Source organism: Amblyomma maculatum, chromosome 6, assembly GCF_055883805.1.
Source record: "Amblyomma maculatum isolate TAMU_Amacu chromosome 6, ASM5588380v1, whole genome shotgun sequence".
Lineage (NCBI taxonomy): Eukaryota > Metazoa > Arthropoda > Arachnida > Ixodida > Ixodidae > Amblyomma > Amblyomma maculatum.
In genome coordinates this window covers 131,926,258-132,153,163 of record NC_139349.1, presented here as the reverse complement: position 1 = coordinate 132,153,163, position 226,906 = coordinate 131,926,258, and the positions used below count along the sequence as shown (strand labels likewise).

The window sequence follows — 226,906 nt, the reverse complement described above, 5'->3', positions numbered from 1 at the left end:
GCGGGGGTGACAGTAGGAGCACAATTCTCTATTATAGCGCGCAGGGGCGAGAGGAGCACAATTGCAAGGGCTTCTCTGCTTTTCGCAGTGCTGCAGATATCTTGTGAGATAGGCCCTTGGAAATGCAGGCATTGTATTGTACCCACAAGATGTTTGCAGCACTGGGAAAGGCAGGGGAGCGCTAGCCTATTCATAATCATGCCCACTATAATAGGTAATTGTGCCCCTACTGTCCCTCCCCCCCTCCACACACACACACACACACACACACACACACACACACACACACACACACACACACACACACACACACACACACACACACACACACACACACACACACACACACACACACACACACACACACACACACACACACACACACACACACACACACACACACACACACACACACACACACACACACACACACACACACACACACACACACACACACACACACACACACACACACACACACACACACACACACACACACACACACACACACACACACACACACACACACACACACACACACACACACACACACACACACACACACATATATATATATATATATATATATATATATATATATATATATATATATATATATATATATATATATATATATATATATATTCGGGGGCAACAGGCGCGTATGAGAATAATTACGCCTATTGTAGTGCACATGAGCCTAACTGAACCATGCATGTTGCCCCTGCCTTTCACAAGTGCTGTAAACAGGTTCTGAGAAGAATAGCTCCCCTCAAGCACAGAGACTCGCGCGTTTCTGCACAGGCTAGGCGAGACCAAGTGTAGATCCAGTAGATCCAGCAGGATTCGGCCATGCTTAGTGCATGTGTACACGAGGGCACTTACAAGGCGCGCGCGCGCAGTCCTGTCACTGTGAATCATGCGCGCGGTACAAAGGTGAGGGTCCACATCGTACGCTGTGAAACGACTCGCAGGATTTGTTCTCTTGTAGGAGCAAGCTGTTCTTAATTTCGCCATGTTATATTTTCGTCCCACTTCCCTCACGAGAATGTTCATGACCAATTAGTCATTCATGGCGTTCTCCAAACGTACTTTCTGTCATTTTGTTCAGAGAGCCCGAAACGACGAAGCGAAGACCAAGAACTGCCGGTGCTTCCGCCGTGCAGCCCCGAGAACGCGGAAGAAAAAAAAAAAAATACTGGCACCCTGCGGCGGTAACACTCCGAAATAATCAGGCGGAAGAAGCAGAAAACAATAAAACAAATCCGATAACCGAAAGCACCGAAGTGGCGGGCAGATTCAGTAATGCGGTGCGCACGCACGCATGGTGCCTTCCGGTCGTCGCTTTATCTGACAGAAATGAAAGACTATGATTTCATTGCGACATGGTGGCATGGTACAATATAAACCAGCTGCAAAACGTACAAGTCAGCTTCCCTGTGAGGCAGAAATTCATGTACAATCGACAGAACCTGACTCAGGGATAATAGTTAGGTGCAGTGCATGAATCTACTACAGTCCACGCTGCTTCGGATGCAGTTTCCGTCAGGTTTTCGGGCAACGCGGGAATAAAGGGGGGATCACTGCCACCCTGGGGGTGAGGAAATATTTAGAATAGGGGACCTTAACCGGATAGGGTAATAGTGGGGCGACAATGCGCACGCGCGGAATGCTGAGACGAATGGGCGAGGGGTACGGGAAATACCCTACCCGCCAGGCGATATGCCAGCCCTGCGCCCAATTATTACCCCAAAGTAAGTCTATGCTGCCATTGTAGAGTTCTGCCGCACAGGGAAGCTGACCTGCAGGTTTTGCAACTGGTCTATTATGAACCGAGTGGACGATGACGACGCGGACAAAGTGTGTGTGTGTCTTTCGCGTGCTCGCTGTCGAGTCCATCGCGGCAGCCTGCGCCGTGACGTCCTAGCGTGGCGAGTGCTGCCATGCTTTTACGTTCTTCCACGTGCCTACTCACCCAGCTCTATTACCGAAAGCAGCTTGGTATGCCGTAGTAAGTTCACGCTTTGATTTTGTTTTCCCATCACACATCGCCGACAGAGGCAGTGTGTGTAAATCATGGTGTAAATGCAGTACGCTTGAAGGCTTGTAGCGGTATACGCATCACCGCCGCAATCGCGCACGGATCCTCTCAGCGGCTTGAGCACCGAGCAAATCGACGTCGTCAGTTTCCTTTTTCTGCACGAGGCTGTTGACTACCCTCGCCGGGAGTCAGCGGCCAGCCGGAGGGAGCCTGACACCCATGCTGCCCATGCCCGCAGGCGCCTGAAACCTTGGAGACAAGGCCGGCCACGCAGTTCGCGCTGACTTCGCACGCGGCACACCCCAGCCTCCGCGGTCACTCGCTCTTTCCCTGCGAAAGCCTCCCGCCCTTTACATCCTCATTTTTTTCTATGCCCACTTTGGCTTGCTGCCCGCTCAAGGGGGAGGTGGGGGGGATGAGAAACAAGGGCCCGAGGCAAACGCGCAGCAAAAGGTAAAAGAAAAGACTGGGAGGGATGCTCCTCTTGTCGATGGCGTGGGCGTCAGGTGGGGGAGGAGAATCATCTCGATCGTCTCTCTGTCAGGCGCCGTTCTCGCCCAAAGAAAGGAGAATGACGCCATGTGACGTATGCGTGATTGCACTGCGCAGGCGCAACAGGTCTCAGTGGCGTCAGTATTTTTATTTCCTTTCGTTTTCGAAGTTGTGGGGTTGGAGCTCGTGTGGTGGTGGTAGAGTGGCACGTGTGCTGTTTGACAATTTGAACTGCGCTGAGGTGACCGCAGTGACCGCTCGATGTGACATCGCGCCCTTGTGACACGACGTAGTAACTGACGGACAACGGGTTGTGTCTGCGTGCTGCGGTGCTGCTGTGCGCAGCAGTGTGCGGTGAGCTACGCGCTGTTTGTGCGATGACCGTCTGGGTACGTAATATGTTTTTCTATGGCTCTGCGTTCATGTGATATCGCGCTCAGTTTGTGACGCGTGCTTAACGTGTTCGGCATAGCTGCCGACTGACAACGGGTTGTGTGTGTGCCGCAGTTTGCGGTGAGCTACGCGTTGTTCGTGCGACGACCATCTGGATGCCGCTGCTTCGCCGTCATGGAACCCCTTTGGAGAATCGTCTGGTCTCAGGTCTCATAACACCAGCGAGAAATAATGCCCCCGTGCTGTTATATGTGTGTAGAGTGGTCACTACCAAAACATGGCCTTTGACTCCCTTCAAACCAACGTTACTGTTCAAACCGCCATGGCCGGTCACTTCGAGGTTTGGAGGTGGCGCGGGGCCGCCATGATAGCAGAACAGCATTGCCTGCAGCGCCATTTGGAGCAGTTGGAATTGCCGACTTTTGGGTGAGTGCCGTGTAGTACCACTTTGACCTGGGTGTCAGTGTGTCGCAGCTAGCCGAGGTGGCTTGGGTGGGCGCCGCTGTCACTGCAGAAAATGCGTGTTGAAACAGTTAAAGAAAACGTCACACCTAACGCTCGTTATGCGACCCTTTTAACCGTCTGCACACGCTTTCGGGAAAGACTGCGAATGCTTCATTGCCTCGACGCCATTCTTGAAGTTTGGGAGCTGCCTCTGCTTGGCCGTCCTGACCTCCGCCCACCCTCCTTGATTTACGTTGCATGCACGTGCATTTTGCCGCGAACTTTCAGTGAACATATTTCGGGGGCATACTTTAGATCCTGTGCATAACCTAAGCTTGCGTCTGTCAACTGGTGCTTGCCGCACATCTCCTATAAACAGCCTCTACGTAGATACAAATGAGCCTTCCCTCGAATACAGAAGATCGTTACTTACTTGCTTGTATGTTTTGAAAATACAGTCCCTGCCAAATCATATATGCTACCCCATAGTTACAAAGTGCACCTCCATAATATTGTTCCAAAACCTTTATCTCTCCTTTCTGAGGAAAAATGCCTATAACTAGGAATACTGCAGAGCCTTCCAAACATTGCCCCGAGGCAAGATCGTGGCTTTGGAGGAAAAATAGAAAAATTACGGGGCTTTTTATACTGATGGTTCTAAGACGGCACATCATGTGGGAAGCGCTATAGTTCAAGACAAATTGGAAAAAACAGTAAGGCTGCTTTTCACTGCTGAAAGTTATGCCATTTTCGTAGAAGTAAAACATATACTGAAGAAAAACATAGAAAAGAGCATAATCTTCACTGATGCCCTCAGTGCAATCACAGCTCTACATCCCAGTAAGGCAGTAGAGCCCTTAGTGGGAGACATAATACATACCATAATAGCAGCAAGCAGAAACACTGGGGCAGGAAATAAAGTTCTGCTGGATACCAAGCCACATAGGGATCAGAGGCAATGAGAGAGCCGATGCAATAGCGGCAGCTGCCTGCAATGTAGAAATTCATAAAATAAGTGTACCACATCGGGATGCAAAAAAATTAGTACAAACAGAACTTAAAAGAAAATGGCAAGCTTCATGGGACAATGAAGCAAACAACAAACTGCATGCCGTCAAACCAAAACTTGAGGAATGGAAGTCATGCAACCATCAGAAGCGCTTATTTGAAGTAATTTTGTGTCGCCTCCGTATCTGACATGCCCATCTGACGCACAACTTCATTCTTATGAAAAAAGAAAGGCCGATATGTGAAGGATGTGGAGAAGAGGTCACTATAAATCACTATTTATTCTCCTGCATTAACTTCGAGAAACTGAGAGAAAAATATTTTACACACTTCTACAGAGAGCAAATTCCATTTCATCCCGCCTTGCTCCTCGGAGAGGATGCAATTGTCGATACATCCTGTGCTTTTAAATTCTTAGAGGAGGCAATGGCTCCTAAACGTTGTAATGTCTCTGATATCTGTAGTTTGTACTCCTAACATAGACGTAATGCATCTCGTGTTTGGCGCATGATAGCCTTAGTTGCTTATGCGCAATTAAACCCAACATTACACAACCCAACACATACTTTTATGGACTTTGAGGTTGTGGTTTCGCTTCAGGCGGTTCGCATTTCGCTCCTGTTTGCAGTCCGGGGTTTTTTTTTTTTTCTTGGTTCATCGTGGCGCCATCTGCACGTGTAGCGGGAAAACTCTCTATGGGGAAACCGCGCGTCAGCTGTTCCGCTCTCGTCGGGCGATTGGGCGTCATCTTGCTTATTCCTCGGTCCTTGCATTATTTGATTTTATTGGACGGTTGATTCGTTCTAGAAAGCGACATAATTAAGCAGCATATGCGTGTTTTAAGACGCATGATTCGTTAGTACGATGAGAGCTATGCATTACCCATCAGCCGTGCAGTTTAGGCTGTTTTTATGACTTTTCAGCCCATATTACTGGCAGGGAGTCTGTTGCGTTGCCTGAAACAGGCTCCTTGCATAGCAAAAACGTTGATCGCAGCATAAATGAAAGAACGTAAAAGGATACATAAACGCTACCCGACCGAATGGCGCTGCTCCCTATGAGTGCTCCGTGCTCACCGTGGGAAGGCCACTTTTCATACTTGCGGTGGAAGATCGCTGAGTTGCTTGGAATTTTTTAACCTAAGAACGACTAAAACGTTTGCAGGAGAGCGAGAAAGTTGTCTTTTGAACAAGTGAGTTGTGCTACGGGCGTGGTGCTTGCACGGACGAGGCGCCTACGCATGGACGCTGCCATAGTGGATGCGGTTTCGCTTGTTGCGATTTTTTTGCTTTCATGCGTGTTATTAGAATCAATTTTTACTCCTTCAACCGGTTATTACTAGCTCAGTATTTTTGTTAGAGGAGGTAATATACCATTTCCACTCCCTTTCGCGCTAGTTTTCCGGACGATTTCGCGACACCGCCAGAGCGACCGCTGGTGAAGTCTTGTTTTTCCCGGATTCTGAGAGGTCGCAATAGAATTTTGTGGTCATTTGGTATTAATTAAAAGCTTACAAATTGTAGGAACGCGCCGCGAAGGCCATAGTTCCCCGCAGCAGCGATCGCCATGGAGAAGCGCCCGAACTCGCGGCGCTCGCCGGCGGGCGCTCACTTTGTGACTGGGGCGCGTCTGGTAGTTGGTTGCAAAGACCCCGGGCCGCGATTCAAGCCCTGGTATCGCTTCTCGGCCTTTTGGCTAAGATCAAAGTGTAGTATCCTGGACCCCTGGACCCCCTGCTGTTCCTGGACCCCCTGCTGACCCTGGACCCCCCTGCTGACCCTGGACCTCTGGACTCATGGACCATCCGGACCTGCTGTTCTTGGAACCCCTGCTGTCCCTGGATTCCCGGTTGCTGTGAGAGCTTGGTGAGAGCTCTCTTTTTTTACTAGTTCATTTAGTGTTTCCTATCCCCATTGTTGGCTTGTTTATGTAGTATCTGGCAGTGTTTTTTGTCCTTCAAGTGTTCTTTTTGCTTAATTTGCTAGTTTTTTTTTTTTTTTTTGTCCTTCTAGTTTTCCTTTTTTTTCTTTTTTTTTGCTTGTTCTTTAACCTCTCCGTTCTGTTTGTGCTCACATTCTTTGCAATCGGTTTATTCATGTAGTGCTTTCTGCCCTTAAACTTTTTTTTTCTTTTTCCGTCTTTGCTAGTTTTTTTTTTTTTACTTTTTTGTTTGTGTTCAAATTCTTTGCCATCCTTGTTGGTTTGTTCATGTAGTATCTGCCGCTGTTTCTCTCCGGTTGTGCCTTTAATTATTATTATTTTATTACTTTTTGTTGCACTGCCACCAGTTTTTTTTTTTTTTTTTTTTTGAGAGCTTAGTGCGAATTCTTTGCATGTGTGCCCTTTTATTTTAGTTGAGGTGCTGATTTATTGGGTTCCTGCAATGTGACTTCATTGACAAGAGCCGTTTTCCAGTCAAGTGTGGTGTTTCCCATGTCTCGCTCCCGTTAAACCTCTTTTTTTTTTTCTTTGAGCTTGGTGAGGGCTCTTTGCCGCGTCTGCCTGGTAATTGAGTGACGATTTTTATTAGTTGCTGCGTTGCTCTTTTTCACTTGTATTGTGTTGAGGGTGATTTGTGTGTGGTGTTTACTGGTGTTTCTCTCCTGTTCAGCTCCATCTTTTGTTTTGCTTTGCTACGAGCTTGGTGAGGGCTCTCATATTGTTTTTTTTTTTTTTTTTTGGTGTTGAGCATTCTCTTTTTTTTTCCTGCGCGCACTTTGGTTTTTCAGTCTCATTATTAGTGTATGTTAGCTGTTCTTTCTGGATAGTCTTTTTCCCCGTGGGAGCTGCAGCGCTGACCTCTTCTGCGGAAGGAAATCCATTATCGCAGTATGTCGCGCGGATACACCCCGCCATTTCTTCCAGACGACCGCCGCCGCTAGAAGTGATGTCATCGCCCCCGACAAGCAGCGCCTTCACCGCCAGCAGAAGCCGCATTCCAGTCCGATCGCCGTCCACCAGTCCAAGCCCGGCCAACAATGAAGAACCGCCACAGCCCGGATCGCAACCTCGCCGTGATGGGAACAGCCTTACGCTGTTCTTTCCGCTGGCGAGGACGTTCCGATGTACGGAAGAGGGATGCGCTACCGCGTACTCCCCGGTATTGTGGACGTCCAGGCGACAGTCTCTGACTCGGCATCTTGAAAGTGAGCATGGGGTGCGCATAAGCCAGGTCACGCATTTTTGCACTCTCTGCCGCAGAGAGGTCGGTCCTCGGCCAAAAGCGCATCCCTGTCTTACTGGAGAGAAGCTCGAGGTGGCCAGCACTGACTTGCACAGCCACAAGTGCGGTGATTGCCAGCTCTCTTTTCCATCAAAAAGAGGGCTGGAAAATCATCACATGTGGCACCGCAAACAGACTGCCATGCAGGGATTACCGCCTCGTCCCGTGCCACCGTTAGCGGCGACGAGAAGACTAAGACGGACACCATCACGGGATGCCAGACCACCGGATCTAGCGCCCCCACAAGAAGAGGACATCAGCCAAGATGCAAGGACACCACCAGCAACGCCTCAACAAGACACCAATGGGGAGGAAGCGGGCCAGGAAGAGCCACGACCGCTCACCCCCATCTCTCCTCCCCCAGAGAGCAGCACCACAACGAGAGCAGCAACACCAGCACTAATTTTTCCCACCTCCCCATCCCAGCAGGATGACCAGGGAATTCCCGTGCCTGCCAGCAGCACACCCAACAGCAGCAGGGAGATGGAGAATTCACAAGATTCTCCTTCCTTGCAGGCAGGCGACGGACTACAGGCTCACCTGTCAACAATCAGCGAGGAAAGCAATACATCGCAGCTTCAAGACGACGACGGCGGCGGCCACCATGACGCAACTGCCACCCAGGGAGCACTAACTGATTCTCTTTCTGATGAACTGGAGTGCGAGGGCATACTCGTCGACCACACCAGGCGCCTCCGGTGTTTGCTGCGTGAGCCTGTGTCTGCTGAGGGTTGGGATGGTTTTCTTTCCATCTTGGAGGAGGCCATCACCGAGGTTGGAAAAGCGGTAAAGCTGCCAAAGGCTCCGGCCGGAGGTAAGCCGCGCCGTCCGACCAACCCCGACAACGCTCAGCAGATCCAGTCTCTTTACCGCAGGAATCGCCGCCGAGCAGTACGCCTGATTGTGGACGGCGAGTCGCCTATGTGCATGGTTCCTTTACAGGATCTCGAGAACCACTTCACTGCAATGTGGGGCCCCAAGGAGGTGGACACCAGCCTTCTTCTCAACAAGGCCAAGAGCAGCGACCTCACGGAATTCCCTCTAGACAAGTTCACCGAAGAGGAGGTCCTGACGAAGCTGAGGAAATGTGAGAACACCGCGCCCGGCAACGACCGAATCACCTACCAGCACTGGAAGACGACAGACCCTGAAGCAGCCTTCCTGACAGCAGCATTCAACGCCTGCCTCAAGTTCAAGAGAGTGCCCCCAGCATGGAAGGAGTCCCGGACCATCCTCATCCACAAGAAGGGACCTGCGGAGGACGTCACGAACTGGCGCCCCATCGCACTCGGGTCGACGATTTCAAAGCTGTATGCTGGGTGTCTCGCCACTCGGCTGCAGCGATGGATCGCTGAACACGAGCTGCTCTCTCGTTGTCAAAAGGGGTTCCTGCCGCACGATGGTGTGTTTGAGCACAACTTCGTGCTGCAGGAGCGCCTTGACGCAGCGAGGGGTGGCGGTGGGGAGCTGTGCGTGGCGTTCCTTGACTTCAGCAACGCCTTTGGATCTGTCGCCCACAACGCCCTCATCGACGCACTACGTGGAGCAGGCGCCGGCAGCGACTTCTGTTCGATCGTCGCTGACCTCTACAGGGACAACACCACCACCATCATAGGACAAGAAGGATCAACACGGCCGATCGACATTTCTGCAGGGATTCGACAGGGATGCCCACTGAGCGGGCTCTTGTTTAATTTTGTCATTGACCCTGTTTTGCGTGCTGTGCAGGGAGGCGAGAGGCAGCACAACATCCTGGCCTACGCCGATGACCTCACCCCCCTGGCCAATGACCCGGAGATGCTTCAAGCCCGCATTAATACTGTTGAATCCCTTTCTTCTAGGCTGGGACTACAGCTTAACCCAGCGAAGTGCCGCACTCTTCATCTGAGCGGCAAAACACCGGTTGGTACAAGACTGACTCCTTTCTTTATTGCAGGAGCTGAGATCCCAATTATCCAGGATTTTGAAAGCCAGACGTTCCTGGGCCGCCCTGTGGGGTTCAACGTCTTCCCGGACAGAGCTACTGTGGACCAGGCCATCAACACCGGCCGCCGCCTGCTTAGCTCAATGCTCGCCCCTTGGCAGAGATTGGACGCTGTGAAAACATTTGTATATCCAGCGCTCAATTTCTCCATGCGGTGCGGTGTGTTGGGCAAGTCAGAGTGGGCGCGCCTCGACGATGCACTGCGGCCACTAATCAAAAAATCCCTTTATCTTCCAGGAACCGCAGCCAATGAATACCTCTACGGCAGCGCAGCATCGGGCTCGGTCGGCATCCCCCTCGCAGCGGAGCTGAGCGACATCTGCCGCATTGACAATGCATTTAAGCTCCTCTCCTCTCTTGACCTAGAGGTGCGAGATCTAGCGCTGCATGCCGTTACTGCCATCACGACGAAGAGACTACGCCGACCAGCCACGGATGAGGACATCGCTGCCTACCTGACAGGGGAGACGGAGGGAGACTTCCGAGCTAGGGCAACGCAGCTTCAGTCTGTATGGACGGAGGCTCGCAAGGCTTCCCGGCGCCTGGCGGTCACGTGGGACATGCAGGAGGGGGGCCCCAGCATCACTCGCGCCGACGTGACCGTCACGCAGAAGCAGCGCACGAAGGTGGTGAGGACACTTCGGAGCATCGCTATGCGCGCACGAGATCACAATCTCCACGAAAAGCCTAACCAGGGGAAAGTGATGGAGTGCGTAGCAGCCGACCGTAGCAGTTCCCACTTCATGAGGACGGGGCGCTTCACTCGCTTCTGCGATTGGCGCTTCGTGCACCGTGCGAGGCTGAACCTGCTGCCCCTCAACGGAGCCAGGCCGTGGGATGTCGCTGCTGACCAGCGGTGTCGGAGATGCGGGCAAGACAAGGAATCCCTCCCGCATGTTCTCTGCCACTGCATGCGCCAGAGCGTCGCCTACACCAGCCGACACAACAGGATCGTCGACCGGCTGAAGACAGCCGCTGAGAAGCGATTCACCGTCACCCATGAGAACCGGCCCGTGGGTGACACGAACCTCCGCCCAGATCTTGTTCTGGCGCGCGGGGAAACGGCGATTGTCATTGATGTCACATGCCCCTTTGACAATCGCAAAACCGCCTTCGATGCTGCACGGGAGAGTAAGGTCGCCAAGTACGAACCCGTTCGCCAATACCTGCTCCGGAAATTCCAGCGGGTCAGCATTGAGGCAGTCGTTGTTGGGGCCCTGGGCTCCTGGGACCCCAACAATGACAAAGTGATGAGGCGCCTCTGTAGCAAACGCTACATGCGTCTCTTCAAGAAGCTGGCGGTGAGCGATACCATCGCAGCTTCTCGTGAAGTCTATGCTAAACACGTAGCTGCAAATTGAAGGGCTCGCACTTCGGTGGACTTCAGCAGCTCGAGTTAGAAAGACTTCCTACACGCACAACAATACACTCACCCCACAGCAGGAATAAAACTTTACAGATGAGATTTCCCCTAAAAAGGAATGAACAACAACAGTAGGTGTCTGCAATAAAACTGCTAGGAAATGTACAAAACATTTCTGAAAAACACTCTGTTCTTATCAGCTTAATATCTGATACGGGTCCTATTTGGACCCAAGATATTAAACTTATTTTTGGAATGCGGCGGAGTGCTTGAAGCTTGCTTCACCTCCGCCACGGGTTGGCCCGGTATTGCACTGCCTCCGGGATCGGCCCACTCACCCCACCACGGGGTGAGACCTTTCTAAATCAAAAATCAGAATGAAACAGCACCTGCTAGGCAGGTCTGACAGCAGATTGTCTTGCGTGCTCATCTCTGTTCTTCGTCTGCCTAGGCGGGCTGGGGCCAGCGAGGCGTGCACACAGCACCTGCGAGGCAGATGTGCTATTTGATAGCAGGTTGTCTTGCGTGCTCACCTCTGTTTTTTCGTCTGCCTAGGCGGGCGGCACTCACTGTATCCTGGGTGCCAGCGAGGCGTGCACACCTCTCTGTTCCTTCGTCTGCCTAGGCGGGCGACACTCACCGTATCCTCGGTGTTTTGTAACAACCTGCCGTTTTCCACTCCCCTTAGACACTTTGGTACCACTTCGAGTGCTGACGCGGTCGCTAGATCGAAGGTTTGCTGTAACTGCTGTCGGCGGGCGAAACCGAGAGTTGCATTACGGAGTCCTGCCATCGCGTTCTAGCGGTTGGAGGCCACATTCAATTCTTTTAACAAGTGCACTTCAAGCGACTACATGCCGCACAACCGTCATATTGGGCAAAAAGGCAAACTGACACGAAGCTAGCCATCTAATACAGTTGTCACACGAGCACTTCCGATCTTCATTGAACTCTATCTGCATTGAGGTTTTCAAGAAGGATTGAAGCATCCGGTGCTACACGGCCATTTTGAATGATCATTGAGAAGTTTTATTCGTGTGCGCTAGGTGGCGAGGTCCGCCCTCGAATGTGCTTGAAAACTCTAGAGCGATTGAGGAAGCAGCTTTGAGCCAAGCAGGCTCGGACTCGATTGCACTTGAAAGTTGCCCCATGACAACTTTGACCTGCATTGAGTTGAATGCAGATCGAGTTCATTGAGGATCCAGCGTGTTCATGTTTACACGGTCACTTTCGATCCTTACTGAACTCGATCTGCATTGAGGTTTTCAAGAAGGATTGACGCATCCCACGTTACACGGGTGTTTTAATTTTCCTCATGTGCACTACGAGGGTGTGACAACCGCTTTCGAGTGTGCTTGAAATCTCAAGATCGATTGAGGAAGCAGCTTGATGTAAAACAGGCTTGAGCCCGATTGCACTTGAAAGTTGCCCTGTGACAACCTCGATCTGCATTGAGTTGAATGCAGATCGAGTTCAATGAGGATCGAAACTGTCCTTGTGACAGGGGTATAAGTGAAAGGTCCATATAATTGCACCAATGTTAGACATCACTGGCTGTAGTGGTGCTTCATATTTATTGCACTGATGAGCTGCCATAAAGAAACAGCCCAGGTTTATACATGCACAGCATTCACAAGTGTTTCAAACCACAAAGTGAGACTTAGTGACAGATGAGGATAAAACCACTGTCCTGGAGGGATGTGCAGCCATGGTCATCTTGTGGCCTGAGGCTTGCTTCCAACAGCTAAAACCAGCAGCCAGACGCTTCTTGAACTGAACTGAAACCTAACCCTGTGTGTTTAATGATGTCAACAAAAGAAAAAAAGGAAAGCAACAAACCTGCAATGAAAGTCTCTTTGCACAAAAAGATGGGATATATTGCAAGATAAGCATAAAGAAACATGTTTCTAAGTCTGTTACTAAGATTGAAGGTCAACAAACCAGCAATTTATGGATATTCGTCAGGCAGCCAAACAAGATGGCAATGAGCAATATGGAGGGTTTTCACCTCAAGAATCAAATTTGTTCTTGGCATTGCATTGTGATATTGGAAAGGCCTGAAATAGTGCTTAAAGAAGAACTCTGATATAAATAAAAACCACTTTTTATTCATACCTTGTGCAGGAATATGCTTCATACCTTGGGTACAACGTATTCCTTGGGGAGGATACTTTTGTACAGTTTGTTGAATGTATTTTTCTGTTCTAGCATGGGTGGACTAAAAGAAAGGAAAATGATATTGATGGAACAAAGCAGCAGGGAACGAAACATGGGGATCATTGCTACTTGTTGGTTGTAATGTCAGAGTGCTTGTTAAGTTCCAGTTTTTCCCTGTGCAGGGGCCCACCAGCAACCTGCTTCAGCCCAAACAGATGGATCGAGAGGTGGATGATGAGAGAAGCACTTTGGAAATCCCACAGTGAAGAGTGCCACCACTGTCAATGATTTTTCTATTTGTTTGTTTGTGTAGTTTTAGAACTAGCCTTTGTTTTAAAATCTCAAACTTGTGGGCTATCCCAGATCTGATGTGGTATTGTATTGCTACGTTGCTTCCCTGCTTTTCAGCCAAATCTTCCAACAGAGTTTTAAAGTCTAGGCACTGAATTTTGTGCAATTTTTTTTATTATTACGCATACAACATTACAATCCATGTTTCATTGCAGGAGGCATTCACTTACAACTGCTAACTAGTTTAAAACTGAAAGTTATTTTCTCATGTTATCTCGGTTTTGAGAGCCAAACTATGGCTCGGGCATCAAAGGAAACTTGAGGTCACATGAGGCACGAATGAAACTGCAATATAATCACTGATATATAGCTTTAATTCACTGCAATGTTCAGTTGAGCTTGCTTCAAAGCCAGATTGACAACAGATTATTTTTTATTGATTGTTGTGCAGTTTCTTTCATGCCTCATGAGATTCAATTAAAGCAACCTTTTACGTTGAAGCCATTGTTCAATATTTAAAACCAAGACAGCATCAATGAAAAAATTAAACTACACATTGTTTAGCACTTGCAGGGAAATCCCACATGTGGTGACATATGCATACCATCTTAATACATCATCTGGAAGAAGAAAGCAGATGGCTACCGCAGTATACAATACATCATCTGGAAGAAGAAAGCAGATGGCTACCGCAGTATACAATACATCATCTGGAAGAAGAAAGCAGATAGCTACCGCAGTATACAGTGGGCCACGGCCGACCAGAAGATGGAGTCCGTCTCAGCAGTGCAGCTACAATTTTATTGTGCGAAGAATTCTTGTCTGTAGCATGGCACATGAAATCTGACACACACTTGTACTCATTCACAAAGAAAACAAATTTAGCTTTGCACATCTCTTTGGACTATTTTGGTACTGGTAAGAATTCACACGTTGCTGAATGCATTCCTTTGTGGCTAGCATGGCGTGCTTTAATGCTTGTGGCTGTTATATATGAGTTTTATATATGAGGCCATGTGCATAGCATTTAATATTTACTTCATACATATTTGCTTTGTACTATTTCTTACCTTTACAGGCATGCAAATGGTGAGGGTAGGCAGGAGGCTGCTAAATTGTGCCAATGTTACAATGTTTACAACTTCTATAAGGTTGTGCTGGTGTGGCTTGAACTGCATATTTTATTGCATATGAAAAGCGACTTAAACAAGCACATTAGCTCTTTTAGCACATGGTGAATGATTTGCTAGTGTTTGACAAACCATTGTGTGATTACAAGTTTGTGTGCAAGGAACACATCTGGGATTGGGTATTGTCGGAGTACCACTGAGTGTTTTCATTACTCTGCCAGTGCACGCTAATGATGAACAAAGGCATTGTAATGTCTGGGAAGCAAGTGGTGAGCACCTCTAGCCTGGCACCAGAGACAGGTCTTGCAGGGAGCCATATTTTGTGACTCCAACTGTTGCATGTAATTTAAGCAATTGTGTTGCTTTTAAACTAATTTATGAAGGGGCTTAAACTACAGAAACTGTTGAAAAAAGCACCGTGGTGGCAATCTAGAGAGTAGCATTAATTTTATGAATTAGAATGATTGAAAATGCGATCTGGAGGTGCTGGTTTCAGCCCCCAGACAGTGTGTGCAGAAAGAGGAGGGTTAGTGATTGTGCCCATGTGTGTAAGGCTCTTGCCTGTTAGCCTTGGAAAGTCCACCTTGCAAACGGTTACAGCACCACATTTTGCTGGTGATTGACTCCATGGTGTGTGCCAGCTTGGCTACATATGGTAGTCGCATGTTTGTTACAGAGTATGGCTTTGTGGTTAGTGGACATGTAGCTGCTTTCCGAGAGAGAAAATGCTGACGGGTATGTGATTTGCATCTGAGAAGAATGTTGCGAATGCACTATATATCACTGGCGCTGTCAGCAGCTGCCCTTATCCTTTCATGACAGCGTATGCAGAGCTGTGGGGAAAATGTGCGGGCAGTAAAAACACATCTCCACTAGTCGGACCTTGGGGATTCTGGCGACCTGGAACAGTCAGCGAAATTTTGTGCTCCTGGCAAAATGAATGTATTGTTAGGGCTACGAACAGTCTGTGAAATCAGAAAAAATGGCCCACTAAATTTAACTCGATGGCTTGCCATAAATTGCAACAGAACTGCAAGTGCCTGGCACATCGTCCGATCATGTTGGCATTGTTTTTTGTTTCTGATAAATACGGGGCAGAACATCCTTTCCATTTTAGAGGCCTTTTTCAACATCAGTTATTTTGGAAAGTTTGCTTTCAAGCTGCTTTGATTCCATAGGCTATGCAGAAACTAAACTAGTATGATGCATGAGCATGTGTGAATTTGAACTGTACTCTTTGGGGGCGGTGGAGCAAACTCAAAACTGATAAACCAGTCTTTTTACACGTGTAAATTGTGCCAGTGGAACAAAGTATTTACCAGGAATAAGTGTGAGACCTATGGTCATATAGTGAACATTGCAATTTCAACTTATAATGTGATGATCTTTGTGTTCTGACTTTTTTGTTTTTCTTTGTAAAAGGACTGTTGCTCTTTTGGGCTTTTGTGTTTTCCTGTTGTCGCAGTAGCTATATGAGAGAAGCCTTTAGTGGATAATAGTTTCGAAGGAGTGCAGGCACATCTTCACTTGCCTGGTTTCTTCTCTGTAATGATGCACAGCTAGAACGTTGGAGTACATGGGTGAGCATGTGGTATTTGTCTACAACTGTCAACTGCAAAAATGTAACTGAATTTTTTTCATGCAGCTTTGGTTTCAACAGCCAAACAACGCCTGTGATGTCAGAGGTGGCTTCAGGTCGCATGAGGCATGAAAAAAACAAAACAAAAAAACATATAACTGCTAGTAAAACTTCGTATGAGCAATCACATGGCACTTTTTTAATGTTCCGCCATGACTCAAGCACACCTTTATTGTCAGGGCAGTCATTCGATAGTTGAAATGAAAACTGAAGTAGCATGAAGAAATCCAACCACAAATCATTTCCTAGTCATAGGGGAATACACTGAGGAAACCTATGCATACTAATATCAAACACATAATTAGAGAGGGAAACATGCAAGGAAACATTTCACATCTGGATCTTTTAACCTACAGCCTTGGAAGAAATAGAGCATCTTATGATTTTGTAAACGTTTTCCTAGGCACTTTGCTGTCTTTGTGATAGCTACTCTTGAATTCTCATTTTGTGCTAATGCCCTGTGTGTTTGGCAGACTCTCTATTTATCTCATGAGGTCTTAAGCCCTGAAGCTTGAATGTTGGAACTGCACCGTTTTTGCGCTAGCATCATCCACTTATGATTCTCTACAAAAGATGGCTGTACTTTCTGGGGCAGTCTCAAGACAGGTGGCCTAAAACTTGCTAACAGTTAGTTGATCATGTAACCTGGTTTTGTTAGCAGCTGATGCCTCATTTTCATAAGAGGACGTTGCCGATGTTAGTGAATTACTGATTCCAGTAATGCAGAGAGTTACTGTTATCATTAATGAATATTTGATGCCTTCTTCCGAGGAACCTGTGAAATGCCCGGCTGAAGCCATCAGAGCGGATAGCGAGCTTGACTGGTTGTGCCTTCAGTCATATGGCAATAGCACCAGATGGACTATATTCCTGCTTCCGCTTCAACAGATGAGCCGGAGCACCAAGCAGTAGTCCAGACCGGATGTTGAAGGGCACATCATGCACACATGCAGCTGAGACACCTCTTTTGGTGGGCATTATTGTTATCATTAATGAATGTTTGATGCCTTCTTGTTGCCAGGAATCTGTGAAATGCCCAGCTGAAGCCAGCAGAGCAGATAGCGAGCTTGACTGGTTGTGCCCTGGGCAATAGCACCAGATGGACTATATCCCTGCTTCCACTTCAACAGATGAGAGAGATGCTTTAACCAAGCAGTGGCTCAGACCGGACGTTCAAGGCAGGGTGTCGAACCGGAATTTTTTCGAGTTCGGTTTCGGGTTCACGCCTTTCAGGCTCGGGTTCGGCACCGTTCCGTTCCGGTTCGAATTGGTTCGACCCTGCCCTAACCGGTTCAAACGGGTTCAGAAAAAAAACAAAACTTTAATAATAATAATAAAATTCGGTTCACAGGATGGAAAAGGCACAGCATCTGTCACACTTGATTCTGTGGACACCTGAATTGGGCGTAAGGGAAGGAAGGAAGGTGGGAGTGAAAGTGGAGAGAGAGAAAGGGGTGCCGTAGTGGAGGGCTGCAGAGTAATTTCGACCACCTGGGGATCTTTAATGTGCGCTGACATCGCACAGCACACGGACACCACTTTGTTTCGCCTCCATTGAAACGCAGCCACCGTAGTCGGGATCGAACCCGGGAACTCTGGCACAGTAGTCGGGCGTCTTACCACTGCATCATCGTGGTGGGGAAACAAAAGACCTAACCTGAAAACAAAAAACTCTCGGGTGTATTTTTTGTTCCACTTTTTTAATACTGGATTGTTTTTCCTGTTTCAGTATATAAAAAAAATTCTAGAGGGCACGTTGGACCACTAAAGTTGTTGTGGCTGTAGAAAGAAGGAAAAGAAAATGCTGGTGGTGAAGGGTGGCTGTTGCTGGCCCTATGGGGCTGGGACTGATAGGTCAACGCCGCTTGCGGCGGGGGCTAGTCTCTGCCACCAAAATTTTATCTGTTGTAGGCCGTCATTGCACCAGCCACCGCTTAGGCGGTTGTTGCGGCGCCAATCTTTCTCTCCCTTTTCTTTTTCTTTCTTCTCTACTTTCTCTCTTTGTCCACACGAGCCAGTAGCAGACTACTAAACTGCGATGAGGCGAAAGCCATTATAGCGCACTAGATCGTAGTTCTCCACTACAGCACCTCTGTCTCTCTCTCTTCTTTCACGCCCACCTTCCTCCCTTCCTTTACGGTGTGGTACACGTGTCCATGGAGAATTGTGACAGATACTGCGCCTTTTTTATCCTGTAAATCAGTTTGAAATGCCGCTGATGCCTGCTGTACTAACGCCTCCTAGACATCTGGGTCTGCTTTTGTTTGCTGTGTAGTGCGGCGTTCGAGGAAGCGCCAAATGAAAGGCGCTGCACGGACGCCTGGATCGGACACTCGGCGGGATCAGCTTGAATGCATGAATCGCCTGGTGACATCACGACTGGTACATGGCGCTCCCCTTGTCGAACACAACCAGGGGAGGTGGTGAAGAGTGGCTCTTCCTGGCCCTGTGAAGCTGGGACTGGCCGGTCGGTGCCGCTTGCGGCGAGTTCTGGCCTGCTACAGAGTTTTTGTCTGTCGTAGGCCGTCATTGCACCCGCCACTGCTTCGGTGGTGGACGATGGCTGTTGCGGCGCGCGTCTTTCTCTACCTCTTCTTTTTCTTCTCCACTTTCTTTCTTCTGTCCGCAGGGGGCAGCGGAGGTGGCTCAGCTACAGAGCCAGTAGCAGGCCCGTGCATTTTCTTTTCCTTCTTCCTACAGCCACAACAACAACAACAACAACCAGCATTCCGTTGAACGCATCAAAGTTCACTGGCGTTCAATAATTCGTTTACAGGAAATTAAAGGCACAGTATCTGTTACTCGCGGAATCCCGCTATCCTAACGGTAGACAAGGGGAATTATGTTGAACGTTTCACGAGGCGTGGCGCAGTTGGTAGAGCGCTCAGTAGGGGATCCAAGGAATGGAGCTTCGATTCCCGGGGAGACAAAGCTTATTTATTTATTTTTAACTATCTACCTCGAAAGTGTGACACCTTCTGCCGATAACGATGAAGCATTAAAGGCATTCGCCTTAATAAATGCTAAAAGTTCATTTAGTACTATGTCTCTTATTTTTTGTTGTCAGATGTGATGAGCTCTATTCGGTTGTACAGACGTCAACAAAATGTTTATAATGAGTGACCGAGAATTAGAGCAGGATGGGCGAAAAATAATGATTATTTTCATTGGCACATAACCAACTAAAGCTGTCACGCGTCGAAGGTAAAAGAAAATAATGTTTCTTGCTGCACTTTTCAGGTAGAATATGTCACATGAATTTTAGTTTAGAAGCGAAACCTCTACTATTACAAGTACAAAAATGTTTCGTCCGGCTGCCAGAAAAGGACTTTGAAATCAGATCAAGGTCGAACTAAGCACACACCCCAAGATTAACTATGTATATACCATATGTGACTATATATATACATCGCCTAGCACACGGGCCCCTTTGCATTTCGTGTTTCCATATAGGTGAAATGCAAAGGCACCCATGTGTTGTGGCCCAAAAGACGGTGGCAAAGGTCCCCTCCACCACGTATTGGAGTTGGAGTCATTATCGTATTTACCGGGGAACCGGAATTCTCTCCCTCCTGTGGTCGCGACCGCGATGCGATGCGATCACCGCATTGTTGCGTGTCATTGTTACCTGCATAGGCGGGCTATATAACGTCTTCTAGAACATTGAGGCTCTTAGACTGGTATGTTTATTCGCATAATTTACGATTCGACACCATAGTTTTAGAGGCCTAAATGACAGCACACCAAATTGAGCTTGTGAATTAATACTCCTACCGGTAATTTTTCTTGCTCCACCCAGTCTTCACATTTCAACATCGGAGCTTCATTCCTGGCATAGTCTAACATGCCAAGGGAAATAAAACAAACAGTCAACGCTAGGGACAAAAGGAAGATAAGGCAAAATGGGAAATCAACTTTTGAATTCATCTTAGTGCTAAGTTCAGATACAACTCAAGAACAGAGCGCTAATTTGCTGCCCAAGGCAGCCTTCCCACCATCAGCGTCGGCTTATCATTTTGAAGTCTCGGTCAACCAAATTGCGTCTGTTGTGTCGCATTGCATACGGCTGCTGTGCACGTGCCATGTGACTCATTGCGACGTCGTCAAACGATAAGAAAATAAAATGATTTGCATGACATTTTTAACAGATTTATCATTTCGTTTTGAGTTGTACATGGTTATATATTTATTTATCTAAATATATTGCTAAACTTGCAATTCATCTGCAATTATTTCACTTCCTAGGAAGGCTTTAGAATGGGGAAACATTCTCCATGAGCGGCGCCATTGAGCAGTGCAGCGGCCACCCGTGTTTGGGAGGAAACGATACCTCGACACCAGAGACTAATGCTATGCATGTGGCAATATATTTTCTTTTGTTCTTGTCATGTTTTAGCAAAGAACAATTTTTCAATATAGTTGTGGTGTTTGCGATGTGCAGTGGCACGTTGGAAATAAGCGAGGAGAGCGCTTTACAGCAGCGATAAAACAAAAAGTAATGAAAGTAAATTGCCAGCAAAAGTGGGTTGGAACAATACCGCGAACCGGTTCGGAATGTTTCCTCTGATTTGTTCCGGTTCGGGTTCAGTGCCAAAATGGCGGGAAAAATTCGGGTTCGGTTCCGGTTCCGGTTTTCGGTTCAGTTCTGGTTGCGGTTCGATACCCTGGTTTAAGGTCACATATCATGTAGCTGAGACACCTCTCTTAGTGGGCGTTCTTGTGTCCATTCTTTTCGAATGATGCGCGAGATGGCCAAAATTGGACTGCGTTGCAATGCTGTGTGTCAATGCATTTTTTACGTTCTAAAAACTGATATAACTATAAAGGCCATCAACACATCCAATTACGACCAGGTGCCTGACTGTATTTGTACTGTGCATTATTTACTGGGCAAACGCCATGAAGTAATTAGAGCTTTTTGGGCAGGGGATGCTGAAAGGTACACATGCACCAGAAATAACATATGAATACAGTCTGCCCCGGATATATAAAAGAGAGTTGCAAAATAGTTCGATATTTCTATAAAATACAAAATATACTAGTCAGAAGCTTAACTAAAAACTCCACACATTTCAAGGTAGCTTCACCCGTGGTGGTACAGTGGTTAAGGCACTTAACTGCTGCACCCAAGGATGCGGGATCGAATCCCGGTCGCGGCGGCCGCTTTCCAATGGGGGCGAAAAGCAAGGTGCCCATGTGCTGTGCAGTGTCGATGCATGTTAAGAACCTCGGTGGTTGAAATTTCTGAAGCCCTCCACTACGGCATCTCTCATAGCCTGGGTCACTTTGGCACCTGGTAGAGAGTAGAAATTCAGGATAATTGGTTTGGATAGTTATCGCAATATTCAAATGCAGTGTGCACAAAATAAAATAAAAACACAGGAGAAAGACAGTGCAAGCACTGGCTTTTATTCTCTCCTTGGTGCATATGGCACATATCCACAGTGGGGGATTAGTGAGGGGCAAGAATATAATTCATGTCAACTTCTGTACTATAGATAACTTATTGATAAAGAATTAGTATTGCTAAAATAATTTGGAAAAATTTTGAGGTGATAGGAATACTAATGATAGAAGGATATTTAAGAAAATGTAATTAAAGTTTGTAAGTATAATCCAGACATAACAGCGCTAACAAGCAAACCCTCCAGTCGCAATATTATAGCTATGGAGTAACTTTCGCACCGGTTTTAGGGCATGCCCTTTGATGGTTGCGCCAAAGAAGAGAAGGAAAGGAACTGGTATAAATGGCAGTCTTAGGCGAGCAAGAGGAATTTCAAAATTTATTTTCTGAGCAGCATACCTGCGGTAGGAGAGGATATAATGCTCAACGGGTTCCACGTCATCACATGATGAACAGATTCGACGGCGTGAATCCAGAGTGACATAAATAGGGATTAAGGCAAAAATTCTACAACGCATGAGTGCCATGGAGACCTCACACTGCCGAGAGCTACAATACCGAATATTTCAATGGAAATTTAAATGCTCAAAATCCGTAGTCGCAAGGAGTGGCTTGTGGTGCAAGAGGTGCAGTATTTGAAAGCGTTCAAAACGAGATATACTTAACAAAATACATTAATGTTCGGTACAACATAGCAACAGGCCAATTAAGAGCTGACTTCACAAAGAAATCGGCCATTGTATTGGAAGTAATGCCACATTGCCCCAGATCCCACTGAAAATACAATTCCTGTAGATGTAATGGAAAGAAAAGCATAAGGGTTCAAAATACGCATCTTCGAGCTTTTCAACGCTGCTAAGACTGATAGGCAATGATTACGTGAGTAATATTACCGGGAACTGACACAGCCAACTGAAACATGGCTAATTACAGGTTTTTTTTTCTTTTCTTAAGCCAGTAAATAGTACCAGTGAAAATGCTATATGAGTGACAAAGGCTTCACAGATTTCTCACTACTCTCTATTTATATACTCACAGAATATGTCTGCTCCAGCAATAGGCCGCGTTCCTTTGAAAGACTGGAATTGGAAGACTGTTTCCCGTACCTGTCCTCGTTGATTTTGGATGCTCACGGAGCCGTTCATTGTGACACCGGCCTGTCTGACCGACATGTGTGGCCACATTTAAGCAAAGTGCCGTAAACCACTCCTTTCTGGTAAGGGACAAATCGAGTTTAGTGTCTTAGACTGCACAGCGACCGTTTAGGTCCTCTGCGATAGACTTTCAGGCATAGACAGCCATGTTTTTCTGGTGCCGAAAACGCAACCCGAATGACAGCACGTTGCTCAGCCTCCTTTATCCGATGCTAAACAGATTGATTTACCTTACTTCTTATTACAATCTTTGCATTTTTACCGGTATTTATTGGTAAAAAATACCTGTAATTGTTGGCTTAGGAAGAAGAAAAAAGAAGCACGTTTCAGTTGGCTGTGTCAGCACTTGTAGTGTCTTCCTCCTGTGTATTTGTTTTGTTTTGTTTTGTGTGTGCTGCATTAAAGTGCTGTAATGTCAGCCGTAGTCTTGGCATCGGTGTGATTCACTACGGCTTGCACGCTGTCATCAGTGCTAAAAAAAACTGTGCGTTGTAACGCCACCTGAGCTGGTGCCTGTGAATGCCGAGGGCTCGCAAAATTCACTGTTCAGGCACCCATTGTCTGGAGCCACCACAAAGCCTGCTTTGCGGGAGCAGTTTACAATTCTAAGAACGTTCCAGGCATCAGCCACCATCTGAACGTCCAGCTTGAGTTTCTGAACTGAAGATTGATTAGGATCCTCCGCACCTGTCATCTGTTCAGTTCAGTTCAGTCGTGTCCGACTCTTTGTGACCCTATGGACCATATCACGCCACGCTTTCCGGTCTCTCACTATCTTCCTAACATCACATAACTTCATCTGCAGCGTCTTGAGGATGCCATCTAACCATGTCATCTGTATCCAGCCTTAAACACTTTTGCTGTGCCTTGATTGAGAGGCTGAAGGTTTTCCATTGTGTTTGGCGGCAGAAACTCTGGTCGTCTGCGTCAGTGTGCAGACGACATGATTGTCGAAGAGTTGTTGAGAAGACACTCTGCTGCTAGATTTCTCCAGTTCGGCATCTCCTGCCTGAAGCCACTGGACGAAAAGATTGTGTGTCATCCAAGCTTTCTTATTGGACGCACATCAAGTTGAGAGGCCTCTGGCATTCTTAAAACGGTGTGGTGACCTGCTCTTTCCGGTAACAAAAGGCCGCAGTTTGAATGAGCCATCCATATTTGCAGCTAGCGAAATCTAGCTGCACACTCTGCTGTTGTTTTTACCAAGGCATGCAGAGCTCTTCAAGTGCAGAGCCTTCTTCCAAAACAGTGCCAATTCATCTGTGTTGAATATATTGACGGCAAAAAGCGGTTGGAAATAATTGGCCACACTACTGTGTCAGTTGCACTAGTCACCTCGCTTTTGCCCGAAAGAATCTTTCCGATGAGGGTGTAGCAACTCGGGAATTGCTGTTGCCAACCAGTGCCAACAGTTTGGCCTTTTCAGTCAGCAATGAGCCGTCAATATGTTCCTGGCACATCTCCCCAAAACGAGGTGTACGAAGTAAAAAGACAAGTTGGAACATGCACACGACATGCTCCAGGGTGACTCGACTGTGCTGCCTTCAGCATAACATCGGATTTGTTCTTGACGATCGTGTTCAGGGTGTTGCGACAGAGCTGTACTTCTACATGGAATTCCTTAGGTGATTTTTTTAACTGTTCGACGTAAGCAATAATTTAATATATCTGGAATCACCTGTAGACGGTGTTTGTGCGGGTAAGATCACAGACTTTGTTCAGAGAATACATGACAGACGTGTACAAAAGAAAAAAAAACACCTTTTTATTGGAATGCTTCAACCGGCATGGAAAATGCCAAGCAAGGCTCCATACCGTGTAGCAAATAATATAAGTTATTACAATCTTACCTTAAAAACTCTCTTCCCAGAGATATAGACCACAGCAATACTTATATAGATGCACGCCAGCAATGTTTCACGTGTCACACATAATAAATGCGCAAATAACTATGTAACAGAAATAAAATATTTAAAACAGAACTCAAGGAGTGTCTCATTCCACCAAACATGATTACATAGAACTAGAACTTGCATCCCTCTGTTTGCAAAAAAAAAAAAAAAAAATCTTGAACATTAGTGGCAAAGGCAGAGAACACATTTCTCAGAAATACACTTGTTCAACAATCAAAACTTCACCGCAGCTTTGAATAAAATGCAAAATGAAAGCGGCACCGTGGTTTCACTCATGCAGTGGCCACTTTCATCCATTCTTATATTTGCACACCTCAATATAATTCGCACGCATTGCCAAGTGTCTGCCTGCGTGACAAAGTTCCATACTGTGTGCACTAATAATGTACAGTTGTTTCTTGCGTTTAAACACACCTGTGAAAAGTCTGAAAGCACGAACACAAAGCAGTGACACTGTCGCTTCACACCCTTAATGCACAACTCCAACATGTTTGTTAGGGTGTACGACAACACAGACTGTTTTCTGGTACTACAGTAGTGTGCTAAGCCACTTTTTAGAAAACTGTTCCTCACAGTAGTGGAGCAAATATAACTGGGATGATTCTCCTCGCTCAAGAGGTGCAATAGAACCTGACAGCCAGAATTACCCCCCGTTGCTTGATGCATCAATCTGCTATCGAGGACAGACGCTCGGGAAATTTCTGCTCTGCATGGAAATTTGTTTTGCCATCAGCTCAATATTTAACTACAGTATGAGAAGCTTGATTTTTTGCCCTACCAGTAAGTGGCACCACTAACAAGAATGCCCCCTTGACATCCTTTCATCTACGGGTCTCATTTTCCCTCAATATTTTTGCTCCACATTGATAGCACACAGTAGGAAGCACCTGCGAAAAAGAGTATTTCTTCGTCGATAACATGAGCCGAGCACTCTCAATTTAAATATCACAATTTGGTTTTTAAAAAATCTTTGCTTGAGATTCCCACAGCGAAATAAGCTACTAGCATCCACTTGACTTCCTCCATACCACCGGAGTGATGGGCAACATAACGGCAACAACACTTTCATACAAAACTTCTAGTGCACAGAAAAATACGGAAGTAAATATGTAACCTCACTTACTGTCATAGTCGACGAACGCATACAGATAACTTGTGTTTCTAACAGCAAACTCTACGCTGCAGATTGTAGCCAAGTTTGGATACGCAGACACAAAGAAGCTAACTCCCTTCGTTCCAAGGTTCAGCACAAGTTCCTCTAATGAAAAACTCATTTTGAGGTCATCAGGGAAAAAAAATGCATGCAGACACAGCAAAGTTCACTTGACATTATTAATGCAGGCAGAAATTCAAATGACAGATAAAAGCAACACACAAAAGAAAACTCCGTAGCTGTTCAATGCCTAATTCATGATGTTAATGCCGATTCGGCTCATTGCTGCATTCGGCAACAGCTTTTTTTGGATATAAAAGATAGGCTACAGGGGACAGCACACACTAGATCAGCCACACAATGGTGTGCCTGCTGTGTTGCACACTCCATGGCGCTTTCATTCACTCACTGGCACAGCTGGCTCCATCTGTGGACACTTATAACAAGGTGTGCATAGATGATTTGTTATAAAAAAAATAAATAAAAAAAGCCTCCTTTGGCATTCAACATAGAGATACCTCAACTGCAAGTGGAGGTCATTTTTCCACTGCAGGAAGTTGGTGCATATTTCGGTTCTTTAGCTTATTTACTGTCGTAAAATTTTTCACGGAGTATGGTAAGACTGAAAGAATGACTCGCTGTTGTCTGGTTAAGCTTAACTAAATGAAAATGCTAGTACTACAAAATTTATCGCATGTGGAATAAATTTCAACATTCAATTTTGACATTCAATTCAGCCTCATCAGGCTTCCTGCAGATCAACTGCCTTTTTGTACAGAGATGCTGATCTGTTACTCTAGTCAAACTTTTGCTGTAAGAAACTCTTTACATTTACACAGAAACTGCAAATTCTGCATAGTTCGAAAGTTGTCTTTGCAGACGTAAAAAGAAGAAAAACTAGTTGGAGCACACAGAAAAAAGAAAAGTGATGGGCAACAGCCTTCTGCATTCAAAAGGTAGAACTGCCATACGGAGAATGTGAAACGAAAGCCAGATGTCGATTCTCCAGTAAGAGAATATAATTTTTGGACTTTGGGAAGTTATTGTCAGCTGTACCTAGACTGAGTGCCCACACAATAACGCAGCAACTCAGAACCTCGAAAGTGGTATACGCTAGTAAAAAAATAAAAGCGTCAAATAAGCCAGGGACAAAAGACGAAGCTATGTCACATTTGGATAGCATTAGCACATGTCCTTCCTTCCTCCTCGCTATGTTATTAGTGTGAGGCAGACAGTGAGTACCTTCTGGTAATAGCTCTTTTTTCCCTTCAGTGACAGGAAAGGCTGCCTTAATTAAGATGCTCACAAACGGCGACAATAGTAATCCGCCTTTTTCACAAAACTTGGCGCCTTCTGGGAGTGGTTGAAAATTTGTCTGCTAGTGGTTGAAAACACCCTTCGGAGACGCAGCTGCCAGCGAAATGACGCTGTGTGTTTTTGATAGCTATCGTATACGCCTTTCACGAATATTAACTACACATGGCCTCAGATCGGCTACGGCTGCGCAGATTGTGGAGGCTAAGAACTGCGCATGTGCAGCTGGGGTTGGTGGTTTGTTTTCAGCCAGGGGAGAGGCATGCATGCACAAAGTGGCCTTGCAAAAAAAGGCAAACTCAAGCCCTCAAGAATCGCTTCATTCATAGATAGTATTATCAAGGACTCCCTCGATCGAGCAAGAAACCCTCTTCACAGCAGCTCCAATCTTCTGTCCCCAAGTGGAAAGCATGTGCAAAAGACTCATATTTAGTACAGTACAACCCTGTTGATACATTAAAAAAAGAAATGCCAGGAAAAGAACATTATCTGGGAAAACATAGGATCCAGACTGAATGGTGTTTAATAGATACAAAGGCATATTTTTGACGCTTTCACTTCATAAAAATGTAGATATACATTTCCCTACTTAAGATATGAAGAGCCCGTTTTATTTCTCGCAGAATTCAGCTTGAAATTGCATCGTCCTTAGCGTGGAAGAGATTTAGCAACACATCCGGGCCTTTGACGGCAATGACCTCGCCGTTTCCTGATGCTTTGCTCTTTTTTATGCCAATGCATTGTGAAGACACAGTCACGGTGACTGACTGTTGCTGCATTTTTGCTGCTTACACTGACTTTCCCTAGTCTGGCCCACTCGTAATAAATATACAGTTGTTCCCAAATGCTTTGCCGCCTTTCCCGTAAGGCATTTCAAAGAAATTACTGCGTCTCTTCACATCGTGCCTCTGCGGGAACTGCCTTTGCATGTTACGTTTAGCCCTCCTACAACAGTGCGCTGCAGAGAAGCCGCCACGGTTGGAGAGTGCCACTTTTTTCTAGCTCATGTCATGCTCTCCTGGGTTTGGCCTGCCCTTATGCTGGAATATGTGCAGATTATCGCTAAACTTATACTATGAAACAACCACAATCCGTGGAAAGTTTGAACATAGTAGCTGGGAGATTGTGTTATAAACATATAAACCAGGAGAAAAAAAGCAAAAAAAAAAAAAAAAAAGAAAGCTATATGGAAGATTTTTACCACCCTTTGTATTGAGCACACAAACTAGGAAATTGTGTCAACCCCATCAACAAGGTTCTGCTGCATTTTGTCAGGGATAGTATAAACGTTTAGTTCAGCGCTACCGCTTATAGCTGTCACCTACTGCTACCGCGCAAGTGTTAGTATGCGGTAGACGGTAAACGGTTGCGCAATGCTAAAAAGCCTCTAGTGAAGGAACTTTGTTGCTTCAGTCATAAATGAGCAAGTTAAATGTTGGCAATAATTGCCAGGTACACAAAAAAAGGTCATGAAAGAAGGTGTTTCGGCGTAAACATGTACTATAAATACAAAATAAAGGCCAGGAAGACACAAATACTAACTGACGAAGCATATGTAAAAGAAGTTGCTACTACATTAACAAATATAAAATTGAACTACACTGTTATTGAAATGCGGAGTCTTAAATATATACCCAAGCCAACTGCCTTCAAAATACTCTCTGAAAAACCACAGTCAACCTAACTAAGAAAGAATAAAAGCATGTATTTGCCACTTTCTGAAACATTGCTTGTGAACAACTTGTTTGTCAAACTAGAGTAGAGTACAAATAATTTTCTTGCTCAAATATCAATATCAAGGAGCTTGAGCTTGAAGGCTATGTTAACTGCGCTCTTATACGACGAAGAAAAATGCATGATCTAAAACTCTTAAGAAAAAGAATATGTCCACGCTGCCTTGCACACATTCCTGACATATCCAGGCATGTATAAGCAATCATCAGTACATCAATGAACGTGGCATCCTTCACTATTGTGTCCTCGCTTTTTCATATGCAAGCATATGCATCCCTTTCACCCACACACAAGTCCAGACATGTACAAGCTATCGGCACATCAATCCTCCACACAAGCGTGCAGCGTCCTTCAATAGTGTTTCCTCGCTTTTTCATATAAAAGTATGTCAAGTGGGAAAATAGAGAGAAAAAAAAAAAAAAAAAAAAAAAAAAAAAGACCGGGGTTTGTGAATGCGACCATGTGCAAGTTTGATTAGCTTGACAAGAGCATGGGCTGATGGCCCCTCTTTGGTGGTGGCGGCAGGCACGTGACACGCTGCGGCCTTGAGAGCTGTGGCTGACTACTGGACAAACACTGTCCGGTTGTAGCTGATGAGCAGCTCGACGACGGCACTCTCGGTGTGCCAGGCACTCATCTGGTCCAGGCCCATGCCCATGATATCCGGTGTGCGCATAACGGTTGGCGAAAATACTGTGCTCAGGTTCTTCGGAGACATGAGGTTTTTCTTCTGGTGCTCCGAGACCCTGCACAACATTTGATATCATTGTAATAAAGCTTCAACAGTTACTCTCTCAGCCATACTCAATGGTACAACTGGGCCACAACACTCGTTTGTTGACACCACTTGATGGGCTTCATAGTGGCTAAACGATGAACTTAGTACAATTGAAACCTGCAGTTTAAAGGTCACTGACCGTCCTCCAGTTTTATATATTTTATACCTCTGTGACTGTGAGGCATTATCCCTGGAATGCATGGCAACAAAAATAGTTTTAAAATGCTAAATGACAGCAGAGTTACAGCCATCACAATCAATATCGCTTCCTCCTTTCTTACCGTCCCATCCTCAAGGTTTCTCACTCTCCTGCTTTGTCACTTAGCTTATCGAAGAGAAATTTGTCTCCCTCCCCCCCCTCCTATAGTGGCAGGAGGCATGGTAAAATGGCGCCCACCTTGCGAGGTATAGACCGTTTTACTGAGAGCAAGCAGGAGAGGAGGAAAATACTCTCTAACCAGATTCCTTGTGCCGGCCCATTGTTGCCAGTACCGAGTGGGCTGTGCGTTCGCACGCTTCATGCATAGCAGAGCGGCGGCCTTGCACCTCGGTATATTGCCATTTGAGAGACTTAAATACCTTTATTAGCGCCCATTTTAGTGTTAATGTCATAGAGACCGCAAAACGTGTTCATGGACTGCACAAACAATCACAGAAATTGCAAGATGATTGCCGAGAGCATATGCGGGAAGCATGCAACGACAGTCCGAGTGCGGCTGTGATATGTTTCTGCTTCACCACTTTCCAGTCTATCCTGATTTAATTCGCTTATGAACGTTTGTGTGTAAGCACGATAGACTTAGTACCAATGACGGACTCACGAATATGATGCCCATTTTACTTCATTCGCCGTAGGGCCGTAGTAAACACGCACGCCGAGCAAGCCGTGCCTCCCGCAAGCCCTCCGCGCCAACGATACAGTGGATCTCTTCTGCCAGCGCAAGAAGAGCCGACAATACGCCGACAGTAAAAAAAAAAAAAAAAAAAAAAATCTGTCTTGCGGAATTTTGACTTGTACCGTGTTATTGATAATTGCAATACAAATAAATTACGCAACACATTGCCACTGGTGTGGCGCGCGGGTCATCGTCTGCACGCTGGCTCCGCTGCTAAGGCGTCGCCGAAATGTACATATTTTTTCTACTGATACTATGGGATCGGCAGTAAGGCAGTACTATTAGAGACCATTTACTCTAGCGTTGAGCAATTACAATGCATCGTTGGATCTGCCTTCGATGCAAAACAATTTAGGCCTAGCGACGACTAGGGAGTAGTGCTTGACGAGAATGCCGTAGTCCGCCCCTCCAGCGGGCGGCGCCGATTTAGTAAGCGCTGCTGTATTTGCTGCGAATTTGTCGTCTTCGTTCATGGTGCAGCTGAGAGTGCACGTTTTTCAACGTTTTGCTCAACAATACGTCGTGCAAAAGATGCTGCTACGACGTACGGGATGGGTGTATACGATGTTGCGCCGCAGGACGAACACCAAGGCTGCATAAAAACGTCGACGGATGGTACTTTAGACACTACTTCTTTAATGTGCTGGTCTTGAACCGTGGTTTAACTTGAAAGTATACATTGTTAAAGCAGGACGGCTCGATTACATATCGAAATGGGTCACACTTCACTTTAAATCAATGAGGCGACAAAGCGTCTTTCGTAATATCTTCATTTCGCGTTCAGTAGCTGCCCGTATGGTTCATTTGCTGTGTATTTGTGTGTACAGTTACCATTGTGATTATAAAATATAATTAAAAATACACGTATCGTGAAAGGTACAACAGATACACCCTCAGTGTGGAAGTGGAGCGCAGTCCTTTGCAGTCACCCCGGCCGCTAGTGCTGTTTCCAACAGCTGCCGCCATGTCAAACGGATGGTATATGGTTTGCTTGCGCGCTCAAACAAAGCACAAATAGCGCCAAGATGTCGGATAGCTTTCACGAGCACCGCGAAGTAGCCGTATCGCAGCATCAACACGCACAGCACAGCCCAAGATGGCGTCAAGAGGAGCCGGAGCGGACTTTCCCAGTTTGGCTCATACAGGGCGCCACCATCAAACTAAGATGGCTGCACCCAGGCATCGAAACTAAAACGGTCTATATCTTTCTCCCCTTTCACTTTTGCTCACATGTAGGGTCGCATCTGTCTGCTAAGGAGAAAAACCAGCACATCACAGAGCAGGCTCGGTTTGAGCTGCTGCGAACGGATCAGAAAGTTCGCGATCGCCCCAGCGGACTCCACCACAAGTGCCCATTGGGAAAGAATGGTCCAACAAATCAAACCGTATGTGGACACACTTCTGCACAGTGACGCAACAACGGGGCATGACGTCTCTGCCTTCACCTGATCGATGGGCACTTGATCGTTGGAATGCACGTGTTCAATGAGTGGTTTACGTCTGCCCTTCACCAGTCGGCCAGAAAGAGGGACCGATGGATGCTCGATGTTTCTCCGAGGCGCTTAGCTCGGACGCCAGCGTAGAGTGTGAGGAGGTTTGGCTCTCGACGGGGAGTGTGACAGGGCTGAGATTTGAATCTTTGCCGATTTTCAGAGTGTGTAATCGCTGCAGTGTTTTGCAGAGGCTCTCTGCAGCACCTGACTGAAGCAATGGCCTTAACTGTTTCTGATTTCTAGACCCTGCTCAGTGGCCCTTTAACTGCCTAGCGAAAAATCCCAGGCAAATGGCAGGTGTGTGTGTGTGTGATAAGAGGTTAACGGTGAAGTACTTAATTATAATTAACCCCATGAGAACTGGTCAGCACTAATGATTGGAGGGACGCCTCTGAAGAGCATGTGCCACTGCATTCTTGGGCTGCCTAGTTTGGTTGAAAATATGGTACGAAATGTTCACTGGCATAGGAATTGGGAAGTTTTGGAAATACAGCATGTCAGTTTGCGCAATGCATCATCGCAAGTGTGCGGTTCCTGTGCGCCGAGGCCTACACTGTGCCAGAGTTCAACAGTGGCCCTTTGCAGCCTGGACTGAATATTACTCAAGGACTAGAAGTGTTGGGAAGTTGTTGGAATACCGGAGAACTTTACGTCACCACATGTAATGCAGAATAATTCAAGAAAGTGAACTGCGGCTTTATGATTGGAACCATCCTTACTGCGTCAGCAGCCATATCTTTATAGTTCAGTTCAGTACAGTCGTGTCCGACTCTTCGTGACCCTATGGACCATATCACGCCACGCTTTCCGGTCTCTCACTATGTTCCTAACATCACATAACTTCATCTGCAGCGCCTCGAGGATGCCATCTAACCATCGCGTTCGCTGTCTACCCCTTCTCCGGTGACCCTCAACCTTTCCCAACATCAAATCTTCCTCCAGCGACTCCTCTCTTCTCATCATATGACCAAAGTAGCTGAGCTTTAACTTTAGAATTTGACCCTCCAGGGTTTATGGTCGACAATATCGACTGATTTGATCTCCTGGCAGTCCAAGGAACTCTCAAGAGTCTCCGCCAGCACCACAATTCAAACGCGTCAATTCTTCGGCAGTCAGCCTTCTTCACAGTCCAACTCTCGCATCCATACATCACAACTGGAAAGACCATAGCACGAGTTATACGGATCTTGGTTGGCAGACTAATGTCTCTGCTCTTTACTAGGCGGTCAAGGCTAGCCATGGCTCTCTTTCCCAGAAGCAGGCGTCTCCTAATTTCATGGCTGCAGTCTCCTTCCGGGGTAATCTTGGAGCCCAAGAAGAGAAAGTCTGTCACAGCTTCCACTTCTTGTCCCTTGATGCTCGGAGACTTGATAGGGCAAGATGCCATGATCTTTGTCTTTTTAATGTTCAGTTTAAGCCCAAACTTCTCACTCTCTTCTTGTACGCGCATCAGAAGTCTCGAGTTCCACTTCACTTTCTGCCATTAAAGTGGTATCATCCGCATATCTAAGGTTGTTGATACGTTTTCCAGCAATCTTCACTCCAGCTGAAGACTCGTCCAGACCGGCCTTCCTCGTGGTAGACTCAGCATATAGTTACTGTTAGTGAAAAAAAAAAAAAAATTGTAGTTTACAATACTTGTGTGAATATAGCATGAGGAGAAGGTTGAATGCCCGAAAGAACATTAAACCAAATGTTTCTATTATTTCAACATTACCTTGAACTGTTCAGGCAAACTATAGCCAAGGACCACCTCAAAAAACGCAGAATGAATGCTAAAGTGCACAGGCTGTGGATATGTCAACATTATTTAAGACTAAGAGCGAAGCTTTAGATGCATGTGACACAAGAGAGCAAACCTGTGCCTCTAATAATGCACGCAGCTTTCCACGTAGCAGCTGCCCAGACCTGTGCTCATTTGCCCTTTGCTTTCTCTATCAGACACGGTTTTTCCTCGTCCTCTATGAACAGTATGACCTTTTAAAATCCATTACCACCTCTTCCTTTGTACCCCGCTGGGGTGGCGCAGTGGTTTGGGTGCTTGACTGCTGTGCCTAAGGCGGCGGGATCGGATCACAGAGGCCGGTTTTCAACGAAGGCGAAAAGCCCTGCCCGTGTGCTGTATGATGTCAGTGCATATTAAGAACCCCAGGTGGTCGAAATTACTCCGTAGCCCTCTACTACAATGTATCTCATAGCCAGAGTCGTTCTGGGACATCAAAACCTATAAACCAAACTAAACCTTTTCCTATACAAAAGCTGGCTTTTTCGAGCTGATTCAAGCCTGGTGACGGTATTTTAGCTACCTTGAAAAGTCAAGAAAAAAATAAAAAGAATAATTCACACTGTAAAAAAAAAATCTCCCGCAGAATTTTGCAGAATTTGAAAATTTTCCACTGCAGAAAGTTAAGGGGCTTAACCATAAAGCAGGAAATGAAAACCGAACAAGTACCTAAGACCTTAAAATATGGCAGGCTTTTATTTCAATTAGCAAGACGCAAAAAACATGGCAAATTCAACTGGCTAATTTGAGAGGAACACTCAATCCACACCACAGGAATGATGTCAAACACACAGGTAACCCACCCAGTGAAAAAAGGTAAAGTGAATTATAGGTACAATGAATACTACAGAGCTTCTAAGGGTCCTGTACAATGCTGCACGTTGTAAAGATCTGACACAAAAGCATTTTAAGCTGCACTGCTGATAACCAAACTTTGCCTGGGCATTCCACTAAAGATGGCACCACAAAATTCTGGCGAAGTCCAGCTCTGCTGTACAGATCGAGAAGCAGTTCACCAAGCAGTGGGCTAGGCTGGAACAGATAGGTAAGCACACTAACTCAGACCTCAGTTATCAACAAAATCTGCACTCTCCGCAGATGAAGGAAAACTGCTTTACATTAGAAAGTGAAAATCTGCATTATCCCGAGGTGGGGAAGAGAAGCTTTGTGAAGGAGACCCCACGGTGCTAGTGTAGACAACTTCTTTCACAAACCTGACACCCGAGAGAGTTAAGTTTGCTACTGACTCTATAAAGAAGAAAAGAAAAAAAAAAGTTTTTGCGAGAGAAGGACTTTGCGGCTCTTTTTAGCAAATGAAACAAAATACGACTAAATGATGCTATCCAGGTACAGTTTCAGCCCCTTCATTCTGCCCCTTGAAACATAGCGAGCAGCACGAAGCCCTGCCAGTGGGTACACGCAATTGCATGGACCATTAAAAAGAACTCTTTCCACGAAGGTGCTGGCTGTTGTGGCAGGTTGGCAGCAGTGCACTTGGAATTTGTGCCACCTAATCTCTGTTCCCGCAAATAGGATGCACCCCCTTTAGCTCAGGTTTTTGCACTTATCTTAGTGTGCGCTGCTGCAGAGCTAGACATCCAACACTGTTTGCTACATATCTGTTCTTGTGTGCACTGGTTAGCTGCAATGAGCAAGAAAGCAACTTAGCTGACAGAACTCAAAGCAATACAGGAAGTATTGGCTGGTACTGAAATGTTCAAGGAAGCCGTTAGTGACCTCTAGAGACGAACTACAGGAAGTACTACTCAGAAGCAAAAGCTTGAGATCCTGAAATGCGAAACTGAGTCAACAACTAGAACAGCTAGAATAGTACTAGTAGGTAGAAATAGAAGGTATGTCGAGCTATGGCACTTGTTTAGAAGATTGGCTTGCTAGTCAGTGAAGAGATGGCTGAAGATAACATCGATGCTCGTCAGAGAGTGGCCACTCCTAACCATGACCAGTTTAACATAGTAGTTTGCTTCGTGTGATGAAACAAGAGAAATGCCTTTCCGGCAAAGGTTAAGAAAACTCAAACTGACAAGAAGTATGTAGTCAGGTTCCTGCCCAGTGTTCTTTGTCACTTAATAACACTTAACGGTATTTAAACTCAAACATGCAGGTTCTGGGATCAGCTCCCAAAAAGAAGAAAGAAATGAGCTGAAAGCTTGTGTGGCCTGCCTGAGGACAAATGTTTGCCATGAGAGATGAGATGTTGCCTACTCTCCATATAGCCAGCATGAATGACCTTTACGAAATTGCAAACTAAAACCTGTGCTTTCTATTTACGTCTAGCATTGTTCAAAAAGGCTACAGTGCTCACCTTCTGGGTTGCAACAGCCTCCTTCATTTCATTTAACGCATCATTTAACAAAACATTTTCCAGTCGCAATTTCAGCAAGTACCTGTCCTTTTTTTCATATGAATTCAAGGAGCATTCGCTACGAAGATGATGCATCGCACGAGTTCTTCGAAAATACACATTTAGATCCTGATGCATTACTTTTTTCTGGAATGCAGCTAACAGGCACTGTTAATCTATGCCATTTTCATGGGCATAAATATTATGGTTGCATTCGAGAGATTGGTCATGCTGGAGGTGTGGTTATGTATGTGAAGAAACGGCTTGTATATCATGCCATGCTGGAATTCACCTTCGTAAATAATAATATAGACCAGTTGCAAAACCTTCAAGCCAGCTTCCCTGTGAGGCATGAATTTATGCACAATGACGGCAGAACTTGACCTCAGGGACAATAGTTAGGTGCAGTGCATGCATCTACTACAGCCCACACAGCATCCCGTCGCACAGGCCATTGTGAGAGAACAGGTTTCTGGGCATTCTTAACACGGGAATAAAGAAGGGAGCACTGTCATCCTGGGGGTGAGGAAAGAAGATTTAGAATAGGGGAACCCAACCAGATAGGGTAATAGTGGCCGACAATGCGCACTGCACCCAACTATTACCCCAAGGTAAGTCTATGCTACCGTTGTACAGGAATTTCTGCCGCACAGGGAAGCTGGGTTTTAGGTTTTGCAACTGGTCTATTGAGTTCTTCACTATTGGTCTGCAATCACGAACAGTAGCTGTTATTTATAGGCTACTCTCTGAAAACAAAGATTTTTTATTTTTTTTTCCCTGCCATTAATGGCCTGCTATATGCTACATGCATTGCAACTCATAGTGAGATGCTGTTAGACGTATACATCACAGATTCCCATTCCGTCAATTCATTCGCTGGTTCTGATATCAAACATCAGTGATTATCTTTCTGTACTTTGACTTGCTTCTGCTGTTGGCTAGAGCAGCATTTACAAGTCTGCGTTCACACCTTCTAAAGAAATTAATATGATGTCACAAAAAATTTTAAATCCCTTATAGTGGACATAGACTTTATGAATGAAATAAATGCCAATAAAGCTTGTATTTTATTTGCAGTGACATTAAAGAGCTTTCATAGAAGATCGTTTCAAGTTACAGCCACAAAGAAACCGAAGAAGACGAGAAAACCCTGGTAACAAGACTGACCCCAGAAAAATCTAGCAAGAAGTTAATACTCGACCGTAAACCTTCTGATGATCACAATACCATCAACCAATGGGGACACAAGTCAATCTCGTAGAGCAGCAGAATTAAATTCAGATTTTGCAGAATCTGGAGCTCACTTTGTGTCAAATTCCCCTATGCCAGATAAAATTTTTGCCCTAGCCACCAAGTCGAAAGTGGAAAGCATATTAAAAAGTCTGAATAAAACAGCTGCAGGCTTTGATAGTACGGCATGTTCCCTTGTAATATGTTGCTGATGTACTAAGCACTTCTTTAATCTGTATTATTAACTGCATAATTAAGACGACTGAAAATTTTCCTTGATAAGCATAACATTATACTATACCTGCGGCTTAGTTAATATGGATTTCGTAAAAATTAGTCCACTGAGAAGGCGCAAATGAAATACATCGCATGTATTAATCAAACTAAGGAAAAAAAAAGTTGTTTACCAGGACTCTTCCTTGATCTTTGAAGCGCTTTTGATTCTGTTACTCATGAGGTGCTTTTTGCCAAGCTGGATGAACTACACTATATGTGGATACACTATATGTGCAGTAGCACCAACTCAGATGTGCAATTATCTTAAAAATAGGTACCAATATGTTCTACCGAAAAAAAAAATCATATATCCCTGAGCCTACAAAGTAGTTGGTATTCTGCAAGAGTCCATAGTTGGAATTACGTAATTTAATCTTTATGCAATTTATAAAATATGAAAAACTCGTCATGAAACATCACTGCGAAGAGCAGGGTACTAAAGAGACGTCGACAGGATGACCGCAGACTTGCAACTAGTTTATTTAAAGGACTATAGACACCAAAATTTTGGGTTTGTGTTTTATCATTTGTAATGATGCCTAGGACATTATTGTACATGGATCACCATGTCACATTCGCCTACGACTGCTGAATAATTTATAATAGAATTTCTTTTCTCACCTGTTTCGCTTTCAACAACCGAGCGATGGCTGTGACGTCAAAGTCAAGTCTAGGTCACGCGAGGGATGAAAATACAGCGATATACTCATTGCTGTGTCATTTGAACTCACTACAATGATAAAGCCACCCTGTCTCAAGAACAGGAATCATTACAAGTGAAGAATGAGCGATTATATATTGCTGTTTTCTCATGGCCCGCATGAAGATGTGATTGTGATGTTACAGTCATCTCTCGGATATCGACACCGAAACAGATGAGAAAAGAAAATTTAATTATAAATTATTTAGCGGTCATAAGTGAAAACTGCGTGCGGATCAATATACAGGAATGACTTAAGCATTATTAACAAGAAAAAAAATACTACCAAAATTTGGTGTCTATAGTTCTTTAAAGCAATGCCTCAAGCCTTTCCTCGTTTTACGCACTCAACTGTACACTTTTAATTGAATGAAGCAAAGGAAGCTTAGTTCCTTTTTGTACAGGTGGGCTTGAGTCTCACTGACGCACTTTGCGGAGCCATATTCCCTTACGTGCAAGGTTTTCTAAATTTCACATGCCTTCTTGCCTATTATGCCTACATGCCAATTATCTCTATATAGCAAATCAGGCAATGTTTTGGCAAGCTTTGCCCATGGTGAAAGCCCATGAAGTTGCTGTGCCCCTGTAAACGCTTGTGGATGCATGTTCCGTCTATTCTATACATATAAGGCAAACCACAGCTGATTTTGCAATCCATTTTCGTTTTACAGGGTACATATTTGATTCGTTGATTGATGCTGCTGCCAATTTTCCTTTTAGTATCTTTGTGAATTAGCAGAGATAAGACAGCTTGCCACTTGAAGCTCGTCAAGAGGAGAATCGCATAAGTGTCTCTCGTTATGTCGTATTCGCGCATGGTACAGAGTGGTTTTTATGCCCAAGTCTTCGTTCCGATGGGCTTTCCCTACCCTCCTCAAGGTTGTTGCTGAATTTTTGTTGAAGAACCTATGCCCCAACACACCGGTTTACAAGGCTGGTAACTAATACCCCTGTCAAGCGCGCAAAATAAAGTTCACTGACGGCGAGTGTCACTTACGAAAAGTGCACTCTACCCCTGCTAAACAGCGTAACATAAGTGCACTTGGCAAAGTGTGCACTCAGGTCGGAGTGCGTTCGCAAAACAGACTTTGAGGGCCGAGTGCGTAGCCTCGCGGGCAAAAATTTCTTCGTCACAAACGCATTATGTAATAAGATATTTATTCGAGTTAATTTTACGTGTTTTGTACATATTTTCATTTGAGGAATTGTTTTATAATAGCGACGGGCAAAATATCACATAACAAAAACATGATGTAACCACGTATGCAACCTCCACATTAAGGTGGCGGTCCCACTCCAGCGGTGAAGAGACGACATTTTTGGCGATATTCATACGCCTACTGCGCCTCACTAGTTTAGTTTATAAATGTGACTTTAATATATTTGTAAAGTTTATTTCCTCTGCTTTCTAATGGTGCATTTGATTTACAAATAGCTGCACCGATGTTTAAGCTGTAAAGGAAAACACAAAGGTAAGAAACGGCTTTTCAGCTCTACTTGTCTCGGGAAAAACAAAATTGTGCAAAATCTTTTGCACCTAGGAAAACACCGTTTGAGATGTTTTGATATTAGATGTTAATGAACAAAGTTAAGCATTTTTATTACTGTGTGTCGCATAGTTTATTAGCCACGCGCCTGTGAAAAGTGTATAAAACAGGTAATTATACATACAATAACATTCAAGATACGCATTCTGCTGCGGAGATTTTTTGCGCAGTTGGAGGTCGTAGATAGTTCGCTTTTTCCTGAAAATATCATCTGTCTGCTTCATTTAGTGTAAAAGTTATTTGTGATCAAACTTTGCGTTTTTTGCAAAATGGCTTAAAGTATATGCTAAACTGTTGAACTAATAAGCTCTTATCTGTGCTGAAATTTCGCGTGGAAAAACTTTGCACCTCGCTGTCAGAGGATAAGCATCGGTTTTGTTCTACGACTCTCGAGGAATGTGCACTGTCAGGATGATTTCAGCTAATTTTTTCGTGGTTCACTTGAAGCGCGCGAGCTCTTCATGAAATATTTTAAGCATGATTGAAATGCTCCATGGCCTGTTTGTTTCTGGCGAATATAACTTAAAGGTTCTGGCTTTCGTTCCCTTATTCAACCGGTAATAATTATCAACTACAAAGTCAAATAATAGTAAAATAACAGAGCCACGTGTGATAAACGTAGTAGGTAGCGCCATCTATGAAATTTCATGTGCACTAAAATGTCGCAGTTCAGAAAAATTACGAGGATGGCGCCACAAACACCCTGAATCGAGGGGTATTTACGAGAGGGTATTGTCCTTCTACAACGTTTTCCCTCTGTCCTTTCCTTTCCATCGGGCGAGAGAGGTAAACACTGGCGAGTAAGGTCGAGTGGTCGGGTCGAACGTAGGTGCATGTGCTTCGCGCACTCAGGTGCTTCGCGCATGCGCAGTAGCGCTACTTGAAAATGGTCCCTTGACAAATGTACACTTGCTTGCTTTGAGATTTATTTATCGCCTCAAATTAAGTGTGTCATACTGTTTGTGTGCCGAAACGTTGCCAGCTAAGGCTCTCGCGCTACTTACTTACTCTACTTACTCAGCAAGATATAATCGTGGCGGAGATATTGAAATTTTTTTTCTGGTTTTGTTTTGTAGTCTTGTAGCGCCCCTCGCGCCGCGCTTTTATGACAAACAACGGCACGGCGCTGAACAAAGAAGAATTTGGCACTAAGCGTCTCAGTGAAAGCAGCGAAAAAAAAAAAAGACAGTTCGAACCCGAACGCTGTCGGAGCTGGTTATTCCTCGTCTTAGCTCCGCCACAAAGCTATCTTCAGATGTTCGCGGTGTTAGCATATATTGTGAGGATGTAGAATTTACTTTTTTTTTCCAGTGGCAAGAAGGAAAAATATCTTCCCCTTTCTACGATAAAATGAATAGTAGGGCACGGAACTATAACACTGCATAAATTAATATAATATAATTTCAAAGAGCGTCTCCCTAGGAGAAATTGCACGAATACTTGTACCCTCTGCCACTTTACTGGTACAGATAAAATGTTTCGACCGTCTGCCAAGTACAACTTGAAAACCTGAACATGCACAAGCATGCCTCTTCAACCTTCCCACTGAAGTTCCTATATAGCGCAAGCAGTGCAGGCTCCAAAGAAAAGGAGAAAAAATGATATAGTGGGCAGCCGAAGATAATCACCAGCGTTTCAGTCATGTTTTTTTTTTCTTTCCTTTTTTTTTCCGAATGTTGCGTTCCGGTGATGATAGTAAAGGTGCCGCAGTAGCTGCCGGGGATGTTTTCGGTGAATGGGCAAGTAGGAAACAGCCATGTGAAGCTTCTCCAATACAAAAATGTGATGTTGAATCGGGTTTTGCCACTGCATTTCCGTCATTCCCCTCACTAAAAATTAAAAAAAAAAATGATGAGGCTCAACGCTGCTGAACCGAATGTCGAGCTTAGCTCAAATGAGAGAAACCACTGTAATCAAGAGTTCGACGAAATGCAGTCTGATCAGGTGGTGGCATAAAAAAATATACAGGCTCACTGACCAAGTCAGTTTCATGAAAACGTACTATCGTTTCGGCAGCCCTACAGCTTCCTTGTTCAAGAAACCAGACAAAAAGCATTCGTTTATATCTTCTTCAAATACTTTGACTTGATCAATGACCCTATATATATATATATATATATATATATATATATGAGAAAACACTGAATTGGTTTCCCGTTTGATGTTTTTATTTGCGCTTACTTTATTTATTTTATACGTGCATGATGTCCCGTCCTCTTCCCAAGTAATTCCGCTTCTTGGAGGGGGATATACCGCGGATTGTCCGAAGCATTACGGCGTCTAGGGTAAACCGTTGATGCATTCGGCAGGGAAGCTGGTTTGGCGTTCATTTTGCTATAATGCTATACTTGCCTAGCATCGCCTGCTACCGCGCTTTGCCGCTGTGGCCGGGGGCTTGGAGAGTTCGGTCTAGTTTGCCTGGGCACAGTGAAGACGGCGATGTTGCTATGGTGATAGCTCTGTTTACGATTCTTAGAAAAACGCGCCACTCGCGCAAGTGAGCAACAGAGCTAACGCTCTAAAAGCCCGTCGGCAGACAGAGCGTTTCCAAAAGAATGGGGCCCTTATCTCGAGTAAGGTAGATACCGTGTCCGCCAGGCGTCCACTCACCCGCCGTCTCAACGCCCAATTTGTTGACTTTATATTTGAACCTTGTTTGAAGCAACTCGACTTCCTGTGCTCTGAAAGGTATCCGATCACGTTAGCAAAAGTGACATAGAAGCGTGTGAGAATTTCGAAGCATACAAAGAACGTGCTTCCGTTTGACCACATGAAGCAAAACCGCTGTACTGCACTGGTATGGACAAATTCACAAATTATAGCACATGCCAAATCTGACCGAACGCGATCTGATCGATGCGTCTAATCGTTTGGCATTTGCAGGACAACATTTGGTAAGCATGGGCGCTCTTGCATGGAGTAAAAATTGGGCTCTGATTATTATGTTGCAAATGTGTGAATGTACAAGTGCCACATCACGAAATTATTTACTACCAACACATGAAGCCAAAAGGCGGGCTCAACACTAAAGTATACTTGTTGCATACGTGTGTGCGCCCTGTAAAATGAGTACAATAAAGTAGGCTACAAGCTACAGTAGTCCACCCAATATATTGGTTCAGAAAGCGCATACATCATCACGGGAAGCTGCAGCAGGACAGGTCAGCGTCTTCCATAGCATGCTACTTTTCACATCAGATTTCAGTGTCGAGTGAAATTTTGCAGGAGAAAAATGTTTCTAGGGGATTGATTGTTAAAATTTTATTCTAATTGCCTGAAAATACTGTGTTCCTTTAATTGCACACACACACACACACACACACACACACACACACACACACACACACACACACACACACACACACACACACACACACACACACACACACACACACACACACACACACACACACACACACACACACACACACACACACACACACACACACACACACGCGCGCGCGCGAGCGAATAAATAAAATGAAGACTGTGGAGCATCCAACTGGGAGTGGGGAAGTGGCCGCCATAAGCGCCTAAAAAACTGTCCCCGTTAGGTCCTTTCTTCTGACAACCTTCCTTTACAACCCCTTCTCCCCTTCCCCCATTTCTCACATAGTTTAGTGTGAATGTGCCTCCTCAGTGCCGAAGAGAGCATGAATACATGCCGGCCTCCTGCGCGATACATAGCCTCTTGGTGGATTTCACATCTATTTCGGAATATCGATTTATCTCAAAAGGAAAAAATTGGCAATCATTCACTTATTTGCCCATTGTAACTTACCAGCTCTAGTTTTCAAGATTGGACAAGCACGAACAAAAAATAAACAAGGGCGACTGTTGACTGAAGTTCAGCTAATTATAGCTATATTATCATATTTGTAATCACGTTTGATAAAGCAAATTTCTGGTGACCGCAAGAGCTGACAGCTTCCACTACAGTCAAGGAGTGTTCCGATCCTTACTATATCTATGGCATCAACAATAGGGAGGTTTAGAATATGGTACCCCTACCGCTTAGGGGGACAGGGCAATAGCGCGGGTGACAGTAGGAGCACAATTCTCTATTATAGCGCGCACGCTCCACTATTACTCTATCCCACTTACGGATAGGGTCGCCGTATTCTAAAGCTTGCTAATGATCACTCGATTGCACAGCCCAAAAGACGAGGATCAAAAGAACACAAGACAGGCGCCGACTTCAACTAAGGTTCATTGACGAAGTGTGCAGAAATAGTGCCATTCGCTTTTCCTTTTCACTCGTACTAAGATTGCACTGTGCAATCATGTTGACACCCTGTTTTATTTGTGTTCAGTCAAGCTAGCCTACTGCAGTCCAGTCCAACCCCCTCACGCTCGGCGGGTAGGAGCAATGTTCGAAACTATACTTCGTCTCACAAGATATCTGCAGCACTGCGAAAGGCAGAGGAGCCCTTTCAATTGTGCTCCTAAGTGCCTCTAGCCTGTGCGCACTATAATAGAGAATTGTGCTCCTACTCTCACCCCCAGCCAATTTGGGGGGGGGGGCGAGAGGCGCTTAGAAGCACAATTGCCTATTGTACGCGTGATCCCGGCTGGGGTGCCTCTGCTTTTCGCTGTGCTGCAAACATCTTGTGAGACGAAGTATAGGCAAGAGAGGGAAGCCTCTTGTCCAATTGTCAGGGCGCGTATTGTTCGAAGTAGTGGTGCGGTGGGTTGAAGAGGGGAGTTCAATGGGGCAGCCCATGCTGTGCAGGACGGGCCTTCTCTGCCTGGACACTGCTGTGGAGCCGCAAAAATCTTTGAAAGTCCACGCAGCAACACAAGAAAAGCGTTCAGGCAGCTCAAGTCGAGAGGGCTGAGTGGCTGGGTACTCAATTTCTCAGTCATGGATTAGTGGCGTAGCCTGGTGGCAGAATCTGAAATACTTCCAAGATGGCGACCGTAGAACCGCCACCTTAAGTGTAGTGCACCACTGCGGCTATGCCATTTTCAGTTAGGGGGTGGTTTTTATTGTTCATGGTGTTTGTTGATAGGGGTGTCTGAATCATGACCCGGCGTCAAAGTTTAAGTATTTTTTAAGTGTTTTGCTACTTTAAAAAGCAGTTTGCTGAACTTCGCGCTAGGAGGTTCCAATTTCTTTTTGAAAATATGTTTTTCAGTTGCCAGTTTCGTATCGCGTGCTTATGCGAGTGCACTCCGCTTTCCCATTTAGCACTGTGTAGCGTAAAGTCTTTTGAGCTGCGAAGTGCACTCCGCGTAAGTGCACTTCAACTTGCACGTTTGACTGGGGTATAAGTGATAGAAGTTGCGGAAAGTTGAAGTCGTTCTCCGTGTACACACGGTCTTTCATAGCCTAAAGAGGGTGGGAAGTAAATTTGGTATGGACGTTTTCTTTTATGCACTCTGCAAGCTTTCCTGTCTGTGGCAACTCACAAACAAAGATACTCATGCTCTAAGGAAATCTAGCTGTGGCACCAACCACCAAATTATGGATGTGCTATAAAAATGGAAATAGATTATGAAATCCCGCTCACGAGTAGTTTTGGCTTATGTGGGACGGGTGGGATGGGACGTTGCATCAACAGGTGTTTGCAAGAGCGTATCAATTCCCTAGGCTCACAATGCCAAATCATTCACTATGTTGCAACAAAAACTGCATGTCACTATACTGAAATAACAGGCAACACCAAATACTTAGAAGGCACATGAAATTTACGGAGCTTATCACATAAATACATACGGCCCAGACTTGCACTAAAGAAGGAACTAAGCTTTCCATCTTTATTTGATTACGAGTGCATGGTCAGGTGCTTAGCAAGCGGCATACTGCTTGGTGAGGAAAGAATGAGGCGTCGCTCGAGTGAAACTAGTGCAGGCCTGCACTTGTCCCAATTGTTTCTATCCAGTGTCCTGTTCTTCGCGTAATGTTACGTTTTATTACGTCATACCAGCTAGCCCTCCCCCATCATACACTCTTTGGTACTTAACTCCCCTTAACTTAGTTTTATGTACTCTGGTGATGCCAATGTGCCCTTTGCATCCACTCTGCCTACTACATTATAATGCGTGGTTAATGAATATGGTAGCCGACCGATTTTTCGCACTCCAATAATTCGGAATGGCACAATAATTTCGGATTTCATTCAGGAACCATTGTGTTTCCCCTAGGAACATGTACATTTTCACGATCATTATTTCGGACTCTATGGTGTCCAAAAGTTAGATTTTATGGACCAAATTTGGCGCCAATACTACTGCAGAGATAATTTTTTAGCTGAAGGCTACTTTTTTCAGCATAACAAATGCGCAGGCATTGTTGTCGCAAACAACCAATTTTGCGTGGCCTTGAAAGCTAGGTGAAGCAGAGTAATTAGGATAGACTAGCTTGGCTCTCTGTTCATTGTTGCCATTTGAGGCAATGGCAACAAGAATCACACAATTAGGCTCAAAATGGAACCTGAGCACCACCCGCTGCGGTTCGCTCCAACACCGCTGTTGCCCGTGGGGAAAACAAAAAGAGGTGGGGAAGGGGTGAGGGAATAGGTGCATTTACGAAGACTCTCGTTCCGCTCACTTTTTTCCTGTAAATTCCATCTCGCGGTAGTTCGCATGGCGCGTGCATTCGTTCGCGGCATGCGCATCACCTGCAGCTGCGTCACAGTATGTCGTGAAGTGGCATGGACACGATGAAAGCATGAATGGCTGAGATATTCTAACTGGAGGGTTCCCTTCTGCGGGGCACCGCAGCGCACGTGGTGATCGTCTTGAGTGGGGTGCATGCTTCCCGGTGGTGCGCACGCCTGCTGCTTCGGAGTCAATCGGCGCCCGCCGTATCGGATCACACTAGCGCGTGAGCATAGGCATGGAAGATGGGGAGCAGGTGAGTTCGTGAATTGTAAAGCTGATTTTTTGCTGAAAAGTGATTTTCTTCAAGTCCATTAATTTTTCAGACTGTTCGATTATTCTGACCATTTCCTGCGTCGCACCCAATCTGAAAAAAAGTCTGCGGCTGTATCTGAATTCATTATTATGCTGGTTGCATACAAAATAAATAACCTTCAATTATATGTGAACAATACTAAATATACATAATTCATTTCCAAGTAAGCCCGCCGTGGTGGTGCAGTGGTTAGGGTGCTCGACCACTGTGGCCAAGGATGAGGGGTCGAATCCCGGCTGCGGCAGCCACTTTTCAATGGAGGCGAAAAGCTAGGTGCCCGTGTGCTCTGCGATGTCGGTGCACGCCAAAGAAACCAAGGTGGTAGAAATTTCAGGAACCCTCCACTACGGTGTCTCACATAGCCTGAGTCGCTTTAAGACGTTAAACACCACGAACCAAACCATCATGTCCAAGTCATTAACCTTATTACTAGAAACACAATTATAGTTCTTAATATCATTAGAATAGAACAAGCAGTAACTGAAAATCTTTAGATGTGCGGTATAAAAGTAATCTGTTGCAGAATGCACATGTGGATAACCTGTGTACAGACCTCGGTAAATTTGCACTAGGAAAAGAAAAAAAAAATATTGACAGATTCACTGTGTTGCAAAAGATACTGAAAATTTTTGAAAATTACCGAAGCTGACTTCAAGATCTACGGGCACATCCCCTGTTCCTCAAACAAGAAATGCTGAAAACTAATAAAATATACACTGTTTTAGACTAACAGAATGTATAAATGCAACAAACTATGTCAGATCACCAGGTAAGAGTCACACAGTCAGCACGATCTGCATGAGGGCACATAGAATACCGAGACTTAATACCAAATAGTATGACATGCAATACATAAATAATCAGGTCCTTCTGTTGAATAGCTCAGTAAATATTAGATTTTGACTCTCATCTATTTAAATTAAAGTAATTTTAGAAGCTGGTTAATGAAATGTTCGATTGTATCAATATCTGCAGGCTGTTTTTTTTTTTTTTACTGTAAAATTCCAAATTCCTGTTGCTGATAGTGCCTGCCCTTTTGTGATGCAGTACTGATGCTAGCTGTCAGTACTAATCCCTAGATTTTTTTTCATATGAACTTTTTATGTAACTGCTGTGAACATACGCATCTTGTTTGCTGTGACAGCCAGACGAATCAAGAGCCCTCGTCAGATTATGCATCTGACGAGGGCCCTCTTTTCTCCTGTACTTAAAGGACAAATAAAATTCCAGCTCTGGAAAAGATTATTATTATTATTGAAAAGATTATCTTGCAATGTATAGCTGAAGGCCACGAAAAAGGCCCACATGACTTGTATTCCTACTCAACAATTCCGCACCCAGAAAGGAAGCAAGGAGTGCGTACCTTTGTAAATGACTCATGAGATACTTCAAAGACTGGTAGTGAGCAGGAGGAAGTGACTTGACCGCTTCCTTCATGGCTTCAAGCTTTTCTTCTACTTTGTTGCTCTCTGCAAACAGGAGAGATGCACCCAAAAAAAAGAAAACAGTGAGTGGCAAAGTTGCGCTGCGCCTTCATGTGCATTTACACTTTCTCAACTGCTGCTTGCCGATGGTAAACAAAACACTGCACAAAAAGAAGACAGGTAAGGGAAGGGCAACAGACACACTCAAACCTATTCCACCTACTGGAGGACGTTTTGGCCAGCCTACAAATATCAGGAAGCAGGTGAAGATAAAGGAGCCTAAAAAGTTATCGGTATTTACGTCTCATCTTGGGGGTGTGTTTGCAGACCCTCGGCCTAGACTATAACTTTGTTTATTTTTTTAAGTTTTGCCATTTCTCTAGCAAAATAATTAGTCTATGCGTACCTTGATAAAGCCACTTAACAAGAAGTAGTTAGCTTTGCATTGAAAACACCGATGGTTATTTTTGCTACATGGGTGTATGAAAAGTTGGCTGTGGTTTAGCTCTGGTTAACCCTAGTTGAATTGCAAAAGCAATGGCGGAAGCTTCTTTTGCCTGCTACACTGTTCCCCTGCCACGCCCTATCAGTGTAAGGGGCTACATTATTGGGGACACTTAAGCTCATCCTTTAAGGGTATGATGCGAGAACTTAAGCTACCAGCCCACATATAAAGTCACACTTCAACCAAGCCGTATGGACATGCCTACATGTCGTAGGGGCAAAGAGAATGCAAACAATTCTGGCAGGCTGATTCTCCCATATGAAAGCAGTAACCCGAGTTGGCAGCTCCTGCCCGTGGCGTAGGAGTAACGTGAATTCAAATGTCATGGCAGGCTGATTCTAATGTCCCCCTCTCACATGAAAGGAGAGGATCGAGTGAGTGCTCTTGCTGAGCACACGCTCGCCCGACATACGCCGCTAACTAGCCTATCATCATGACTACTATCACCCTCACGCTAGAGAAGGAGAATTAAGATGCGCTATTCACAGTCCCAGGCGTGGCTCAGTTGGTTAAACCGCTCAGCTGGGGGTCCGAGGATCCGAGGGATGGAGGTGGTGGAGACATGTTATTTTTTTTTAAATGAAGAAACCGTAGCTATGCCTCTTCACGTGCATGGCGTAGCTGCGGCCACCCGAGGTCTTGCTTTGGCTGTCGGAGTATTGCTTCCGCAACAAAACAAGGCAAAACATTGCCGGGAGCGAGCGGCAGCGAAGTGGCGCCGACTATGGCGCCATCTGGCAGAGATCGGCTATCTTATATGTACTACTGGGAAAAATGTCTGTGGACCCCATTCAAACTGCAACCAAAGCACATAACTTCCATAGCTCACAACTTTCATATCGGCCAGTAGTCTCGGATCATACTTGTCGATGTCAAATTTGGACTTTAGTTCTCTAATGTGTCCTAGGTAAATAAGGTGATATAATTCGTTTACATCGTGCTCCCAGTTAAAAATCACCAGACGGGTGGTCCAGAGACTTTTTGTCCCCAATTTTAAGATGCACAGGACATTAGTGGAGCGGAAGGAAAAGAAAATGTTACAACAGTCAACTAAATCTGCCTCAACAAAGAAAGCAGCACCAGCTGAAGCAGATGTTCTTAAAAAAAGCTGCAGATTTGCAATGTACCATTTCTCTCAACAAGGCTTGCTATGCATCTGGAGTGAACCAACTGTAGATTCCGCTTTATAGCAAATCGGCACACCTTCACATGAGGCACCCAACTTTAACAGCAGTATTCTTTGCGCACTGCAATGACTATTAAATGCATGACTAAAGAAAAATACTGACATACAGTGCCTGAAAGGGTCAAACATTCCTCCCGAGTTCATAACAGCTAGCAAATGGAGGCTGCCAGTAAGAGGAGGCCCTCCATGATTTCCCGAGATTTCTGTAAAGTACATTGGGCAATGCTTGTGGCATTGTTCTTGTGCTTGTGCTGGTTTTGAACCTTGAGCAAATTGTCAACTGCTGCTTGCATTTCCACTGAATTGGGTCGTTTCGATCAATGTGCGCTACCAATAACGGCTCAATTGACAGCCTGGTGACGTTTTCGTTTCTCCAGCATGAAAAAGTGACATAATTTCTCAAATCTCTTCTTTTTTTTCTTTGACGCAGCTACATATGATGTAAACAGCGTGTACAGTCAACCAAAGGTTCTTCCGTATCTTTGGCAGCAAATTAGTGGTACATAGTAAAATAGGGGCCTTAGTAGTAAGGAGCAAGGACGTCTGTCCTTTTTCTTGCAAAGTGTCACATGATGTAGTGAGAGATCACAGGAGTTTTTCACAGCATATATTCGATGACAACACTGGCTCAAGAAGACATTGAGAACAATTCCACTCAAATTTTGTTCTCGGCAGAATGCAATACAGCGGCTTTTTTAGGCACTGTTGAATTCTTTGTTTAGTAGCAAAATTAGACTTGAAAGTAAAACATCCCCACCCACCATCCAATTCAAACTAGTGATGTCAAGATCAAAAAGGGATCTCATGATGACCATAGGGAACCTTAAGGCAACATAGCCTAGCCCCTAACATCCAGGTGCAAAACAACAACAAAGCACCTCAATCGGGTGGAAGCAGGCTCGAGCATTTTGGAGCACCTCAGGGAGTAGTAACAAAGCCATTTTGGAGCAGCTTTGGAGCAGCAAGAACAGAGTTTGAAGCACTCGAACTATGTTTTGGAGCGTGTTTTTAGTTTAAAATGTTTTTAATAATGGCAATTTTCGCTTCCTGACATACAAAAATCCCCGATTTGAGTACTTATTAATCCATGTTCAATGCTTTTCTGAATACATACACACCTCTGACAAGACATGACAAACAGCCAAAACAAGTACAAATCTTTAAAATAACACAACTGACCTGAGCAACAATTTGGAACAGACTACACTTCACAATTGAACATCCAACTAAAAGCTTTTTACTATTTTGACTCGATAGATTCAAAGGTGGAGTCAGGCTCTACAGCACAGCCACTATTTTGGAGTTAACATCGATCAGCAGCACATCTGTGCTACCTAGTGAATATCCTTTTGATCCTATGCCCGTGTCGATATGTTTCTGGGCAATGGTCAGTAGTGCTTTCGGAGAGGATAGATGCCGCTAAAGGGTAGCCTTTTCCTCCCTCAGATTCTTTACTTCACGGTCTTCTGCCAGTGGCTGCTCACATTATCGCTTGAGCTATGATGAGGCTTCCTTAATTTCAGCACACTGGTAATATACCTTGTATGGCTTTCCAAAACTTTTGTAACATTTCTAGTAATTGATACCTAAGTGGCATCATAACAGTATGCTTTTGCCATGCATAGGCATGACAGCCTCGGTGGTGTACAGGGTCATCCACTTCTAGCTATAACATGGTCTCTGCTTTCAGTGCAACATTGCGCCCCACACAGGCGCATATCGAAGTAAAGCGATACATGCACAGCGGGACACGGAGGAGGTACATCACAAGGCCTGCCACTTGGTTTTATTGCTTGACCGGGTCGTACACAATGACGCTTTGAAGGTAGCGACCGTGTTATAGCTAGAAGTGGACGACCCTGTACCGGTTTCGCAGCAGAACAATTAGAACAACTCGTGTAATTCTTTACGGCTGGACAAGCTTTCAACGGCTCGTGGTAGTTTGCAGCGTCTGCTTCGCTCGCTGCTCTACGTTCCCTCACCACTGATGATTCAAAAGGCTGGGAGAAAGTGCTATGTCACAAACACAGAGCATTTTTTTGCAGTTAATTCCCTCTAATAGCTTCTGGCTCGTTTTCAATTTACATGTGAACAAACATTCATTATGAGGCAGCCAGCTTGGAGCAATTTTGGAGCAATATTGTGTTTTGGAGCAGGAAACGCAGTTTGGAGCAGAACGAAGCAAATGGCGCAGCAGTTCCACCCCTGCTTAATGTCGTGACATTCCTAACCTTTCGTAGCCTTTTAAAGCTCCATTGAGAAACACTAAACAGCACATTATGTGCTTCTAGCACCATGTGCAAAGTGTTTTGTATGAAATAAAGCCTGTATGAAATAAAGCAAGGAGATTTAGGAATGTTGGTGCAGATGCTATGAATTTAGCCGTTCCAACTCAAGACTGCAACATGAGCTCTAAAATTTCAACGAAGTGGCCCAAACAGCAAGTTTGTAGCAAGAATAAAAATTGGAGAGAACTTATGTCGGGGTCCTTTAAACACCTTCCCAGTGTATAATGAAGTGAGTGAGCACACAGATGCCATGCACATTACAGAGGATAGTTTGAGAAGATGAACTCACTGACTGCATCGAAGAACTTTGTATAACTGTCGAATGTGATCAGAGGTATAGGCAGCAACCTTAGGAACAGTTTTAGCACGCCCGCTATGACATGAATGTCTTCATACGTGGATGCACCGAGTGGCGCACTTTCACCATCTGGATCACAAAAAAAGGAGAAAACAGAACAAAGAAAGGACATTATTACAGTCAACTTTAACACCCGATGTTTTCGTTATAAGTTAGTTAATGCACGAAAATTTAGACACCAACAGAAAGAGTTCTTACCCTTCTCGAATGACATCCGCAATGCTTCCACTTCATCACTGAAGCCTGATACACGATAAATGCCTTCAGTATCCAAGCCTGCATAAAACACAAAGAACAATCACCTACTAAGAAATAATCAAGCATCTGAATTGCTGCCAACTGCATGAAATAAAAGGTTCAGCATGACTCTTAGCATTTGCTACAATAAACAAATATTAGGACGACAACAAAGCCTGAAGAGTGTAAGAAAAAAAGCAATTGAGAAAACTAAGTGCTGAGGAGCTAAACTACGAAAGAGCCCTCCTTCGTTTACAATTTGCCCATTTTTTTCAGGTAAGAAAGCACAGCTGTGCTAATGTAGCTGTAAGTACCTCAAAAGAGGGGGAAAGGCTCGACGAGAAAATATAATGCATGTGCATTGGACAAGAAGCAAATTTTCCATTTCAAAACTTTGGCTGAGATGATCATGCAACTACTCCCACAAGCACAGTCACCCAGTTACACACATATCTCGCGTTACCTATTGTCACTTGCCACTCGTGCCAGGAAATCGCGATAAAGAGCATGTGACATGGTTGTCATAAAGTGACATGCTCTGAAGCAAAGCTTGTGAATCTCATCAGCCCTTTTATCACATTTTTTTCTCCATCACTTAATGTTTCGGGTGCCTGGCGACTTCCTTTTAGTTGACTAACTTTCTGGTTAAAGCATCTCAGCTGTTTTTCATGTTCACCGCTTAGTTGCCTTACTTTTAAATATTAAGCTTTTGATGAGACATACATTGTGTTGCAGGTTACCCATTACAAAATTATAGCACAAAAAATAAAAAAGTTTAAGGGCGATTGCAATACCCCCTAAAGCGAAATTTGAGCGCAGCTATTGAAGTGTTTTTGCGACATATTACCGCAAAGAATTTGAAAGGTACTTGTATGTACATACGTGCAGTTTCAAAGCATTCTTTATTTTTTCACGAGCCACAGAACTCCTTAGAAGAAGAGAAAGACGAGTGGCTCTTCTGAATTTCTCAGAAGAAGAGGAAGAAGAGCTAGTGCTTCTTTCTTTTTTTCTAAGAAGTTTTTTATGAGCATGGATGGCCAGGCTGCAGTCGGTGACTACGCGTGAAGGCCATCATGCCCGCGAAGAACGACATGACGCGCCGAGCTGAGAACCAAAAATGAACTGCTCATTTATTTCCAAGTGCGCCGCTTGCTAGGCAGCCAGGTGTGGAGCGGCACCGCATGGGGGCGCTGCGCACAAGCAAACATTGTGGCAAAGTTCTCTTTGGCTCATGACTCTCTTTCATCTGATTGCATTGACAGCAAAAGCAACGTGGCCAAAGCAGTCTTTATTTTGCTCAAGAATTGAGGTGCGCAGTATGTGATAAATGAATAAAGTAGAATTTCTCTGAAGAGAAAGAAGAGCCACGAGCTGTCAAATTATTTTCAGTATGAAAAGAAAAAAAAATAAAGGCTGTATGAGGGAGTGAGGTTACTTGTTAGTACTGCACCTGCTGCACCAAGATGTATCTTGATGAGTTATTTATGGAACTCTAATTGTGTAGGTGGGTGTCATCATCTGCTGTAAACACTAGCCAGAAACACTCTCCTTTTAAAGTCCTGTTGCCATTGAAATATTTCTCTCTCTCTCTCCTTTTAAAGTTATGTGAAAAACTGCATAAAACTGAGTTTGGGGCACAAAAAGATGAGCACTGGAAAACTGCGACAGGGACAGGGTTCTCCCCGGAAAATTTTGAGAGATGGACATTTGACAACTAGGGAGAAGGAGAGCAGCACTATAAACCGAATAACGACAACACAGCAGATGTCTTGAAAGAAAAATGACAGCACGAATACTTGCACAGTTCTTTTTTCGACTACACTAAAATCTTGTTTCGGCCCTCAGGAAAAATGTTCAAATTGTCGAATAGTTGTAAAAACCTGCCGAAAACCATTTACATCAATGCAGCTTTATAAAATGAACACCTGGGATATGATTACGCATATGTTTTAGATGAAAGTTATGTGACAACAACGATTTTTCGTGCATTTGTCAAGTGGACTGTTTTGCGCACACTGTCGGGAATGTCGAAAAATTGCTTCAAAATCCCAAGTACTACCGCACCCTTTTTCGCAATGCATTGCAGTAGCAGTGGTGCTTCGTTACAACAGGCCCTTTGCATTATGGGCATGCTTCACAGCACAGACTTAATAATAAATAATAATAATTATATAGTTCACAGGAAGGAAAAGGCACAGTACCTGTCACACTTGTTTCTGTGGACACCTGAACCCCACCTTAAAGGGACAGAACACTGGCCAAAATATGTCATGAGATTATGGTGGAGATGAAAAGATCTTGCCTCATATAGTACAGATCGAGCACTACAATATCCAAGAAAAGAGGCTTTACAATTTTAATTTGCTATTGAAAATTGCATAAAAACAACCGAGGTGCTATCTAGTGGAAAAACCCTCGTACTTTCAGTGTAGCCCCCCACGTGACTACATGTCAGCAAAATATCGCCGATTTTCGTTACTGCACATTGTTCTTTTTTCTTCTAGGAGTGCTTGCCATAGTTTATTATATTTTGCGCTCTGTCCAGTGCATCCTTAAATAAAAACTACCCCTGCTTTTGCACCGCGAGAGGTATGCTTTCAGGTTTTGCCACTAGATGGCGCCACAGTATTTGCAATTTCGTGAACAAAGCAATGACAGTGCCCACTAAATATTTTGTCGACGAGGGCATGCATTATAGTTCCGTAACAGCATTGAGTGTGAAATTGAAAAGGACATTACTCTATGTATAAAATGTCCGATTACTGTCTGGCAAGTGAAAGTATATTTGTTTTTGGTATGTCTTTTTTGTCGACCACCGGTCGTCATCGCGGTGGCTGCTCATGGTTTCCAGCATCGGATTACATAAAAACGGGCGCACGCATTGATCGAAAAATTCTCGGTAAAATTTTCTACAGTGTTTCTAACAAAGCCGTTATGGAATCGAACATTTTAGTCATCAATCTTTCCACTGCGGTGAAAAAAAATCGAGACCTAAATTCCAGAGTTCTGTCCCTTTAAGGGATGGGAGGAAGGTGGGAGTGAAAGTTGAAAGAGAGAAAGAGGAGCTGCAGTGGAGGGGTACGGAATAATTTCGACTACCTGGGGATTAACATGCACACTGACATCACACAGCACACGAACGCCTCTTCATTTCACCTCCATCGAAACGCAGCCGCCACGGTCGGGATCGAACCCGGGTACTCCAGTACAGTAATTGGGCATCTTACCACTGCACCACCGTGGCAGGGTTGTGCAGTGAACCCTTTTCAAAAATGCAACGGTGAACTCAAGCAGTGAAGGATGCACATGAATGCAAGAAAGAGAACATGAGTTAGAAGAGTGTTATGCCATCCCGAAATAAAAATAAAAGACCAGTGACGTGCACTGCAGCATCTGAAAAAATGTGACTTGCCACATAACTGTAGTTTAGTTCCCATCTCAGATATATAAATCACATTCGAAGTGTTCGTTGGATAAAATTACCATGAGGAAAATGGTTTTCAGGAGTCCTTTAGGATCGTTTGGTAGTTCGAACTTTGGGATATTTTGAACATTTTTCCTGATCCGCTGAAGACTGACTTACAATTTACTGTACTTGAAAGATAGAAAGAGCCCGGACCAGCAAAGCATTACCAGGCGGCCAATTAAAGTAAATGTAAAGGAGCTCACATTAAACAACAAAAGGACAATCCTTGGCCTGTTGACATTACCCCGTATAAAGGTGGTCCAAAAAGGGCAATTAAGAAGGCGGCATAGGAACATTACACAATTGCCAACCAAGGGTGCACTGCTACTAGGCATGGGAGCTCAACCTGCTCCATATTTGCTGGCTAGGCGGGCAAAGGCCTGTACGTAGAAGTGTAGCAAGCAGATGAGCACTGTAAGCACATGGTTAGCGATACTAATAGCAGTGGTTTGAGAAGCTTTAGTGCTAGTCACACAGTATACATCGCTGGACCAATCAACCATGTGGCACGAGTCGCCTGCCCCATTGACTCCACACTTTCTGTGCTGCTACCGCGTGCGACAGTGCAGTTTGTTTGTGCCACACGCACGTGGGATGGCAGATGATGCTGTTGAAGACCCACGAGAAAGACACGACTAGCTGGAACTGATGTCGGATCAGATGGCTGTGTCAGTGCAAATGATGACTCTGACGTTGCAGAGACACGAAGTGACAAAGAAATTTTACATCAAACAGGAGCACTTGCCAACTCTCAGGAATTTGAGAGTGATGAGAAGGCAGACCGCCTACTATCTACTGCAAATGCTTTAAATGCTATTAGTTACACTGTTACCCGAGGACAACGCTGAGAGCTATGGAACGCAAAGTGGTAGGTGCAAAGGTAAGAGATAGGAAGTGTGCAGAGTAGGTCAGAGCAAAATAACTCGAGTTAATGACATTCTAGTGGAAATCAAGAAGAAGAAATGGGCATGGGCAGGGCATGTAGGGTGAAAAGAGGACAACCGATGGTTTCTTAGGGTAACAAATTAGATTCCAAGGGAAGGAAAGTGTAGCAGGGGGCAGCAGAAAGTTAGGTGGGCTGATGTGGTTAAGAAGTGCGCAGTGATCAGTTGGATGCAGCTAGCACAGGACCGGATTAATTGAAGGAAAATGGGAGAGGCCTTTGCCCTGCTGTTGGTATAATCTGGCTGATGGTGACGATAATGACTTACACCGTGTCCTTAAAGAAAAGGAGCACACGATTACTATACCGAAAAGTTTGAAAAGCACCTAGACTGGGCCTGTTTTGATGACACCTACGCATATAATGGACCTTTTAACCCTTTCGCTGTCAGGCGTTTCTGGCTGTGACACACCCCCAGTGTCGGCTTGGTTTCAGGGAGCGAGCATATCAGGGAACAAGCATAGCGATTTATTTTTGATTATGATTGCTATACAAATAACATAGTCAACAGAATATGCACATTTCAGTGTTCTGCAGGTGTTGTTCATTAACATCATCATAATTATCAGCCTGATTATAAATTATATAAATGAGGATAATATAAGAAAAAAAAAAACTGCTCAATACTTCTTCAGAGACTCAATCCGAGCTCGACTCATATTTATAATCAAAAGAGCCATCGCTCCAGTCCGCAGTCGAAGGTCCCGCGCGGTCAGCCATCTGAAAGTAACCGCGCTCACGGAGGGCACACTTTCGATGGCCCGCACGCTGTGAAATCAAGATGACCGAGGGAGATGGAAAGAAGTTAAAACAACCTCTTTTGCTGCTTCTAGCCGCAAGCAAGGGTGCGGCAAGAAAGAGCAAAAGCAGCGATTGAGTCATGTGTCAACCTATTGTAGAGGCAACGGCACGAGGGGCGACGTGCCGCGTCGTGTCGTAGCAGACACTCCAACAGAATAAAAATAAAAACTTGCAAACCTGCGGCAGCTAGCAGAACAACCCTTGAACCCGTAACCGCACGCACGCGCCGCGAAACGCGCGTGCAGAGCAACCACGCCCCTAGCAAAGAAGGTGGCGGGGGTGGGCACGGTCGCTCCATACTCTTCAGTATATACGTACCAACACAACGCGGGGCGGAAATACGAACTTATAGAAAGATTTGACGGATGGCGCAGCCTGTCCAAGCGCGCCAGCTGTGTGCTCAGGCGCGAAATTTTGAATGCACGATAGAGAATGTACCGGTACGTCAGTGACACTGTGGAAGAGAAGCACGAAAACGTACCGGTACGTTTGTGACAGCGAAAGGGTTAAGAGCTGAATGCCACTCCAGACCGGCTCTGAATTTCGGGTTAACACGAGAAGTCCATTTATCACAAGCTTTGGATATACAGTCGAACCCGGACATATCAAATTTTGGTTATATCGAACTCACGGAATATCCCCTTGAAAATCCCATGCAAAAGTATAGGAAAGCTGCGTCATATATCGACCTCAATTTCATTGGTCGTTCGATATATCGAAATCCGCACCACGCACTGGAAAGTGTGCCTTTCCCAAAGACGATCGCATCACCCTTAGCCGTTTGCCGCGTGACGTTTTCAAGCCACGTGCGGAAGTAATGAGAGGGGACAGCTCGGCCAGGACAGCGCCGCACCCATTCCTAAAAGGTGCGCGCATTTGCGGTTGTCGTTTCCCGCGCGCCAGCACGTGACATTTGCAAGCCATGTGTGTGAATGAACCAGAGAGAACTGGTGGGAACGAGAGGGGAAAAACGCGACAGAGCGAAGCACAAGGGTGTGCCCATTCTTTTGCTGAGCTATCTCTCTCCTTCCTCTTTCCCGGCCTTCGTTCGCAGTAGCACGCGCTACGCATGCGCCAAGCCAGCTCAGCCCGTTCTCAGACAGAACGTCGGACGCTTTCTCCAGCGTGTGTTGCAAACCCTCTGCGCGCGGCGGCTGACGTGGCTATGGCGCCTGCGGAAGTCAAGAAGCAGCAGATCTATCTTTTTTTTTTTTTTTTTTTTTTTTTTTGCGAGAGTCGTCTATTTTTAGCGTTGTGCTGTAAGCGCGGTGTAGCGTAAGATATGACGTTACGAAGCAGCATTTTTTTTTTTTTTTTTCGGGAGTCGTTTATCTTTGCATGTATGAATCAACGAAAGCATGCGGTCAGCTGCGATCATGACACCGGCTTTTAGCATTTTTCGCTCCAAACAGCATTTGCAGCTACTGTATCACGCTTTCCAATGATTTTGTGGCAGTGGACTACGCCCACCCCAAGCGCGGCGTGATAAATCGAACTAGGCTTGTGCAATCATGTGTGCAATCAAGCCATCACGGGCAGTCTGCCAAGTTCGCTCCCTGCTGCTGCAGGAGCTATCAAACGATATAAACACTCTGGGACGCGACATTATCGCTGCGCAGCATCTTGCACGCTGCCAAGAAATGAGCTGTGGATGAGACGACCGAAACGGAGTGCGACATGCAAGCGAAAACGCCGGCAATTTCTGCCGCAGCCAGCAACACAGCAACCTTATTTTGATCTGCCGCGGTGGCTCGAACAGCAGAGGGAAGCAGTTCCAACAAGTTGGAAATTTTTTGCTCTGTCACTGAGATCGCTTAATCGCTTGCATGTGAGCGAGCTGGCCTTAATGCTTTTTTTTTTTTTCAAATTCTCGGTTGCTAAAGTGGAAGGTGGGTTAATTATGCGAGCGAGTTGATTACGCGAGAAATACGGTATCGTTTAAAGTGGAGGGTGGGTTAATTATGCGAGCGAGTTGATTACGCGAGAAATACGGTATCGTTTTTTCGCATACTAAGTGCCGTCCCAGGCCGATTTCTGTATATCGAATTATCGATATATCGAACTATTTCGCGATCCCCTTCGAGTTCGATATATCCGGGTTCAACTGTAACACACTCATTCGGCGCCACCTTCATGCTCGTTACAAGTGGGCTTAGGTGTATTCGCGGTGTCATATTTTGCATTCCTCTTTTGCTTTGTTTGGCTTTTTAATCCGATAACATTAGAGTCATCCAGAAAATGCGGCGTTGGAGTTGTCGACATTATAAGTGAAAAATCACTCGCATGGCTCTGCCAGGTGGTAGTTGGCAGCTGACGTGACTGTGAACTGACTGGTCATGGCATCATGGCACATTATGGTCGAGGTGACAGATGCTATCAACTTGGTCTTAACTGTTAAGGTGGAAGGGCGAGATAGGAATCTATCCTTCCAGGACCCTTAGATCCCTATAGTCATACATGCCGGCCCTAGGCCAAACAAGCACTTTCGTACGGCTTGGTTTCACATAATACGATGTCTTATGATTGGTTGGTTTACGAGGTTTAATAAGCCAAAGTGACTCGGGCTATGAGGGACGCTTTAGTAGACGGCTCCAGAAATTGCAACCACCTGTGGTTCTTTAACGTGTAATGACATCGCACAGCACACGGGCGCCTTGCTTTCCGCCTCCATTGAAAAAGAGCCGCCTCGCTTGAGACTCAACCCTTGAGCATAGCAGTCGAGCGCCGTAACCGCTGCACTACTGCTGCGGGCCACAATATCTTATGACTGAATGCAAAAATTACACTTACTATTTAACTGTACTTTTTTGCCAAATAAACAACAACGAATGAGTATGTGTGAGATGATGGAAGCACAAATAAAAGGGGATTGATTTAGCGAGTAGCATATCGAATAAACGTGAAAAAGAGCTTCAGAATTCTCTCAAAAAATTTTTTTTCCTTCCTTCAGCACTTCAAGTGGGCATATTCTCACTGAACCTGTTAAATTTGTTTCAGCAACCTGACAGTGGAGCAGCCACTGCATTCCAGTCACTGTGAAGCTCACCCCTCTGCTCAATCTCCTTGATGCACATGTCCAACACAAAGGGCCGGGGCGTGTTGTGCGCCTTCACCAGGGTAGTCAGGTCCACTCCAAAGACCCGCTTGACGTACTTAGTGTCTGGGAGGCAGTCGTTGGGCACTTTCTCTGAACACCGGTTGTGCGCGCTGAATCCGCAGTCTGCGAGAAACACTGTAAGTTGCCTCCTTGTTGTGGAAGAAGCAGGCAGAGCATGCATGCGCACAGCAAAATTAGAGAGAAATGCAAGCATTTATACGTTTCCTTTCAGACTATCTGGACACACCGAAAGTGGACATCCATCTCACCAGTCTGGTGCATGACCCTTTTCTCAAGCATTCTACCCCAGAAGAGCCAAGCGCGAGGCCAGGGAAAACCTTGTACCCATTGAAAAACTAATGGGTACTTGGCAATATTTGGGGTTGAACCCAGCACCTCCTGAATGTGAGATGACTCTGTAACATCAAACCACCACTTCGGTCGTTAAAAAAGAAAAAAAATATTCCCAATTGAGACCGCTGTCACACGCCTATGTTGCTGATGTGGTTGACTGGATCGTTTGAAAACGACCCGCTCAAATCTCCATCTGTTCTAAGATGAAAACAACAAGGCTGACATAGCAAATTATTGTAGCTGCTCCAATTTATCAAGAGAGTACAGTTACAGAATGTTTCATTCTTTATCCTCCATTCAAGCACAATACTATCACTTTGTCCATTTTAATCAAGCTAGATCACTTTCTGACAAAACAAACATGCTTCCTGGTCTGTGGCACAGTGCATTATCAATGCTATCTTCTTTGCTGGCTTTGTTTGCTGCAATGGCAAAACACAACGATGGCAGGATGTCTTCTTGCCCATTATGAGGCTCCTTGAGGCTCAGCACATAAGGCTGGAAAATTCTTTGCCAGCAGTTCGGTGCGCCGAGCAAACTGAGTGTGGAAGCATGTCACAGTTTGGCCAATCTCGCCCAGCCACCTAAGCCTTCCTGGATCGTTCGTGCCTGGGGCATCCTGGTCCTACTAGGCTTTGCAGTGGTATTGTACTGGCGGCATAGAAACAGTACCAGGCATAAATGGCTGTGAAGATTGCAGCTCCATTACTAGGACTGCGTTGCAGCGGTAACAATTAAGAAGCTGAGCGCTAGCACAGTGCTGTGCTAGCGTAAGTTGTGCATTTTATTCAGTGCCTACGGTATTTATTGGACCCGCCAGCAGCAGTACACGTTTCCCTCACTTCCTTCTGTGCAACTCTTCCATCCTTCCAGTGTGCTGAAACTGCGCGCTCGTTACGCGGCGTTAACAGCTTGTGTCGTGAAAGAAAATTTAGCCGATCGAACTCTGCAAAAGCTGCAAACATGTATGCTGTAAGGCACATGGCAAATACCAGGTGGAGTAAAAGAACTGGGATGCACTCTATATTGCCCACAAAGAGGCCTGATCAGAGGTAAATAAAATGTTAGATACTACATGTGACAGTGGTCAATATTTTTCTTCCAGTGGAAAGTTTTGTCACTGCAATGTTGAATTTCGGTGACACTCTGGAAAAGTCCCCCCCCCCCCCCCCCCCCTCCCTCCATCCTGTTTTCCAGAAATTTTGGAGAGTCAGAGGGGGCACTTTCTCGGAATTTTACGATAGATGGTCTTTCAAGCATATGCAAAATGTTTTGAAATTTTGCTTAAACTTATTTAAGAAATGGAGAAAAAATGAAAAGCAACACAGAAAGTAGGAAAAGCATGAATTTCAAAATAAAAAACTGCGAAAAGAATAATTCGAAATATGCAAAATGCACTATGCCTCCTCTTAGATGTGAAAATTTTGCGCGGCTACCTGTAAGTTTCATTTTTTGGCATTGTTCGCCACCAGTAGCCACTACACATGTTATGTAGTGAATGTGCTAATGTGGTGAAAGCTTGCTCACAACTAAAGTGCTACAGACATTCATTTTTGGGGTTTCCTCTGCTCATAGTACAGCTCACAGTTTTTGTATTTTTGAGCTCTCTCTGGTTTATGCTTGGAATGTAGGGCAGGAGAGAACTAGCTGATTTACCATCAAGAATAAAAATTTGCCGGCGGAGATGTTCTTGGAAAGGAAAACCTTACTGCATTTCTCTGTGCATAAACTTTTCTCTCTCTGTCGTTTAAATGGCACTGTGGCCTCCAGCGTACTCAAACCTTACTCAAATTGTACTCAAAGGGCTTAGGATAAAGAATGCTAGCAAAGAAACAGGGAGGCGGTGACCGGGGCATTTAGAGAATGCTGAGTTAAAGTCAAGAGAGGATTCTGCCAGTGCACATAAAGCTTAATTTAGGGCAAACATGCCCACAAGAGCACCCTCCTAGTTTTTCTATTACTCTCTCTTCATTGCTGTCCATTGCTTCTTTTCCAGATTTGGTCTTCCCTTCTAACTCCTTGCTGTGTAACTGACTAACCAACTTCTTACGATGACATGCCATTCACAGGATTGTACCATACAAACTGCACCATAGTGACATATCAATAGCATGCATGCTTGATATGATATGCATTCATGCGATGTAGTCACCTGACAGTGTACATGCAGCATAAAGTAGAAAAGGAAAAAAAAAATTTTAAAAATGTGCCATACCTTCACATCGTACACCTTGGGCTATCAGACCCCACATGAAGTTGCCGCAGAAGTCACACCATGGAAGGCCCTTGAAGTTGTTTACCTGTTTGAGACAAATTATGAGGAATAATCAAGACATGTAGAACATTGCCTTTCACTCTTTGTAAAGCACCTAAATATAGCCAAACTGTCAGCATTCTCTTTGCATTGAACGCCAAAAAATTTCAATGCAGCCAAGCAAGTATTCCCGTTTGATCGAATGCCTCCATGCCAATTTCGTCTTCAGCATGATCAGTTAAAAACCACTCGTACATCACTTGCTGTAAATCTTTCTTGCAGTTGCAGTATGAAATCCTGGTTCCAGCAGAGCAAGCTACATTCTAGAAGACAGTTGCAACGTTAAACACGAACTGCAAAATGTTTTGCTCGTTTAGATCTCTCGCTTGCTTGCATCGAAATTTGGCACACAGATGGTACATGGCCATCTAAATTTTTGATATCACGTTTAGGTAATGTATTTGCCCAGTTTGATCAGAACTGATTAAAAATCTGTTTAGTCTGCTATATAGGTAACGAAAGACACACCTTTTGCATGGCCGATGCCGACGACGCTATCTAGTGTACACTCGCAAAATGATTCCATCATTTTATTTCGGCAGGCACGAAGCAAACTTGTTGAACTGGGGGAGGAAATTGTACTGAGCAACCTTGAACCTAGCCGCTTAAGAATGCTAGCTCAATCCTTCACTAATAACTGCAGTTTCAAGGTAGAACAATCATTCCACGGATATGCAACAGACGGTGCGGCCAGAATCAGCTATGCAAAAGATGCTTGTTTTGAGTCGCTGACAATGCAAGCGATGCAGATTGCTAATTGATTCTCACCGCACAGGGCAAGCACATCATCCAAACTTGGTATTGAAAAATATCAACGGTCATACACTGCCAGTGCACCAAATTTTAGCCCGAATAAGCGAGCAATTGAACCAAGACAAGTATTTTGCGCTTGTTATACAATTCACAGTCTTTTTGCGCCATATTTTTTTTTTTTTCAGAAGTTAGTTATCATCATGCCGATATTTGTGTGCATAAGCAGTGAAAGGTGGTGTCATGAGGATGAGGAGAGCTGAAAAAAGATGAAGAACCAAATTATTCTGATAAGTGGCATGTACCAATGTTGACATTGTAGTACTTTCTTTTGACAATCTTATAAATCAGTAACATCAATGGTTAAGTTACCAATTTTTCTTCATGTTTTTTTCATGTGCTTCTTTTTATTCTTTACTCAATATTTATTTCAAACAACACAACGATGAAGGGAGACGTAGCCAAAACTGAAACTGAAGGCTCTTGACAGGGGCAAGGCGCCCATAAGGCAGTTTCAGCCACAAATACCACCTGGTTCCATAGCAGTGGTACAGTGCTCTAGAATATTGGGCAGTGTCTCGTGCGAGGGCGGAGCATGGGCTCTTTTTGCGATGACTGCTGCGCCATCGGCCAGGGGGCGCTTCGTGTAACAGGTGTGCGCAGCGAGCCGTCCACTGGCTGTGCTGCCGTGAGCGTCGGCTCATCGTATCTGCACTGCGTGGTGCGCTTAATTCGATATTTAATGCTTGGTGATCGCCTACTTGCTTAAGAATTTTAACATTTGAACCATAATGCATTGTTCCATGGTCTGCGCTGCTGTATGGCGCTGTAATGCCAGCGACGATATTGGTACAGTGAACTAGAATATTTCACTGTAATACTGGTGTGGTGCGCGCTATTAGCCATGAGCTAAATACAGCATAGGTCGCACTTCGCGTGTGTTAAGAGTGCATTTCGTGTTTCCGAACCTATGTGAGTCTACTGCACACACTTGGATAAATATGTTGCACAGAAAGAAATTCATTCGAAGCCTGCGGTGTTTCGAAACTCGCGAATCTTAGAATCCTGTCTGAATAGCAAAGTGTTCTAGAGAGCTCTTGCGTTGTGCAAAAAAAAGAAAAAACAAACAAACAAACAAACAATAAACGTCATTCTGCAGACAGTCATTTATTCAGGTTCCAAACATGGCAAAACATGCAAATCAGAGCCTTGGTAGGCCGTACCGTCCTTGACCACAAGCGTACACTTCTGGGAAAAGAAATTTCCGTTGAACGACGAGCACTCACCAGCAACTGGTTGTATACTTGCACCAGCTAGGGCACTACTGTAGCCCACTAACATGTTCAATTAGTGCCTCCGCCTGTACTGGTTTGGAAATGTCTAGCTAGAACAACTTTTTTCCTCTAGAAACTTCCGCCACAAGAGCCTCCTCACCCGATTTTGTAGCCGACATATCCATTTTGACAGCTTTTTCAGGGCCAATTTGCTGCTGTCTCCGGCAGCATCTAGCTCACATGCACTCGGCATAGTGGAAAGCTTTTTCTTAGCGTGGCAAGGCGATCCTTGACCATATTTCGGGTGTTTTAGTAACCAGGCTGCAGGATCTGCTTTTCAGCCATGTAGTAGTGGATTCATACTAAACTTCTGAAGCTCTAAATCTCAAATGTAAAGGCGAGCACCTATCCTCACTTCTTAACTAGTTTTGATAAAGTGGAAATCCTCATTGGCTTTCAATACAAGTGAGGAGCAAAACATGCAGCCTAGTTACTTTTGGGAAAGATGACACATTCGTTTTTCTTGGCAAAATCCCCCCTGTTGGGCTCCTCGGGACTGTCGCCGTCAGATGTCGGCTGCTCTTCATGAGCTAGCTGGTAAACACAGTCTCCGCTTCGCTGCATGAATTGTCTGTTCACAGATGTTCCCCACTTTCATTTTCTTGGGCAGCGACTTTGAAACATATTTTGGTGCGTCCGGAAAGATGGTCGGAACGGCGTCATCAGTAAGCATGTGATCGGCCTCTACTCTAGTTCACCGTTGATTGTTTTATACGTGCGCTGAATGAAAACTTGTTCAAAATAGCGCTCGCACACAACGCTTGCTTCGTTCAGTACTCTGTCTGCTTTCTTGATGTTCTGTGACCAAATCTAACAGCGATCGGCGTCGATGGATACACGGAAGAGAGAGGAACTCCCTTGCACAAGCTGTAACCGCTGTTGCAGCCCGACCCTGTCCATTGTGTCGCGTCGTCTTTCCGTCGTGCACGCATTGCTTAGATGTTCCAAGTGAAGAGCACAGATGAGGTTTCAACAACACACCAAGAAAGCGCAACAAACGGCGAAGAACATGCAGAACAACGAAATACGAATTCCTCAAATCAACACGCGAAGATGGTCTGCGCTCATCTTTGCATGCAAGCGAATGGAGCTCGGCTCGGCGCACCGCACCCCTTGGCACACCTGTTACTGGCAGCGCCCCCTGGGTGTCACGCGCGCTTTCATCGCGGCGACGACCTCGCTCCTCTATTGTTCCCCGGTGCGGATAACACACTGCCCAAGATTCTAGAGCACTGTAGCAGTGGGGAATGACCATAGCTACCAACACAAGCAAAGTTGACATAACTGACGTGCGTCGTGAAACTCAGTTGCAGTACCTGCATTGAAAATGCAGTTACAGGTGCTTATGTAATAGTGTAATAAGTACAAGAGAAAGGATACAAGTTCAAAGCAATGCATTAAAATTTACACAATACACACAGGCAAAAGACACCCGCAAGTATGCACGCAAAAATATACAACAGGGACAGATCCAGATTAACTGAAAGCAAGAAGAGGAAAGAAGAAAAAGAAATTGAGGAATAAGCTAACACTGGTTTGTCCAAAGAAAAAATGCAAACTGTTTAGTGGCTGGTGAATTCTAAATCGAAGCATCTGAGGTCCACGATTGGTTCGGCAACATGGCATGTTCCAAATTTTGTTGAAAGCTACGAAAAGGTCTTGTGCAATATGTTAAATGAGCAACTGCATCAAGGAAGCGGTTTTTATCTTTGCAGTTTTCTTCAAATTGGCATCTAAGTGTTATCTCGTACAGGTCGGTGGCTGGTACCAAACCTAATGAATTGAAAACCAGCCATCAAAAGGTACATTTAGGATCATGCCGACAACTTTTTCTGCAAGTTGATGGAGTTGTGATATGTGCTTGTAAAAGTTGTGTATCATCCCAGGACATGTTTCCTTATGGTATGGCACAAACATTTTATCGAGGGAACACATTTTAACAGACATTTTATTACCACAGAGTCCGAGGGTTGTTTTTTGGTCGCAATAAGACAGCATGGGGTTTATTTTCAGAGATGCAGTTCTGCTCCATGCATATATCTCACTTAGCTTCATAATTGTTGGCCCTGTGTGCAGTATGATCATGCCACTGGTGTAGATTTAGCCGAACGTGGAGACAGTACCACTAAGATGCAATAACTGCTGCGCTTGCCTCTTGCCTTGTAGGAGTAATGCTGTTTCCATTCTTCGAAAACTTGAGCAGCCTTCTTTGTAAATGGCATTTTCTGAGTGAAAAGTTACACATTTACACCTGCAAGGCTAACAAGATACTTTCCAGGAGAATGGCTGTTTGAGCAAATGTGGCGGTAGGAAAAAAATGCTTAACTGGTCACACGTCGATGTTTGCACTAACCAGTCTCAAGTTTCGTTCTAGCCAGTGTGTGACCTTGCTAATTCCCAAGTTTCATGTTAAACCTTTTTGATGCTACAAGTGCATTGCAGCGCTCTTGTCAAAAGGAAGCGGGCCTTTAAACAGAGAGCCCACTTGCCATGCTGGCTGTATACCAAGCCTAGCACGAGCGCTTGAAAATCTGAAGCAAGACGCACTGGTCACATACTGTAGAGCAATCGTTATCGCTTGCTTTCCAGGGCCGAAAAAGAAAGGAAAGGTGCTGCCAACTACCTTATTTGTGAGCCCAGGAATCGAAAAATACAAAAACGAGAAACCCCACAAGGCAAAAAGTACTGGGTTTACGCACTTCTCAACTGCATGCGTACATTGAGCCGTGGTTCTCCACTAAGAAACAAGAGACTGACAGCAGTCATGTAGAGCCAGTTCCAGCTTGTGCTCCCTGTACCGACTGGTTACCACATTTAATGGTGCAGGAGCTACTTTCGCACTTCTGCAGCAGTGTAATGCGAGGGTGCAGTGTGTATAAATAAACAAATAAAATAGAGATTCTATACCCCAGAAAAGTGCCAAGTAAAGAAGAATGAGTATCAATGTGGCGGGCTGCCTTCAAAAGCAAAACTGAGAAGACTCAAAGTGTATTTCAGTCACAGACCTCCGAGCCTTACATCAGTGAGGATCATTCTCATTTCCTGCGGTGGAAAATTGAAAATTTCACCAACCTAGGCATAAAAATACACAAGTATTCCATGAAAACGTAACATAAGCACGATAAATGCACTATTTTTAAAACATGCCTCACATGCTGCTAACGTGCCGTCATTTAATACAAAGCCGCTGCTGATGAATCTCTTGCTTCATTTAATGATTGCCACCTGTCTGACACAATGGCCCCAGCTACTGAAGTATCTCCCCAACGATGCCCCAGAGCATAACCAAAGGTTTCGCAGCTGCCTGGTTTCCATTTCTTGCCATTACTATATCAGTATCCCTACTGAAGGGCGCACACAGTAGATAAATCTCCCCACAGAAGATTTTAAGCATATTGTCACCAGGGTCACAGCGCTTGACACATTAGCTTGCTCGAGAGGATGGTGGAACAAGCATGTTCACCCTGCAGCTTTCAAAGAGCTCAGGTGATTAATTGATCACATTCTTATCGCTTTGTCATTCCTACAGCCTGCAAGAACAATAACGCCGTAAAAAGACAACGTGGCTGCTAACATTTAATTTTGTGAACAATGATTAACTAATGTATCTTGTTGCACTCGTTCTTGCTAATTGTATCACAATTATTATGATTGTATCTCCCTCCATGTCAAACCCTCCCTTTAGGGTTAACCTGAATAAATAAATAAACAAAAATTGCCAAACTTTAGCGAAAATGTGAGAACTTTCAGCTCTAATCTCAGCAGTGACAGTGTTTATAACGCATTCGACACTGCGACCACTGCTACAAGTTTACACTAGGGTGATGGAACATAATACTGCAAACTAAACTTTTAATTTTTTACCGACAAATTTTGTGTTTTCCTTCTGACCAAATGCCAGAAAGCCACATAAAGCCCAGTGCTACGTTTTGATATGAATAAATATTTATTTATATTCATTTACAGGATACTGAAGTTGCTCTGGGGTCATTATTGTAGTGGAGACAAATTTAGATTGAAGTGTCAGCCGTTCGAAATGATAAGCAACGAAGCATATAAACAGAGTTACCATCAAGTTTTCGTTATCAAAAGTAACATAAAGTTCAAATATTCTTCCGCAATGACTTTCACTTCTTCACTGGTCCCCCCCCCCCCCCCCCCTATTTTCACACACACACACACACACACACACACACACACACACACACACACACACACACACACACACACACACACACACACACACACACACACACACACACACACACACACACACACACACACACACACACACACACACACACACACACACACACACACACAAAAAAAGATTTGGCAAAACTATTCACTTGGTAATTGCATTTTGTGCGCCTTCTTGGAGTGATCGTGCCTAGTCAAGACAAAAATTGATTCAGACAGCTTTGGTTTGTGGGGTTTAACATCCCAAGCGACTCAGGCTATGAGAAACGCCGTAGTGAAGGGCTCCGGAAATTTCGACCACCTGGGGTTCTTTAACGTGCACTGACATCACACAGCACACGGGCACCTTGCTTTTCGCCTCCATCAAAAAATGGCCAACGTGGCCAGGATTCGATCCCGCATCCTTGGGAACAGTAGTCGAGCGCCCTAACCACTATGCCACCACGGCGGGGAGGTTCAGACAGGTTCCTATCGATCTCTATTTAATTATAAAAGATATGATAGATGAATTACAGCCCTAAATGCCACTACTTATGTGGTAAATCAGAAAAACAGGAGGTGTCTGAAGCCTATACCTTTAATCTTTGAGCATGCCTGTGGCAGGTGTAATGACCGGGCATTGACTGGTCAGTGGTTTCTAAGATCTAACCTGACTTAGAACTATACTTGTCTTTGTATCTGAGTATATTAAACGTGCACATGATGTCAGCAGTTTAGTGTGCACAGTTTAACAATATGGACTCTCATGATGAACCAGGTGAATTCTTTTTATTTTGAAATGGATAGCAAGCCTGATCCTCCAGGGCAACTGTCGGAGGCTGAGATATGCCTCGTCAAGAGAGGTGAACAGTGAGCAAGACGACAGCGGCAATGTCATCTACATCTACCATCTACCAAGATAAACTAGGCCAAAACAGTGGTTTCACACGTTAATATTAGGTTTACCCACATTAAACTTCTGCGATTAGTGTTTCCCAACTTGGCAAAACTTTTATCTTGGTGATACTCAGGAAAGGGTTATAGTTATTAGAGGCAAAGCGCGCATATTGAGTTTAAACTTTCTTCACTGTGCCCTCCAAACAATCCTGACCCAATGACATTGTCATCATTGTCTTTAAGAAGTGAAGCAAGGCAGCAAGATCAAAACAAGCGTGAAGACTGGGATGATTAAAAATCTTTACCTTTGCACATCTACTAAAAAATGGGCCCAACACGGCTTCCTCAGTCTGGCAGCCTCAACTGAAGCAAGAGTTATGCTTTCACTAGCCGTTCCCACAACGACAAAGAGAGTCAACAAGCGCACTACCCTTCAGAAAGTTCTGCCACATCCAACAGATTCACCACACGGTGCACAAAGGGAAAGAAAAGGAGGAAAGAGCAAAGGTCAAGACAAACCTTGAAAGCGTGAGGCTTTTCAAAGTCTTGGACATTGATATCTTCGGGAATGCCATCCAGCAGGGGACAGTCAAGCTCCTACAGAGATACAAGAAAAGAAACGTGACTTTTTGGCAAGTTAGGCCAAAGTGACAAAAAAAAAAAAAAAAAAGAAAAGAAAAGAAAATGCAGCTATGCCTTTGTGAGTTGTGACAGCTGCTTTTAATTGAGACACAATGTGTGCGTATTAATCATGCTTTGACCTTCAAATCAAGAATAAAAAATAAATCTCTGGCTTCATTGCCCATAACCAAGATGCAGTAAAAAAGGTATAACTTATACCCCTTCATCCTCAGTATTATAGAAGATTACAACAATGGCCATGTGCAAATAATGAATTCTGATATTAATTAATTTAAAAGTGAAGCAAATATATTTCACAATGGAAGTGTTTCCAGATGCTAGTATAACGTAAAAAAAGAGGAAGTTGATTAGGGCTCAACAGAACACATTGAAAGATACAGTTTATAGGATCCACTGTAGACCTAGAAAGTAAAATAAAGTAAAACAAAAATAAACACTTTTACAGATTAGATTGGCAATGTATCACCAAGTAGCTAGCCAAAGTGCAGTAAGTGTCACAGCATTAAGGCCTTCCCAAACAATTCTTCATGTGCTGCTCGTTTTTAGTATAAAAGATGTCTACAGTCTCTATGGGCGCCAAAATTTCGAAAATAATCATTTTTCAAGCCTATACACCATGACCCAAATTATAGATGTGCGTTTTAGAATCCGGTGTGTCTCATAAGTCAAAGGACCATCGAAAAACCGTCTGCTAACACTAACTACCTCTGGCTACTTCACCCTGCTCGCTTGCTTCACTGCAGTCACTGTGTTTGAATCATTTATTCTAATACTTTTTTTTTTTGCTAAAACATTAATCACTGCATAGCGAGATCACAACATTAACAAGAAGCCAACTCTACTCTTCTTGGTGGCTTGTTTCCACACAAAATGCAACTAGAAGAACAAAAATGGTACGAGGCTTCCTTTTTCATCAGCACACTGTGCACAACGTGTTGAGACGCATGGAGCATACACTGGTGTCACCAGGTCGTTGGTGCTCGGCCCGCTAGGCACCTTCCCACTACAGGTTTTAGCACTTTGCAGTGCAGCAAAAGAGAAGAATATACTGTGACAGTTGTACTAAACTCATCCGAATACTTGTGTTGGGGTTTAACGTCCCAAAGTGACTCAAGCTCTGAGAGATGCCATAGTGGAGGACTTCGGAAATTTCGAGCACCTGGGGTTCTTTAACGTGCACTGACATCGCACAGCACACGGGCGCCTAGCTTTTCGCCTCCACCGAAAAGCGGCCGCCGAGGCCGGGATTTGATCCCGCATCCTTAGGCGCAGTATTCGAGCACCCAAACCACTGCGCCACCACGGCGGGGTACTTGTGAAACTGATTGTAGTGCATATGCAGGACAGAACATGCTTGCATTTCGAAACTGTCCATTTCTGAGCCCATAATGTGCGCATGTGCAGAGTGTTCTTATCTTAGTGATGCTGTACAACCAGCAGCGTTACAGCACGAATAAATTAGCGAATAAACAATGATAGTATGTACGTTGACTCTGAGCAAGCAATGGGAGAATACTGGAATGGGAAGTGAATAGCAGACAATTTTGCCACAATTGTCTGTGCTGACTAGAAACACACCTCGCCCACTAGCTCTTCAATTTGCATGGCCTCACTTCGCGTAGCACATGATGATGTGATGTTGCGGGATTCGAATCTTGTGGTCGTCTACAGTCGTGCCTCGTTAATATGGACACTTTGGTTTCCGACCAAAACTGTCCATAAAGTGAGTCATCCATAATAACGAGTCATGAATAAAAACAAAAAGGATTTTATTGAGAAAAGAAAATTGTAATTAACGACTGCTTTTGTACATAACGGTGTGCACTGGACTCGAAATTCCACAAAACACCGGCAATTTTGAGCGTATTATCCTTGTCATTGTTGTCATAAAAAATGTTAGTGCAGTCTGAAGCGACTCGCTTACCATGACACCCGTGATGTTGGGCTTTGTGTTGGTCGAACTTTCGAGCACGAACTCCTCACTGGCCGATGAATCAGCGTCTGATTCTCTACTCACCGCCACTTCCAAAATGGCCTCTTCACTGAGCAAAGTAGCCGCTAAGTAGCTGCTTGAGATTCTCCTGAGGCGAGGAAACAGCTGAGCTGTCGATACTATAGTCCCTCGCAGCTTGGAATGACTGAGATGGCTTTTGCCGCTTGTATTCACAGATTTCTTCGCGTCTACGTTCAGCTCTGTTCTTTTGTGTTTAACTCCCGCCTTGTCATAAGCCAGACACAAGTTGGGGGCTACAGGCTCCTGATGCTGTGTACTTTTTTGCCTAGTTAACCTTTCTGCCTTTCCGTTCCGATTCTTTTTTTTTTTGCCTTGTACTGTTTCTGTAAGGAAGCAAGGGAGTCAAGTTGGCAAGCTGCTATGCAGAGGGCTATCGAACATCCCATCTTCTTGGCGCCGTTTTTATGTGTTCCCATAAAACAAACATTGCAAGCTGAAGTACAGTTTAGAACGACGGCTAGCCGACTACGACGGGCTCAGACCTTGTCAAGGCCGCATCGTTGACTCAAAGCGAAGCCGACATACGGACCGCCTAGTGTGCAAACTTTGTCAGTTCGGCAGCGCAACAGGGACGAAAACCAGGAGCATGAGAGGGAAGCGCGTCCAGGATGGGACGCCCGGTCCCGGTTGCGTGTTCGTACGTCGCCTTTCTTTTGTCGCTCTACTTTGTGAGTGTGTCTTAACTCTCACCGAAAAGCGTTAACGGCTTCATGGAACACACCATTGCGCTTTGGGAAAGAAAACTTCAGTTCCTACCGCCACTGTAGGCACTTGTCTTTCTTCCTGTCATTTCTTTCTTACGCTTTTACCGGCCTCTCTGTTCACGTTCAGCAGAATTTATTGCAAACACATGTTGCTGTTTTCCCGACTGCGGCGGCACTTCTGCTGCACCCTGATTCCCCCCTTTTCGGGGTCTTTCTTACGCTGACCCTCGGGTTTCTGTGTACGTTCCGCTCCGCTCTTGCGCTCCCCTCCCCCCCCCCCCCCTCCCCCTTCCCTTAGTACAGCGACACGCAGGCTTTGGTTCTTTCCAACCCCACAGGACTCGTTCAGGCATCCCGCCGTATCGGCTGTCGCGTAGGTTCGCGGGCGGCGCGCCCTTCTTTAACTTGCGTTCGGACTACTCTGCTTTTTTTCAAGAACTGTACATATTAACGAGACAAAAATACATGGGCCCAAGTGGGGCGCGTGCATTCTTCCCCTGTCCATTGTTTGGACAGCGAGTTTCCATATTAACGAGGCATAAATGCATTGAAAAGGTTTCGTCCCCAGAAAAACTGTCCATAATTCGGGTCGTCCATATTAACGGGGGTCATATTAACGGGGCACGACTGTACACTCAAAAGTTGAGATTGCAGTGACGGCGGACCGCAATGAGGCGAAATAGTAAGCAGACGCAGATCACAACCGACTGGCTATGGGTCCAGCTTCAAACATTTTGTGGCTAATATGAGCTGAAGAAGTGAGATTTTGAAATTATTTTGCTTTTGTTTTTAACTAGTGCAGGCCAGAAGCAGGAGGTACCATTAACCGCATGCAGTCCCGATGAACTTTTCTTAGTAAGTGTACACTGTTCCGCAAGTTATGCCCGTCGCACATTTGGTTGGCAAAGGGGAAACTTCTCCCTTATCAACTTCCCTTTTCAAATGCTACTGTGACTTAGCCTTTGGTGTGCACCACACCGCCAGGCTACTCCTTCAATTCATTCATTCTTAATTGAAACTAGAGGCGAGCAAACAGCATTTCTTCAAAAGCATGTCAAGCATGAATAGTAGAGAATGAAGAGTAGAGAATCAAGAATTTCCTACTAATGGCGTGTGAACTAAAACAGCAATTTGCCAGGAACGGTGCTCTGGCACAGTGGCTTGACATGGGCAGTTGCATCTATGGAAAAGACGCAACACTGATCATCACAGCGGGAATGCAATGTGGAATCAGCATTACATTTATGGCCATCACATCATAAGAACATTCATTTTGCCACTGACGGTGACAGCAAAGGAGCTACAGTTTCACACCACACTAGATACGTGCACCATGTGCTATGAGTCGTGGCCTCTGACCTCGCTGAACCCCGCCACGTCAGTCAATCTCGAAGGCCATGTACGTACACATACGAGTATTATGAGCACCACCACATGAGTGCATCACGGCAATAAACCTGTCTCACTGTGTAGACTGACTGCAAAAGGGTGCTGGGTGGCAATGGGGTGGGCACAGCTTGTGAAACGTCCATCAATAAAATGACCGAATTTCTTCATGTCAGTTATCTGTAAACGCGAGAACTTCTTGGTATACTTTAGGATAACTAACAAGAGGAATAATCATCCTGCAAATCAAGCAGGGGATCTTCAGTTTTGCTATGCAGAAATTTCCAATACTACCCCAACAACTGTGCATGTGCATTCCACTACATAGATATTACTTTTCCCTATCCCGCAAAAGCATTTGCCACTCCAATCACTTGGCAAGAGACCAGGTTGTCTAGCTAGCTATATTCTTTTCAAATTCCCAAACTTCTCCACGTTTTCCCAGAGTATTTCAGTAAATACTACCTGACCACTGAGAAGGTGGGAGGAGAGCGGCCGAATATATAATAGACAGCATAAAAGATCTGTTTCAAGGGAAAAAACAACAACTAATGACTAAAACTGTAAGTGCTGCAATTGACTGAGCCCAAGAACAAGCTTTTCAGGTAGATTCTGAGGCCACGTTAGGACAGCGTCGTGCCCAACATAAAATGCCTCCATCACAGAAAAACTCGGGGGGTTTAACCATGGCTTGAACCTAGTGATAGAGCAAAAGCTGTGAGTATTGCAGGGATAGCCTCTTTAACACCTGCTTTTCAATTCGCAGTTTTTTCCTTTTTCTTTAAGTTAGGTTTTGGGGAAAGGTCAGTGCAGTATAGTTTTTGGTGGACACCACAGGAGCGTGGATACCTACACATAACTTGGTTGCCCCCCTTGAAGGTCATCTGAAGGTCAAACTCACGACCATGGTGACCTTGGCTTTGTATAGCGTAGTAAAGCTTTCGCTTAAAAAAAAAAAAATCTTTTCTAATGGTGGGACGCCAAAGTAGGTTTTGGAGCAGAAAAGTACGTGCTCTGGAGCAGCTATGGAGAAGAAAATGTGAGTCCTGAAACAGCTGTAAAGGAGTAATACGATAATTTTGGAGCAACTCCAAGTGTAAATATCTGAGCCTTGATTAACGTGAACTCGCATGTCTCAAAACATCACTAAGGTTTCTATACATCTGTCACAATTATCCTGAATGGTTTTCACAAAAAAATTCAGATGCCAGAAAATCTGGCCAGTGAAAATTTTGAAAAGCATGGCATTAGCCAGGTGTATGTGGTAAAGACCATGTTGGCAAAACTAGGAAGGATATACTTCTAGGTGTTAGTGGTGGTGCTTGTGTTGTCGTCGCAAGTGCCACCTATTATAGAGTATTTCGAAAGCAGCTCGCCTGCGGCTACAGTCTCGGCACGGGGCATATGACCGCGCTAGAGAGCATTTCGCATGCCAAATGGGACTAACTTATTTTACTGAACTTAAAAAATTTAAAGGGTCTATGAAAAGCTGTTTACTAGAATTATAAAATGCGCAATGGCAATAGGTATCCCTTCAATCCTCTCTGCAACGCAACAATTTTTAAGCTAACTTCATTAGCATCGAACATACCGGCGATCGAGAATGATGCTCCTCCTCTCCCCCCTCAACTCAACCGACGCCGGCGCACAAGAAAGCAAGTCGCGAAGGCGTCCCACCATGCTCCGCCCCACTCGGCTAACTTAGGAGAGTCTAGTGAGCAGGTGCGCCCAGCAGCCCCAATGACGTCAGTGGGAAGGCTTATGTGCGGCGGTGTCTTGCCCAAATCGGCTTCGAGCGGTCTCCAGGACCACTTGTTAAAAATTATTTGCAAATTATCAGCTCCACATAAAGCTTTCAAATCTGGCTCGGATACCCACAAAGACCACCTCTGTGAATTGCTTGCATTGGAATTTTACCCCAAGTAGAATTTCAGGGGCCGTTTAAAGAAACACACCCGCAATAGGAGAGACCGCCTTATTTTCCTTTCTGGTTATTAAATTTCTAGTGCCAATATGAGAGAAATTTTTTTCTCTGAATTATTAATTGCTATTCAGGATATTCGAAAGAGCCGTTTTCGAATGAATTATGCAACTAGCAAAAAACACAAATATGGTGTCAGTTAAAATCAGGCCAATTTCGACAGCAATTGGCCAGCACGCATGTTACAGGATATATAAAATTGCAATCTTCCTCTGTGTCAAAGAAAACTGGAATTTGGTAGCAGTAGTCATATTAGATGTTTACAGGGCATTATCTAGGAGCACGAACTTGCTAAGTTTGGGCTTTCATTTTTCTCCGGTACTCCGGCCGTGGCGGCCGCATTTCGATGGAAGCGATGCCATCAAGGCGCCCGTGTACTTCTCAATGCAGTGCACATTAAAGGCCAACTGAATCAAAACTTTCAACTGCTAAAGAAGACCATTTTCCGGTAGCAATTCAAGAGGGAGTGCTAAAAACAAAATACGAGAGGCACTTTCGAAATGCGTAGGTAAGAATCCTAGTTCTAAATCCGCAGTTTTCGAAACTGAAATGTACAACCGGGCGTACTTGAGTCATTTTCCCCCAGGCCGTCACTGTAACAGTCAAGAAATCGCCGTGGTTTACAGCGTAGAGATCGTTTTGAGTTTGTTCTTTGTGCTGCTGAAATCTGGGAAGCCTCAGTACATTTTGTAGCGTGCAATGTGAGCTACGCATTTGCCGATGTAATGAAGCCGCTCGAAGAACGGCGATGAGACAGAGCGCATCGAACGGGCTCTGCATTGCGAATTCACATGGCGGAATCCCGTCCGACTGATGTGTGGAATTATTCGAAGCAAAGAAAGCTGTGTGTCTTGATGAAAGCACTGAAAACTGGATTTGCATCGATGATATGGGTACGTCTCAGTTTGCAGCATTGTACAAAAAAATATGACCTTCGAACGAATGTAGCTTTTCGCGAAGTTAGGGCATTTGGCTTGTGTTGTATGGAATCGTTGCGGGAGCACATAGGCCTAGCTGGAGAGCGGTGTGCAAGACTATTTGTCCTGTTCAGCATTGGCCATGCTTACTCATCTAGCTTCGCAGATCGACATGTACGTACCAACAGGCAGCGGGGCTACCCTGCGTCAGCCTTCAAAAGCCTCTTAAACGGTGCAGACGGCAGATTTGCGGCCAGGTTCGAGTCCTGTACGAAGTCCTCACTTTTGATACGAGCCGAACACTTTGTTCAGCTACCAAAAGCGAGGACTTCATGCACGAATCGAAGTGTGCTGTGCTTCGTTGGCTTCATTTATCGTGTTTCATTGCCAACAGCCACTGCTTTCACAGCTTGTTTTCTTTGGAAACTCATGCAGGCTTATTCCGGCTACGGCGCATGTGTTTGGGCACCCGACAGCTACAGAGTGGCTCGGCATGGTTCTTGCACTTGGGGTACTCAATGTTAGTGCAAACTGACAAAACCCCGACAACCGCCGAGTCCCAACTCCCCTGTTTTTACTTACCGCCTGCCCTCACCGAGTGCGATTGGCGCACAATCACTGTCTGTTAGTCAGCTCTCCGTGCCCGGTTCTATGTCATGTCCGGTGAACTGCCTAATTGTGTGACACGCTGCCAGGGGCACGCACTGTCAGCTACACAGCTCTTAAATCTCCTATATCTCTGCTACTTCTTTTCATACAAGCCTAGAACTTGGTCACGACAGCTTTCAGGGCATTCAGAGACATTCAGGCCAAAGAAGGTAAGGCAGAAAGAAATACGTGTGACAGATTAAAAGATAATTGATTGGCAGCTGCAAGAAAAGGAAGTAGACCAGTTGGGAAAAAAAGAGGGGGTAAACAAAGCCCTACAAAGGGAGACATCACCATGGTGAGAAAAGAAAAGGCGCATTAGGACTGATATTGCCAATGTAGTAATCGAGGGCACCATATTACAAAAAGTAAGCTCATACACATCGACAGACCAAAGAGCGTTCAGTGCTTTCACAAACTTTTGCTGACAGAAAACACTAGGTAATTTTCCTCTTGACAAAAATGATTCGCAAGGATTGCAGGTTGTGAACAGTGTGCTAGTTATCAGCCACCACTATTCACCAACCAATGTGGCAATGCTCTGGCAAAGCAATAAACAAGCCAGGAAATGCCTCGTAGCCAAGGTGAGTTTTTAGCAACGAGCCATGGCAAATGGGTAAACAAATTTTTATCCTCTTTGCAAGGTAGTGCTATACGGAGAGCAATTCACCAATCGTACAAACAGCTCGTGCTTTGATATACTGCATTTACTCGATTCTAAATGCCCCCTTTCACGATCACGATGATCAAAATGAGCGGGAGGAAAATACCTGCCCTCCCATTTTAAGCGCCAATATCCTGATCTTCCGCATATGTTATTGTAGTGCTCTTGAAGTTCAAGCCATGACAACCCTCTTCAAACTTAATCTGACTTCCGTTACGAATGCCACACAGTTGATATGAAACAAAGCAATGCGGGCCTGTGACGCTTGCAAAGCCTGCCGAGATCCGCTTAAAAGCCACCAATTTCAGGTCCCCGTGCCAACACGCTGATAGAGTAATCAGGGTCACTTTCAGCCGGCTTTTATGTCCCAAGCTGCTAGTTGTCGTGTAGTGTCGGAATGTGGCGACACAAGAAATGGCGATCGGACACCGCACCAGTTGGGTCTCAAACGGTTCCGGCTAGACTGAGCGGGAAAGCACGCTGGAAGCCTTGTCGATGCTTTCTTCCACGTAGAAAAAGGGGTGCTTAGATTTGCATGCAATATTATCCCTCTCTTTTTTTTTTTTTTTTTGAAGTTAGGGGGAGTGTTTAGAACCAGGGGTTGTATTTTCACGATTCTAAGTAAAAAAATTCCAAGTTTTTTCTTTTTTTCTGCACACTTAGAAGGCTGCTTAGAATTGCGTAAACATTTGAAGCCAGGAAAATAAACTGAGATCTATAGAAGGCCCATTGCAAAGCCTGTAATGAACGTCGCTGGCATAAAAAAATAGAGGGGACACTGGTTGGGCCATGACAGTGACACTCACCTCGTCCGGTTTGTCATATTCGTGGCTCTCTTCCTGTTGCTGCTGCTGGACGGGTGGCGGCTGGCGATGGTGGCGCATGCGCAGTGACTGCTGCTGCTTCTGACGCAGCTGGCGTTGGTACGAGTGGAGCGTCATGTACGGGCTGTCCTCGTAGCGCGACTGGGCACACATCGAGTTGATGTACTCGCCTGCATACGTCTCCAGGTACATCGTGATCAGGCCGTCAGCCACCAGGTCCTGGAGGGTGGCGAACCGCTTCTCCCCAACATAGTGCATACCGTCGTGGTACAGCCGGAAGTTCTTGCACGCACTGCCAAACCTGCACGAGAAACAGAGTGGGAGTCTGTGCAGATGTGGAAGGAATTTCTCTATAGGCTTGAGTTCAGGAACCCTGGATGGACATAGACCATTACAGCCCCACAGGACAGAGGCAGTCATTTCAAAGTGGTCAAGCAGCAGACTTCAGGCCAAATTTCGATGGAGGCACAAATTGAAACTGCCCCTGTGCAGGGCAGCCAACACCAACCATTGAAAGTAATTTAGACTCATCTTCTACAGCATACAAAAAGACTATGTGCAGCTTCTGGACATTAAACCTCACATAATATGTACTTATATACCCATCTTACTGCTGAATTGCCCGAGGTAATGTGTTGTAGCTTGCGTAAGAACAGCAGAATGGAACGCACCCATTCTAAAGAGGTGCAGGAAAACTTCTGTAGCGAGAGCTACATTGGTCACAGTCTCACCATTTCGCCGTGTCTTTCCGAAGAGCTAAGAAAGAAGGAGACGACGAAGAAGACAGATAATTCTGTAGTTGGTAGAGGGGAACGACAACAGCGAGTTGCTAGGACAGAAGGGTCGATCGAGCGTTGTGACGGCGGTGTGCCCCAGAGTTCGATGTAGAGACGATGTCATACCACTATAAGTCTTCTACACCGGAGTGAGAATGGTCAACGACGAGAGGCAAGGGGTGCTCAAACGTGAAGTGATTCCCCTATGGCATAAATAAACCTGAAACCATAGAGTAAACTATGTGCAGAAGCCATGTCTTTACTTTCAAGCCAAACCTAATCGTAGCCATGCGGATTGTTCTCGCGTAACTCCAGGTTTAACCACAAGCTAAACCACAGCTAATTTTTTTTTCACTGATCATGTATTCAATATTCGATTTGAGACTTTGAGGCATTTTTTTCCCATGTTCGTATTCAATTCGTAATTTCGAAAACTTCAATATTTGCAAGCCTCTACTTTTTAAGAAGGTTTTAAAATGTCATGAAGTGTCCTGTGAAGTTTCCCCTGAAAAATCTCACCAAGAAATTTTTCATGAGTGAAATTTCAAAATGATCAAGGGCATCTCCAACCCCTTCAGGAATTAGCCTATCTTTGCATCTTTTCTTGCCAGATAGTAGCCATAACGCATTGTGGTGCTGCAGTTAATTTTTTAGGTGTTCAATTCTATGCACTATCAATTCTTTCTTCACTGCTCCCTCCAATAAGCTTAGTGCAGGTTCACTATTAGAACAGAATGCTACACAGCTTTTGCAGAGGCTTTATGACTAAAGTAATTGATTGTTGTCCTGGTTCAGAGAAGAAACCTGGGACCGCAGCTTGATCGTGCAGTCAGGCCACCAATTCCTCTCACTAGAGGCAAGGCCGTCTACTGCTCTCAGCGCAAAAACGGTCTCAAAACACCCACAATGCCCCCCCCCCCCCCTATTGGTATCGTGTCTGCCAGTCAGTGCCGACCAATAGAAGCAGACCATTGCGAGCATTTTGAGACTGGTTTCATATTGAAAGCAGTTAGTAATCTGGTGCCTGGATGACTAGCAGATGAGAAGGAAGAGCCATATTGGCTGATATCTCGAAGTGGGAACAACAGGGGCGTAGCCAGGAGCTAGGGGGGCATTGTGTTTCATCATCCAATTCATTTTATTACCTTAAAGAACCCTTAGAAACCATTGTTAGGGGTGTTACATAAGGGATGGGGCAAAAATACAGTAACCTTTCTTTTTAAACAGCCCTGAAATTTTATGAGCGCTGCATGCACTCTCCTTACGACCTCTTTTCACTTTTTTTCTTTTTTTTTTTTGCTGCAGCATATAACAACCCCGACGAAAAATATTTTTGGCTACGCAGCTGAGGATTAATGTCAGTTAATGCGCTCAGGAACCCTTAAAAACTCTGTTAGGGGTGTTACATAAGGGATGGGGCAAAAATACAATAACCTTAAAAAGCCCTGAAATTTTATGAATGCTGCTGCACCGTCTTTACAACCTCACTTCACCGGATTTTTGTTTTGTTTTTTGGATGCAGCTTATAACGACCCTAAAAAAGTATTTCTGGCTATGCTGCTGAGGAATAATGTCGGTTAATGCGCTCACGAAGGTATTCCAGGCCAAAGTAGAAATTAGGGAGTAATTAGTTATTACTGTTCACCCAAGCGGGGCTATATGGTGGTGGATTAACGCTGTTGCCGCTCCAAGTTGATCCATTATGTCTTGCCCTGCCAACTACTACATGTCATGGTGAGGTTAGTTCACAATGCGATTGCTCTGAGCACACCCTGGGTTCACTCCCTGAACTGTGACAACTTCCTCTAATCAAAGCATTTTTGTGAAAGTTCCTCTCTAGCTAAATGGTTCCACTTAGGTGAATGATAACGAGTAATTATTCCCATATTTCAAATCTACTTCACCTTAGGAGATTTTCCTGAAAACATTGGGCTCACTGAAGATAAGCCCTAACATAGGCACTAGAACTTAATAAGTGTGTCCCAAATGCTAAAATTAGTTAAATTTCACCTTAAACCAGTGTCATAAAGACAAAATCAAAATGAAAAAGTGTTCAACACATGTGACGTGCTATGGCAGTGTTGTTGTTGTTGTGGCTGTAGGAAGAAGGAAAAGAAAATGCACGGGCCTGCTACTGGCTCTGTAGCTGAGCCACCTCCGCTGCGTCGTGCGGACTGAAAAGAAAATAAAGAAAGAAAGAAAAAGAGGAGGGAGAGAAAGATGCGCGCCGCAACAGCCGTCGTCCACCACCGAAGCGATGGAGGTGCAGTGACGGCCTACAACAGATAAAATACGGTGGCAGGCTAGCCCCCACCGCAAGCGGCGGTGACCTACCTGTCCCAGCCCCATCAGGGACAGGATCAGCCACCCTTCACCTCATGGCAGTGTTGGTAAGCAGTGAGGACACTCTTATTATGCGGATGAAAAGAGATTCTTATTACGGTTTGAGAGCCCATTGCTTCTGCAGCACTCTCCCTGACCCTTCAAGGTCATAATCATCACATGCCAAGTTCACCACAGAGCAAAGACGTCTTTGTCCAATCAACCCTGTCTTGAGCCACCTGTGGCCACCTGTCATGAGCCAGAAGAAAAACACAAAAGAAAAAAGTGGACGAGAAGAAGCTAGAAGGGCAGTACACTTTTTGGAGAAGGCTGGAAGACAATGACCACGTTGGACATTTAGCTGGAAGAGAATGAAAGAAGAGTAGGAGGTGCTTCAGGTGCCTATAGTGTTCCACTGCCATTAGTTGGCATAGTCATTCATTCCTGAGGCCTACCGAACAGGCATCTCCACTGGTTTCTGTTATGGTCTTGTGAGCTGCAAAACCTCAGCCTGTAAACCAAAGTGGCTTTGTTTGAACAAACGGCAATCACCCTGCAGTATAATGTAAAAGTTTGTAAAGCAGCAAATGGGGCTTTTGGAACAGCTACCTGTACAAGTATAAGCCAAATAAATAGTTCAAATAAAACAAAGTTTGCACGCTAATTTTCCAATGCTATTAAAAGAATGATTATAAAGCTTGGCCACTTGTTAGTAAACTGTACAAAGATACAATGCACTACAGCTATTAACAATCGTATTAATGTGGCTATGACACTCTCATTATCTTGTATGGGACCACTGGTCGCCATCTGTCCATGAAATGCTATGTCCCTTTCAAAGCTACAATATAGCAGTGCTGGAGATTATGGAGTGCTAGAGAAGGCACTTTCTGTTTTGAAAACTAATGTACAATTTTGCCAAAATGGAGTGAAATGTGGAAGTTTAAGGCTTTCCTGCAGTAGCATGCAAGTGCTGTCGTAAAAAAATCACTGAATTCAGCACGCCAAAACCATAAAGAGTAGTCCCAATGCTTTGCACAAGCTGTTGTATTTTATCTCTCCCTTCATTTATTTTATTTTCCTCACCATTCCTTTCAATCTTTCCCTCCCCAATTTCCCTTCCTGCGAAATGTCAGCGAAGTCTAAACGCCGGCGCGAAATCTAAACGGGCAGACCTGTGAGCCATTATTGTTGAGGTCAGCCCTGCAAAAACCTTTCTGTGATGAAACACAATGGTTAACATAATTTTTCTAAAAGAAATGTCCTGCTAAACAAATGAGTTAACGCACCTACCGTAGATCTGCACTCTTTACTGTAAACCACAGAATTGCAATGCCTGTTACTACCTGCAGTATCCCATGCAATAAAGGTTGAACTACAGATTAAATAAAGCCTATTCTGATGAGACCTGCAATGCAGAACTCTTTTCTTTTTAATGTGCTCGGAGAGCAGCTATGATCACACAGCAAAGAATCTTCCTTACATAATGAGGCTTCCTTGTAATTCAATCGTTTTGTTTGGTGTAGTTTTGTTTATGAGTTTAAATATCCCAAAGTGACTTGAGCTATGAGGATGTGAAGGTAGAGGGCTCGGAAAATTTTGACCACTTGGGGTTTTCAAACGTCCACCGACATCACACAGTACAAGAGGCAGCCACAGCTAAGTTCGAACCCGTACTCTTATGATTAGCAATCGAGCTAAGTAACGACTGAGCCACCATGACAATGTTTCATTGCTTTTGCCCTTAGGTGTATTGTCCACTATACAATACGGAAAAAAAAATTATTATGGGGAGCATTTCAAGCTCCATCGATCTTTAAAGGTATGGCGTGATAGCATAGGCTACCAGCCCACATATAAAGCCCTGCTATAACCGAGCTGTACGAACGTGCCTGCGTGGCCTAGGGGTATCGTGAATACAAGGGTCCTGGCAGGCTGATTCTGGTGTCATCCTCCCGTATGAAAGTAGAGGCCCGAGTTGGCACCTCCTGCCAAACGCAACGTCAGGCAACCCTACGTTCACTCAGTGCACGGCCATGTCAGCTGCTAGCTACCATCTGATGCCAGTGCCATGCTTATGATTTTTTGGTCACAATGCCAATGCCAGTGGCGGCGCCGACACCAGATTTTCTGATGAACAGGGCCTTTAACCCTAAGGCTTAGGCAGCTCAGCTTACATGCTCCTCAGTGCAACAACCAAATACTTCAACTAACTCCTAGTTATTACAACACAAGCACTGCAGCACTGCATTATGCCATTATGCATGAGCATGCACCTAGGTAAGAACTATGTGGGCCATCCACCGATTCGAAAAACATGCAGTTGGGACATGAGCACGTGGAAGACTGGGTAACTTAGGGAAGAAAAAAGAAGCTCACCTTAAACTCAGGGTGTATTGCCCAGGAGCTCGCTGGCTTTCTCTCACCAGATAGCAGCCGTCCCCTTCTTGTAGCAAGCGTTCAGCTTCCTCCCGAGAAATAATGCCATGAAACCTATGTGGCCAAAAGCAAGCCGTTATTTTTACTTAACTGTCATTTTGGCACTCTCCATAAATGAGATAAAAAGCAATGCAAATACAATACTTTCACAAAAAGCGAAACCTTACATGAAGTAGCAATCACAAATGAATAAAAAAAGGAACTGGTGAAGCTTATGCAGCAGCTTCATACCTTAATAATGACCTGTATGCAATCAAGCTATAGAAAATAAGCTAAAATGAATGAATAGCAATGTGAATGTAAGATAAAAGATACGTACTCCCTCCCATAATGAGCCGGACGATTAGGCACCTGTTGAATAAGGAACAAAATGCACAAAGGTAAGAAACCACTGCATTGTATTTTGTATGGCATTTCCAAAATAAACACGTTAAAAAAGAAACGGCATTTCAAAATAATACTCAGCACACCATAAACACAAATAACCCTGCAGTTTCACCACCTATATTACACTCATGGTGTCAAGTCATGGTGCCCAGTCATCCTTAAAGAGTGATTTATTCTAATATCCTGTGTCCACTTCATTTCACAGACCATACACTGTATAAATTACATTATGATGAGTTTATACATGTGTGCATGCTATTTATTGTTAAGGTTACAGCAACATTTCAGACCACTATGTGCAGTTGACAAAAAACCTAATTCGTTCAGAATTTCAATTTGCTTCCTCTTCTTCTCCTTTCCAATGACGAAAGCAGCATTTAGCTATTTATTATACCTTTAAATTACGGTAATGACCGCTTTTAACTGTGCAACCGTACTGCCAAAAAATATTTGAGACAGTAAATAACAGCTAGCTACACACATTCAGACTAATTTTTTCACAACTCTGGCATACCTCTTTATTGCAGACTATCCTCTTTGGTGTCGGTGCTTTTTGCTGTAATTGGTATACTGCAAAAAATATATATATATATATATGTAAGCTCATTTTAGAGCGCAATGATAAGGTGACGATTCAAATGCACTTGAAGCGCCGATGACTGCATACGTACGGTAAGACTTCCACACTTGCGGTATTTCATTCATGTGATGCTTCTGCTTCATGTTCTCCGCTGCAAAAAGGGAGAGCAAAGTGCGATTCAGACCTACACTTCGTTAAGTGTGTGGGCACGACCATTCAAAAAGCAGACTAATGAAGTCTGTTATGCCACTGCTCCTGCAGAACCAGTTTCTCCTAAACGATCGACGTCTATTTTTGAAAACTTCTTTCGGCCGACAATTCGAAGGCCCCAGCTGTGTCGGCAAGCAGTGTATTCTTGTCGGACGAGTCGGCGGCGAAAACATCCAAGGAATGGAAAACGATAGGTGATCTTTCTGCCTAGCAGGGCTTTTGACTCTTGCCCGCAGTCTGCTGGCTATATTTAGGTCTGGCAGACACCCAAACGGCTGCACACTTTACCTAGATATGATCCGCATGAGTTCTAGGACAACGGTTTCAATATCGGATAACCCGTTCAACAAATCCGATCGAAAGCCGGGTGGAGTTTCATACACGACCCGAGCGCCGAGGAAATGAACGGGCGCCCAAGCGCGTACCGATCACTGCAACAAATTTTCATTGCTATATTCTGCAAGAAATAAATTTACTGTCACCGGCTGTACTTACAAACATGTTGGAAGCAGCATGGTTCGTTCATAACTATAACGTAGAATGAGCGAAGGCGCACAGGCTCACCGAATTGTCGTGCCATGTCCACAAATGGGCGCAAGCAACGGGCCGCAGGAAATGACAAATCGCAGCAAGCGATACACGTCCGATGCTAAGACGGCGTCAACAGAGCGGCAGGCATCGCGCGAGGCGCACCCGTCTTCTCAATTGCTTTATTAAACTTCCGGTCGGGGCCGGCATCAACTCATTTTGAGCAGGCGTTCACTCATCAAGCGACGACAAACTTTTTTTCGGCAACTTATTTGCCGTTAGGGCTAGTGAGCGGGAGGAGCGAGCGATGGAAACAGAAGAGAGCAAAAATAACCGCTCTGGTGGCGCCGCCGCGCGGCGGGCCATATAAGCAACTCTAAAGTTTGCTCTTCCACATCACTTCGCGATCCGGACCAGGACGAGGAGCATCTTCTCGTAGGAACACCCAGAAGAACAAAATGGTGCGTCCCTGCATTTCTGCCCCGAGATTTGGATACTTCGACACTCCGCTGCTGGCGGCAACGAGCCTAACTTCTCGGCATTTTTTTTCCTCCGATTTCAGGCGGACCTCAAGCCCAATGAAGTCGAACGTGAGTAGCCACATTTTATGCATGTTCTCCGTTTCAAAGGCAATTTCAGCGTGACAGGAAAATTACGTGTAAAATTTATAAACGACTAAACCAGAAAGTTAATTTTGGCGCAGGTAATTTATATCGTTTAGCTTGGAGTGCAAGGATAAGCGCTGCAACCATCGGAAAAGCGACTGGCTTTTGAGAGAAGTAAAGGAAAGTTTTGCGAAAATTTACAGAGGAGGACGCAGGGTTTTTACACCTGCCCTTGAATGAGCACAATTTCAAGCATATTATACTCCTTTTAAAGAATGCTCAGAGCGCGCTTCTCGACTGCCCCTCAAGAAGACAACCTAAATATAGATTGGTTTCGGTTACTCGATACCCGGGACTCTTCATAGATATATATATATTTTACCTTTCTCGAAACATTACGACTGTTCATTAATAAAACTGTTTAACTATTTCAATTTTGATATCTAAACTTCACCGAATTTTGAAAGTTGTTTTCCGCTGCAAAATAAAAACAATTCACGGATGCCTCCACCGAACGGCTGTGAGCGCACTTAAACATAACACTTCGCATGCTCTTTGCTGCATTGACCACCAGTGTCAACAGCTTTACGTTTGACAAATTAGAAATTGTGACTTTTAAATCTGGACGAAAGCAGAATTAAGGACCAGCTTTCTCGAAGTCGTCGGATTCTACTCACAGCACTGGCAATAAGCGTAGACAGAGTGCAGACGATTCTAGATGAAAAAGATGGCTGGATGTTTCCACCTCCGAACAGTTCAGGATTATTTATTATTGTTAAATATTTGATATTTGTTTCACGAATGGTTCCTCTATTTTTTATAACAACTGCATGCAGCGCGCTCCCAATCGGTGCCATGTTACATAATCGTCCGTCGAGTCATGTACAAAGGAATGCTTGGACGGCCGACTCAAACTTATTTCCTCGCTGTTGTTTTCGTACTTATGGTTGCAAAAAAAAAAGAAAAAAAAATATGTAGCAAGCAGAGGCGTCTTTCAGCTCGCTGGAAATGCTCAAGCGTAAACGACGAGTCGACAAGGATTTTAATCACCCTTACTTGGTCAGATGGGTGCTGTAGGCGCTGTAAAAGGCGGTCCCATTCCACTGATGCTTGATCCTTCACAACAACGTTGTAATTAATGACCTATTTTATTGACGGTAAAATATTTTAACAGGAGTCTGGAAAACAGAGTTGGTTGCCTCTTAGAAACATGTACGGTCGTTGAGTCAGACGTCCTTGCCGCCATGTTGGGGGTCACAGTTCACCGGAGCGCAGCCTCGCTGGCTAAGATTTTTCAGGTTACGACACCACAAATAAACCAAGAGCACGGAATAAGGGTGCTGAACCTGAATTTGAGTTTTGTGCGTACCTTTCGATAGCGGAGTATCATGTATACCATGTTTTCAGTATAGTTCACGTTTCCAGAATTTGGTAGATCTTGTAGCTTGATGGCACAGTAATGACCTGTAGTGTACTAGAAAATACTAATTTGGAATGAAAGACAAAAGTTTGTTTCTTGCTTTATTTCAGGTATTTAATTAAGCTAACGAGTGTATGTTATTTGTAGGCCGTATTATATATAATTCTTACTCCCTGCCATGTGTTCCGATCAATAAGGCAATTTCCGATGAACGATATGGAAGTTTTGTATCTGGTTACTTACTTGTAAAAAGCTAAACGAAATAATGTAGCTAAACAACAGGTCACCTGCATTCACACGCTACAGCTAACGCGAAAACTACCTGTTTCACCGGCACGCCTCGATTTACGCTGTGTATGAACCCTGCCTTCAGGCTCATTGTCTGGGAAATTCGGTGCCGCAGTTTGTATCTAGCGATATGAATATCTACCATGAGAATATGTGAGTAGTCCTAGAATTTAGTTCTTATACGTTTCATGCGCTGTTCCGAGCTGCGTTGATCAAGAAATGCTAAAATGTATCTCCCCTGTATTAAAAGAACGCCGAGTGCATTGGACGCACAAGTTCAGGAAAGGAATTAGTCTACTGCCCATACACGTGGAGGGGCATGATAAATTTTATTGTTATTTTCTAGTGGAGGGGGATTGATAAATCTAAATAATTAGTATCATCACAGGCCGATTGGGAAGATTCCGATTCCTTAGACGCGTCTTATCTTTCCTTAAGAACTCGGGCATTCGTTGCATGCACGCACACGGTCCTCAGACAAGCACACAAAGATTTTTCTGAACTAAACCTTGCGATATTTTTATAAGGCGCTTGACGGAAGAAGCCTAAAGTGGTAAGTATAGAAATCAAAGCAGTAAGATTATTGTGCTTAATGGGATGTCCGATTCAAATTTTGGTGGGTTTGGCACAGCAGTGAGGAATGAAAAAAAAAAAAAAAGCCGTTGCTCTTGTTGAATTAAACTTGCGAATAAAACGCGTAAAACCCGCGTTTACTGTAATGACTAAAGCATCGAATTCAGGGAGAAAGCGCCAGCTAAAGTACTCTATATAGCTTAACGCGAACGCGCCCGCTCTTATGGCAGGAATGGTTTATAAGACTAACTCCATCAGCATCATTTTTATCGGTAGAATGTGTCTAGAGAGTCCTTGCGCTCTTTCGCATCTTGATGTTTTATGAGGTTTTGATGTATGATGTGCTAGTTATAACCAGTATTTTCGTATTCCCAAGCAGGATGTTGTATGTAACTGCACTTGCATTCTCTAACTATACCACACGATGATGTGGGCTTCAAGGTAAACGTTGAAAGAGTGCGGGACCAATGCTATGCGAGCACTTCAACGTCTCATATGTTCTATGCTAACAACTCGATGAAAACTGCCACGAAAGCATCAAACTCCATTTCAAAAGTTGCATGCGAGGTGCTGATTCACTTTGCTTCTGGCGAGTTATTGGTCAGCCCCTGCTTTTGAGCAGAATTGTTTGTTACAGTCGCCGAGAGGCGCTGCTCTGAAAAAAAAAAAAAACATGTCATGCCTTTTCTGAACAGAAAACGTTACTACCGAATCAGCATCCATCAGAGTAGCGATTTTATGGCCCCCTAGATACCGATGTGCTATCCCAGCTAAAGGTAATGGTCGCTCGTCACGGCACAAAAAATGCAACAAGAGAGTTCTGGGGTGAGACAACAGTCACGCGTTACGAGGCTGCGGTGATGCCAGCTCTCACAACCAAAGTAAAAAAAAAAAAAAAAAAAGGAAGATTGTTGTGAAAGGAAGGGGAATGCTGCGGGATGCCGGGACTAAACTGGCGGTACGTGTCGTCAGAATAGTTCTGCCTACCCTCAACAGAATGAAATAAGCGCGATGGCAAACTATTCGATATAAGCGGTACTTCGTTAAAACGAATCAGAAGACTACAGAACATAATGGAATGTTCTTTCGGAAGAAGCGATGGTACACATGGAAGAATTATACGATGCACAAGCTTAATTGTCTCAACAGTATCTTTTCCTGGGCTAGTTGGTGCGACATTGTGTTTAACCAAAGGAAAAAGACAGCGCTAAATGTTAGACAGAACACACAGAAAGACGAACGGGACAGTCTTTCTGTGTGTTCTGTCTAACTCCTCGATCCTATTTTATAATCCTCTGAAACTAAGCAGGCTGCAACAATATAAAAAAGAATGAAAATTCTGCGTCCGCGCTCGTCTCGTAAGTGAACTGAACGTAAAACGCGTCACGCCACGCCGCATTCCCCAACGGGAAGGCGTGACCGGACAGATTCCGCTGTCGGCGCGTACGGCGCCCAAGATGGCTTTTGCCCGCAGCTCCGGAGGAGGGCTCGGCCTTTTGTCGGACGGGGCAGGGCCCCCTAAATTTGGCGCCGGGCCTGGGCGCCGGCAAAGCAGGCAACGGGAGCCCGGTTCCTATTTCGGGAGGCGCGCCAGGCTCCGACGTCGCGGCTGCCGCCGACGCTGGGGCCGACTCCGCTGCGATGAGCGCCGCCTCGGCGGCGAGGGCCATTTAAGGCTGCACGGCCCGTGGCCTGCCTGGGCCGCTGGTTCAGCAACGCTGCCTTCGCGCCTCCTCGCTGTCGCGACCGCACTCTCTTTCTTGCGCTTCTTTCGCTTTTACACGTTTGTTGTTGAATAAGTGTCGCTGAATCTTGAGCCGCAGGTGCCGCCTTAACTGCAGGTGCAAGGAATCAAGAAATTACTCCTTCTTACTTACTACTAGTATGAATTTTGTGGAGTGTCTTTTTCGCGTGTGGTCACGTACGCTCTGTATAGATGGCCGAGGGCAGCGATGGCACTCTAGCGGTGTTAAAACATTTCCCCCTCCTCCGCTCTGTCCCCTTTCTCTATATTTTTCCGCGCTCATCAAGTTGCGGTCAGCTCCAAAGAGACTGCACATGCAGTTTTCTGTTTTCAGTTCCCCCCGCCGCTCCACCGCCTTTAGGTTCGAGCCCAAGATAGACAATGCAGATTACTGCCTCGAAATGCAGCAGCGCCTCGCACTCCCTGTTACGCGGATCTTGCCCACTCGGGTTCTTGTCTTTAGCTAGGAACCCTGGCTCACACGTAAATGTTTTCATTGGCAGCGCCTACACTACTCCCGATGAACGTGTCAGTGAGCTGGCAAAGCTCCACATAGAGCTTGCATTCAGATCGTAGAAAAGTCTGCTTTACTGGAAGCCCGGCCATCTTCCCCCAAGAAAGGTTGATAAGTGCTCAGAAAGCTGACACCGCTTCTGAGTCATCGAAGAAGCACAGGTTTAGGGAAAACGCGGGCAAAAAAAAAAAAAAAAAAAAGCGTCCACTCTTGAACTCCACAGTCGCACTGGGGTGCTTTACGAACTGGCGTCGCAGATGAAATTAACTTCATTGGTTCTTCGGTTACTGGGGATGCTTATATGAAAGGACCTTTGATGGACACCATACTATGGGCTGGTGGGTGATTCACTTTAGACAGTTTGAACCCGGGGGGCCTGTTGCATGTGTCATCCAGTTGTATGCAGCACTTGAATGCCGGACAGATGGAGCAGCTGAGTGATCGTTTTAGTGAATGAAGTAGGTAAATGCCAATAATTCGCTTCATCTACTCTCCCCCCCCCCTCCCTCCCCAAAGAGAAACAAACAAACGAACGAAAACGCACTGGTTCAGCATTGACGCTGAGGATTTCTCATGTCAGGACAGACTGTGTTATTGTATAGCCACGAAATTAAATGGGGATGGGGGAGGCAAGCTACGCTCGGTGTTATTCCCCATTGCTGACGGGATTTTTATTATGCTTTATTAATTAATTACCACTGCGTTTTTTAAACGAACGACAAATGGTTTCTCGTCACGATTTACGCAATAAAACTTCCAGCGCTTCTTGTACTTTCAGTGACGGTTCACTTTGGATTCACGCATATGGTACACTAACACCGCAAGGTAATCGGCGCGGTCTGACAGCAAGCAAGAGCGCTGATGCAGTTTCTGCAGTGACATAGCAGTACGATACGCTAATAGCAGTGTCTTTTATTCATTCATTCATTCATTCTTGAAAACACGTCACATGGTCGATACGTCCGATTACAGAGCAGGACACAGTCAACACATGTTCAAATGGACGTGATTAACGAAACATTTGTTTGTTTGTTTTTTACCGCTGTTTAAGTATGGCTTTACAATGCATATGTAGTGTGTATAGACAGACTTGACATATCTTCTAGCAGAGAAACTGCTTGGCTGTTCAGACTTTGCGAACATCTTTTTTGTATGAAGGCTCTATAGCTTAATTCAGCCTGCTAGAGATCTCATGGTCGTCATCATTATTAGCACGTTTTTGTAGCAAGTCTAGCCATCTCCTTTGACATGGAGTTTTATTATGAGGCAACTGGAAATATTGTAAGACACTGTTATGAAAATACTGAACGTAGTGGTCTAATATTCCTATGCACCAAAGCATTTCGTTCAAAGTTGTTTTTCGCTCGCATCGAATGTAGTTAAGACGGCCCATACAAAGTCAACTGGCAACGTTTATGACTACAGAAGAATCGTTAGCAGCAAAAAACTACGAGCGTCCCGTCCCGATGGGAGATCTCTTGAGATATTTATTTTTATACTGGAATTTTATGTGCGCTCATAGACAATTTCTCGTGCATGCTCCTATCGATCTCCAGTTCTAGTTCCCACCAGAGAAAGCCTCGGCCGGTCCATGTGACAGCACTTATCGTAACTTCACATCTCTTCCTAACCGTTTACTGCTGCGAGCTCAATGGCTTCACGATTTTGAGACAAAAGAAAAAAGAACCGTGTTTTAACTCCGCGTAAACTGATTAGGACGCGCGAAAGCCTTGAGAGACTGACACAGAGTTTGGCAAAGTGTTAGACGTCTTTATTGCAAGTAATACAATTGGATTTACATACGTCGCCGGTTCGAATCTCTATCGCGAACTAGCTTCCAATGTGACTAGCAGATGGATGCTAATTGGGAAGCGAATCGGTGTGGCACCACCCTGAACACTGCACAAATAACTATTGTGCCAGAATTTTCACACGAAAGAGGGCAATTGGCGCGCCAGAGTCGGGTGAGGGTTCCTGCCGAAGGGGTTTGTGTTGTGCATGCTATCGTCCCACCCACCTCTTCGGTGGCTCGTCAACGGCTGGCGTCATTGTTGCAATGTCAACCACCGAGGCACAAGCGATATTTTTACTCGCCTCTGTCGAGCGTACGAGTCATTTCTCACTAATAAAAAAGAAAAAAAAATGCATGTGCAGAGGCTCGTGAGCACTTCGAGATCTACGACATGTGTGCCGAGGGCAAGGTGGACTGCGCCGATCTGGGATCCCTGCTGAGGTCCCTCGACCTGCGCCCCACGAACGCCACAGTCGAGAAGAACGGAGGCTGCGCCAAGAAGGGTAATATGCGCACTTATTCAGTCGCGCACCAGCTTTGACTAGGAAGCGTAAGATCACTGACCGCCAGCGCCTGGCGAGAGGAGATGCATGATCGTGTTATGAGACGATGTGACCGCTGTTTTTTTTTTTTCTTTTTTTTTTGCGAGTAAAGCGCCACAAAAGATGAATACAAGCGAATCACACGAGACAAAGCCTTTGAGTTCGTCCTTTGTAACGTTTTATTTGTTAAAAGAAAATCAGGCATCAGCTACTCCAGCCTCAAGTTTTACCTATCATTTTTGCAGTCAGATGTATCGGATAAGCGAGCTGCGATGTCTTCCAGGAGTATAAATGTGATAAGAGAGCTTAAGACTCGCTTCTGGGAAATTTTAATGGCTGTACGAAATCAGTGTAGCCAGGGATTACCGAAGTAGCAGTGTGTTCTTCTGAAAAGTACAGAAAACAAAAATGTCTAATCATCGGTTCATCGTGATTAAGGGGCTGATTTAAAACATGTCCTTTTAAGTGGAACAGTTTTCATCGAAAAACAGTATTGCCCCACCCAACCCTTTTCTCAACCAAAACGAGTTCAAGAAAGGCACCCCGAAAATACTCTCCCCTGTTCCACCCCACCCTACCCTAAACGCTCAAGTATAAGAATAGTGATTAGCAGCTCGGCGTCTCAAGAATCACGTTGAAAGTAGCATCGCCTAGAGAGTTGTGCCCACGTGTCTTGACTGAAGGCCTACATAATTATGGTGCGCTTCTTCCCTCGTGCAGGCGAGAAGAAGATCACGCTGGAGGAGTTCCTGCCCATCTACAGCCAGATCAAGAAGGACAAGGACATGGGCACACACGCCGACTTCCTCGAGGGCCTCAAGGTCTACGACAAGGCCGAGAACGGACAGATGCTCGAGGCCGAGCTGGCACACGTGCTGCTCTCCCTGGGTGCGTCTCCTCACTTCCCTAAAATCCGACGGGAAACGCATTAGGGAACGTCCGAACATTGTTTGGCACCTAATGCCCTGCTGCGAAAGATATAGAATGGCTAGCTGAATATGAATACTGAGTTCTTCCACGTGAATTGCCGTAATTGCACTTGCATTCTGCAAAATCTTTGAAACGCGTTGGCCTAGCACGCTCAAAGGGTACATGAAAAGTTTTGAAAATGACTACAAAAAGTTCGCGTATTCTCTAGAGGAATGGCCAATAAATGTTCATGCCACGTACAAGTTTTTAAAGCGAGCCGATAACTTACAAATCATTTAAAAAATTTCCAATTTTGCCCATCTCGGCGACCGTCAAGTGCCGGCAAGGTCGATTGATTCGAAGCGCTAGTGGCGAGCTCCGACGCGAATCCTGCCAAATGACGTCACTCGCGGGGTGCTGCCATTGGCTTACCAAGAACCGATACTCGTGGAAGAAACGGACGAAGGAGAGATGGCCAAGGAGGGGTACGGCGAGTTGTAGCCAGAGCATCACCGGCTGGAGATGGCCGCGCGTCATACAGTGGGGCGGGGGAGCGCGCGACCAGAAAAGAAAGTAAACAACCGGCCCGGGTGAATCATTCAGGGCTGCTAGTAGTGCTGGCCCGCAATCGTTGTTTCTTTTTTCCGGCTCGTTCTGGCGTGTGAGTAGAGTCAGAAAACGAAAAAGGGCCAGTTTCAGCCTCCAATGCATCTTGCAGAACATTCTTGCGGGAGAATGATGGACGACTCAATCGCTATGAATATTTATTTCCCTATAGCCTCGGTCTTATTTCAAGCCCCTTTAAAGCTTTGAGCAATGGGCTTTTAGAGAGCAACGCTTAGGTGCCCGTTCATGGATTGAGCGGCGTCGGCGTAACCGGGTCCCACCTGTGATATGGTGGCCAAGGAGGCCACCCTATCACGGGTGGGGCTGACCAACATGGTGGGACTGGCGTCCTGCATCATCATCAGAAACAGGCGTCTCGGACAGTCTGGTTAATGGCAGCGCGGCAATCCTGAGGGCCCGCTTATCGCTATCGCATAAGTGTGCATACATTGCATGGGATATGGTGCCACGGGTGTCCACCTTATTGCAACTGGCAAAGACCAACCTGGTGCCCAATATCCCTCTCGGCTTCGGGAAACCTTTCATTGTCATTCTTAACACGGACGTCTGGGACAGTTCGGTGAACGAGGGGTCATTAAAGCTATCGCGTTCTGCTCTTAAAAGCAAGAACTTAAGTGTCCCCCCAAATTTTGTTGCACTATCCAGTCGAATAACACAAAAAAAAAAAAAAAAAGGAGAAAGAAGAAACCGGTACAAGCATACAGACCTTTGCATCGGGCGAGGGAGTTGTCGAAATTCCTCCTCTCTGGACAGTCGGAAAACGGTTTCGCTGCAGTTTCCACAGTGCTTGCACGCGGTGAACACGACTGTCCAGTAAACAATATGGCAGCGACCAGAGAGCACAAATGGCTTTTTTTTTTTTTTTTTTTTTTTTTTTTTTTTGCGTTCAAAAACATAGCGCTAATACAGTACTCCATAGAACCACTGAGGAGCCTGCAAGTTTAATTGAGCCGTCATTTTCGTTTTATTTTTCCATAAAGTTTCTCCGATTTACCGCTAGCTGTTGCTGCCACAACTGGAAGCTCGGACTGCATTGTAGGACTGTACCACTGGCAGAAAGGAAGCATGGTTCTCGCTGTCATGCTGCTGACGACGGATTCAGAAGCCAGTTTTTTTGCGACGTGATTAGCTGCGCTTAATGACAATCAATCAATCAATCAATCAATCAATCAATCAATCAATCAATCAATCAATCAATCAATCAATCAATCAATTTTTATTTAATGTGCGCAGGAACAACCATGTGGTCTTCGTGCTGCAGCACAAATAAAAAAATGAAAAAAAAAATGAAAATGCACACACAAGTTTTATACACACAGATAGAACACAAAAGAAGAAACAAATAACACATGAAATGAAACTGAGACGAAAAGTGTCACGGAAAGAAAGAAATCAGTGAGTAGCATGTCTTATATACACAGTGAGAGAATTGTTGAGCGCATCAGGAGAGAAAAAAACACAACGATAGATAGGAAAAAACAACAAGTAACTGACATTGATTATAGTAACATATAAATATACATAAAATAAACAACCATTCCAGGCGCAACATAATAATAATAATAATAATAATAATAATAATAATAATAATAATAATAATAATAATAATAATAATAATAATAATAATAATAATAATAATAATAATAATAATAATAATAATAATAATAATAATTCCGCATTACCGAGTTTCATATTCGTCCGTCGGATATGCAGAAGTTGTGTACTCATTCAATTGCGCGATTCACTTGCCGATTAATGAACAAACATTTCTTTTTTTTTAAGCGCCATAATAATGAACGATGTGTCCTTGCAGGAAATTCCGACCGAAACTTATTAAAACAGGAGCAAATGGGACGGGAAAGAAAAGGAAAGAACCAAATTGGCTCCGTATTCGAACTGAAATGCTTTGCCATTGGGAAATAGTCTTTCACAGCACTGTTACCGGGCATGTCTTTATTTTTCTTGCCACATGTTCATTTAACCTGCGGCATGCATCGTACTGCTTTCAGTACATGTTTAGTTTTTCGCCATGCGGTGAAACTGAATTTCGTTGTCTAATATATGCGCTTTTCCTTCATTGCGGACGATAGCGAGACTTACGTAAAAACCATGGACCAGGGCATGGGGGTGCATGGTTTGGTACATGAGGGGCGAAGGAAGGCATCTTCCTATCGATCCAGCCATGTCGGAGCGCGACTTCGTTCAATTCGCGGGGAGAAAAGGAGAGCGATTCTTCAAAAAAAAAAAAAAAAAGAAAAGAAAGAAAGATTCTTTTGGTCCGCAACTTCATGCGTATGCATTTCTCGGTAAGACACCGTGTTAAAGAGGCGTGTCGTTGCAAGGTAACAGCGTTCCTGTATGCGTGCTTTCTTCTTTTGTAATAAATGTTTCTTGTTTGTGTTTGTTTTCCCGCAGGTGAGAGGTTGACTGATGCAGAAGTGGACGAGATCATGCAGTCTTGCGCAGGCACCGTCGACGAAGATGGGTTCATCAAGTACGAAAGTAAGCACCGCTTTTGAATCTATTCTAACAGTATTTCTGGAAGCTCGGGGAAGAGCCGCGGTGTCATTTAAATGTATTGGTTAAGTTTGCCACAAACAAAATAAACCATGAGAGTTTATTTTTGATGCAAAAATAAACTTTCAACTTCAACTTCAACCATTCACGGTTACCGGGCCCGTGCTCTATATAATTACTTGGGAGGCAATTTTTAAACACTACTAACTACGTCCGCACGCTCATTTCTACAACACGCGTCTCATTATATACAAAGAATAATTCTCTCTAGCTTCCGCGACTACTTGAATTCTTAACAGTGCAGGAGTTGTGTAATGTGAGGGACAACATGTTGACTACGATGCGGAATTCGCTTGTGACAAATACCACAAGCTAATGCTCGTCTCGGTTCGAAATAACATTCAGGGGAAACATTCGAGCATAATCTATCAGACACCTCACGCTTGTGGGCGTTTATCAACAAAAGAAAGGAATCAAACAGTTTTGAGGACAGCGCCGTACGTTAGCATACGCTTCCTAACAAGCTGAAATTTCTTTTCTGAAACGTAGTCACGCTGGGGAACAAAAAAAAAAAAAAAAAAAAAACGCAGAATCAAGCGGATACATCATTGGTCGGCATTCATTTCCACTGTTTATGCGACATGCAGGCTCTGTAAAATGCTCGATGCGTCCCCGGATCGAAATAATATTCAGAGCATTCATCTTGAGTACCATCTTTGCCAAAAGTAACCAGGCAGCAGGATCTGCTTCTCAGCCCTGTGGAAGTAAATTCGTTCTACATCTGCAGCTTTAAATATGGGAGAAATTAAGACCAGAGCCGGTCCTCACTTCTTAACGAGTTGTGATCATCTGAGAAAATGTAATGGCTTTAAAAGACAAGTAACAAGCAAAAAAATGCTGCCTGGTTACTTTTGGCAAAGACAGTACCTCCAGGGCATTTTGTTGCAAATATAGAGCGTTGATTAAATACTCGCTTATTTATTTACGTTTTGGCTGTGAAGGAAAATAAACAGACGGAGATGGGGTGGTCCACGTCCGTAGCAGTACGTCATTATATACTCTTTCGATATACACACGTATATTTTGTTGTGGGTGAAAAGAAACGAACGCGCGGAGTTCCGCTTTGTTAAATGTGTGCTATATTAATGCAATATGTCATGCACAGGGTTGCTTAGAGAACTCCTCAAAATAATATGCCTTTGAGCTTCTAACAGGGCATTTTCTCAAGGTCATTACAAGGTGAGGATGAAGCGCCGTGTGGAGGATATGAAACATATGCATGTCTCAGAAAATGGACTAAAAATCTAAAGATAGTGAGGCTCTTACACTCGGCGGGAGAAAAAAACAACAACTAACTACTGTATTCGCTAATATTTTATAATTTTGCTCAGCTCGCCTCAGCTTGGCGCCTCACATCTAACATACACATTTCCGCAGCGTGCGTGAGCGAACCGACGTCGAGACACCTCCGTTAGCCTCTATTGACTTGCGAGCGAAAAAATAAAAATAAAAAGGCGCGCTCAGGGAACTGTTCCGCCCTAGCTGCTCCCGGCTGATTGAATATGCAGCGCGCCTCTCGCTCAGATTGATGAGGGTGCGATCAATTATTATAGATCTTCAATACGAAGCTTGCCGCGATGCGCCTCACTCCTGCAGACCGAACAAAGGGAGTAACCAAGGAAACCAAACACACGCAGGAAGTTGGTCACAATAACATCCGCCAACACACATTAAACACCGGCACACGCGCGCGCTACAGGCGTAAGCAGGTGTCCTCCCATAGGAAGAAGGGTGGTATACAGGCATCATTGTGGTCGTGATAAATGAACACCTTGGCCCGTGGTCGTGACGTCGAAGTGGCTCGCAGGCCAATTATTCGCAATCGCTACGCACGACGCGTTTTCAGTGGCGAGGATATAGCAAGACCTCGCGCTCTCCGCTTCGTCTCTTCGGTTCTTACTTTAAACGCCTTCTATACGTGTCTTTCGTTATTAGGTGGGAGAACGTAGCTTATTTTATTGTTTTCGCTATGTAGACCACCTTCTCCAGAGACAAAGCAAAGACCTCGTAGCTAATACACGGGCGTGATACAGAAGGCTTATTACGTGAAAGTGAACGAAGCGTGATTTTAAAGTGAGCACCCTTTCTATACAGCAGTAATGCTTTCAGACGCCACTTTGTCGTTGCAGCCAGTTACATTGGACAGCTAGTGGCTTATCTGTACTTATAAAGTTGCGTCAGCGATCTGCGGATATACTAGAAGCGGTGCAGCCAGTTACATTGGACAGCTAGTGGCTGATCTGTACTTATAAAGTTGCGTCAGCGATCTGCGGATATACTAGAAGTGAGTTGGTGATGAAAACAGCACAGGAACTCGTTTTTGGTAACAAAGCGCGCTTCGTTCAAACATGGACCAGAAACGTTGACAGAAAAGTCGTCAAGGCTCGAGTTTTATAGGGTCGTCCGCTTCAAGTGAAACACGATCACTCGACCTGGCGGGGCAGTGAAGCTGAATGGCAGGCTATGCAAAGCACCACCGCCAGGTCGCACTGTGTTGCACCACTTTGGTTTCATATGCAACCGTGTGAGACGCAATGGGGCTTTGAAGAGAGTGACCGCGTGTTTCAGCTAAGACTGGACGACCCTGTACATGAATGTTATGTTTTATTTCACAGACATATACCCATCAACATTTCAACGGAGTCCGACGTTACAAATTCACTTTCTGTGGTAGTAAAGAAAAAGAAAAGGGAGGGGGGCGGGGGGGGAGAGAAAAGCATTAGCGGACGTTATATATATATCGATTCGTTTGCTGTCTCTGTACTGAAGCCACTTTGAAAGCAGAATTATATCGGCCTGCCTAATCCTTGCCGCGTCTTCTGCAGACTTTATCAAGAACGTTTTGGCTGGACCATTCCCCGAGGAGCAGAAGGACAAGTAAAGAACGAGCCAGTCGCGCCATCTCTCCTCTCCGCTTCTCTTCGCTCGACCCGTCTGTTTCCGTCCACATCAGCGGCGACTAGCTCGCCGCGTCCACTGCCTTTCAACGGCTGCGAACACGGCAGCGGCTGCTGGAAGAGTGCCATGGCCGTCCTGATCTTTGCTCACCTCTCCTCTCCTCTGATTGGCCGGGTTCGCGAACGTCACTGGTCCCTTCGGCGACTCACCACCCCCGAGACGCCGCGGCGGTCGGGAGCGCGAAGTGATCACCCGACGAAGGGAATGTGCTGAGAGAACCACTGACGACCGGGTCTCAATTTCGATTGCAATTGGAACGACACATACGCAACATATCGGGCATGTACAAATAAAAAAATCCCCAGACATTAACGACACGCGCCTTAGGTTCTATACGCCCTTTTGGAAAATAAAAAAAAAAGACGTGGTGCGCACTCTCTTGTAATATACCCTGCCCCTCTCCTGTGTCATTTTAATCCGTTCTAGAGGCCCACAAAGCTACTAGAGCAATGTTGGGATATCGAAGCCTTTGCGCTTGAACGCCGCGCTGTGGCATAACTTTGCAGAGCCAACTCTTTATTCCATCAATCCTCCGTTCCCTATGCCATGCTCCCTTCTTTCCCTTCTCCCAGAAAATATCGTGGTCGAAGCCATAAATGTGCCACATTTACTCTCACTTTGCCAACCGCTGCCACCTGGAGGTGCCCTGTTCAACCACACCACAGTGTAATAGTTAGGATTCAGTGACGCCATTGGACTGGCTGTATGCTTTATCGCTTTACATTAAACTCAATGAAATTCGGGAAGCGAAAAGAAAGCTTTTGGCTTGTCGAATGGTCTAGCCGGGCAGCAAAGGCTGCAGGAGCCCTGGACCCAATCACGGGCAGAGCTCTGCAAGACTTTGTGAAGCAAATAAATGTTTACTTTCTCTCTTTCAATGAACTTCCCTTTCCGCCGGAAATAACTCGTAATGACCGTCCATATGGAGTAAATGAGCCTCAGCGCTGACCATAAATTGGCCAGAGTCATGGCATTCGTGGCTTAAACGCGACGGTTCGATACGTCCGGATGTGCCTGACGGGAAATAATTTAGCGCGCCGGCTTTCGCTTCTCCATGTGTGTTTATATAAACATTGTGTGGTCAAGGTTAAAAAAGAAAGGAGCGAAGAGCTACGGTGGTGCAAAGGACGAGCGAATGGTACGAAGAGAATTACTACGACCTGAGCAAACTGCAAAAATATATATATATATATATATTTTTTTTTTTGCTGAAAGCAGCGCTCTGCCCAGACGCAACGGTGTAAGTTGCGCTTTAGATCAGCGCTAAGAAGAAGAAGAAGAAAAAAAAAAACAAAAACAAATGCGGAACAAAGAGAACAGTAACGGCAACTCAGCCGGGAGCTTTTTAGCCGGTCGGATATTCACTTGGCGCAGAGACGGATGTAAGACAAGGAACAAGCGGGCGCCCATACAAACACACACGCGCCGCTGAATTTCCCTCTTATCGGTCCCTTGTCTGGCGCCAGCTTTTCCGCCGCTTTACTTTATGCATGACAAGTGCACCAAGGGTATCAGATCACGAGGTCGACCGCAATGCCTCCTCGTGCGCTCCAGAAGAAGCAACTTCTACGGCTCTACTTTCAAACCATGGTTGCGTGGTACAATGCGTTTCTTTTGAGGTGCCATTTCACAGTCTCAATTGTACCGCGCAAGCGAATAAAAGAAGAAAAGTAAAGAAAGGGGCTGGACTGTACCTAATTTTACTCACCCAGCGCCGCGAGAAATGTGTATTGTGGAAAGAGAGCGGAATTGCAATTTTTCTACCCCTCTTGGTCTTGCCCGTCCAGGATGCATGCAAACATAAACAGTGATTGTAAAAAGCGACGAGAGCAGAAGAAGCCGTCATTTGACAGATTTAAAAGAATAAATTGATTTTCGGTGCTTTCTGTATGAGGTCATGCGCGTACTACCGCAGACGAAGGTTTGTGGAACTTATAGAGAACGATCGGTAACACAAGTGGCTGGCGATCTGTGCGTACCGTTAGCATGTCTGTTAACGATCGGAATAGAAGGCTTGACTGGTGCAGTGAAGTGTGCCCAACTCACTCTACGTACAATTTTGGAAAGAATACACAACATTTCTTTTTTTGTTTTGTTTTACATTTCACAACAAGCAAGTCCCACAGTTGCTTACTGGAGTCATATCTAAGGACGTTGCGCGTTCAGTAGAGCCTGCGTGCATCGGCGCTTTGATTTACAGGCGCACATACATTTTGCAAGTAGCGACGTCATCGTAGGAAGAAAAAGGCACGGCTGTTTGGAGGTCATTGTTAAGGGCACTTTTTGTTTCAGCATCAGCCTGTTCACTTCCATGGAGCCCGCAGTGAGCACGGATTCACTGAAACATTATCCTGTGGCCTTACAGTCGGGCAGATGTAAGGAGCTCCGTGATGTTGAGTGCCAGAGACTGGTAGGCGGTGTGGCGTACGAAATATTTCAAAATTTGGAATGCAGTCTTTGAGTCCGTAAATATACACCATTTCTGAGGTGGTTCCCCACATTGACAGGAATTGAATGCGTCATTTGTAAACTAATTCTAAATGAACTTAGTCTTGTTATTGGCGCGTTTTACCGCCCACCACGAGGTGACGGTGTTTTCGTTGAGAAACTAAATGAGTTCTTATGTACTACGAAAGCACAATCAAGTAATGTACTATTGGCTGGAGACTTTAACATGCCGCTCGTCAATTGGGACAAACAGTTTCCAGAGCCGCTCTGCACATCAGCCGAACTTCCTGTAGACATCGTACTTGATCACGATTTAACTCAATTAGTAAAGCAAGCAACGCGTATACAAAAGGATAAGAAATCCATTCTTGATCTTTTCTTCGTTAGTAACAGTGTCTTTCGTCGTGGTCCTCTACTTCAATACTTCGAAGGCATATCTGACCATGTTATAGTATCTTTAAACATTCCATTGCTTCTTCCGAAAAATAAAAAGAAAGAGGTTCGTGTTGTGCCAAACTTCTCGCGGGCTGATGATGTTGCAGTTTTAGACTTACTTAATATTTCATTCTCAGATTTTGTGGTTCTTTACGAATCCTGCGACTGCTCAGTAGAAAATCTCTGGGTTTTCTTTAAGAACCTTGCTCTGAATTGCATTTCGCGTTTTGTGCCTACTCGGGTAATTACCCTACGCGCCAGCAGCCCTTGGATGACGAGGGAACTTGTACGCATGGGACGAAAGATTAAGAGAGTTCGCAAAAAACTTCGGCGAAGCCAGTCGGCAGTTGATGCTGCTAAACTGTCTGATATGCGCTTGAACTTAAAACACAGTATCAAAAAGCAAAAGAGTATCACTTTAGCGTATCTATGAAAAACTTTCTTGTTTCGTCCCCTGCAAAGTTCTGGCGGCAGTTATCAAAGAAAAAGAAACCTGTGTACAGCGTTGTCGTTGACGGCGAACTGATTACTGATGCGACACAGATTGCTTCGTCTTTCAACCGTTTCTTTTGTACTGTGTTTACGCACGATGATGGTAGAAAGCCTCATTTTAACTCAGCTTGTCCGCCTGTTACTGATGTTTCTGTAACTGAAGAAGGTGTTTTCTCTCTGCTTCTCAGTTGTGACGCAAAAAAGACGCCGGGAATTGATGACATACCAAATACGTTTCTTGTGAGATATGCCGAATGGTGTTCCAAGTACTTAACGCTCATATTTAAGAAGTCTCTGTTAAACGCCGAGCTCCCGGAGGACTGGAAGCACGGAAAAATTATTCCTATTCCCAAAACTGAAAATTCATCTCTACTTAGCTCATATAGGCCAATATCTTTACTGTGTACTTCTTCAAAAATACTTGAACATATACTTTTTGGGCATATATCAGCCTTCCTGGAAACCAATCGCGTAATTGACGACCGGCAACACGGTTTTCGCAAAGGCTTCTCTACAGTGACCCAACTTCTAGAGACGATGCAGGATTTTGCCGCAGCCATTGATAACCAGTGTCAAATTGATGTCATTTTTTTAGATTTCGAAAAAGCATTTGACCGGGTCTCACACAGAAAGTTCTTGCTAAAGCTAAATACTATCTTTAAAAACGATCTACTGTTGACGTGGATACAAGCATATCTATCGTCTCGATATCAGTCCATATCAATCGGCAATGCATGTTCGAGCCCAGCTTTGGTAAGCTCCGGTATCCCACAAGGCTCAGTACTTGGGCCATTGTTCTTTTTAATTTTTATAAATGACATTGTTAAAGAAATTCCTGTAAAAATCAAGCTGTTTGCCGACGATTGTGTATTATATCATGAAATACGAACGCCTGCTGACCAGCTTCTTCTTAATGACGCCTTGGCTAAAATTCATGATTGGTGCTCAACGTGGCAGATGAGTATTAATACTAAAAAAACAGTTTCAATGTCTATTACGCGGAAGAAGCGGCCGTTAAGTTTTGCCTATACTATTAATAACCATCCCCTGTCTACCGTGGACAGCTACAAGTACTTGGGATTAACGATTAGCTCTGACCTACGGTGGAACAAACACATTTCTAATATTAAAAATAAAGCTATGAAAAAACTTGGCTTTTTAAGAAGATCTCTCCGGTACTCTACGCAGGAAATTAGGTTACTAGCTTACAAAACTTTTATCCGACCTGTTTTAGAATACGCCTCTGTTGTGTGGGACCCTTATACTAAAGAAAACATTAAAACACTCGAAAATATTCAAAGAAAGTCAGTGCGATTTATTTATAATTCATACACCTGGCAGACGTCCCCTACCATGCTACTTGAGAAAGCAAATTTGGATTCTTTGCAGCTCAGGAGATACCGCGAGAGGCTTAAATATATGTTCATGATTGTTCACAACAAATTAGGAATTAACAGCAGCAAGTACATTGAGCTCGTCCCGGGTCGTTCGACACGATCCTACCATTCTTTAAAAGTGAAGGAATACTCATGCCGCACTGAAACATACAAGAATTCTTTCTTCCCCCGTACTGTGCGGGAATGGAATGTCCTCAAAGCGAATATTGTAGAGGCTTCTACTGTGGGGTCATTTACGGAGTCGCTTAGGAATTCGTAACAATTTTGCAGCATTCAACATTTTCATTTTATTTCCCCAGTGCTCATTTTGACGCCAGGCGTCGTCTAATATTGTATAATGTTGTTTCTTTCGGTATTGTGTGCCGAGTTGCGTGTACCTCAGGGAGGTTTTCTTTTTGTCAAAGTGTATTTTACACCCACTCCTGCTTAAGGCTTTGCAATAAAGCCAGCAGTCTTCTGTAAATAAATAAATAAATATATGTAGCGAACAGATTCCTGAAGGGCTACAAGTTCAGCAGTGGTTGGCGTGGAAGTATGCCCCAAAAGCAAATGGAGAGTCGTTCTTACGAACTGTATGAATAATGCTACGACAGCTTACTGGTCTCAGCCAGACGCCCGACACATCCCCCTAAAAAGACTCGATCGAACATTGAAATTTTATGTTCCCCGTGATATTCCGCGTCATCAGGCATGCTTGCTACATAAACTTCGTTTAAACGTGGCTTTCACGCGCAGGTACTTGCATTTATTTGGACAGGCGGACTATCCGGATGGTTCAACTTGTGGCATCACATAGACTGTGGACCATAAATGATTGGTGTGCCCAGTGTATGCGCGGGAAAGAAATGTGCTAGCCGTTTCTTTGAAGTGTTTAGACAAGAGGCCTCTGTCGGAGGAGATGCTGCTGGGCGCTTGGCGTACAATGCGTAGGGTATTCGGGCAGTGCGGATTCTTTGCATTTTTTTTTTTTTTGTGCGACACGGGATTTGACTCTCGCTTGTAACGAAAGTTGCCGGGCCTATATATATTTTCATATGCCTTCTGCCACATCGTAACCCACCATGTTCCTCTTTCTTCTCCCCTTTCCCAGTGCAGAGTAGCAATCCAGAGTTTAATCATTCTGGCCAACCTATCTGCCTTTTCTACCAATAAACCCATCTATAATGACGTCGTCGACCTTCACCTCGCTTGGAGGGCAGAGACAGGGATTTCTTATGGCACATGTCATCGCGCTGCCCTCATCGTGCGGGCCATGGTTTGTGATTTGCAGGTTTACCGTGCCAAAGCGATCCGGGCTATGAGAGACGCCGTAGTGGAGTGCTCCGGAAATTTTGACACTTGGGCTTCTTTAACGTGCACTAACTTCGTAGAGCACACGGGCCCCTCGCTTTTCGCCTCCACCGAAAAGCGGCCGCCGTGATTTGATCCCGAGACTCCTTGGGTTCAATAGTCGAGCGCCTTAACGACTGAGCCACCGCGGGGGGCTCCTGAGTGTCATGAAAATGTTTGTAATAAGAATTACTCATTAGTATACATCTTATAAAATGCCATAATGCTGCAAAGGAAAGCTATATATTCCCATAAACAGCTAAGTCGGTAGAGCGACTGCCCCGCATAGCAGTGTTCTCTGGTTCAATCCTCGGACCAGGACGAGTTTTTAAGCAGCGAAGTTTCTGTGAAGACTGCATAGCTTTCCCGTGGGTGGATGCTAACGAGTAATTACTCCATCATTACGAACCTTCTTTACGTTGGCGGATTCCTCCAGACATAGAAATGTTTTTCTCGGAAAAACATTAACGCACGGGTAGTCCCATTGTGTATAGCGTTGTACCACTATTGCATTCATAATTTGGAATACCACCATTGCTCGAAGGTTTGTTCCTGCGTTGGTAGAAGTTACTTTGGTTCTGTTTAATGGGGGCTTAACGTCCCATTGTGAAATGGCTATTATGAAGCTGTAATTGAGGGCTCCGTAGTGATTTGGATCACCTGGATCCCTGAACGCGTACTGATGACCGTACAGTACACGAGGGCCCTGTGTTTCGCCTCCATCGAAGCGAGCCCGCTGCGGCCGGATTCGAACTCGTGTGCTCGGGCTCATCAGTAGGGCGCACTGGCCACTGAACCACCGCAGCGCAGCGTTTACAAAAAAGTGTCGATGTTAATCTCGAAGTGGCTAATGGTACTGCCTGCCTAAACCTCTGCAGATATCTTCGCTTAGACGAGTAGCCTAAATGATCGACGCCGGTGTTCCTTTAAACTACCAATACAGTTCGGCGCATACTTTTCATCTTGACAAGGAGCGTCACTTCGCCTCCTGTGAAGGAAAAGATTGACATCAACTACCAGCACCGCTAAAGATGTTATACAAAAAATTGCGTCATGAATGCGTACATGATTAGCGCATTGTTTCTCTGCGACATCGCCTGCTTTATTTCCTGGATCCCCAGATGTGATGTTAACCGTGAGCGCGTGTGTATCCCTCGTGCAAGTGGATCCAGCTGTGAATTATTTACTTGCTGCTTTGGGACATTAAGCCCCGTAAACCAAACCAAACGTATGGAGGACACTGGCTCCTATGCAACCGCTAAAGATATTTTCCGATACTTTTACATGCGGCTCATCTACAGCCGGATTTTGCAACGCCTGCATGGCTGTTGAGGTTTCGACTGAGTCAAATGATTTATTGTAGTCTATAAACGCTAAATATGTGTAAGGGTTGACATCATATGATATCTCAAGAAAAACCACGCGAAACAAGGGCTAACAGTGCTAGCGCACGATAATTCGTGATTAGTCTCAAGCTAAATCACCCGCTCTTTTTCCTTATTTTTCCACTATGGCTATGTATAATATTCCTTGCGAGTGAACGGTTGGTAGTCGAACCAAACACTTCCAGGTTGTTGCTCTAAGGGGCAGACACGCAGGTCGCGGTTGCATGTGCGTCCCAAACTCCGCTTATGTTATGCATTGCAAATACTTATTTTTTTATTATTATTATTTTTTTTTGCGTTCTAGAGGGCACATGATCGAAAGCCGAAATCGGGAGCAGTGGTATTCGCTGTTATTCCATAATACAGTCTCGGCTGTCACATTGTCGGTTTTGTGTTCGACTGGTACTTACACCAGCGCCTTAGGAAACGCTTTTCGTAGCGGAATAGTTATGAATCCTTACCCTGATACATTCGGCCCTTGTCCTGAGCCTCTCAAAAGGATGAAAAGTATTAAGATTTGGGGCCATAGTAAGGAACGACCACGTCATAAATCTACATCTAACGAACCGGTCAATTAGCCCTGGTCCTATTGGTCGATTCTCACCGGTGGACATATAAGTCAATAAGAGATGGCCGGCGGCAGGTTTGAGACGTTTTTGTGATGGAATCATGCTGCCATCGTTGCGTAATTTGGTCGCTGATCGCGAATTAGGTCATAGCAAGTACTTCCAAGAGGCCACCGCAGGAGCCGTGTGCGCCCGTTCTCATCGCAGTCTTTGTATTTTTTTCTAAGGAGAGGGGGGAGGGGGGGGGGCAAGGATCGGCTATTGTGTTGGGCAGAACGCTTTTCCGCATAGATAGCGTTGGCCGAAAGGTGTGCCGTGGGTGAGAAGAGGGCCTCTGCGCAAGCAGGCGGACTGGTCCATGGGGAGATGCTGCTCCCTTTCTTCACCGGAACGCCAGCGAGAGCTCACGGAGGAAGGAGAACCATCGGTGGCCCCTCGACCTCCCGCCGTCGGAAACACCTGCTGCCCGATGACGCCAGCGCGTTCTTCGGCGCAACTGAAACACATAAACTACGTGCATCTGACGCAGGGGGAGGGGGAGGGGGGGGGGGGGGTTGCTTCCGAGTCTTCCCGTGTTGTGCGCGCAACACCCGTGGACGTCGCGCCTGGGCTGCCATGCGTTGCTAACTATACGCAACATGTCAGGCACGCAATGCGCGCCTCAAGGATGCTCCAGCTTTTGCGTTCAACATTTGCATTTCTTCTAAATTGACAGTAGTCAGATTCCTAATGGCTAGGTGTTGCAGGTTTATTTGTTTGTTCGGTGTGAGTGAATAAACTTTTACTTAATTAAGACAAAAAACAAAGATAACAGTTGCTCTCTCTTAAAGCTCACGAGTAGATAGGGCCAGAGTGCAAAATAATCTATAGCTCGTTGCAAGCTGCACTTCATAGTTTTTGTGCAAAATTCTGAGTCTCAAAGGAGAAGAAAAGTTGCAGTGGGGGGAGGGGGGAGCTCACGAGTAGATAGGGCCAGAGTGCAAAATAATCTATAGCTCGTTGCAAGCTGCACTTCATAGTTTTTGTGCAAAATTCTGAGTCTCAAAGGAGAAGAAAAGTTGCAGTGGGGGGAGGGGGGGCATTGACATAAAAAAATCTCTACAAACCCTACAAACATCCACCCAAAGTCAGCCTATTTATTCCGCTGCAAATTATTTCAGAACGCCATCCTAATTCCGTTCACTGTTTATCGTGGATGGTTCATCGCTAAAATAGATGAAGGAAGAAAACCACACTGACGAGAGGTCATTTTTGCTCTTCTCTTGCTTCATCTGTTTTTGCTCCGTATAGATTACACAATGAACTGTTACCATTTCGCCCAGCTATCCATACACTTTCGTTAACTGTGTTGATTTAAGTTCACAACTGATTCCCTCACCAACGCCTCCTTCCCCAGTCGAAATCATAAATATTGCCCTTTATAGTTTACACTGGGATAAGCTTGCTCCTGGTGCGATGTTTCTGATAATAAATGCTTTCATATAGCAAGCCTCATGAGTCGGTTCCTTTTCAATGAGACCGAGTGGTGGAACTGTCCTCGATGCCGGATATAATTTCTTTTTTTCCTTTTTGTGAAGAAGGCGCCGAGCCAGGAGCGAGCAGCAGGAGGAGGGATGCATGCAGCATATATTTCTTATCACTTGAGGGCTCTGTCCGTAGTCTTTTGACTGATAGTAACTCGACTTAGAAAACATTTTATTAAATTAGGTGCGATGTACGGGTATGAAAACGGAAATGGGTGGGTTTGCATTTGTGTGGTTTGTGGTGTAGAGGCGAGTTTGTCGTATGACGTGGGCCGTTTCAGCTCATCGCTAAAATCGGACAGGATGCACAAGGAATTCAAGTAAGAAACATATTTCCTTTTAGGGCGAACGATGTAAACTATTCTGGCAATATACACTATGTACTTTGAAAGCACTCGGATGCGACAGTGTTCACTAATTCGTTTCCTGGGTGTCTTGTGTCAAGGAATTGTCTTGTGTCAAGAAATTCCCATGTCGATCTATTTCGTAGTGATATTTGTTGAGCTGTTGGCGTTTTGAACGGATTGCGATATTGTCTTATGATGACAATCCTGTTCACGCTAGTGTTCTCTTGCATGGCTGATTACGGAAATAAATTTAAACTCTCTTTAGCCACGCCTTTAGCTTTTTGAAGTTAAACCGGCGACCCGATATCAAGGGTGGGCCACCATCACCATCCATCTCTTCTTGTTGTTAAAAGGACGGCGATGCGGCCTATTGGAAACTTGCAATTATCACAGCGCTGAAGGCTTTTATTCAATCCTTATTGCGCATTAGAAATGAGTAGACTACAAAACGTGTATAAAGGTCACGAAATATTGCACGAGAACAGACTAGATAAAATGGCCTTCGAAACCACATATAAGGTTAGCATGGTTCGTATTCAGAACGCCCCCCCCCCCCCCCCCCGCCCTTCTTAAAAAAAGAAAAACAAAGATTAACACATAAACACATCGTGCCATACTAATAATGGCTTTAAGAAGTTAGGATTACAGATTCTTGAAATAATTTTTCCGTATCCGATCATTATGGATCTTGCATACATAGCACCCCTTCTACAAGTGAACAATACTGCTAATTAGAAACAAAATTCGATAAATGAATCCGCAGATACAATCTAAACGCACAGTTTTCGCTCTCTAGCATATCTTGATAATTTTACATTGTAGCTGAACTGCGGTCTGAAGTATGTTTATCTTTATAGGAAGAACCAGTACCTGTAAACTTATATACTTTAACATTGCGTAAAAAGTGAAATATTCTCTATTTATATAGTGCTTCTCCTGGTGTATATGTAGCTTTTAGCGCTAATCTTATTTTCTTTCTTGCAACTCGTAAATTTCGCTGCTTTCCACAAGGCTGACGTGGCCTCGTAAGCAGCGTACGTCTAAGTATGCCGGGTCGACTAAGGCAATGTCTTAGTTGTTTCAAATAAACTTTGAATCAATCAATCAATCAATTAATTAATTAATTAATTAATTAATCAATCAATCAATCAATCAATGAGTTATGTAAGGCAAGGTGGAGAAAAAAATCTCCAGCTGACAAATATGCACGATGCTCTGGAAAACACGAGGTTCGGTTCTGACAATTTTTTTGCTCATCTTACAAACCTTTTTTTGGGATCTCTAGCTGTTGCGTGACATGTCACATAACAATCTTATCTATATGCAGCGCTCGGAATAATGGGCTTGCTCTTATCTGCACCTCGATGCATGCAGGAGGTAATCGCGCTTCTTGTCATTTTTTTTTTTTTCAAGATTCTTGCAAGACGAAGGCGGTGATCCTTTCGGTATCGATTTACAGATGTTCTACCACATGTACTCCAAGTTTACAACCTGTTTACTCATAGTAGGAATAATCTGTAAGCAATTTCGAGTACTCACGAATTACGGAGAGGCGCCGAGCCTATCAAGCCAGCCCGTCAAAACAAGTGTTAAGAGTTAGCTAAAAATGCCACATAGTTATAGACACAAAAATAAACCTACATTTCACGCTGAAAATATTGATATAGCCTAGGATTCTCAAACACATATTGCTATGCGGGCCGCAATAACAAAAAATAAGAGTAGAAGTTAGGAACGCAACAAGAATTTTTAAAATATAAGAAGGTGAATAAATAAAACTAAACCAAAGTGTTTCATCCCTACACACCACAAACCCCATTCTTTGTGAAAAAAAGTGGAGTGTGCTCGATCCCACCTAATTACCGAACAGGCCGCACTTCAGAATGCCAGGTAGAGATTGACTGAAACGTGGCAACGGTTAATAAATACCGTATTCATTTATACTGAAATTTTTTTCTGAAAAATGTAAATGAATCTGAGGGTGGGTTGTCAAGTGTTTTGACTTGAATGCAGCTGACGCCCGTCCAAAGGCCACTCAGACCAAGGGGCCAATGTCTCTGTTCGCCTCCAGAAAGAATGTGTATACTGTCTAGGGACGACGCCTTTTAGTTGTTTTAGTTGAAAAACAAAGCCGATTCTAGAATCTGGCACCGAAACTGGCGAAAAAAAGGCTGACTTTTTTTGGTAGCCGGCGGGCCCCATCACACAGCTCCGCGGGTCGCATGTTTGGAACACATTATAGCGTAACTGACGGGCTAAACCCGTTGAGGAATATGGCTATAGGGGGTAGTGTAAATGCAGTGTGACTAAAGTTTTGGTGCGTTAAATTGTTGGGTTAGTTCAGCTATAGTCTCCTAATTTTCTGCAATAGTGGGCCTGCAGGTATGGCCACCGGCTGCTCTATGTAAAGTCGGCAGCGAAAGTTTATGGTTTGGTTAGTTTAGCTTGGGGGGTTTAACGTCCCAAAGCGACTCAGGCTATGAGAGACACCGTAGTGGAGGACTCCGGAAATTTCGACCACCTGGGGTTCTTTAACGTGCACTGACATCGCACAGCACACAGGCTCCTTGCCTTTCGCCTCCATCGAAAAGCGGCCGCCGAGGTCGGGATTCGATCCCGCATCTTTAGGAACAGGATCCTTGGGCAAACAGAACATACGGGTGCTGTCAAAAGTAAATGAAAGGTAATCTTGGAGAAAATGTTTAATTTCATGCCTCTGATATATAACTTATCAGTAAATCGATATATGCAGACTTGTTATTGCGCGTATTACACAGTGCATCAACGTAATTCAATCATTACGCCTTGAATTAAAAAAAAATCCATTTTTTTTTCGGCAGGGCCATCTTCCATTCACTTTTGACAGCACCTGTACAAGAGGTAGTTTGCATTTATAGTATGTTTAGCACCGTGCCGATAATTTGTGGTCGTGGAACACAGAAAATGATATTCTTTAAAAGGGCGATAACCCCATGGCTTTTTAAGGTACGTTTTAGCGCTCTCAACAATGGTAATAAACATGTTTATTAGGTTGACATGCATGTCTGACTCCGATAATGAGGTGGCTCTGACATAATGCTCAGTGCGGTCATAGAAGAATAGTGCGTAGAAAGTGATGCCGTTTCTTCGCCGAAGTAAAACGAGCATATGCAACCGTTTTACAACGACATGTACACTGTACCTGCTACTTCCAAAGCTATAGGGGACAATCAAAAGTATAGTATCTAAATATTTGAAGGAAAACAAACTTTCATTAATATCATTTTCAATAAATAGAGAACGACCACTTGTGTCCACGACCCTTTGTTTCGAACAAAAAAAAAAATCTTTTACTTTAAAGCTGTGTGCATGGTTACTAAGAAGCCATGTCTAGGAGCTCATTACTTACAGCATTTCCCATTACATACAGATAGTTGCCGGCAAACACAAGTGTAGTGACATCAGACACATTAAAGTTTGAAAACAGCGCAGTGTCTTCGAAATGTCCTTAAACGTAGGAAGGCAAAAGAGGCTCCATTATGGATCCTTGTGGCGGACTCCATGTACTATTGTAGTGAACCATTGTATTCTTTGTTTGTTCTGCTAGCATGCAACTTTATCATTTTACTGGTAGCGTACATAAGTGTCTTGCGCTTTTTGTGTATTAACGCTCAGAGTCATAGTAATCGGGTTTTATCACTTTCTTTGTAGCGCAAGATGCGCCGAGCTTTATCTCGAACGATCGCCGCCAAGCGCGACCGCTCTCGCATTGTTTCGGGCTGTTCTAGCACCCTTGGCCTGTTTATCTAGATTCTTCGGCACCTACTTTAAACTGAGCACTGATGAGTGCAAGGGATACTTGTAATTCGACGAATACCGAGCATGCTTGCTGTTTCGCCTCCGTTGACTTGCTAAGGTCTTTTGCTGGCGCAAGTCAGCCCAATAGAGGGTTTCTTTCAGTGCAACCCCAGTCTCTTCCATGGCTACCTTCGACATCGTCGCTACCACGTGATAATATTTTAACACGAAGACGCTAAAAGCCATGTTCTGACAAAAAAAAAAATGCGGCATTGCTGACTTTGTTATCCCCGTTGTGGGCGGAAAATTACGGGTATGGTTTTGGAAGGTGCAGGTATGTTCTCAGCAGATATTGCCGGTTACGGATTGTTTGGCGAAATTGATATGGCAGGTGCTACCACCTCGAGCTTCTTCATTCAGGCGGGAGTTTGAAATGGGAATAAAACCTTCCAGACCACTTCGAGACGAGGAAGACGCTCTACTCCGAAGGCACGAAAGCGTGCCATTATGGTTTGGTTAAAGCGGCACTTTGTGCGAATATATGTAGGGTGGCTTTCATATAAATGGGTAGCTTACTTGTGTATGCTAATGAATTCGTGCAAGATGATTGAGGCACAAATTAAGGAATTAATGATTACACAAGTACCAAAGCACATGTAAGCGAAAATGATTTCACAAGAGGAGCCGCACACGCCAAAAACTAAAGCTATCTCGTCAAACCCTTAAATGTGGAACTAGTTTCTTATTTGCGGACCTGAACTGCTTAAAGACAACTTGATGTTTTCATGAAGACAGCTAACTTCTAAAGTAATAAATAGTCCAGCTACATATGCCACGTAGAAGGTCATTAATAAGAATTAATAATAATAATAATAAGAGTGCAATAAGAAACACTGTGCAAAGAACTTTCTGCATCCGTAAATACGATGATGCCGGTGCTATGATTATGGTGGCCAGAGAATGCAAGATATGGAAACGTGAATGGAGTCGTGTACGGCTACCTTTAGAGAAAAATCAGACTTCTATGTCTGAGTTACATCATAATCCCCCCCCCCCCCCCCCCCTTCCTGCTAAAAGAAAAAGAAAACGCTTTTACTTGAACAGAAATGAAATTTTCAAAATGAGCAATTAAGACACTCAGGAAGATATATAATTGTAGTTTGGAGGGTTGTTATGCGGTCACCAGCTTAAACAACAGGACAACTTTTGACTTCTTAAGATATCGGGGTTCGCAGAATAATGCCTGACAGAACAGAACACAGTAAGCAAATCGACATCGTCTTTGATTTTCTTAGCTTATATATCATCTGGCACAATACCTTTATTCGTCGTCTCTATGTTGGGAACAACAGTATTCACTTGTAATACTTCCTTTGTGCTTGTAATGTTGAAAAAACAAATAATAACTCAGGGTTAGCAGCTCGAGAACTTCCATGCCACTAGAGAACAAGAGTACGTTATATGCTGTTATAACAACATATTGTGAAAAATTTATTTACCTGGTTGGCAATATCTAATGACAGGTAATTAGAAATGGTTTGCTTTCTTTCAGCTATTCCAGTAACCTTTCACAAAGTCTTCCACCTTTAGTAGTACCCTTCCCTTGATTATTAAAAGAAGATGGAAAAATTAACTCGTTCATATTTTAAACAGTTGCATGGTTTCATTGCTGTTGTACTGAAGCTGTCTTGAATAGCAGGCAACTGTTGCTGTTATTGAGTTAATTTATGTGTTAATCCTTTTTTAAAACCTGTGAGCATGCCAGCAGTAATATGAGGACACGTGACATGTTCATAACTGCACAGCGAATACTTCCCTTTAGAATTGACCATTATATTTGGGCTAGTGCTTACGAAATGAGCAAATTCAGTATGGCAAATACTTTCACGCAAAATTTCACAATGAATTTACAGTATTAAATGTTTGATGTTTGTGTAGCCTATCTAATAAAATGCATTGATGGTCTTATGGTGGCTCCCTTTCGCACATATCTATGGGTGTTGTTCAAAAAGCTTTTCTCAAAACTCTCCTGCGCTTGGCGTCTCAGCAATGCTGCTACTAATGTCAGATCCGTACGCGCACCGTTTTGCCAGACTCCCGGAGCAACAGCGACTGGCGCGTTGGGGCGGCAGCAATGACCCTTTTCGTTACCGACCATCATCAACTTCAGCAGTGAGAACCCGAGACGGCGCTTCGGCTGTGCTTCGGATGCTCGTTCAGCAGTTTCTGGGCAGCAGCTCACCATCAACCTTTAGGTGGTCTCTGATAATAGCGGGCTTTTAACGAGGCTTGTCCACTTCACTTCCCTAGACATTCACGGCACCCAGCTCAGGTGGGGAAGGCAGCCCCTCGACCGATGGCGGCTCTGCTGGCAGTGCAGCTTTACCCCAGTTAGGCGCCATGTGCCGCCTCTGCAATCACACTTTTACCATTCCTAAGGTGTTAAACAGCTTGCACACATCTTGTCACCCGTGCCAGGAAAATGAGCGCACAGGGTACTTGATTCTTTGCATGAAATGAAGCCAAGATATCCCCTTGCTACCGGTGGCATGGCTGGCCCTCTATTCTACTATTCAGTCTCCAGGATCATGGAAACTAGAGTTCTGGAAAATGCTAGTTTTTACTGCTCATGTTGCAAGGGCAAAGAGTCGAGTACAACCGCCCGCTATTTCGAGTTTGGCAACTTGCTGCGACCCAACTCTGTGATGGCGCACAAATTCGTGTACTGCTTCTATGGCCACCGGGTGTTGACATTGAGACAGTTCCAGAGCCCGCGCGATGGGTTGCGGGCGTCACAGGACAAGCCAATTGCCTGCCTGCGCCACGGGTCGGAGATTCTAGGCTACTTCTGCCGATCGTGCGAGCTGCCTGTCTCAAGGACTGCGTCTTGCTCGACTACGCCAAGTCAATGCACGAACTGGGGCCGCGGAGGGAGGCAGCCTCTTGGCACGTGGATGGTGTCAGAACAAAGGCAAGGAAGAAGCAGTTAGACAGCTTTGAGGTTCGAAATGTTTAGTTTTTATTGCGCTAATCGCGCTGCGGCGCCTTGTGCCAACTTCTTCATTTTCCGGCGCCATGCCGGGGCTTGCGACCACAGCGTGGCGCGACGAGCGCTACAAGGGCGTGCCGCACGTGGTACGAGACGGAAGGGTCAGGCCAAACGATCTCCGAGCAGCACTCAAGACCCTGGAGCAGGTGGGAAGACGTCTTCAAGCTCAGTACCAGTGAGCCCGGCGGGAGGTAGTAGACAGATTTGACTCCTACCTCCTCATTCTGGAGGAGCAGCGGAACGAACATTGCGCGAGCTCGAGAACATCTACAGTGCCATGATAGTGTCTATTGGCTTGCTCGGGCAAAATGCTCATGATGCGATCGAAAGGATCCACCAGGTGTATGCCTCTGCGGAAAGGTTGATTCGCTTCTCTGCGAGCACTAAGGCCTTGGTCTTCAAGCCTCTGCTAGAGAACAAGGGCCAGCGATTCATCTCAGTTTGGCCTGGATCTGGGCTCCTGGATCTGGAGTTTGTGTCCAACTATCAAAGAATCCAGGTAGGGGTACTGAACACGTTTGGCCACATCACGCAACGCAGTTCTTCTGAAGGTGCTTTGGTGCAACCGTCACTTGCTCGGCCCAGCTGTGTTGTTCTGGGTGCCGTTGACTGTGGGCCCACACTGCACCAGAATACTCACCATCAACCGTCACCTCTGACATCGCATTTCGAGTTGAGACTTCTGTCCGAGCGCTTCAGCACTGCGAAAAACCTAGGTCCGTTCTCAACCACCCTCGCTGAGGCCAGCCTTTATGAGAAGTGGTCGAGCGGAGTCGCTGACATCTTTCACCATGGCTCGGACTTTGATGCTCTCGAGGACTGTGTGGCGCTTCCTCCGCCGAGTGCTCCGGCTGAACTCTCCTCCAAGTGCCTAGTTAGTACCGGCGTAGAGTTGCACCCATTCAAAGCACATGTAAATTGGCAAAATAAGTTTTACCATTGCAAGTTTGGCGAGTTCGGTCGCATAGAGGGACAGATGACAGAACCTTCTGATGTGGCAGTGAATAAGCAGAATGACAGTAGGGTCGCCGATACCAACAGTCACCGCATAGATATCTTTGTTCACGAGCGGCGGTTCAATTTCCAGTGTGGCGAGGGCAGCAAGCGTGGTGGACTGCTACTGTACCTCGACCGGGTGGCTGTGGTGGGCGTGTCAGCTGAGCCCGCGGTGGCTGAGCGTTTGCCGGAGCACCAGATCCAGATTGACAATCGCACTCGTAGTTCGCGCCCAAGTTCGGTGCAGTAAACCTGTAGCACTCTCGCGGCGTGGCTGTGAACCCCAAGAACTACGTGGTGGTCGTCGAGTGCAAGGTGATGCATGTCATCATCTTCCACCAGAGTGGAAACGTGCTGCATAACTTTGGTTGCTCCAATCACTTCGAATTCTCCAAAGGCGTAGTGGCCAATGACCGGCCGGAAATCTTCTTCGCGGACAAACTAGCCACTGCATCAAGATGTCCAGCTACGACGGGTTGTTCCTGAAGTAGATTGGATCCTGAATTTTTCGCGGCAGGAATACGAACAATGGTCGATAATGCTGAGACCCTAAATAGGATCTCAGACACCAATATCGCTATTAAAAGTGATTAACGCTACCTGATTAGTGAATTGAGCGGCTGCAAAAAAATATACCGGTGTTTTCATCGAACACTTATAACTTCTAAAATATAGAGAATTCAAAACATAAAATATTTTTGAGCACTAAGCCATAGAACGGAATAATTTACTGCAGTCACTTTTCGAATTAATCGCCAGTTAACGAACCTTACGAAGTTGCCTGATTAGTGCCATTAAGAAGTTTGAAGCCAGGGTCAAGGCTATGGTATATCAGTTTTTGAAACAAAGAAAAACGATTACTAAAGCCTTGTAGCGCGAGCAAATTCGGCATTTTCTTTTTCGCACAAAACCGAAATAGAGGCACATCAGAAACGCGAGAAGCTCGATGGAGACACCTCCTTTTATGACGTGTTGCAGGGATTATGGCCCCGATTCGAATTATTCGCTGTTGCGCAGTGTTGTCGTCGTTGTCCTCTAAATAGATGTCAGTGTGAAGCGCTTTCTTTTGTTCTTTGGTTTTTGTTCTCATTGCAACAAGCGACGAAGCAAATGGTCATACAACATGACTTTACAATATAGTGCATGCAGTTCTAATTGGGCGTAAATGTCCCTTCGACATGGGTCAACGCACCTCGTGTTTCTGTAGTGACCTTTCTGTACGCCTTCAGTTTCGGTTTTCAGTTCAGTTTCGTTCAGAACAGATAACCTTTAGGTATTAGACTGTCCTACTACATATGCCACGTAGAATCTCAATAATCGCGTGAAGTATGAAACACTGAATGAAGTAATTTCTGCACACCTAAATACTCTGATCCCGGTACTATGATTACGGTAGGGGAAGAATTCAAGATATGGAAAACCGAATTGAGCGTGGACGGGTATCTTTAGAGAAAAATCATTCTGCTGATCCCGATTTAAATCTTAACTCCCATAAAACGTCTCTAGGTGATTAGAAACAAATTTTTCGAAAAGCGCTATTGTGACACTCGGGAGGATATTGGCGTTTAGTTAGAAAATGTTTTAAAGTCATCAGTATAAATACGTAGACAACGTTTGAGTTCTTCAAATATCAGGGTTCAATGAGTAACGAGTGACTGAACACACTCAGCAAATCAATATCATCACTGCTTTTCTTAGCCTGTAAAGCACGTGGCCCAATAGCTTTATGCGCGGTCTGCATTTTGGAACAAAAGTATTCCTCGCCTGTAGTCATTCCTCGGTGATCATAATTTGTAAAAAAAAAAAAAAAAGAGTAATTTCGGGTTCGCAGGTCGAAAACTTCCGTGTCACTGGTGCTAACAAAGTAAGTTTAATGCTGTTCTGAGTCCACAGATTACGAAACACTTATTAATCTGTCTGACGATATTTCTTGACAGGCAATCAGGAGGCCTTTGTTTTCTTTCAGCTATTCCAGTAACCTTTCCAAAAGCCTTTCACAGAAGGTAATATGCTATCTTTGATTATTAAAAAGTGGAATAATGAACTCCTTGTTATTTATTTTTGTATATTACTGAAGCTGTCCTGAATAGTAGGTGTCTGCTGCTGTTTTCAGGTATGTGGAAGTTTGAATCTCTTGTTTTAAACTTCCAAGCATGCCATCAGCAATATAAGGACACGTGGAATGTTAATAGCTGCAGAGCGAATGCTTCCTTGTAGAATGGCCATTACATTCAACCTAGTGCTTGCGGTATTACTAAATTCAGTATGGCTGTTACTGTCATACAAAGTTTTGCAACCAGTTCACTCTAGTAAATGTTTGCGTGTATGTAGCCCATTTGATAAAATACATTGATGCGGTTGTAAAGCCGTCCCTTCTACATACATGTATGGGTGCTGTTCAGAAAGCCGTTCTCAAATCACTCTTGATACTGGCGTCGCAACAGGGCTGCTGCTGCCCTCAGATCGGTACGAGCACTATCTTGCCCGACTCGTGAAGCAACAGCGACTGGCGTGTCGGGGCAGCAGCAATGACTCGTTTTTTTTTAGCGGCCATCATCAACATCAACAGCAGGAACACGAGACGAAGCTTCGGCTGTGCTTCAGATGTTCGGTCAGCCGTCCCTAGACAGCAGCCTGCCATCAACACTAAGGAGGTCTGGGACAACAGCGGGCTTTTAACTAGGCTTGCCCACTTCACCGCCCTACACTCTCACGGCACCTAGCTCTGGTGGAGAAGGCAGCACCGGAGGCAGCCCCTCGACCGATTGCGGCTCTGCTGGAAGTGCAGCACTGCCCCAGATAAGCGCCATCTGCCGCCTCTGCCATGACAACTTCACATTCATAAGGTGTAAAGCTACTCGCACTTATTTTGTCAACTGTGACTGGAAGAGAAGTGCGCAGCGAACAAGATTATTTTGCCGCAAGTGCAGCCAAGATACACCCTTAGCACTGGGAGGCACCGCTGGCCCTCCATCTAAAATGCAGCCTTCGACGTCCTGGAAAATGCGGTCCTCGAACGTGCTAGTGATGGGTGCACAGTTTGAAGTGCAAAGAGCCGAGTGCAGTCGCCCGCTGCCTTAAATGTGCAAGTCTCCGCGACCCAAGGGCGTGATGGCGCACAAATTCTTGCCAATTGCTTCAAGGGCCACCTACTGTTGACGGTGGAAGGGCTGCAGAGTACACGTGATGCGTTGCGAGCGGCACGGGACAATTCAGCCGTCTTCCTGCGCCCCTGGTCAGGGGACTGCGCTACGTCTGCCGATCGTGCCATCTGCCTGTCCCAAGTGGTGCATTGTGCTCAATCACAACAAGGTAGTGCACGGATCGGAGCCGCTGAGTGAAGCAGCCGTCTGGCAAGTGGAGCGTGTCGGAGATAAGGCGAGGAAGAAGTCCGACAGCTTTGAGTTTCGAACTGGTTTGTTTTAAAGCAAAATGTTTACTACCCTCGTCGAACTTGAGGTGATCAGCTCCGGCAATTTGAACTCGGGTGCGGCGTGAGAAGCCAGGTTCGCGCTTCTTCGCATGTACGTCTGCTGCTGCTCACTTCTAGTTCACAAACCTACATCTTCTTATTCTTCTACACCTGGCGAACTTCATTCGTACTGGTACAAATCTCCACAAATATTACCTCACAGAATGCCACACACCCTTTCAGTCTCCTGGAAACCCTTTCTCGCCACCGCTACCTCTGCCCACCTGGCTACTCCCTTGAGGTCTCCACCTTCAGAATGCCCCAGACACCTTCATTTCGATCAGACCAGTCTGTGGTGTCCTTGAGGTTTGCACACAGCCATGGAAGAGTCTTGTGCTGGAATCAGTGCTGCGGTTGCGTTTTCTTGATGTTAGCAGAAAGACATGAAGGAGAGAAACCATAACAAATCGCGTTTGACAACGCTTAATCGTGCACCCACTCTCTTAAGTAGGTTTAGGTCTAAGTGAGTCTAACTTACACAACAAACACAACAGCTGAGGTCACGGGCTACAAGACACATCAGAAGGGGAATAACATCTGCATAATGGTTTATAGAGAATCCGCAGCGTCGAATCATGGTCTTGAAGACGACGAGTTTGATTACTGCTTTGTGGAAATCATACCCGTAAACAGAGGAGCACATTTATTCTTAAAAGATGTAGTAGACCAAAAATGACAGATTCGTCATCTTTAGGAAGGCACTAAATGAGGCGGGAAGGCTCCACTGATCATATTAGGAGATGTCAATGCAGCCAGCAAGATGTGGGGCTAAAGCTTGAAAACCCCAAAGGGAAGACGACCGGCCAACCATCACCATAATCACGGACCTGATAAGCTAACGAGGGAAGGAAATAGCGTCAGTAGAGACACATGCCGATATTTCTCACCGCTAAAGCATGCAAGGCGGGCTGAATCGGTGAACAGCGAAGAAAATTTAGGCAGTGATCAAGACATTTTATAATTAGGACAGTATGCAGCAAGAGCACGATATTGAGAGGAGAAGCGAGGCGAATGAATTGGAAGCAACTCAGAGGAAGCAGAGTGGAAAGATAGGCGCAACAAATCACAGAGTACGGGCAGTGGGCCGAACAACTCCGAAACGAAATCAACCAACATACGAAAAGAATAAAGAAAATTGACGAAACTCCAGAAATTAACCCGCACTTGCTGCACTTATAGGAGGCAAAAAGGGGCCGTACGAAGAGGAGAAAAAAAGCAGTGGTTGAGGAAGAAGCTCAAAAAGTGCATAGCGGAAGTTACCAAAGTAGAAAAATATACATTTTTGCTACACAAAGCTAACTGGTAAAATTATGCAACACACTTAGAGCCAAAATAAATTTGTCTAAAATTTGACTAAAAGATGCCTCATCGACCTCAACAAAAGCAAGGGAGAGCAGTAGGCGAACCTAGTTAGAGCCCTACATAGCTTCGACGGAAGCGAAAAGGAACTAAAAGAAGAGCTAACACGAAGATGCATTCAGATCGGCGAGAGGAACACGTCACAGGAAGAGTATGAAGGAGAGCCGAATGACGAAATGGACCGAGAAATAACAATCCACGAGTTACGAACGAACGTTATGGAAATGGGAAGGAAAGGTAAACCGGGAGGAGATGGAGTCATATTCATGATGCTGGCCTACCCCATGCAGCCTCTCTAACAAGCCTAACAGATTTCTTCAGTAATTGCTGGTCCATAGGGAAAATAGCCCAGATCTGGAAGACAGCAGAGTAGCATTTTATACTGAAGCCTCGTTTTATACCAATCTCAGACCAATCTCGCGTACGTCCTGCCAAGACAACTTTTTGAGAAAATAATCCACAAAAGACAATACAAGCACATGGAAAAGAATGCGTAATCTCTGTTCTGTTTTCTGGTTCCTTCTCTCTCTCTCTCTGTTCTGGTTTCAAACCAAATCTGTCAACCATGACATGCTAATACAGCAAAAGGAGGAAATAATAGATTCGTCTAGAAGAAACCAAACTAATGCTATATTACAGACAAAGAACGGTGGTGCAGGGAGTGCAACTGTATTAAATATTTCCTGGTCGAACGCACAGTTAGTGTCAACTTGGGCAGGATAAAAGCAGAACCCATCAAAATGGGCGACGGTGGAACCCCACAATTCGAAGTATTATTCCCAATGCTCTTTAACATAGCCATGTTGGGGCTTCAAGAAACCTCTATGCCGGCCAGGAAGGAGAAATACAACCCCGATTACAGGAAGTCGCAAACACAGCGCAAAAATATGCAGAAGAATGTGGTCTAGCATGTGCCACGACCAAATCAGAACTTCTAATATTCAGGAAAGCAAAAAAGCTGGGCACCCCATCGAGGTGAGGCTTTACGGAACCAGAATTCAGGGAGTCTGTGGTGTCCAGTATCCGGACGGAGGGAACGAACAGGCGCAGACCACAGCTCAGGGTAGACTTTATTTACGTCAAAGAGTGTGAGCGTGTGAGCTCGAGAGAAGAGAGAGAGAGAGAAATGTGATGATGATGATAGCACTGGTGTATGGAAGCGAAACCGAAACTTGTGCGGGATACAACAGAGTCCCAAAGGGAAAAATTCTCGGGGTTACTAAAGCAACAATTAACAATAATCAAGCCACAATAGGCCGCCTATCAGAGACTACAAAGCAATAGCAAGAATGATAGGCAGGATCGCAAACAAGAGAGGAGAGATGAAAGAGAAGGACACCCTGCAGCTATTACAAGCACTCTAAATCCGGAGAATTTCGTATGTTGTGCCGTACTTGAGATTGAAGAAAGCAGAAAAGAAGAAAACCAATGCCTTGATAAGGAAGGCGTACAAGAGAGCTCTCGGCATTCGGATCAGTGCTTCAACAGAGTAATGAAGCCTAGTGCGCACAACACGCTCAACAAAATAATTTCAGCGCAGTTAACATCGCAGAAATGCCGCCTATCCGAGAGGAGGACGGGTAGAGCAGTGTTAGACCAACTCAAACTGTCCTACATAAGCACGACGAACCACCAATATGACGCTTCTGAACAGCTCGACAACATTTTAGACGTAGAGCCCATACCAATAAGCATGCATCGTGTGCACCATGCAGATAGAAGAGAGGCGAGGGCTCTCACTTTACACCTTACACTGAGAGCAAAACACTTTACACTGATGCGGCAGGACCAGTTAGAAACATCGTGACGATAGCAGTCACAGACTGGGATGGTAGCCTCAAGAATTCTACGTCAATCAGATGCGGGGAACCAACCCAAGCGGAAGAGGCTGCCATTGCGTTTGCGATCATGACTCAGAAACACGTAATTATAACAACAGACTCGCGAGAAGCCTGCAGAAACTGCACCAGAAGCCGGATAGGGCAGGCAGCTATAAGGATCCACAAGAACAGTAAGGAAGACAAAAGGAAAGCACAGCCGATATGGACAATGGCGTACCAGTCCGTAGAGGGGAACGAAGGCGCACACGCCGCAGCCCGAGCATTCCTACTCAGGGCATTTCAACACATGGACGAGCCGAACTACTCAAACATGCTGACTACCTACTCGGAAAGCCTACAAAACTATAGACCAGGCAGAAGGAAATACGCACCACCTGATAAACACCTAGACAAAGAACAAGAAATAACGCCGAGAGCTCAAACAAGCACTCAAGATGAAAAAGACTCCAGGCAATATACCCGCACCACTATGAGCCACAATGTACATACTGTGACATGGCGGCAGATTTATACCACATGGTATCGGTCTGTCAGTACAACACCGCAGTAGAAAGGATAAAAGGCCTGACGATTGAGCGGTTGGAGAAAATGCTGTCCAGCTCGGACCCCAACGTTCAGCACCAGCTGACTTTAAGGGCAAGAACCGTCGCAAAATCCTGCGGAGTCCCGGAATAGGGCGGCCGACCACCAAGTTTTGTTTCAATAAAAGGTTTTCATCCTCATCATCATTTGACCTGGCTTACCAGTACATTGGGTTGGATTGATTTCATTGGTAGAGTTTAACGTCCCAAAGCGACTCAGGCTATGAGAGACGTCGTAGTGAAGGACTCCGGAAATTTGACCACCTGGGATTCTTTAACGTGGGTTGGATTGGAAAATATTTATTGTCAGCATTGAACGATATGTGGGCACTATATCTAGGTGGCCTCGAGTCCGTGGCTCTTAGCGACCTTACGAGCCCACTCAGTGGCCCGCATTTGCGTCAAAAGGTCTCAGCTGGCCAGTATAGCCTCCCACCGCTCTAGAGAAAAGACTGGTAGTAGGTCCGCCGGTATAGAATAACCAGGCATAGCAAGTCTGGCTTTAGAGCCGGGCTTAGCCGAGATAAACCTTAGTCATTTTTTAGTGCACTCCTCGCGCTGTGGAACCTAGTGCCAACTTCGTCCTTGTCGGGCGCCGTGTCATGGCCTGCCACCAGAGCGTGGCGCGAGGACGCCACAAGTGCGTGGCGCACGTGGCGCTGAGCGTGAGGGCCACGTCACACGCTCTACGGGCGGTACTCAAGACCCTTGAGCAGGTATCCAGCCGTGTGCAAGCTCAGTACCAGCGATCCCAGGAGGAAGTGGCAGACACATTTCTCTTCGACCGCTCCAAGCTGGAGGAGCGGCGGCAAGAGACGATGCGCGAGCTCGAGGACGCCCGCAATGCCAATGTAGTGTGTCTTGGATTGCCGAGGCAAAAGGTTCAAGACAACATCGAAGGGATCCACGAGTTGTGTGCCTCTGCGAGAGGCTTGGTTCTCATTTCTCCTAGCACTGAAGCCTTGGTCTTCAAGTCTCAGCTAGAGAAAAAGCTCCAGGAACGCCTCTCATTTCAGCCTGGATGTCGACTTCAAGGCAAGGACCTGGAGTTCGTGCCCAACCATCTTGCAATTCAGGTAGGAGTACTCAACTCGTTTGGCTGCATCAAGCAAAGCGGAGCTTCTGAACGGGCTCCGCGGCAACCACCAATCGCTCGCCCCAATGGTGTTGTTCTGGTTACCGTTGACCGCGGGTCCACACTGCACCGATATGGATACCATCTGCTGCCACGTCCGAAGTTCCCTTTTGAGTCTAACCTTCTGTCCAAGCGCTTCAGCTCTGCGGACAGCCTAGGCCCGTTGTCAACCAGCGTCACATGTGTGAGCCTTTATGAGAAGTGGTCAAGTGGAGGTGCTGACATCTGTCACCATTGCTCGGATCTTGGTGCTTCCCAGGAGTTTACGGACCATTGCTCGGACCTTGGTGCTTCCCAGGAGTTTACGGCACCTCCTATGCCGAGTGCTGTGGCTGAATGTTCGCCCAAGTACTTAGCTGGTACTGGCGAACGGTTGTACCGACTCAAGTCGCTAATAAAGAGGCAAAATAAGATTTACCAATGCAAACTTGGCGCGATCGGTGGCATAGAGGGACAATTCACAGAGCCTTATGATGTGGCAGTGAATGCGTCGAATGACATTGTGGCCACCGGTACCAACAACCACCGCTTCAATATCTTTGATAGGGAGGGGCGGTTCAAATTCCAGTTTGACGAGTGCGGCAAGCGTGATGGACAGCTGCTCTACCTCAACTGGATGACTGTGGTGCGCTAGCCAGCTGACAGTGTCGGCTGTGAGCGTTCGCCGACGCACCATCCATATTTACAATGTGTGCGAGAAGTTCGTGCTGAGACGTTCGTTGCTGGGATGATGCAGCACTCCCGCAGCATGGCCGTAGACCCCAATGGCTGTGTGGCTGCATTACGCAGTGCAAGGTGATGCGGGTCATCATCTTCGGCAGGAGTGACAACGTACTGCACATGGTTGGCGGCTACAAGCACCTCGAATTTCCCAACTGTGTGGTGGTGGATGAAAAACAGGTCACCTCAGACAACCGGGCGCGCTGTGTCAAAGTCTTCAGCTATGACGAGGTGCTCCTTATGTATTTTTGGAGTTAGATTTGAACCCAATAGGTTGGGAGGAGTAAGAGCACATAAACCAATACCACTATTAAATAAAATGTGATCAATGCTGACTTAAACGCACCGTGCACATTGATAACATTCTTTGAATTCTACGGCTGGAGCAAAAATATATCGAAGGTTTCAGCGAACACCTTCGAAACGTCTTGAGCTTGGATAGTTGGAAAGAGAAACAAAATATTTTCAGGAGGAGTGAGCTGCAACGCAATAGTTTACTGTAAAAAAATTCTTAGTGCCATTATGATACTCCCCCGTGCGAATTTTTAGCGCAGCTACTTCAGCGTTTTTGGGGATATATTGGGGCAAATGATTTTTGAGATGCTATTATGTATGGATGTATTAGTGTTATGTTGTGGCAGAAAAAAGTCACGAACGCAGGCAGCCAGGAATGAAAGGGAGCTTTATTCACGGACGTCTCGGCTTATATAACCCTTATCAAGACGGTCCTGCGTCTTGGGCATGCGACTAAACTGATATCAGATATCACAAAATGCAGTTACAAAGCACACTTTTTTACCTCGCTAGCCAGATAGAATTCCTCAGAAGGAGAAAAAGAGCCAGAAGCGAGCGGAGAAAGCTCGTGGCTCTTCTTCCTCTTCTTCTGAAAAATTCTTTTGGTTCCTGGTTTGTATGGTCGTGACCTTTTCGCTAAATAAAGAGCTAATTAAAGAGCCTTACGAAGTTGCGTGGTTAGTGCCAATGGGAAGCTTGAAGTCTTGGACAAGGCGCTGCCTTATCATTTTTTGAAACAAAAAAGGTATTTTCTAAAGCCTCTAAAGCTATCTAAAAATTCTTTTTTTTTTTAAATGAGAATCTAACTTTCAGGACGCGAGATTCCATTCTTTCAACGGTAGGGTCAGTAGGGTCCTCTGAGCAGCGTCACCTGAGCACAGATAAAGGAAATATGGTAAAAATGAATAAGACCGCATATGAAGTCTCACCTACTCGTTACTTCAGCGGCGCAATGGATTGAAACTACCTACCTTCGCACTGCGCGAATAAAACATTTCTTCGAATCCTGTGAGTGGAGCTTTTTGTTATTTTTTTTTAAATCGCAGAGTTAAAGTAAACTACCAAGATCTTTCCGAGTGACTGTTCCCCTTTAGGTTGAATTATGTGATGTTTTTATTTCTTAATAGCCGCAAAACCAGCCGTGAACAAAGTCACGCGAGGTGACGGCATGACAACGGTAACACTGTTCAATTAGCTTCACCTAATCATTTCCTGCCTTCAGTGGGTGTATATTACATTTAGGTTGCGTTGACAGACACGTCTCGTCAATAATCGTCGTTTAACTCGCTTAGAGGCAACCAGTGAGGAAAAAGAAGTTGCGGGACCCTACCGCTGAGGAGACGGAATTACGCCTCCAGAACACCTGGCCGATAAGCAAGACGCGCTACTCTGAAAATACTCAGGCAGGTCGTTACTATGTAGTTAAAGCAAAGCTTTTTAAATGTTACGTCGGGCAGTCTTTATAATGACTATATAATAATTAATTTGAGCGAGATTTGAGCGAGTGAGAATACAGGTACAAATTAAGGAATTAAAGATCACAAGAGTACCAAAACACATGTACACGAAAGTGAATTCAAAACAGGAGCCCCAGACAGTGAATTCAAAACAGGAGCCCCAGACGGCACCAATTAAAGCTGCTTCGGCAACGCGTAAAGGTGAAGACAGTTTTTGATACGAAAGCATAAACTGCTTACATAAAACTTGCTGTTGCCGTGACGACAGATAACTCGTAAAGTATCAAGCAGGACGCTCCACGTGCCAGGTAGAGCGTCATTAATAGTAGTGCGAAACAATGCCTAAAGAACTTTCAGTATCCCTAAATTCGGTGATGCCGGTGCTGTGCTTATGAAGGTCAGAGAAAATAACTTATGGAAAAGAGAAGGAGCCGCTGCTTCTGTGGAAAAGTCATGCTGCTGCGGAAAAAATTACCTTATAACCATCAAAGCGTTTTTAGGCGAGTAGAATTGAATGCTTCGAAAAGCGTAATTAAGACACTCACTCGAGAAGATATTGGCTTGTCGTTAAACGAGTTGCTACGCCAACAGTTCAAATATTAGGACGACTTTTGAGCTCTTACAATATCACAGTTCACAGACTAAGCCTGATAGAAGACACTAAGCAAACCAATGTCGTCCTTGATTTTCTCAGCCTTTATACCATCTGGCATGACTAATTTGTTCCTCGTCTTCGTGTTTGGAACAAAGTGTTACACACTTATAATCATTGCTACATGCCCGTAATTAAAAAAAAGAATTCAGTGTTAACAGCTCGAGAACGTCCATGTCACTGGTGCTAACGAAGCCTGTTTCACGTTGTTCTGGCCATACATTATGAAAACTCTATTAATCAGGTTGGTAATACCTATCGACAGATAATCAGGAAAGGTTGCGTTTTCCTTATCTATTCCAGTAGCCTTTCCTACAGTCTTACGCACTTGTTTCGTATCCTTTTCTTCATTATTAAAAAGGTTAGAATAATAAAATGTAATTTTTGACAGCTTTTTGAGGGTTGAAGTATCGTTTATTGTAGCAGGAAATATGGTGCAAAACAGAATACGAAATGTTACGTTTTACCGGCGAAAGGTCGACAGCTACGCGACGAAAACCAGGCCGATTCGCAGAGCAAAAACACGGTGCTTTATTTCCAGCGAGGAAATATATAGAGAAGAAGAGAAAGAAGGGGAAGAAGGAAAGAGGGACCATCGACGCATGCGCGGAGTGGTTGGGTTATCTGCAGCATTGTTACCTGCAGCACAGAAGTAGGTCCCAAAGTCAAGTACTGCTGTTGGGGCCTCCTGTAAAGAATATTGAAAATAAATATGCAGTGAAAAGTTGCAAAAATTATACACTATTTGGCATCAATGGTGTTAAGTGCGTAGTTGCATCACCCTGATCGCGAACAGAAAGAACGTTTGAAAGGACTGCCAATGTGTGTGTGTGTGTGTGTGTGTGTGTGTGTGTGTGTGTGTGTGTGTGTGTGTGTGTGTGTGTGTGTGTGCGTGCGTGCGTGCGTGCGTGCGTGCGTGCGTGTGTGTGTGTGTGTGTGTGTGTGTGTGTGTGTGTGTGTGTGTGTGTGTGTGTGTGTGTGTGTGTGTGTGTGTGTGTGTGTGTGTGTGTGTGTGTGTGTGTGTGTGTGTGTGTGTGTGTGTGTGTGTGTGTGTGTGTGTGTGTGTGTGTGTGTGTGTGTGTGTGTGTGTGTGTGTGTGTGTGTGTGTGTGTGTGTGTGTGTGTGTGTGTGTGTGTGTGTGTGTGTGTGTGTGTGTGTGTGTGTTTGTTTCCTCTCCGGACTGTCCGAACTTTACGAGGAGGTCTGCGGTCTGGCGCCGCACGAACATCCAGCGGAATAATGTCGGCCGTAGAAAAGCGTCGCTCCTGAAGAACACCCGATCCTAGAAAACCACCCGAGCGAGTGGTTTTCTAGGAATTTGACGTGCGTTGCGGCTGAAGTGCACGATGCTGCAGCGCGCATGCGCACAAGACTCCCTCGAGCGCTGGTGCGTTTTCGGCTGGTGTGCATTTTCGAGCAGACGACAAGGCTCCTGGGAGCAACTGAGGAAGTCGGCTATCGAGGCATTTACTGTCGTGATCAATGCAATGATACGACATGTGCTTACTGCAACTGTTCAAATGGCTCAAAACATATTTGCAGCCGGCCGTGGAGACGTCCAACCCAGGAACGGCGTGAGCTCGCGTCCACGACGGCTACAGACGAGCGGTAATGATTGTGTACGTGCGTGTCTTACTGAAAACTAATCATCATTTAGGTGTCGGTATGATTGGCAGAAGAGTTACGCACAGAAAGATTACACAGTGACGAGGACCACTTTCTCGGTCGGCCTCAGTTCCTGTAGAATTCCGTCGATTTCGCGAATTTCCGAAGCCGTTTCCTTTCGGTGATGCTAAATCGACATGTACCGGTCGCGAAGCCGCTTCCACAGTTTCTGGTATTCTTCCACTGAAGGTACTGCACATAGGAGAAACAACACCGTGGTTACACCTCCTTGAGCAGCTGCATCAAAACGGGAATGACACATTACGCACTGTAGCGAAGAGCTCACAGCTGTGCTCGGGCCGCGCTGCTGACCGATTGCATCGCCCGAATTTTTTTCTTTCTTTTTTTTTTTTGTTGTAATGAAAGCTACACTGGCCACGAACTTGCGATTTTGCTGTGGTGGTGCTCCGAGGAGGCACAGAGCCGTTGCCTAACAACCGGCGCTGCTGGCGGACGCCGCGCGCTCCAGTGGCCTTTCGGCCTGCCAACAACGCGACCTGCGTGCCTTACTGCTGGAGTGCGCCCCGTGCTTTGCCTCATCATCGAATGTCCGGCAAACTTCTATCACCAAGCATCGCATCTTCACGTCTGACGATGCCCGACCTATTCGACAGCAGCCGTACCGTATTTCGACCAAAGAACGTGAGGCAACTCGGATTCACGTCCAGGGAATGCTTAATGATGATTTTATTCAGCCGTCTAAAAGTCCGTGGTGGTCGCCAGTCGTGTTGGTTAAGAAAAAAGATGGCACGCTACGTTTTTGCGTTGATTACGGGAAATTGAATGAAATCACCAAAAAAGATGTATATCCACTGCCCCGTATCGACGATTCGTTCGACCGACTTCGCAATGCCAAATTCCTTTCCTCCATCGACTTAAAAAGCGATGGAGGAAAGGAATTGGCAGATAGAAGTTGATGATCGCGATCGGGAAAAGACTGCTTTTGTCACACCCGATGGCTTATATGAATTTAAAGTATTGCCTTTCGGTCTGTGTTCAGCGCCAGCGACGTTCCAGCGAATGATGGACACTGTACTTGCTGGTCTTAAATGGCAAACCTGTTTGGTTTATTTGGACGACGTCATCGTGTTTTCAGAAACGTTTGACCAACATCTTAAACGGCTGCGAACGGTATTGGACGCTCTTCGTTCGGCTGATTTAACACTCAAACCGGAAAAATGCCACTTTGGATATCAGCAGCTGAAATTTCTCGGTCATGTGGTTAGCGCTGACGGTGTCCGGCCCGATACTCACAAAATAGCCGCTGTAGCCAACCTTCCCGTTCCTACCACGAAGAAAGCGGTCCGATGTTTCTTGGGCCTGTGCGCGTATTATCGCCGTTTCATTGCTGATTTTGCCAAGATTGCGGAACCCTTGACGCGTCTTCTCTTGGTTAGCCTCCACGTTTCAGCCCCGTAGGTGAGTACAGGCAAGATGCAACTGTTGTATACTTTCCTCTTGAGCGATACCGGCAAGCTGCTAGTCATAATCTGCGAGTGCTTGCCAAATGCGCTCCATCCCAATCGTATTCTTCTTGTTATTTCCTTTGCGTGGTCCGGATCTGCGGTTACTACCTGTCCTAAGTAGACATATTCGCCTACTACTTCCAGTACTTCGCTACCAAATGTAAACTGCTGTTCCTTCCCGAGGCTGTTGAACATTACCTTAGTCTTCTGCATATTGATTTTCAAGCCTACCTTTCTACTTTTCCTGTCTAGGTCATCAATCATTATTTGCAGTTCATCCCCAGAGTTGCTTAGCAAGGCAATGTCATCAGCAAATCGCAGATTACTGAGGTATTCTCCATCTACCCTTATCCCTAACGGCTCCCATTCCAAGTCTCTGAATACTTCCTCTAAACAAGCTGTGAATAGTACTGGGGAGACTGTGTCTCCTTGCCTAACACCTTTATTTATGGGAATTTTGTTACTTTCTTTATGCAGAACTATGGTTGCTGTGCAGCCACTATATATATCTTCCAGCACTTTCACGCACGGCTCGTCTACCCCCTGATTTCGCAATGCCTGCATCACCGCCGAGGTTTCAACTGAGTCAAATGCTTTTTCGTAATCAATGAATGCTATGTATAAAGGCTGGTTATATTCCGAGCATTTTTCTATCACCTGATTGATGGTATGGATATGATCGATAGTAGAGTACCGTTTGCGAAACCCTGCTTGATCCTTTGCTTGATTGCAGTCTAAGGTTGTCCTGATTCTATTAGCGATTACCTTAGTAAATACCTTATACGTAATAGACAGTAAGCTCAGACAGTGGGTGCACAGTTTTAGGTTCAAAGAGCCGAGTGCAGTCGCCCGCTGCTTTTAATGTGCAAGTCTCTGCGATCCAAGGGCGTGATGGCGCACAAATTCGTGCCTTGCTTCAAGGGCCACCTACTGTTGACGGTGGAAGGGCTGCAGAGCACACGTGATGCGTTGCGAGCGGCACGGGACAATTCAGCCGTCTTCCTGCGCCACTGGTCGGGGGACTGCGCTACGTCTGCCGATCGTGCCATCTGCCTGTCCCAAGTGGTGCGTCGTGCTTAATCACAACAAGGTAGTGCACGGATCGGAGCCGCTGGATGAAGCAGCCGTCCGGCATGTGGAGCGTGTCGGAGATAAGGCGAGGAAGAAGCAATCCGACAGCTTTGAGTTTCGAACTGGTTTGTTTTAAAGCGAAATGTTTACTACCCTCCTTGAACTTGAGGTGATTAGCGCCGGCAATTTGATCTCAGGTGCGGCGTGAGAAGCCAGGTTCGCGTTTCTTCGCATGTACGTCTGCTGCTGCTCACTTCTAGTTCACAAACCTACATCTTCTTATTCTTCTACACCTGGCGAACTTCATTCGTACCGGTACAAATCTCCACAAATATTACCTCACAGAATGACACACACCCTTCCAGTCTTCTGAAAACCCTTTCTCGCCACCACCACCTCTGCCCATCTGGCTCCTCCCTTGAGGTCTCCACCTTCAGAATGCCCTAGACACCTTCATTTCGTTCAGACCAGTCTGTGGTGTCCTTGAGGTTTGCACACAGCCATGGAAGAGTCTTGTGCTGGAATCAGTGCTGCGGTTGCGTTTTCTTGATGTTAGCAGAAAGACATGAATGAGAGAAACCATAACAAACCGCGTAAGACAACGTTTAATCGTGCACCCACTCTCTTAAGTAGATTTAAGTCTATGTGAGTCTAACTTACACAACAAACACAACAGCTGAGGTCACGGGCTACAAGACACACCAGAAGGGGAATAACATCTGCATAATGGTTTCTAGAGAATCCGCAGCGTCGAATCATGGTCTTGAAGACGACGAGTTTGATTACTGCTTTGTGGAAATCATACCCGTAAACAGAGTAGTACATTTATTCTTAAAATATATAGTAGACGAAAAAATGCCAGATTCGACATCTTTAGGAAGGCACTAAACGAGGCGGGAAGGCTCCACTGATCATATTAGGAGATGTCAATGCGGCCAGCAAGATGTGGTGCTAAAGCTTGAAAACCCCAAAGGGAAGACGACCGGCCAACCATCACCATACTCACGGACCTGATAAGCTAACGAGGGAAGGAAATAACCTCAGTAGAGACACATGCCGATATTTCTCACCGGTAAAGCATGCAAGGCGGGCTGAATCGGTGAACAGCGAATAAAATTTAGGCAGTGATCAAGACATTTTATAATTAGGACAGTATGCAGCAAGAGGACGAGATTGAGAGGAGAAGCGAGGCGAATGGATTGGAAGCAACTCAGAGGAAGCAGAGGGGAAAGATAGGCGCAACAAATCACGGAGTACGGACAGTGGGCCGAACAACTCCTAAACGAAATCAACAAACATAAGAAAAGAATAAAGACAATTGACGAAACTCCAGAAATTAACCTGCACTTGCTGCACTTGTAGGAGGCATAAAGGGGCCGTACGAAGAGGAGAAAAAAAGCAGTGGGTCAGGAAGAAGCTGAAAAAGTGCACAGCGGAAGTCACCAAAGTAGAAAAATGTGCATTTTTGCTACACAAAGCTAACTGGTAAAATTATGCAACACACGTAGAGCCAAATTAAATTTGACTAAAACATGGAGCCCCCTAAGATGCCTCATCGACCCCAACAAAATCAAGGGAGAGCAGTGGGCGAACCTAGTTAGAGCCCTACATAGCTTTGACAGAAGCGAAAAGGAACTAAAAGAAGAGCTAACACGAAGAACTCAGATCGGCGAGAAAAACACGTCACAGGAAGAGTATGAAGGAGAGCCGAATGACGAAATGGACCGAGAAATAACAATCCGGGAGTTACGAACGCTAACGTTATGAAAATGGGAAAGAACGGGAGACCGGGAGGAGATTGAGTCACAGTCATGATGCCGACCAACCCCATGCAGCCTCTCTAACAAGCCTAACAGATTTCGTCAATAATTGCTGGTCCGAAGGGAAAATAACCCAGGTCTGGAAGACAGCAGAGGAGCATTTTATACCAAAGCCTCGTTTGTACCAATCCCAGACCGAACTCGCGTACGTCCTGCCAAGACAACTCTTTGGGAAAATAATCTACAAAAGACAATACAAGCACTTGGAAAAGAATGCGTAATCTCTGTTCTGTTTTCTGGTTCTCTCACTCTTTCTGTTCTGGTTTCAAACCAAATCTGTCAACCGTGACATGCTAATACAGCTAAAGGAGGAAATAATAGATTCGTCTAGAAGAAACCAAACTAATGCTATATTACAGACAAAGAACGGTGGTGCAGGGACGTGCAACTGTATTAAATATTTCCTGGTCGAACGCACAGTTAGTGTGAACTTGGGCAGGATAAAAGCAGAACCCATCAAAATGTGCGACGGTGGAACCCCACAATTCGAAGTATTATTCCCAATGCTCTTTAACATAGCCATGTTGGGGCTTCAAGAAACCTCTTGCCATAGGGGACATCACACGCGCCCTATATGGACTAATGCCGTCCAGGAAGGAGAAATACAACCCCAATTACAGGAAGCCGTAAACACAGCGCAAAATTATGCAGAAGAATGTGGTCTAGCATGTGCCACGACCAAATCAGAACTTCTAGTATTCAGGAAAGCAAAAAAGCTGGCCACCCCATTGAGGTGAGGCTTTACAGAACCAGAATTCAGGGAGTCTGTGGTGTCCAGTATCCGGACAGAGGGAACGAACAGGCGCAGACCACAGCTCAGGGTGGACTGTTTATTTACGCCAAAGAGTGTGAGCGTGTGAACTCGAGAGAAGAGAGAGAGAGAAATGTGATGATGATGATAGCACTGGTGTATAGAAGCGAAACCGAAACTTGCGCGGGATACAACAGAGTCACAAAGGGGAAAATTCTCGAGGTTACTAAAGCAACAATTAACAATAATCAAGCCACAATAGGCCGCCTATCAGAGACTACAAAGCAATAGCAAGAATGATAGGCAGGATCGCAAACAAGAGAGGAGAGATGAAAGAGAAGGACACCCTGCAGCTATTACAAGCACTCTAAATCCGGAGAATTTCGTATGTTGTGCCGTACTTGAGATTGAAGAAAGCAGAAAAGAAGAAAACCAATGCCTTGATAAGGAAGGCACACAAGAGAGCTCTCGGCATTCCGATCAGTGCTTCAACAGAGTAATGAAGCCTAGTGCGCACAACACGCTCAACAAAATAATTTCAGCCCAGTTAACATCGCAGAAATGCCGCCTATCCGAGAGGAGGACGGGTAGAGCAGTGTTAGACCAATTCAAACTGTCCTACATAAGCACGACGAACCACCAATATGACGCCTCTGAACAGCTCGACAACATTTTAGACGTAGAGCCTATACCAATAAACATGCATCGTGTGTACCATGCAGATAGAAGAGAGGCGAGGGCTCTCACTTTACACCTTACACTGAGAGCAAAACACTTTACACTGATGCGGCAGGACCAGTTAGAAACATCGTGACGACAGCAGTCACAGACTGGGATGGTAGCCTGAAGAATTCTACGTCAATCAGATGCGGGGAACCAACCCAAGCGGAAGAGGCTGCCATTGCGTTTGCGATCATGACTCAGAAACACGTAATTATAACAACAGACTCGCAAGAAGCCTGCAGAAACTGCACCAGAAGCCGGATAGGGCAGGCAGCTATAAGGATCCACAAGAACAGTAAGGAAGGTAAAAGGGAACCGCAGCCGATATGGACACCGGCGTACCAGTCCGTAGAGGGGAACGAAGGCGCACATGCCGCAGCCCGAGCATTCCTACTCAGGGCGTTTCAACACATGGACGAGCCGAACTACTCAAACATGCTGACTACCTACTCGGAAATCCTATAAAACTATAGACCAGGCAGAAGGAAATACGCACCACCTGATAAATACCTAGACAAAGAACAAGAAATAACGCTGAGAGCTCAAATAAGCACTCAAGACGAAAAAGACTCCAGGCAATATACCCGCACCACTATGAGCCACAATGTACATACTGTGACATGGCGGCAGATTTATACCACATGGTATCGGTCTGTCAGTACAACAGCGCAGTAGAAAAGATGAAAGGCCTGACGATTGAGCGGTTGGAGAAAATGCTGTCCAGCTCGGACCCCAACGTTCAGCACCAGCTGACTTAAAGGGCAAGAGCCACCGCAAAATCCTGCGGAGTCCCGGAATAGGGCGGCCGACCAGCAAGTTTTGTTTCAATAAAAATGCTTTCATCCTCATCATCATCTGACCTGGCTTACCAGTACATTGGGTTGAATTGATTTGATGGGTAGAGTTTAACGTCCCAAAGCGACTCAGGCTATGAGAGACGTCGTAGTGAAGGGCTCCGGAAATTTGACCACCTGGGATTCTTTAACGTGGATTGGATTGGAAAATATTTATTGTTAGCATTGAACGATATGTGGGCACTACATCTAGGTGGCCTCGAGTCCGTGTCTCTCGGCGACCTTACGAGCCCACTCAGTGGCCCGCATTTGCGTCAAAAGGTCTCAGCTGGCCAGTATAGCCTCCCACCGCTCTAGAGAAGGGACTGGTAGTAGGTCCGCCGGTATAGAATAACAAGGCATAGCAAGTCTGGCTTTAGAGCCGGGCTTAGCCGAGATAAACCCTATTCACTTTTTAGTGCGCTCCTCGCTCTGTGGAACCTAGTGCCAACTTCGTCCTTGTCGGGGGCCGTGTCATGGCCTGCGACCACAGCGTGGCGCGAGGACGCTACAAGTGCGTGGCGCACGTGGCTCTGAGCGTAAGGGCCACGTCACACGATCTACGGGCGGTACTCAAGACCCTTGAGCAGGTATCCAGCCGTCTGCGAGCTCAGTACTAGCGATCCCAGGAGGAAGTGGCAGACACATTTCTCTTCGACCGCTCCAAGCTGGAGGAGCGGCGGCAAGAGACGATGCGCGAGCTCGAGGACGCCCGCAATGCCAATGTGGTGTGTCTTGGATTGCCGAGGCAAAAGGTTCAAGACAACATCGAAGGGATCCACGAGTTGTGTGCCTCCGCGAGAGGCTTGGTTCTCATTTCTCCTAGCACTGAAGCCTTGGTCTTCAAGCCTCAACTAGAGAACAAGCTCCAGGAACGTCTCTCATTTCAGCCTGGATGTCGACTTCAAGGCATGGACCTGGAGTTCATGTCCAACAATCTTGCAACTCAGGTAGGAGTACTCAACTCGTTTGGCTGCATCAAGCAAAGCGGAGCTTCTGAACGGGCTCCGCGGCAACCACCAATCGCTCGCCTCAATGGTGTAGTTCTGGTTACCGTTGACCGCGGGTCCACACTGCACCGATATGGATACCATCTGCTGCCATGTCTGAAGTTCCCTTTTGAGTCTTATCTTCTTTCCAAGCGCTTCAGCTCTGCGGACAGCCTAGGCCCGTTGTCAACCAGTGTCAAATGTGTGAGCCTTTGTGAGAAGTGGTCAAGTGGAGGTGCTGACATCTGTCACCATTGCTCGGACCTTGGTGCAAGATAAGATTTACCAATGCAAGCTTGGCGCGATCGGTAGCATGGAGGGACAATTCACAGAGCCTTATGATGTGGCAGTGAATGCGCCGAATGACAGTGTGGCCACCGGTACCAACAACCACCGCTTCAATGTCTTTGATAGGGATGGGCGGTTCAAATTCCAGTTTGACGAGGGCTGCAAGCGTGATGGATAGCTGCTCTACCTCAACTGGATGACTGTGGTGCGCTAGTCAGCTGACAGTGTCGGCTGTGAGCGTTCGCCGACGCACCAGATCCATATTTACAATGTGTGCGAGAAGTTCGTGCTGGGACGTTCGTTGCTGGGATGATGCAGCACTCCCGCAGCATGGCCGTAGACCCCAATGGCTGTGTGGCTGCCACTGACCTCCACTAGGGGGTGGTGATCAGTGGTGGCTGCATAACGCAGTGCAAGGTGATGCGGGTCATCATCTTCGGCAGGAGTGACAACGTACTGCACATGGTTGGCGGCTACAAGCACCTCGAATTTCCCAACTGTGTGGTGGTGGATGAAAAACAGGTCACCTCAGACAACCGGGCTCACTGTGTCAAAGTCTTCAGCTATGGCGAGGTGCTCCTTATGTATTTTGGAGTTAGATTTGAACCCGATAGGTGGGGAGGAGTAAGAGCACATAAGCCAATATCACTATTAAATAAAATGCGATCAATGCTGACTTAAACGCACCGTGCACATTGATAACATTCTTTGAATTCTACGGCTGGAGCAAAAATATATCGAAGGTTTCAGCGAACACCTTCGAAACGTCTTGAGCTTGGATAGTTGGAAAGAGAAACAAAATATTTTCAGGAGGACTGAGCTGCAACGCAATAGTTAGTTTACTGTAAAAAAATTCTTAGTGCCATTATGATACTCCCCCGTTCGAATTTTTAGCGCAGCTACTTAAGCGTTTTTTGGGATATATTGTGGCAAATGATTTTTGAGATGCTATTATGTATGAATGTATTAGAGTGTTCTGTTGTGGCCGAAGAAAGTCATGAACGCAGGCAGCCTGGAATGAAAGGGAGCTTTATTCACGGACGTGTCGGCTTATATAACCCTTATCAAGACGGTCCTGCGTCTTGGGCATGCGACTAAACTGATATCAAATATCACAAAATGCAGTTACAAAGCACACTTTTTTACCTCGCTAGCCAGAGAGAATTCCTCAGAAGGAGAAAAAGAAGAGCCAGGAGCGAGCGGAGAAAGCTCGTGGCTCTTCTTCCTCTTCTTCTGAGAAATTTTTGAGAAATTCTTTTGGATCCTAAGCCTCTCGTGGTTCGTGACCTTTTCGCTAAATAAAAAGCTAATTAAATAGCCTTACGAAGTTGCATGGTTAGTGCCAATGGGAAGCTTGAAGTCTTGGACAAGGCGCTGCCTTATCATTTTTTGAAACAAAGAAGGTATTTTCTAAAGCCTTTAAAGCTATCTAAAAATTCCTTTTTTTTTTTAATATGGGAATCGAACTTTCAGGACGTGAGATTTCGTTCTTTCAACAGTAGGGTCAGTAGGGTCCTCTGAGCAGCGTCCCCTGACGACAGATAGCGGAAATATGGTAAACATGAATAAGACCGCATATGAAGTCTCACCAACTCGTTACTTCAGCGGCGCAATGGATTGAAACTACTTACCTTCGCACTGAGCGAATAAAACATTTCTTCGAATCCTGTGAGTGGAGCTTTTTGTTATTTTTTTTAAATCGCAGAGTTAAAGTACACTACCAAGATCTTTCCGGGTGATTGTTCCCCTTTAGGTTGAATTATGTGATGTTTTTATTTCTCAATAGCCGCAAAACCAGCCGTGAACAAAGCCACGAGGTGACGGCATGACAACGGTAACACTGTTCAATTTCATTTCATTTCATTTATTGAAGCCTTAAAGGCCCGAGGGAATTACATAAGGCGGGGGCAATAACATTGCATAACAGCATACGAACACCAGTTCAAGAAACAAAAACAAAGAAAGAAAACGAAACCAACAAACAAACATTAACAAAATATACAAGAGCAGACTAGTGTGCGTTGTCAAATAGAACACTGAAGGTGACTCGTTAGTTTTGCTCGGAAAATTTCACGATCTTTGCATGAAGCAATAACGTCCGGTAAAGCATTCCATTGGGCTATTGCATCTGAAAAAAAAAAAAAAAGAGTTATTCATTGCTGCAGTGCGGCCAAAAATCAGTTTTAACGGGTGACTGTGATTAAGTCGACGGGACATTCTTGAGGGAGGTTGCAAGAGAGGGTGCCGGTTGTGAGGATGGTAAAAAAAAGAATGAAGGAGGCAGAGACGTGATATAATGCGGCGTGATTGAAGGCTTGGGAGGAAAAGAGTTCGGTTTAGTGCTGTGATGCTGGTTTCACGTGAGTACTGTGACATGATAAATCGCGCGGCACGGTTTTGGGTGGCCTCTAGATTATTAGCGAGGTATGCTTGATAAGGGTGCCAGATGGATGAAGCGTATTCTAGTTTTGGACGAACATAGGTCTGGAATGCGAGCTGTCGGAATCGGGGTGGTGCTGATTGTAAATTTCTCCGTAAGTAACCAAGAGTGCGTGAAGCCTGCGAGCATATTGTTTCAATGTGAGTAACCCATGATAAAGTTGATGTTAGGTGGACGCCAAGGTATTTATAAGATGACGTTCGAGCAATGGGAGTGGAACTGATACGATATGTGCTGTTATCAGAGCTGCGCTTACGAGAGAAAGACATGTATTGACATTTGCTTAAGTTAAGCGGCATGTGCCATTGCTCACACTATGATACAACCGTGGCGATGTCATTTTGCAACCTAATGGTGTCCTCAGGGCCTTTGATAGCGTTATAAATGACACAGTCGTCCGCGAAAAGTCGAAGTTTTGTTTTTATGTTAGTTGGGAGGTCGTTAATGTATACGAGAAATAATAACGGCGACAATCCAGCGCCCTGAGGGACACCTGAGGTTACGTCAATTAGCGGTGAGTTATGACTGTTGGCGGATGTAAACTGTACACGGCCTTTCAGGAAGTGCTCAATCCAGATGAGTAATGTCTGCGGGATTCCAAGGGAGGCAAGTTTAACTAGTAGATGATTATGGGTGACACGGTCAAATGCCTTTGAAAAGTTGAGAAATATGGCGTCAATTTGTAAGCGGTCGTCCATGTACTGAAGGATGTCGTGTGTGAATTCGGCGAGTTGAGTTTCACATGACAGAAACTTGCGAAAGCCATGTTGAAGCGGATAAAAGTATTTCAGCGATTCAAGGTGAGTGATTAGATTTGATGCTATCACGTGTTCCAGGAGTTTGGACGGAATGCTTGTGAGCGAAATTGGTCGGTAGTTATTAGCTTTTGATCTATCGCCGGATTTAAAAATGGGATTTATTTTTGCTTTTTTCCAATCCTAAGGGACTTCGCCATTGCTAAGCGACTGTGTGAATAACACGTAGAGTATCTTGCTTGATATCGCGATAGTAATTTTTAACATTTTGGGGCTGATTTGGTCGCAGCCAGCTGACGATGATAGTTTGAGGGATTTAATCAAATTTGCTATTCCATCAGGACTGATTTGTATTTCAGGCATTGGGGTCTCCGATAAGTCGGTAAATAAGGGGATATCGGCATTAGGGGTAGAAAATACTGATGAGAAGTAATTGTTTAGGGCCGACGCACATTTGTCGATCCCAATAGGTTGCTCATCTGCGTCTAAGAGTTCTATTTGGTTTATGTGGTTTTTTGGGGAGAGAATTCGCCAGAATTTGCTTGGATTTGACTTCATAATTGACAAGAGGTCAGAAGAAAAAAACGTTTCTTTTAGAAGCTTTTAATTCTTTCACATAACAATTCGCACTACATCGATATCGCTCCCATGATTTTTGATTGTTGGCTTGTTTAGCATTTCGGCAGAGGCGTCTTTTCTTATTAAGCAGGCGTTTTAGACGATTATTGAACCATTGGTTGTTTGAATCACTCTTTACGAGGATGCTGATGGTCGGAATGTATGAGGATTGCAGATTTAACACTACATTTTTATATAATTCCCAGTTGGTATTAACAGAACGAGCATAGTATGAAGTTTTAAAGTGTTCATAAAAGCCTTCGAGCTCAAGATTAATTTTTCCAAAGTTCGCCCTCTTGTAGTCAGTGATTAGTTTATGAGTGGGAGATCGCTTTTTGATAGGCAGTGCTATGCATACATGAAGAATGCTAAGGTCGCTGAAGCCGAATATTAAGTTTATACTTTTGATGTCATCCGGATTAGATGTAAGCAAAAGATCCAGGTTCACATTTAGGTTGCGTTCAAAGACACGTCTCGGTAATAATCGCCGTTTAACTCGCTTAGAGGCAACCAGTGAGGAAAAAGAAGCTGCGGGACCCTACCGTTGAGGAGACGGAATTACGCCTTCAGAACACCTGGCTGATAAGCAAGACGCGCTACTCTGAAAATACTCAGGTAGGTCGTTACGATGTGGTTAAAGCAAATCTTTTTAAATGTTACGTCGGGAAGTCTTTATAATGAATATATAATAATTAATTTGAGCGAGATAATTCAGGTAAAAATTAAGGAATTAAAGATCACAAAGTACCAAAACACATACGTACCGCAAAAGTGAATTCAAAAGAGGAGCCGCAGACGGCACCAATTAAAGCTGCCTCGGCAACGCGTAAAGGTGAAGATAGCTTTTGATACGAAAGCATAAACTGCTAGCATAAAACTTGCTGTTGCCGTGACGACAGATAACTTGTAAAGTATCAAGCAGGATGCTCCACGTGCCAGGTAGAGCGTCATTAATAGAGTGCAGTGCGAAACAATGCCTAAAGAACTTTCAGTATCCCTAAATTCGGTGATGCCGGTGCTGTGCTTATGAAGGTCAGAGGAAATAACTTGTGGAAAAGAGAAGGAGCCGCTGCTGCTGTGGAAAAGTCATGCTGCTGCGGAAAAATTACCTTATAACCATCAAAAACGTTTTTAGGCGAGTAGAAATAAATGCTTTGAAAAGCGCAATTAAGACACTCCCTCGGGAAGATATTGGCTTGTCGTTAAACGAGTTTCTATGCCAACAGTTCAAATATTGGGACGACTTTTGAGCTCTTACAATATCACAGTTCACAGACTAAGCCTGATGGAACACACTAAGCAAACCAATGTCGTCCTTGATTTTCTCAGCCTTTATACCATCTGGCATGACTAATTTGTTCCTCGTCTTCGTGTTTGGAACAAAGTGTTACACACTTGTAATCATTGCTACATGCCTGTAATTAAAAAAAAGAATTTAGTGTTAGCAGTTCGAGAACGTCCATGTCACTGGGGCTAATGAAGCCGGTTTTGCGTTGTTCTGGCCATACATTATGAAACTTTATTAATCAGGTTGGTAATACCTATCGACAGGTAATCAAGAAAGGTTTCGTTTTGCTTATCTATTCCAGTAGCCTTTCCTGCAGTCTTACGCACTTGTTTCGTATCCTTTTCTTCAGTATTAAAAAGGTTAGAATAATAAAATTTAATTTTTGACAGCTTTTTGAAGGTTGAAGTATCGTTTATTGTAGCAGGAAATATGGTGCAAAACAGAATACGAAATGTTACGTTTTACCGGCGAAAGGTCGACAGCTACGCGATGAAAACCAGGCCGATTAGCAGAGCAAAAACACGGTGCTTTACTTCCAGCGAGGAAATATATAGAGAAGAATAGAAAGGAGGGGAAGAAGGAAAGAGGGACCATCGACTCATGCGCGGAGTGGTTGGGTTATCTGCAGCATTGTTACCTGCAGCACAGAAGTAGGTCCCAAAGTCAAGTACTGTTGTTGAGGCCTCCTGTAAAGAATATTGAAAATAAATATGCAGTGAAAAGCTGCAAAAATTATACACTTTTTGGCATCAATGGTGTTAAGTGCGTGGTTGCATCACCCTGATCGTGGACAGAATGAACGTTTGAAAGGCCTGCGAATGTGTGTGTGTGTGGCGGGGGGGGGGGGGGGGGGGGCGTGGCAGACGCCTCCACTCTCTGGACTGTCCGAACTTTACGAGGAGGTCTGCGGTCTGGCGCCGCACGGACAGCCAGCGGAATAATGTCGGCCGTAGAAAAGCGTTGCTCCTGAAGAACACCCGATCCTCCCTCAACCATCCCAGGCCGGGCCAGCGAGTGGTTTTCTAGGAATTTGACTTTCGTTGCGGCTGAAGTGCACGATGCTGCAGCGCGCATGCGCACAAGACTCCCTCGAGCGCTGGCGCGTTTTCGGCTGGTGTGCATTTTCGAGCAGACGACAAGGCTCCTGGGAGCAACTGAGGAAGTCGGCTATCGAGGTATTTACTGTCGTGATCAATGCAATCATACGACATGTGCTTACTGCAACTGTTCAAATGGCTCAAAACATATTTGCAGCCGGCCGTGGAGACGTCCAACCCAGGAACGGCCTGAGCTCGCGTCCACGACGGCTACAGACGAGCGATAATGATTGTGTACGTGCGTGTTTTACTGAAAACTAATCATCATTTAGGTGTCGGTATGGTTGGCAGAAGAGTTACACACAGAAAGATTACACAGTTATGAGGATCACTTTCTCGGTCGGCCTCAGCTCCTGTAGAATTCCGTCGATTCCGTCGATTTCGCGAATTTCCGAAACCGTTTCCTTTCGGTAATGCCAAATCGACACGTACCGGTCGCGAAGCTGCTTTCACAGTTTCTGGTATTCTTCCACTGAAAGTACTGCACATAGGAGAAACAGCACCGTGGTTACACCTCCTTGAGCACTGCATCAAAACGGGGATGGCACATTACGCACTGTAGCGAAGAGCTCACAGCTGTGCTCGGGCCGCGCTGCTGACCGATTGCATCCACCGAATTTCTTTCTTTCTTTCTTTTTTTTGTTGTAATGAAAGCTACGCTGGCCACGAACTTGCGATTTTGCTGTGGTGGTGATCCGAAGAGGCACATAGCCGTTGCCTAACAACCGGCGCTGCTGCCGGACGCCTCGCGCTACACTAGCCTTTCGGCCTGCCAACAACGCGACCTGCGTGCCTTACTGCTGGAGTACGCCCCGTGCTTTGCCTCATCATCGAATGCCCGGCAAACTTCTATCACCAAGCATCGCATCTTAACGTCTGACGATGCCCGACCTATTCGACAGCAGCCGTACAGTATTTCGACCAAAGAACGTGAGGCAATTCGGATTCACGTCCAGGAAATGCTTAATGACGATTTTATTCAGCCGTCTAAAAGTCCGTGGTGGTCGCCAGTCATGTTGGTTAAGGAAAAAGATGGCACGCTACGTTTTTGCGTTGATTACGGGAAATTGAATGACATCACCAAAAAAGATGTATATCCACTGCCCCGTATCGAAGATTCGTTCGACCGACTTCGCAACGCCAAATTCCTTTCCTCCATCGACTTAAAAAGCGGTTATTGGCAGATAGAACCGGATGAGCGCGATCGGGAAAAGACTGCTTTTGTCACAACCGATGCCTTATATGAATTTAAAGTATTGCCTTTCGGTCTGTGTTCAGCGCCAGCGACGTTCCAGCGAATGATAGACACTGTGCTTGCTGGTCTTAAATGGCAAACCTGTTTGGTTTATTTGGATGACGTCATCGTGTTTTCAGAAACGTTTGACCAACGGACGCTCTTCGTTCGGCTGATTTGACGCTCAAATCGGAAAAATGCCACTTTGAATATCAGGAGCTGAAATTTCTTGGTCATGTGGTTAGCGCTGACGGTGTCCGGCCCGATACTGACAAAATAGTCGCTGTGGCCATCTTTCCCATTCCTACCACGAAGAAAGTGGTCCGACGTTTCTTGGGCCTGTGCGCGTATTATCGCTGTTTCATTGCTGATTTTGCCAAGATTGCGGAACCTTTGACGCGTCTGACACGTGATGACGTCCCGTATGTCTGGTCTTCCGAGCAGCAGAAGGCATTCACCGAGCTGCACAACCCTCCCGTTCTTGCACACTTCGATGAGGACGCCGCCTACGAAATTCACACCGACGCCAGCAACGTCGGTCTAGGTGCTGTTCTGGTCCAGCACCAGCAAGGAGAGGAAAAAGTGATCGCTTATGCTAGCCGCACCCTTTCTCGGGCAGAATCAAACTATTCAACTTCTGAAAAGGAGTGTCTCGCCGTCGTTTGGGCAACAATGAAATTTCGACCTTACCTCTACGGCCGTAAATTTAAAGTTGTGACAGACCATCATGCATTGTTTGGCTGGCTAGTCTTTGAGATCTATCAGGACGTCTTGCAGGGTGGAGCCTTCGTATGCAGGAATTTGATTACTCTATTGTTTATAAATCTGGACGTAAGCATGAAGATGCTGACACACTGTCTCGATCACCCGTGGAGTTGGCCCATGACAGTACGGATAAAGACGCCCATTTTCTTGGCATTATCAGTTCCTCTGATTTAAAGGCCCGGCAACGGGCTGATCCAGACCTCAGAACTGTGATCGATCTTTCTGGAGGGTTTCAATTCTACAGTATCTCGACTGCTTGCTAAGAACTTGTCATCCTTCTGAACGCGCTACGGAATTCTCTGCAAGGAAAGCGCCGGCAACAGTGACCGAGCCTATCTTTTAGTCATCCCTGCAGATCTCCGCGATGAAATCCTTCATGCTTGCCATGAAGAACCCACCGCTGGACACTTGGGCTTTGCACGCACTCTTACCAGAGTGCGCCAGGCCTACCACTGGCTCAAACTTACCGCCACCGTTCATCGATATGTTAGAGGTTGCCGCGAGTGCCAGTGACGCAAGACACCGCCATTGAAGCCAGTGGGTTTCCTGCAGCCTATTCCCCCACCGCTAGTACCATTCGACAAAATTGGTATGGACTTTCTCGGCCCTTTTCCTCTATCGTCAGCTGGCAATAAGTGGGTTATTGGGGCTACAGATTATCTGACACGTTACGCGGAAACTATGGTGGTACCACGTGCAACATCCTCTGAAGTGGCACAATTTTTCATGACGCAGATTTTCCTCCGCCATGGCGCCCCTTCATACGTCATCACTGATCGTGGCAAAGGATTTACAGCGCGTCTTCCTGAAGAAGTTTTCCAACTAAGCCAGACACATCACCAAAAGACTACTGCCTACCATCACCAGTCTAATGACCTTACCGAGCGACTAAACAAAACAATAGTGGACATGGTCGCCATGTACGTAGATGTGCGGCATAAAACATGGGACGAGATATTGCCTTATGTCACATTTGCATATAACACGGCTGTCCAAGAAACAACTCGATTCACTCCGTTTCGCCTAGCATACGGACGCGATGTACAGACCATGCTCAATGCTATGCTGCCGTGTGCGGCTGACGACCAGCTGTTTACCGCTGACGCAGAAGAATTTGCCAACTGCGGCGAGGAAGCTCGCCAACTCGCCCGTAATCAGATTACAAAACAGCAAGCAACAGATGTACGCCAATATAACGACCGCCATCGCTATGTCGTGTTACAGCCTGGTGACAAAGTCTGGGTGTGGACACCTGTCCGGCGCCCATGCCTGTCAGCAAAACTTCTCAATCGTTACTTTGGACCCTATAGAGTGTTGCGTCGCCTATCAGATGTTACATACGAGGTTATTCCAGACGGAACTGTACCAAACGTAGTGCATGTAGTATACTTCGCATGAAGCCGCATTTCACCAGCTGAAAACCGTACTTACCATCCGGATCAGTTCTTTCTGTGAGCTTGCGTTTTTTTTTTCTCAAGAGGGGGAATAATGCCACCTGGGGGTTTGAGGTAGCGCCTGAGAGACGAAGAAGTTGAAGACTCTCGTGCGCTTCTTCTAGTTAGGACTGTTGACTCTTGACTGTGTGTCTCTGCCCTGTTACCGTTTCCCGTAAACCCCTGTCTTCGTGAAAATATTCTTAAATATGTCTTCGAACTTATAAAGGCTTTCGAAGAAAATAAGCTGCAAAATATAGAAAATAATCATTACACCTTAGCTATATTTATTGACTTCACGAAGGCGTTTTATTGTCTCAATCACACACACACACAAATTACTGTATAAAGTTTCACTTTGTGGAATTTGCGGCATCCCACTGGAACTGTATCGATCGTATATCTGTGGTAGAGTTCAGTGCGTATGCGTCGGTAGAGAAGAGCCACATTTTTTAGCCGTTACACATTGTGAATCGTAAGGCAGTATTTTGGGGCCTTTATTAATAACTTGTACATAAATGAAATCATAAACTAGACCAAATAGCGAAGTTCATTATTTACGCAGATGACAGCGCTGTATTACTTTCTTGTTCAAGTGTACCCAAATTAGTAATAAAATGTAATGACATGCTTGAAAAGCTCTTGCTCTTGTCACAGCGCAATAAGATCAATATAATGCAGCAAAAATAAAAGTAATTACCTTCGGAGCAAGGAATAAACCATTTAAAATTCAAAATACTAATAATTACTGTGGTGGTGAATTTGAATTTGTGCATGAGCACGAAATTCTGGGAGTAGTTCTCTCGGCTAATTTGAACTGGAATGCACAAGTAAATAACATCTGTAAAAAGCTCACTGCAAGAACGAACGCTGTTGTAAAGGTTAAGCGTCAAATGTATTATGTACTTTTTAACTCTCACATTCATTATTGTAGCTTAATTCGGGCAACCACTACCAAAACAAACATCGCGAAGATTCTCCGCCTCCAGAAGAAAACCCTACGCTACATCGCCAATGTACATCATTTACCCTCAACAATGGCTTTGTTTCAAATATATCAAATTGGTCACATGTGTGGCTTCCGCACGCTACGTGTCTTCTTTCTCTAACTGCTGTTACAAGGCTTTTATTAGTGAAACAGCGTCGTTAATAAGTAAACATACTTGTGCTAATACAAGCAGTGCCAATACTTGGTCTGCCTCCAATTTTAGAACTAATTATAAACTTCAAACACTGAACCATAACCTTCCTCACATACTCAACAACTATATAGACACTGCAAATTTAGAATAAAAAAAAATTGCGGCGGTATTTTGTTGCGCTGTGGGATATTTGTACTTTTGTTACTTCTGCTCTTTTAGGTGCACACTGACGAACAGAGCATATATTATGCATTTCTCTATAAAGTTTTGATTACGTTGTACTATTTGATGTGTCTGTTTTGCTTGTTATTAATGTACATATGTTTAAACTGCACATTAGAGAACCGTCAATACGTTTGGGTGAAAATTCGAAATACCCTTACATCATGCTTCTAATCTTGTGCTAAAGACTACATAGTTTACATGAAACAATTGCATTTATCGAGTATATTTATTCTACGTATCCTGTAGTGTGTATTTTCCTCTTTTTTACATGTATCATTCTCATATAGCATTTCACTTACATATCGATACCACAGTGCCATCTGTAATTGTACATACATGTCTTGCTCGAATTCTTTGCCTCAATCATCAAAAAGCTGGAACAGCTGATGAGCTGCGCTCAATTTTTGCATTAGGAAATAACATAATCGTCGGCAAAGTTTTTATTTCGCTCCATGCACTGCGGCTCCTAGTATCAGCTTCTTCCTTCTTCAGCGCCGTTCCATGGCTTGCGACCAGAGCGCGGCGCGAGGGGCGCTACAAGGGCGTGTCGCACGTAGTGCGAGGCGGAAGGGGCAGGTGACACAATCTCCGAGCAACAGTCAAGACAATTGAGCCGGTATCAAGCCTTCTGCAAGCTCAGTACCCGCGAGCCCAGGAGGAGGAGGAGGCGGGAGACACATTTCACTTCTACCGCTTCATTCTGGAGGAGCGGCGGAACGAAAAGCTGCGTAATAAGGCGGAAACTTGGGCGAGTTGCAAAGCATTTGAAATCATATTTTCTAGCACTTCTTTAACACACAAGGGACATTAGACGAAGGAGGAACACATAAGAACAGGACGGACGCTAGTCTTCAACTGTCGTTTATTGAAGCAACATGCCATATATACGATTTCAAAATGAACATCACACATGCGTAGTGAGGGTGCCACGCTTAAGGTACGATAGCACCCAATCAGATATATACACAGATGGAGTGCTGACACAGTTTTGGCCTTCCTTATTTTCACACAGGGCTTCGACAATTTCCTTTTCTGATTGAGCCTTATTTGTTGCCAGTACGCGCGGGTTTTGAAGTATCGGTGTGCAGGGTACGGGGTTTGGGTCGCCGGGGTGTTTTTTGGTGAGGCACCGCTTGCAGTGATCAGCGAGATTCACCTCAGCTGATATAGATCCCGCAGCTAAACGATGCTCTCTCAGCCTTTCATTTAAGCATCGACCTGACTGTCCAATATATACCTTGCACAAGTGAGTAGGATTTCGTACACGACATCGACTTTGCACGGGACGAACTGCGTTTGGTACTTTTCAGCACAAATCGGCTGTCTTGCCGCACCGTTCACAAGAGGGCACAGCCGCACAAGCTTTCTTGGGGAAGTCAATACAAGATCGACGCCGCATTTTTTTGCCAACTTTTTTAAACGGTGCGACACATTGTGCACATAGGGCATAGCCACAAGTCGAGTTCGCCGATGGGGATCTTCACAGTTTTGTCGCCGTCAAATTCTCACTTCTTTTAGTAGCTTTTCAGCCACAGATGTAATGATTTCATCAGGAAACCCAGCAATCTTTAGGCGAAGGTTTTGCCACGCCACGCTTTCAGGGATGCAATGTTGACAAGACTTGATGAGAGCAGCGCGGATGGCATTCATGGCGATACCTCTCTTAATCAGCTTAGAATGCGCTGACTGGTAGTTGAGAATTTCTTTTTTTCTTCTCGGCTGATACAACCAGCAAACACGTGCCCTTTCAAATCTTATGCATATGTGAAGGAACTGTAACCTATCGTCACTTGGCATTTCCGTTGTGAAGGTTAAACCCTGGCTACTGGAGTCGAACACATCAAGCACATTTCCTGCCATATCTTCCCTATTGTCAAACATTTCAAGATTCATTACCACAAGGTAGTCGTCAATATATCTAAAAATGCGTTTTTTTTGGTCAGTGTCCGCGCAATAATACATTGGTTACAATAGGCTAAAAATATATCACTAAGTGCTGAGGCGATGCAGGAACCAATGCATATGCCGTCCTGCTGAACATATCTTCACCTTCATGCTTAACAACAGTCGATGAAAGATAAAACGATACAAGGTTTAAAAAGCTATCGATTGACATCCCAATATCACTCTGGAATGCAAGTGGAGTGCCATTTTCAATGCAGTCGCGCAAAGAAGTCACGATATCCCCTTGTGGTATAGAATAAGAAAGGTCTTTTATGTCTATGGAAAAAGCAAAATTGACCTTCAAAGATTATTTGTGAGTCTTAAGGTAATTTACTAGCTCATTAGAATTAGAAATCAAAAAAGCGTCCTTAACTTTCAGGAGACATAATTTCGCTAAGAACCTAGAAAGAACGCCTTGCCATGACCCCCTTTTTGTTACAATTGTCCTCAGCGGTACATCATCTTTATGCGTTTTCGCGGTGAAGAAAACGCTGAGTGCCGTTTCCTTGCTGTCCCCAATCTTCTTGCCCAAGTTTTCCAAACCCATCTCTCTACACAACCTTAACGCCTGTCTTTTTGCTTTGTGGCTCGTCATAGTCGGGGTAATTCTAAGAATTTCATTACCCCGACTATGACGACTATGTGGTGACTGAGTGTTCGCCGGAGCACCGGATCTAGATTTACTATCGGACGGGCAGATTGTGCGTTAAGTTCTGTGCAGCAATCCTTCAGCACCTTCGCCGCATGGCCATAGACCCCAGGGCGACGTGGCGGTCTTCGAGTGCAAATTGAGGCGGGTTATCATCTTCGACCAAAGCGGCAAGGTACTGCAGAAGTTTGACTGCTCCAAGCACTTCAGATTCCCAAACGGCGGTGGGGTGAATGACCGGCAGGGGATTTTCCACTCGAACAAACGGGCCACTGCGTCAAGGTGTTCTACGATGGGGTGTTCCTCAAATAGATTGAACTCAGACTTCAGCGCGGCAAGAATACGAACAGTGGTCGATAATACTCAGGCCTTAAACATGAGCGCAGATGCCCATATGACTATTAAAATGTGATTAACGCAAACCGATGAGTGATTGCGGAGTGCATATTGATAACGTTCTTTAAATTGGACGGCTGGAGCAAAAATATACCGATGTCTTCATCGAACACTTTTAAACATTGTAATAGGAAGTTTGAAACAGAAAGTATTTTCAGGAACACTCAGCTACGGAACGAAATAGTTTACTGCAAAAACTTTTCGAATCTATCGCCAGGTAACAAACCTTACGAAGCTGCGTGATTAGTACCTATGGGAAGTTTTTAGCCCTGGCCAAGGCTATGCATATCAGTTTTTGAAATAAAAAAAAAAATTTGATTTTTAAAGCCTTGTAGCGATACTGTTTTCGCACAATACCGAAACAGAGCACATTACAAGCGCAGGAAGTTCGGTGCAAACGATATTTTCTCTTATGACATGTTGCAGCGATGGTGGCGAGATTCGAATTATTTGCTATTATGCAGTGTGAAACGCTTTCTGTCCGTTCAATTTCCTAGCGAAAGGGGACGAAGCAAAAGAGGTGTAAGGTAGATTTACAGTTTAGTGCATGCAGTTCTAATGGGTGTAATTGTCCTTTCCACATTGCGTCTCTGTGAGCTTCCTGCGCGCTTTAAACGCCCAGTTTCAGTTTTGTGCGCAAAAGATATTCATATTTTACTACGCTGCAGAAGTTTAGAAAATCAGTTTTTCTTCGCTTCAAAAAATGATTTGGCATTGTCTTTTTCGCGGCTTCGGACTCCTTTTGGGCACTGACCACTGAAATGTTAAAATTACCGAAAATAAAACTTGCGGTTTTTGTCTAATTACGTATGTAATTAAAAGTGTTGTTAAAATAAATTACGCCTCAGCCGGGGCGAAAGAGCTTGTTTCTGAATATTATTCCTATTTCAAGCTCCCTTTTCTTAGGAATATTTTAAAGTGTTCGCTGAACAACCGGTATAATTAAGGGCAGTCTTACTACGGGGTCAGTACTGCTGCCACTAACGGCAGAAGCAATTAAAGCTACTTGGAGCCAGGTTTTGATATGCGGACATTACCTGCCTAAAGACAACTTGCTGCTGCGTGAGGGCCGATTACATTTAAAGTATTAACAATCCTATTTGAGCATGTCATGTAGAGCATTACTAACCGAGTGCAGTGTGAAACACTGCCGAAAGTACCTTCTGCAGCCCCAAATACGCTGATTCCAGTGTTGTGATTATAGGTAGGCCCGAGAGTAGAAGATTTGGAATAGTGAATGGCGCCGTGGAGGGGTACCTTTATAAAAAAAATAATTCTGCAGTGCTGAGGCCAAGGTATTTTATAACCGCAAAAAGTTTTTTTATGTGAGCAGAAAGGAATTTTTTGAAAAGTGCAATTTGACACTACGGAGGATATCGGCCTGCAATTCCTGTAGATAGAAGGGCTGGTAACGTGACCAGTTGAAATACTAGGACAGCGTTTGAGTTATTCAAATATTAGGGTACACAGACAACAAATGACTGAACACAATAAGCAAATTAATGTTGTCTTTGATTTTATTAGCCTGTGTAAAACATGGCCCTTTACCTCTATTCGTCCCCTCCATGTTTGGAATAAGATTATTCCTCGTTTGTAATATTTACTCCGTGATTGCCGCTTTGAAAAAGAGACGAATAAATCAGAGTTAGCTGCTCGAGAACTTACATGTCGCTGGTGCTAACGAAGTACGTTAATGCTGTTCTGATTGTGGATTACGAAAGAATAAATAATCTGTTTGGTAATATCTATTGACAGGTGACCAGGAGCGGTTTTTGTTTCAGCCATTCCAGTAACCTTTTCTAAAGTCTTTCATACTCGGTAGTGTCGTTTCGTTTATTATTAAAAAAGATAGTAGTAAACTGTTTGATATTTTAAATAGTTGCACTGTTTTATTGCTGTAGTGCTAAAGCTGTCCTGAATAGTATGTGTCTGTTGCTGTTTTTAGGATCAATGAAGTGTGATTCCCAGTGAATCCCAAGAAATAATACAGAGAATAGTTCAAACAAACATGTACTCAAGTCGAAAAATACTTCACGCAGTCTACCCACACGTCTATGGGCCACAAGGCGCACCTATACCCCATGGTATATGCCTATCAGTACAACACCGCTGCAGAAATGATAGAAGACCCGACGATTGAGCGTTTGGAGAAAATACTACTTGGCTCGGACCCGAACGTTTAGCACCAGCTGACTTTAGGGGCAAGAGCCGGGCAAAATCCAACGGACTCGCTGAATAGGGCGGCCAACTACCAAATTTGAATTTAATAAAAATGTTTCATCAACATCATGTTAATCCCTTCTTTTAAACCTGCGAACATGCCATCAGTAATATAAGCACACGTGACATGGTCACAGCCGCAAAGCGAATTCTTCCGTGTAGACGATTAGGCCTTTACATTCGAGCTAGTGCTTATGGAATTCGGAAATTCAGTATGGCTATTACTTTCATGCAAATTTTCCCAATCAATGTACTCTATTAAATGTTTGGTGAGTGTGTAGCTCATCTGATAAAATACATTGGCGCAATTATTGGGGTTTTCTTTGCACACATGTATGGGTAGTGTGCAGAAAGCGTTTCTCATATCACTCCTGAGCTTGGCGTCGCAGCAGAGCTGCTACTACTCTCAGATCTCTACGCACACCGTTTTGCCCGTCTACTGATGCAATAGCGACTGGCGTGTAGGGATGTAAAATTTCCGGAAATATTGAAGACCAGAAAGAAAAAAAAAAGGAATTTTTTCTAGAAACATTGGAAAAATTTTGAGAAATATTAGCTATTTGTATTAATCAATATGTATAATTATATTCAAACAGCAAACAGAATTTTTTTATAGCTTCTCCCTGCTCGTGCATATATTGCGCCACTTTACGGCTATAAAAAGGCGTAAATGACCCTTTTAATTGTTCAAACAGTTAACTTTTGCTTGTCTGGTAACAATGTTTGCAAATCGGGGTGTCCGCAATGAGTGCTCTTTAATCTCACCAGTGCACTGCTTGAAGTGGCAGCAGCAGCCATTCGGAGTAGTAGTGCACGTGCAAGTTCTAGCCTTGTTGCTGCTTTCCTTTAGTACGTTTCTCTTTCGGTTCACACTATTTTCAATTGTGAATTGTATTTCTGGCAAAAATATTATGTGCAGCTCAGTCTACACTCCCTTTTTTTTTTGCAATAAATCATGTGGGAATAAACTGCCCACATTATTAGGTTTTCTTCTCCCTGGTTCATTCTAGCCATTTTATATTTACGTTCAAATGTGGTTCTTACATTTGTGTGAGTTCTTTGATACTGTTTGAAGTTTAACTCAGTTTCTCACATAGAAAACGTGACCAAAACGTAACATTCCTGTATCTTCCGCTTGTGTTCTCAATGTGGAGTTAAATAAATCAATTATGCGGAAATAAATACTGAACATGTTTTAGCATTTTGAGCTTATTCTATTCTTTCAGTGCAAACCGCTTTTTATTTTCTTTGTGATATCTTGCGTAATTCATCGCTTTATTCATAAGCCATGTGACAAAAAGGGGCGACTTTCTTTTTTCTTGCGTCTTCTTCGTTGTTCTAGTCTCTACATGGGTCTGTCAGTCGTATTTTTTTTTTCTGTAAAATTTCTGAGACAGTTTAACGGCCATCCGATGTTATATTAGATCAGTGGCGAGGCAAGTAGTGCTGGCGATGTTCCATTGTTCGCCTCCTCCTATATTGTTCATATCGGGTCATGTTAAGTTTTGTTCCTTTTTCTTCCAGTTCATTCTATATTGCAAAACTTTCTTTTTGTCACCCTTTTATCATATATATTGTTTAACGCTTGTCTATAGTGATTAGGCGGTGCAGGCTGGCTAACATTACTTTATTTCTTTTTAATTGCCCCCATTACCTTCTGTTCAATTTGAATGCAATAAATATTAATTTGTGGCTTCTTAACTAATTCTCAATGAAATATCTTTAACCTAAAGGCATTTACAATTATCAAAAATGGAGCGTAGGTTTTAGATATTTGTGTAACGCACATCTCTTTCTAAAATGATTCCCGTGAAGGATGGGAAGGTAATCATTGTTCAGCAGTGAAAGGTATGTCTTACGAAATGGGCACATTTGTAATTGAGGCTGACAACCTCGAGTGTTGATTGTAATACCAATACGTTGTAGTTAGCGATCTTAAGTCCCTTTATAAAGAAAGAAAATACAGTTATTGCTGCAAAATGTTAAATTTGAATATCAACCACTCGTTGTCTTTAGAAATCAATTTTCATTTCCCGTATATAAGTAGCATTGTGCTATACAAGACTCGCAGGTCAAGTGTACAGTCGATAACTTAAAAACAAAACGTTGTTATGATCAGCCGCATTTTAATATGCAAAATGAAAGAATGAACAGTTAAAGCTCAGCTACTTTGGTCATCTGATGAGAAGAGAGGAGCCGCTGGAGAAAGATTTGATGTTGGGAAAGGTTGAGGGTCGCCGGAGAAGGGGTAGGCAGCGAACGCGATGGTTAGATGGCATCCTCGAGGCACTGCAGATGAAGTTATGTGATGTTAGGAAGATAGTGAGAGACCAGAAAGCGTGGCGTGACATGGTCCATAGGGTCACGAAGAGTCGGACACGACTGAACGACTGAACTGAACTGATTGACCCTCATATAGAGGGTTAACAGTATGAATAAATAAATAAAAAAAAACAGTTGTCTTCACTTTCTTGAGGTGGGCGGCGAAATCTTCGCTGATAACAGAGTAGTCGGCTCCGGTGTCCACTAGGACGGTAACCGTGCGTTCGTAGACAGCAACCTCGAGGTCGCTTGTTCGCATCCTAGTATTGCACGTTGGCCTCGGTGTTCGATCTCTGCTTCGTCTCGTACTGAGGTCGCGGCTGGGGCGCATCTCGTCACGTCGCTGGGCGGCGATGTCAACTTGAAGTGTGGTCGTGATTTCAGTAAAGAGGGAAAAAGCAAAAATACAGCATTTTGGCATACGGATGTTTCAGTAGCATGTGTAGCATCGAGAACTCTGTACGAAAGGGACGACGACAAACATAGAGAAAAGGCCATGCACTGTCCGCGCTGCTACATAAGATATCACAAGCCAAGCAGCCCAACAAGCATCTATTCTGTTTCACTAGGTTCAGCATTTACCACGAATATTCTCAACGAGTCCTCCACTACGGCGTCTGTCATAGCCTGAGTCGCTTTGGGACGTTAAACCCAAAACCAAACCTAACCAAACCTAACTTGTGCAACAAATACGAATTCGCAGAAAGAAAAAGCAGGTTTCGGCAACCTTTTCAGCTTTGCTGCCTGTTAAAAGAGCAGCCATTTTTCAATTTCTTTAAACAGCACGATTTTTTAAGTTTTTTTTTTGAGGGGACCATATGCTATGGTTTCTTTCCAGTTTACCATACCTCTAAAAAAACGTGAAATAACCGTTTCTTCCCTAATATTTTTCGGTTTTTCCAGGCCCACCTCTACTGGCATGCCGGGGCGACAGCAATAACCTGTTACTTCACCAGCCACCATAAACATAAACAGTGGGAACATAAGACGAGGCTTCGTCTGCGCATGGGACGTTGGTTCAGCCGTCCCTGGGCAGCAGCACACAATCAACTCAATGGGTCTGGGACTACAGCGGTGTATCAACTGGGCTTGCCCACTTCACTGCCCAAGGTATTCACGGCACCCAGCTCTCTGGTGGGGATGCCAGCAGCGGAGGCAGCCCCTGAACTGATGACGGCTCTCCTGGCAGTGCAGCTCTGTCCCAGCTAAACCTCAAGTACTGCCTCTGCCATGACACCTTCACAGTTCCTAACGTGTTAAACTGCTCGCGCAGATTTTGTCAACCGCGTCAGGGAAAGGAGTGCACAGGAAACAAGATTATTTGGCTCAGGTGTAGCCAGGGCATACCCTTGCTACCGGAGGCCTTCATCAGACTACTTAGTGTACAACATCATAAACACTGACGTCCTCGAAAGTGCCAGAATCGGGCGCACCGGTTGCAAGGGCAAAGAGTCGAGTAGTCGTCCGCTGCTTCGACTATGCCAACTTGCTGTGCCCCAACTCTCTGATGGCGCAGAAGGTCGCGGATTGCTTCGAGGGCTACCGGGTGTTCACCCGCGTGATGGGTTGCAGGCGTCCTAGGACAATCCAGTCGCCTATCTGCGCCATCAATAAATCGGAGGCACTAGGCTACCTCTGTCGATCGTGCGTCCTGCCAGTCTCAAAGACGGCGCCTTGCTCGACCACCCCAAGGCAATGCGCGATTTGGAGCCACTGAGTAAGGCGGCGCCCTCGGCACGTGGATGGTTTCGGATCTAAAGCAAAACAAAACGAGCCCGACAGATTTGAGGTTGAAGAACAGCAAAGCTGGTTTGTTGTTGTTTTTATTGTTTACCAAAAATCATATAACACATAGTTACACAGGGTGATCGGCCAAGAACCGGAGACCAGAAAGTTTAGATACATACTTTACTTGGATGTCTAAAAAGAAAATTATATGAGAGGTATAAGAAAAGAAACGGAAATGTGAAGTAAATAAAAAAAAAAGGAAAAGCCATAGCGCATATTACGCTCCTCGCGCTGTAGCCCTTAGAGCCTACCTCTTCCTAATATGATGCTGTGCTTTGGCTTGCAACCAAAGTGTGGTTCGAGGGATGTTACAAGGACGTGTCGCACGTGGTTTAATGTCACATGACACACTATCTCCGGGTAGCATTCAAGACCCTTGAACAGGTAAAAAGCCGCATCCAAGATCAGTACCAGGGAGCCCAGGGGGAAGTGCGGACACATATTACTTCTACCGCTTCGTACTGGAGTAGCGGCGGAACGAGAAGCTGCGCGAACTCGAGAACATTTACAGTGCCACGATTATGCCTTTCGGCTCGCTCAGGAAAAAGGCTCAACATGCGATCTAAAGGATCGACTAGGTGCGTGCTTCCGCAGAAAGGCTGACACGCTTTTCTGCGAGCACTGAGGCCTGGGATTTCGGGATTTCAAGCCTCTGCCAGAGAACAAGGCCCGCGATTCCTCTAATTTCGGCTTGAGAGGGGGCTTCATGGCTCGCACATGAAGTTTGTGTATAGTTATCAAGCAATCCAACTAGGAGTAACCAACACGTTTCGCTGCATCAAGCAAAGCAGAGCTTCTGAAAGGGGGACCAGCTTATAGGGGACCAGCCTATAGGTTACCGAGTCTGCCGCCGACTCCAAGGCCTACAACCCGAACACGGTCTGCTGCCTGACCCCGTTAGACTCCGGAAGGCACCAACTTTGGAAATGGTCCAATCAACAGCACCAGTCGTCTTCGTGGAACCCCGGGAGGCCCCCATCTTCCAAGAACTTCCCAGTGGAGATGGGGAAGACTAGATGGACCCTTTTGACCATCGTCAGCCTCGGTTGAAGAGGCGAAGAAAAAGATCCCCAAGCAGTTAATAAAGTTCACTCACTCACTCACTCACTTGACCATGTGGCAGAATTCAACGGCTGGAACGACGCTGCGAAATTCAGGCAAGTCTACTTTGTTCTTCAAGGACATGCCCGAGTTTGGTTCGAAAATCACGAGACTTCTTTAAAGGATTGAGAGACATTCAAAGCAGAGTTTTGGATGGCCTTTGCATGTGCTGTTCGAAAAGAAAGAGCTTAGGCCCTTCTCCAATCAAGACTTCATTCCCAAACGACCCCTTCCTGGTCTACGTAGAGGAAATGATGATTGATTTATAGGAAGATACGCCGAGGAAATGAAGCGCCTCTTTCGCCGCTCCGACACTAACATGACGGAGTGCGAGAAAGTGAAAATTTTAATACGAGGCGTTACGAGTCTCTTTTTGAAGGGCTGGTTAGAAATCCGCCAAAACCGTGGCGGAATTTGAAAGTGAAGCGTCCACCATCGAGAGGACGATGGACACCCGGATGCGCCACTACGAACGACCACTCCAGCCGGTCTACGCAAGCCCCTGCAGCAGCGCATCTGCGAGTGGAGGGAGCCTTCGGGACCTCATCCGGGAGATCGTGCGAGAAGAACTCCGCCGGTTGCTGCCGCCATCACAACCCCAGGTAGCGACGCTCGAGGACGTCGCCAGTGAAGAAGTTAAGCAGACGCTAGGTGTCCCTCAAGTGACGGATCCGACTGCTCCAGTGCAAGAAGCAGCAGCCATGAACTATGCTGCTGCATTAAATCGTCCTGCACCCCGACGTAACCTTCCTGGTACTCGTTTCTACCGTCCTGTTCCCGAAAGCCGCCCCCTGGCCCCCGCCCGTCAAGCCTAACAACGACTTCCAAGCCCCAGGAAGTGTGACGCCTTGAGGACTGTGAACCGGCCGTTATGCTTCCACAGCGGTGAGGCTGGCCACATCCTACGCCACCGCCCTTACAGACGCATCGGCCTACGCGGTTTCGCCATCGACGCCCCACGACCCCGTCCTGGCGAGCGACCACAAGAAATCAACGACGTCCTGCGGAGGGGAGGGCACGCGTCGTCAATTAGTCTGTCACGCTCACCCTCACCGTACAGGGCCCGCTTTGCATCGCCAGGCCACATCTACGATGACAGAGTGCGCGGAAGGTCCCCAAGCCCGCGCAGGGGAAACTAAATAGAACAACCTTTGGAGGTGAGGTTGCTTCATGGCGAAAACACGAAGATCCTCCGTCGCCGACGACGAGTCACGACGACGCAGCCATTAAATCGCCGATCCACAAGACGACAACGTCGAAGGGATCACGACCACACTTCAAGTTGACATCGCCGCCCAGCGACGTGACGAGATGCGCCCCAGCCGCGACCTCAGTACGAGACGAAGCAGAGATCGAACACCGAGACCAACGTGCAATACTAGGATGCGAACAAGCGACCTCGAGGTTGCTGTCTACGAACGCACGGTTACCGCCCTAGTGGACACCGGAGCCGACTACTCTGTTATCAGCGGAGATTTCGCCGCCCACCTCAAGAAAGTGAAGACAACTGTTTTTTTATTTATTTATTCATACTGTTAACCCTCTATATGAGGGTCAATCAGTTCAGTTCAGTCGTTCAGTCGTGTCCGACTCTTCGTGACCCTATGGACCATGTCACGCCATGCTTTCCGGTCTCTTACTATCTTCCTAACATCACATAACTTCATCTGCAGTGCCTCGAGGATGCCATCTAACCATCGCGTTCGCTGCCTACCCCTTCTCCGGCGACCCTCAACCTTTCCCAACATCAAATCTTTCTCCAGCGACTCCTCTCTTCTCATCAGATGACCAAAGTAGCTGAGCTTTAACTTTAGAATTTGACCCTCCAATGAGCAGTCAGGGTTTATGGGCGACAATATCGGCTGATTTGATCTTCTGGCCGTCCAAAAAACTCTCAAGAGTCTTCGCCAGCACCACAATTCAAACGCGTCAATTCTTCGGCGGTCAGCCTTTTCCACAGTCCAACTCTCGCATCCATACCTCACAACTGGAAAGACCATAGCGCGAGTTATACGGATCTTGGTTGACAGACTAATGTCTCTGCTCTTTACTAGGCGGTCAAGGCTAACCATTGCTCTCTTTCCCAGAAGCAGGCGTCTCCTAATTTCATTGCTGCAGTCTCCTTCCGAGGTAATCTTGGAGCCCAAGAACAGAAAATCTGTCACAGCTTCCACTTCTTGTCCATTGATGCCCCAGGACTTGATAGGGAAAGACGCCACGATCTTTGTCTTTTTAATATTCAGTTTAAGCCCAAACTTCTTAATCTCTTCTTGTACGCGCATCAGAAGTCTCTTGAGTTCCACTTCCCTTTCTGCCATTAAAGTGGTATCATCCGCATATCTAAGGTTGTTGATACGTTTTCCAGCAATCTTCACTCCAGCTGAAGACTCGTCCAGACCGGCCTTGCTCATGATGCGCTCTGAATATAGGTTAAATAGGCAGGGCGACAGTATGCAGCCTTGCCTCACTCCTTTCTCGATCGGAAACCAATCAGTAAGACCATGCCCAGTTCTGACTGTGGCCTCTTGCCCTTCATACAGGTTCCTGAGGAGACAGATGAGGTGAATTGGAACTCCCATCTCTTGGAGAGTTTGCCACAATCTGCTGTGATCTACGCCGTCAAACGCTTTTGCATAACCAATAAAGCAGAAGTAGATGGGTTTCTGGAGCTCTCTTGCTCGTTCCATGATCCAGAGAAGGTTAACAATTTGGTCTCTGGTTCCTCTGCCCTTGCGAAACCCAGTTTGCACGTCTGGAAGCTCCCGATCCACATACTGCTGCAGCCTATCTTGGAGGATTTTCAACATCACCTTGCTAGCATGCGAAATAAGCGAGATCGTGTGGTAGTTGGAACAATCTTTGGCACTGCCTTTCTTTGGAATGGGGATGTAAACTGACCTCCTCCAATCCTGTGGCCACTGCAGGGTTGTCCAAATCTTCTGACATAATGTATGCAGAATGTTAACAGGTCATGGTTGAGGTTTTGAAGCAACTCAGCTGGAATGCCATCAATTCCGCTAGCTTTGTTCTTAGCAAGGCTAGCTAAGGCCCATTCAACTTCACTCTTCAGGATGCCCGGCTCGAGATCAGTAATCACAACCGTCTTATATTGGGTTTGCACATTCGGGTCCTTCTTGTACAGTTCTTCTGTGTATTCCTGCCACCTCTTCTTTATCTCTGAGGCTTCAGTGAGGTCATTGCCTCGTTTGTCCTTTATCACGCCCAGCTTAGCACAGAAGCTTCCTTTGATATCTTTGATTGTCTTATACAGAGCTCTTGTGTTCCTTAATTGGCTGTTCTCCTCAACTGCTTGGCACTGTATGTTCAGGAAGGCATTCTTATCTCTCCTTGCTATTTTCTGAAAATCCGCATTGAGAACCTTGTATCTTTTTCTTTCCCCCATAACTTTTGCCATCCTCCTTTCCTCAGCTAATTGCAAAGCCTCTTCAGATAACCAGTTTGCTTTCTTGCATTTCTTTTGCTTTGGAACTACCTTAGTAGCAACTTCTTGTATTATATCATGAACATCAGTCCATATCTCTTCGGGCTCTTTGTCTTCTAGATCTAATTCTTGAAATCGATTCCTCACTTCCACAGCATATTATATTGGAATTTGGTCCAGATCATACCTGAACGGCCTTCTAGTTTTCTGCGTTTTCCTCAATCGAAGCTTAATTTTGGCAACAAGAAGCTGATGATCGGTGCCACAATCGGCCCCAGGCCTTGTTTTTAATGCTTGTATAGCGCTTCTCCATCTCTGCCGGCAAAGAATATAATCGATCTGATTCCTGTACAGACCGTCCGGTGAAGTCCATGTGTACAGGCGCCTCTTGTGCTGTTGCAAATGAGTATTCGCTATGGTCAGGTTGTTTTCTTGACAAAACTCTACTAGCCTCTGCCCAGCTTCATTTGGCTCGCCAAGACCGAACTTGTCTATAATTCTGGATATTTCTTCTCTCCCGACCTCAGCATTCCAGTCTCCTATGAGAAAAACGACGTCTGATGATGGGGTGCGGTCTAAAAGGCATTGTAGGTCCGCATAAAATCTCTCAACGTCAGCTTCTTCAGCAGTAGTCGGCGCATAGATTTGGATAACTGTTATGTTGAAAGGGTGACCTTGGATCCGAAGTGAAGTTATTCGGTCGTTATTGGGGTTGTACCCTAGCACTGCTTTGACCATTCTTCTGCTTACTATGAAAGCGATCCCATTCCTTCTCTTGGATTCGTGCCCACAATAAAAGACATAATGGTCGCCGGAGTTAAATTCTCCCATCCCGGTCCACTTGAGCTCGCTGATACCAAAGATATCAATGCTCAATCTGTCCATTTCTCGCTTGACGACATCCAGTTTACCTTGCGTCATAGATCTTACATTCCATGTTGCTATGTGATACATTTCCTTGCAACATCGGACTTTCCGGTCGCTTCCCGACACATCCACAACTGAGCGTCCTTTTGGCTTTAGCCCAGCCGCTTCATTCGTCCTGGAGCTACTAGGAATCGCCCTTTGTTCATCTCCAGTAACATGTGGGACGACTTCCAACCTGGGGGCTCTTCTTCCGGCGCCATATCATTAATGGTATTGTGACTCTGACCATAGGGTTTTCTTGGCAGGAAATACTGGAGTGGGTTGCCATTACCTTCTCCTGTGAATCACATTTTGTCAGAACTCTCTGCCGTGACCTGTCTATCTTGGGTGGCCCTACACAGCAGAGCTCACGACTTCATCGAGTTTCGCAAGCCCCTCCGCCACGACAAGGCAGTGATCCATGAAGGGGATGAGGGTTATTACAGGGAGGGAAACACATGTAATAAAAGTACAATTATCTTCGCTAAAATATAATCTATAAAACAGAATTACAGATTTGCACTGTAATGCTCCAAGAACGTGCTAACACCTATCTCAAATTTCTCTGCATCTGTTTGGTCCACAACTTCGCTTGACAGTTGGTTCCAGATTTCTACTGCATTGGGAAAAAGGAGTAGAAAAAAAAAGGAACTTGGGACGGCCCGCTAATCTGCACCGCTGGTGGTAACCTTATTACGCCGTCGGGGCGATGCACCGCAATGGTTAACGTAAATGGACGTAAATGTACCTACCCTACCAGCTTCGCCGTCCTACAGCACTGCTCCCGTGACATGTTCCTGGGCATGGATTTTCTGAACGAATATCGAGCGATCAACGACCTCCGATTCAAACTCATCAAGCTCTCGACCGACAAAGCCATACCTGCTACGAGAATTTCGATGCATCACGCCGCTCTCAACGTCCTCGCCGGAGAATTGACCGTACCACCCCGATCAAGCGTCATCGTCCCTTTGGTTACAAAAGTTGAAATCACGGAAGGGGTTGTCGAAGGAAACACTCAGTTGTTACTGGATAGAGGACTTGGCATCGCAAGAGGCATCGTCCGTCTCCGTCATGGACAAGCTCATGTGCTCGTCACGAACTTCACTGACGAATACTGGCACCGGAACAAAGGCGTGACGATTGCTTTCCTTAACGAGCTAGCGGACACCCGAGAAGTCTTCGCCCTCCCCAGCCAACTTGAAGACGATGCACCCAACCGAGCCAAGCTGACCAATTTCGATATCAACCCAGCGCTCCCTGTAGACAGATAACATCGGGTTCGCACTCTTCTTGAAAACTACAGCGATTGTTTTTCTTCAGTGTCAAAGGTGCGGCTAACTCCATTGGCAAAGCATCCCATCATCACGGACGAAAACGCTCGACCGCTACGCCAAAGCCCCTGCCGTGTATCGCCGCGAGAACGTCAGGCCACACGCGATCAAGTTGAGGAAATGCTGCGAGATGACTTGATCCAGCCATCCAACAGCCTCTGGGCGGCACCTGTCGTTTTGGCGAAGAAAAAAACGGCACACTTCGCTTCTGCGTTGATTATCGCCGCTTGAATAGCATAACTAAGAAGGATGTCTATCCGCTTCCCCGCATCGACGACACACTGGACCGGCTCTGTTACACTAAGTACTTCTCGTCGGTGGACCTGAAGAGCGGGTACTCGCAAATTGAGGTCGACGAAAGAGACCGCGAGAATACGGCGTTCTTAACACCGTAACAATGGTCGATAATGTTCAGGCCCTAAATATAGGCACAAACGCGCTTATAGAAGTAAAACGCTCTCATGGACTAGTTGGTTCATTTGAAGCGAACGAGTAAAACTGCGCGAAAAACGGGACTTAAGGAACACACAGGCACAAAGAAAGCGCAGACTATCAACTAAATTTATTCACGAAACCGGTGGCTTATAAAGCCTCTGAACAAAACAAGAAAGACACTATCAAAAATAACGCTCGACGTAGTGACGACCGCACGTTTTTCTTTCTTAACGCGCAGACTCATATCGGCTGTGGAATCCGAACATGCCCTTATAGATACTCAGTCTCCTGTCTCGTTATTGGTATTGATATTGACGGCGAACTGACGCAGGCGTTACCTCTTTTGACAATCAGGAAGGCTTCGATGACCTCCCGTTAAGTCTTGTCTCGTGCCTTATCGAGGAAAATGAAATTTTTCCAAATAAGGGACGCGTCCAGAGCTTCTACAAAGCAATGGTAAATTGGTACCTGTACCAGTGCGCATCGAGCTATTGTGTGAGGTATACCCGACCGCAAGATATATAGGTATCTGATAGATGATTCCGGAGGCACAACTGGTGAACTGGTGGTGGTGGGCACACTGGTGGTGGACACAACTTGTTCATTTTGGAGGAGCGGCGGAAGCGTGAACTTGACCACGTCTACAGTATCAACATGGAGTCTCTTGGCTTGCTCGGGAATTCTTACGGAATTACCAGATTCGGCATGGCTATCGCTGTCATACACATTTTCGGAATCAATTTACTGTATGAAATGTTTCATGTGTGTGTAGCCCATCTGATAAAATACATTTGTGCAGTTATGGTGGCTTCCATTTGTACACATGTATATGCTGTAATCAGAAAGCTTTTCTCAAATAGCTCTTGCACATGGTGTCACAGCAGCGCTGCTACTCCCCCCAGATCCGTACTCGCACCGTCCCAACTCCTGAAGCTACAGCGACTGGCTTGCCGGGGTGGCAGAAACGACCTGTTTCTTTAGCGGCCACCGTCAACATCAACAGTGGGCTCCCTAAGAGCATTGGCTATCTTGATCCTTGTCATTGCCAGGATCGCAGACAGTACTGGAAGAGTCGTCTAATGAAACCAGTGCATTGGTTTCGATTCCGTGACGTTCGCAGAAAGCCATAGTGGAGATTGATCGTAGCCAACATTGACCGACCATGCCTAATAAAGATTCAACTCTTTAAAATAGGTTCAGATTCATGTGAGTCTAACCGTGCTTAGCAATACAAAGTAATCAAGCATAGCAAATTTTTCACTTGCATAGCCAGGTTTAATCGAGCTAAGCCTTGGTAATTTTTATTGCAATTCCAGTGCTACGGAGCATAATGCCAACTTCATCCTTGTCGGGCACCGTGTGACCAGAGCGTGGCACTAGGGGCGCTAAAGTGCGCGTCGCACGCGGAGGCGGAAGAGCCAGGCAACACGATCAGCGGACACACTCAAAACCCTTGAGCAGGTGTCACCCCTCCGCAAGATCAGTACCAGCCGCTTCACCAGTAAGGGGCCGACACAGTTTACTTCTACCGTTTCATGTTTGAAGAGCGCCGGCAGTAGTCGTTGCACGAGCTCGAGAACATCTGCTGCGCCAATATGGCGCATATCGGCTTCCTCAAGCGAAAGGTTCAGGATACGATCGGAAGGATCCATCAAGAGTATGCCTCTGTGATAAGGCTGACTCGCTTTTCTACGAGCACCGTCGCCTTGCTCATCAAGCCTCTGCTAGAGAACAAGATCCAGGCATTTCACTCATTTATGCGGGAGTGTGGGCTTCCCGGCATTGACCTGCAGGTTGTGTACAACTATAAAACAGTCCAGGTAGGAGTACTCAACACGTTTGAATACATCAAGCAAGACGCAGCTTCTGAAGGTGCTCCGCTGAAGCCACCAATTGCTTGGCTCAGTGTTGGCGCTGTGGGTGACGTTGACCGTGGGTCCAGACAGCACAAGAATGGCCGCTATCCACCACCACGTCCGAATTGCTATTTTGAGTCGAACTTCCCGTCGAAGAGGTTGTGCTCCCAGAATAGCCTAGGGCCTTTCTTGACCACCCTCGCAGACGTCAGCTCTTATGAGAAGGGGTCGGGTGGAGTTGCTAACGTCTTTCACCATGGCTCGCACGTTGGTGCTCCCCAGGACTTTTACGGCGCTTCTTCCACCGAATGTTCTGGATCAACTCTCGTCAAAATACCTAGCTGGCATTGGCGCAAGATTGCATTCAATCAAGTCGCAGATAAAACGAGAAAATATGATCTACCACTACAAGTTTGGTGAGTTCGGTGCCAGGGAGGAAGAGTTCACAGAGCGTTCTGGTGTGGCAGTGAATGCGCAGAATCACATTGTGCTCAGCGATATCAACAAGCACCCCATTCATATCTTTCACCGGGAGGGACGGTTCAAGTTTTACTTTAGCGAGTGCGGAAAACGTGATGGACACTACCCCTACCGGGTGCCTGTGGTACGCCTGTCAGGCAGCATTGTAGTGACTGAGGATTCGCCGACACTTCAGATCCAGATTTTCAATCATACGGGCAGTTCATGCGCAAGGTCTCTGCGCATCCGGCAACACTCTCGCGGTGCAGCCGTGGACCCTAAGGACCGTGTGGTGCTCGTCGAGTGCAAGGTGCGCGGATCGTCAGCTCGACAAGAGTGGCAGCGTACTGCGGACGTTCGGCTGCTCCAAGCACCTACAATTCCCAAATGACGTAGCGGGGAAGGACTGGCTGTTGATACCGCACGCACTGCGCCACGGTGTTCAAGTACGGCGCAGAGTTCGTGACAGACCGCATTAAGACTTGAACGCGGCAGGAAGATAGGCAACGGGGGATAGTTCTCATCCCTTAAGCAGAAGCAGTTAAGTGTATATCACTATTGATTAAAATGTGATTAACGCAGGTGATTTCTGATTCTATTATACGCGTTTATAATTCTTTACCCTTTACTGTGGCTGCTGCAAAATATGCTGAGTGTTTTAGCAAGCATGTTTAAAAAACTTTAAAGTAGAGACAGTTCGAAACAAACAATATTTGCAGTAGCACTCAGGTGTACGGGATAGTTTATTGAAAAACTAATAAATAGCTTATAACAAACCTTACGAAGTTGCTTGGTTAGTGGTAATGGGAAGTTCGAAGCATTGGGCACAGCGATTACTTATCACTTATTAAAACAAAGAACTTATTTTCTAAAAACCTGCAGCGCGAGCAAATTAGTCGTTTATTTTTTTTTTGCGCAGACCGACATGACCACTTTAGAAACGCAAAATCGATGGAAGTTACACGTCCGCTGATAACGTGTTGGAGCGACTATGGCGCCCCATTCGACTTGCTTGCTGTAGCGTTACGTGTCGAGATCTTTCGTTTTACTTGCACTAAATGGCGAAGGAAAAGGATCTGCTACGTGGCTATAGGAAAGAATGCATGCAGTTCCAACTTTGCGTAATTGACCGTGCCACATGTATCAACCCAAATCGCGTTGCGCGCGTAACATGTTCAGTCCTTCTTTTGCGCGAAAAGGAGCGCCTGATTTCGCCAAGCTTCAGGGTTTTCGAAAATGACTTTTTCTTGGCTTCAAAAATTGATGTAGCGTTGTATATTTCTCTCTCTCTCTCACACACACACACACACACACACACACACACACACACACACACACACACACACACGCGCGCGCGCTCGCGCATATATATATATATATATATATATATATATATATATATATATATATATATATATATATATATATATATATATATATATATAAGCAGATCAATCAAGGGGAAATGAGGGTGCTCGTTATAATACATGAAGGAAAGAAGCCAACAGTCGGCGAGGCCAAGGAAAGCGTTGGGGATGGTACTTTTATGTCTTTTTTTTTTAATGTTTACTTGGATAATCACAGAAATTAGTAATGTAATCTTGTTTAGGGGAAAGATAATTAGACACAAAGTAGAAGAAAAAACAACGTGCCGATGGTGGGAACCGAACCCACGACCTCCGAATAACGCGTCCGGTGCTCTTCCAACTGAGCTACATCAGCCGCTGTCCCCCCTGCTACTTTCTTAGGTATTTATGTTGTCTATATACGAACCTTGAGAGTGTTCACCAGCGCCACCCTCAGCCATAGCAGCGGACGTGGGGCGTCCTTTGTTACCGCCAGCGTCACGTAGAACGTGATCAAGAGCGAGGGCGAAAGCTGTGCTAGAACCCTCTTACGCTACCTATGGCTTCAAGACTGCCAGAACCGAGACCCCCGTAAGCTATAAGCAGATCAATCAAGGGGAAATGAGGGTGCTCGTTATAATACATGATGGAAAGAAGCCAACAGTCGGCCAACAGTCGGTTTTTTCTTCTACCTTGTGTCTAATTATCTTTCCCCTAAACAAGATTACATTACTAATTTCTGTGATTATCCAAGTAAACACTAAAAAAAAAGACATAAAAGTACCATCCCCAACGCTTTCCTTGGCCTCGCCGACTGTTGGCTTCTTTCCTTCATATATATATATATATATATATATATATATATATATATATATATATATATATATATATATATATATATATATATATATATATATATATATATATATATATATCTCAAGGTTCGTATACAGACAACATAAATACCCAAGCAAGTAGCAGGGGGGACAGCAGCCGAAGTACCTCAGTTGGAAGAGCACCGGACGCGATATTCGGAGGTCGTGGGTTCGGTTCCCACCATCGGCACATTGTTTTTTCTGCTACGTTGTGTTTAATTATCTTCCCCTAAACAAGATTACATGACTAATTTCTTTGATTATCCAAGTAAACATTAAAAAAAAAGGACATAAAGTAACATCCCCTACGCTTTCCTTGGCCTCGCCTACTGTTGGCTTCTTTCCGTCATATATATATATATATATATTATATAACGAAACGACAAATTACGTCAGCCGCGGCTGAGAGTTATGTTCTTGGAAATAGTTTTAATTATATCTCCGCATTGCTTGAAATTTTGATTATGTGCGCAGAAACATTCGGTATAATTATGGTAATGATACATAGAAAGCTCGGTACTGATGTCAATAACGGTGTTTGTACTGATGTACTGTACTCTTGTCACTAACGAGGAGCCAGAATAATTTCAGTATCAGAATGTCAGATATAAATGTACTTGTGCATGAGAAGAGGGGAAAGGGGGGTCTAGATAAGCTACACCTGCTATTTGCAAGTGTTGAGACGAATAAAAAGTGCGTCGCTGTTTCAGAATTTCGGTAGGAATCAGGTGCTGAAAACATATGCGGCTGTTGATAAAAAGAAGGACACCGCCACCTCGTGCAGGTCTAGTGACCAGGAATACAAGATTACTTTCTTTTTGCCAAGTTTATGTTACTGCAATAAAATTTTCCTGAAAAGAAGGTTGCGATAAATGTACAGTAAGATAAACGAAGTGTTTTTATGCTGCGGAGATTACAGTGGAAAATGGGAATCCTGGCACTCAGCGCCGAGTTTTTCGACAAGGAAAGCTATGACACTGACTACACGAGATACATTATTATTGGCATGTAATCAAGGCTCCCAAATATAAAGTTTTTCACCACCACCACCACCACCACCACAAATACTGTCAATCCCCCGTGCGATTTTTATAAGCATCGTCCCAGGTTGCATGCAAGATATATGATTTTATGTTTTTGAGCCTTTAAGTTTTTGTTTTTTGATACCAACGTAAATTTCCACTGTTTCTCGTTATTCACTTTCAACTTTTACGCAGCACGATTTTGTTTGCATGATGCAGCCGCATTTCTTTTCGGAGCTTTCAAGATGATGGCCCTCACTATTTCGGAAGCAAACGACTATGACGTTGGGCTTTCTCTTGACTTTTAAGAACGCACAACAGATAGCTTGGACGTCGGGCTCTTTGAACTCTGTGTTCCAACAACGACTGACAGACGTCATCGTCTAAATGAGGTCTTCACGCGGGGGGATGACACTGATTTAAAGATTTTTTTTCCATTGCATTGTTGCAGATCCTTATTTTTTGCCTCTTACGTTTTAGTTCAGTGTTTCTCGAATGGGCGCTACCACCCCCTCTCCCTTCCTCCCTTCTCCCCTCTACACACACACACGCACACACAGGAAAGGAAGGCCGTGCTATTGATCTGGCCTGGCTACGCATATTTTATGAGAGCTAAAAACTCGGAGGCACAAAGCGACTTTACTTTTCTCACAGCGAAAACAATGCGAGAAGAGTGCGCAAACGGAGAGCGCGCGCACGAGAGTATCTACAGCGTTTGTGGATGCCGGCATCGGTGAAATTCGAGTTCTGGCTGCACTTGTGGATGGGGCTGCAACTCAGTTTGTCTCGGGAGCCAGAAGAGTGAGCGGCGCGATGTAGGGTGGAATCGAATCCTTTCCAGCGTGTTGTGCACCGGAGTCGATGTGTCGCCCCTTTCCCATGTACTCTGCAAGCCATTGTGATCTGGTTTATCGAATGACCGTTTTTTAGAGGCCGGTTGCCTTGACTAAGTCCCTGTATGTCGTCTAGTCAGGGAAAGGCAAACAGTGGTAGGCCAGCGGAGGAATTCAGGAAATAGGTCAGGCAACGGCAGATTTCGGTAGGCATAGGTGGTTGAAATATTAACTGTGCATGGGTCGAGGGAAACCGGTCCCCAGAGAATATTAGTTTTACATTATTTTTAAGGCAGCTGCTTCGACCAAATCAACTACAGATCTAACGGAAACCTTCAAGCAGACGGCAGCAGCTGTAGTTGCCGATGTTGCTCCAACAACAACTAGGGGAGATCTTATTCAGAGCAGGAAGGGCAAAGAGCGGAGTAGACTGAAATTAGCGTGACTTTCAATTGTTAGGAAATGCTTTCATTTGTGCAATCTCGGCACTAATGCAACCCATAAGGAAACCTTGAAACGGTGAGCCATCAAAAGGCTCAGAATGGCTGCTGTGGAAAGCTGGGGAAGGAGACATAGTAGACACTGGAGTGGTGTATGTAGATTTACACCTGGGTGCGAGACGGTAGTGAAAACAGAGCGTCTGCCATGTTCTGGCCAGCGTTATAGGGAGGGGAACCATGCTTAGCGGATATATCGTGGTAGCAAGCTTCTTGTTGGTCTGGTATGCGGCGAGGTCGGTATGTTCTTTCTGACCAACCCTGGCACCTTATGCGCTCTTTACTTCGTTGCGTTGCTTGCGGCTTGGGCATTGGTACATTGGCAGCTGAGCTCTTTGCGCGCGTAAGGCGGAGGGATGAATGGCTTAATGAAGGGTTAATGTGATGGGTGATTACCCCATATGCTGCGATTGTGACTGGGCGTTGCGCAGAAATGGTGCTAGCAATAAGTGTCAGCAATGCATTGAAGGGCGTACTCGATGCGCCGCTGTCAGTGAGGGCGTCTGGGCAACCAGAGATTTGCCCGAATTTCACCCGCGTGAAATTGACCAGACTTTTTCCCTGGGTATGCACGCTACAAGTTGCCACTTCAGCAACGTAAGGTTGTCGCTGAACTGTTTAGGTATCCAATTTCTCCCATGTTGGGCACTGGCGGCCAATGGCGGATTTCCAGTCAGCTGCGGCTCACGTTGTTTTTCCAGAGTGACGACGAAAAATGTCGACGGTTCCCACGAAGCCACGTTTTGCGTTCGCTCCAACCCTTCAATCCAGGGGGGCGCTGATATGCTGCTGTCAAAATTGTACGCCGGGAGTGATGTGGACAGGCAAGGGTAGACATTTAAACTGAATCTGTAGGGCACAGAATCACGTGATGTAGCTACTGGAGCGAACCTGTGAGCAAGTCTGAGGTTTGGACTGCATCGAGACTCATTTGAAACGATGCGAGGTCAGGAAACTGGGTAGATTCTGCAGAGTCCGGGATAAGTGAATGATGCGGTGTTGTGCGGTTGTTGGCGATGTCGATGAGAAGGCAATTTATAAAGCCTTCGATCCGACCGCGCCAAAATTTCGGCCAGCCAGTTCTTCGCGGATGTAGTCCATAGTAAAGCAATGCTAGGTGATCCAGGCCTCGCTTCATTCAAGTTCACGAGGGGCATGACGATCCAATCGAGCAGCACAACAGGTGATGCGACGAAATACGAGTGGCAGAACAGTTCATTCAGAGCGATAAGCTGCTCACTCTATCGGCCGGGCAGCGCGAGTATGCGAGACGCCGCACGCGAAGCGGGCTCTATGCTTCAGCGGCGGAGAGGTGGAAACATTGTGGTTAATAGACAGTGAACCGGATGAGAGGCAGGATGGTTGCGGTTAATTCGTAAGGCGGCGAGTGCCGACGTTTCCGGCAGGGCTCGAGATCGAGTGCGGCAGTTGTGAGAGCGTTTGCTAAGGATGAAAGGGTAAGTCTAGTGCCAGTGACGAGAATAAAAATAGGGGCGTATTCTGATAGATCTTTCTACTTTGTGGCATTATAAAGGGAAGAAGTCGCGGTTTGACCAACCATTTATGTATTAGATTGATCACGAAAATCAGGTTCAGCAGATGGCGGCGTCATACTGGGTCTTTTCGTTGCTACTAACATCAAATCTATTTGGAGCGTTTGTATTGAATATCCCACGTTTTATGACGTTCGCAGAGCGTCACAAAGAAATGGATTTACGCTCATATAAGCTTAAGCCACCATGCTCCCTCTTTCAATAAATTACAGCTACTGTTTTTTGAATCTTGCTTGATTGGCTTTAAAAATGCACTAAAACAAAAAATCATACAATAAATCAGGCCACCATACTTGCAAAAGCTGTTGTTGGTATTTGTGGTACATGTCATAAGGTTACTAGTTTAATTATTCACCTCATTGCGTATCAAGCTAGCTTAGTACTCTCAGTTTTGTGCATTTTAGTTAATAATACGTTCTGCCCACGGTTTAGGCGGCGCGGGTGTCTTTGTGTTCTTAGAGCCGCATAGAATTACTACACAAACTATAATTCGTGTCCATAACGCCAATGCTTGCAGACGTGGTCTACCCTTGAGAAGGAGGGACTACCACATTGAAAAATTAAGTTTCAAATGGTGCTGCAGTTTTTTACAGCTCTACAGCTGGGTCTTTGTTAATTTGAGGTCTGTGTTGTAGAATTAAGCAAGAAAAAGTTGTTTCAAACAGTTTTTAAATTATATCTTTGAGGCGGGGAAAGGCTGGTGTGATGTTCAGCTGGGCGTCCGGCTATTAAAATGGAAGTGAGGATTGAACAAATTATTGAGCGAAGGCGCCCCACCGCATGACAACATGCCTTCACCGAAGCAGCGCGCGCACAAGTCGTGCGCCCACACGTACACACTGGTCTTGATCGCTTGGCTTCAGTGCAGTAGCCGTGAGCTGCAGATAGCGAAAGTGGTGAGTCATTCTCTATCACTAACACTACCACTCCATGCTGGAGGGTGGGCGGCAGGAGTCGATGCGCGAGCCTGAGAATATCTGCAGTGGTAATGTGGTATCCCTTGGCTTGCTCACGTAACAGGTTCAAGATACGATTGAAAGGATCCACCAGGTGTGTGCCTTTGTGCAAATGTTGACTCGCTTTTCTACGAGCATATATGTTTTTGAAGCCTTTACGAGAGAACCAGTTCCAGGAATTCCCTTTTTTTCAGCCGGCGCCTGGGCTTCCTGGCATGGACCTTAAGTTTTAGTGCAACTATCAAGGAATCCAGGTAGGACACGCAAACTTTTCTCTACATCAAGCAAGGCGGAGCTTTTGGAGATGCTCCGCGATAACCACCAATTGCTCGGTTCAATGTTGTTGTTCTGGGTTTCGTTGATAGCAGATACAAAAAGAACCAGAGTGACCACCATCCACTGCAACTTCCCATGTTGCCTTTTAAATCGAACCTTCTGTTGAAGCGCTTAAACTCTGCGAACAGCCTACGTCTGTTCTCAATAAGACTCACGCATATCAGCCCTTATGCGAAGTGATCGAGTGGAGGAGCTGACGTCCTTCACTATGGTTAGGACTTCGGAGCTCCCCAGGATTGTCCAAGGCCTCCTCCGCCGAGTGCTGTGGCTGAACTCTTGGCTAAGTGCTAGCTAGCCCTGCTGTTGGTTGTAACAAGCCTTGGGTCAAGCGGCGAAAGATTTGCCATTGCAAGTTTGGCGAGTTCGGTGTCATCGAGGGACTGTTCACAGAGCTTCTTGGTGTGGCAGTGATTGAGCAGACTGACACTGTGGTCGCTGATACCAACAACAACCGCATCCATATATTTGACCGGAAGAGGTGGTCCAAGTTCCAATTTGGCGAGTGCGGCAAGCGTGACTGACCGATTCTCTGCCCCAGCAGGGAGGCTGTGGTTTTCCCATCAGGTTTCCCATCAGGTTTCCCATCAGGTTTCCATCAGGTTTTCCAACGTTGTACTGATTGCGAGTTTGCCTACGCACCAGATACAGATCTATGACGAATGCGAGCACTTCGATGCTGTGATCTTGCAGCACCCTCGCGACATGACCTTACGCCTCAAGAGCCGTGTGGTCTCGTTGCTGAAAGTAGGTGATGCGGATCATCTATTTGGACCAAAGTGGCAACGTACTGCATATGTTTGATTGCTCTAAGCTTTTGGAACACTACAACAACGTGGTGGTGGATGACATTGATGAGATCATCTCGGGCAACCGGGTGCAGTGCGTTAAGGTGTTCAACAACGACGAGGTATTCCTTAGGCATGTTGGGGTCAGACTTCGGGAAGAGTATTGGGAATTGTCGATGATGCCCTGCCCTAAACTCGAGCACAGAAGTATATAATGCTATGATTTAAAATTCGGTCAATGTTGTAAACTGATTCACTTGGTTTACAATTTTCTTGCTTTAAGTAACTTCGTTTATTTAATAGCAAAACAATTAAGGAACCAGAACGTACAGTTAATTAAAATGCAGGAAGAGCTCAAAAAGACGCATGCTCATCGATGGGGCTGCCTGTTCATTCTGGCCGCATTCCTTTTCCCTCCGGTATGAGGTTGTCCGCGGTCCGCTCGTCTCGGGCTTGGGCCCCTCTCCCACGGCTTCCAGCGGAGCGTCGTCCGGGGAGGAGCTGTCGCTGGCTATAAATAACTGAAAGGCACCTGTTTTATTTCAGGCTACTTTACACACTTTTACACACAAGTGGAATACACATGCCAAGCGTACCAAAAAGGAGAGAAAAACGCGTTTCTACAGTCAGTGCAGACTGATGACTGATTCCAGTGTGGACATTGATAACGTTCTCTGAATTAAACGGCCGCAGCAAAAAAAAAAAAAAAAAAAAAAAATACCACAGATTTCAGCGAAAACTTTAAAAAGTTCTTAAACATAGAGAGTTAAAAAAAAAGCCAAATACTGTTACGGAGGACAGTGTCGAGAGGACGACGACATGCTGATGTGAAGTAGGGAAGAAGACGACGCTCAGGCTTAGCTGACTTCGTTCTGTTGTGTGGGGTGTGTGGTGTGCGTCTAACAGTGAACTAGCGTTTACCGCTGTGTACTTTTCCTTAACAATATTTTCAGGAGGACACAGCTTCAACGGAATAGTTTGTTCTAAATCTTCTTAGGACGGTTCTGATACTCCCCTACGCAAAATTTAGCACAGATATTTAAGTGCTGCTGCTCCTTAATTTTAGAGATGCTTGTACGTATACGTATGCTCAGGTAAAAAGCGCATTTATTTTTTCACCAGGCAGCTAGTACTTCTCAGAACAAGAAAAAGAAGAGCCACAGGAGAGCGGCGCAGATCTCGTGGCTCTTCTTTCTCTCCCTCTGAGAAATTCAGTTTTTTTTAATAACGTTGTTTATTGCCTCAGGGCATAATGGAATGTTAAAAATTTTTAAAGGGGCATTAAATGAAAAAAAAAAAAGGTTGGCTTTTCTAATAAAGTTCAAGAGAGAGCGATGATAAGGCCCTTGCGTCCAAGTAATGTACGAAGATGAGTTGTTCGGCAAAACGCCCACTGCCGTCAGGTGCCGAATTCTCGTCGGCTTCAGCGCTGGGAAAATCCACAACAAGTGGTGAATATCTGCCTCCTGATCTTGTGACTTGCAGACAGGACATCCTGGCCAATCCCCCTTCGTGGGCATGTGCCATTTATCAAAGTCGAAGAAGAAGAAGAACAATAAGAAGAAAGAGGAGGCCCTTGAGCAGGTATCCAGCCGTCTGCAAGCTCAGTAGCTCAATACAAGCGAGCCCAGCGGGAGGTGGCAGGCACGTTTGACTTCTACCACTATCGATATATAAATATCGATATTGAGGCCATGCTCGTAATACAGCAGGTGTCAGGGCGACCCCGACCCGGATCCTCCGTAGCGCAACCTTCTCTGCGCGGGAATGACCGCTGGGGAGGGTTACCGCACACGGTGGGACAAGAGCACGTGTGCGGCGCCGGAGGTGCTCCTTTCTTGTGAGAAGCAGAGTGGCATCATCCATATTGAGAAATTCTTTTTCCTCGTGAACCTCTCCTACCTCGTGACCTTTTCGCTCGCGTACATCAACCGCAACGTCGATGCACCGAACGGGCGTATAATAGATGGGCTGTAAAACTCTTCGAATTAATAGCTAATTAACAAACCTCCCGAAGTTGCGTGGTTAGTGCCAAAGGGGAGTTTGAAGCCCTGGACAAAGTGATGCCATATTACTTCTTGAAAGAAAAAAGTTATGTTCTATAGCCTCTAAAACTATTTATAATGTTATTTTCTAAATATGGGAATCGAACCTTCCTGGACACTTGGGCGATAAGCAAGACGCTCTACTTCGAAGGCATGCCGATGTGTTCTTACATTTTAGATTACGCGAAATTTTATAGGCGTCTCTGTTGGAGGACCTTCATAAAATGGCTGTATAATGATGACTGAGTGAGACATGCCACGTACAAATTAAGGAATTAAATATCACATGAGTTCCAAAGTGGACGTAAGCGCAACTGAATTCACAAGAGGACCCGCAAAGCGCGGCTGTTAAAGCTACGTCGTCATGCTATGAAAGGTGGAGCAAGTTTTTGTTACCCGGACATGAACTGCTTAAATAAATGCTGCTGTTGCTGCGAGGACAGAAATCTAAAGTATCAAGCCATCCTGTTACACGTGCCATGTAAAGTGTCATTAATAGAGTGCAGTGTGAAACACCGCCGAATTAATTGCAAAATATTTATTGTGATGGCGTACAATTGCGTGCATTGCTTCGAGGTATATCAGGTGTTGGGAGAGCTGCAGAGCCAGCGCGCTAGACAGTAGGCAGCCCAGGAAAAGCCGGCGGCTTGCCTGCGTCGAGAGTCGGAGGCGTAATTCCGCTCTCTCAACGGTAGCGTCCCGCAAATTGTTTCTCCTCACTGGTTGTCTCTCAACGAGTTAAAGGACGATTGTTGCTGACAGGTGTCTCTGAACGCAACCTAAAGGTAACATACACTCACTGAAGGCCGGAAATGTTTACAGCGAAGAGATTTGCATAGTGGAACCGTTGCCATGCCATCACATCCTGGCTCTGTTCCCGGCTTGTTTAGCGGCTGTTATGTACGAAAAAAATCACATAATTCAACCTAGAGGGGGACATATGGCAGGAAATATGTTAGGAATTCGACTGAACGTTATGAATATTAAAGAAAAATCAGAAAACGTGCACTCAGAGGGTTCGAACAGGTCAATCAGTGCTGAGGTATCTAGTGTTAATCCATTGCTCCATAAAAGCTTTTTATGTTTGTCGCCTTTATTTCAGAACCAAACCAGGCAGACTGGTCGATTTTGTATAAACCAAGCCGAGTTACATGCAATACTCATTTTTACAAAGCTTTAAAATTATTCACGTTTTCAAATACATTGATAAACTCAGGTACAGAAGACTGAGCTTACAAAACATAGGGTATCCGTCAAATAGAATCACCAAAATACTCTCTGATTGGTATCACAAGAATATTAGCATGGCGAACAGTCATTCGGCTGTTTCCTATCTTCCACAGAAGCGATGGGAATGGCGGGCTTTCAATGAGCTCTTATTACTTTTGACAATGTTTGCACTATTTGTCGCCAGGTGAAGTTGGTTGCGCAGTGAACCCCACTGAAGTTCTTTAACCCCATCGATGAGAGAACAGAATCACGCGGGTCAGAGGCACAGCACTTTGGGATGTTAAGCCCCACAAACCAACCAGAGGCACGGCGCTAATTTTGCTGAACGTGTGACCTGCCTGTCTCAAGGAGTGCGCCTTGCTCGACCAAATCAAGGTAATACACGAATTGGAGCTACAGAGTGAGGCGGAACGTGAAACGTGTCGGAGCTAAGGAAAGAAAGGGTCATTCTGACAGCTTTGAGATTAAAATTAGCTTGTTTTTAGGGGCGAAAGGGTTAGATGATACTATCTCTAGGGCAGCACCAGAAACCCTTCATTCAATTCTATGATCTTAAATCCTAGGTTTCTCATTTAGTCGATGATAGGTTTATTACACTAATCCACCTGCAGTGAATTTGGCTGTCTATACAAAACTGTGGCCAATCCCCCTTCGTAGGCATGTGCCATTTATCAAAGTTGAAGAAGAAGAAGAACAAGAAGAAGAAGGAGGAGGCCCTTGAGCAGGTATCCAGCCGTCTGCAAGCTCAGTAACTCAGTACAAGCGAGCCCAGCGGGAGGTGGCAGACACGTTTTACTTCTACCGCTCCATGTTGCGCGAGCTCGAGAACATCTACAGTGCCAAGATGGTGTCTCCTGGCTTGCTCGGGCAAAAGGCCGAAGATACGATCGAAACGGTCCACCAGGTATGTGGCTCTGCGGAAAGGTTGATTCGCTTTTCTACGAGCACTGAGGCCTTGGTCTTCAAGCCTCTGCTAGAGAACAAGGCCCAACGATTCCTCCCGTTTCAGCCAGGTTGCGAGCTCCAGGGCATGGACCTGGAGTTTGTGTCCAACTGTCAAAGAATTCAGGTAGGAGTACTCAACACGTTTGGCCACACCAAGCAATGCAGTGCTTGTGAAAGTGCTTCGCGGCCACCACCACTGCACCAGAATGGCCACCATCAAACGCGAGGTCCAACCTCGACGTTTCAGTTGAAACTTCTGTCGAAGCACTTCAGCTCTGCGCACAGCCTAGGTCCGTTCTCAACCAGCCTTGAAGACGTCATCCCTTGTGAGGAGTGGTCGAGGGGAGTTACTGGCATATTTCACGATGACTCGTGCTTTGGTGCTCCACAGGACTTTCCGGCGCCACGTCCGGCGAGCGCTCTGGCTGAACTCTATTCCAAGCACATAGATAAAAGTGGTGTAGAGCTGTATTCACTCAATGCGCAGGTAAAACGAGAAAAGATGATTTACCACTGGAAGTTTGGCGAGTTCGGTGGCATGGAAGGACAGTTGACAGAACCTTTTGGTGTAGCAGTCCGTGCGCAGAATCACATCGCGGCTGCCGATACCAACAACCACCGCATCTATATCTTATACCAGGAGAGAATGTTGAATTTCAAGTGTGAGGAGTGCGGGAAGTGTGGTGAATCACTACTCTACCCCTGCCGGGTGGCTTTGGAGCGCTGGTCAGGCGAGCCTGTGCTGATTGGGCGTACGCCGCTGCAGCAAAGCCAGATATGCAATCGCACTGTTAATTCCTGCGCAAGTTCGGTGCACTCTCTCGGCGTGGTCGTGGACTCCAAGGGCCGCGTGGTGGTCGTCGAGCACAAGGTGATGCGAGTCATCTTCATCTTGAGGGGCAACGCACTACAGAAGTTTGGCTGCTCCAAGCATCTCTAATTCCCCAACGGCGTGGTTGTGATTGACCGGCTAAGGAGGCTAATTTCGGAGAAACAGGCCACTGCGTGAAGGCGTTCAACTACGACGGCGTGTCCCTGAAGAAGATTGAGCTCATACTTCAACACGATTGGAATATGAACAGTGGTCGATAAAGCTCAGGCCTTAAACACGAGCACTAACTTCCATATCGCTATTAAAATGCTATTAACGTTAACTGATGATTGATTCCACTATGAAGATTGATAACGTTCTTTAAATTGAACGGCTGCAGCAAAAATATACCGATGTTTTCATCGAACGCTTTTAAAACTTCTATTAAATAACTCGAAACATAAATATTTTCAGGGGCACTTAGCAATGAAACGGAAGAGTAAATACTGCAAACTCTCTTCAAGTTATTCGCTAGTTAACAAAAATTACGAAGTTATGTGATTATTGCCGATGGGTGGCTTGAAGCTCGGGGCAAGGCGATGGTGTAAATTCGTTTTCGAAAAAAAAAAAAAAGGATCTCTGAATCTTTGCAGCGCGAGGAAATGCAGCGGTTTTTTTTTTTTTTTTTTTTTGCACAAACCGAAATAGGGCACATTAGAACTGCGAGAAGGTTTATTCAAATTTCTCCTTATGACATTTGGCTGCGATGATGGCCCCGATTCGCACTGCTTGATACTATGCAGTGTAAAATGGTTTCTTTTGTTCCCTCGTTCTTTTCGTTTTCTTTGCAACAAGCGACGATGCAAAAGAGCGTAGGACATGACTTTACAATATAGTGCAATATAGCACAATATAGCACACTTTTTGGGCCTAATTGTCCCTTCGACATTGATCAAAGTGCCTCGCCTTTCTACACTGAACTTATTGCGCGCCTTGCAAAATCAGTTGCGGTATTGTGTGCAAATTAGCCAGATTTTACTATGCTGCAGGTCTTTAGAAAATAAGTTTTTCTTTGTTTGAAAAACTGATTTGGTATAGTAATTTTCAAGGCTTCTACCTCCTCTTGAGCGCGTATTGCAATTCTCCGAAAACTGCAGTAACGGAAGTTCCGGGTGCGTCGCTAAAACTAAAACACAACAAAAAAGAAAAATAAAAAACTATATGTTGTACTGAGCATGTAATGCAGTACATAAACAAGAATGCATACGCAATAAAATAGTTTGCTGGATTAAAATTGCTTGCAGTAGTGCTTTGAACATTCCGATTGCATCAGTCGCGCCATCTTTAGTACGTTGAATCAAAACGAATAAAAGTGCATTTAAAGCCCGCTTTTCGCTTCTGTGACACAACGAATTAACACAGCGTACCTAATTTTAAAAGATGTGTTTGATTTCTGTACGTGCATTTAATTTTTTTTTTAAATTCACGCCATTAAAATAAGTTACGAATATAATTCCCGGTGGGTGTTCCCCTATAGGTTGCCTAATGCGATGTTTTTTTCTTCCTAAATACAGTAAACCAGCCGCGAACACAGCCAGGAGATGACGGTATGACGATGGTTACACTGTACAATCACCTTCACCTTATGAATTCCTGCCACCACTGAGTGTATGTTACCTTCAGGTTTCGTTTAAAGACGCCTCTTACCAACAATCTTCGCTTAGTTCGCTTTAAACTCTTCTGACGGAATGACGCCACGCCGATATTCAAGTTAGCTTACTCAACGCACCAAAGTTGGCGCTACGGACGCCACCGATGTATTAAGCTGTTTACTTTAAGTTGTTTTAATCCACAATACTAATTTATTATTAGCGCATTTCAGTTTCTGTACGCCGCTTTATGCTCGAACAAAACGTAAGGTTACGTTTTATTTTTTAGTGGTGCAACCTGAACTTCCGTTGCTAGAGTTTTCGGGGAACGGCAGTACGGCTCTTAGGCACTAACTGCTGATATGTTATAAGTGATGAAAATTTAGCCAGTGGTTTGTATCTAATTATGTATGTAATCAGAAATGTTTTTACGATAAATCACTTCTAGGCCAGGGCTACAGTGCTTGTTCCTGTATATTTTTTCTATTTCAAGAACCTCATTCTTAAGAATTTTTTAACGTGTTAGCTGAAGGTTTTTTCTGTTTCCAAGTTTTAGTCAAGTCGATAATTGATTTATTATACTAACCCATTACCTGTATTAAATTTGGCTGTCGCTCTGAATCCTGGCCAATCCCCCTTCACGGGTATATGCCATTTATAAGAAGAAGAAGATTCTTGAGTAGGTATCCAGCCATCTGCAAGCTCTGTAGCTCAGTACCAGTGAGCCCAGCTGGAGGTGGCAGACAAATTTCACTCTTACTGCGCCATGCTGCGTGAGCTTGAGAACAACTACAGTGCCAAGATGGTGTCTATTGGCTTGATCGGGTAGAAGGAACAAGATCCAGGAACAAGATGCGACCGAAAGATCCGCAAGGTGCGTGCCTCTGTGGGAAGGTTGAGTCGTATTTCTAAGAGCCCCGAGGCCTTGTTCTTTAAGCCTCTGCGAGAGAACAAGTTTCAGGATTTCTCTCATCCCCGCCGGTGGTGGGATCCAAGACAAGGGCCTGCAGATTGTTTTTAACGATCAAGCAATCCAGGAAGGAATACCCAACATGTTTGGCTACATCAAGCAAGGAGGGGCTTCTGAAGGAGCTCCGCGGCAACTCCCGATTTCTCGTCCGAATGGTATTGTTCTGAGTCCCGTTGACCGTAGGTCTACACTATTCCGGAATGGCCACAATCTACCACCATGTCCGAAGTCCCTTGTTGAGCCTAACCTTCTGTGGAAGAACTTCAGTTCTGCGAACAGCGCAGGTCCGTTTGCAACCACCTTCGCAAAAGTCAGCCCTTATGAGAAGTGGTCGCGGGGAGGAGCTTACATCTTTCACCATGACTCTGACTTTGGCGCATCCCCAGGACTTTCCGGCACTTGCTCCACCGAGTGATCTGGGTGAGGTCCCGTCCACGTACCAAGCTGGTACAGGCGTTGGATTCTATTCATTCAAGTTGCAGATAAAGTTGCAAAAGGTGATGAACCAGTTTAAGTGTGGCGAGTTTGGTGCAAGGAGGAAGAGTCCACAGAGCCTTCTGGTGTGGCAATGAATTCGCAGAATGACATATTGGTCGGCGATATTGGCTCCACATTAGCAAGCGTAGCAAGAGTGACGGACAGCTACTCTACGCCAACCGGGCGGCTGTGGTGCGCCGGTCAAACGCCATTGCAGTGACTGAGCGTTAGTCGGCGCACCAGATACAAATTTACAACTGGATGGGCAGTTCGAGCGGAAGGTCGAGGCTTTGTTCCTGCAGCTCTCTCGCGGCTTGGCCGTATACGCCAAGGGCCGCGTGGTGGTTGTCGAGTCCAAGGTGTTGCGCGTCGGCATCCTCGGCCTCTGCGGGAACGTATTGCAGAAGTTCGACCGCTCCAAGCACCTACAATTCCCCAACGGTGTAGAGGGGAATGACCGGCAGTTGATACCACGCGCACTACGTGAAGGCGTTCAACTACGATGGAGTGTTCCTGATATAGACTGGATTCTGACTTTAACGCGACAGAAAGATGTCTAATTGTTGATAATGCTCCTGCCCTGAGCACGAACACCTAAGTATTGTCACTATTAATTAAAATGTGAACAATGAAGACTGATTAGTGATTTCATTGTGTACATTGATAACGCTCTTCACTGCTTACTGTAGCTGCAACAAGAATAGGCTGAGTGTTTCAGGGATGATTTTTAAAGAATTCTAAAATGTAGATAGTTCGAAACAAAACAAAATATTTGCAGAAGCACTCAGGTGCAGCGGGATAGTTTTTCGGAAAGACTCTTCGAATTAATAGCTAATTAATAAACTTGACAACGAGATGGTTTACTGCGACGGAATTGTTTACTGTAAAAATATCCTTGGGACGATTATGTACAGAGTAAAAGTTTCGTGCAGAGTAGTTGGTTACACGGGTCTGGTCACTTCCGGCGCTGCAGTGTCCATCACATAAACAAGAGAGATCACAAAAAGGCGTCCACATCGGTGATACGAGCATTACCAACTGGCTATGTATTTCTAGTAAAAAGAAAAAAAAAACATTCCATGACAAAGAAAAAAAAAGGAAGGAAGTGCTAATGTTTCGTCTGCGCAAGAGGAGGCGATAGGAGCACGTTTCTATTGTTTAACTATTGTTTCGTTTTATTGTTCCTTCAATATATTTCTGTGAATTTTTCTACAAGTTTTCCTCATCTTATTGTTCCTCTCCTTTTCTTTTTCACGGAATGTTTCCTTCTTCTTTACACTAGAAATAAATCGTCAGTTCGTAGTGTGTGCATGACTGGTGTGCACATATTTTTGTGATCTGTGTTGTGTATGGAAATTACAATGCATCGCCAGAAGTCACCAGATTATGTAGTCGCTGGTGCGAAATTTTAGCGCAGCAATTTCAGTGTTTTTGCGATATATTGAGCTGAAGAATTTGTATCTATAAATATGTATGCACAATTAGAAAGCATATTTCCTTTTCTTCACCAGCCAGTTGGAATTTCTCACAAGAGAAATATTTTTTTTTTTATATCAGCCACGCATTTGCCTCCAGGGTACGTAATATACATCAATGTATTACGCACAGCTCTGCAGGGAGTTACCGCTATGTACAGTCCCTCCCATCCACCCCACCGTGGTGGCGCAGTGGTTACTGCGCTCGACTACTGTGCCCAAGGACGCAGGATTGAATCCCGGACTCGGCGGCCGCTTTCTGATGGAGGCGAAAAGCAAGGCGCCATTGTGCTGTGCTATGTCAGTGCACGGTAAAGAACTACAGGTGGTCGAAATTTCCGGAGTCCTCCACTACGGCGTCTCTCATAGCCTGAGTCGCTTTAAGACGTTAAACCCCACAAACCAAACCAAACCAAACCAAACCAAGTCCCTCCCATCTTCATCTTAACTCTCGCGCAACGTATGGCGTGGAGACATGCACCCCCCTTGCATTGGAGCTTCAGGCGATACATAACGCTATTATACCCCTGTCACACGGACAGTTTCGATCCTCATTGAACTCGATCTGCATTCAACTCAATGCAGATCGAGGTTGTCACACTGCAACTTTCAAGTGCAATCGAGCTCGAGCCTGCTTGACTTCAAGCTGATTCCTCAATCGCTCTTGAGGTTTTAAGCACACTCGAAAGCGGTCGTCGACACCCTCGTCATCAGCGAGCTATAAAATTTGAAAAGAAATAAATGCTATAGAACCACAAATAATAACATATAAATGTATTAAAATTCAAGATTGAACATCTTAAAACATTGTTCGAACATTCCTAGAACATTAAGCTTGTTGATATGGAACTAATTTTATAATCTCGACACCTCGGTTCGCTTCCTGTAAAGATGGCGTCCTCTTTGACAGCGTCAGCGCGGAACTGTGCAGCGAAAGAGAAACTACAGCACTCGTCGACTACTGGCAAGGTAGATTTGGTGACCTGAGGTGCCAAAAGCGAAATGCTGCTGTGTACGCTAAAATCGCACAATCATTGACCCAATCTGGCGTTTCTTTTTAAGACTCAGTGCGACGGACGACAGTCGACAGAAGACGACTGACCACCGTGCTTTGGCTGTCGGGACATTTGGCGTCTTCCAGCACACACGAAGGAACCGTGTAGCACCGGATGCGTCAATCCTTCTTGAAAGCCTCAGTGCAGATCGAGTTCAATGATGATCGTAAATGTCGTGTGACAGATATTAGTTCTCTCCCACTCGAACCCACATTTGATACTGTTCATATTTACACTGACTCCCTAGCCGCCCTTAAGCAGCGTAAAGCTGTTCGGCGCACATTCAAAATTACATAATCCATTTAACAGCTCTGTAAAAAACAGCCCTGTCTTGTGCGTATACGCTGGATTTGAGGCCATGCTTACGATCTACATAACATCCATGTGGATAAAATGACAACATTTAAACACATCAGACTTCCCGCCACCTTCCACTCTTCCCCCAGATCCGCTCATGTCCCATGTTTCCGAGAAAAAATCTTTGCGCCAGCGAACACGCGCTCATATTCCTCCGTGTTCGTACTCCCTCCCCCGTAAACTCACTAGAGAGGAGGAGGTATCTGTGCGTCGGATTCGGTCAGGAGCGGCTCTGACGCCCTCGGTGTGTCATCGGTGGCGTGACGAACGCTTTAAAGTGACCGAAAAGTGCCCGCATTGTGGTGCTGCCCAGCTATGTCGTCCGTGAGACAGTGGTACTACGGAAAGTAAGCCTGCGGTGGGACCTTGAATGTGACTACAGGAAGTGGACGCTGAACAATCAGTTTATCGGCAACCAATGTGGTTATTTAAGGGAGACCTATTTACACTCCTTATTCTAGCTTCTTACTGCTCCCCATTCCCTTTTCACTATGCCTGATGGCAAACCTCTCGGAAAGAAGAGAAGTAAGAGCCACGAATGAGCGCCACGAGTTCCGTGACTCTTCTTTCTCTCCTTTGAGAAATTCTCTTTGCCTCATGAGCCTCTCGTGGTTCGTTTCATTTTTTCGCTCGCATACACCGATAGCAAAGACGATGGCCGAATAAGAGCTGCGCTCTAAAACTCTTCGAATTTAATAGCTAACGAACAAACATTACGAACTTGCAAGCTGGGTCAATGGGCAGTTTGGAAACCTCGACCTGGTGATGCCATATAACTTCTTGAAAATAAAGTTATTCTTTAAAGTCTCTGAAGTTCTTTTTAAGGTTATTTTGTAAAGATGGGAATTGAACCATCTAGGACGATTGCCGATAAGCAAGACGCACTACTAAGAAGGCACACAGGAATGTCATTACGATTTGGTTAAAGCGAAGCTTTATGAGCATCTGTTTCGGGAGGAATTTATAACACTGTCTTTATAATAAAGAGTTTGAGCACGATAATTCAGGGATATGTTATGAAATTAACAATAATAAGAGTACCGAAGTACATGTACACGAATGAAAATTCACAACAGTAGCCGTACAAGGCAGCAATTAAAACTACCTCGTCAAATCTGTAAAGGTGGAGCTAGTCTTTGATATGCAGATATTAACTGCTTAAATAAAAACTTGCTGCTCCCGCGACGACAGATAACCTCTAAAGTATTAAACAGACTAGTTAAATGTGCCATGTAGAGCGTCATTAAAGGAGTGCAGTGTGCAACACTGTCGAAAGCAAGTTCTTCATGTTTAAATGCGCTGATGTTGGTGCTATGCTTAGGAAGGTCAGAGAAAAAAAGTTGCGGAAAAGAGAATGAAGTCTTGGACAAGTACATTTTTGAGATAAAATAATCTTGCTCAGGCCAAATTACGTTACAACCAAAAAACGTTTTTGGGTGAGAAGAACCTTTTTTTTTCGGAAAGCCCAATTAATACACTAGAGAAGATATTGGCTTGTAGTTAGGAGGGTTGCTAAGGTTACCACTTTAAGCACGTGGACAAGGTTCGAGCTCTTGAAATATCAGGGCTCACAGACTAAAGCGTAATTGAACACACTAAGGAAATGAGCATCGTCCATGCTTTTCTTAGCCTCTATACCACCTGGCCCGATCTTTTTATTCTACGTCTTCATGTTTGGAACAACAATATTCTTCACTTGTAATCATCCCCCCGTGCTTGTAATCTTACAAACAAAAAAGAAGAGTAATTCATGGTTACCAGCTCGAGATAGTCTGTCACTGGTGCTAACGAAGCACGTTTCAAGCTATTGTGACGATAGATTGTTTAAGCGGTTAATAAGGTTCGTAATATCTATTGACAGATAATCAGAATGGTGTGTTTTCTTTCAGCTATTCCAGTAACCTTTCGTAGTCTTGTCCACTTGATTAGTATACTTTCCTTTATTATTAAAAAAGACGGAAGAATTAATTTAAAAATTTTATGTATTGCTGTAATGTATTGCTCTAGAACTAAGCTGTCCTAAGAAGTGAGTTTTTGCTGAGTGTTGCATCATGAATCCTGTTTTCAAAACCTTCGAGCCTGTCTTCACTAGTCTAAGGACACGTTATATAGTCTTAGCTGTAACACGTATACTCCTGTATAGGCTTGGCCATTACGTTCGAGCTAATATTAGCTTTGTAAAGAGGAAGATGTACATCTTCCTCGTCGGTCTCGGTCGGTGTCGGCCTCGGCGCCGTACTCGTTCAGCGGAAATCTGGATTTTCTGAATACGTCGTCGCTTATGCAAGTCGAACCCTCACGAAGGTGGAGTAAAATTACTCTGTCACTGAAAAAGAGTGTTTGGCAATACTTTGGGCTCTGACCAAATTCCGCCCTTACCTTTATGGCCGCCCCTTTGAAGTTGTGACCGACCACCATGCGCTGTGCTGGCTTTTCTCCTTTAAAGACCCATCCGGCCGTTTTGCTAGGTGGGCTCTTCGTCAACAGGAATTTGATGTAAACGTAGTCTACCACTCTGGCCGCAAGCGTCGAGACGCCTATGCCCTTTCTCGCTGCCCCCTTCCAATCGACGTCGCCAGCCTTTCCACCTTGAATGCCTCGGCAACGTCACTTCACATCAGTGACATGCCTTCTGAGCAGCGGAGAGACCCCTGGGCCGCTTTTCTTATCGAGCTCCTCTCATATCCATCGGCTGCTTCTTCATCACGTGCGCTTCGCCCCAAAGCATCGCACTTCGCCATTTGCGACAACCTTCTTTATCGCCGTAACTACAGTGCTTATGGCCGCAAATGTTTGCTAGTCATTCCCCGCAACCTACGCTCGCAAGTTGGCGACTGCTTTCACGCTGACCCACAATGCGGCCATGCGGAAGTGTTCAAGACATACCATCGGATACACTGGCGATATTACTGGAGAGGCATGTACAACTTTGTCCTCAAATGCGCTCGCTTATGCCTAGTCTGTCAACGTCGCAAGTCCCCTAGTCATCTTTCTTCTGGCGAGTTGCAGCCGTTACCTTGCCCATCACGCCCCTTTCATCCCGTCGGTATTGATTTATACGGCCCGCTCCCGTACACTGCCGCTGGAAACCATTGGGCCATTGTCGCGGTTGACCACCTGACGAGTTATGCAGAAACCGCTGCCCTTCCATCTCCACAGCGTCAGATGTAGCCTCATTCATTTTGCAGTGATTCGTCCTACGCCACGGCACACCTCGTGAACTACTCAGTGACACAGGACGAGTCGTTTTAACTGACTTTGTTAAAGCTTGTCGTGACGCTGGGGCTACGTCGACCCGGCCTTCACTTGGTAGCGTGCAGAGACTCGGGGTTGAAGTAGGATTGAATCTTCGAAGTTGGTGAAATATGTACAAGCAGGTTTAATGGCACTTTGAGAAACTTATTTACAAGATTATTTACACGAAAAAGAAGGGTACATCAGCAAAATGGCAAGCGTTAAGAGTTCATAGCGAGAAGCGACTGGATGAGCCGTTTACCCAGGGCTCAGAGCGACATTTCGTGCTCTGCAGCGTCCTTAAAACCCCCCCCTATGTCCAGCCCCTCTCTGAAGATGCTGACCAACCAAATCCAGGGCACGCCCCTCAGACATCGGCATCCAATCGAACACATCACTGCACTGATGGTCTGAAGCACTGACTGGTCCGGCATTGTTTCGTTGGGCGTGATCACTTGTTGGCGGGAAAAGCTTGGGAACGGCGAGGAGAGGAGGTACATTTCTATTCTTCAGCAAAGAAACCACAGGCTGGTTCTGACAAGTGGGTTTACTTCTCAGAAACCCAAGTGCACGTGGGCGCCGCATACGCTCCCAGCATTGTCCGTTTTCGACAATTGCAAATCTTTCCTGCATTCCTGGGAAATCACTTAATGGCTGTATGCGTCATGCTCCTTTCTTGTCCTGCACGTCAGCGGACATGTCACTCTGTCGTCTCCTTTGGAAAGTAGACATTCCTCACTGGACGATAGGGCTTCTCGACTGGAAGGGTGAACAAAAGAAAGAAAGCACTTCCTGCATTTCCCGCAGGGGGACGTTTCTTTGTGTTTTTCGAGACGTTCTCTTGACAGGGTCAATTTGGCATTTGCAGGGTGTCCACAAAGCAAAACAGGCTTACAAAACAGGATTCCTGGAAACAGGCTCACTTAGAGCCATTGGACCATCACCACATATTCACAATACTTTTCCATGCCCACAGGCGAACAATAGAGCGCGCAAATGCGGATGCCGGGTCGTAACAGCCTCCTCCCCCGCCAGAAGAGTCACGGAGGGCAGCAGTCGCCGCTGCTGCATGAAGAGACGACTTAATGGCCTGCACGTGAACGCTTGAAGCTCGCTGTTGCTTGTCGCGTTGTCTTGATTGTTGTAGGCCAAATTGCTCGAGCTGTCTGAAACTCAACCACATGTCTAAACAAGCACTCGGCTCCCGTCTGAAGAGACCAGGTTAAAAGAAAACTGCCATTGTTGTTCGAGAAAAGCCCACTCTCAAGACGTTCAGGACCCACGTATGCCTAGAAAACCAAACGTGCTGCTTTACATAGTCACACATATACAAGCGCACGAGAAAAAAAAATAAAAACCTGATTATCAATTTGGATACATGGTGAGGAACATCTCGGACCGCTTAGAAAGAGCGGCTAAGCGCGTCCGCATTCCCATTTAGCTTCCCTTTTTTGTATCTTATTTCAAAATTGTACTGCTGTAAAATCAAGCTCCACCTAAGAAGGCGACTGTTCTTCGATGTCGCAGTTTGCAGCCAAGCCAGGGGACAATGGTCCGTCTCTACGGTGAATTTGGCCCCTCCAAGATAGCACTGCAATTTTTGAATGGCCCATACAATGCAAGCGCACTCTTTCTCTGACGCGCAATAAGCCCTCTCTCTAGAACTCAGTTTTCTGCTCAGGTAGAGCACAGGGTGCTCATTACCGTCGTCATCTCTCTGGCAGAGAACAGCACCTAGCCCTCGATCACTGGCATCACACTGGACCGTGAATTCTCGGTCATAGTCTGGAGCTCGCAATACCGGACGGCTAATCAGCACAGCCTTCAGGTTTACGAAGGAGGCTTCCTTTTGTTCGTCCCAGACTACATTTGTCGGTTCTGTCTTGCGGAGAGCGTCGGTCAGAGGGCTGGCCAAAGCTGAATAGTTAGGGATGTAGTGATTGTAGTACCCAGTCAGACCTAGGAATGCTCGAATTTCCGTCTTCGTGCTCGGCCGCGGATAGTCTGCTACCGCAGAAATCTTAACCTCGCTGGGTTTCCTGAAACCCTGACCTACATTGTGACCCAAGTAGTCCACGGTCGCCCTTGCCAGGCAACATTTCTCGGCCTTTACGGTTAGTCCAGCTTGACGCAAAAGGCTCAGTACAGCTCTTAGATGTACCATATGGTCCGCCCATGAGTCGGAAAAAACCGCAATGTCGTCTAAATAAGGCACCGCGAATGTTTCACACCCCTTTAAAACCCTATCCATGAGTCGGGAAAAACAAAATGGAGCATTTTTGAGCCCGAAACTCATCATTGTTGGCTGGTAGCTGCCCGTCGGAGTGACGAAAGCCGCGTATCTGCTGGCGCGTTCAGTGAGCGGTACTTGCCAGTATCCTCGAGTAAGGTCCAGCGTAGTCACATATGCCGCTCTACTGACCTGTTCTACTCTCTCCTCAATATTCGGAATAGGATACACTTGATCCCTGGTGAGAGAATTTAGCTTTCGGTAGTCTACCACAGGCCTAGGGTCTTTACCTGGAGCTTCTACTAAGATCATAGGCGAAGCATAATCGCTTTCCGAGGGTTTTATTACTCCCAATTCCAGCATGCGAGTTACTTCCCTATCCAGAATTTCTCTTTGCCTTGGAGAAAATCGGTAGCACCTTGATCGCACTGGCACGTCTGAAGTCAGCTCAATATCGTGCTCAGTCAAATCAGTCCTGCCTGGCCTGTCTACGAAGCAGGCCTCAAATTCTGTTATTATTTCGCCCAGATCGGACAGCTGGGATTTCTTTAGTTCTCCTCTCTGCTCCGTCCTTTTGAGAAGCTCCTGAGCGTTGCTTCCTTTTCCGCTGAGGCAAATCAAGTTGTCCCCCATCTCCTCGGGAAGGTTTAACGTTAGATTTACCTCGGCTTGCTCCATAGCTAAGTCCTCTCGGGTTCCACTTAAAAGTCTCGGGAGATTACTAGACACTGGCGGCAAGAGGTTATTCTCAAGAACGTCCTCATTCCGCGTCTCATCAAGCTCACTTTCAAGTTGATTTATCTGAGATGCCTCGCTCTCAAAGTTTTCTGACCCGCTATCTTCCACATAGACCACTGTTTTAACTACCGTTTCCTCCGCTGTGGATTTTTCTGGAATGAGCAGTGTAGCTAGTTCTCGCGCCTTTGAACGTGTTAATGCTTGCACAACTCTGTCTCCGAAAAGGATGCCCCTCTTTCGCAGCAGCATGTCCGATTTGTTGGAGAACAAATACGGATAGCACTTAGGAAGCTTTCCTGAAACGGCAGCCTCGGTTGTTAATTCGCCGAAAGGGCCCTCGACGACCACGTTCGCGATTGGCAAGCACACACTCTGTTCCTCCACTACCTGGCGAATCCATGCACACTGCCCGGTATAGTCGGAAGGCGACACATACGCCGGATGGACAACATCCATCGTTGCGGCCGAATCGCGCAGTACCTTGCAAGGCTTCCCGTTGACTACTAGGTCATGCAGGTAGGGTTCTAAAAGCTGCATATTTTCATCGCAGTCACTGACATACGAGAAAGCAATCTTTTCTTTCCGGCAGTTGACGGCAATGTGACCTTGCTCATTACACCTAAAGCATGTGAGCGGCTTCCTAGCCTCAAACTTATTCTTTGTGTTCTGCGCGTTGGTCACTTCCTCACTTTTCTCACTGCCGTCCTTTCTAGGGCGCTTGCCTGAAGAAGCCTTCCTTTCTTCGTTTGCAAATCTAGCAAAGTGCCTTTTCTGACGGTTATTCACACTCAACTTGGGATTGCGGGGCCTATCCACTGCTGGGTTGCTGAATTGTCGGCGCGAAGTGTACTCCTCAATGAGTTCGGCAGCTTCAGTTGCCGACTTAATTTCGCCTCGGTCCTGTAACCAATTTCTTTCTTTTTCTGGGAGGCAGTTATAAAACTGCTCCAAAAGAATTCGCTCGACTACAGCGTCCCTATCACTGTAGGAATCAGTGCTCTTTAGCCACTCGCCCAAATTGACTCTTAAATTGTATAGGAATTCAGGGTAACTCTCGTCCCTGGACTTAGTAGCGTTCCGAAAACGTTGTCTGAACGCCTCGGCGCTAAGCCTATACTTTCTCAGAAGGCAAGCTTTGACCTTCTCGTAGTTGTCCGCGTCCTCCTTGCTTACCCGCGCGACAACCTCCGCTGCCTCGCAGGGCAGAACCGTCAATAATCTCTGAGACCAAGTGTCTCGCTGGAAGGACAGTTTTTCGCAGGTTCGCTCAAAGTTAGCCAAATACAGACCGATATCCCCTGATATCACATATGGCTGCATGTACTTTGACATCTTGAAATCTGCCTCCTTGTTGAGAAGAGGTACCGCTAGCTGGGGACAATTGCCCGACCTCTTGCTCAACTCTAGTTCTAATTTCCGGAGCTCAATTTCTAGCTCCAGCCTTTTTGCTTCTCTTTCAATTTCACGCTTCTTTTCCTCTTTTTCCCTCTCAAGTTCACGCTTCTTTTCCTCTTTTTCCCTCTCAAGTTCACGCTTCTTTTCCTCTTTTTCCCTCTCAAGTTCACGCTCACGCCTCTTTTCCTCGTTTTCCCGCTCTTTCTGCTGTCTGAGCTGCTCCTCCTTTTTTTGTCCGATGAGGTTCCATGCTTCACTGAGCTCCTCATCATCGGTTCCCAAATCAGTGATTGCTTTTATAATCAAGGGTTTTCGTGCCAAACCACGTGTATCAATTCCCAATTCCTCACACAATTGCAACAGTTCCGGTTTCCGCAGCTTTTGTAGGTCCATGATCGCTCCGAGTGTCGGCTACTTCCAAAACAACAGTGCAAACTACCAAACCTAAAGGCGTTCCAACACTTTTTACCAGTTCTAAAATCTAACCCTGTTCTAGAACCTGGTCCACATCAGAAGAACAGCCAAGCACTCACCCACACATGCGATCGATGTTCCGAGCTGCTCTCTTGTTGGCCGATTGTTGCTCCTGCTTGTTGCTTGGGATGCCACCTCTGATCACAAGATGTTGTGGCTTGTAGCTTCAGATCCACCTCCAATCACCAGATGTTGTGGCTTGTAGATTCAGATCCCACCGCTGCCACCAGTTGTCGTGACGCTGGGGCTACGTCGACCCGGCCTTCACTTGGTAGCGTGCAGAGACTCGGGGTTGAAGTAGGATTGAATCTTCGAAGTTGGTGAAATATGTACAAGCAGGTTTAATGGCACTTTGAGAAACTTATTTACAAGATTATTTACACGAAAAAGAAGGGTACATCAGCAAAATGGCAAGCGTTAAGAGTTCATAGCGAGAAGCGACTGGATGAGCCGTTTACCCAGGGCTCAGAGCGACATTTCGTGCTCTGCAGCGTCCTTAAAACCCCCCCTATGTCCAGCCCCTCTCTGAAGATGCTGACCAACCAAATCCAGGGCACGCCCCTCAGATATCGGCATCCAATCGAACACATCACTGCACTGATGGTCTGAAGCACTGACTGGTCCGGCATTGTTTCGTTGGGCGTGATCACTTGTTGGCGGGAAAAGCTTGGGAACGGCGAGGAGAGGAGGTACATTTCTATTCTTCAGCAAAGAAACCACAGGCTGGTTCTGACAAGTGGGTTTACTTCTCAGAAACCCAAGTGCACGTGGGCGCCGCATACGCTCCCAGCATTGTCCGTTTTCGACAATTGCAAATCTTTCCTGCATTCCTGGGAAATCACTTAATGGCTGTATGCGTCATGCTCCTTTCTTGTCCTGCACGTCAGCGGACATGTCACTCTGTCGTCTCCTTTGGAAAGTAGACATTCCTCACTGGACGATAGGGCTTCTCGACTGGAAGGGTGAACAAAAGAAAGAAAGCACTTCCTGCATTTCCCGCAGGGGGACGTTTCTTTGTGTTTTTCGAGACGTTCTCTTGACAGGGTCAATTTGGCATTTGCAGGGTGTCCACAAAGCAAAACAGGCTTACAAAACAGGATTCCTGGAAACAGGCTCACTTAGAGCCATTGGACCATCACCACATATTCACAATACTTTTCCATGCCCACAGGCGAACAATAGAGCGCGCAAATGCGGATGCACGGTCGTAACAAGCTGTACTGAAAAAGTGCGACATACTACATCGAATCTCTACCGCCTATAATCCGCAGATTAACGGACTCACCGAACGCTTCAACTGTACCATTGGTGACATGCTTTCTAAGTACGTCTCCTCCGACCATTTTGACTGGGATTTCCTGCTTCCATATGTGACGTACGCATACAATACTGCTACACTGTCAACTATCGGTTTCTCTCTATTCTATCTTTACGGCCATCATCCCTCTGCTCCCCTAAATACCATTCTTCCGCACTAAGCATCTGAGTATACCGCTGCTGCTGAAGCTGCCCGACATGCAGAGGAGTGCCGCCGAATCGCTCGGTCTCTCACAACTGAAGCCCAGTCCCACCAGAAATTCCGCCGCGACAACCATCAGACGACAGCGCAATTCTCTTCTGTCAGTCTTGTGTGGCTCTGGATTCCATCAGGGACTCCCGGACTACCTTCAAAATTTATTTCCAAGTATCATGGCCCCTACCGTGTCCTGGAGCGCATCTCTCCCGTGAATTACATTGTGGAGCCCCTGACGCCCTTACCTTACCTCCGTCGACGCGGCCGCGAAACTGTCCACGTCCAGCGCCTTAAACCACATTATGACCCTGCCATTTTGCCTACGCCGTAAGTCGCCAGGGTGGCTCCTCTTCCCGGGGGCCCTTGTAAAGAGGAAGATGTACATTCGAAGACGAAGAAGAAGCTTCTGTGCGCTGTCGCCAGTGACATCGCTATCGGTATGTGCTCTGGACTCACTCGTACGCGGACTGTTCCTACCGGGCTTCTAGATCGCCCAGTACCTCTAATAAACCTCCATCCTACAGCGTACGGTATTAGCAATTCTGTAGGGATATTACTGTCATACAAATTTCTCCAAACAGGTTTTTTTAATAAATGTATTATGCTTGCGTAGCAAACCTGATAAATGCATTGGTGCGGTTATGGCGGCTCCCTTTCGAATGAATATAAGGGTGGCGCTCAGAAAGCGTCTCTCAAATCATTCCTGCTTTTGGCGTCGCACCAACGTGGCAGCCTCAGAGCCGAACACGCACCGTGTTGTCTGACTCCAGAAGAAATAGTGACCAGCGTGCTGTGGCGGCAGCGATCACCACTTTCTGCATCGGCGACCATTAACCTACCGAGTTCAATCATGATACAGCACTTCAGCTTCAAGAGGTATTGGTTCAGCAGTACCTGGACAGCATCCCTTTCCCCACACTCATAGGGGCTGTTATAAAGGCGGGCTCTCAAGTGGTGTCATCCACTTCAGTGCCCAAGGCTTTAACAGCACCAAGCCCTTGTTCGGAAAGCAGCAGCTGAGGCAGCCTCACAGATGACGGCTCTGTCGTTAGTGCAGCTATGCCAAGCTAAGCAAAAGTCGCAGGCTCTACCATGAGATCTTTATCATACCAATGCCGTTAATCTGCTGGCACATACTTTGTCAACCGTGCCTGAAAAATGAGTACGCAGAACTCAAGGTGTTTTGTGAAAGTGCAGCCAAGACATACCATTGAAACGAGGAGGCAACGCTGGCACTCAAGTCTACTATACGGTTTCCAACATCTCAGCAACTGTGGTGCTCGAAGGTGCAAGCACTAGATGCACACGTTGCAAGGGTGGCAGACACATTTCACTTTTACCGCTCCATGCTGTGTGAGCTCGGGAACATCTGCAGTTCCAAGATGGTAGGTCTTGGCTTGCTAGTGCAAAAGGTTCTAGATACGACCGAAAGGATTCACAAGGTGCGAGTCTCTCTGGGAAGGTTGAGTCGCCGTTCTACGAGCCAGTACAGTCTCCCACGGCTTCGACTGTGCCAACTTGCTGTGCCCCAACTCTGCTATCGAGCACACATTTGTGCATTGCTTCAAGGGCTAACGGATGTTTACGTTAGGAGAGTTGCAGAGCCAGTGTGATGGGCTGCGGCCGTCCAGGAGAAGCTGGTCGACTGCCTGCTTCGCGGGTAAGACGTACTGCGCTATTTCCGCCGATCGAACGACCTGCCTGTCTGAAGGAGTGTGTCTTTCTCGACAACCGCAAGGGAATGCATGAATATGGAGCCACTGAGTGAGGCGGTGTGTTGAGGGTGTCGGAGCTAATGTCAGGTAGAACCGTTCCAACAGCTTTGAGGTTCAAATGAGCCTGTTTTTATTGCACTGTGGAGCCTAGTGTCAATGTCTTTCTTCTCCAGCGCCGTGCCATGGCTTGCGCGCAGAGCGTGGTGAGAGGGGCGCCACAAGGGCATGTCGCACGTGGTGCGGGGCGGAAAGGTCAGGTGACACGATCTCTAGGCAGCACTGAAGAGCCTTCATTGAATTCTGTGATCTTAGATTCTAGATTCTTAGATTCGAATTTTTATTTACTACACTAATGTACTTGCTGTACATTTGCCTGTCACAATGAACCATAAAGAATCCCCCTTTATGGGTATGTGCCATTTATCAAGGTAGAAGAAGTAGAACTCCTAATTAATAGGTTTTCTACCATACAGTCAAATCGACATTATCAATTATATTCTGTCACCTAGACTGAATTCTGGTCAATCCCCCACTGTGGGTATGTGCCATATATACTGAAAGAGAGAAGAAGAAGAAAAGAAGGTATCCAGCCGTCTGTAAGATCAGTAGCTCAGTATCACCAAGCCCAGCGGGAGGTGGCAGACACATTTCACTTCTACCGCTCCCAGCTGCGCGAGCTCGCGAACATCTGCAGTTCCAAGATGGTGTGCGTTGGCTTGCTCGGGCAAAATGTTCAAGACACGTTCGAAAGGATTCACAATGTGCGTGCCTCTCTGGGAAAGTTGAGTCGCCTTTCTACGAGCCCCGAGGCCTTAGTATTCAAGCCTCTGCGGCAGAACAAGCTCCAGGGATTTCTATCATGTCGGCTTGAACGTGGGATTCGTGAAAAGTACATCCAGTTCGTGTTTAACTATCAAGCAATCCAGGTAGGAGTACAAAACACGACATGACTACATCAAGCAAGGCAGGACTTCTGAAGATGCTCCGCGGCAACCACGAATTGCTAGGACCAATGGTGTTGTTTTGGGAAATATTGACCACGGGTCTACACTGCACGAGAATGGCCTCAAACCACCACCACGTCTGAAGTCTCCTTCTGAGCCGAACTTTCTGCCGAAGAGCTTCAGTTTTGCGAACAGTGTAGGTCCGTTTTCAACCAGCTTTACATATGTCAGTCCTTATGAGAAGTGGTCGCGTGGAGGTGCTTACATCATTTACCATGCCTCGGACTTGGGAGCACCCCAGGACTGTCCGGCACATCGTCCGCCGAGTGCCAGTTTCCAGTTTCGCGATTGCGGTAAGTCTGATGGACAGCTATTGTATCCCAGTCGGGATACCGCTACTTTATCCCAGCTGGGATACAACCGAGCGTACTGCGTCAAGATGTTCAACTATGACGGTGAGTTGATTGGACTGAGACGTAAAATCGGGAGGAAGATGAGCAATGTTCGATAATTCTCGGGCCGAAAACAAGAGCATAGATGTGCATATCACGATTGAATAATTATGATCAACGAAGGCTAATGAGTGCTTCAACTGTGCTCATATATAGCGTTCTTTACTGCAAAACCTCTTCGAACTATTATCTAATTAACAAACATTACGTAGTTACCTAGTTTGTGCCGATGGGAAGTTTTAAGTCATGGAAAGAATATGACACATGACTTTGAAACAAAGAAAAACTCGTTCCCTAAAGCCTAGCAGCGCGACTAAATTCAACGCTTTTTAGCGCTCAAAATCAAAACTCAGCGCATTAGAACCGCGAGGAGCTCAATGCAAATGATACGACTCCTCTGATGACTTGTTGCAACGACTTTATATGGCACCCGAATCAAGCTGTTTGCTGTAGTGTGCTTGTGAAGCGCTTTTCTTTCGTTTTCAGAAATAGCGTCCATATAATTGACAATGCCTGTACTTTACACTGTACATAACTGCAAAGCAACACAGTGCACTACATGGCTTTGCAGTATAGTCCATGCAGCTCTAATTGGGCGTAATTGTCCCTACCACACTTCTCAGCGCACATCGCGTTTCTAGCGAGGTTCTCGCGCGCCTAATTTACTAAGGTAATGGCTAATAGAATCAGGACAGCCTTAGACTGCAGTCAAGCAAAGGATCAAGCAGGTTTTCGGAAACGGTACTCTACTATGGATCATATCTATACCACCGACCATGTGATAGAAAAATGCTCGGAATATAACCAGCCCTTATAGATAGCATTCATTGATCACGAAAAAGCATTTGAATCAGTAGAAACCTCGGCGGTGATGCAGGCATTGCGAAATCAGGGGGTAGACGAGCCGTACGTGAAAGTGCTGGAAGATATATATATATAGTGGCTGCACAGCAACCATAGTTCTGCATAAAGAAAGTAAGAAAACTCCCATAAAGAAAGGTGTTAGGCAAGGAGACACGATCTCCCCTGCACTATTCACAGGAAGTATTCAGAGACTTGGAATGGGAGCAGTTAAGGACAAGGGTAGATGGAGAATACCTCAGTAATCTGCGATTTGCTGATGACATTGCCTTGCTAAGTAACTCGGGGGATGAACTTCAAATGATTGATGACATAGACAGGAAAAGTAGAAAGGCAGGTTTGAAAATCAATATGCAGAAGACTAAGGTAATGTTCAACAGCCTCGGAAAGGAACAGCAGTTTACATTAGGTAGCGAAATACTGGAAGTAATAGGCGAATATGTCTACTTAGGACAGGTAGTAACCGCAGATCCGAACCATGAAAAGGAAATAACAAGAAGAATAAGATTGGGATGGAGCGCATTTGGCTATTACTCGCAGATTATGACTAGCAGCTCCCCGGTATCGCTCAAGAGGAAAGTATACAACGGTTGCATCTTACCTTATTCACCTATGGGTCTGAAACGTGGAGGCTAACCAAGAGGATTCTACTTAAGTTGAAGACAACGCAGAGGGCTATGGAACGAAAAATGGTAAGGGTGACATTAAGAGATAGGAAGCGTGCAGATTGGGTCAGAAAAATAACTCGTTACTGACATTCTAGTGGAAATCAAGAAGAAGAAATGGGCATGGGCAGGACATGTAGTGCGAAGAGAAGATAACCGATGGTCGCTTAGGGTAACAAACTGTATTCCAAGGGAAGGAAAGCGTAGCAGGGGGCGGCAGAAAGTTAGGTGGGCGGATGAGGGTAAGAAGTTCGCGGGGGTCAAGTGTATGCAGCTAGCACATAATCGGGTTAATTGGAGAAATATTGGAGAGGCCGTCGTTCTGTAGTGGGTATAGTCAGGCTGATGATGATGATGAATATGTGCGAATTCGCTTTGGTGCAGAAAGAGAACTAGATTTAGGAACGCTGCTGGACTTCAGAAAATGAGTTTTTCTTCCTCTCCCGAATACCTGTTTTGCAATATATGTATATACCGGGTGTCCCAGCTAACTTGAACCAAGGGTTACAAAATAATATATTTGAGGCAGGTCAGTGAAACCGATTGCATACAACTGCCAGCCTGTTTGCGCACTACAGATAATTTTTTGTTTTGCAATTACTTAATCAGCAAATTATGTTAATTTCTCTAATTTATTAAATATCAACTTTAGACCAAAAATGTGAATTGGAAAGTTGTAGAGCACCTTCAGAAACCCCCATTCCATTAATTACGATAAAGAAAGTCTCACGTGTATCTTTTTTTCCGGGCTCAGAAGAAAGCCCGCGAAATACAAATAATAGCACGTGACTAGCGCATTTGTGCGCCGCGATTGTGGTGCTCTCAGTCGTGGTTTGATCGAACGAAATCAGCTGCGGCCGTGAGCCGATGGTCCCGTTGCAGCGGCAGGCAGAAATGTTCTTTCCCGAGGCTGTTGAACATTATCTTAGTCTTCTGCGTATTGATTTACAAGCCTACCTTTCTTAATCGTTATTTTTTTTTTTTTGTGAACGTGTTCAATCAAAATTCCTGAAAATAGGGGAATTCATAACTTCGAGAGGTCAGTACTAACGTCAATAACGGATTTTTAAAGGAGACAATAGGAGCCAAAATAGTTTATCAGGTATGAAAGGACATGGGCATAAGTGGGAGGGGGAGGAAGACTACTCTTGGTATGATGAAGTGTTGAGACCAATAGAATGAATAATCTGCTGGCTATATATGCCACTTTTAATGAAAAATAGCTAAGCTGCCCCCTCTGGCTGTGCTTTATCTTTTTAAGAACCGTGTTTTGTGGTCAGGAGTGCAAGACAACTTTCTTTTGCCAGGTTTTCGTTACAGTAAAAAGATCGCCCTAAAAAAAGTATAGTGATAATTGTACAACATGTTAATTTACTGTTTTATGCTGGGCAGAATGGAGTGGAAAATGGGAATCCTACCACTTAGCCTTGACTTAGCCTCATAGCCTCTTCTAGACACAGATGAAATCATTATCGCAGGTTACGTTCAGGACATCCAAGTTGCATGTCTGGAGCAACAAGATTTTGTGGTCTGATACCAACGTAAATTGCTACTGTATTTCGTTCTTCACTTCCAGCTGTTAAACATCAAGATTTTGTTTTCATGATTTAGTCGTATCTTTTCTGTGGCTATGATGGAAGAAAACTTGTCTATGCCGTTGAGGTTCTCCTTGTCTTTTAAGAGCGAACGACGGATAGCTTGGACGTTGGATTCGTTGAACTCGGTGTTCAAACAACGACTGCCTGACGTCACCATCAAAATAGGTCTTCACCTGGTGCAGGGACATGCCATTGATGTAAACATTTCTTTTTCACTGCATTATTGCAAGCCGTAACTTTGTGCCTGACATATTTAGTTCAGTGTCTCTCAAATAGGAGTCCGCGAAGCGTTTTCATGGTTCAACGAAACCCATGCCCATAAAAAAAAAAAAAAAAGAAACCCGCGCTATAGTTCTGGCCTAGCAGGACACAATTTCGCAGGGTTAAAAGCACGGAGGTTCGAGGCCGACTTTAGTTTCTCAAAGCGAAAGAAACGCGAGAGGAGGGCAGAAAATGAGCTAACCAGAACAGTCAGCAGAACAGATGGTAGGACGAGAAAGAATTGATAAATAACTCGAAGTGGGAATGGTGTTGATAAAATATTTAGGGGAAGCCCCAAGGTGGAGTAGAATTTTAACAAGGGAGCAATGACTAATTGACATCCACTCAAGCGCAGCCATACGGCTACAAAGGAAAACTATACAGCTTTCACAGAAACTTTGTAGTTAAAGAAAATGTCGTCCTTTTCCGGGAATCGAACACGGAATTACCGCCTTTTTCGGGGCATTCTCTCTATCAGCTAAGCTAACCAGGACGGCCAGCAGAGCGAGAGCAAATTGATCCATAACTCCTAGTCGGAATGGTCTTGTTCGAATATTTAGGGATTCCCCCAATGATGATGTGATGATGAGAAGAGAGGAGTCGCTGGAGAAAGATTTCATGTTGGGAAAGGTTGAGGGTCGCCGGAGAAGGGGTAGGCAGCGAACGCGATGGTTAGATGGCATCCTCGAGGCACTGCAGATGTAGTTATGTGATGTTAGGAAGATAGTGAGAGACCGGAAAGCGTGGCGTGACATGGTCAATAGGGTCACGAAGAGTCGGACACGACTGAACGATTGAACTGAACTGAACTGAACATGGTGTAGTAGAATTGTAATAAGGGAGCAATTACTTACCATTCACCCATCGGATCAATTCGCTATCGCCCTACCGTCTGTTATGCTGACCTTGTTAGCTCAGTTGGTAGAGCGACTGCCCGAAAAGGCGGTGGTTCCGGGTTCGATCGCTAGACCAGGACAAATTTTCTTTAACAACGAAGTTTCTGAGAAAGTTGTATAACTTTCCTTTGTAGCCGTACGGCGGCGCTTGGGTGGATGTCAATGAGTAATTACTCCCTTATTACAATTCTACTCCACGTTTGGAGATTTCCTTAGAGTTTTTACCGTTCCCTAGGTGTGGTCTTGTCAGGGAAATGGCAACCATTGCAGTCCTATTGAGTATGACGACCAGAAACAGAGGTCAAAAGGTGACCCTTCGAAAAGAACAGAATTTGACAGCCTAGGAAATGGTAGTTTATGGCATAGCACACATGTGCTTGTTGCGGAATGACAGATATCAGTAGCAGGAGTGGTTGAGATATTAGCTGTGCTTGGCATGAGGAAGCCAGTCCCCGCCGAAGATGAGTGTCACGACATTTTTTCAAGGTCAGCCGCTTCGGCCAAAGTAGTGATGGGGGAGCTAATAGAAATGTTTTCCTTGGACAAACGTGAGGACGTGCGGGTAGTCGCATTGTGTAGCGTTGTACCACAATTCCATAGATAATTCGGAACACCACCCTTGTTCGAAGCTTTGCTCAAGCATTAGTAGAAGTTGTTTTCTTTCGGCATATGTTACTTAACGCTCGAATGTTATATGGGTAATTATTATTTTTTATTCCAGAAGTTTGCCATCAGGCATAGTGAAAAGGGCGCGGGGAGTAGGAGAAAGCTAGAAGAAGGAGTGTAAAAGGTCTCCCTTAAATAATCGCATAAGTTGCGGACAAACTGATTGTTCAGCGTCCATTTCCTGTAATCACATTCACCGTCCCACCGCAGGCCTACTTTCCGTAGGTAGCACTGTCTCGCGGATGCCGCAGCTGGTCAGGTCCACAATAGATGCTTCACATCGCACAGTGCCGGTGAAGCACCACAAATCGGGCACTTTTAGGTCACTTAAATGCGTTCGTCACGCCACTGCTGACGCACGGAAGAGGTCAGCGCCGCTCTTGCCCGAACCCGGCCCACAGATACCTCCTCCTTCCGAGTGAGATTTCGGGGAAAAGGGTACGAATACAGAGGATGGAAAGCTGTTTCGAGGGCTCTGGAAAAATTTCTACCACCTGGTGATCTTTAACGTGCACTGACATCGCACACTACTATTCACAGCATGTTTAGAGGAAGTATACAGAGACTTGGCATAGGAACAGTTAGGATAAAGGTTTATGGAGAATGCCTCAGTAATCTACGATTCGCTGATGACATTTGCCTTGCTAAGTAACGATGAGCTGCAAAGAATGTTTGGTGATCTAGAAATGAATGTAGGCTTAAAAATCAATATGCAGAACTCTAAGGTAATGTTCATCTGCCTCGGGAAGGAACAGCAGTTCTCAATAGGTAGCATAACACTGAAAGCGTTAGGGGTATATGTTTACTTAGGACAGACAGGAACCGCAGATCCGGATAGTAAAAGGGAAATAACTAGGAGAATAGGATGGAGTGCATCCTGATTATGACTAGCAGCTTACTGGTATCGCTCAAAAGAAAAGTGTATAACAAATTAATTAAATTTTACAGGTACTTATCTATGGGGCTGAAGCATGGAGACTAACTGAAAGGGTTCTACTTAAGTTCAGGACCACGCAGAGGGCTATGGAACGAAAAATGGTAGGGGCGACATTAAGAGATAGAAAGCGTACAGCGTGAGTCCGAGAAAAAACTCAAATTACTGAAATTCTAGTGGAAATAAAGGAGAAATGGGCATGGACATGGCATGTAGTGCGAAGAGGGGATAACCTATTGTCGTTTAGAGTAACAAGCTGGATTTCAAGGGAAGGAAAGTGTAGCAGGGGGCGGCAGAAAGTAGGTGGGTGGATTGGGTTAACAAGTTCGCAGGGGTCAGGTGGATGTAGCTAGCGCAGGAACGGGGGTGATTGGAGGAATATGGTAGAGACCTTCGCCCTGGAGTGGGTATAATCCGGCTGCTGATGATGATGATGACGACATCGCAAGAGCACACGGACGCCTCGCAGTTTCACCTCCACCGAAACGCAGCCGCCGGTGGTCGGATTCGAACCCGGGTACTCTCGCACTGCAGTCGGGTGCACTGAGCACTGAACCTTCGCAGCGCAGCATTTGTAGAAAAGCGTCGATGTTCATTTCGAAGTGGCTTAAGCTGTTATTTGTCCGAACTGCTGCAGATACCTTTGCACAGACTGGTAGTTTAAATGCTCCACGCAAGTGTCTCTGAACTAATACAGGTCATAAATGCGCATATCTGTTGTTCTGAGCAGAAGTGTCATTTCATCTCTCGTTGAGGAAAATGCTGCCGACTGCTACCAGTGCTGTTAAAGGTGCTAGACAGGATATTGTTCTGTGAATGGGTACATGCATAATTTACGCTAATTATTTACTTGCCGCTTTGAGACATTCAGCCCCGTAAACCAAACTAAACATTTACGGAGGGCTATGACTGCTTTGCAGCCACTATAGATATATTTCAGTACTTTCACATATGGCTCATCTAAAAAGCCTGATTTCGCAATGTCTGCATGATTGTTGATGTTTGGACTTGAGGCCCGTTCACACTTGCGACTAACAGCGGTCGCGCGACCATTTTGGTCGAAAAGCGACACTCGCAAATAGTCGCACCGGTCGAAAAGCGACTGCCGCGGGCCGATCGGGCACTGCTCGAATTTCCAGTCGCGCGACTACTAGACGCAAACCATTTCACCAATCAGCAAGTATTCGATCAATCACCTTCTCAATGCAGTTAAAGAATACCCCTAAATTTTCAACAAACGGCACCCGGAATTCAAAGGCAGGGAGAAGGATATGGCCTGGGAGGAGATTGGAAAGATATTCGGACTATCCGGTAAGTGCCATGAACTTTTGAGAAATGGGTTTTTCACGCAGGCGCAACATTTTATATTGACACCACGGTGATTGACATCGTCTATTCGTCGTCGGCGTTCTCGCCTAAAAAAGCTGAAGTGTCTGGCAAGCGGCTGCTACTGACGTTCGCTGTCATCGCCCAGCAACTCTCCTACTCCCAACTCGTTCGGAACCAGAACAGAACGAGAAGGCGACAGTCGCAAGGGTAAACATCGGTAGTGGCGAGCTCCTCTCCTCTGGTCACGCGACTGGTAGTCGCGCGACCTCATCTAGTCGAAAGTGTGAATAGACCTTTAGTTAAATGCTTTCTCGTAATCAATGACTACTATGTATATGTCAAGTGGGATAACGGTTTAGATCAAGCAAAACCTTCGAAAGTCAAGACAAACCACGCGATACTAGGCCTGCCAGTGCTGATGATTCGCGATTAGCCCCAAGCTAAACCGAAAATAATTCTTTTTCTACTTTCGCTTTTGCAGTTGTGTGACAAATTAGGGCTATGCATACGATTCCATGTGAGTGAACGGCCAGCAGTTGGACCAAGTCTGCTCCAAACCATCCACGGTTGCTGCTGAAGGGGCGGACGCACAGGTCGCGGTGGCATGCAAATGCCAAAACGCAGTCTATGCTATGCTAAGCTGATACTTTTTGTTTGAGTTCTAGAAGGCACATGCTGATTGTGGATTGCTGTCGAAAGCCTAAAATAGGCAGCTGAATTTGCTCTTATCTCATAATATAGCATCGGCTGTCGTATTGTCGTTTCCATGTTCGAAGCGGCGCAGGAAACGCTTTTCGTTGAGTAATGGTACTGAATTCTTATCCTGATTCATTCGGCTCCTTTCCTGAATCTCTCCGAAAGATGAATAGCCTTACTATCTGGGGCCTTAATACGAAAGGATCGTGTCTCAAACCTGGGACAAACGAATCGGTTAGCCGTGCTCCTACTGGTCTATGCTAACCGGTGGACATATCAACCAATAGGAGCGATGTCTATTCACAGGTTTGGGACAGTTTTTGTGATGCGACTATGGAGCGATCTTTGCGTAATTCGGCCGCTGATATCAAAGCAGGTCATAGCAGGTACTTCGAAGAGGTCAACGCCAGAGTGGTGTTTCGTTCTCATCGTGGCTTTTTGGGGGAGAAGGGCCGACCATTGTGTTGGGCAGACAGCTTTTCCGTGGCCGAGAAGAAGGCGTCTACGCAAGGGGATGGACCGGCCCACGGACAGATGCTGCCGCCTTTCCCAGCCCGAACGCCAGTGAGACCTCGTGGAGGAAGGAGAGCCATCGGTGGCCCCTCGACCCACCGCCGTCAGAAACACCTGCCGCCCGATGACGCCAGCGCGTTCTTCGGAGCAACTAAGACACATAAACTACTTGCGTCAGACGCAGGGAGCCTTCCCGCGTTGTACGCACATGGCGTGTTGAGGCCGCGCCTGGGCTACCATGCGTTGCTAACTACGCAGCGTGTGTCAGCCACACACTGACTATCTCATGGATGCTCCAGCTTTCACGCAAAACTTTTATATTAATTCTTCGAAACTGAGAGAAGTATTCAGATTCACACTGACTATGCGTTACTAACTTAAATGGTATACGTACAACGTTTTCATTAGTTCTTCGAAGCTGACAGTATACAGATTCCTCACGACTGCGTATTGTAGATTCCTTAGTTCATTCGGTTTTCTGTTGAATGCACTAGGACTGCTCGCTCTTATAATTCACGAGTTGATAACACCAGGTTGCAAAATATTGTATCGCTCGTTTCAGGCTACAATTAACATTTTTTTTGTGTGGAGTGGTGAACTGCAAGAGGGCCAGTCTCAGCAGGGCAGAATTTGCAGTGCATTGGCATAAGGAAAGAAAAAAAAAAAACGCCAAGCGTCTGGAATTAGGTATCCCATATACAACATTACAGGCACCCACCCGACCCACCCGAAATCAGCCTCTCGTTCCTTTGTCCTGAGTAATTAGCGCTGAAATTAAAATTACATTCTACTTATCAAGACCAACCAGCCCGTCGTTTTACATTAAAAGTTTACCCACGCCACTCCAAATTATTCTGGAACGCCATTCCCATTTCGTTGATTGGTCATTGTGGATGGTACACTGCGAAAACTGACGGATGAATAGGACCGCACTGACGAGCGTTTGTTTTTGTGGTTATCTACCTTCGTATGTTTTTGCGCTGTACTATGCACAATGAATTGCTACCAATTTGTCAAGCTATCCATACTTCCTCGCTAAATCTGTTTGTTTACGTTCACAACTGATTCCCTTACCAGTACCAACTTCCCAAGTCGGAACACTGTATATTAACCAAATTTACACTGGGAGAGGCCAGCTCGTGGTGTGATGTTAGCGGTAATAAATGCTTTCCTACAGCAAGCATCGTGAGTTGGTTCTTTTTCAATATGACTCGGTGGTAGTCCCATTCCCGGTGCAAGAGTTTTTTTTTAACAGAAGGCGCTGAGCCAGCAGCAAGCAGCAATGAGGAGGGAGGCATGCGACGCAATTTTTTGAGCGCTTACGGCTCTAGCTGCTGTCTCTTGAAGGATAGTTGCCTGACTTACTCTAGCAGTACTTTGGTTCCAACTAGTTGCTCCGACATATTTAAAACAGAAAAGCGTTGCGAATGAAACAAGGACAAGAAGGAACGTAAACCAACTGGACTGCCGCCAACTATCAACTGAGGTTTATTGCACCACACCCTGTACTTATGCTCAACCCTAAGCCATATCATCGAAACCAAACACAAGGAAAGCACTCAACACAAAAACTATCAATCACAATGAGCATACAGAATACACGCGAACCAGAAGACAGGCAGGAAAAATACCTCAGTACAGCAAACAAGTCACTTCAACAACCAGAAAAGCACCTAACGGGTAAGCAGAAACGCACGTGTAAAATGTAAAACATGGCGACTAATTCTCTTCAACTTTTCTGAGCTTCCCTGCAAAAACAAAACAAGCGACAATGGAAAACTAAAATGACCAACAAAAACGTCGAAAAAAGGTACACATGAAACTGTACTATTTGTATAACAAAAGAAGCGACAATTGAAAACAAAATGACCAACGGGAACACGGAACAAAGGAGTAAATGAACTTAAAAAAACTTCGAGAGAAATCTCGATGTCAAAGTGAAAGAAAGGCTGCTATAGATTCGATAAAAAAAATCTAGAAGATGGCAAGAGAACGCGAGACTCGCGATTGTATCACCTAAAGGAACCCCTTCAGGAAAGCCACTGATCGAATTGGACGGTTTGCTGACGCACACGCTTCCTCTTTTTTTTTTTTTAATATAATTGACCTCAACTATTTTTTGCTTTACTTTATCTCTGCCGTATTTTCGTCTTGTTTAATTTCTGACGGGAACCTCCGCAGGTTTTGCAGAAGTCTGCAATGAAACTTCCGTGTTTGTTGCGCACATTCCGCAAGTATTCAATGGCGCGTTCTTTGAGACAACCACCAATTTGCCCTATGCAGACGTATTCGCAGCCTAAATGAACCTCGTACACAACTCGTGATCAACATATAGTAAACTTCGTTTTATGTTTAATTCCGCAAACTGCTATTTCAATTGACTAGTCCATGGAGAAAATTTTCGAAACTTTAGAGTGTGCACAAAAGAAAACTTCAACCTGGTATTTACTTCCAGCTTTTTTGATGCTATGGGATACCTTATGAACTTAAGGAATAACCTGCAATGGTTACTTTCCTGTTTCGGACTTTTTTCTCGCAGTCGCTTGACCTTCTGCAGGAGCATTTAACGAAGAGCCCCAATCAAAGGGGTTGGGTACCCTCCTTTTTCTCAGCCTCTGAACCTAGGTGCCAAAACGCAGACATCATGTGATGACAAGACTCTCCTAAAGAATTCTGCAGATAATTATTAATTATCGCTGTTTTGACGAGATTTGAATGGGCACTGTCAAAAGGTAACAAGCCAGTCCCAGATCTCAGAAAGGCATAATGGACGGGCTCACCACGCTAAGGAATAGGGGTTAAGTCTAAGTGAAGTGTGAGTGAAGGTTTGTTGCGTTAAATGGCTGGGTTAGTTCAACTATAGTCTTCTAAATTTCTACAATAGTGAACCTGCTGGTATGGCCGTCATCATCATCATCATCATCATCATCATCATCATCATCATCATCATCATCATCATCATCATCATCATCATCAGCCTGAATACCGATTGCAGGGCGAAGGCCTCTCCCATATTTCTCCAATCAGCCCCGTTCTGTGCTAGCTGCATCCACTTGACCCCTGCGAACTTCTTAACCTCATCCGCCCACCTAACTTTCTGCCGCCTCCTGCTACGCTTTCCTTCCCTTGAAATCCAGTTTGTTACCCTCAGCGACCATCGGTTATCCTCTCTTCGCACTACATGTCCTGCCCATGCCCATTTCTTCTTCTTAATTTCCACTAGAATGTCGGTAACTTGAGTTATTTCTCTGACCCTCTCTGCACGCTTTCTACAGTTGAATCCCGCTATAACGAAATTCACGGTGCACGAAAAAAAATTCGTTCTCGCGGAACTTCGTTATCGCAAAAATTTGACGTGAAACGCAGAAAGAATTGTCTAAGCAGCAGCAAAGGCGTTTAATGCCAAAAATCTGTAAGCTTGGTTTGCTTACGCTTCACGGCGAGCAACGCCGTCACGCGATTTTCGCACTCGGTCAGCAAACCCATTGCAACATCGTCGTCTCGGACAGCAACGAAATTCCTGATGACATCAAAAGCGTCCATCACCTGTACGGCGGTTGCCGCAGCCGGCGCTTCCTGTACGTCGTCGTCTTCTTCATCGGAAGAGTCCTTATCATTCCGGGCAGCTTTTATGATCTGCTCATCACTCACATCTTCGTGAACAACAACACAAGCGTCAGCGCCGATGTATTCGTCGAGCTCGAGATTAGGCGGCACGGTTCCTATTTCTCCCAGCGTTTTCCAGGCGGCCGCGATCCCCGGAGCCGGTGACGCCTCTTCGTCGTCGTCTGTAACGCCTGGTGTTAGGCCAGCAGAGTGTACGGGTCGACCTTCGGCAAATCCGGCGTGCCTGAAACAGTTCACAATTACTGAGCGCCCCAGTGTGCTCCAGGCAGCAGACATAATCTGCAGTGCCACGTACAAGTCCACCTTCGTGTCTCGGCCGGTTTCAGTGTTAAAAAGCAGCCGCTGAATTAACCTCCCGCGGTAAGCGCGCTTCAGGCTAAGAATCACGCCCTGATCGAGAGGCTGTAAGACAGACGTGCAATTGGGAGGGAAAAACCTCAGCTCCGTGTTAGTGAGCTTGACTTCGTCGGAGTGATGCGCTGAACAATTGTCCAAAAGCAAGCAAACTTTACGGCCCTGCCGCTTCATGTCGCGGTCGAATGCCATCATCCACTCGGTGAAAATAGCGCGGGTCATCCATGACTTGTTGTTCGCCTTGTACTGCACAGGTAGGCTACGAGTTCCCTTAAAACAGCGCGGCTTGGCACTTTTGCCTATGACTAACGGCGGACGCTTGTCCGAGCCATCCATGTTTGTGCAAAGCAGCACTGTGATGCGTTTTTTGCTGTGTTTGCCGCCGTGACAGCGCTGCCCCTTGAAGTCGAGCGTCCTAGCCGGCAACATCTCGTAGAATAGCCCGGTCTCGTCGGCGTTGTAAATGTCTGCAGGCGCGAAGTTGCTTAAAATTCCGGCCATGTTACTCGCCTTCCAAGCAGCTGCTCCGTCCACGTCTGCTGACATTGACTCGCCGCACAACACTTTTCCAACGATGTTATGGCGGGCCTTGAAACGGTTTAGCCAGCCAATGCTGGCTTTAAAATCATCAATGCCAAGTAGGCATGCATAGTTCAAGGCTTTCTGCTGGACGATGCTTCCGGACAGGGGGACGTTGCTGGCTCGTGCTTCCACAAACCACGCATGCACTGCTTTGTCCAACTCTTCATGGAGGGGCCGCGTCACCTTTTTGTGCTTCGAGGATGTGCCTGAAGCAAGTGCCATTCTCACGCTGTCCTTATTGCCTAGAATCGTTGACAGCGAACTTGCAGGAATTCCGAAGTCTTCAGCAATTGCCGCTTTCTTCCTTCCGCTTTCTGCTTGGGCGATTATTTGAGCTTTTTGCTCAAGGGAAAGAGTTTTGCGTTTTTTCACTTGCGTTGCCATCGTGTCCTGCGGATGAAAACTCGTCGTTGTCGAAGAGAAAGGCAGCGAGTGAACAACGCGAACACGACACAAAGCCAAAATGGCGGAACTGCAATCACGTGATTTCATGCTTAATGTGGCTTTGGATTTGACTTGGACTTCTCGCCAATAAAACTAGTTTCGGTTTCGATTTTGAACGCGAAAATTTCGTTGAAGCGGAAACGCTCTGCAAAAATGGTTCGTTGTGCAGAGAAATTTAGGCCATTAATTCTTATAGGATACTCGCGGGGAATAAAAAATTATTCGTTGTCGCGGAAATTTCGTTGTGGCGGTATTCGTTGTGGCGGGATTCAACTGTATATCTTAATGTTACCCCTACCATTTTTCGTTCCATAACCATCTGGGTTGTCCTCAACTTAAGTAAAACTCTCTTGGTTAGCCTCCACGTTTCAGCCCCATAGGTCACCGGCTGCTTTATGTAAAGTCGGCAGCGCAAGGTTATGGGCTATGTGTGCTGGGGTTAATGTACTGCAGCGCTACGTCGGCGATCCATTGATACCAGCAAAAAATCATGTCTTCTGACGTCCGCACCCATTTTCAGTGACCTAGCAGATAAGCATGCATGTCATCTCCTGATATCTGTAGTCACAGAAAACCGAACAAGGGTTGACGCGGTCCATGGTTGGTTCATGGATAACTGAAAAAAAAAAAAGCAAAGAACAGCGCGAAGTAGTGTGAACAAAGGAACGCACAACAACTCCTCCTGTGGTGTGTGTGTTCCTTTGTCTATGTTTCTTCGAACTGTTTTTTTTTTCGTCAAACGTGTGCCCATCTTCTGCGTCTCGTTCTGCCCTGGATATTAATGCACTCGTAGACATTTCAAATAGCTCATCAGAGGAGTGTGCATATGTGTAGGTATTTAAAGTGGCTGACTAGTGAGGCGTAACCAAAATAGGTATTCTTTTTGCACACCCGTGTTTCTCGAATATTTGCCGCCGGCCGGTCCCAAAAAGTTTTTTTGAAGACTAGAAGAAAAAAAAAGGAGAAAGTGGTGACTAACATAAGAATGCAAAAACGCGCCGCACAATTTATTTCAAATGAACATGATGTGTCATGACATGCCAATCATTACAATTTATTGTAAACAGTACGAACAGGCGAAACCCATCATATGTAGTCACAGTATATACTGTGACCACAGTATAACTAAACAATATTCACAGCTATGCATCTTCATTTTATGAGATGATACATAAGAGAGCCTGCGCGCATGGCTATGTTCGCACATTTCAACAATCGCCGGTGAAAACATGCAAGTGACGCATCCTAAACATTTTTGCACAAACACTTAGAAATATTTATGGATGCATTCGATATAGATGTCTCATATGAAGCTCTTTTGCTTGGCTCCTGGAGGAAAAAAGATGTTTAAAATTCAAAGCTCATTGTAGCACTCACTGGCCAAGCTAAATACTGCTTTTTCAGAGCATTGATAAAGAGTGATGAACCACGCATAGTTGCGGTCATTGTCCACAGCTTGAAGGTAAGAGTGAGCGTGATGACAAGGTGAAATTAATGACGGAATGGTCGCTCAAGCCCGGCAAGAGCGTTAAGGACGAAACCGATTCAGGTGAAGTTGTTAATATGAGGTCTAGTACGTTTGCACACGACCCCTTAATGCGCGTAGGTTCTTTAACGAGCTGGCGAAGGTTAAATGATGAACAGATGTCGATGAAGGACAAGCATTCCGAAGAACCTGAGGTCACTATCGGACAGGGATCACTCCACAGAATGGCGGGATAGTTGAAGTCACCCAACAGAAAAACTGGTGCCTTCGGAAACCTGCTGACAACTTTGTTGAGGCAGTCATGCAGATCGTCGCAGAATGTTGACGGTGCGCTGGGCGCCCGGTAACAAACGCAAAATATTGTGTCTTTGTTATTTAAGCTGATGCAAACGCAAAGAAATTCAAGGGGTGACGGAACGAAAACTTCGTAGGAATTGAGGTCATGAGAGACAGCGATCAAGATGCCGCCGCCCGAGCGTCCGCAGCGGTCATGTCTGTATAAGGTGTAATCTTTCTCACATGTAAACAAGTCAGAGTTATCTACCTTCTCGGACAGCCATGTTTCCGTTAGTATGACTACATCCGCGGAGCAGCTGTCGATCAGTGACGATAATGAGTCGCGTTTGTTGAGAAGGCTTCGTATGTTGGTGAAAACGAATGAATATTCACGTTTCTCTTCGGCTTCAGAAACTGTGCAAGAAATGTCAGAAGGCTTGGGCAAGGCTGATGAATTATCGCTCCTATCACTACAGTGAAGCGCTGTGAATGATTCCGCTTCGCGTACGCTGTCAATTTCAGCACAATATACGTAGCACTTCCTGTTGATATACAGCTTATTGTAGAGCAGGTTGAAAGGCTGACCACTGGCCTTGCCGAAATCAAAGAGCTTTTTTCGGGCCTGCCTCACAGCTTTGCAGAAATCTTCTTGCAAATTAACGCCAGTGCCCTTTAGTTTCGACCGCAGAGAAAGAATATTGTCTCTAACTTTTGAAGAAGAAAATTTGACAACGATCAGACGATGCCTGTCAGCAACAAAAGGACCCAATCTTTGAGCTCGCAGAATGTCATCTTCCGAAAGCTCTATCAATAAGTGTTCTGTCAAAAGTGAACGGACTTTTTGTTCAGTCTGAATCGATGTTTCGCTCGAGCTGTCCGTGACACCGTAAATAATTAGATTATCTCTGCGATGTCTGTCCTCGTCCTCATAAACATCGAAAGTATGCATAGCGTTTTGATACTTCAGAGCATCAGACACGTTGAGATGCGTTTCCGGTGCATCGCGAAGTCCTCCGGCTACGTTCTCTTTCAATTCGACGGCTGCCAATCTGGTGCTGATGTCCGACACTCGATTCTCGAGGGTTTCTTGACAGGTCTTGATCTCTTTGAGGCACGACATCACTTCGGCATGACGGGACTCCATTGCGTTGGCCAAGGATTCTATGGCCGCCATTACTTCGGCGTTTGTTTTAGTGGAATCCACTTTAGGAGGACCGGGGTTCAGTTCCACGTCGCCGCACATAAAAAGCAACTTAGTCACCTGACCATAGCCTTCAAATAGGGTCATCAAGTTGTGCAGAAACGAACTGGGCTGTGAGCCTCCATTATTGAAGTAAAAATTGACTGCATGCACAGTTAACTGGATCGGCGAATTCTTTTTTGAAGCCATAAATTTTTGTTAAGCTCAATAAATTCTAAAGGGACCAGAGCAACATTACTGCAGTGGTTGTTTTGTTAAGGCAAATTTATAGAACAAACATTATATAGGGCCCAGTAGGAAGAGTACGCAGTAACGAGTATACACAATATACACAGTCTATGTTTTCAAATCGCCATGACAACCTGCACACTGCGCAGCTCTGTCATGACAGCTTTCATGCATACGCGCTCGATTGCACGTGACGTTCAGCGAGAACGCTATTGGCTGCCAATAATTTTGATGAAATACGTCTCGTATCGACTGCAGGGTCTTGACAAGTGGCAGTACGGTGAAAGAACTACTATTGACGTCGTTGGGAAGGGAGAAGCAGCAGATCCCCCGCCATCGCACTTTGGGTCGTGTCACAACGACAGGTGACGCCACCTGGACAAGAGTATGCAAAAGAAAGGCCTTAAGACATCAGTAAAAAAAATCATCGGAGTGACTCTATGAAATGCATAAGTGTTTTTTATTTTTAATTTTAAGAATTAAACTAGACACTTCAATCTTTATGCTCGCTGTAAAGTAACATGTTTCCGACGTTCTTTGACAAGCACTTTCTTCATGCAGAGGTCGAAACTCTTCGAGAACACAAAGTACGCTATGCCGTATTATTGGTTCCTGCCTTTACCTATAAGGGTGGTGAACACAGCGAAAAAAAAAACAGGGACAAATAACGACGATTCATGACAAGCGCTGGCTTGCAACTCAGCGTTCATTAACAGGAAATACATTTAAGAAATAAATTATATACCTGCAGATATCTGGGCATCACAAAAAAGGTAGAAACATGAGGAATGTGGGAGTACAAATAAGTTATACAATGCTGAAAAGGATTCTGTTATGCAATAAAGAAATTGCGTATATTTTCGATTAGCTGTTGTGTTAGTCCCCGGTTTTCATGTTTATTATTATTGTTTTTTTGACATCTGGTATACGAAGCAGGATTCTTTCTTCGATGATTTTCTCCAGACTAGCATTTAGTAGCTGGTCAGCGATATAAGGTTGTCCTCTACCTTTGTCACTGTCTTTTCCGCGCTGTTCACTGCTCTTTACAATGTCGGACCAACAAGGCCAGCTTGCTATTCTTTTTCGATTTATCACATTTTCCCCAAAACTTGCAGTCTATATTTCGAATATTGTGTTTTCGTGAGTTTAAAAGTTTTCTACAAATCACAGCAATAAGCAGTGATTAAATGTCCCACATACCAAGGCATTTACACACAAATGATATATTTACTGAAATCCGCAGCAGGGGAGTAAGTCGTGGTCTACACACAGCAGCCATAAAACACTCATTGCTTTTGATCGTAAGTGCTTTTCGAATATCAAGAAAAAATTTTTGCCGTTTACACACTGAATTCCATTCTCGAAGAAGCAGCCGTTTAAAAATTATGCTTGAGCTAATTAATGGAAAATATTTAGGGCAATCCCCCAAGGTGGAGTGGATTTGTAGTAAGGGAGTAATTACTCATTGACATCCACCCACGCGCAGTCATACGGCTACAAAGCAAAGCTACACAGCTTTCTCAGAAACTTCGCCGTTGAAGAAAATTTGTCCTGGTCTAGCGATCGAACCCGGAACCACCGCCTTTTCGGGGCAGTCGCTCTGACAACTGATCTAACAAGGTCAGCATAACAGACAGTAGGGCGATAGCGAATTGATCCGGTGGGTGGATGTTGAGTAATTGTTCCCTTTTTACAATTCTACTACACCTTGGGGGATTCCCTAAATATTCGAACAAGACCATTCTCACTAGGAGTTATGGATCAATTCGCTCTCGCCCTACCATCTATTCTGCTGGCCGTCCTGGTTAGCTTAACTGATAGAGAGAATGCCCCGAAAAAGGCGGTGATTCCGTGCCGTGTTCGATCCCCGGAAAAGGACGAAATTTTCGTTAAGTACAAAGTTTTTTTGAAAGCTGTATAGCTTTCCTTTGTAGCCGTATGGCTGCGCTTGAGTGGATGCCAATGAGTCATTGCTCTCTTATTACAATTCTACTCTGCCTTGGGGCTTCTCCTAAATATTTTATCAACACCATTCCCACTTCGAGTTATTTATCTATTCTTTTTAGTCCTACCATCTGTTCCGCTGAGTGTCCTGGTTAGCTCAGTTTGTGCCCTCCTCTCGCGTTTCTTTCGCTTTGAGGAAGTTGGCTTCGAACCCCCGTGCTTTTAACCCTGCGTAATTGTGTCCAGCTAGGCCAGAACTATATCGCGGCTCTTTTTTTTATTTTTTTTTATGGGCATGGGTTTTGTTGAACCATAAAAACGCTTCGCGGACTCCTATTTGAGAAACAATGAACTAAAAATGTCAGGCACAAAATTAAGGCTTGCAATAATGCAGTGAAAAAAAAATGTTTACATCAATGGCATGTCCCTGCACCAGGTGAATACCTATTTTGACGATGACGTCAGGCAGTAGTTGTTTGAACACAGAGTTCAACGAATCTGACGTCCAAGCTATGCGTCGTTCTCTCTTAAAAGACAAGAAGAACCCCAACGGTATAGTCAAGTTTTCTTGTCCTGGTCCTGGTCCAGGCATCAAACCCGGGACCACTGCCTTTCCGGGGCAGTCGCTCTACCGACTGAGCTAACCAGGACGGTCAGCAGAACAGATGGCATACAGGGCAAGAGCTAATTTGCCGATAACTAGAAGTGGGAATGGTGTTGGTCGAATATTTAGGAAAATTCTCCAAGGTAAATATTTTCTTAAGGCAAACCCAGTATAACGACTAGGAACAAACTTACCAGTGCTATTAATAGCATGAAATCTAAAATGAAGGCCGTAAAAAATACCTATTACACTAAAACACTTCCGACTTTTATCAAAACGGCGCTTGAAAAGAAAAATTTTGCAACTATATCAATCCTAAAAAACAAAACGAACAGGTACCTTGTGTTGAAGACAACATAAACAGCGCCAGTTCTTTCAATAATTATTTCCAGTCAGTTTATATTATCGATGACGGAAAACTGCCTGACATCGATGCATGCACGTCTAGCACATCAGAGCAAATTACTGTAATCGAAATTGGCGTATTTAACCTTTAGTTAAATTTTGATTAAAAAATGACCGCTGGCCCAGATAACATCCCCAATGATTTTCTTAAGGGATATGCCGAGTGGACTGATAGATATTTCTGCCAGATTAAAAAAAGAAACTTTAGTAACAGGCATAGTAGCAGCAGAGTTGAAAATGGCTAAAACATTGCTATACACAAAGCTGGCAGTAAATGTGAACCTTCAAACTCTAGGCCCATTTCATTAACCTGCACTGCTTGCAAACTATTCGAACACATAATCCTTAAATACTTAATAGTTCACCTGGAACAAGAAAATGTTTTATCATCCATTCAATATGGATTCTGCAGAGAGCTGTCAATTATTACCCACATTCTTTAGATAACACATGACATATCAATCAGTATAGACAACCGTAAATAGACAGACATGATATTTCTAGACTTATCAAACACCTCTGACCGTGTATCACACCCGAAACCCATTAAAAACTTCAGTCGTCATTAGAAGATAGTCTCCTCATTAGCTGGATTACCAACTACCTGTCATTAGGGCCTGTCACCTCCGACGTGCCGCAGGGGAGTGTCTTAGGGCCCATCTTATTCTTGATATTCATAAATGACGTGCACATCAAATTACCTGTAAATATTGGGCTTCTCGCCGACGATTGGATTCTATACGACGAAATTGACTCCCCTAAAGACAACGATACACTAAACGCCTCATTACAGTTGGTTTGCAGGTGGTGCGAGGATTGGTCGATGGTTCTAAATTTTAACGAATGTGCAATATTCACTATAACGAGGAAAAACAATTATTTCGCTTTGCACACTCCGTCCTCGATACATCCCTAACTCGCGTTTCTGAGCATGACTTTTTCGGCCTAATGATACACCATGACCTCTGATGGGATACTCATATTAACAACATTGCTTCAAAAACATTGAAATGACTATTCTTTCTTAAGAGACACTTGCGACTCGCACCACCTGCAACAAAACTTCTGGCTTATAATGAACTCAGAAGATCATTACTAGAATATCATAATATTGTTTGGTTCCCCATACTAAATAACTCACAAAACAAATTGAGGCTATACAGCTCTATAAGGCTTACATTTAACAAATACAGAATAGATGAGTCACCTACAAAATTGCTAAATGATGCCGCAATGCTAACTTTACAAACCCGAGCCAAGCTAGCGCGATAAAAATTTATCAACTGATCCAAGGTCAAATAGAAATTGCCTCTTCAAAGTACATCTCCTGTGCAAACACTCCACAAATACTGCATAAGCATCAGCACACGCTCTGCGAATATTCACACAGCATAGATTGATTTAAATATTCATATTTTCCGCAAGTTACTTAGAATGGAAACAACTCAGTTCTTCAGTTACAAGCACTAATTCACTAAGCAACTTCATAGCGCTCGTAGAAAATGAAGTGCTACCATCACAGTTGTCATGATTATTAACAAATTTTTTGTACAGTGTAGCGTCTGTAATAGGAAATACTTCCATGACTTGTTCTGCGTTTAGTATTATATCGAAATTGAAGCCAGCGGCATGTTCTTAGCTTACAAGGGTTTTTAGTGCTGAGTGTATAATTTTCGCTAACCGTTTGCCTTTTGCTTACCTTAGTTCTAAATGCAGTCTTTTACCCTTTAAAATTAAACCATTCATTACTTTCCGTCCTGTTAAATAGCTTAAAATTGCTTCATTTATCTCTCTGTGTTACCTGGCTTTCGCACTTAGTTTATTCGCGCAATTGATATAATTCGCTCTCCATTATGATATTAAAGTGCCATATAAATAACACGGTCCAGTAACATGTATCCAGTATTTTTTTTTTATTTTTTCTTCAACCTTCTCGTTCCAGTTTTTCTGTATAAGATGTGTTGCCTTCCTGCTATAATCTTCTTCGAGATTGACAGTATAAATAAATAAATAAATAAATAAATAAATAAATAAATAAATAAATAAATAAATAAATAAATAAATAAATAAATAAATAAATAAATAAATAAATAAATAAATAAATAAATTTAATAAATAAATAAATAAATAAATAAATAAATAAATAAATAAATTTTCAGGTCACCAAAAATGATACTCGAGGCTCTTTTCGGAAACGGTAATCCCACGGGTTTTCAAGTCTCAATGAGTCTGCACCTCTCCCTTCGGTAGATGAAATGACTCCAGCATAACGCGAAGTACAGTCATAGAAGAATAGCGTCTAGATAGTGGTGTCTTTCCTTCGCTAAAGTAAAGCAGGCGCATATGCGACTTCTTTTAGATAGGCCATGCGCCTGCTAATTCCAAGCTATGGAGCCAGTGAAATGGAGCCACTAAATATTTTAAAGAAAGCACGCTTTCATTAAGATCACTTTCAATAAATAGAGAAGCACCTATTGAGTCTATGGCTGTTTGCTTTGAAAAAAAAAAAATGACACTTGTTTTTTTAACTTTTAAAGCTGTGTGGTTACTAAAAAACCATGCCACAGCAGCTCATTTCTTGTAGTTTTTCATTACATATAGATAGTGTTCTGTAAGCATAAGGGAAATGACATCTGCTACAATATTTTTGAGGCACGTGCAATGCCTTCTAAAGGACATTAAAATAATGAAGATAAAATAGAATGCTGTACGGAGTCTTGTGGCGGACTGATGCTATCAGTGGCCTTATAATTTTACTGGTAGCGCGCAGTGTCTTGTGCTCTTCGTTTATTCACACTAAGTTTCGCAAAGAGTAGGCTTTCTCACTTTCTATTTCTACGCATATAGCGCAGCACGCGCCCAGATTTATCTCCACCTATTGCCACTAAGCGCGACCACTCTCACATTGTTTCCAACTGTTCTTGCACATTTAGCCGGTTTATCCAGATACTTCTGAGCCGGATTTAAATTAAGCTCTTCCGAGTGGAACGGGCATTCGTAGTCGGCGACCGCCGAACACGCTCGCTGTTGTCGCCGCCGTTGAGTTGATAAGTTCTTTTAAGGCGAAAGCCTCATGATTGTCCGTCCGTCCATGCGTGCGTGCATCCGCGAGTAGTGTCACGCTTCTTCGCGAGATTCCGCGGGATACCATGAGATTGTGACGTCATTACTTCGTGCCCGCATCGTCCATGAACACACGTGACGTCATGACCGGGACTGACGTCGGTCATGACGCCACGTCCGGCCATTACAGTTGACCCCGCCGGGCGTCCGATCCAGGCATCCGTGCTGCGCCTTTCATTTGGCCGCCCCTCGATCGCCGCACCACACAGCACACAGAAGCAGACGACGTAAAGCAGGAGTCAGTGGCGTTTCAAATAACGGCTTTCACATCACCACACTTTAGTTGGACAAATTAAAGTGCTCTCTAGAATTTACGCGGGCGCAGATCAGTTCAGTAAGGAGTTATATTAGGTGCAACTTCAGTCTTTCGTTTGCTGCCTTCGGCACTGTCACCACCACGTGTTAATATAATAACGCAAAGGCGTTAAAAGCCCCCTGCTGCGAAAAATGCGACATTGTTGGCGTTGTTGTCACTGTTGGGAAAAGAGAATTACGGGCACGGCTTTGGCAGGTGGTCAGTCGGCGCTTGTGTCTCGTTTCTTGTCCTTAGTGGTCGTGTGTGTTTGCGCTCTTTCCAAGTTTTCCAAAAATGAACCAACTCGCCCAAAAAGAAGTGTTAATGGCAGGTGGTAGTATACGGATTGTTTGGCAAGTTGTGTCGTCACGAGGTCATATGACATGGCCGGTGCTGCCATCTCGGGCTTCTCCTTTTGAAATGGGATGAGGTGATGGGAATATAACCTGCCAAGACTCTTGCGCGATGAGCAATACACGCTACTGCGAAGGCACGCAGGCCTGTCCTTAAGGCTTGGTTAAAGCGGTGCTTTAATTATGAGTAACTATTTCCGGCGACCTGTCACATAAAAGAGCAGCTTACGCGTGTATGCTAATGAATTTGTGTTAGATTACCGAGGAACATATTAAGGAATTAATGAACGCAAGAGTACCAAAGTGCATGTGCGCGAAAGCGAATTTTAAACAGGAGCCGCAGACACTAACAATTTAGGCTATCTCGTCACACTTTTAAAGACGGAGCTACTTTCTGATATCCGGACCTGAACTACTT

General features: G+C 45.3%; 5 protein-coding genes and 9 pseudogenes across 7 annotated transcripts; 11 read left to right on the top strand and 3 right to left on the bottom strand.

The window, feature by feature from the left end:
* Window positions 1-675: 675 nt before the first annotated feature.
* LOC146186775 (uncharacterized) lies at window positions 676-5,638 on the bottom strand. The gene is made up of 3 exons (XM_084607396.1): window positions 5,455-5,638; window positions 4,251-4,359; window positions 676-3,434 (listed from the first exon to the last, which is right to left on the bottom strand). Exons 1-3 carry the CDS (start codon window positions 5,473-5,475, stop codon window positions 3,232-3,234), a joined length of 333 nt encoding a protein of 110 aa, XP_084463522.1. The 5' UTR covers window positions 5,476-5,638; the 3' UTR covers window positions 676-3,231.
* Window positions 5,639-9,653: 4,015 nt separating this feature from the next.
* On the top strand, window positions 9,654-11,304 carry LOC146186773 (uncharacterized). Its single transcript, XM_084605732.1, has one exon. It carries the CDS (start codon window positions 9,669-9,671, stop codon window positions 10,944-10,946), a length of 1,278 nt encoding a protein of 425 aa, XP_084461858.1. The 5' UTR covers window positions 9,654-9,668; the 3' UTR covers window positions 10,947-11,304.
* LOC146186774 (U2 spliceosomal RNA) lies at window positions 11,115-11,287 on the top strand (annotated as a pseudogene).
* A 13,157-nt stretch (window positions 11,305-24,461) lies between the features above and the next one.
* Window positions 24,462-88,267, bottom strand: LOC146186772 (N-chimaerin-like). 3 transcript variants are annotated; one of them, XM_084607391.1, is made up of 13 exons: window positions 87,944-88,264; window positions 87,330-87,389; window positions 87,173-87,228; window positions 86,591-86,622; window positions 86,212-86,325; window positions 80,717-81,035; window positions 71,474-71,551; window positions 63,696-63,780; window positions 61,076-61,249; window positions 52,781-52,858; window positions 52,514-52,651; window positions 48,185-48,290; window positions 24,462-29,583 (listed from the first exon to the last, which is right to left on the bottom strand). In XM_084607391.1, the coding sequence occupies exons 1-13, from the start codon at window positions 88,026-88,028 to the stop codon at window positions 29,400-29,402; spliced, it is 1,509 nt and encodes a 502-aa protein (XP_084463517.1). In that variant the 5' UTR covers window positions 88,029-88,264; the 3' UTR covers window positions 24,462-29,399. The 3 variants fall into 3 exon arrangements, with proteins under 3 accessions (XP_084463517.1, XP_084463519.1, XP_084463520.1); XM_084607393.1 differs by having other exon boundaries at window positions 88,013-88,262; XM_084607394.1 differs by lacking the exon at window positions 24,462-29,583 and adding an exon at window positions 29,629-33,602 and having other exon boundaries at window positions 87,944-88,267.
* A 34-nt stretch (window positions 88,268-88,301) lies between these two features.
* Mlc1 (Myosin light chain alkali) lies at window positions 88,302-102,914 on the top strand. The gene is made up of 6 exons (XM_084607395.1): window positions 88,302-88,437; window positions 88,539-88,566; window positions 95,275-95,415; window positions 96,175-96,342; window positions 99,406-99,492; window positions 102,393-102,914. Exons 1-6 carry the CDS (start codon window positions 88,435-88,437, stop codon window positions 102,446-102,448), a joined length of 483 nt encoding a protein of 160 aa, XP_084463521.1. The 5' UTR covers window positions 88,302-88,434; the 3' UTR covers window positions 102,449-102,914.
* A 13,625-nt stretch (window positions 102,915-116,539) lies between these two features.
* Window positions 116,540-120,772, top strand: LOC146186770 (protein brain tumor-like; annotated as a pseudogene).
* A 2,101-nt stretch (window positions 120,773-122,873) lies between these two features.
* On the top strand, window positions 122,874-129,635 carry LOC146186769 (protein brain tumor-like; annotated as a pseudogene).
* A 6,167-nt stretch (window positions 129,636-135,802) lies between these two features.
* Window positions 135,803-142,193, top strand: LOC146186768 (protein brain tumor-like; annotated as a pseudogene).
* An 18,726-nt stretch (window positions 142,194-160,919) lies between these two features.
* On the top strand, window positions 160,920-182,918 carry LOC146186766 (protein brain tumor-like; annotated as a pseudogene).
* Window positions 178,292-179,309, top strand: LOC146186767 (protein brain tumor-like; annotated as a pseudogene).
* Window positions 182,919-183,372: 454 nt separating the features above from the next.
* Window positions 183,373-184,750, top strand: LOC146186765 (protein brain tumor-like; annotated as a pseudogene).
* Window positions 184,751-186,217: 1,467 nt separating this feature from the next.
* On the top strand, window positions 186,218-188,087 carry LOC146186764 (protein brain tumor-like; annotated as a pseudogene).
* A 13,889-nt stretch (window positions 188,088-201,976) lies between these two features.
* The window catches only part of LOC146186762 (protein brain tumor-like), a 33,254-nt pseudogene continuing 8,324 nt past the window's right edge, over window positions 201,977-226,906 (top strand).
* On the bottom strand, window positions 218,016-220,136 carry LOC146186763 (uncharacterized). The gene has a single exon (XM_084605828.1). It carries the CDS (start codon window positions 219,723-219,725, stop codon window positions 218,016-218,018), a length of 1,710 nt encoding a protein of 569 aa, XP_084461954.1. The 5' UTR covers window positions 219,726-220,136.

Bases quoted from the DNA above. Each gene is read 5' to 3' on its own strand.
- Mlc1 (XM_084607395.1), top strand. The intron at 88,567-95,274 runs GTGAGTAGCCAC...ATGCATGTGCAG, and splicing joins CAAGCCCAATGAAGTCGAAC to AGGCTCGTGAGCACTTCGAG. The intron at 96,343-99,405 runs GTGCGTCTCCTC...GTTTTCCCGCAG, and splicing joins ACACGTGCTGCTCTCCCTGG to GTGAGAGGTTGACTGATGCA.
- LOC146186773 (XM_084605732.1), top strand. From the start codon at position 9,669: ATGCTCGCCCCTTGGCAGAGATTGGACGCTGTGAAAACATTTGTATAT.
- LOC146186775 (XM_084607396.1), bottom strand. From the start codon at position 5,475: ATGAAAAGTGGCCTTCCCACG. The intron at 4,360-5,454 runs GTGAGCACGGAG...TCTACATTGCAG, and splicing joins TGAAAAGTGGCCTTCCCACG to GCAGCTGCCGCTATTGCATC. The intron at 3,435-4,250 runs GTATGTATTATG...CATTTTCTGCAG, and splicing joins TTCTGCTTGCTGCTATTATG to TGACAGCGGCGCCCACCCAA.
- LOC146186772 (XM_084607391.1), bottom strand. From the start codon at position 88,028: ATGGCACGACAATTCGGTGAGCCTGTGCGCCTTCGCTCATTCTACGTT. The intron at 71,552-80,716 runs GTGAGTGTCACT...GTATCTCTGTAG, and splicing joins AATATGACAAACCGGACGAG to GAGCTTGACTGTCCCCTGCT. The intron at 48,291-52,513 runs GTGAGTTCATCT...TCCTGTTTGCAG, and splicing joins AAAGTTCTTCGATGCAGTCA to AGAGCAACAAAGTAGAAGAA.
- LOC146186763 (XM_084605828.1), bottom strand. From the start codon at position 219,725: ATGGCTTCAAAAAAGAATTCGCCGATCCAGTTAACTGTGCATGCAGTC.